We start from the raw sequence: 251,279 nt of genomic DNA, 5'->3' as shown, positions 1-251,279 counted from the left end.
AACTGAAAGAGTTTTAGAGGAATAGAGGAAGGGTGCCACCAGCAGCAGGGCCTGCTGCTGGATGTGGCTCAACACAGGACATCTCACTCAGGCCTGTGGATCTTTGAGTAGTCAAGGTATAAGGTGACCATATGTCCTCTTTTAATAGGGAGAGCCCTACTTCACTCCTATGCCCCAGTTTAATTTCCAATTAAGCATCTGTTTAAAAAAAAGGGGGCTCTGGGCATCATCCTAAGGGTATATGCTCTGCATACAATGCCAATGTGTCTCTGCAAGAACCAAGTTCCTTTTTGAGAAGCCTACATGATCCTGTGGCTGCCTTGGTTGTGGGTAACTCAATGCTGGGTAACTTTAGCAAAGAAGCCATTTTGGGGGGGGGGGGTGTATGCAGCTTACAGAATGGAAGGTAAAATTGAAAGAATCAAGCCTCAGAAAGAATGGTGCTAGGTCAAGTATGTAGATCTAAGAAGCAGAAAGTAACAGATGGTCTGGAAGTTCAGTTTACTGCCCTCCTGCTATTGATGGCTACTGGATTCAGATTCAGATTCAGATTCCCAAGGCTAAAGCCTCTGATTGGCCTACCCCCTTAGCAGTTTGATTGATTGTCCCTCATAGACCACAGGCAGTAGTGTTTCCCAAAGGAAAATATCCGTATTGGAACCAGAAAATGGGGGAAAGAATTCTGGGAAGGCAAAAACAACAGGTTCTCATCCAGAGTATTCCCTTTGGGGAGGAAGAGGAAAAAGGGCCCTGAAGTTTTAGAGGCGAGTGTTAAACTTTTCGTATGGTTTTGTTGCAAGCCTATCTCAAAATTGTATTATAATCTTGCTGTAAGGCGTGGATCCTCTGGGAGGCTAATTCAAAGATTCATATTTAGGAGGAAGAGATTTCAAAAAGTTTACTTTTTAATACAGTACAACCTATATAGAGGAAATTGCACAATTTTTAGTGTACAACTTGGTGAACTTTCCAACATTTTCGGCACACTAGAAAGCTCCGTTGGGCCTTCCCAGGCAATATATCCTTCACCCACCCTACCCCACCCTGCACAAAGTAAACACTGTTTTGGCCTTTATTCTGGTAGATCCAGTCTATAGGAAAGAATGATTAAATTAAGCAGAAAAGAATATTCTGTGAAAGTTCACTACGCTCCTGATAGATGATTGTCAACAGGGTGGGTAAAAAACTAGCTTCACAGTACAAATCTCAATGCTATTAAATTTCATAAGAAGAAGCTTAAGCATTTTTATCAGGAATGTTCATTTCTTTCCAGAAAGAGATTTGCAGAGAAAAGTTTGGTCTCCATCCAGATTTGGGATAACTTTTCTTTTATAGGAGCAAGGGAGTGAAGAATAGAGGAGATCCAGGACTGAGTCCCCACGTGGATCCCCACTGCCGGAAGCTGAGGAGTTAGGATACAGAGACAGTCAGCCTTCACCTGACAATCCCTAGACTGTGGTCAGGGTACAGATGGGTGGTGTTTGGTCTGTGGTGCTTCCCCCCTTCCACCTGTGCCCCATTAACCAGAGGCACAGAAGGAGGTACACCAAAGGAGAGTCAGGATTTCAGCCCTTCCCTCCACCCACCCCCCTCCTTAAAGCTGCTGGGACCCTGAGGGTCCGGGAGTTCTGATGAAACATTCTGGGTCTCCTGCTTATTAGTTTCACACCTGATTGTTACAGACAGTTGTGTAATGGGGCTGCAAGAGTGCAAGAAACTCTAGGGACAGATTGAATTGCTCCAAAATGTTCTGTCAGAAATATCTCTAGCTTTATTTGAACCCCTACCATACAACAGGGGTTTATTTCTTACAATAGGCAGCTACCAGGTAGCACTAGCTTTAGCAGAAAGGGGGCATTCATTGCAATGATAAAAGGATGTCTCTGAGACTGTGAATCCCACTGGGTCCTAGGAAGGATATTCTGCTGGGAGCTGGAAAACCCCTGAGTATTTCTCTACGACTCCACTCTTCTCATTGTATCATTCTTTCTCCCCCATGTACTGGCTTTCTCTACTTCTCCAATCTATTTCACAAAATAGGGCCACCTCAAATCTCCCTACATCCCTTGTTCCAGTCAGTCTTAGTCACTAACACTTAACACTCTGTGTCAAATCTAATCAAATTAATAAATCAGGAAATCACCATGTCTCAGTTTACATTCTCAAAAGAGAATCTGATTGGTCTGACTTGAGTCCTGTATCTACCATAGAGCCCACTGGCCATGGTGTGGCAAGGGCAGGGCAGGGCAGGGCACAGAAGGTGATTGCCAGGGATCCGCTCTCTGGGCTGGTCGGGCAATTCTTAGAAAAGTGAGATTAGGCAGATATTCTAGCAATTTTCCTTCACTGTGGGGAAATTTCCTTTTGGAAAACCCAGCACAAACTCACAAAGTCCCTCCTAGTACTAAAACACTGTGACTAGATTAATGCTTCTATTGATCTTAAGGACTATTCCCCATTTAGCTTTGAATCCCCCACAATAGCTAGCCTGTGTCCTCAATAGATGGCTGCTTCTATATTTTTAAAAAATTCTTTTAAAAGCAACAAACTAAAAAAAAACTAAAAAAAAAAACTAAAAACAACTAATAAAAATAAATAAAAATAAAAGCAACAAACTCTCCCTGTGCAATGAAATCTTCGCATATCAGTATTTATGTTAAAAAGGTAGTTGGGGGAAAAAAACTGAGTTTAGGAGGAATTAAAGATGAAGAGAAATATGGAATGCCCAAATGTTAGGGTGTGTGCCAACTGGATATTAACCAGAAACTTAAATATAACATTATAAACAACTTACATTCACATTGTGTGTTGGTTAGACTTCATAATGTTGGAGTAGAAGAACATGATTCAGAATGATCTTGGTACCGTAATATTTATGAACATGGAAAACATACGGAAGATCATTCTATATATTGTTCATGAGAATATATGTATATATATATGTACACACAGAAATATCTGTATCTATAGGTATAAATATTATAGATATGAAAGTATAAGAAACTGATTGAATACACATCAAATCATAATAGTCATAGCTGAGGGAGGATGTTTGGGAAGGAGGTTTTATCTTTAATTTATAATGTTCTAAGACATTTTTATTTAAAAAAATTTTTTTTAATGATCTAGTATATTTTTAAATGGATTTTTAAAAGGACAGCATATTCAGATCGTTTCCTGAGTAGCTTTTAAGAAAAAAGAATGTACATAGGAAAAGAATTGGAAGTGAAATGTTACCATATTAGATGGTGGGAATGTGGGTGATTATTTTTTCTTTGTACTTCTTCTGTATTTTTATTTTTATTTATTTTCTATTTTTTCTTCTGTATTTTTATGTTATTTATTTATTTTTATTTTTAAAAATTTTTTTAAATAAATTTATTTTTTATTGGTGTTCAATCTTCTGTATTTTTAAATATCTATTTCCATCAACATGGATTGATATTTTAAAAGTATATTTGGGTGAAACAAAAAACAAAACAGTTGCAGATCAAGATTAATAGTATAATATTTATGTAAAAACCCATACACAATAAAAACAAAATATCCATTTTTCTCTGAGTATCTGTGTATCTGTATGAAGACAGCCACATAAATTCACAGTAAAAAACCCAGAAAGACAGACACTAAGCTGATAATAATGGTCACCTCTGTGGATGGGACTTAGGGTCAAAGGTAAAAGTGCATATTTGGGCCTTATCTGCAACGTTTCAATATTTTTGTAATACTTCATTTATTATTTGAGTACCTAAAAATTAAAACACCTAACTTTCCAGAGAAAGCTGCTCAGGCGAGCTCTCCGGGTTTGGCCTTCCGAGCCCCCGGGGCGAGTTACTACCGGAATCCAGGATTCCTCCGGGGATACGTGGCCGCTCCGAGGTCTCCGGGCTCAACAGCCGACTCCGAACACGGATTCTTAAACTGCTTATCGCTCTGAAACCTGTTCGGGGCGGGGGAAAAAAAAAATGTGGGTGTAGATATCAGAGGAAATATTTTCCTTTAAACGGATGACACATTCAAAATCTATCAAAAACAAGCGAAACGCGAGAAACATTAATGAAATTTGCTCAGAAAGTATTAAATAGCTTCCCGGAAGGCCCACTGAGCAGCACGGTAGCGTGGCCGAGCGGTCTAAGGCGCTGGATTAAGGCTCCAGTCTCTTCGGGGGCGTGGGTTCGAATCCCACCGCTGCCAGAGCGCTTTTGTTTTTTTTTGGCCCTACCGCTTTGGCAGCGGGCCGTTCTCTGCCCTTTTGCCGGGTCACCAGCGCCCCCTGCTGCCAGGCCGGGCGGGCGGCCCGCATGAATGGAGCGGCGGAGGGGGCGGGTCTGCGCGCGCCGGGGCGGGGCATTGTGGGTAAAAGGAAGCGCGAGGCCCGGCCCCGCTCCCCCCACGTGTCCGCTGGAGTTTCTCCACCAGCAACATGGCCGCTGCCTGAGGAGAGCCGGGCCGCCGCCGCCTCTGCAGCCCGCGGGTACCTGGGCCGTTGCCGCCGCCCGCGCGCGGCCCCCGCGGAGAGGTGAGTGCCGAGAAGGCAGCGCACGCGTCGGTTGGAGCCGGGCCGCCCTCGCGAGGTGGGCCTGGGCTGGGCTGCCGGGTAGGCCGGGAGGCCCGCGCCGCGCCGCGCCGAGCCCGGGGGCTCTGGGGCCTCCCGGGGCTCGGGCGGGAAGGATGAGCAGCCGGGCCCCCTCCCCCCCGGAGACCCGGCCCAGCTCTGCGAGCTCGGCCCGGCCCTGGAGTCGGGGGTGCCGCAGCAGGGCTGCCGGCGCTGACTCAGGGTCCAGCTGCCTTGCTCCGCCCGGCGCAGGCGGGCCTCCTGCGGGAGCACCTGTCCGAGGGCAGCCGGGTCCCGCCAGCGCGGCGGCGGGTGGCGATGGCCGCGGGGGGCGCGTGAGAAGGGGGCCTGACCCCCGCCGGACGGCGCGTCCCCAAGCCTGCCCGGGCGCCCTCCTCGCCGCTGCCCCCGACGCCGGCCGGGCCCGGCGCTGCCCATTCATCGCTTCAGGCCCCCGAGAGCCCGCGCCGGGCGGCGGATCGGGCCCCGACGCCGGCTTGGAGGAGGTGTCTGGAAGCACGTCGAGTAAGCCAGCACATCAGCAAGGTCGTTGACTTGTGTTAGCTTTACAGTCGTTGGGCCGTAGAGGAGGTCTTCGCAGTCGCCAGAGCTGCTTCATCTGTGAAATGGGGATAATAAAATTAACCTACCCCGTAGGCTTGTGGTGAGGGCTTCAGGTAAGATGCGACACGTCCCAGCTCGGCAGCGTTGTGCTTGCTCCCTCCGACCTGGGAAGAAAACACACGTTGCCGAGTAAATAGCAAAGCTCCCCTCCGCAGGTTACATTTACCACCTTGTCTAATTCTCACCGCAGCCCTCGCGGGAGGTTGGTACTTTTTTTATCCCCATTTTAGGGATGAAAATAGTGAGACCCTTTAAGAGGAAACCATCCCGGGTGGGCCCCAGATGGTAAGTAGTTGAGGTGGGATTTGAACCGGTGTAGTTGTGTTTTGAGAGTCTAGGCTCTTAACCACTATCCCATACTGCCTTTTATTCGAGAGGTGTGCAGCACAGTGGTTAAGAATCCGGATCGTTGACATCAGCCAGACCCCGGTTTCCCCCCTGGCTCTGCTCTTCTCCAGTGCTGTGACCTTGGGTGAAATTACCTACTCCCTTAATCTTAGTTCCCTCATTTCTTAATTGGGACTGATGCATGTTGACTTAGAGGACTGTTGAGAAATGTGGCGGTAGTGTGAAGTCCTTGGAGTAGGGTCTGATGCTCAGTTAAGGGTTAATTGGTTCTGTTTCTCCAGGCTAAGTCTTTAACAGAGGTAAAAGCCGAGGTGACCCAGAGTGGGGAGACGCCTTGCCCAAGAGGCTCACAGGCAGCTAGAATCCAGGCCTTGAGACTGTTTGCCTTGAGACCCTCTCGACTTGACCCTGCTGTACTTTGTCCACTCTCCAGTAGCTAAAGAGCCTCTGGAGTTGCCTCCGAATTTCCGATTGGCTGACAGGTTAGATCCCTAGGTGCACAGGGATGCACCCAGGTGGAGCATTCAGGTATTTCCTTTGCTCTGTACCCCTTCTTAGCTCTACCTGGCGTCCTTGTCTCCTTTCCATTTGTTGACAGCTCCCCGCTGGGGGAAATTTCATGAGCTCAAGGCCATGGTCACTGCCACAGAGTACATTATGGCCAGGAGGTCTGCTGCTGCCTTGGCCACAGCCCCTTTCTGTTCCTCAAGTGTCCATAAGGCCCAAACCATGAGTCCACCAGTGTCTGGATGGGGCTGAGTTAGGCTCACTGGGTAAATGGTCTGTAACTGCCTGATTCCACACGTTCATTTATTTCATTATTCTTTGTGTCCTATATTGAGTGTCTGCTTCATGCCAGGCACTGTTCTAGGTATTGGGAGAGCAGCATGGATTTTAAAAAGAGATAATAATCCTTATAACAACTTGATGAAGTAAAGCGTAATCATCTCCACTTTATGGTTGAAGTAACTGAGAGGCCCCTGTGGAGCTTACATTCTAGTGCAGAAGGCAGACAACACAGACACACATAGACTAGCTAGTTGCAGATTATGGTAAGAACCACGAAAGAAAGAAAACAGGGAGAGGTGATAGTGACTGGGAGCCGGTTGACCGGGGAAGCTCTTGAAGATGGGCATCAGGGGAACCTCTCTCCTGGAGGGGGTAGTGGTAGTGATATCTAAGGAAAAGGAGCCAGCTTTGAAAAGACTTGGGAGAAGTAGATGACTTGCAGAGGTTCTGAGACAGACTGGGGCCTAGCCTCTTAGAGGTCCAGCAGGTGGCTACCTGGCTGTGTAGATAGATGGTGAGGGGAAAGGCAGGGACAAGGTCTTACAGGGCCTTGAGGCCATAGAGAGAAGTTTGGGTTTTATCCTATGTGGCAGGTGAAGGGTTTTGAGCAGGAGAATGATATGATTTACTCTTTCGCAAGGACAACTCTGGCTGTTTCTGGGAGGGTTGGAGGTAGAGAAGAGGAATGCCAGGGAGATTTGTTGGAGCAGTACTTTTTAATCATGGATCAAGATTTATTAGTGAGTGGTGCCTGGCTGGCTCAGTCAGTAGAGCATGTAGCTCTTGATCTGGGGGTGGTGAGTTTGAGCCCCATGTTCTGCATAGAGATTACTTTAAAAAAAAGTTTTGCTGGTGGGATGTGAAATCACTTTGAGGGATTGTAACCAGCGTGTTTAATTTTAATGAGTGAAGGTCGAAAACAGCACTGTATCACGGATAGTAGGGACTGTTATGGTTGTTCGAAACCTTAGCTTAGTTACATAATTGTGTCTATGTTCTGAGTCATTTATATGGAGTGGATTTCTTAGTATAGGCCTTGGGCTGAAAAGTTGGAAAGCTACCTGGTTGGTTGATGTCGGCTGGGAGGATGAAGGGAAGCGAGAGCCCTGCCTGTTACCCCGTCACATGTGCCAGCTGGAGGAGGAGCAGGGGCCCCAGGGATCTCATCCTCCCTGAGCTCCTCAGTGACTGGGGAGAGGTTAGCAGAGCCCAACAGTAGCTGAGAAAGCCAGTTGCTCAGGAATGATCGTGTCTGGGGAACCTCCCAGGGCACACCTCTTCATATATGACCTGTTCCCTGACTCGTGTGTAAGTCCCTGGTCTCTTTTGTCCACAGAGCCAGGCACAGAGGATCTAGGTGCTTGACCTCCATCTGTGCTGCTTGGTGGCCAGTGCAGATGGGGTGGGGTCTGGGGCTCTGTCATCCATCACCCTCTGTCTGGGCCAGAGCAGGAACCTAAAACTGTCAGTCTCAGGCTTCTGATTTTCATCCAGTCTTCAAGCCGTCATTGTTGAGGTAGCATCTTTCCTCTAGTTTTACCTTCTTCGGCCCTCCACATCTTCCTCCACTCAAAAATCTTTGGTAGCTCCCTATTAAATAGCCTTCCTGTGGCTTATTTATTCAGACAACAGGTGTGTAGGGAGTGCCTGCTGTGGGGTAAGGAGGGTACAGCAAGGGACAAAATAGACCAGAATCTCTGCCTTCGTGTAACTTACTGGCAGTGAGGGTGGGGACAAAATAATAACTGTCGGGTGGTGATGCCTGCTTTGGGGAAACCCAGACCCGGGAAGGGAATTGAAGAAGGGTATTGCAATTTTGGATACGGTAGATAGGGAAGGTCTTGTGACAAGGTGACATTTGAGCAAAACCTTGGAAGAGGTGAGGGAGGGAGCCATGAGGCTCTCAGGGTAGAGCGATTGCCAAGGCCCAAGGTTGGGGGAGAGGAAGGATGCCAGTGGGAGAGGAGATCTGAGAGGTAAAGGGGTGGTGGTGGCAGCAGGTGAGTCATAAAGACTTGAGCTTCTGTCCTGGGCGGGACGGGAGGTCCTCAAAGGCAGAGGCATGGCGAGCTCTGATGTGACTTTCAGGGGATCACTGGCACTGGCTGTGGGGTTGGGCAAAGATCGTAGGGTCTCAGGTGAGGCAGGGAGACCATTCTGGTAATTGCTGTGGTACAGGCAGGCAGTGGAGCCGGCTGGATGGGGGCTGGGATGGTGACAGTGGGGGTGGCTGGACTTCAGACCTCCTTTAAGGGTGGAACTGACAGGAGTTGCTGGTGTGGGGTGAGGAGAACAGAGGCATCGGGGAAGAGGCTAGTGTTGGGGCTGAGCCGTCTGAGTTTGGAATAAGTATCTGGAATGCGCCAAGTGATTCCAGGTGGTACACCGCAGGCAGAGGGCTTAGATGACCTTGAGCCCCACCCATGGTGAAGGTATTAGATCCTTTTAAATATTGAATAACTCAGGTGTTAAGTAGATAAGACAAATCATGATGGTCTTACCAGAAACTAGGGGTCTGGGGGCTGCTTCCGGAGGTACCCATATGAACATCCTCTCCCTGCGGGAATAAGAGTCAGCCTGGGTGAGTTAGTTCCCCTCTGCCGAGGAGACCTGCAGGCTTCTCCCCTCCAGGTGCTTGAAGTATTGCCAGTCACCTGGGGTCCCTCTTGCTCTCAGGAGTCATGGCCTGTCCAGATCCGCCTGTCCAGATCCTTCAGTCCTTCAGGGCTCAGCCCAGATGCCCCCTTGTCTTCCCCAGCAGGAAGGCTCTTCCTTGCCTCTGAGCTCCCCTACCTGTAGCTGTTACCTGGCCTGGCTTGGAATCCCGGGCCGTCGGCTGGCTTGCTCTCTGGCTAGCCATGCACACCATCCCTGCAGCTCCCCTTAGAAAGTGGGGACACCCAAGCCTCCTTGCAGGGTTGTGCTGAGTAAAATCTGGGAAGAGGGTCATTTTGTGTCACACACAAAACAGGAGAATCCTCTCACACAGAGTTGAGCTTCAAGTTTGCTTAAAAGTCAGATACCAGAGACAGTCCCCCTGGAAAGCCTTGGGACTCCCTGCTCTTCCTGTTGGGCAAGTTTCTTAACACTTGCCCTTTATGGCCCCCAGTTGGTGCTCAAGGTTTTCATCATGGATGTAGACCAGCCAGTCTCCATCCTCCTGCCTGGCAGTGACCTCTTTTTTGTGAGTAGTCAAAAGACCCTTAAAGCTGGTCATGTATTTCCCCACAGGTGTAGCCGATACGTGCTGCTGTGGGTCCACCTCTTTGCACCCTCTGGTGGTTTCTCCTTGTTAGATTCTGGCCAGTGGAGGTATAGAATTGGCTGTCTGTGTTGACTCCAGGAAAGGCATAGAAAGAAGGTCAGGTTCTGTTTATCTCAGGCTCTCCTCTCCCAGAGCAGGGCCTGTTGCAGCATAGGTGCCACCCAGGGGTGTTGGTGGCGTGGCTGACTGACATTTATTTCAGGCCTCTTGCTCTCCCTTGCAGATTGAGTCTGAGGATCGTGCGGCTGGCTCCCCCTAGTATGGCCAATGAAGAGGATGACCCAGTCATACAGGAGGTAACTGCTGCTTCCCACCCTCTGCTGGGGCTACCAGGGAGAAGTGCCCCGGCCCAGGGCTTTAGGCAGTGGGACTGTGGCCCTTCCTTCATCTTCAGGCCGGCCTGGCATCTTTTGGCATCCCAGGGACCCTTAACACAAGCTGTTCCCTCTGCATGGAACCCTCTTCTTCTAGATAACTGCCTGCAGATAACCCTTCCCTTTCTCCCAATCCTTGGTCCAGCATTTCTCACTACCCCCCCCCCCCTCATGTGGTGCTCTCCTGTACATCCTCCTTGGCCCCTTCAAGCCCCTTACCTTGGCCATGCTCTGTGCTTGCTCACAGTACTCCCCATCTCCTAGACATAATCTCCTTCCATTGGAACATAAGCTTTACGAGGGAGAGATTTTGTTTTTTACCATTGTGCCTACAAAGCCAAGTTCAGTGCCTGTCACTTAGTAGATACTCAGTGACTGTTCATTGAATGAATGGGTTTGACAGCTCTCCCTTCTTCCTGGGCCTGCCCAGAAGTCATTCAGTAGTTGTTCACTGGATCCACTATGTGCTGGGGGCTGTGACAACAGGGAGCAAGGCAGCATCCTGCCTTTGGAAAACTTAAGATCTGTGGGCAAGACTGACAAAGATGGGGTCTTAAGATGCAGTTGGTGGGGAGGTAGTTGCAGAGTTGGCCCAGATCCAGACATATCCTAGAGCCACCGGGCCTTTGCACATACTGCTCCCACCACCTAGAATGCCCTTCACCTGTGCTGATGCCCTTTACTCCTCCTTAAGGCCTGGTTGGGGTAGAGAACATGGTTCATCTGAAGAGCAGGGAAGCAGGGAGGTAAACTGCTGCATGGTGGGGCAAGCAGGGGTGGTTAGTGTTGAGAAGGAGGAGAGTTGGGCCAGATCATTCTTAGAGGGGCTTGCAGACCACCTTAAGATGATGTGACAGGTCAATCCAGGGTAGGTGGCAGAGGGCACAGGGAGGAAGCGCAGGCAAGTGGGTAAGCTCTCCTCTACCCTGGCCTCGTTGGAAAAGCATTTAATCTGGCTCTAGGATACATCCTGATCTGAGTGGCCTCAGGGAAGGTACATTTTTATTGGGTTATAGTGGGCCTAGGAAGGGACCAGGAGCTCTTATCCTGGTCGCCCTGGGAACTGTAGAGAGGGAGGCTGGAGACTCCTTCTGTTTCTAGCAGTAGCTGAGCTCTTGCCTCCTCCCCCACACTGCCTCTAGGAGCCACGACCCCTGACTGACATCCAAGGAGCAGGGACATGCCGGGGCAGGCACCGGGTTCTGTCTCCTGTTTAAGTCTTCTTCCCTTTTTCCCAGATCGACGTGTACTTGGCCAAAAGTCTGGCAGAGAAGCTCTATCTGTTTCAGGTAATGATGAGAGCAGAAGACGAAGGGCGCCCCTTGAGCGTTGGGGTGGTGGGTGAGGGGGCCTGGGAAACCTCAGCCTTGCTTAGGGTTTGGGGCCCAAAGTGTGGGACGAGGTGGTTCTCTTGGCTTTTGTGGGTGGGCAGGTCCATAGTCTCACATCGAAGATGGGAAAACCAGGGCAGCTTTGAGAGGCAGAGCAATGTTGTGGTTAAAGCTTGGGCTCTGAGGATGGGTAGACGTGTGGAGGCCCAGTTCCATCTCCATTGTGACTTAGCTGTGAGCCTCGGCAAGGTCCTGAAGCTCTCCATACCTCCATTTCCTCATTTGCAAAATGGTGGCGGTAATGCTGCCTGCCCTGTAGAGTCCCTGTGGGGGTGGATGAATCTGTGCTAAAGTGCTCAGAACACGGCCCAGCCTGGAGCTCAGCTCCACAGTCTATTTTAGGGGAGTTTTGTCCCCCTTCCTACCTGCATCCTGAAGCAACTGTTAGCCTGTTTTCTCGCTCTATGGATCTGCCTGTTCAGGACATTTCATGTACATGCAATCATGGCATAGGTGGCTTCTTAGCTCACTCATGTTGTAACATGTATCAGCACCTCAATCCTTTCTGTGGGCAAGTAGTATCCCACTGCCTGGATTCATACACCACATTTTGATTATCCACGCATTGGTGGGTGTCTGGGTGTTTCCACTTTGGGCTTTCATGAGCGGTGCTGCTATGAACATCCCGTACAGGTTTCTGTGCGGACAGGTGTTTTCATTTCTCTTGGGCATATCCTTAGGAGCGGAATTGCTGGATCTAGTATTTAACGTTTAGAGGAATGGACAAACTTTTGCCCCAGTTTACGCTTCCAATAATGAGGTTATAATTTCAAGTATTTTGTCTTCATGTTGCCTATGAGAAGGTGAGGCAGCACAGGGAATCTGGTAACTTGTGCACAGGGCCTGGGACAGGGCAGCAGTGGTGGTGCTCCATATGTGAGCTGGGAAGAGACCCAGCATCCTCCTCCTGCCCCCGCCCGAGTCTGCCTTTATGGACTGTGGGGCTGGAGGTCTGTCCTTCAGGCCTCCCCAACCTGCTTCCTTGTCTGGCTGCAGAATGATGGGGAACTGATTGGTGGTCATGGTGATGGTTTCACCCCCCCCCCCCCCCAATATGTGTTCTCTGTGAGCCAGGCCCTGGGTTGGTGTCCACTCTCTTTGCCTTCTTCCCTGTCCCAGCAGCCCTGTGAGCAAGGAGCCAGCCCAAGTACACAAGTTGCAAGAGGCAGAGCTGGGATCAGAACCCAGGCCTGATTCCAGAACCTCTGCCCTTTACCACCACCCGTCCCATCCCAAGATCAGGAGATTACAGGGCTGCCCCAGATCTTGGCAGACCAGGGGCCTCCTGACTGTTGTGTGCAAGCCTATCCCCGCCCAGGCCCTTTTCAGGCCCAGACTATTTCTCCTACCGCTGCCCTAAGCTCCAGCCCAGGAAGCAAGGGGGAGTCACTGTGTTGCTAGTTGAGTGAGCTTTTGGGAAATCTCCATTGCCTTGGGCTGGAATGGAGCTGGCCAGAAAGGGCGCTCACACAGAGGGTTTACTCTGCACTGCCACACTTCCAGCAGACTCCAGAGGCTGTCATGGTACAGGTGCCACAGCTTGTCAAGGGCAGGTCCAAATCATGACTCATCCATCCACCCCATAGTTTGGTGCAGAAGAAAGGAAAGGTGCCCGGTAAGGGCTTATGGGGGAAGATATCTCCAGTGTGTTCAGAGTGAAGAAGTGACATCAGAGCAGTATATCCAAGTGTGACATGAAAACAACTTCACGCATGGTGATACTGAGGCCCAGAAGGGACTCTCTGAGTGGATCGGTGGCAGCTTTTTATTACGGCAAAGTTTACAGGGCAGCAGAGAAAGACTGGGATGATACATTCGCACATACCCATCACCCACCTTCAGCCACAGCACATCACTGGGCAGGTCATCGGTCTGTGCTTCCTGTGCTTGGTCTTGTGTCCCCTCCATCTCCACCTGGATGGGTGGTCTAGCAGCAAGATGGTGGATCCTTCCTCTTGCCTCCAGGGCAGGGCTCTGTGTGCTGAGACCTGTTTGGGTTCCTAAACTTGGGTTTGTCCCTCCGAGGTCAGAGACCTTCGAAGATTTGCCTTTCGGAAGGAAGCCGGATGGAGCCAGCATGAAGGGGACACAGATGGGGACCAGCAAGGACTCTGGTCTCTGCTTGGCATTGATTCTTGGTGGAGCCTTTGAGCCCAACACTGGGGTAGGCTGGGCGGGTAGACTAACGGCTTTCTTCCTTCCCAGTACCCTGTGCGTCCAGCCTCGATGACCTACGATGACATTCCACACCTCTCCGCCAAGATCAAGCCCAAGCAGCAGAAGGTGGGGCTGCCCTCTGATGGAGGTAGAGGAGGGGAGGGGTGGCACAGGTGGGGGCTGATGGAAGTGAAGAGACAGGCCCTTGGGGACTAGAATCCCAGAGAAGGAGCAGTTGGAGAACGAGTTGCTTGCAGAGCCTGGAAAGCTCAAAAAGGAAAGTTTCCAGAAAGAAAGGGGGTAAGCAACTCCAGAGAGGCCAGGAGAGAATAAGGCTGGAGATGAGTTAGAGAGAGGAAATGGGGGCTTGTGCTCCCAGCAGCTCTGGTACGGTGGAAAATCTAGTGCCTCGGAGGGATGGGGTGACACTGGCGGGGAGAACTGGAGCTGTGCCTTGTCCAGGAGTAGGGGGGCAGGGGAGTGGCTGCAGCTCTAGCCTCCCATTGCCAGTTCCCATTGCACTGACTTCTCAAGAAAAGTTGGAAATGAAAATATTTATGAGAAACTCCCTTGAATTTTAAATGTTGGCACCTAATGTAGATTTTGGAGGATAGAATAGGGAGGACAAACAGAACTGCATGACCTCCCTGCCCCCCAAATAGCACCCTAGCCTTTCTGTTGGGATTGGGATTTGTGGCCTTTGATGTAGACTGAACCCAGGAGCCCTTGCAGGACATGTGTCGGGCCTGCTTCTGGGCAGGACTCTGGGGTCCTGAGTCGCTCATGCTGGGGGTTGCTTGTTGCCTGCAGGTAGAACTCGAGATGGCCATTGATACCCTAAACCCCAACTACTGCCGCAGCAAAGGGGAGCAGATTGCACTCAACGTGGACGGCGCCTGCGCGGACGACAGCAGCACTTACTCCTCGTGAGTTCCCTGGGTCCAGCATCCAAGCTCTGACGGGCCCTGATCCAAGCCTTCCAAAGGCCTGTAAGACACCAAGGCCCTTGTCCCTCATTGCCAGGCTCCCTCCCAGCGTCCCAATTTCACATGCTTGGGTCTGGTGCAACGCTGCCCCGTGGCAAATGTCTCCTTTGATGGGGGCGGGGGCTTGACTTACTACTTATCCCTGGGCCACAAACCAGGTCTTGAGTTTTCTCTTCCCCAGCTTCCCTCCTGAGGCTCGCACATGCTGAGGTGGGGCCTTGTGCCCTGTCCCTGGGTGTTGAACTTTGGAAGGTGTCTGGGGTAGAGAGGGCTATCCCTGCTGTGCTTTGAGATTGGAGCTTCCTTCCCCTTGACTTCTGTTCTCCCCATGCTCCCAGGAAGCTGATGGACAAGCAGACGTTCTGTTCCTCCCAGAGCACTAGTAACACAGCCCGTTACGCTGCTGCGCTCTACCGGCAAGGTACCCACACTGGGCAGCCAGGCTGCTGTGGCTCCTGGAGGCCGCTTGGAGGGAAGCAGGATGGCTGGGATGGGGTGGGGTGGGCTATCTCTAGCCTGGTACTCAGCTTGCTATTCTCCGAATACTGGACACCCATAGGGGCCAGGCTGGTTGTGGAAGTGATGTTGTCAGGGCGCTAGAATAGGCCACTTCTGAGGATTTCTGGCTTTGGATCTTGACCTGATAGAGATGCTGCTTCCAAGGTCATTGTCCTCCTGGGACATAGGCATACGCACAGCCTAACTACCCCTACTCACTTGATCGTGCACTCTCTCTCCCTCTTCCTCCTTCTCAAACCCCCCCTGCCCCCCAAAAAACAAAACAAGGTGCTTGTGCATGAGCAGTTTTACTCTTAGCATCTACCCTAGAGAATTAAAATGTCTGTCTACACAAAAACTCGTAGAAGCATTATTCATAATAGTGAAAAGTAGAAACAGTTCTATCAGCTGATGCCTGGATTGCACAGTGCCATGCCATTGAAAGTTACTTGGCCACGTGAAGGAATGAAGTACTCCTACATCCTCTAGCATGCATGAACCTTGAAAATGTGATGCTCAGTGAGAAAAGCCACTCACAGAAGGCCACATATTCTGAGTCCATTTATATGAAGTGTCCTAAAGAGGCAAGTTTGTAGAGAAAGCAGGTTGTAGTTGCCTGTGGCTGGGAGGAATGTGGAATGGGGAATGACTGAGGATGGGTTCAGGATTTCTATCTAGGGAGATTAAAAAAATGTTCTTTGGGGGGTGGAGGGAGTGAGAATCCCAAGCAGGCTCCATGCCCAGTGCAGAGCCCAGCGCAGGGCCTCAATCTCAGGAGCCTGAGATCATGACCTGAGCTGAAATCAAGAGTGGAACACAGCCGAGCCACCCCAGTGCCCCTGAAATGTTCTTAAATTGATTATAGTGCTGGTTGTACAACTCTAGGAACATATTAAAATACATTGACTAGTATGCTTTAAATGGGTGGGTTTTGCATGGCATGTGAATTATATCTCCGTAAAAGCATTAAAAGTAAGTGTAGAGTTCATAAAACAATAAGTAAAGCTAATCTGAACACTTAGGAAACAAACTAGAATAGATTCAAAAGTATTATCAGATAAATATCTTTCTTTTTTGCATCTGTGTCTCACATCTTGTAACTAGGACCATTCATTTTTCTTAACTAATTTTTATTGTTAAATATACTTTTTTAAAAAGATTTCTTTATTTTAGAGAGTGCACACTCCCAGGAGGGTGGGTAAGGGTAGGCAGAGGAAGAGGAGAATCTTAGACTCTGTGCTGAGCACAGAGCCTGACACGGGACTTGACCTCACAACCTTGAGATCACGACCTGAACTGAAACCCAGTCAGACACCTACCTGACTGCGCCACCCAGGCACCCCTCATTTTAACCATTTTTAAGTGTATATATAGTTCAGTGACATTGAGGGCATTCAAGTTGGTGTGCCACCGTCACCACCATCCATCTGCAGGACTTTTCCCATCTTCCCAACGTGATTGTATTTTTCTGTAGCCAAGTTGCCTGTCCTGTCTTGTTCTTTAGGATTCTTTCTCCCATCCTAGGGAGAAAGAAAGGTTCTCCTCTAAAATTTATTTTCTAGTATTTAAAGTTTAATTTTATACAAAACTGTTTAACATTTCTGGAAATTATTATTATATGGAGAGTGAGAAGATGATTTTTTTAAAATTTTTTTACTTCCGTTTTAATTAACAAAGTGTTATATTCGTGTCAGTCGTACAATGGAGTGATTCAATGATTCTGTACCTGGCTCAGGGCTCATTGTGATACATGTGCTTTGACTCCCCATCTCGTGTTTTACTCATCCCCCACCCACCTCCCCTCTGGTGACCATCAGTTTGTTCTCTGTAGTTAAGAGTCTGTGGGTTCTGTGATTGTTTTGTTTTGTTAAGTAGGCTCCATACCCACCCAATGTGGGGCTTAAACTCCTAACCTAGAGGTGGAGAGTCACATGTTCTGTAGACTGAGCCAGCCAGGAGCCCCGAGTCTGGTTTTTTGTGTGTGTGCTTTTTTTTCCCCCATTCTTTTGTTTCTTAAATTCCACATATGAGTGAAATCATTTGGTATTTGTCTGACAAGGGCCTGGTAGGAAGAGCAGGCTGTGTTTGGAAGAGTTGCCCTGTGTGTGCCAGAGTGAGCTACTGGCGGGGAGGTGGTGGTGACCGGGGTTGGGAAGGCCTTAAAGGCTTAAAGAAGCAGCTTTGAGCAGAATGCTCTAGGTATATGCCGTTGTGTGCTTACTGCATCCTCAGGGCCAGGTGGGATTGGGAATGGCCACATTCCCGGTGGTCCCAAGGCTCTGGGACTGGGGGCTAGAGCAGAGGTGAGGTTGTTTTGGCAGCAGGCCAAGGCCAGGATGGGTGGGCTAGCCCTAGTTCCTAGAGTCAGGTCCAAGCCCTTCTTCCTCTGCCAGGTGAGCTTCACCTGACGCCTTTACATGGCATCCTGCAGCTTCGGCCGAGCTTCTCCTACCTGGATAAGGCAGACGCCAAGCACCGAGAGAGGGAGGCTGCCAATGAGGGTGAGCTCTGGGGCCCTTCTGTCTGTCTCCTTTTTGACGGGATGGGTTGGTCATGGAAAATATCACTGCAGAGGGGGATGCCTGGGTGGCTCAGCTGTTGAGCGTTTCCTTTGGCTCAGGGTGTGATCCCAGAGTCCAGGAATCAAGTCCCTCATTGGGGTCCCTGCATGGAGCCCGCTTCTCCCTCTGCCTGTGTCTCTGCCTCTCTCTGTGTGTCTCTCATGAATAAATAAATAAAATCTTAAAAAAAAAAATTAACTGCAGAGGGATGGATTCCAGGATGCTTAGCAGCATCCCTGGCTCTACCCACTGGATACCAGGAGCGCTCACATCCATAGTTCTGGCAACCAAAAATGATTTCCTGCATTTCCAAGTGTCCCCTGGTGGACAAACTTGCCCCCAACTGAGAACTGCAGACTTTTGCAACCACCTTTGTCTAGAAGGAGAATTTGCAGATCCCCCTTCATGAGGCTTTCTGGGGAGTTGGGGGCTCCATTAGAGGCTATAAGAAGAGTCTGCTTTCTCTTACAGCAGGAGACTCTTCACAGGATGAGGCAGAAGAAGATGTGAAGCAGATCACGGTGAGTGAGCTCTGGCCCCGGGAAGAGGGCGGGTGCAGCTTAGGGGGACAGTGGGGCCGGCTTTATATATAGGTCAGCTGCCTGCAGGCTGCAAGGGGTGGGAAGATCTATGCAGACCCCAGGTCTGGGGGTGGAACAGATACTGCAACAGTGTCCGATCCTTCAGAGCCTGCTTGCTGGGCAGCCTGGAGGGATAACCTGTCCTCTGCCCACGCTGAGCTACCCTAGCTGTACACAGGACAGCAGCTTGGGGTTTCTGTAGAGTTGGGACCCTGGGGCTTGGCTGGAATTGGAATTGCCTGGGAGGAGGAACAGGGCCTAGGAGGTCCAGTGAACCCACACAGTCTGCCATGAAGCCCATGTCCTAGTGAGGCCAAACCCCCATGTTCATGAACCACATAATTCTGTCTTTCCAGTGGTGCGCAGATGGAACATTTCTATCTTAATACTTATTTCTATATCTCAGACATTGTTAGAAGAATATTGACCTTCCTTTTATGGTTTATAGAGTTTCCACTGTGTACGATTATGTAGGTTAAAATGAGTATTTAAGAAAGGATGCTCAAATAGTGACACAGATGGCATATAGACGTGGCTTAAGTTGTGAGCCTTTGCATATCCTTAGGTCGAGCGGATCCCGACCTAACCAGTGTGTGTGTGGGGGGGGGGGGGGGAGTGCTCACCCTGTTCTCTCAGTAGCTTGTTGAATGATCTTAGAGCCCTCCTTCCCTTCTCAGGGACTCAACTGGCCTATGAACTTTAAAGGACGCATATAGAATCCCAGGATTCTGGGGCGCCTGACTGGCTCAGTCGGTAGAATGTGCAGCTCTTGCTCTCAGGGTCCTGAGTTCAAGGCCCTGTTGGGCATGGAGCCTACTTAAAAAAAAAAAAAAAAATCCCAGGGTTCTATAATCCAGCCAATGCCCCTATGCAGGTGCCCTTCATAAGAGAGGTGTCAGGGCTTGGTTCCATCTGGACTCTAAGCAACAGAAACCCCAATCTACCTGGCATGAGCCCAAAATGGATTGTATTGGTTTCTGTTACTGAAAAGTTGAGGGGTAGCTTCAGGTATAGCTGGATTCAGGTGCTCAGACTCTGTCATCAAGACCTGGTTTCTCCATCTCCATCTCCAGGTTCTGCCTTCCTCTTTTGGCCTCTTTCTCAGGCAGGGTGTCTGTCCCCAGTGGTACAGAGTTGTCCCAGCTCCAGGCTCACATCCTCCCAGCTTCCAAGACCCCAGGGGAAAAGAAACTTCTTTCTCATTACTTCTAACTAAAGTCCCAGACTGGACTCATTGGCTTGGCCAACCCTGAACCAGCCCCTGTGGCTAAGAGGACTTGGTGCTCGGATTGTCCAGGTCTGAGTCACGTGCCCACTCCTGTGGCTGGGAATGTGTGTGGGGGTGGGGGCAGGGGAGGGATATCTGTTCCCCTGAACTGAGGGGGACCTGGGCATTTCCCCAAAGAAAATGGGGGTCCTGTTACCAGGGGCAGTGGAAATGGATTGGGCACCGGGCAGGCAGGAGCAAAAGAAAGCTGCTCCCTGGCCTGTTCAGCAAGTCACAGAGAGGGATGTGGTTGGAACTGAATTTAAGAGATCTGTGTCGGGAAACGGGGAGGTGGGAGTGGTGCGGGGCTCTCCCGTGTCCCTGGGGACTTGGGACAGCAGCCCAGGATGGGTCCCGGGCCTGAGGCCACGCCCCCCTCCCAGGTGCGGTTCTCACGTCCGGAGTCCGAGCAGGCCCGCCAGCGCCGTGTGCAGTCCTACGAGTTCCTGCAGAAGAAGCATGCTGAAGAGCCCTGGGTGCACCTGCACTACTATGGCCTGAGGGTGAGCCAGGGTCCCTGAGGTGCGGGCCTGGGAGAGAAGCCCGGGGCTCTGTGTGGCCTCAGTGGCTCATCTTGAACTGGTTTCGTGTTCAGTGAGGGCCACATGGTGGTAGCCCAGCAAGAGGGGATAAAGTCTGGTGGACAGCTGGTCCAGTTAGCATGTGTCCCGGGGGGAGCAGGAGATTGCGAAACGAGTCGGCTGTTTCCTGGGTCAGGGATTTTGACATCCCTTAGGCTCTCAAGTGTGAGCATCTTGCCAGCCCCCAGGTGGGGCTTACTTAGCTTTATGCATCGTGGATCCTGAATGAAGGTGTTCCGTGGAGAACCGGCCCTCGGCTACTGGCTGAGTTCACCGTGTATCTGCCAGGCACGCTTTTTACTAGGTTTCCATCTTGTGTGCTGGCTTAGAACCTAATCCTTGAAGCTGTATCAAGTAAGGGAAGCAATTGAGTTGAAGCCAAAGATGCCCTAGGCCTCCCCAACATTTTTCTAGTGGGGGGCAGGGAACAGCAACTCCTGATCTCTGGAACTTCCTGAAAGAGATTGGTGTTGGCAGAGCCTTAGAATCCGACATCGGAAGCTCTGCCATTTCCTAGTGTGTGTGGCTTTAGGCAAATTACCTCATGAGGTAAGTTGATGTGTATATGAAGCCATTGGACTTAGCCTGGCACGTAGTAGGTGCTCAGTGGCTGTTAGCTGTTAGTTTGTCATTGCTGTTAATGGTCCTATGGTAATGGTCACAGGCAGGGCACCTAGGGCATGGCTGCTGGGGCCGCTTAGTTGTAAAGCTGGAAATGGTTGAGGCCACACCACAGAGGCCTTGAATGCCATGCTCAGGTGGTTGAATATGATCCTCTGGCTGGCCGTGGGGCAGGACAGTAGGCGGCTGGAGTGGAAGGTGATGCAGGGGTAAGAACTGGAGTGAGTACAAAGGATCTCGGGGGTGGTGCAGGCCTGGAGTGGTAGCTGAGGGTCTTCCCACCCTGCCCCTTCCCCCACAGGACAGCCGCTCTGAGCATGAGCGCCAGTACCTGCTGTGCCAGGGTTCCAGTGGAGTTGAGAACACAGAGCTCGTCAAGTCACCCAGGTGGGACCGGCTGGGCCAGGGTCTTAAGCTACTGAGCCTACCACTGGCCCCGGGGGGGGTCCCTTCAGTGTGGGGGCCTTCCTAGGGATTGTGGCCCCTTCTGTATCAGGGGAGATGGACACCGGAGGGGGCCCTCCCTCTGGAGAGGGCCGGGGGGTGGGTGTGGAAAGACGTGGTTGTCCTTTCTCTGCAAGTTGGGGGGGAGCTAGGTCTTGGTGGGTGTGAGTCTGCTACCTACCCCCCAGCCCTCCTTTGGGAGGCCTCAGCCTGCGTGGGGTCTGGGTTTGTGGGCAAGGGTGGAGCAGGCAGAGCCCAGGAGCAGCTGACCCTGCCCTCTCCCCCACTGCAGTGAGTACCTCATGATGCTGATGCCACCCAGCCCAGAAGAGGAGAAGTGAGTAGAGTTGGGCCAGATGCCACCCTCCCCACCCCAAATCTTTCCTCTCACCCTCTCCTCTAACCCACTGTCTCTGTTTTCACCAGAGACAAACCCGTGGCCCCCAGCAACGTCCTGTCCATGGCCCAGCTGCGCACCTTGCCCCTGGCTGATCAGATCAAGATCTTGATGAAGAATGGTGGGTGGACACCCACTTCCTCCAGGGGAAACCCAGCCCTACCACCTCCTGGGAAAATGGACTCTAGGACAGACTAAGGACTCAGCATGGGCCTGGCTTAACGGCTCTGGCCTTGCCTAGAAGGAATGCATCACAGCGGCCTGTTGGGCTCCCTCAGCAGGCTCTGATTCCTGTTCTCATTCCAGCTGGGCCACTGCCCTGCTGTGAGCCTGGGCAGGCCACTGATGTTCCCGAGCCTAGGGAACTAGGATAGCTCCTGAGGGCGGAGATGAGGCTTCTTCATGGCTTATACAGAGCCTTGCATGCAAACATGAGCTCCATTCGTTCCCTTGCACTGTTTTGTGGTACCTGCACCAGGCTGCACCCATTAGGGACTGGTGTTTTTCAGAGGACTTGGGGGCCAGAACCTGTAGGGTAGGTTGAGTCCTGAACCTCAGAGCTTAATCCCAGGCCCTGGGCTCCTTTCCTGAGATACCACTTCTAGGATCTCCAGGTGCCTGAGCAGAGGTGAGCTCCCAGCTCTGCCTGGGGCTACTGGGGTGCCAGGCCACTGCCCTCGCTGCCAACAGGCCTTTCCCGGGCCCTTGTTGGGCCCCAGGAGTCATGGTCTTATCTTTTTTTTTTTTTCCTGAGTACATTCCACACCAAACATGGGACTTGAACTCATGACCCTGAGATCAAGAGTCACTACTTTACCAGCTGAGCCAGGCACCCCGTAGTAGTCTTAACCTTTAAGGAGCACACCTTGGGGTGTTTCCTCCAGAATTCAGTAAGGTGGGGTGCCCGCACAAGCAGCCAGTGAAGTCAGCTCTTATTATTACCCATGTGTCAGTGTTATTCACACGCTGGAGTGGTTACATGAGCCTGAAGCTGTATAGACTTGGTGAGGGAGAGGGAAGGGCCCCTTCGCTTGTCTGACATCTGTGTCCTCCTCAGTGAAGGTCATGCCTTTTGCCAACTTGATGAGCCTCCTAGGCCCCTCCATCGACTCTGTGGCTGTTCTGCGTGGCATCCAGAAGGTGGCGATGCTGGTCCAGGGAAACTGGGTGGTGAAGAGGTGAGTTCCTCTGCATGGGACCATCTGATGCATTTCAGTTCGTGATTATTGATGTTTTGGGTTTAAGTCTACCATAGCGCACTGGTTGTCCTGCATTTTATATCCATTCTTACCTGCTACTTGATCCTTTTTTTGTTACTCCATTTCTCCCTGCTAATTTAGAAGTTACCCTTTCTGGGCTCTTTTAGTGAGTAGCCTACAAATTCAGAGTGCATTCATAACTGATCATAGTTATACTAATGGCTGTATTTTACTCTTATCCAGTACAATTCAGAGACCTTAGAATGCTTTCTGTTTATCTTCCTCTCAACTCATGTGCCATATTTCTATTATTTTTTATTTCTATATTTTTAATTGTAGTTTAAAATCCACAAGATGTTATTTTATCCAGTCTGTTCTTCAGATCTCACATGTTTTCTTTTTGGTTTTGCTCATCATCCCTTTCTGCATCTGAGTTTCTATCTGGGATAATTACCTCCTGCCAAAAATTGCGGGGGTATTCCCTTAAAGAAGATCTGCAGGGGGGAGGAGTTCCTTGGGTATTGTATGGTTGCAAATATCTATTCCACCTTTATTGATTGTTTTAAGATTTTATTTATTTATTCATGAGAGACCGAGAGAGAGGCAGAGACACAGGCAGAGGGAGAAGCAGGCTCCATGCAGGGAGCCCAATATGGGACTCGATCCCAGGTCTCCAGGATCACGCCCTGGTGCTAAACCGCTGAGCCACTGTGGCTGCCCTCCACCTTTATTGTTAAAGGATATTTTTCTTGAGTGTAGGATTCGAGGTTGATTGTTTCCCTTCCACACACTGACATAGTTTGATTGCGTTCTCATTCCCATTGTTTCTAGTGATGAGTCCCTTGGTCCCCTCTGGCTCTTTCTGAGATTTTTCTCTTATTGTGACTTTCCACAGTTCATTAAGATGCATCTGAGTGTGAGTTTTGTTTCATGTGTCCAGTGGGGTTTGGAGCATGTGGCTTGATGCCTTTCAGTAGTTTCTCTTCTGTGACCCTTCCACCAGACCATTATTTTCAAGAGGGATGGGGGTAGTAGGGACTTCTATTCTGACCCTACCTGCCTTGTGTCCCTGACACTCAGTTTAATGCTTAGCATATCTCAGACCCTTGGTAGTAAGTGTGGGTGCATTTCATGTATGTCTGAATTATGTTTATTTTTATTTTTTTAAAAAGATTTATGTATTCATGACAGACACACACACGCAGAGAGAGAGAGGCAGAGACACAGGTAGAAGGAGAAGCAGGCTCCATGCAGGGAGCCCAACGTGAGACTCAGTCCCGGGTCTCCAGGATCACACCCCAGGCCGAAGGTGGCGCTAAACCGCTGAGTCACTGGGGCTGCCCTGAATTATATTTATTTTAAATAGTGTGACATAAGGTACACTAGTAAGGGCTCACTTTTTAGAAGGTGTGGTGTAAGGTGAACAATCTCTTTAAAAATTTGTTCCAAATTTTTTAACTCCTTGCAGAAGCTCCTGTCATTTCAGCTGGTTGGCCAAGTGAATTGTAGAGTCTGTTCACGTTACTGCCACCTGGTGGCGCCCTTGCACTGGGAAACTTGTCCAGTGTTTGTCAGTAGTTCAGCTGTTGTGCCACACACGTGTTTGATTATGGAAGGTCTTTGGATTTTGGATGGCACATCCCTCATTAAGTGGGACCACCCAGGTATATTTATGTTATGAATGGGTGAGAGCCAGGAGGGGCCGTCCCCTCACTCAAGGACACTGACCCAGAGAGGCAGACACTTGCCAAACATCTGGCAGCAAGGCGGTCCTGGAGCTGGGGTTTGAGCTCTTGGCCCAGCAGCGCCTGTGGCCCTGGTGCTTCTGCCCTTTCAGCCTGGGGTCCATAACCTGGACATGGGGCCTCTGGGGTCGTGTGTTTTCTGGCTCCCCAGTTCTTCGGCTCCTGCTACAAGCCCTCACTGCCCTGCCGTGGCCTGTGGGTGGAGCCCCTGTCTTGCCGAGTCCCTTCTGTTTCTGTGTGGAGGTGATGCAAAATTTACACATTGTTCACAAACTATGTCGTGATTGCTTGTTCTGTGTCCTGTGCTCCGCTGTCATTTCCTACACTGTCCCTGCCCTTGGGAATTGTGTGGGGCAGAGCTGGGCACCATTACAGATGAGCCCAGGGCACGCACCACGTTTATCCATTCGTTCAGTACCTACCTAGCAGCTCCCTTCTCTCTGTGGCAGTGATGAGCAACATAAGCCAGGTCCCTGTCCCCAAAGAGTGTTTCTGGGATGGGAGTGGACACAGAGCTCAACCTTAAAGGAAGGGTATTAGTTGGTTGCCAGGTAGAATTGAGGAAGGCAGGAGTGAAGTCCAGCAGAAGGAGGGGGCAGGAGAGCAGAGGCACCCCAGGCATAGGATGGTCTGGGGTGGTGTAAGTGTGACAGCGTCTGTGGCCGAAGTTGGTCAAGGTTATTATACTCGTAAGCCTCAGCACCCTGTGCCCCCAGGCCCTGAAGTTCTCTAGGCTTGCCTGGTGGTTCCCTTCTCTCCAGAGGCTTCCGCCCCACTCATGCCTCAGGGCCCATCCAGGTCCCAGCCCCTGACCCCTCTTGCTCCCACTCACACTGCCTGCCCGTCCCTTCCAGCAGGTGGTGAAGGCCTCGTGTCCTGCTTTCCAGCCAGTCTCTCCAGGCCTCACAGCTGCCTTGCCTGTGGGACTCACTGTCTCAGGCTGGCCTGTTTCTGAGCCCCTGTCCTCCCTGACTGCGGTGGCTCTCAGGCTGGGCTAATGTGTATGTGCAAAGTCAAGAAGGGTTGACAGGAGGAACTCTTGGGGGAGGGGGGTGTTTTAAGAGTGCTGCTTTTCTACAGACATGTTCACAGAGCCAGGGTCCGGGAAGCCCCAACGGAAGCTGCACTGGCCAGTGTTGGAGAGGCCTGGGCTGGGCTGGGGCACGGGCACTGCGGGAGGCAGAAGGGCTGAGGAATGGGACTGACCTGCTGCTCCTGCTCTCGTTGGCAGTGACATCCTGTATCCCAAGGACTCCTCCAGCCCTCACAGCGGCGTGCCTGCCGAGGTGCTCTGCCGGGGTCGAGACTTTGTTGTAAGTGCTCAGTGCTCTGCCCTTTGCTTGGTCAGGCAGGGTCATGGGAGGGGGTTGGGGCCAGTGCAGGGCTTTTGGAATCTTGGCTTGGGCAGTGGGAGAAGGGCAAGTATGTGTGGCCAGGCCGGGGGCAGAGCTCTGGACCCTGTTTTCTTTGTCCTTCAACTCAGAATCCTGGAGTCTTGGGCTTTGTAAGACTCCAGGCTTTGGCCTGGGGATTACAAACCAGAGGCCATAGGTGGACTCTGGTACAAACCAGATTTCTGGCTCATTATGAATGCTTGTGGACAGTCTGGTACCATGGGCCCAAATCCCTGAATAGTTCTGGCTTTGGGTGGGGCTGACAGTCGTGTTCTCCATAGTCCCAGGAGGCCTGCTTCTCTCCTACCTGTTCCCTGCATTATTGCTGTGGGTTTTTGCGACTCCTCAGTTAGCTCATTCCTCCAGTCCATTGCCCTGCCCCATGCCCTGCCCTTATCCAGATCCTGAGTCCTGGCCAGGGTATCCCTCTCATAGGTTTGAACCCCGGCTGCTGGATTTGCACTGCCTCCCATGAGGGAGTTCACAAAGTTCAGCTTTGTGCTTTGAACTTGGGGACCTTGGTCTCCTAGGCTGTCCACAGTGACCGTGACGTGTTCATGCAGCCCTTGAGCTATTCAAAAAGAGTGCAAGCATCTTTTCCCAATTGGATGTCCCAGCTTCTCTGGACAGATAGTATCTAGGTGCAGATGCAGTTTATTTTTGTCTCGGAGTCAAAGTGCAGTGGATACTTTATTCTGGGCTTGTTGGCCGAAGCACAAGTGCCATCTGCCACTGCCTGCCAGCTGTTCTCTGTTCATGCGGACACTGCCAAAGCGGGGCCTGGGAGAGGGTCTAGTCAAACCTGAGTTCTTAGTGGAGAAATCCCAGGCTTCCAGGACAATTACAGGGGCCTGGGGAATGGTCTTACCAGTGATCCGTCTTTGTCCCCTGGAAACATGCTCGTTTTTCTCCCACAGATGTGGAAGTTCACGCAGAGCCGGTGGGTGGTAAGGAAAGAGGTGGCAGCAGTGACCAAAGTAAGTGATGCTGGGAGGCCCCGGGCCCTGCCACTGCAGGGAATGGGGGCTAGTGGCCTGTCAGGCCTGCGGGCCTCACCTCTGTCGTTGCCCCCAGCTCTGCACAGAGGATGTAAAGGACTTTCTGGAGCACATGGCCGTAGTGAGGATCAACAAAGGCTGGGAGTTCATACTGCCTTACGATGGGGAGTTCATCAAGAAACATCCAGATGTGGTCCAGCGGCAGCATATGCTGTGGACGGGCATCCAGGCCAAGTAAGGGCTTGCTGGGCTGTCCACAGCCACCTTGCCCCCTGGGTCATGTGTGGGCTGGGGCCGCGTGCACCCCTTCCTCTGCTCCAGTGGACACTGGATTGATCCTAGAACCCCCTCTCCCCCCCAGCACAGGCCTGGCACAGCCATCCCACAGAGCTGAGGGGTTGTGAAGGAGCAGGAGCCCCAGGAGCTCCCAGTGGGTGCGGGGCCTGTGCACTGTGTGGGAGGGCGGACGGGGCTCTGGGCACATGGCATCCTCAGGCAGCAGGATGTCCCTGGCCTTGGTGGCAGCTGTTGCTCTAGTGAGGCAGGTGACAGGGGACGTGGCATAAAGTTAAAAGTTTATTCTTCTTTTCAGATTAGAAAAAGTCTATAATCTTGTGAAGGAAACCTTGCCAAAGAAGCCAGATGGACAATCAGGTGTGCGAGAGGTTTTGGACTGGGCAGGCCCCTAACCCAACTCTGGCTCTGGGAGGCCTGCCTCGCTGGGGCTTGTCGGGGCTCGGGGCCGCAGAGGGATGTGTGGCTCTCCCCACCGGGTGTGCTTTCTGTGCCTTCCTCCCTCTTCCCCACAGACCTCAGCTTAAGGCTTGTCCAGTGGCCAAATCCCTGGCCTCAGGGACTGGGGGCTTCTCAGCTCTGGGGCTGTGCTGGGTTGCAGGCCTTCCTCAGTCGGCAGAAGGTGGCGGTGGGACGGGAGGCACTGGCAGGGACTAACTCAGCAGTAACCCCTTCTGGTTTGAATCCCCCAACGCGAGATTCTGTTTTTTCCCCAGTTCTATTTCTCCCATCGCTGGGGTAGCTAAATCCCTCCTGGGTCATGGGGTGAGAGGCAGGACTATACCTCTGGCTTCAGCCCTGGCCAGCCTGCATTGTTGGGAGCCTTGCTCCTCCCGTCGGGCTGGGAGGGGCTGTCCGTGGGCGGAGGGCCCTTCTTTGTGCCGTCCCTGAGCAGCGTCCCTGAGCAGCGCTGCCTCTCCCCGCAGGGCCTGCTGGGCTGCTCTCTGGGGACCAGCGGGTCCAAGTGGCCAAAAGTAAGGCCCAACAGAACCACGCACTGCTGGAACGGGAGCTACAGCGGAGGAAGGAGCAGATGCGGGTGTCCGAGGTCCTGCCTGGCGTGCGGATCAAGGAGGAGCCCATGAGTGAGGAGGGAGAGGAAGAGGAAGAACGAGACGCAGAGGAAGATGAGGAGCCCATGGACACCTCTCTCGGCGGCCTCCACAGCAGGCTGGCCAATGGGCTGCCTAGTGGGCGGGCGGCAGGCGGGGACAGCTTCAATGGGCACCCGCCCCCTGGCTGTGCCAGCACTCCCGTGGCCCGGGAACTGAGGGCCTTCGTGGAGGCCACCTTTCAGAGACAGTTTGTGCTCACGCTGAGTGAACTCAAACGCCTCTTCAACCTGCATTTGGCCAGCCTGCCACCTGGTCACACACTGTTCAGTGGCATCTCGGACCGCATGCTGCAGGACACGGTGCTGGCCGCCGGGTGCAAGCAAATACTGGTGCCTGTAAGTAGAGCCTGCGCCCCCAGATGGGCATACACACAAGGCCACCCCTCAGGAGGGCTCCTGGGCAGGCAGCAGCTTTCCTGGCAGAAAGGAAACGAGTTGAGTTACTTTGGAGTGGCCTGTGCCCTGCTTGCTTTGGGGGAACCTGTTGTTTAGAGGCCGCATGGGAACTTGGGAGGACCAGTGACCTGGGTTTGCATCTTGTGGTGGCTTTGTGTGACCTTGGGCCTCTTAGGCTTCACACCCTCATGTGACGTGGGCAGATGTTGGCTTCGATGTCCAAGGATGGGGGCCAGGCCCCCCCTCCCCCCCCCGGCAGTGCTGGCCTGTTGCTTGAGCTACAGCAGGGCCTTGGTCCACACAGGATCCTATCCTGCCGGCACCTCTTGTTCCTGTCGGCCTGGCCACGTTTCAGGCTGAGTGCACTTCTGTCATCACTTGCTCTTTGCAGTTTGCCCACGTAGAAACCGACTTTGAGAGAAGTGAAATGAGCTTGTATGAAGGTCATATGTCCAGGAAGCGCTGAGCTGAATTGGAGCCTGTAGTGGCTGCAGGGCTGAAATCTTCTGCTTTAACAGAGATGCACTGAGCCTGTCACCAGAGCCCAAGGCTCGTGCCTGGCTTCTGGCAGGCCTCCCGCCCTAGTAGGGCTTAGCTGACCAGCACTGCCAGGCCCGCGGAAGGGGCCTCTTGTCCCGGCAGCAGGAGGGGCCTGGAGTGGAAGAAACACAGGAGCGGGGAGGCTGTTGGACATTTCCCTCAGCTGAGGGTAAAGAGGGCCCGGCCGTGGCTCTAGGAGGTGGTGCTGGTCGTTCTCTCCCTGAAGACTCTGCCAAGGCCTGGCAGCAGATCTGTGTGGTGTGGGGCTATTGATGTTGTCAATCCCAGGTCAGAAGCACCTGCAGTTTCGGGTGATCTGAGGCGACGGCCATCTTTGTGTGCGTGAGACGCAGAAACTAGGACGAGAGGCCCTCAGAGCTTTGCTGCCCGGGCTGCCCCAGGAGATCTGGCCCTTGTGGCAGGGAGCCTCCTTGGTGCGGTTTCCTGTACAAGGTACTAGGGCTTAGGGGCCCTGCCCAATGTGGAGTCACCCTGGCCTACCCAGCAAATGGGTCTAGTTAGCTCCAGGGTCACGTTTCTGAGCTGGGCCAGGCAGGGGAGGGCACCTGCCCAGGGTTAGCAAAGCCGCCTCGGGCTGCTGAGGGATGTGAAGTGGCCACTCTCAGGCCCCACTGGCCCTGCTCCTTCCTCTTGGTGGGGCTGGTGTCCCCGGGGGATCACCGACCTTTTTGCTTCTCCCATCAACCCCTCCCTCCCTGTGATCCTGATGTAGGGACTATCTAGGATAGCCCCCCCACCTGCCTTCCCCGAAGGAAGATAAGCCCCAATCCTCCCAATGTGCTTAGCCTCGTTTTTCACACAAGGGTGCTGAGGTCCAGGGAGAGTGAGACTCAGATGTGGGTTTGACCCTAGTTCTCCTTATTAGAGGTGTGACCTGGACCTGAATAAACTCTGAGCTGGATTCTCCCCGGAGAGTCGGGGGCTGCCACACCCTGCTCCTACCTCCAGTTTTCTGTGATCGAATGAGATTGTACATTTAGCCCCCCTGCGGCTTCCTGTGGCTGGTAGTTGCCGCTGCTGTTGCTTGGATTGTGTCACGGCTGGAAACCACTCTGCCGGGTGCCCTGAGCCTGGTCACCCTTTTCTTGGTCCACCTTCGGACGCTGCCAAACCCGCTGGTGTGCTGGGCCCATACTGACACAGCCTGGAGGGAAGGGGTGGAAAGGAATCCCCCGGAACGGAGCCTCCTAGGGAGGTGGAGGTATGGGGGAGTATTTCTTAGGACACCTCTGAGGGTTTACGTTTAGGGTAGGGTGACGCTGGATGTTGGAGGTGAGGTAATGCCAAGCTAGCAGGAGAAACAAGCCTGATCCCCTCCTTGTCTTGTGCACCTGGGGGCTTCGGGCTGCGGGTGCCCCACTCTGTCCCACTGAAGCCCTAGTGAGTGGGAGGAGCTGGAATTGGAATCCACCGTCGTCCATCAATTCATTCCCTGAATGGGGCTCATGCAGACTGGGAGGGGTGAAGGGCAGGGCAGGTGGACCCCTGTGGTAAAGACAACTCACGCCTGGGCCTTGGTTAGTTTCCCCCCCAGACTGCTGCGTCCCCAGATGAGCAGAAGGTGTTCGCCCTCTGGGAGTCTGGAGACATGAGCGATCAGGTAAGGTGACCTCTCCTGCCATCTCAAGAGCAGGGAGGTGGGGCCGGGCCTCTGGGGAGCCCCAGAGTATAGTAATTTACACCTCAGATTTTCCATCCACTCCCAGTTTTAAATATTCTGGCTCCATGTCTCTGTGTATTGTTAAAACAGGCTGGATGTGCCAGTGATGTGAGCCAAAACCAGTGGTTCCTGATTGCCAGTCTGGACCAGCTACATTAGAACCCTCTTTTTATTTTTTAAAGATTTTATTTATTTGAAAGAGAGAACAGGAATGGAAAGAGGGAGAAGCAGGCTCTCCCCACTGAGCAGGGGGCCCAGCGTGGGGCTCGATCCCAGGACCCCCGGATCATCACCTGAGCCGAAGGCAGCCACTTAACCGGCTGAGCCACCCCGGTGCCAGAGTCCTTTTTTAAAAGCTATAGACTCAGGATTGACCTTAGAGATTTAATTCAGCTCCCTATGAACAGGATAGGGTCCTAGGTACTTACAGGTTTATAGACCTTCCCTGAGGATTCTCTCTTCCAGACGGCCCACATTTCTCAGGTGGCCTCTGGCAATAAGAATCTCTTATCAGATCTTAGGTGCTACCTTTCTAAGAGGAATTGGTCCATTTTGCCTCTTATCACCCCAGCAGGAAGGGGCATGAGGGTCCAGCAGACAAAATAGGAGTTAAACCAGCAGCTGTGTCTATATAGTTAGGGACTCTGAGGTCCAGAAATTTTCCTTAAGTCATGAACTTACCTAAACTTTAAGGGTTAAGATTAAACTGCTGAACTGTTTTAGCAGTTTAAAACACCAGTCTGTCCTCATCCAGGTCCTGTCCCTAAGGTGTGGAGGGGTCGGGGAGCATTCCCCCTCTTGCTTCAGTGGGGCTGACGACGGGGAGGCCAGGATGGAGGGGAAGGCCGGTGCCCTGGGCCTGTGATGGGCCCTGGAGTGAGAGCAGTGCGGCAGCTCTTCCTGGGCCAGTTTCTGTGCTCTTGGCCAGGATAGGTGGCATCTGAGTTTTCTAGTCCTGAAGGAATAGGAAATTCAAAGAATTTGACAATTAAGAGAAAAAAAGTGTGTATTTTTAAAGATATGCAAAACAAAGCTTTTGGCCCTGGCCTGTCTGGATTCTCTGGACCTGGCCCTGTCTTCATGCAGCTAAGATGGTTAGATGGTGCCTTTCCCACCTCCTAAAGCAGTTATCGCTCCTGTTTATCATGAAACACCATGTCTAAACTGCTTTTCCTCTGCTGGCACTTCCCTGGCTTTTTTCTTCTTGGCATCTCAACAGGACAGGTTGGTCAGATGTATTTATCATAAAGGAAGTCCTGGGCACACAGACTGCAGCGTGGAGTTAGGTCCATAGCTTTGCATTTCTTGTTTGGGGATGTTTCTCTTTTAGGTGACTGTTTTCCAAAATAACATATTTTTGCTACTAAAGCACCGACAGGTTTTGCTTGAAATCTTTTCCAAAAATTACCGGGTACGCCGGAACATGATCCAGTCAAGGTTGACTCAAGAGTGTGGAGAAGATCTGAGTAAACAGGAGGTGGATAAAGTGCTAAAGGTACACCCACTTTGTGTAACCAGGCCCAGAGGGTTTGGGCCCCTGTTGGGGGCGGCGCTCAGGAGGAGGTCGGCAGGATCTTTGTTAAATCTGGTTTCTCCCGGCCCCTCCCCAGCCAGGTGGGTCTCTGCAACCACTGAGGCTGGGTGCTGGTACGGGTGTGGGCAGAAGGAGTGGACTAAGATGTGGACACCGCCTTCAAAAAATAGTCTAGTGGGTCATCCTTTGAGGTTCACCGGGCCTCTGTGAGAGTCTCCCCTCCCCTTCTGAATCTCATAGCACTTGCTTTCAGTAGACCCGATTTCTAAAATTTAGTTTAAAAAGGAATATATAATTTATCTGGTATATGAAAGTAAGTATACTTATGGTTCCCCACTTTTTGGACACCCCTGGGAGGGAGAGATTCTGAGGCCCACAGCCTGTGGTCAGGCAGGTCTTGAGTCGCCATCTGTCTTCTAGCCATTAATCCTAAATTGAGTAATGGTGTTCTGTCCAGGATGTAAGGTCTGCCCCTAACACATTTCTCTCTCCGTAGGACTGCTGTGTAAGCTATGGGGGCATGTGGTACCTTAAAGGGACAGTACAGTCTTGACAGGAGTCACAAACCACTGACCCAGTGAATCCAAGCCCAATGAAGGACGGCGGAGCCAGCAGAGGTGGAGGCAGTCTTACTGCTTCAGAAGACACGGAGCAAGAGGAACTGACCATGGCGCGGCTGGGGCATTGTGCTGTCTGGTGGACAGCGGGGATCATCCTCAGCCAGTGGCAGGGTCAGCATAAGTTAGATCGCTCCCAGGAGAGAGGGCAGCCGGGACCTTCTTTACAGTATAATTTGAAATTCCTGATGTATTTTGCTTATTACTTGGTTTCATTCTCATAATAAAGAGAGTGTATACTGACCACAGGCAGGCTGATGAAAATCATGGTTTAATATTTTACTTTTCAAACTTAATGCCAACAAGGTCTAAGTTATGTTTACAAGATGAAGAAAACCTCAAGGTTTTAAATATTTAAAATGCCTAGAAGCTAGTAATTTAGTCTTTGATTACCTGTGTGCTAAGACTTCTGCCAGTTTCATTAAACAAACCAAATCGAATTCTTCTTTCACCATTGGGTTTCTGTGGCCACCTTACCTTTTAAAACCACTTTATGTAGCAGTCTCAGCTGTTTACATGAACCCTAGCAAAAAATCAGAATCAAATCCATCTATTAATGTTTGCATAAGGATGCAAACAAAACCAGGTAAGTATGGAACAATGTATAAGTGAGATCATTACACTTTGATGTAAAAAATTTATATTTTGTGTATTTTTAAAATAAATACTAACACTGACCTGGCATCATGGTGCTCCTGTCGTCTGAGGGTTCCAGGAAGATAGTGGTGTCTGTGCTCCCAGAGCCTTGCATGTAGTCCGGGAAGGGAGCTGAGGGAGGAGGGGAGAAGGCAGTACAGTGCAGTCGCATATGTAATTTTTAAGTTTACTAGTAGACACATTGAAATAGTAAAAAGAAACTAGTAAAAAATGTCAGTACAAAGAAATGTAAGATACCGTTTTCAAGATGCAGCACTTGATACTTCCAACACTTGCAGTTGGGACCAGCCACAATTTAAACACTCAGTTGGGACATGTAGCTAATGGTGACCTTAGTGGACAGTGCAGCCCTAGAGGATTAGGACAAAAGTCAGAGCAAGCTGCGGTGGGCAAGATGTGAAATTCTGCTACCTGATCTTCCAGGATCTGGTTGGGATACCAGAGCCACTACTACCGGAAGGTTTAGGTGGTGGCCCCACCAACAAAAAGAAAAACATCTAATATTTGGTGGTATAGTATAGTATGGTGGTATATTATGTTCTTGGTACTAATTGTTAGTAAACATGAGCCTGAAAAGAGGAAAAAAATGTCCAAAGTTGGAGAGTATGTCCAGCTATTGTGTGACCCCCTTACAAAGGGGAGACCCCTCACGTTGTACAGCAGAGGCAGTGGACCACAGAGAGGTTATGGGGCTCAGTGGGGAGTCACAGCCTGAAACAGATGAGGAATTCAATAAAAGAAAGTAAATCCGGAATATAGGAAATTGTTAAAAATGAGGTATAAAAATTAATGTTAAGATAAACCAGCCGATGAAGGAAAATGGCATAAGCCTTAAAACTGGTTGGAAATAAGATTACAATAGATCAGTTACTAAATAAAAAGCCCACGTATTTTCACGGATGAATGATGATCACATGACCAACAAGGGTTAAACTTGAGCATGTAATGAGCCTACAGATACTTCTGAAGAGTTGATTTAAAACCTGACAAAGCATGATAGGAATTAAAATCGTAAGTAGATTGAAATGGCACATTGAAAAAAAAAAAAATAAACATCCTAAAATGTCTTACAAAGTGAGGATCCTGGGGATGGAATCACAGAAATGCAAGGGTGGTATCAGGGCTTCTGCTATGCAGCTCATAACATGAATAAGAAATGAGAAGGGAAAAGATCTCTCAGGGATCGAGACCTACAATTCATTCCAAATATAAGTCTGAAAAGTGGAATAGATGGATTCTCACTAACCTCGTTAAAATGGTAAAAATTTAACCTGCTGAACCAAACCCTCCACATATTCCTTAGGATTGAGATATACATGTTTGCTCAGCATAATATCCTGGGTATACTACTTAGAGAAATTAGACAAAGGATTAAATCAAAATGAAAAATTTACACAAATTAGTTTTTTTTTTTTTTTAAGATTTTATTTATTCATGAGAGAGAGAGAGAGAGGCAGAGACAGGGGCAGAGGGAGAAACAGGCTCCATGCTGGGAGCCTGACGTGGGACTCGATCTGGGGTCTCCAGGATCATGCCCTGGGCTAAAGGCAGCGCTAAACCATTGAGCCACCCGGGCTGCTCACAAATTAGTTTTCTTCTAACAAGTTAGTATAGTTACAAAATAATGGGTGCCTGGGTGGCTCAGTTGGTTAAGCATCTGCCTTCATTAGGCTCAGGTCATGATCTCAGGGTCCTGGGACAGAGCCCCAAATCAAGCTCCCTGCTCAGTGGGGAGTCTGCTTCTCCCTCTCTGACCCTCCTCCCTGCTTGTGTGTGCACTCTCAAATAAATAAAATCTTTAAATACACACACACACACACACACACACACACACACACACACACGAGAGGTGCCTGGCTGGCTCAGCTGGAAGAGCATTCAACTCTTGATCTTGGTCATGAGTTCAAGCCCTATGGTGGGTATAGAGATTACTTAAATAAAACATATATACATACATGCACACACGTTTATATGTTTTAACAGAAGAAAAGACCTTATAACATCCAGGAGGTGAACCTTCTAAAATCTGTAGACCTAAGTGATAAAAGTTTGGAAACTGAGACACAGACCACTGGAACAAATGGGAACGCATAAACCCATGTTTTTGGACCAAAGTCTGTCACAGTCTATACTTAATTTAACCATTTTTTAAAAAAGATGATTCATTCATGAGAGACACAGAGAGAGAGAGAAAGAGAGGCAGAGACACAGGCAGAAGGAAAAGCAGGTTCCATGCAGGGAGCCCGATGTGGGACTCGATCCTGGGACTCCAGGATCACGCACTGGGCCAAAAGCAGGCACTAAACTGCTGAGTCACCCAGGGATCCCCAGTTTAATCAATTTTTAAATTTGATCTCAATAACCATTTCCCACCAAGAACCAGACAAGCTAACTTTAAAGTTCATATCGAGGGATCCCTGGGTGGCGCAGCGGTTTGGCGCCTGCCTTTGGCCCAGGGCGCGATCCTGGAGACCCGGGATCGAATCCCACATCAGGCTTCCGGTGCATGGGGCCTGCTTCTCCCTCCGCCTGTGTCTCTGCCTCTCTCTCTCTCTCTTTCTCTCTCTCTGTGACTATCATAAAAAAATAAATAAAGTTCATATCGGGGGAAAAAACACGCCAAAAAAAACGGGAAATTCTGAAGGAGCAATAATGGGAGTAATATTCCCTTAATAGGAAAATTTCAAGCTAAACAGTAATTAATTGCCACAGGTGCATGAAAACCAGATCTTAGAAACAGGTTCAAATTCATGTAGAAATTTAGTACTGATTCAGGTGATTTTTTAAAGATTTTATTTATTTATTCATGAGAGAGAGGCAGAGACCCAGGCAGAGAGAGAAGCAGGCTCCATGCAGGGAGCCCGATGTGGAACTCGATCCTGGAGTCCCAGGGCTGAAGGCAGGGACTCGATCCTGGAGTCCCTGGGCTGAAGGCAGGCGCTAAACTGCTGAGCCACCCAGGGATCCCTGATTCAGGTGATTTCAAGTGATGGGGAATAGATGAAGTTTAGGAAGATTCTAGAAAGATGGTGGTATGAGAATACCAGAAATCTCTCCTGCTCTAGGACACTAATTGCACAAGCAGAATTTGTCTGATGTAACCATTTTAGAACTGTACAGAACCTAAAGGCTTATAACTTCCAGGAAGAACAGGACTGTCAGTTGCCAGCAATTTTGGTTAACTTTGGCTCCTAGCAGAGTAGCAACGACCCCACCACTAGCCATATTCACAGAGCAGTTTGCAACAGCTTGCCGGAACCTGGGTGGCCAAAAAGATTCTGTTCAAATATCAGGAATCTGCACGGATTACTGCTTCTGGCCAGAGATGCAGAAGTGGGCAGCCACTGTTGCACACACCTGCCCCCTTCGCTGCAAGTCTCTCCAGCTAAGGCTCAAGTGACTGCCAGGGGATTCAAAGGACTGACAACCTCCCCTTCATTTTTCACTTTTCTCCCTTTGGGGAGCCAGACATTAAAAACTAGGATATTCAAAATATGATCACATATACAGAGAAGACTAGAAAGTGACCATGCATGCCCAGAGAAAGTCTCAAAAGACCTGAGGAAACCTTAACCTTATGCCTCAGGCAGATCCTCAGCACCGACACAGCCTGCAACAATCTAAGGAACAAAACCAATAACCAAAACCAGCAAAACCTGGGAAAGGATCAGACTGACTCCCAGAGTTACTATATGATCAGATTAAGATGTCTGGTGTTCAAAAAAATCACAAGGCATACAAAACCAGGAAAATATGGGGCATGGCAAGGAAAAAAATAAATCAACAGAAACTGTCCCTGAAAGACCTAATGGCAGATATAGTAGACCAAGACTTTAAGACAAATGTGTTTTAAAGACATGAAAAGAACTAGAGGATGTAGATAAAGAAAATGATGTGTGAGTAAAATGGAAATGACAGACTTAAAGAGCAAATCAAAATAATTCTGGAGCTGAAAAGCACAGCAATGGAAGTGAAAAATACGCTAGAGGGATTCAAAGGCAGATTTGAGCAAGCAGAAGAAAGAATGAGCAAACTTGAAGGTAAGATGATGGAAATTCTAGAGAAACAAAGAAACACAACACGAAAGTGAGCAAAACCTAAGGGACCTGTGTGACGCCATTAAGAAGACCAATATACACACGTGGGAGTCCCAGCAGGAGAGAGAAAGGGGCAGAGAATACATGAAGAAATAATGGCTGAAAACTGCTCAAACTTGATGAAAAGGCATGAAGATAAACATTCAAGCAGCTCCATAACTCCAAGATAATCTCAGACCCACTGAGACACATTATAATTAAACTTTCAAAAGCCAAAGAGAATCCTGAAAAGCCGCAGAAGAGCAAATCCTCATACACAGGGGATCCTCAATAAGATAATCAAAAGATTTCTCATTTGAAACGTTACAGGCCAGAACACAGTGGGCCAAGAGATACAAACTGCTTTGAAAACGGTAACAACAAAAACTGTCAACCAAGAACCTTATTATCCAGTAAAACTGACCTTCAAAAGTGAAGAAGTCAGGACATTCCCAGGTAACAAAAACTGAGAGAGTTCATGACCATTAGACGTGTCCTGCAACAGGAAACGAAAGGGCACTAGATATTAACCAGAAGCCCTATTGAGAAACAAAAATTTCAATAAAGGCAAATAAATGTATGGACAATTATAAAAGCCAGTATAACTATAACAATGGTTTGTAATAGTACTTTTTGTTTTCTACATGATTTAAGAGACTAATGCATCTGGGACTGCCTGGCTGCCTTAGTCAATAGAGCATGTGACTCTTGATCTTGGGGTTGTGAGTTCAGGCCCCACATTGGGCATAGAGCTTACTTTAAAAAGAAACACACACATTTAAAGAAAACTTATCAGTGTAAAAGTAGTATTACTGCAACTTTGATTTGTTTTGTTTTTTAAATATTTTATTTATTTATTTACTTTAGAGAATGAGCGAGTGAGAGCATCAGTGTTGGGGGGAGAGGGGCAAAGGGAGAGGGAGAGAGAAAATCCTTCAAGATGAGCACAGAGCCCAGCACTGAGCTCAGTCTCATGACCCTGAGATCATGAACCCAGCTAAAATCAAGAGTCTGATGCTGAACTGACTGAGCTATGCAGGTGCCTCCTGCAACTTTGATTTGTAACTTCAAATCCGATCTTCTATATAACTTAAAAGACCAGTGCATTAAAAAATATATAAGTTTATATTTTTGGGTACAGTTATGTACCCATAAAGAGGTAGCTTTGTGATAACAATAACCAAAAGGGGTGGGGATGGAATAGGTTGTTTTTGTTTTGTTTCTTGTTATTGAAGTTAAACTAAAGTTAAGTATAAATTCAAATTACTGTTTTAACTCTAGGATGTTAAATGTAATCCCCATGCTAACCATAAAGAAAATATCTGTAGGACATACACAAAAGAAAATGAGAAAGGAGTTTTAAACATCTCATTACAAAAAAAAAAAAAATCAATAAACATAAAAGATGGCAGGAATACAGGAAATGGAGGACAAAAAAGCTATAAGGCATACAGAGAACAAATAACACAATGAGAGAATTTCCTCCTTATTAAAATTACTTTAAATGTAAATGGCTTAAACTTTCCAATCAAAAGACAGAGATTGGCAAACTAAATAAAACACATGATCCAACATGGATGGACTAAGAGGGTATTATGCTAAGTGAAATAAGCTAGAGAAAGACAAATATCATGATTTCACTCATATTTAGAATTTAAGAAACAAACAAATCAGACTAAAATACAGAAAACAAATTGGTGATTGCCAGAAGGGAGGGGGGGGCAGGAATGGTGAAATAGGTAACAGGGATCAAGAGTACACTTACCTTGAGCACTAAGCGATGTATAGAACTGCTGAATCATTATATTGTACATTGGAAACTAACACTATGTTAATTATACTTCAATTTAAAACACACACAAAGGGATCCCTGGATGGCTCAGAGGTTTAGTGCCTGCCTTTGGCCCAGGGTGTGATCCTGGAGTCCCGGGATCGAGTCCTGTGTCAGGCTCCCTGCATGGAGCCTGCTTCTCCCTCTGCCTGTATCTCTGCCTCTCTCTCTCTGTCTCTCATGAATAACTAAAAAATATTTATAATATTTATAATATTTAAATATTATATTAAATATTTAAAAAAATAAAATAAAATAAAATACACACAAATGAGGCAGTTGGGTGGCTCAGTGGTTGAGCACCTGCCTTCAGCTCAGGGTATGGTCCCAGGGTCCTGGGATTGAGTCCTGCTTCAGGCTCCCTGCAGGGAGCCTGCTTTTCCCTCTGCCTGTGTCTCTGCCTCTGTGTGTCTCTCTCATGAATAAATAAATTGTAAAACACATAAAATCCAACTAGATGCTGTCTACAAGAGACTCAGTTGAGATCCAATGACACAAACAAGTTGAAATTGAAAGGAAGGAAAAATAGATATTCCAGGGAAATTAGGAGATTTTAATACCCCATTCACAATAATAGAACAACCAGACAGAAGATGACTAAGGAAATAGGATTTAACACAGTAAGCCAACTAAATCTAGCAGACATATAAAGAACACTTTACACAACACAATACACATTCTTTTCAAGTGTGTATAGGCCTTTTTTTTTTTTAAGATTTTATTTATTTATTCTTGAGAGAGAGAGAAAGGCAGAGACACAGGCAGAGGGAGAAGCAGGCTCCCTGTAGGGAGCCCAACATGGGACTTGATCCTGGGTCTCCAGGATTATGCCCTGGGCTGAAGGCAGCGCCAAACCGCTGAGCCACCCAGGCTGTCCTGTATGGGACACTTTTAAGGAGAGACCATAGGCCACAAATTTTCAACAGATCTTAAGATATCATACAAAATATCTTCCTTGACCACAATAGGATATATTTAGAAATCATAACAAAAAATAGGAAAATTCACCAAATTGCAAACAATATAGTTTTAAACAACCAATGGATCAACTTAGAAAATACTTAGAGATGAATGAAAATGGAAATACAACATCCCAAAACTTATGGAACACAGCAAAAGTAGTGCTAATGGGGAAACTTAGTGTTATAAATGCTTACCTTATACATAAAAGGACATGTGTCTGGCTCAGTTGGTAGAGCATGTGACTCTTGATCTTGGGGTTGTGTGTTTGAACCCTATGTTGGGTATCGAGATTACTTTAAAAAAATCTTTAAAAAAACAAGAAAGATATTAAATCTACAACCTGATTTTACAACTAAGGAAACTTTAGGGGATCCCTGGGTGGCGCAGCAGTTTGGCGCCTGCCTTTGGCCCAGGGTGTGATCCTGGAGACCCGGGATCGAGTCCCACGTCCTCCTGGTGCATGGAGCCTGCTTCTCTCTCTGCCTGTGTCTCTGCCTCTCTCTCTCTCTGTGACTATCATAAATAAAAAATTTTAAAAAATGAATAAATAGCAACATCTGTTTTAAAAAAATTTATCAACGCACTATGCCACATCAACAGAATGAAGGAAAAAAAAACATGATCATCTCAAATGATGCAGAGAAAGCGTATGGCAAAATACTACATGTTTTTCATGGTAAAAAAACAAACAAACAGGGAAAGCCCCGGTGGCGCAGTGGTTTTTCGCCACCTGCAGCCCAGGATATGATCCTGGAGACCCTGGATCGAGTCCCGCGACGGGCTCTCTGCATGGAGCCTGCTTCTCCCTCTGCCTGTGTCTCTGCCTCTCTCTCTCTCTGTGTCTCTATGAATAAATAATCTTAAAAAAAAAAAAAACACTCAATGAACTAGGAAAATAACTTACTTCAACATAATAAAAGCCATGTATGAAAAACCCACAGTGAACATCATACTCAATATTGAAAGAATAAAAGCATTTACCGAAAGTTCAGGAACAAGGCAAAGATGCCTGCTTTAACCACTTCCAATTTAACAGTATTGAGTTCTAGCCAGGGGGATCCCTGGGTGGCTCAGCGGTTTAGTGCCTGTCTTTGGCCCAGGGTGCGATCCTGGAGTCCCGGGATCGAGTCCTACAACGGGCTCCCTGAATGGAGCCTGCTTCTCCCTCCTCCTGTGTCTCTGCCTCTCTCTCTCATGAAAAAATAAATAAATCTTAAAAAAAAAAAAAAAAAAAAAAGAGTTCTAGCCAAAGCAATTAGGCAAGAAAAATAAATAAAAAGTTACAGATTGGGAAGGAAGAAGTAAAATTTTCTACTTGCAGAGGCACCTAGGTGGCTCAGTCGGTTAAGATGACTCTTGATTTCTGCGCAGGTCATGATCTCAGGGTCATGAGATCGAGGTGCATCAGGCTCCCTGCGTGCTCAGCAGGGAGTCTGCTTCCTTCTCTCTCTCTCTCTCTCTCTCTCCTCACCCCATCCTTTTCTTCTCTTGTTCGGTCTCTCCAAAATAAATCTTATAAAAAATTTTATTTGCAGATGATATATGTATAAAATTCTATAGATTCCACCAAAAAAACTATCACAATAAATGAATTCAGCAGAGTAGTTGAATACAAAGTCAACACTCCACAATTAGTTGCATTTCTATACACTACTAACAATGAACAGCCCCAAAAGGAAATTAAAAACCAATTCCTTTTAAAATGGCACCAAAAGAATGAAATACTTAATTTTTTTTTTTTTTTTTAGTTTATTTATTAAGTAGGCTCTACACCCAACATAGGGCTTGAACTCACAATTCTGAGATCAAGTCATGCTCCTCTGACTGAGCCAGCCAGGCACCTTGAAATACCTTGTAATTAATTCAACCAAAGAGGTGAAAGATTCATACAATGAAAATAAAACATTGCTTAAAGAAATTAAGACAAAGTGGAAATACATTTCATGTTCATGGATTAGAAGGGTTAATATTGTTAAAATGTCAATATTACAAAGTGATCTACAGATTTGATGCAATCTCTATCTAAATCCCAATGACAGTTTTAGCAGACATGATAAAATTATCCCAAAATTCATATGGAAACTCAAGGGACACCAAATAGCCAAAACAATCTTGGAGAAAAAAAAACCATAACTGGAAGAATCATACTTCCTGATTTACTACAAAGCTACTGTAATCAAAACAGTGTGGTACTGGCATAACAAGAGACACACAGACCAAAGGAATACAGAGAACCCAGAAACAAACCTCACATATATGGTCAAATGATTTTTTTTTTTTTTGTCAAATGATTTTTTATAAGGGTTCCAAGACCATTAACGGAGCAAATGGTGCTAGGAAAACGGTATGTACATGCTAAAGAATGAAGTTGGACCCTTCAGCAACACTATTTTGCTTCATAATACTGGGTTCAGCAGTGATCTCTTGGCATGACACCAAAGGCACAGGTAACAAAAGAAAAAAACAGATAAACTGGACTTCATGACAATTTAAAAGCCTTATGTATCAAAGGACACTCTCAACAGAGTAAAAAGGCGAGGCACCTGGGTGGTTCAGTCAGTTAGGCATCTGCCTTCAGTTCAGGTCATGGTCCCAGGGTCTTGGGATCGAGTCCTGCATTGGGCTTCCTGCTCAGTGGGGAAACTTCTCTCCCTCTGCCACTCCCCCTGCCTGTGCTTGCTCTTTCCCTCCCTCTCTGTGTCAAATACATAAAAAATCATCAAAAAAAAAAAAAAAAAAAAGTAAAAAGGCAACCCCCTAGAACATTTAAATGTAAAATTTTTGTAAATTATCTGATAATGGATTAATACCCAGAATGAATATATATGTAACTCAAGAGAAAAAACAAATTCAAACATTGGCAAAGGATTTGAACATTTATCCAAAAAAGATATACAAATGGCCAAGCACATCGAAAGTTGTGTCACTGATCAGAGAAGTGCAAATCAAAACTGTTAAGACACCACTTCCTTTAGAGTGGCTACTATCAAAAAATCACAAAGTACATTTTGGCAAGGATGTGGAGAAACTAGAACCAATGTGTACTGTGGTAGGAATGTAAAACGGTACAGCCACTGTGGAAAACCGTATGATGAAGTTTCCTCAAAACATAAAAACAGAATTACCATATGATCTAGTAATTCCTCTTCTGGGTATATATTCAAAGAACTGAAAGCAGGATCTCAAAGGCATATTTGTACACACATTCATAGCAGTGTTAGCCACAATAGGTAAAACATGTAAACAACCCAAATGTCCACTGATGGGTGGATAAACAAAAAGTGGCATATACACATGGAATAATATTCAGCCTTAAAAAGGAAACCCAATATGCTACAACATGGATGAAATTTGAGGTAATTATGCTCAGTGAAATAAGCCAATCACAAAAAGACAGATTCCACTTCTGTGAGGTACTTAGTCAAAATCATAAAGACAGAAAAGCTTAAAGGTAGTTGCCACAAACTGGGGGGAAGGGAGAATGGGGAGTTAAAGGGGCCAAGTTTCATGGTTACAAATGAAGAGAGTCATGGGGATGAATGGCTGAGATAGTTGCACAAGAATGTGAATTTACTTAATAACACTTTATACTTAAAAAATGGTTAAGATGATAATTGTCATGTGTATTTTTACAATAAAAGAAAATAAATGAACTTTAGGTGGATCAAACACCTGTCCAGCACAAAAAAGTATTGAAAAACTAATATAACCACAAAAAAATTTTGCTTCACAAAATGCCAGTAACAAGGTAAAATTAAGATAGAGTATTTGTAACTTCTAGTTACAAAATGAATTTCCTCAATGCTTGAGCTCTTAAATAAGAAAAATAGGCAAAATACAATATGAATGGTTTAACAGACTATAAAATATTCAACCTTAATAAACGAATTCTAAACTACAAGTAAACTCCACTTTTCTTCCATAAGTTTGGCAAGGGTCAAAATGTTTACTGGCACAGGTGTGAGCAACTAGGCATCCTCCTGTATTGGCAAGGCCTGGGAGCTGGGGGGGATCAGAAAACTTCTGAAAGACTATGATGGCAAAATGCTCTTTTTTACTTCACTTCTAATGATTTAGATTCATAACTGTCCAAAGATACAGGGACTACTTAAATGGATTCTTATATATGGCTGTATATACAATATATGTATTTACATACAAAGCACACCAGACAGAGGCCAGTTTGTCATGGGATTTCCTTTGGAGCTTAAATGGAACTGGATTATAGAACTGACAGCAGCAGCCACCTTCTTTCCTCAACTGTACCCATTGGCAAATATACATATGGAGTTTATATCCTTAGGTGTAATACTTTAGTACTGTCATAAAGAATGCAGGGCAGCCCGGGTGGCTCAGTGGTTTAGCGCCACCTTCGGCCCAGGTTGTGATCCTGGAGACCAGGGATTGAGTCCTGCATTGGGCTCCCTGCATGGAGCTTGCTTCTCTGCATCTCTCATGAATAAATAAAATCTTAAAAAAAAAAAAAAAGAATGCAGATGGTCTGGGGCACCTAGGTAGCTCAGTGGGTTAAGCATCTGCATTCAGCTCAGGTCATGATCCTGGAGGCCCAGAATCCAGCCCCATGTTGGGCTCCCTGCTCAGCAGGAGTCTACTTTTCCCTCTCCCTCTGGCCCTCCTGTTCCTTCTCTGTCTCAAATAAATCTTAAAAAAAAAAAAAATGTAGATGGTCAGATAAATGTTTCAAAGATCATGGTTCAGTGAAAATGAAAGATATAGTGAAGAAGGCTTAATGTATACTCTTTTGTTTAAAAATATGGGGTGATATAGGGGCACCTGTATGGCTCAGTTGAGCGTATGCCTACTGCTCAGGCCATGGTACTGGGGCTGAGCCCCGTGTTGGGCTCCCTGCTCTGTGGGGAGTCTGCTTCTTCCTCTCCCTGTTCTTCCCCTCCCTCTCCCCACCACTCATGCTCTCTCCTTCTCTCAAATAAACAAAACCTTTAAGAACATATTTTTCAATCATATAGTTATTCTACTGAACACATTAACATGATCCCAAAGAATGGGGGAAAAAATAACTCCAAAAAATCATGGTCAAATCTGAGTTATTTGTTGGAATAAAAAAAATGGAAAGTTGGTTATAACAGTAAGATGGCTTCAGCTTAAAATAAGTGATCCATTTGTTCATTTTCATAGGTAGTTTTATTTGGTTTTTAGAAAAATATATACAATAACTGGAATTTCAATTCTCTTAAATAGTTTTAAATTAAAAGTATGCAAGTGAGAGGAAGAGTAGATTCCCACAGAATAATACTGTTTAGTAATTAAGGTAGCAGACACAAATTCTGCACAAGTCACAAACATTTCCAGGAACGACAGGAACTGAACAAGGGTAGCTTGTGGCTGTCAGCTGAGCCAGCTCGGACAACACGGTAGGAGTGAGGGCTTGGATCTTGCTGCTTTATTTTGACTTTAGGAATGAAAGATTTACACATCTGCCTCTGCTAACCACTACAGCTTTGAGGAAAACCATCTGGAGGTGGGGGGTTGGGGGTGGGGAAGGCCCTCTAGGGCCTCTGCTAACAAGCTAACTGTGGTCAAACCGGAGCTTGCCTTTTCAGTTCGGCATTGGTTGGATTTAGACACATTATGACTTGTCAGTCACAGCTCAACTACTAGTGGATGGAACAAAACACAAGGCCTGGAGTATTTGTCAATGCCATTTATTCTGGATTAGACCCCTGCTTTCTCCTGGACATTCTTTCTTAATGAATTCACAGTATCCAACAGTGTTTGTGAAAGCTACTTCAGTTTGGCAGCCATCTGACTTCTATGGTTTTGAGGAGGAGGAGCAAAAGTTGCTTTAATTTTGTTTCAACTCTGCCCTTTTGCTCCTCTACACTATACAACCTCTATATACTATACACTATAGTAACTCCAGGCCTACTTCCCTAGGAGCATGGATCTATCCCTCCACTGGTTCTGGGGCTTTTCAAGGAATCACAACCTAATCAGCGTGCCAGCCAGAGGCCAGTTGTCATGGGATTTCCTGAGGAGTTTAAACAGATCTGGATTACAGAACAGACACCAGCAGCCACCTTCTTTCTCTGCTGCTGTTCGCAGCTGCTAAATAAGCAAAGCTACGAGGCAAACATCATGAGTAATATTAGGCTGCGGGGTTTACACACACTTGTCGGAGTTGGAGAGAGAGGTGAAAAGAAATAGGCAAATTAGTAGTAGAGCTGGAGGTTGAATTAGGAATGAGAGGAAAGAGATCGGTATTTTGTTCTCTGTTCATCTATTTCTTGCTTAGTTTTCTTGATGCAACTAAAGATCTCCTTAAAAAGCGCTTTATATTCTGGAGGTGTGGTGGTGGTGGGGGAACTGACAGGCTCTGGGGTAGCAGAGGCTGGCTCCCAGCTGCTGGTGTCGGGCTCAGGCTGGGTCTCTTTGGCCAGTGCCCTGGAGGTCTGCACAGCCTTGTGGGACAGGGAGTCCTCTTCCTGCTGGCACTTCCTCAGCAGCTCCTCATACTTTACCTTCAGGGCGCTATACTGAGTGTCCACTTCGTGCAGAAGGGAGATGCCTCTCTGCTTCACAGCCTTGGCCCTCCGAATGCAGGTCTCCTCGTGGCCCCTCACGATGTCCCCCCCTGCCAAGCTGCTTAGCACTGTCTCACTGCTGCTGCGCTTGAGAGGCTTTCTGTGTGCTTCCGACACAGGCAGGAACATCTCCTCCAGCAGGCTCTGGCTGTGTTCTTTGAAAGGGATGAACAGAGAGTCTGGCACCAGCTTCTCAACCCCATTCACAAAAGGATGCTCTGACTGCAGCATCTGCCGCATCTCTGCCACCTCAGCCTCCAATTCCAGCGCCCGCGCTCGGTAGGCATCAGTGGCTCCCAGCTGCTGTTCCAGCTCACTGTTCTCCTTGAGCACAAGCCCATATTCCTCCTCCATGGTCACCCGCTTTTGCCGCTCCAGGCTCAGCTGGGCCTGTAACATCGTCACTGTTTTCTTCAAATGCTCATTTTCTTCTTCATCAGGGCTTTGCTGACTTTGCAAGGAAGTGATCTTCTCAGCAAACACATGATCATACACAAAGTGTCTAGGACAAAAATGTTGAAAGAACATATTACCAAAAAGAAAAAAATACACACACACACACACACACACACACACACACACACACACACACGTTACATAGGTCAATTGGGAATGAAAAATTTTTTTTTCAATTTAATATTTTTGAGGAATGTGACTGATTAATTTTTTGCCTATTCTACACTAGAGCAGTGGTAAAAATGAAATTCTGTAAGGCTAGCAAATAAGCACATGTAAGAAAACATAATTTTTGTGACTATTTTTTTAACCATTAACAGGACACCCATTTTCTAAGTCCAGTGATATGACTGACTCCTGTGAAGGAAATTAGCATGGCCCAGGGGTTCTCAAGCCTGGCTGCATATCAGAATCACCTGGGCAGGTTTTTCCCAGTACCCAGAGATCCCGATTTAGGCCTGAGGGACTCACTGGTATTGCTGTTTGAAAAATTCCAAAGTGACTTGATCAAGAGTCAAGGCTGAGAGCCACCAAATGCAGAAGCCTAGCTCTCTTGTGCAAAGTCCTAGGTAACTTGTAACCATGTTTGTGTGATGATTTGTATCTGCCTCTCCCCGAGACTGAAGTGGGAGGGCAGGAACTGGGTCTATTTTGCTCACCACTCCTCATGTCTGGCATAGCACCTGCCACATATGTGCTCAAGAAGAAGTTCTTTTTTTTTTTTAATTATTTATTTATTTATGATAGAGAGAGAGAGAGAGAGAGAGAGAGAGGCAGAGACACAGGCAGAGGGAGAAGCAGGCTCCATGCACCGGGAGCCCGACGTGGGACTCGATCCTGGGTCCCCAGGATCGCGCCCTGGGCCAAAGGCAGGCACCAAACTGCTGTGCCACCCAGGGATCCCCTCAAGAAGTAGTTCTTAAATATTCAGTCCCTTAACTCTAAATTATAAAGGCATTTCTTTTTCTTTTTCTTAAAATATTTTATTTATTCATGAGACACACACAGAGAGAGAGGCAGAAACAGGCAGAGGGAGAAGCAGGCTTCCTGCAAGGAGTCTGATGCGGGACTCAATCCTAGACCCTGGGATCACACCCTGAGCCAAAGGCAGATGCTCAACTGCTGAGCCACCCAGGAATCCCTATAAAGGCATTTCTGAGGCAAAAAAGTTTTTTTTGAAATTTCGATTTTTTCCACTCTAATGCGAAATACAACCCCCAACCTGTAGTCTATCAGAAGTACAACTTAATTTAAACGAAGACTTAACACATGCAAAGCACTGAAATGAATACTCTCAAGATTTCTAAAAATAAATTTTTGCAGAATTACTAATGCCCAAGAACTCGATCAGTTGTATATTTAAGTTAAGTGGTTTTGCTCAAACCACTGGTAGTCTAATCACCAAGTAGCAATTCATAAAAGGGTACTTTTAATCTACTTGAATCAGGGATGTGTCGCTGACAGGAGACGCTTCCCCGCTCATTAATACCACAGAACAGCAGGCTCTTACTGGCGGAGATCGTACAGTTCCTTCAGACATGAGAAGCTGGGCGCCGGTTTCTCCTGGTCACATTTTCCCTGGCTCCTCCTCCTTTGGCCAGATGACTTCAACTCCTCCACCTGGCTCTGAAGGTGATCAATGTTGGTTTGTAGACATTCGATTGTTTCAGTCAGACTGTGAGGAACAGAAGCAAGCCGTTTGCTGCTTGTCATATTAAATTAAGGGCATCAGCAGGTGAGGAGAGATTAGTTGCCAGCCACTCAAACTGGGCACTCTTAATTGGAAAGGACTTCTAATTTAATCTCTATTCTCCATAAAGAATTAAACTGTACCCCATATTGACCCAAATCCACTAAAGCCACATTCTATTCTAGTTTACACTAAGTAACTTCCCTCTAGGGCTTCCTCAATGGAGTCTAGAAAATTTACCTCACAATCTTTTGCTGTGAGGCCTTGCTGTCAGCAACTAGCTTTTGATTTGTTTCTTCCAGTTCCCTTGCTGTGACATCTAATTGCTCATAAACCTTTGCATGCTGTTCATTCATCTGCCGTAGAAGCTCCACCTGCTTGGTCAGATACTGTAAGAGAAAATGATTGTGACCAGGTTATACATTAAACAGACAAAATACCCGCAGCATTCGAACACCCACTCTTGATTCTCCAACACCAACTTGGTATCTAACAATTCAATTCTGACACTGCCTACCTATAGGGACTCCAGGTCAGAAGGGCTAGGTCCTATAAAATTGCTCCACTTCAGACACCAGTTGAAAGATCCAGAGACCACCTGTACTTCTGACCAACCAGTAAATCTGAAGGTTTCCACAACCTCCCCTCAGTTTAATAATTCACTCCAATAACTCACAGACCTCAGGAGATCACTTTACTTATACTGACTTTTTTTTTTTTTTTTTTTTTTAAGATTTTACTTTTATTTATTCATGAGAAACACAGAGAGAGGCAGAGACACAGGCAGAGGGAGAAGCAGGCCCCACTCAGGGAGCCCGATGCGGGACTTGATCCCAGGTCTTCAGGATCACGCCCTGGGCCGAAGGTGGCGCTAAAACCACTGAGCCACCTGCCCTATACTGACTACTTTATAAAAAGGATAACAACTCAAAAAAAAAAAAAAAAAAAAAAAAAAAAAAAAAGACAACTCAGGAAGAGCCACATGGAAGACATGCACAGAGCACAGTATGGGGGTGAAGAGGAGTGCAGGGCTTCTACACCCTCTCAAGATGCACTAGCCTATTAGCACCTCAATGTGTTCCTTGTTTCAGGGTTTCATTGAAGCTTCATTCTATAGGCACGACTGATGAAATCATTGGCCACTGGTGACTGAACTCCATCTCCAACCCCCATTCCCTCCCCAGAGGTTGGGGGTTGGACTGATGGTTCTAACTCTCTAATATTATGGTTGTGCTCCTTCTGGCAACTAGTTCCCATTCTATCCCTCAGGAAATTCCAATGGTTTTAGAAGCTCTGTGCCACGAAACAGAAAGATCAAATACATGGTTTTTATTATACCATAATACCACAGGTCTATTTTATGTAAAGAAAAACTTTAAGGGACACCTAAGTGGCTCAGCGGTTGACTTCAGGGCATGATACAGGGTCCAGGGATCATGTCCTACATCAGACTCCCTGTGAGGAGCCTGCTTCTCCCTCTATGTCTCTGCCTCTCTGTCTTTCATGGATAAATAAATAAAATCTTTAAATCCCAATTAAAGTACTTGTCTAATAGGAAATAAATACAGGCCATCCTTTATATGTTTACTTTCCTTAATGCTTACCAACATCCTATGTATCATGAGGCTGGTCTACTCTTCTAAAGCACAATGCATGCATAAAATTAATATTCAACAAGAATATCTGAGACTGACAATCCCACAAGAGTAAAAGCAATGGAATACATGATCAATGTTTAAGCAAAAATACCATGTTTTACAGAAATAAGAAAGCCTTAAGTAGAGAATTTTAGATGATTTTTTGCTTGGAAGAAAAATGAAATTTTTTTTCTCCAAACGAGCTACTCTGGACAAAAATATAGGGGAAATAACTGACTTATCCAGAAAGAGATATTTAGCTTACTATAATTCAAAGACTCTTGTTATTTTTAATATTGTGAGAATGTTATCACCATAATCCTTTTTAAAGATTTTATTTATTCCTGAGAGACACAGAGAGGCAGAGACAGAGAGAGAAGCAAGCTCCCTGCGCATAGCCTGATGCGGGACTCGATCCCAGAACCCTGGGATCACAACCTGAGCCAAAGGCAGATGCTCAACCACTGAGCCACCTGGGTGCCCTACCATAATCCTCCTTATTCATGAGAACTTTGCCAGATTATTTATTCTGGTAAATGCTAAAATCACTTTCTAAATGTCCAAGGATAAAGGGGAATAATCACAGTCTTCATGCCTCAGTATTAAATTACACTGACTGCCTCTCCTACAGCAACTCCACCAGAAGACAATGAAACACAGTATATATTCCAAATGAAATATTCCTAACATTTCTCTGGAGCACAACTAGAAAGAGGAAAAAAAGGTAGGTTCAAAGCATCACCAATGATCAAATGGTAAAAGACCAAAGACATGATTTTAAATTCTACATGCCTTCCTAGCCTATAGCACAGAGCCCAATGTGGGCTCTGAACTCACAACCCTGAGATTAAGATCTGAGCTGCAATCAAGAGTTGGACACTTGACTGAGCCATCCAGGTGCCCAAGACATGACTTTTAAAGATTTTTCTGAGAGAGAGAACACACATGTACACATTGTAGGAGCAGAGAGAGAGAGAAGGTCTTAAGCAGACTCTGCTGAATATGAAACCTGATGTGGGGCCTAATCTCATGACCCTGGGATCACAACCTGAACCAAAACCAAGAGTCAGATGCTTAACTGACTGAGCCACCCAGGAGCCCCAAGAATAGTGTTTTTATTTACTTATTTTTTAGTGGCTCTTTTATTTTTTTTTAATTTTATTTACTTATTTGACACAGAAAAAACAAGCATAAATTGGCCAAGCTGAAACAGGAGAGGGCTCAGGTCCCCCCACTGAGCAGAGTGCCCAATTCAGAGCTTGATTCCAGGAGCCCAGGATCATGTCCCTGAGCGAAAGGCAGATGCTTAACTAAGTCACCTAGGCGCCCCAAGGAAAATGTTTTTAAAGTCATGTCTTGGGTGCCTGGTGGCCCAGTCAGTTAAGCATCGGTCTCTTGGTTTCAGCTTAGGTTGTGATCTCAGGCACATGAGATCAGGCTCTGCACTGGGCTCCACACTGAGGGTGGAGTCGGCTTGGGATTCTCTCTCCTCTGCTCCTCTTGCTTGCTTGCTCTCCCTCAAATAAATAAATAAATAAATCTTAAAAAGAAAAAACAAAACTGGGCAGCCTAGCGCCACCTTCAGCCCAAGGCCTGATCCTGGAGACCCGGATCAAGTCCCATGTCAGGCTCCCTGCATGGAGCCTGCTTCTCCCTCTGCCTGTGTCTGTCTCTCTCGCTCTCATAAATAAAATCTTAAAAAAACAAAACAAAACAAAACCCCACAACACTTCTTGGGGCTTTTTGTACAACTATACAGTTGATCCTTGATCAACATGGGGTTAGGGGCACAAACTTCCGCATAGTCAAAAATCCACTTGTAACTTTTTATTCCTCTAAGACTTTAATAGCCTACTGGAAACCTTACTAATGGAATGAACAGTTGATTAACACATTTTGTATGTTTATACGAATTACATACTTATTCTCACAATATAGTAAGCTAAAGAAAAGAAAATGTTAAGAAAATCATGAGGAAGAGAAAATATATTTACACTACGGTTCTGTATTTTCAGAAAAAAAATCCTTGTGTAAGTGGACCCAGACAGTTCAAATCCATGTTGTCAAGAGTCAAAGGTCACCTTTACAACTGTAAATCTGTACAACTATATTTGCAAAGCTAAAAGACTTCTTTCAAAGAATGTGCTAAATGATTTTCAGTGGACTATAAATGACAATGTGACAGTTGAAAAAAAAATAAATGATCTTTTTCAAAATCTAGTGATATAACTTGGTAATATGCTGAGAAAACACTTAAGTCTCATAACTTCAACTTTCTCATCTGAAACTCTAGGGGCCAAAAATGTTTTTGGAAAATTCTTTCAATTGTAGAAAGACAACGTGGCAAACACACTAAAAACTTTAAACATCCTCAGTGTGGTATGAGCAGCATCCTGTAATCGATCATTTCTTTTTTTTTTTTTTTAAGATTTTATTTATTCATGAAACACAGAGAGAGTGAGAGGCAGAGAGACATAGGCAGAGAGAAGCAGGATCCATGCAGGGAGACGCCAGGATCATGCCCTGGGCCGAAGGCAGACGCTCAACTGCTGAGCCGCTCAGGTGTCCCGAGCATTAATATTTCTGCAATGATAAGTGTGAATAAGGATTATAAACAGCTTCACAACAGTTCAGGTCAGGGTTTTCTGCCAAATGAATCTGCTGCAAACTTAAAGGAAAAAAAAAATCTTGTTTTATAGAGCCTTTGGGTTCAGAATTGAAAATAAGGGGTTATGAATTGATGACTAACCTATCTTGTAGGATTTAAAAATATTAAATAAGGTAGGTGAGCACACACTGATCACGGTCCCTCTCAAAGCCTATGTTTAGCCTTCACTGCCTCAGTACCTACCAGCTTCTCCTGGGAGGAGGCCCCTAATCCTGCCCTCTGGCTAGCCATGTCATAGAAGGTTCCTGTGACTGATGGGAATATGTTCAATCTCTTAGGGACAAAGTTTAGGATACAGGTATACATACAAAGGGTACAGAAACTTCACAAGCTACTTTTATATCAAGTATAGGTGTCAAGTATTCTTTGGCACCGATTTACAACGACTGAAAAAGGCTAACACATAGACCAGACACTAATTACTAATTTACCACAGGAATTGTCTCTGCCCAGTTACTGGAATACCCACATCCTCTGTAAAGGGCAGGTGAGAGGTCAATTCCCACAGAAATCTTTTGGTGGGTATAGGATCAGAGAAAAGAGCCTGGTGGGAGGCAGCAGTATCTAAGAGCATAGGTTAGAATCTGAAGTTCTGCTTCACCACCTCTAACCGGGTGACCTTTGGCAAGTAACCTTAATTCTCAGGCGATATTTCCTCATCACCTATCTCACAAAGGCTGCGGTAAGGTTTAAGTGTGTGAAGGGTTCAGCACAGCGTCAGCATATGGTAAAACTGCTCAGGAAGAGGCAGCTACAGTTAGTTTGCAAACTTTGCATGTGCTAAGATTCATCTATCTGAGAGCTTTATTAAACAAACTACAGGAACCTATACCCCTTTCTCCTAAAATTTTGAGTCAGTGAGACTAGGGTAGAATCAGTATTCTGCATTTTCAGCAAAAACTCCAGGTGAGGTTAGTACAAGAGGTCCATGGATCACACTTATCAGAGAAATGTTGATCTTGGACATGGAAAACCCTGGAAGTCTCCCCTCCCCGAAACTAATGTCTTTTTCTCTTAGGTCCAGGAGGCATCAGCATTCACTTGGATCAACAATGATTCTTAAGCTTCATGTTTACCATTTCCCTCCATAGGACTAGTACTTGCAGCTCTTCATTAAGATGAAGTGGAATTCTAACCACCCCAGCAGCGTTCTTTACCAGTTATGCTTCAATATGTTCTTTTAGTCACATCCCCCGAAATAATACATTAGTGGTCCTGACCTTGTGTGCTGCTTCTTTCATCCACCCAAGTACAGACTCTTTATACATGGCTAATTTTATCTGTGTGTTTTTTTTATTTAAGATTTTATTTATTTCTTCATGAGAGATGCAGAGAGAGAGAGAGAGAGAGAGAGAGAGAGAGAGGCAGGCAGACACAGGCAGAGGGAGAAGCAGGCTCCATGCAGGGAGCCTGACGTGGGACTCAATCCCAGGTCTCCAGGATTGGGCCCTGGGCTGAAGGCGGTGCTAAACTGCCGAGCCACCAGGGCTGCCCCTCTACTATGTTTTTAGAGATTTCATTTTTTTTTTTAAAGATTTTATTTATTCAGGAGAGACAGAGAGAGAGAGAGACAGACAGACAGAGAGACAGAGACATAGGCAGAGGGAGAAGCAGGCTCCACACAGGGAGCCTAATGTGGGACTCGATCCCTGGTCCCCAGGATCAGGCCCTGGCCCGAAGGCAGCGCTAAACAGCTGAGCCACCCGGGGTGCCCTCTACTATGTTTTTAAAACATTATGGATAATGTCAAACATATAAAAGAGAAAAAAATGGTTTAATAAGCCCCCATCTATCCATCATCCAGTTTCAACAATCATCAGTCTTGTGACATTTCTACTTTCCTATTCTCATCTCCAATCATTTTAAAGCAAATCCAAGACATCTTAAATATCCATATTCATATATTTCTAAAAGACTTTTTGTTTTAACTACAATTTTAATCATACCTAAAACCTCCCAATAATCCCCTATCATTTATTTTTCAGTCTTTTTTATTTTTATTTTTATTTATTTATGATAGTCACAGAGAGAGAGAGAGAGAGAGGCAGAGATACAGGCAGAGGGAGAAACAGGCTCCATGCACCGGGAGCCCGACGTGGGATTTGATCCCGGGTCTCCAGGATCGCGCCCTGGGCCAAAGGCAGGCGCCAAACCGCTGCGCCACCCAGGGATCCCTATTTTTCAGTCTTAATTAAGATTTTCCCAACTGTCTCTTAAGTGGCTCTTCCAGTTTCACCAGGGAGCTATTGATTCATCCTTATTTCACAATCAAAGTATCTTTACCTTAAAACTATGGAGTTGCCTTACTCTAAGCAAGCTCCCCCTTCCCTTAGGGGATGTGTTTTTCCTAACTGGCTCCATCTAACCCAGCAGTTCTTAATCTGGGGTCCACAGACAGAACTGACAGGATCTGTGAACTTGAATGAGGGAGAAGTTATATATATCTATATTTTCTCTAACTTCCAATATTTACCACTTGCTTTGATTCTGAATGGAGGCAACAAGCCATCAAGCCATAAGTAGTATGATGGGGTTGCTAGGACTTCATCACCAATAGAAATCACAGATATTTTCATATCACATGATAGTGATTGCAGAAATCTTGATTTATTGGCTACACTCATCACTATTTGAAATTATACTTTTTAGGTTGACAAACATTACCATATCATATATTTATTTTTTCAATATTTTGATAAGGCATTTCAATATAACAGATTCCCTTTTATTCTATATATTTTAAGAGGATCATCACAGACCTCACCAGACAGCCAAAGGGATCTATGGCACAAGAATGATTAAGAACTCTGATTGTCCTAAGGCCTCTGCTCAAACATAATCTCTTCAGAAGCCTTTCCAGACCACCCTGCCTCAAGCAGCACCTTTCCCAAGGTATCTTATTAGTTTCCTTTAAAACAATTATCATAATAACAAATGACCAAGTGCTTACTTGTTAGTGTCCAGTCTTTTTTTTTTTTTTTTAAAGATTTTTATTTATTCATGACAGAGAGAGAGAGAGAGGCAGAGATATAGGCAGAGAGAGAAGCAGGCTCCATGCAGGCAGCCCGATGTGGGACTCAATCCCAGGACTCCAGGATCACGCCTTGGGCCAAAGGCAGGCGCTCATCTGCTGAGCCACCCTGGCATCCCAGTGTCCAGTCTTTCTGACCCTCCTTGAAAAGGGAAGCCTCTTCTCTTTCTAGTCCATTTAGTACAATTCCTGATACATAGTAGGGACTCAAAAAATATTGGCTAAATGGCAATTTCTTTCTATCATGACCCTGAGAACAAGAGTCACATGCTCTACCAACTGAGCCAGCTAGGCGCCCCAAAATGGCAATTTCTAGACCTCTATTCACAACAGCTTATCGTGCTCTTTACCACAACTAAGACTGCTGAAATGTGGAGACTTAACTAAAAGATTCTGAGAAGGGCTTTGGTTATAGCCCTCTTGGGAAAAGGTCCTAATAGCCACTAATTCCCTCCCTTTTGCCTCATTTATAGACTTCTCTGTACTTATTCCCATGGCACAATCTGAAAAATATTACTTATTGCCAGTAATCTGAAAAACATTTACAATTCCTACCAGCTATTATGTGGGCCCCTAATTGTTGTCCCCTTTTAAAGATATAAAGTTCAAATATAAAGGAAACAAATATGTAAATAAAGTACAAAGAGGCGATAGCAGTCCCCCTCTTTTCCACTGGGGATACATTCCAAGACTCCCAGTAGGTGCCTGAAAAAGTGGATAGCACCGTACCCTAAATATATGACTATGTTTTTTCCCTATACATACACCTATGATAAAGTCTAATTTATAAATCTGGCACAGTGAGAATAATAGAATAGAATTATAGCAATATGCTGTAAAAAAAGTTATGTGAATGTGGTCTCTCTCAAAATATCTCCTTTGCTGTACCTACACTTCTTCTGATGACATGAGCTGATAAAACACCCACGTGATGAGATAAGCCAGGTGAGTGACGCAGGCATTGTGACACAGTGTGAAGCTACCAGGCACCTTCTGACCATACAATGGAAGGAGAATTGTCTGTTTCTGGATGGGGGCTGACCACGTAACTGAAACTGCAAAAAGTGCAACCACAGACTGGGAGGGTGGGGAGGACCTATGTATCAAGAAAAACTATAGTAAGTCCTTCTCATTTGATATATAAACTTGTGATAAAAACACAATGAAACCATTTATGAAGAGCTTGTAATATTTTGGTCTTAGAGGACTTGGCTTTAATGGCAATCTAAAGAATGGCAGGGAGCTTGTTTTCACGTGGTAGGAGTTTAATCTTATTATTATTAAATCAAAAGTAATCAGAAAAGCCCTTTACTTCTACAAGAATCTGTAATAGGTTGCCTAACAAAGAAGTCTGACTAACTTGGCCGGCAACTTAAAAGAAAAATTATTAGATCTCCCAGCAAGTAGTGGTATCAGACCAGAGAATCAGAACTGTATGTGGTCAGACATTGCTTTAACACTTGACCTCCAAAGTTTCAAATTAGTATTTATCAATTTTTTTCTGAATCTAGAAGGGACTGAGTTAGCTCATTTTCTACCCTTCATTTAAAGGCAAAGATAGGCTTCTAATGTTCTGGTTTTCTCCATTCAGAATCTTTGACACACAACCTCAAATGAATTCGACAGGACTGCCAAGATCCAAAATTCAAGTGCCAAAACTCAAGTACAAAAGCATCTGTCATATTAAACATATCAACGGAAAGGGAGACATTTAAGCAAAACATGGGGAGGCAAACATGACAGTAGCAAAAACACAGGCAAAAATGTCAATTTTATAGTCAAGAGTATCAAAGTTTAGTTCTATGAGTTATTACACATGTTTCTTGGAATTTGCGTAGAATGCCACCTTGACTAGGAGTACAAGGTTCAGGTTATAAGCAAAAGCTATAAATAGTTCAACTTAACTGAGGCAAATCTTTCAAAAAGAAAGGCCAGCAAGATTATACTACTATTTGCAATTGCAGAACCGTGACCTGGAGTAAAGGAGAAAAGACAAAAAACCCCAACTAAAAACACATAAGGAATGCAATGGAAATCTGGCTTTTATGCTGTGTTGGGATTATCCTTCTATTAAGGGTTATTGCCCAAATCCTCTGAATTTAGTATCAAAATGACTTCTACAATTCTGAAGAAATATTTCCTTTTACCTTTGAAAAACCTTTTCCCTGATTAAAATACTTTATTTCCCCTGTAGGAAATTTAAAGGGGGGCGGGGGGAGAAGAGGCATGAATATAAAAATAAAAACCACCTATAATATAATCTGACTATTAAAAGCCTGGCTTGTTTTTAAAATCAATTTTCCAGTAACTGAAAAGGATTTTTTTCTAAATTAAGATTCATTACCAAAATTCTTATAACATGGATAAATTGTACAATTTATACTGTCCAAAATACACTTACATAACCTCATCCCTTCAGGACAACCCTGTGCCAATGTAGTGCAAGCATTCTTATCACCATTATACAGCAGAGAAAACAGGATCTGAGAGGTAATTCACATGCCTAAAGTCTCCATCTATTTGCAATATAGGATGGAGGGCTTAAACCTGAATCTTCTAATGCTAAAGCCAGTGCCCCTATTGCCTTAAAAAAAATCTCGAGGTGGAAACCCACAGTTTAGGAATCAGAAGTGCTTTGCAAATTGTTAATCTGTCCCTTTCTTAAAACACTGATTTCAAGGGGTGCCTGGGCTGGCTCAGTTGGTAGAGCATGTGACTCTCAATCTCAGGGTCATGAGTTCAAGCCCCATGTTGGGCACAGAGCCTACTTAAAAAAAAAAAGGATATAGGTTTCAACAAGTATTTATTGATGTTTACTCTGTGAAAGACCATGAATAAACATAGCAACAGCCTTCAATGTTGCACTGGGAAATGGGTGGGTAGACTAGAACAAATCATAAATATACAGAATATTGATAAATGTAGCAGAGGAATCATAAAATGCCTTAAAATTTCCAAGGAAGACATAAGTTCTTGAAAGAAAGGATATCTTGAAGGCCAGACTACTTTGAGTGGTAGTGACAAGGCTTATGGGAATAATGCAGGTTTCCAAGAGGAGATGTAACAAAAACATAAGGCTGTAGACTTGCTTACATGATTATAGGAATCTTTAAGAGAATCCGATTATGTCTGATGGTGCCAGATCTCATTACCCTCCAAGGCTTCTCTCCTCCCCCCTCATCCAGGAGAGAAAAACTTGCTCGGCAGTCTTGAAAAATTATATGTTCAAATCAACACTGAATAAAAGTCACACAGACTATAGGTATCTCTGAAGCCAATCTTTACTTTCAATAGTTTAATTTTTTTTTTTTTTTTTTTTTTTTTTACATAAAAAACAATCACTGAGGGACACCTGGGTGGCTCAGTCTGTTAAGCATCTGCCTTTGGCTTACTCAAAGATAAGCTTACTTGGCTTATCTCCTTGGAACCAGGGAACTACATGCTCTATTATGGAAAGATCTCAGGGTCCTGAGGTGGAACCCTGTGTAGGGCTCTCTGCTCAGAGGGGAGTCTGGTTCTCTCTCTCTGCCCCTTGACCTACTCATGCTTGGACTCTTAACAAAAAGAAACCTAAAACAATCACTAAAAAATACTGATAAATTTTAACGAGGATTATTTGAAATCCACTGTGAGTCTTTGAAAGCACACTTGTAGTTCTTATAAAACACCTTGAGAGTTTCCTATTTGTCTTTTTCTATAATGTCTATAATGTGTCACAGTTTGGGAGATTTTATACTAGTATTTTCCAAGTTTCAGTACCATTCTTCTGGATGGTCTCATTTCAAATTTTTCCAGGTGGTAGGGCTAACTTTCTGGTTTTCAACTACATGTTTTTCTATCTTTAAAAATGATCATATATTACTTTTCTAGTCAGGAAAAGTCCCAATAAACATTCTAAAAAGTTAGTTTAAAACCTGTAAAAGTGGTAAAGTTCAAACAGGCTAAATTAATCTAGGTATTAGAATACTGGTTAGTGTGGGTGACGACTAGCAGAGCTGATACTGTTCTCATTTCTTACCTAGGTGTTGGTTTCATCAGTATGATGAACACTCATTGAACTATGTATTTAGGATTTGTGCTTTTTTCTGTATATATATATTTCTTTAAGATTTTATTTATTTATTCATGAGAGACACAGAGAGAGATGCAGAGACAGAGGGAGAAGCAGGCTCCATGCAGGGAGCCCGACGCAGGACCACGACCTGAGCCAAAGGCAGATGTTCAACTGCTGAGCCACCCAGGCGTTCCTCTGTATGTGTATTTCAATAAAAAGTTTACTTTTTAAAAGACAAAAAGAACTAATATAAGGTTTGAATTAAGGAAAGGGCCTTCATAAAGCTTAGGTGGTTCCTGAAGGTTGCAATGATAAGCATATAAAAAACTGTCACCTTTTAGTACGGAATTAGGCTCTTTGGCTGCCTGCTTCCTTTTATAAAAGCATCAAGCATTCCTTGTTTTAGACTATTGGGAGTTAATATTGTGACTTGTAAGTCTGCACAGAAATAGATGTGACCTGATCAGGCAATAAGGCCACTTTGGGGGGAGGGTGCTCTGGCTACTAAGTGAGCTTAACCAGCACTGCCATTTCTTGCATCTCCTCATTTTGTCCCTCCCCATTGACTTTCATAAAGTGATTTATAAAAAGAAAGAAGACAGCCAACTGCAATGGTAGAGAAAAAAAATCTATGAAAGTGTTGTTCTCAGCCAAAACACAGCTTTGGATAAAGAGTAAAATGTTGAATGCAACAATGCTTGGATCTATGAACCAGGGAACTACATGCTCTATTATGGAAAGAAGAGTCATGAAAATGTTTCCGGAATATTCCAGGCTAAATTTATTTGAATAGGTTATACACGTATTTAAATTTATATTTATTTAATCATTAAGATCTGAACTGGACATTTCATTTCCATTACACTTTGCAACACCTTATAAAAGACAATAGATGGTATAGTGTTATTTGAAGATTGAGAGAATTTCAAAAATCTGTGGATTTTTTTTTTTCACAATGCCCACAATCTGTCTTAACTGTTTAATTATCCTCAATACCACAGGGCAGAAGAAAGAAGAAAATAAGTCATTTCGATCATAAAGCAATTGTGTTCATAGTCTCCTGCGGTAACAAATAGGTATCATTCTCTTAAATATGCAAATATTTGTCCTTTTTTCATCTATACTTGGGAGATATTCTAAAAAATATATCAGAGTATTCAGTTATAGTGATTTATAAAGTGCTTTGAAAGAAAACATCAATACAGTGTATTAAGACTATGTTTCTACCCAAGTAGAAATAGATGTGTCTCACAGCATATGATATGGCCCTAGGACTGCTCTATGAAATCTTCTGAGTTGTAAAGCAAAGTCTATGACACAAAGCAGGTATGAATTCTTTGTGTATGACACTTGGCTAGTTTTAACATTTTTTTTGTTTTTGTTTTTTTAAGATTGTACATATTTATTTGACAGAGAGAGTAAGCAGGGGGAGCAGCAGGCAGAGGGAGAGAGAGAAGGTGGCTCCCCACTGAGCAAGGGGCCTGACATAGGGCTCAATCCCAGCATCCTGGGATCATGACCTGAGCCGAAGGCAGATGCCCAATGGACTGAGTCGTCCAGGCTCCCCTAGTAACAGCTTTTAAAATGCTTGTTTTTCTGCATTTTTACGTTTCTTGGAAACTGTATATTCAATCTGGGTATGGCATGTTCTATGCTCTTTTGATATAGAACATGCTAAAAGTGGTAGCTAATAACTTCAATATCATTACAAGATATACCCTTCTGGATTATAAAAGCATATTTCTCACAGAGCTAGTCACCTGATTAGCTGTATTCATAAATCCTAATGAAGGGAAGGACCTGCTGTATACACACGTTAATTATGGCTACTATGTAAAATTAAGGATATTTAGATTATGAATTTGCCTTTTTTAGTATTTTCTTTGGGGGGGGGGGTTCAGGGAGGGGCACAGGGCAAGGAAGAGAGACTCTTAGGTACACGCAATGCCCACTGTGGAGTCCAATGCATGGCTCAATCTCACAACCCTGAGATCATAACTTGAGCCAATATCAAGAGTCACAACTGAGCCACCCAAGTACCCCACTCAGTAAGTTCTGATCACTGTTCAAAGGTCTTTTACATTTTTCGTGCACATAAACACAAGAATCCTGTCTTTAATGTACCAATTTGAGAGGAAGGAGTTATTTAAGTGCAAAGCTTTTTTTTGGGCAGGGGAGGTATGTGGGGAGGTGGAACATAGAGAAAAGTATTCTAATGAGACAACTGTCAGGTTAATATTGAAAATTATCATCTTTATATTTTATTACAGATTTTATTTTTAAGTAATCTGTACACCCAACAAGGGGATTAAACCCACAATCCCTAAGTCAAAAATTGCTCCACTGATTGCACCAGTGAGGCACCCCCAAAATTATCATCTTTATAGTCACATGGCCAACCCATAACTGGACTACTTGAATGGGACCATTTACAAGATAGCACCCTGCATTTTACTTTTCATTTTGAATATTTAAAAAGATTTTATTTTTTTATTTGAAAGAGAGAGATTGAGAACACAGAAGTGTGCATGTACATATGTAAGGTGGGGGTGGGGAGGGGTAGAGGAAGAGGGAAAGAGAGAATCTGAAGTAGGCTCCCATGTTGACCAAGGAGCCTACTAGGGGCTCAATCTCACAATCCTTATATCATGGCCTGAGCTGAAATTGAGGTTCCAACGCTCAACAACCGAGCCACCCAGGTACCCCAGCACCTTGCATTTAAAGCCTTAATCTAATAACTCTCATTTTAGTTTGTTATAATTAGGGGAAAAGTACTCTTTTAATTTAAAAAATATCTACTAAAAAAAAAATTAAAAAAAATAAATAAATAAAAAAAAAATAAAAAATATCTACTAAAGGGTTGCCTGGGTGGCTCAGTGGTTGAGTGTCTTCCTTTGGCTCATGGCATGATCCAGAAGTCCCAGGATCGAGTCCCATATTGGCCTCCCCATGGGGAGCCTGCTTCTCCCTCTGCCTTTGTCTCTGCCTCTCTGTGTCTCTCATGAATAAAATAGAATCTTTAAAAAAATAAATAAAATTTAAAAATCTACCAAAAATGTAAATAAACTAATATCAAGCAAAGAGAAAGAAATATCCATTTTATGATTTTTTTAAGTATACACTACCCACAACATAGGACTCGAACTTAAGATCAAGAGTTGCATACACTACCCACTGGCCTGCCAGGCATCCCTGATTCTTTTTTTTTTAAGATTTTATTTATTTATTCATGAGAGAGACAGAGAGAGAGAGAGAGGCAGAGACACAGGCAGAGGGAGAAGCAGGCTCCATGCAGGGAGCCCGAGAGGGACTTGATCCTGGGTCTCCAGGATCACACCCTGGGCTGAAGGCAGAGCTAAACCGCTGAGCCACCTGGGTTGTCCTGATTAATTCTTTGAATGGCACAAGAAATTTAAACACATCATGAAATCAGTACTACAATTTAAAATTTTTTCCATCTAAACCCAAACTTAGGATGGTATTTGGCAGTGGTTGGGGAAGGGGGTATAACCAAAGAGGGAGCCTCAACAGTATGGGTAGTTTTTTCTTAAGCTGGGTGGTGGGTACAGAGCTATTCATTGTATTCTCTTACACCTCTGGGCATATCTGAAATATTACATAATTCATTTTTTAAAAGAAAAAATGGGGTGCCTGGGTGGCTCAGTCGGTTAAGTGTCTGCCTTCAGCGGGTCACAACGCCAGGGTCCTGGGATTGAGCCCCAAGTCGGGCTTCCTGCTCAGCAGAGAGCCTGCTTCTCCCTCTCTCTCACCCCTGCTCTTACTTGCTTGTGCTCACTTTCTCTCTCTCTCTCTCTCTGGCTCACACTCTCTCTCAAATAAATAAATAAAACCTATTAAAAAAAGTTAAAAATGAAGCATAATATTCACAATTTTATTGTGTTTCACATAATGGTAAACACTGGACCATTTGCTTCTAGTATACTTCACCAAGGTAAAGAGAGAAATTTCTTTCATCAGACATATGTTGGGAAAGCACAAAAAAATAGAAATCAACCTCCCAAGTCTCTCCAATGGTTCTTTGAAAGTGCTATTTTAGCAGAACATGACTGGTCAATAGCAGCAACATGCCACAACTTAAAGTGTAACTCTCTTAATCAGTAAATTACCTCAATTTCCTGTAACTGCTCCTGATTGGTTGTGTACATCTGCTGAAGAGAATCTTCTAACTCTGTGTTCCGATCCAGTAATGTCTTCCCAAGTTCAGCAGCAAGTTGGAGATCTAGCACAACAAATGAATATTAGACTAATGCAAATGATCTCACTCATTTTATATAATCCTGTCCTTAAAATAAGAATGAATCAAGACCTAACCCAACACATAAAATTTAAGTGAAATTTCAATGGAAGGTAGCATGGCACAGAAAGAAACAAGAGTTCTTTTCAAAATTCAGTTGAACTGGGTCCCTCTACCAGGTAATGCATGCTCTTATGTACCCATACTTGTAAAACTACAGAATAGTGATCTACTTTATGGAGATATATTCTTAAGTTCAGAAATGATCATTCATCATGGTGATGCCTAACACCATAATTATTTGTTCATGGACTGGACTTATTCATATCTTTATTGTCTATTTTTTTCCAGGAGACCTTTGAGCCAAAGTACAGGTTGATCTTTAATAGTCTCTAAAGTTCCCATGAAATCTGGCTGCTGTGAATGCAAGTGTCAAAGCAAGGTTTGTGTTATAGATCCTGGTCTAAAGAGATGGAGAGAAGGGGTAGGAATCCGGATACAGTTAAAGTAGAGCTAAAAGATCTGTCAACCAATTGAATGTGATGTGTGAAAAAGAAAAAAAAATAGATTTGGTGATAATGAATAAAGGATCTATTCTAGAGAGGGAGGTCACAAGGAAAGTTGGAAGGGACATTTTAGCTGAGGCTTGATTGAGAAGTGAGGATCTCACCATGTAAAAAAGCCAGAGGCACTGCAACAGGAAAGAACTTGGTATAATCTACGACCTGACAAAAAGCCAGTGTGATAGAAGCGTGAGGGGAAGAGTAAAGAGATGAAGCTGGAGGGCAGACAGAAATCAGAGTACACAAAATTTTACAGTCCATGGTAAAGAATATTTACATTTTATTTTAAGTATGATGGAAAGTCATTTCACTTAATGTCATAAAAAGTATTTACGTCATAAAATGTCATCAAAAAGCATTTATTATGTAAAAATATTATGAAAACTGGGAATCTTACTACATACGCTTTTTAAACTTAAGTTTTAGAGGTTGACAAAGTTTTAGGTTTATTCATTATTACTGACATTAAAACTTAACCTAGAGAAAGTGGTAAAAGAAAAGCCACAACTTTTGTTACCTGGTACTGTCCATCAGAGTACATAATTAGTATTCTACTTGGTTTTCCCTCATTATGAAAAAAACAAATCATCAAAATCTACCACACACCACTCCAGCTCATTTTAAAACATTTTACACCTATTTATTAAAAGCAAACAAACAAACAAACAAAAAAAACAGTATAGGGATGCCTGGGTGGCTCAGTGGTTGAGCATCTGCCTTCAGCTCAGGGCATGCTCCTGGAGTTCCAGGATGGAGTCTGCATCAGGCTCCCTGCGGGGAGCCTGCTTCTTCCTCTGCCTATGTCTCTGCCTCTCTCTGTCTCTCATGAATAAATTTTTTTTTAAAAAACAGTATGTATGCTGGTAGATAGGTGTTAAAATACCTTCTCTCATGATTTAAATATTAACAATATCCATTAATGGGCAGAAGACTTCAGATAACAAGTCTATGAAATAACATCTTCTATTCACAAGGCATAGAACCTTTATAAACAGCTCAAAGCTTTTAAGAGATACTAATCTAAAAAAAAAAAAAGAGAGAGAGAGAGAGAGAGAGAGATACTAATCTATCTTTCAAAGGTATTTAGCCTGGATTTTCAAATGAGACAATGTGAAGCACAAAGATGCTAACTGACCTGACCACATCTACATGGTGAGTCACAGCAAAACAGAAACTACCGTCAACAGGTTCCAATCTCATAGTCTTCATATCCCATGGCTTTACACGGGGAGACCCACACACCTCTTTGTTTCAGGTAGACAGTCAATTTCCTTCTTTGAGATACTTAATCTTATCACTTGTTTTTTATAGATGGCAATGAGAAATCAGAGTTGAGCTACTTGGCTTTTATTGCCTGCTCTGCCAGTGAAAACACACACAATTCCAGGCAGGTTAATATCTTGTTTTCACTAAATGCAAAAGGCGCTATGTACAGCTTGCAGATGTTCCAAAAATAATTATTTTGTACTCCTAGGACATGTAATGTGTATATATAGTCCTACACAAGGGGCACCACGCTTATTTAAGGCAAAGCATATAAACATTACCTAGACATTACTTAAGTCTCTCCTGGTCTGTGTTAAGGTAGTAATTCCTCACTGGGAAGGGCCAGAGACTCACCAAAGGTGTTCTTAATCAGTGATCAAAACCTGAGGCAAAACCTCTTCCAGAATCAAGACTAGCTTGAGACCATCTTCAACTACTTTCATTCAGTTATGAAACTGCCTACTACTTAACACACAGCCAGGAGCAGCTTTCCTGCTCCCGCTGCTGCAGAGAGATGCCAAGCACAGTGCTCTTCTAGTAAATAGCATGCAGAAAAGAATTTGAGACTTGTCCTTATCTCAATCCTTATTTCCAGTTAAACAAAGCCCCAACCTGGTTCAGTAACCTGAAGTCTCAATCTCCTAAATATTTCATAGATGTTCAGGATAGAATTCTGGCAAAACAAGTCTCAACTACAAGTAAGTGTCTGTGAAGTCACACTGCATAATAGGATATTACTTCATCTGTTAGTTTAAAGACAGGGTCTTTTTTTGGTCTTAAAAAAATTTTTATTTCCTGTTGTGTAGCATCTGGTTTCCATAACCAAAAGGAGCCAAAAGCTGGCAGTAAGCCCAAGAAGGGTTTCTAAATAATTAGTGGGGGGAATGAGAGAATGTTCAATGTCCTTTTTATTTTTAATTAAGGCACAAAAGGAAAGGAAACAATATAGTTTGAAGTCTTATGTACCTGATCATCTCCATTTTACAATAAAGATTTTCATTAAGAGGTTGTCTTTTCTACATCCTTTTGAACTGAACTAGGTAGCCACTAAAAATACCACACTTATGTGGTATTTTTACTTCAGGCTTAAGAATTAAAAACCTATTAATACCCTCATATGTTTAATACTTTCACTAATTAATCTTTGCAAGTGATAATAATCTATTTTAACAGCATAAACTGTAAGCTTTAAACAGGCACTCTATTCAGCCCTATGCCAAAGCAAAAGATTAGCTCTGGCAGCTGAGCAATTTTTTCAAAGAATATCTCTTCCAGAATTCTGAAACCTTTAAATTCCACTGCTATCATATTTTTATTTTACTTCAGTTTTTCACAAACTATGAGGACAACAAATTCCCATGTTAAGCTGTGGTCTGCAGCAGTAATTCAACAACATTAGAGCTGAAAGCTTTTCCTATTACAAAATCAAATGCGTCATTTGGTGATGCTTCTGTGTAACTCCTGTTGCCAACGTTACTATAATTGGGAAAGCAAAAAACCTGAATATAAACATCAAGAAAAATGATGGTGCCAGTTTTAATGACCCTCCAACAATGATTCAGCAAATTAGTTGTACACATGGAAAATGTACTCATCACAAAAAGTAGAAATATGAAGATTCCTTTAAACTAATACTTCATTTGCTGATCCATAGAGTAGGAATTTGAAACCTTATTCTAAGCTTACACAGCTCACCAATGACAATTATAATAGAAGCTGGACCAAAAGAAAACTCAGTCTCTGAAGTCTTTCCACCTTGTTCTCAGGGGCACATTTCAAAGCAAGAACCATCATTACCTGCATAGAAGGCTCCTGCTGTCCCAGAAAGGATCTTACCCACAGAGATCATTGTCAGTATTCTTACTGAGCCAACTCAGCTCTCTGACAAAAGACAGTCTCTTTATCAAAGTGTTCTGTAAAAGCAAAGGGTTTTCTCCTTCTGCCTGGATAAGCTTTACGTATTTCTAACAAGGTATAAATATGGTGGACCAGAGCCTTCCAAAGTTAGAATTTTTCAGCAAATTAAAAAAAATTCTGCAAACTTTGATATGGTCAATTTACTTAAATCATTCTTCTGTTGCTAAAGGAAACAGGTTTGTAATTTAATGACTTTAAGAACAGGATCTTAAAAAGTTGTTTCAGCAGCTCTCTCCAAACAAGCCTTGCTCAGTAAACAGTGAGGATGTTTACAAAACAAAACAGATGTCTGCGCTTGATAAAATCCCATTAGATGTGTTTATCAATCTGGTTAAAAGGACAGACTTGCTCCCAAACTGTATTCAGCACCAAATATCTACTGAGGGCCTACCATGTGCGAGGCACTGTAGTTGGGCATGTCCTAGGAGGCAATATCTCCAGGTTTCACTAGTAAACAGATTCTTAGACTGTCAACTCCAGCAGTAGGATCCTATCTATCCTATCTGTGGATAGGCACTGTAGCCTCAGTGCCTAGATGAATACCTGGCACAAACTCAAAAATATTTTTTTGGGGGGAAATTAATGTACTTAAAAATTCATTAGAAGTTTAGGTATTTTTTAACATATAATTTTTAAAAACTGGGACAAAGATATCCTTTTATTCACAGTGCAGACTTCATTCTTCTACAGGCTATATTCCACAAGTTATGATTGTTGGAATTTCACATCTATTCCTAACCCACACACTTGGTTATGACATACAGGGTTATGTCAAAGTCAAATTGTGGTAACAGATGTAAAAGTCTTCCAAAAAGTAGAGAACAAATTCCAAATGCAAAGTGACATTAAGTTGATTTAGACCTGTGCTCATTAAAGTTTCGTTAAACTTGAACATCCGATGGCTTTGTTTTGATCAGAAGTTAAAGAATTCCACATGTAGTGCCAACATGTTGCATTTGTTTCCCATAGACTGAAATCTTATGACTGGTTGTTCCTAAAACTTCCCACAGGGTGGAAGGGCAGTGTGGACTAAAGCACCTGATGGAAAGGAGCCATGAAAACACTAATCCTATGTGAGCGACTCAGTTCAGTAAGTATTAAAACTGAGCCTCTATTATGTGCTAAGTATGCTAGATTTTTGAAAAGAGGAGAGGGCCTGCACAGATCTATGCTTGCTAAGAAAAATATTTAGCTGTGATTATACAAACTACATAATTTATTGTAGGGAAATGCTCCAATTGTGCAGTGGTTGCCTCATTAAACCTGGAGAATGTATCAAACTAGGCCATCAATCCTTATAGGGAATTTTAAAAAAATATTTTATTAATTTATTCATGAGAGACACAGAGAGACTGAGGCAGAGACACAGGCAGAGGAAGAAGCAGGCTCCACGCAGGGAGTCCGACATAGGACTCGATTCTGGGTCTTCAGGATAAGGTCCTAGGCCAAAGGTAGGCACTAAACTGCTGAGCTACCCAGGCAACCCCTTGGGGGGGGGGGGGCAGTTTTGAAAACAGCTGTAAGACAAATTTGCCTATGGACATTCAGAACATGATGGGAAATACTGCACTGCAGCCACTGAACAGCTTGGGCTATTTAAGTGAAATGGTGAACTACTTTGGTTTAAGTGACTGTCCACGACATATCAAAAGCCACCTTTCCCCAAAAGAGTTGTTTTGTTTTCTAAGTACAAGTCATTCAAGCCTACATCCTTCCCTGCCACCCCACGTTCAATGATTAGCATGAACCAACACCATGGTCATTTAATAGTCACCTCAATTAGATGTTAATTTTCAGTGCACGTTTAAAGCTAAAAAAGTTGATTTACCCAGAACTGCAGACACCGAAGGTGCCTGAAAAAAAATTCCTAAGGAGTATTCAGTATAGTGGCTAAGAAAGTTTGCTCTGAAGTTTGGAGTGGAACCCTAGATCCCCCAATAATAGAATCTACTAGATTCATATAGCTTGATGAGAGGATCAAATGAACACCAGTGTTAAGAACCCACACACTCAAAAAGTGTCCCCAGTTGCACATTCCCGCTATTAATACTAAAAGAAAAAAAAAAAGGGAGGGCACTGGCTCCAAACTGAAGGCTGATCCAAGATTTCTCTGGAGACACTTTCGGCAAGAAATCCAAGGCAGGCCAAGATCCCAATGCCTGTTTTTAACTAAAAAAAAAAAAATAAAATAAAAGCTACAGCGCAAACCGCAAAGAAGTGCCTCAAGTCACTTTCACTTGGCATCTGAACTATGCATAAGCAACAAAAAAAAAATTTTTTTTTTCAACTTTCTGACACCCAACTGAAGAAGCTGTAAATCGGTGATAAAGAAGACACAGGGTCTGGGCAGTGGCCATGACTCCTCGTTCTGAGTGTGTGAGTTCAGAAAATGCTTGCCCCCATACTTGACTCGAGCGAAGTCATTTGGCCCTTTTAACTTCGCTTTCCTCATCTGGGAAATGGGAGCAAGAGAAGAGAAGCTCCTCTCGGGGGAACGGATGGGGCGGCTGACGTGGGCGGGCCCGGCACGGTTCCTGCCACACACCCCGCCCCCCCCCGCGACCCCGACCACCTGCGGCGGCTCCCCGTCCACGCGGGCTACGCGGGGTCCCCCCGGGGAAGCGCCCCCCACCGAGCGCGGCCCACACGCAGGGGTGGCGAGGATCACTGCGCAGAAGCGGCCTCCGGCGGGCTGGGCGCGTGGCCGGTCCCCACACCAGGTGAGCGCCAGACGTTCCCGCACCTGGCGGCCCCCGGCCGCCGGCAGGAGCGACTTCGTAACGGTCTCGCGCCCGGGCGGCTCCCCGGCCAGGCCGCCCTCCCGAGGAGTGTGTGTGGGGGGGGTGACCGCGCCCTCACCTTGCTGGAGGTCCTGGTGGTCGTACCACGGCTCGTCCTCCTTCATCTCAAACTCCTCCACTAGGTTTTCCGCCAGCATCTCGGCCGGCTCTTCCGGGGGCAGCGGCCCCCGCCGCCGCCGTCCCGCCTCAGCCGCTGCCCCGGGCGCTCCACCGGCTCCTCCGCCCTCAGCCAGAGCCGCCCTCGGGCGGGACGCGCCGCCGCCCAGGCTCCGCCGCGCCTCCTGACCAGAGCTGCTCCCGGCCGCCGCCGCCGCCGCCGCCGCCGCCGCGGGGCGGCCCGCCCCGCCCCGCACGCCGCGCACCGGCTCCCCGGCCCGCCTCGAGCCGCCCAACGGCCCCAACGACCGGAGCCCCGGCGCGAGCGCCCGGGCCGGCGCCCTGAACCGGCTCCTCACGCCGCAGCCGGGCCCAACGTGGCACTTTGGCAGAACCCTCCCCGGCCGGGGCCGCGATTCAAACCCCCGGCGGCGCCTCGGCCAATCGCGAGCGGGCCGCCGGTCGAGCGGCGGCGAAGTCGTCCAATCCCGTCTCACCGCAGGCCCGCGGGTCGCCCGGTCTCGCGGGCAAGCAGCCAATGGCGACTCCGGAAGAAACAAAGAAGGCGGGGGAAAGGCGAAGGGGTGCGGCCGAGGGCCCCGCCCTCGCCTCTGCGTTGGGTCGCTCCTGGGCCAGCGTTTGGGGTGCTGGCGGTGGAGCTGGCGGTGGAGCTGGCGGCCTCCGCGGCGCCAGTGGTGGGTGTCCGGCCAGCCAGTTAGCCAGTGGGCAGGCTACATGGGCTGCAGGGGCGGGGGCCCGCGTCCGAGCCGTGGGCGGCTGTCGCGGGCGCCCTTCGTGCGAGCGGAGGCGCGAAGGGTGCCGGGAGCCCGAGGTCCGCTGCCGGGCTGGCCCCTTCTGGTCTTTGGACCCCCAGCTGTGCGCTCCTCGAGCTGGGGAAATTACGGGGTCGGTAGTTTAGAGCTGTTAGCTGTCTTCTCCTTGATTGAGCGCTCACCTCCAAACCCTTGAGAGTTGTACTCACTTCCCCTGAAATGAAGGGCCCCCACTTGAGTGTCGGGGGGGGGAGGGAATAGGGTGCAGTTAAAGGTATTTCCTTAGGGGAAAAAAATTGCAAGCACTTTTGTACACGATTTTTATAAGGTTCATAGACCGCCAGGTGTAGTACCCAGGGTGGTGACGTTGCACCTGGAGGGAGCTGGAGCTGAATGCAGCACTTGATGGCCAGCAGGGCAGTGAACTTCGCTTTCCATGGGGTTAAAGTTAAAGTTAATTGTTACTCGTAGGGAGCGGCTTTTACCATCATCGCGCTGACAAAACTCAAACTCCTAAATGGGGCGATTGGAAGGTAAATGTTCTCGACCTTGACGGAAAGGTCAAGATACAGCTCATAGAAGACAGCCGTGCTCTCTCCTATAGTAGTAGAATGCCAACCAATAAACGTAGAAGCAATAATGGTATTAGTAATAAAAGAGGAACAGTAAACTCAAATCCTTTTCTTCTGAATTCGGTTATACTAAAAGGCAAAATGTTACTGATTACTTTTTATTACTAGGTTAAAAAAAAAGAAGAAAACTGGGTTACGTTACAGCCTTTACTTAGCCCTAATTGTCAAAATTCAGGTAGAGATACAGTCCAGAGCCAAAAGAAAATAATTTAAAGCCAACTATCTTAATTTAAAAGTAAGTCGCTAAAAAAATATTTAAAAAAAATTAAAAAAAAAAAAAGTAAGTCACTACACATAGAGCTCTTTGAAAAGAGAGATGATTGGATTTAGGATTTGCTGACGGTGATTTGTGGAAGCTGAAGGGCTAGAATCAGGCATTTGACCTTCAAGAGACTCATCTTCATAGTCACTGATCCACAAGATTGAAAGTGCTAGCTTTTTTCTCCATGGCAAATAACTTAGATTCCAAATCAAATTGGTCAGTGTATTGAAACGTTCTTTCACATTCTCCTTCAAAAGCAAAAAAAAAAAAAAAAAAAAAAAAGAGAAAGATATAGAGAGTTAAAGTTATTGATAGTTTAGTCTTTGGTTATTAGTGGGTTCGTTTTAAGGACACCTTTTGGGGAAACTATTTTCCCTTGGAAAGTTTGTACAAAAATCACATTGAAAAACAGATGTTAGCTTTCGCTGCTTAAAGTCATGCTTTGGAGAAGTCCGCATCGTTCTTTTACAGTCTACTTAGTCGAAACTTAGAAGCAGTCAGGAACAGCCTTCTCAGTGACATTAATATTATTTGGTGTAGTTAGTGAATAACAACCCAAGTTGATTCTAAAAGGAGGGTTTTGGGTTTTCATTGAATAATTCATGAGTATGTTATACACCTGTCCAGCCTAATCATTATACCATTTTGCTACTTAACTTTTACTGTATAAAACCTTTTGTGGTAAAGAAGAACCAGTTTCAGAAATCTTTTATCCCTGCTCGTAAAGATATAATTTGTGTTTTGTTGCTATAGGAAAATCAGGTAAGGAGAGTTTTTAGATTGTAGTGGTGGCTTTAAAAAAATTGTAAGTGGTGATTTTCAGTTTAATACTTACTGAAATAAGTACTTACCATGATGAAAATAATATAAACCAAAATATTGATAGTTCCTGTTGCAAATGAAAATAAAGGGAATTTTACTTCCTCCTCTCAGTATATATAAACAAAGAGAAATTCAGGCTACAAGAGTTTTTCAGAATGTAATTAAAACCTTATAGTCACATGTTTCAGACAGGATAGGTGCTTAACTCAAATTCTTTTTTAAAAAATTTAACTCAGTGAACCTCTGCAAAATTCTGAGTTTATAAATACCCACTTCCTGATGTAATGATAGATCAGCTCAGAAGATGTGGCATGCTTCTTGTTTCAGCATGCCTGAAATAAAACTAAGAAAAAGGAGAGTGCCTACGTTTTGGTGAGCTAAATTTGTATCATGGCTTTTGGTTCAACTGACTCCTTTGTTTTGGCCTTCTTGAATGAAAACCCAGTCTTTTCATTCTCCCTTAGGCCAAAAGTAACTCCCTAGAATGGGATCTTCACCAGTAGTTCCCAGCTTTTTCAAATCTGAGAATACCTTAAAGCCAAAAATGTTGGCTGGCCTCCACATAATGGCACTTGTGCTTTTCAGATGTTTGTGCACCATGTAATGATAACAAAAAAATTCAGATGCTATCTTATCATTACAGCAGAACCTACAAATATTTTAAGAATACTAATGTACATATGAGTAAAATATTCTTTATTTAGTCTACAGACTATGTTTGGTCTGCATGTGGGTTTAATAACCCCTTTTAATTATAGGCCCCTATTTCCTATAGATTTGGCACCATTTTTGGATCTACCCAATGCAAAGTGAAGCTCAGGGACTTAGATAATTTGGTCATTTGAACCAGTTGCTCACTCCCTGCTTCTAGCTTGCCCTCCCCTTCCCTAAGAAATTGGGCAGTATAGACTGCAGTGCCTGCCTAATTCCCAAGGATTATTCAAGCAAGTAACATCTCTTGAGTTATCTGAATACTTGTGTCTTTGTGATTCAGAATGATTGTGGAAAGCTGGCTAAATATTCCAGGAAGTTAGGGATAAAGCAGAAAAATCATGGTATTATCTTACAGTCAAGGTTAAAAGGAAGATGAATCAGTACCTACCTTTTGCTTAGTTAACCTTTTCCTATTTTTTATTTGCATGAATCAAGTCATTGAATGGGTAAGACAATAGGTCAGATTTAAGAGGGACATCTAGATCAGAGCAAATGTATTATTATTTTTTCAAGATTTTATTTTGAGAGACAGCAAGCAAGTGCATGTGAGTAGAGGGAAAGGCAGAGAGAATCTCAAACCCAACTCAGGACTGTGAGATCATGACCTTAACTGCAATGAAAGAGTTGGACACTCAACCAACTGAGCCACCCAGGTACCCCCCATATGTGTTATTTTTAATATCCATCTTTGATACATCTTTTGGGCTAAAGTTATATAGTCTGTCAGGAGAAGACCAAGAATAAATATTCCAATGCAAGTTTGTCACTACTGAATGGTTAACTTTATACTATTTCTTCTGCCTGACTTTAACTAAAGGATGTCACCTCCTTGTTCCTTTTCTGTTGCACCCTCCCCAGTAGGGAGGAAAATACCTTAAACACATCTCCTTGGTCCTTAGTTAAGCATATCCAAACTCATGAATAAATCTTACTTTTAGAACTTGAAAGAGTTATTAAAAATATATTCAAGGGATCCCTGGGTGGCGCAGCGGTTTAGCGCCTGCCTTTGGCCCGGAGCGTGATCCTGGAGACCCCGGATCGAATCCCACATCGGGCTCCCGGTGCATGGAGCCTGCTTCTCCCTCTGCCTATGTCTCTGCCTCTCTCTCTCTCTATGTGACTATCATAAATAAATAAAAATTTAAAATATATATATATATTCAAGTAGGGGCACCCGGCTCAGTTAGAGGAGCATGTGATTCTTGATCTTGGGGTCATGAGTTTGAGCCCCGTGTTAGGTGTATTTTTTTAAATATATATGTGCAAGTGAGTTAAACTCTATGCAAATTAGGGTCCCTGGCAACTTCTCAAAAAATGTTAAGAGAATAAGAAAGTTAAGTGTTGAAACTGGTGACATATGCATAGCTAGTGGTTTTAGACTTTTCCTTACCTAAAATTAGTGTCCGGTGGAATTTTGCCACCCATCAGCTATTGTATGCAAACAGCTATTGTATGAATTTTAACTACTTTCCTTTTTCTTTAAAAAAAAAAAAGGAAGAAGAATTCCTTAGTGTGGAAAATGACACTTTTAAGCATCAAACCGATTGCTTGGGGATATTCTATGATAACATTAGGGACTGAAATGCTAAATTCTGTCTTCAGTTTCTACTATGTGAAGCTGTTTTTACATCTGTACAAGATTTCAGAAGTGGCCTTTTACCAAGCCCAGGTGAGATGGAACCAGAGTTTCTCTTTCCCCACAGTTGTACAATATTATGATTTTCCAAAGGGCTGACTCTTCACGCGAACAGCTGACTTTTCAAGAAAAGGTTTTCTGTGTCCAAGATCCTCTGTTTGAGGACAAAGAAATTTTTTAAATATTGCCACTTCAAACATAAAAGCTTTAGAGTTTAAAGGGAATGCTTTGGTTACCTGGAAAATTCCCTTATATGGAATAATTTTTTTTATTTTTACAATTAGAAATATTAAGATAGTCTATGTCTAGAAAAGTTCTGTGGTAATCACAAATTGCATTGTAACTCATTACAATTAATGTGGTCAAGGTGGATAGAGTTAATGGTCTTAAAAGCCCTTATATTTTATAATGTTATTTATTACCAACAACACACTTGACTTAATCAGTATTTTTTGGCATTTTGCAGTGGCAAACATTGATATTTTAACCTTTCCTAATGGAATTATGTAAAAGTATGCCATGGTATATATACAGGCTTGGCCTTGTGTGCCTTATGGGGAAGCAATCTAACATATGATTGAAAGCACAGATGCTAGGGTCATCTGCCTTGGCTCAGACCCTGGCTCTGTCGTTTATTAGCTAGGCAAATTGATAACTTTCTGCAGCCCTCAGTTTCTTCATTTGTAAAGTAGGAATAATTGTAGTACCCAGTTCATAGGATTGGTTTAAGGATTTAATGAATTAATTGAAGTATTTGTACAATGCCTAAACACAAAGTGAATGCACATTGGCTTTTTGAGTGGCGTTAACTGATATGATTATTAATATCATGGGATATATGCTGGTTTTGAAAGCAGTGAGCTCCCCCCACCGCATAGTTTTAGTTACTTCACTTAAGAAATTTAGGAGTCACTTTCATCAATGTTCATCAAACATTCTAAAATAATATGTTGGTTTTTTTCCTCCTAGATGATTTTAATGATCTGGAATGCTCTTAATGACCTGACTGGGTACTTTCACAACAACTCTCAGGCTGACTGCTGTTCTAGCCGTCGTAGTTCTGTTTTGTATGGTGCCCCTTTATATTCAATAGCCTTCCTGCTTCCTTGGTTCCCTTGGAAATACTATCAAGAAGGTGACTGGCTTAGTGGACTTCACCTGGTAGTATCATTATGTGCTTTTGATAGCACGCTTACCTTTGTTCAGCAAGCTCAGTGTACACTGTTTGCAGAGATTTTCACCAGACACGAAAGTCGGCTTCAGCTTATTAAAATTAACCAAATGGCATCACTGGTAGGATCCACCAGTATCCTTTTCTGTGGCCTTATCTCTGATAACATGGAAATTTTACTCAATTTTCAGGCTGTTGCTGTGGTCATTGCCATTCTTGCCGCAGCCAGCCTTTACACTGGCATGTACCACATGAATCGCTTTGAACCTAAAAGAAGCCTTGAGGAAAACCTTTTCTCAGAAAGTGAACAGGATCTCCCCTGGACCTCTGTGGTCTCATTGATGAGACAGGTCTTGACGCAGAAAAACTTTTGCCTTTTCCTGGTAATGAATTTCTTCCAAGTCTTCCACTTAACCTTCTTCAATAACTTCATGATGATCTTTGCAGATAGTCTCATTCCTAAGGATGTTCTTTCTTCTTCCATAAGGAGCATCATGTATGGGGCAGGCTTTATTTGCCCACAGGTATGTGATGATTCTTCCTGTATCTTCCCACAGGAATGAAAGGTTTAACTCCTACCTAGCTTGGAAATTAAAAAGCTGATTATATCAGTACTTTGACAAAATGACTCACATAAGAGACTCAAAGACAGTAGAGTCAACGATGTTGCAAAAATGTTGTATGGTGATAGAGGATAGCTACACTTGCAGTGAGCATAGCATAACATATAGACTTGTGGAATCACTATATTGTACACCTGACACTAATATAACATTGTATGTGAACTGTACTTACTATAACTTAGAGAGAGAGAGAGATCCAAAGATTCACAGCCCCAGGTGTTATATAATATTTAATAGAAACATAATGGGAAAAAGAAATGAAAGGAAAAAAGAAAAGAAAAACTAATGAGAGTAGATAAGATGATATTTGAAACATTTTAGCTTTTGAATTTTGTTCTTCTGAGCATTCTCACTTAAACCTTAGCTGAGGTATATATATATATATATATATATATATATATATATATATATATATACACATATATATATATATACATATGTGTATATATATATATGTATGAGGGAAATAAATGGCAATTTTGCTTTATCCAGGCATTTAATGTTCCTGTAACCATTATAAGGATGAGGGTTACTTGATCAAGAATTCTTGAAGCCAGGTTTCAAAACATTTGGTTTAAAGAATGAGTCCTGGAATTCTAGAACATTATTAAAATTCCATGCCCATGACTGTTACTGGAAAGGGTGTATCCTCCTTCCAAAAGTATACCAGCCTGATGGGTTGTTTTTTACACCACTTGGAGTGTTGATGAATCATATTGCTTTCTTCACCTATAAATACATCACCCCCAAATATGACTTAACCTAGCCTATGATATGGGTTTTTCCTATTTTCATAATTAAGTGACAAGTAAAATTCATTATCCTCTTCAGAGAGTAAGTCACTCTAGACAGATGAGTTTTTACTATTTACATGGTTCCAAAAACATTTAAACTATGTGGGATAGAAATAGTTCTAGATATTTTAAGTGTTGCCACATTTTCTTATGCAAAGTATACAGGATACGATTTGTCTTTTTGAAGATTAGTTCAAGGCCTTTATCATAATTTGGTTACCGTATATACCATAATAATAGTAAGTCACATTGGGTGCTTACCCTGTGCCATGAGCCTTGCCAAGCATATCATATAAATTATCTCACCTAATCCTCACAACCACCTTTAAGGGAAAGACTCTTCTTATCCTTATAGATGAGAGATGAGAGGTTCAGAGGCATCTGCCTTTAGAGCTGTGCACTTTTAGATTCTGTCTTTAAAATGTACTGTATTTGACAGAGTATACCAAACAGAGTATCACTTTGGGCTTATCACAAAAGTCCCAGGTACTGGGTGTACATATTGAAATGATACTATTCGTTCACGGCACTTTGAGGTTTGCCAAGCTGTTTTGCTCCTATGTTCAATGACCCAGAATAGGGAACTGTTTGAGTTCCTATTTGCTTTATCAGATTCTAAAATATATATATATATATTTCTATATAAATATAAATTTATAAATATAATTAAAATATATTTAATGTAAATACATTGAATAATATATATATATATATCTTCCAACTTTTAATCAGGTACTTGCCTATAGTATCTCCTCTAAGTAAAAAAAAAGTTTGCAAAACTCTTAGATTAAAAATAAAAAGAGGGGCACCTGGGTGGCTCAGTGATTGAGTGTCTGCCTTCAGCTCAGGTCGTGATGTCAGGGTCCTGGGGTCAAGTACTGCATTGGGCTCCCTGCAGGGAGCCTGCTTCTCCCTCTGCCTGTGTCTCTGCTTCTCTCTCTGTGTCTCTCATGAATAAATAAAGTATTAAAAAAAAAAAAAAAGAGTAGAGGTACCTGGCTAGCTCAGTTGGTAGAGCATGTGACTCTTGATCTTAGTGTTGTGAGTTCAAGCCACATGTTAGGTGTGGAGCCTACTTAAAATTAAAACTACAATAATAATAATAATAAAAACTAGAAAGAGTAGATAGTTTTTTCACAGCTTCATTGAGATGTAATTTACATACTATACAATTCACTCATTTAAAATGTGCAATTCGAGGTGCCTGGGTGGCTCAGTCAGTTAAGCATCTGGCTCTTGGTTTCAGCTCAGATCATGATTTCAGGGTCGTTAGGTGGAGCTCCACCTTGGGCTCTGTGCTCAGTGTGGAATCTGCTTGGGATTCTCTCTCTCTTCCTCTCTCTCTGTCCCTTCCCCTGCTCACATTCTCTATCTCTGAATAAATAAAATCTTTAAAAAATGGAATGTGGGGATCCCTGGGTGGCTCAGTGAGTTAGTGCCTGCCTTCAGCTCAGCGCGTGATCCTGGAGTCCCAGAATCAAGTCCCACATCAGGCTCCCTGCATGGAGCCTGCTTCTCCCTCTGCCTTTGTCTCTGCCTCTCTCTCTCTCTGTGTCTCTCATGAATAAATAAATAATCTTTAAAAAATAAAAAAACAAGGTGCAATTCAATGGTTTTTAGTATATTTACATATGTAACCATCACTAGATTTTTGAACACTTCATTACCTCAAAAAAAAAATCTCATACCCTTTAGCTATTACCCTTATATTTCCCTGAACTACTCCCCCAGCCCTAAGCAATCCTTACTGCTTTCCTTCTTTATTCTGGACTTCTATATGGATGTAGCTTGTATCAATACTTTATTCCTTTTTATGGCCAAATTATATGCCACTGTATAGATAATACCATTTTGTTTATCCATTCATGAGTTGATGAACATTTGTATTATTTCCACATTTTGACTATTATTAAGTAATGCTGCTATGAACATTAAAACAACTATTTGCATGGACACACATTTTAATTTGTTTTGGGTGTATAGCTAGGAGTGGAATAGCTGTAAGAACATTTTAAGATATTGTCAAACTATTTTCCAAAGTGGCTACACCATTTTATATTCCCATCAATAATGTACTAACATTCTCCAAATCTTCATCAGCACTTGCTACTACCTGTCTCTTTGGTTATCCTAGTGTGTGTGAATAGCATCTTATTGATGTATTGATTTGTATTTCCCTGATGGCTGATGAGGAGAATTTTTTTCATATGCTACTGTCCATTTTATATATCCTCTGGAGAAATATCTATTCTCAGTTCACCTGCACAGTTTTTAATTGAGTTTCTTTTTACTGCTGAGGTATAATAGCTCTTTGTGTATTTTTGATACAATCTGTTATCAGATTTGCAAATATTATTTGCAAAATGTTTCCCCTATTCTTTGGGTTATCTTTTCACTTTTTTGATGAAATTGGAAAGTGTGAGGCTTATTACTTTGTTCTTTTTTTTTTTTCTTTGTTCTCCTTTTACAAGATTGTTTTGGTTATTCTGGGTCCTTTGCAAATCCATGTGAATTTTAGATTCAGTCTGTCAATTTCTACAAAGAAGACAGCCAGGATACTGATAGGGATTGCTCTGAATCTGTAGATCAGTTTGGATCTATCTTAGCAGTATTCAATCTTCTGACTCATGAACATAAGAGTGTTTTCCATCTATTTCGATCTTTTAAAATTTCTTCAACAATGTTTTGCAGTTTTCAGAGGATACATTTTGCCTTTTCTCAGTTAAACTTGTTTCTAAATATTTAGATAGATTTTTAGTGAAGACCTGAGGGGCTCTTTCAGAGCAAAATACATGAGTTTTACCAAGTGATTCCTATAGATGTTTTTTGTTTCCTGTTAGTTCATAGCCATGTTCTGGGTAGAGATCGCCAGATGGTTGAATTCTGATAAAGTGGAGGGCCTGCTGTGCATCTGAGCAAATCATAACAACTTTTTCTTTGTTTTTGTATTACAAAAGTAATACATGTTTGCTGTAAATATTCAGACACTATTGAAACATCCATGAGGGACGCCTGGGTGGCTCAGCAGTTGAGCGCCTGCCTTCTGCCCAGGGCGCGATCCTGGAGTCCCCATATGGAGTATCACATCTAGCTTCCTGCATGAAGCCTGCTTCTCCCTCCGCCTATGTCTCTCTCTCTTTCTGTCTCTCTCTCTGTGTGTGTGTGTGTGTGTGTGTGACTCATGAATAAATAAAATCTAGGGGAAAAAAAGTAAAAATAGCTATGTTGGGGTAAATTACATCAGTACTCTTTAATTGAAGTGTATTGATGGATTTCAGGCTATTTTCAGTAGTTTTCTGTTACAAATTATACTTAACAGCTTTTTTAAAAAAATATTTATTCATGAGAGACACACAGAGAGGCAGAGACACAGGCAGAGGGAGAATAAGGCTCCTTGAGTGGAGCCCCATGAGGGACTTGATCTCAGGACACTGGGATCATGATCTGAGCCAAAGGCAGATGTTCAACCACTGAGCCACCCAGGTGTCCCTGCTTAACAGCTTTTAACACAGGCTCTTGTGTTTTTTGTGTGATCCATTAAGTACTTGGGGAAAAAAATGTAAGAGTTGAAAGAAAGGCATCTCTTGTTACTGCTTTTTAAAGGTATGATTGACCTCGGTATATTACGTTTATTTATACTGTACGATTTGATACATTTTGACATATGTATGTTCCATGAAACCATTATCACAATCAAAATAGTTTACATACTCATCACCCCCCAAAGTTTCCTTGTGCCCCTTTATAATCCCTTCCTCCAGCCCTTGCCCACCCTCTCTCATCCCCAAATAAGTACCTACCTACTTTCTGTCACTATAGATTATTTTGCATTTTCTAAATTTTCTGTAAGGAGAATAATATAGTATGTACTATTTTTTGGTGTCAATTCCTTTAGTAATGTTTTGTAGGTATAAATATTTCATTCTTTTTTGTTGATGAGTAGTATTCCATTTTATGGGTATATCACAATTTGTTTCTTCATTTTTTTAAAAAGGATTTTATTTATTTATTTGAGAGAGAGAGAAAATGCATGCATGCACAGGCAGGGGGGTGGGGGGGTGGAGGGGCAGAGGGAGAGGGACAAGCAGACTCCCCGCTGAGCAGGGAGCCTGTCATCAGTGTCGTGAGGCCTATCCCAGGACCCCTTCTCATGACATGAGCCTTAAGCAGCCACTTAACTGACTGAGCCATCCAGGTGCCCCTCTTCCTTCATTTTTTTTTTTAAAGATTTTACTTATTTATTCATGAGAGACACACAGAGAGAGGCAGAGAGATAGAGGGAGAAGCAGGTTCCTTGCAGGGAGCTTGATGTGGGACTTGATCGTCAGATCCCGGGATCACGCCCTGAGCTGAAGACAGATACTCAACCGCTGAGCTACCCAGCGTCCTTTTTTTTTTTTTTTTTTTTAAAAAGATCTTCCTTCATTTTTTGACTGGCATTTGGGTTATTTCCAGTTTTGGGCTATTACAGATAAAGCTGCTATGGACATTTATGTCTTTGTATGGATGCATGCTTTTCTTTCTCTTGGGTAAATACGTAGGAGTGGAATGGCTGGGTTGCATGGTAGGTGTGTGTTTAGCTTTTAAAAAACACTGCTAAAGTATTTTCCAGATTATTTTACACTCATACCAGTAGTGTAAAAGTGTTCCAGGTCTTCAACAGTGCTTATGATCAGCCTGTTTAGTTTTAGCCACACTAGTAGGTGTGTAGTAGTATTTTATTGTGGTTTTGATTTACATTTTCCTAATGACTACTAATGTTAGTGCATCTTTTCATGCACTTACTTGACATCCATATAACCTTTTGGTGGATTGTTCAGATATTTTGCCTATTTTTAAAAAAGATTTTATTTATTTATTTGAGATAGAGAAAGAAGGAGCGCCTGTGCGGGGCGGGGGAGAAGGAGGGTCAGAGGGAGAGTGTGAAGCAGACTCACCACTGAGCAGGAAGCCCAAGACAGGGCTCAATCCAAGGACCCAGGGATCATGACCTGAACCGAAAGCAGATACTTAATCGAGTGAGCCACCCAGGTGCCCCTCCTATTTTTTAATTGTTTATCATTGTTATCAGCTTCTACTGCATCGTAAGAGTTCTTTATATATTCTAGATACAAGTCCTTTGTTGGATATATGTTCAGCAAGTACTTTCTCCCCATCTCTCTCGGTTATAAATTTTTGAACTTTTTATTGAAGTATAGTTGACATACACTGTTACGTTAGTTTCAGGTGTATAATGTAGTGATTCCACAAGTCTGTATGTTATGCTATGGTCACTACAAGTGTGGCTACCATCTGTCACCATACAATGCTATTACAATGCTATTGACTGTGTTCTCTATGCCACACCTTTTATCCCTTTGACTTACTCATCTCAACTATTAAATGTTAAGAGAAGCATGGCCAAAAGATTTCAACAATTTTTTTCTCAAACCCTCACACTAACATGAATTTCTGTTGATCTCAATAAAAAAATCATTATAAAGTGGAAAACCAATGTTGCTTTAAGTATATTCATAATTTCTAGAGAAGTAACACATATAAATTATTGGGGTAAAAAGAAAAAATGACAGCTGATTGGAATTTGTTATTTGTCTAAGTCACTAACTGTTGGATATAGTAATAAAGGATAAACAGCCTATTTTAATTTTCTCAGGCTGTCTTCTAAGGGCTTTCTTTTTGAGGAGTGGAATAAGTGAAAGGAGAGAAGAAGGAACATGTGCTCATTCTCTCTGATGACTGTTATAAGAGGTCTGTGACTCTTGCACATCACATTTCCCTTAGAGAGACAGGATAGTAAATGGGTTAAGAGCATAGAGTCTGCCAGGGAGGGGGGGCCCACTCTCCTCTTACAGGCTGTGTGACCCTGGGTAAGTTACTCAACCATTCTGTGCCTTGGTTTCCTCATCTGTAACATGAGAATAAAAATAGTGCCTAGCAAATAGAATCATTATGAGGATTAAATGACTCAAAATATACAAAGTACTTAAAATGGTTCCTGGCCAAACTAACACTCTAGAAATGTTAGCTTTTATTATTAAGACCTAATGCAGCAAATATTTTATTCGATTTTCACTGCAAGAACACACTGACTTTATCTGTTTTGATTTAGGCTGCTTTGGCATAGGTTTGCCAATACTTATACTGAGACACACTATTCACAAACTCCTACTCAATAAACATGAATGGAGAGCCAAAATCCTCAGTTTGTAGAAGGCTTTATTTTAGTAAATGAAAAAGCAGTCTCTCTCATTTTTATCATTGGCTGTTATCTTTTTATATATTGGACATTATAATAACAACTAACAGTTGAGTACCTCATATACTGAGTGTGTGCTAATGGGAGAGAGAGATAGAGGTAGCGAAAAGTGGAGACACACATAGAGTGTTAATTGGAGAAAATGTCCTTAGGTAAAGTAATTTGTCTATGATCACACGGCTGATAAAGTGGCAAAGCTGAATTCAAACCAAGGGACATCTGATTTCAAAATCTTGCACTTTCTACTATGCCACATATTTCTTGTGTTTTATATATTCATGTATTAGAGACTGAGAACAAGAGGCTTCATTTCAATAAGTGGCAATATTTAATTTTACAATATTCCTATATGGAGGACTATAATGGGACTTGCTGGGGTGTTCTATGTATTTTCTCTTACTAAGAAATGACTTGGATCACGTCAGTCACTGAGCCATTGTCTTTCATATCCAGAAAATGAGCTCTTGTTCCTTGAAAGTAGATAAGTAAGCCAAAAGTTAGTCAGGGGGGAAAAAAACCCTTTTGTTTATTACAGTACATTTGTATTCTACTTACATAATTCAAAATTCTCTTGTAATGTATGTACTTTTTGTTAATGAAAACTTTTCAGGGCTAAACAATGCACTTTTTAATTGAAAACAAAGAATATCTTCTAATCTTTGTTAATGTACATATGTATATTTAGCACAAATTTTTCACTCTAGAACAATGAACTTTTTCTATAATAGCTTGAAATGCAGAAAAAAGTTAAGCCTGAGCTCTCAGCATGAACCTATTAGAATTATGAAAATATGTAAGATTAGGCAAGAAACAAAATTCAAAGAAATGTGGATAGAATAAAAAAATTATTGTTTATGGTGCTTGATTTTAGGATAAAAAGTACATTTCAGATATGTTACAGTAAGAAGAGTAGTGAAATATATATTCACTTATTCAACAAATATTTGTATTACCTACTGTGTGCTGGGTGAAGTCTTGCCTTTAACCCCAAATCTTAAAATCTGGATTTATATTAGATTTAGTTGGACCTTTCATATTACCAAAAAGCAATGTTGATTGCTTCTTTTTTTTTTAAAGATTTATTTATTTTAGAGAATGTGTGTGGGAGCAGGGGAAGGGGTAGAGAGAGAAGAAGAGAGAAAGCAGACTCCCCACTGAGTGCAGAGCCTATCATGGGGCTCCGTTCTGAGACCCAGAGATCATGACCTGAGCCAGATCATGACCTGAGCCAAAATCAAGAGCCAGACACTTAACAGACTGAGCCACCCAGGTGCCCCATGTTGATTGCTTCTAAGCAATGGATTTTTTTTTTTTTTTTTTAAGCAATGGATTCTTTCATGTGGTTGGTTTTAGTAAAATCTCTTCATGTTAGGGTAAAAATGAAAGTGTAGGAAACCGTTGTTCATTTAATAGGAAATAATAGCTGTTTCTTTGTTATTATGGAATATTACTATCCTTAGTCAATTTTTACAGATTATATGGATACTAGCATTTCTAGTCACAGTAGACCGTATTACTTGTGTTTCAACTGATATTGCAATTCAGAAGCAAATTTATTTTTTGCTGAGAACACTTATTTTGTCATCAGCAAGAGTAAGCAGAATTCATGGTGTTTCATCTTAACACGATGTCACTCTGTTTCCATTACAGTGCCTTGTACTTATCAGTCAGTCCTGGCTGAAGAAGTTTGGTTACTATAAAATTATCTTAATTTCTTTCTACCTAGAAGGAACAGCCTCTATTGTCATGTTGCTTCTTGGACAGCAATACTATTACTTTTTGGCCTTTTATCTCACTATTATCATGTAAGTAAATGCCAGTGCCACTCCCCAAATTACACTAGGTCTTGCCATTTTCACCCTTTCAAGCAGTGAAACATTTTTGATCTGAACTGTGTTGAATATTCATTTCTAGGTAATCATTATACCTTTCTGCCAAACTGAATGTTCACAGTTGTTTTTTTTTTTCTTTTTTAGAGGGGAGGCAGTAGCAGAGGCAGAGAGAGAATCTTTTTTTTTCCAGAAAATTTTGTTTTATTTTATCTTTTAATTTAAATTCAATTAATTAGCATATATTATTGGTTTCAGAGGTAGATGTCAGTGATTCACCAGTTTTATATAATATCCAGTGCTCATTACATCACATGCCTTCCTTAATGTCCATCACCCAGATACTCCAACCCCCAATCCAATCCCCTCCCTTCTAGCAACCCTCAGTTTGTTTCCCATAATTAAGAGTCTCTTATGGTTTGTCTCCCTCTCTGATTTCATCTTGTTTTATTTTTTCCTCTCTTCCCCTATGTTCCTCTATTCTGTTTCTTAAATTCCACATATGAGTGAAATCATATGATAATTCCCTTTCCCTGATTGACTTATTTTGCTTAGCATAATATCTTCTAGTTTCATCCACGTCATTGCAGATGGCAAGATTTCAGTTTTTGAGTAGTATTCCACTGTGTATGTATATACCACATTTTTATCCGCTCATCTGTTGATGGATATCTGGGCTCTATCCATAGTTTGGCTATTGTGGACATTGCTGCTCTACATACTGGGGTGCAGGTGCCCCTTCGGGTCACTACATTTGTATCTTTGGGGTAACTATCTAATAGTGCAATTGCTGGGTTCTAGGGTAGCTCTATTTTCAGCTTTTGAGGAACCTCCATACTGTTTTCCAGAGGGGAGAGAATCTTAGCAGGCTCCATGCCCAGCACAGCACCTGACTCAGGGCTCCATCTCCTGACCTTGAGATCATAAGGTGAAATCAAGAGTCAGACACTTAACTGCCTGAGCCACCCAGGTGCACCTCACAGCTTCTTTTGTGAAGTTATTTCAAACATTAGATTTTGTAGTAAAGTTCCTCTTTTTAACCCTATTAAAGTGCATTACATAGTAAATACTGCTGCCAAATAAGGATCTTGCCCCCAAAACATATTTTTTTTGCCTTTGTCAACATCTCGGGAAGTGGGTCTACAGTCTGCCTAGGTGTCCAAGCCAGCAAATTTGTCTTCTCTTTCTTCTTTGTCTCCTACATCCAATATGCTATCAATTTATTAGTAGTTTTATTTTCCTCACATGTCCCAAATCCATCTCTTCCCTGCTCCCATTGCCATTCCTTTAGATCAGATCCTCATTGTCTCTCACATGGAGTAGTATATGGCCTTCTAGATGGAGTCTCCAGACCCTCCAACCCCATCGTCCACACTACTCCTAGAATAACATGTCATTCCTCTGTTTAAAGATCTTAAGTGGCTTCTCATTGCTTTCAAGATATAATCCAAATGATGACACATGAAGTCTTTTGTTACATAGTACCTGTTTACTTAACTTCATCCTCATTTTTTATTACTCTTCCAGTTTCACTGTCCTCCACATCAAACAGGAATACTTTGTAGTTCTAGGTTCAAACACATCATGTCAACATGCAGCATTCTGTGCCCTGATAGCTCTTCACCGTTGCCTGCCTGGCTCTCTCCTGGTGTTTCTTAAGGCTGCAGCTCAGGGATGAGCTTCTCTGAAAAGCCTTCTTTGATTTCTTCATCTGGATTAGGTATCCTTCCTACATGACTCCATACCCTCTGCTTATCTGTTCTGTAGCATTTATCCTCCTGCGTGTGTCTGCCTTTGGCCGCCAATGGACTGAGCTTATTGTGAGTAGAGTCTAGTCTCTTATCACTGTGGCCCCATTATCTACTACAGTTTCTACAAATAGTTGATCATTAAAAAATGTGTTTGGGGTGGATAAATTAATAATCCCTAGGTCCTTGCTGGAATAATTTGAGAAAATTTTCAAGATTTATTTGCATTTTGAACAAATTGGTAGTGGAGAGTATAGTAACTAACTCCAATGATTGAATCTCTGCAGAATTTCATAACATTAGAACCTCACATAGATAACTATTTTATAAGTCTGTAATGGTGGCCCTGCCTATATAATATTTAAAAGACTTTTTAAAAATATTTTATTTATTTATTTGAGAGAGAGATTGTGGGAGAGATTGTGTGTGTGTGTGTGTGTGTGTGTGTGTGTGTGTGTGTGTGAAAGAGAGAGAGAGAGAGAGAGAGAGAGTACAAGAGGGGCCAGTCAGAGGGAAAGCAGACTCCTTGCCAATTGGGGAGCTTGATATGGGGCTCCATAATGGGACTCTGGGATCGTGGCCTGAGCTAAAGGCAGATGCTTAACAGACTGAGCCACCCAGGCAGCCCTAAAATGACATTTTAAAAAAAGGTTTTATTTTGGGATCCCTGGGTGGCGCAGCGTTTTGGCGCCTGCCTTTGGCTCAGGGCGCGATCCTGGAGACCCGGGATAGAGTCCCACATCGGGCTCCCGGTGCATGGAGCCTGCTTCTCCCTCTGCCTGTGTCTCTGCCTCTCTCTCTCTCTCTCTCTCTCTCTCTCTGTGACTCTAGTAAATAAATAATAATAATAATAAAAAAAAAGGTTTTATTTTTAAAGTAATCTCTACACTCAATGTGGGGGTTGAAGTCACAACCCTGAGAACAAGAGTTGCATTCTCTACTGACTGAGCCATCCAGGCACCCCCTAAAATGACATCTTTATAGTGATTTTTAGAATGAAAGTTTTTTTGCCTTTTTTTTTGCTTAAACTCTCCCCCTATTTTTATTCTTCTATCATTATTAAAATGTTATATGTTCTTTTATAGTTCTTAATTTATCCTATTTTTGATATCAAGAGAAAAATGTCTGATTAATTTCCCTGACCTGTTTTTGTTCTTTAGAATCTGCCTATAAGTTAATCAGATTAAATGAGAAGGTAGTAGTTTGGGAATGAGGAAAAACTATAAAAACTATTTTTTGAAAAAGAGATTCAATTATAGAGAACAAAGTGATGGTTATGGGGTGCAGGTACTTTAAACAGTTGATGGAGATTAAGGAATGCACTTGTTGCAATAAGCACCAGATATCATATGAAAGCATAGAATCACTAAACTGTACACCTGAAACTAATATACTGTATGTTAACTCACTGTAATTTAAATAAAAACTATCATAAATAAATAAAAATATTTTTAAAAAATAAATAAAAAATAAAATAAAAAAACTCCACAAACAAATCTTTTAAAAAACCCCAAGCAAAAGTAGTTATTTCATTTTTTAAAAAGAATTATATACTCATAGATATATAATATTTGGAGGCAGGATGGAAGTGTATGCCTAATATATCTTTACTTTTATAGTTGGCCTTCAAACAACACAAGTTTGAATAGCCTGGGTCCACTTATACAAGGACTTTTTTTTGATAACTATAGTATAGTACTATAAGTGTATTTCCCTTCCTCATGATAATTTTCTTTTTTTTTCAAGATAATTTTCTTATTAACACTCTTTTCCCCAGCTAACTTTTTTGTAAGAATATATAATGCATATGATATACAAAATATGTGTTACATGTTTATGCTATTGATAAGGCTTCCAGTAAACAGTCAGCTATTTGTGATTAAGTTTTGAGGGTGCAAAAGGTATATGTGAATTTGCCACTGCCTGAGGGGTCAGCACTCTGACCCCCATGTTGTTCAAGAGTCAACTGTATGTTATTTCATTTTTCTTTCTTACAAAGCTTCAGCTTTCATTTGATATTTGTTTTTTGATTTTGATATTTGTGCCTCCTCATTATATGCATATTTTATATGTTTTTTTTTTAATTGCTTCTAGGGTGATTGTGCAAGCTTCTTTTTGCTTATTTAACCTGCCACTAGCTGATATGGTTGATGCAGATTTACTGAAATTCAATCGGCAGTAAGTACATTTATTCAAGTATTAGCTACAAGAATATCAAGGTAAGACCTATCAGAGTCTGCCTGTTATATTGCACTACAAACCACGTATCTAAGAGACAATCATAAGAGGCATCATTGGGAATTAGAGAGCAGAACATAATAGGATATTCATAATTGTTTGCCCTGGGCAACTTTTCCCTGCTTTTGAAAGGGCATCATAATTTTTTATTCCTCAGGTTCACACAGCCAATGCTAAAACAGGATTAGATCTCAGAAACCAAAGTGAAATCTTAGCTTTATGTTCTATGTATTGCAGTATGCCTCATTACACTGGTTGTTAAGGCAAAATGGCCTTTGCTCTGTGACATTGCAAGAATTAAAATTAAAAGCAAAAAGAGATCATCTTATCTTTTTTTTTATTTTAGAGATTTTATTTATTAGAGAGAGAGAGAGAGCACATGCACACGCGTGCAGGGGAGAGGGAAAAGCAGACTCCCTGCTGAGCAGAGAGCCTGCCACCACACAGTTCAATCCCAGGACCCGGGGATCATGGCCTGAGCAGAAGGCAAATACTTAACTGACTGAGCCACCCAGGTGCCCTACATCTTATCCTTTTTTACTTGAAAAGCTATAAGCTGATGCTGGTGAGGGTTTTTTTTTTTTTTTTTTTTTTTGGTATGGTTATACGCTTTTTACATCAGTTATAAAATTCACATTATTGGTAAATATTTTCTGATATGTGCCCTATTTTACAGATTAGAGAGGAATGTGTTATTTTAACACCGGTACATTCTAAATTTTTCTACAGAGCTAATAAAGAATGCTCTGTAGAAACATTTAGACTGAATGGCCTCTTTTTTTTTTTTAATGAAATTTATATTGAGAAACTCTTTGACAATCCAGCTGCTTGAGTTCCTCTTTACATGACTCCTTTCCTTGTTTCAGGGTTTTGTTGCTAAGTTATGTTTGGATAAGCAAGATGGTGAGCTCCTTACATTGCAGGACCATGTCCTCACTTTCTAGTGTCTAGAAAAGTGACTGACTCAAATCACTTTTTTTAAACGAGTAATTTAACAAGAAGAAACCTCAGTTAACATCTTATAGTTCTCAAACTCTTTTTGAATGAGACTGGAAACAAGTAAATAAAATGTCTTAAACAGTTGGAAAGAAAAGGGCACCAACATTTACCACATGCCAATCTGTACATGCATTATATGGTTCATTCAAGTCTCACACCAGCTTTGTGTGGTAGATATTATTTACTCCATAAATATGTATTGATTGCCTCCTAATGTGTGAGGCATTGTGGTAAATGCTGGAGATACAATATAGGAGGCCTTGTAACAGATTCCCTCTAAAACATACTCTCTCCTTTTTTTAATTTTTAATTTTTAAAAAAGATTTTATTTATTTTAGAGAGAGAGAGAGCATGTGCAAGTGAGGGGATGGTGAACAGAGGGGAACAGAGAGGGAGAGGGGAAAGAATCCCAAGCAGACTCCATGCTGAGGACAGAGTCCAACCCAGGGCTTGATCTTAACAACCCTGAGATCATGACCCGAGCCAAAACCAAGAGTTGGACACCCAATCACCTGAGCCACCCAGGCACTTCTTTAATTTTTAATTTTTTAAGTAATCTCTGCATCCAGTGCTCAAACTCATGCCCCTGAGATCAAGAGTTGCATGCTCTACCAACTGAGCCAGCCAGGGGCTCCTAAAACATACTCTTATACACATTGCATGCTATATGCTTTTGACAAGTGGCTACTGTTAGGATACTGTATTTTTTGCTGGCATTAAGCTGCATCCTTACCAAAAGTTAGTACTTTTTGTTTCAAATCTGTTAATGTCAGCTACAACTGTTATTATAATGACATTATATAACTTAGAAACTATAAGAGTGATATGAAAGTTATTTCTATGAAAACTAAGTTGAATGCTTTATAAAGGTTTAACAAAGGTAAAATTAAAAGAAATACTCTCAGATCTGATGTGATGAGAACTATAAATGTTTTTAGGGGAAAGTAATAAACCTAAAGCTATTGTGTACTCAGAATGCCTTGTAAACAACTTTAGATTCTCTCTATAACTGGCCGTAGAAACTGTAGATCATGTAATATGGATACTGTCCTTGCAAGAAAGAGACACATCACTTTCACCTGTGGGCCCATACTTGAAGAAAAAACCCAAAGAAAAGATTGGTGAATGAGTACATTTCACTTAAAACAGTTAACTTCCCTTTTTCTAAAAAGGATTGTTTTGCTCTAGCCAACTGTCATCCTGATCATGTCAGATAAGAACTTAATACAATGAGCCAAAACAGAGGTAGACTTTACCCCTATGGCACTGGCAGCCTAGTGGGGGAGACAGACAGCAGTTGTATTATAATATTATATCATCATACAACCATAGTTATCCTCATTTTCAAGAAACTAATACTCATGAGGGTATATTAACTTTCCCAAGGTAATATAACCAGCAGATTGAAGAACTGGGAGTGAAACCTAAATTCTTCCTATCAAATCAGACTTCCTGCAATTCTCTGGCTAATCTTTCTTCCTTTTCTTTTTTCTTTCTCCTTCCCTTTTTCTTGCTTTTTCTTCTCTTTCTCCTCTTTGGTTTCAAGGCATCCATCATTAGTGGAACATGACAAGATTTCAGTTTAGTAAGTCAATACACTGGATTTACTGTTTTTTTTTTTTAATATGACATGACTTAATTATCAAAAATGATATGGCAGGATTCTTACTTAGAACACACTTAAGTAATCCTTAATGAAATCTGGACTGAGAAACTTAAGTGTGAATCCCAGCTTTACTACTTACTAGGTGTGTGATTGTGGACAAGTTCATCTATTCTCCTATCTCTAAAATAGGAGTGAAAATGTCTTCCTCATAGGACTGTTGTGAGGTTTACATTTTTTTTTTTAAAGCAGGCTCCCTCCCAATTGTGGAGCTTGAACTCATGGGTCCTGAGCTCAAGAGTCACATCCTCTACCAGCTGAGCCAACCCCAGGCACTCCTATTGTGGGGTTTAAATGACTTAACATAGAATAGGGTACATACAGCTCTCACTTATTGATTCTATTCAAGAATCTAGCTGTGTCTCTCTTTGATCTGTTTCTTCATTGAAAGAGTTTGGTTCCGGGTCCCTGAGTGGTTCAGTCAGTTAAGTATCTACCTTTGGCACCAGCCATGATCTCTGGGTCCCAGGATCGAGCCCTGCATTAAGCTCCCTGCTCGGTGGGGAGTCTGCTTCTTCCTCTCCATCTGCCTCTGTCCCTCTCTCTAATTATGCTCTCTTTCTCGCTCTCTCTCATGTAAATAAATAAATATGTTTAAAAAAAAAGAAAAAGTTTGATTCTTCTATCTTTATTTTTTTTTTTTGATTCTTCTATCTTTATGACCACTACAACTGAGAAGTTAATATTCTATAATTACTATTTCTATTATTGTCTGATTAGGGTCAAGGAGGACTTATTGACGAAAAGGTCCTTGATATACACATACATGCATATTATATATATATATATAACACACACACACACACACACGCACACACGTAATTTCTGTGTGATGCAGACCCATGCTATCTTTGTCTGTTTCAGGTCACCCCTTTCCTCAATGGTTTTTGGCATCAATGCTTTGTTTACAAAACCTGCTCAGTCTTTAGCTCCCATGATGATACTCTCTAAGCTAAAACAGTATGGATATGGAAACCCAGATAAAAGGTAGAGTAAAAATGCCTTTGAAATAATGTAAAGGAAATATGAAAGCAAACTCAGCCTTTTACATTGATTACTAGGCAATTGTTTTGGACTTTGGATATTATTTGTCATTGATTCTCAGATCTTGAGTAAGCTATAACAGAGTACTAATGTCAAAGAAATTTTCATAGGAATATCTTTAAGTGTGTTCTTTAAATATTACTGCAAATGCTTATATAATTCAAAGTAAACTGCATATTGATTGCTTTCATTTTTTAACTAAATCATTCATTCACAAATGTTTCTGAGGACATGCTATTATCTGCCAGGTTTAAAGGTGCTGGGGATATAAGAAGAATAAGGAGCCTCCAAGGATCCCCACAGATTATAAAACACTGTGATAAGGGCTCTACCAGAAGCATAAAATAGGGCACTGTGGTAATACAGAGAAGAGATTCCTACTTTAGTCTGCTTGGAGCAAGGAGTAAAGAAGAGGGGGTTCCTGAGCTGAGCTGAGTTTTGGAGGTTGAGTTGGATTTCCCCTCCTGAACCTTGAAGAACATCATTCCAGGCAAAGAAAACAGCATGGCAAATATCTGGAAGCATGAGAGAACTTTTTTTTTTTTAAGATTTTATTTATTTATTTATTTATTTATTTATTTATTTATTTACTTATTTATTTATTTAAAGCAGAGGGGAAGGACAGAGGGAGAGGGAGAAGCAGACTCCCTGCTGAGCAGGGAACCTGACATGGGACTCCATCCCAGGACCCCAGGGTCATAACCTGAGTTGAAGGCAGATGCCTAACCAACTGAGCTACCCAGGTGCTGGAGAGAACTCTTAATAAGCTATTCACTTATTCACTCAACAAATGTCACTGAGAGCCTACCATGTCCTCTGCTCCGTGATAGGGTAGTGAACTGCAGTGAATAAACAGAGATCTGTGCCCTCATGGACTTAGTTCTAATGGGAGACAAGAATATCAAAAATCAAATAAAATACATAATATGTTAGCTGGCAATAAGTTTTTTGGTAAAAATATGAAGTGGAATAAGAAAGTTGTAGAAAGCTCCATTTGTAATTAGAGTAAGGAAGGTGACATTTGAATAAATGCAGGGAGTTAGGAGGGCATCATGGAGGCTCTCTGGGGAAGAGTGTTCCTGGCAGAAAACACAGCAAGTGCAAAAGAACAGAGGGATACCATACTTGGTTTTCTAGATCTCACAAGGGAGCCAGTATGGTTGGAGCAGAGTAAGCAAGAGGGAGGCCAGGTCTTGTAGGTCCCTGCAGCTCTGCTTCGTTACTTGGTTTCACTATGAGATAAATGGTGGTAGTGAGGCAGTGGAAGATTTGTTTATTTTTTTATTTATTTGTTTTATTGTTATTTTTAAAAATATTTTATTTACTTGAGAGAGAAAGCTCATGCAAGGCAGGGTGGGAGGAGCAAAAGGGAAGGGGAAAGAATCTCAAGCACACTTGCGTTGAGTGCAGAGCCCCTCTCACAACCCTGAGATCATAACCTGAACCAAAACCAAGAGTTGGTTGCTGAACCAACTGAGCCACTCAGGTGCCCCTATTTATTTCTTAGAGCAGTTTTGGAGTTACAAGAAAACTGAGCAGGAAGTGTAAAGTTCCTATATATTCTGTCCTTCACCAGATAGAGACATCACCATTTAAACATATCCACCTTCCCAGAGCGGTACATTGGTTACAATCAATGAAGCTACACTGACATATCACTATCACCCAAAGACCATGGTATGCATTTGGGTTTATTGTTGGTGTTGTATATTCTGTGGGTTTTGACAAATATATAATGACATTTATCCACCATCAAAGTATCCTAGAGAATAGTTTCATTGCCCTAAAAATCCTCTGTGCTTTAACTATTCATCCCATCCTCCATCTAACCCCAACAACAAATAATATTTTTGTCTCCATGATTTGCCTTTCTCAGAATGTCAGATAAGTGGAATCGTATAGTATGTAGCCTTTCCAGATAGGTTTCTTTAACTTAGTAATATGCATTTATGTTTCCTCCATATCTTTTCATGGCTTGTAACTTATTTCTTTTTAGCATTGATTAGTATTCCATTGTCTGGATGTATACTTTATTTATCTATTCACCCACTGAGACATCTTGGTTGCTTGCAAGTTTTGGCAATTACAAACAAAGCTGTTATAAACATCCATACACAGGTTTTTGTGTGGATATATGTTTTCAGTACCTTTGGGTAAATACCAAGGAGCATAATTGCTGAATTGTATGATAAATGTATGTTTAATGGTGTAAGAAACCACCAAACTGTCTTCAGCAACTGTACCATTTTGAAATCCCATCAGCAAAGAAAGAAAGAGTTCTTATTGTTACACGTCCTCATCAGTATTTACTCTTGTCAATGTTTTGGACTTTAGCCATTTTAATAGTTATATATCTCATTTTAATTTGCAGTTTCCTAATGCTTTATGCTGTGGAACATCTTCTCATATGCTTATTTGCCACTTGTATGTCTTTTTGCCCATTTTTAAATCAAGTTATTAGTTTTCTTTTTTTAAAATATTTTATTTATTTATTCATGAGAGACATGGAAGAGAGAGGCAGAGACATAAGCAGAGGGAGAAGCAGGCTCCCTCTGGGAAGCTTGTTGTGGGACTCGATCCCAGGATCCCAGGATCAAATGCTGAACCACTGAGCTACCCAGGTGCCCCCAAGTTGTTCATTTTTTTATTGTTGAGTTTTAAGATTTCTTTGCATATTTAGGAATACAATCCCTTATCAGATGTGCCTTTTGAAAATATTTTCTCCCAGTCTGTGACTTGTCTTATCCTTTTGAAAGTGTCTCTAGCAGAGCAGAAGTTTCTAATTTTAATGAAGTCCAGTTTATCAGTTATTTCTTTCATAGATTGTGCCTTTTCTGTTGTATCTGAAAAATCATCACTATACCCAAGTCACCCAGATTTTCTCCTGTGTTATCTTTTAGGAGTTTTATAGTTTTGCACTTTACATTTACATCTGTGATCTATTGTGAGTTAATTTTTGCAAAAGTGTGAGGTCTGTGTCTAGATGTTGCATGTAGATGTCCAGTTATTCCAGTAGTGTGTGTTAAAAGACTTTTTTTCTCCATTGTATTGCTTTTGTGCCTTTATCAAAGATCAGCTAATTACATTTATGTGAATCTATTTCTGGTTTCTCCATTGCATTCTACTGATCTATTTGTTCTTTGCCAATATCATTCTATCTTGATTTTGTTGCTTTATAGTAAGTCTTTTCTTTTAAAAATGTTATTTATTTATTTGAGAGAGACAAAGAGAGCACAAGCAGGGGGAGGGACAAGCAGACCCCCACTGAGTAGGGAGCCAGATACAGGACTTGATCCCAAGATCCTGAGTTCATGACCTGAGCTGAAGTCATATGGAGCCACCAACTGAACCACCCAGGTGCCCCTATAGTAAGTTTTGATGTCAGGTAATGTCAGCCCACTGGCTTTGTTCTTCTTCAGTATTGTGTTGCCTGTTTTTAATCTTTTGCCTTTCCATATAAAATTTGGAATAAATTTGTTGATATACGCAAAATAACCTGCTGGGATTTTGATTGAGATTGTATTACATCTATAGATCAAGTGAGGAAGTACTGACATCGACAATATTGAATCTTCTTATCCATGAACATGGACTATCTTTCCATTTATTTAGTTCATTTTTTATTTCTTTCATCAGAACTTTGTAGTTTTCTTCATATAGATCTTATACATATTTTATTATATTTATACTTAAAAGTCATTAATTTTTAGGATGCTAATGTTAATGGCATTATGTTTTTAATTTAAAGTTCTACTTGTTTATCATTGATATATGTATGCAATGGATATACGTAAGCAACTGACTTTTGTATATTAACTTGTATCCTGCAACCTTGCTATAATTGTTTATTAGTTACAGGAGGTTTTTGTTGTTGATTCTTCTGAATTTTCTACATAGCCAAGGATTTTTTTTTAAGTTCTCTTACACCCCTACTGCCATTTTATTATAAACATTTTCATTTTCAAATATACAAAAAGTTGAAAAAGATGTATAGGGAAGACTTCTGAGCTGAAGGCAGGCACTTAACTGCTGAGCCACCCAGGCATCCTTAACTATATTGGTTTTATCATATATTGATCAGTGTATCCATCTTTCTATTTATGCATCAGGCCATCTTGTTTTTCCTCACTTTTTATTATGAAAAATTTCAAACACACAAAAAAATTGAAAGAAAAATACAGAAAAACCATATGCCCACTCCTTAGATTCAACAATTATTAACATTTTGTCATACTTGCTTTATCTGTATCTGTACGTGTATGTGTGTGTTTTGTTCTCTTAACTATTTCAAGGTTACATTGCAGATATAGTGGCAGTTCATACATCTTAAAATTTATACACATCTTATACTTTAGCATACATCTCCTGGAAATAAAATCATTCTGATTGGAGAGTTTTTATCAGAGTAATGATCTGATTTGACTTACCCTTTAACAGCATTCCTCTGGCTGCTCTGTTGAGACTAGACTGGATGAGGGAAAGGAGTAGGATATAGAAACCTGTGTTCAGTAATATATGGTATTTCATGCTGATGGCAGCTGGAGGGAAGTGAGACCGGAAAGGTAAAAAGGACTGATGTAAAGGATTTGTATGCTAGATTTAGTTCTTAAGCTTTGGTTTCCCAAATATGATGACTTTTTAAACTTTTGTTGTATGATTACTTTCTGTACTATTACTTGGTGAATATTTTTCTTTAATTACAAACTTAAAAAATCTTACATGTCATAAGAAAAATTATACAAAAATATTCACAATAAGTTTCACTCTTTTCTAACCCAAAACACTTAACCAGGGATGCCTGGGTGGCTCAGAGTTAGGCACTGCCTTCGGCCCAGGGCATGATCCTGGGGTACTGGGATCAAGTCCCACATTGGGCTCCCTGCATGGAGCCTACTTCTCTCTCTGCCTATGTCTCTGCCTCTCTCTCTCTCTGTGCCTCTCATGAATAAATAAGTAAAATCTTAAAAAAAACCATAAAAAACAAAAACATTTAACCATGAAAATAAAAAGAAAAATGTGTGACATGTGAAAATCATCGTGTGTACTACCAGGAGCACAGATACTGTTCTTTAGGAAACGCTGCTGTAAATAAAGGAAATCATTGGAAGTTATTAAGCTGGGGAAAGACATAAGCTGAATTTTGTTTTAGAACATTCTGGCAGTCACATTAAACAAGGATTAAAGGGGGACAAAAATTAAAGGTTGGTTATGTAACAAGTGCTTTGGATACAAAAGTAAATGAAATAGGTTGTTGCCACTAAGGGGCCTACTTTAGTAAAGGGAGATAGACATGAGGACAGATAACTTCAGCATGGAGTGGTAGCTACTGTATTTAGAAGTATATACAAGATATAATGGTGGCTACAAGGTGGGTATGATCAACATCTCCTCAGAAACCAAGTCCAGGCTTTACAAAGGAAAAGATTCTTCAGCTGGGTTTCAATGGAGGTGTTAATACTGTGAACGGAGATTGGAGGTAGCCAGGAAAGAGTAACGATACAGGCAAAGCATGGACATGTAAAACAACAGGATATTCACTCAACAAACATTTACTGAACACTTACTGTATACCAGGTCCTATGTAAGCCCTAAAGCACAAAAAGACAAGAGATACAGCCCCTATTCTGAATAAGCTCAACGTCAATTATAGTAAAAATAATAATGCTATGTGTTAGGTATTATTGTTAGATGTAAGCATGGGATGCTGTATACCTAGCTAAGCATGTAATTCAGACTGGGTAGCAAAGAAGTTATCTCTCAGATGAATCTTGAAAATGTAGTAGGAGTCTGTGCAAGTACAGAGGGGCATAAGATCATGTGACATGTTTAGGGGAACAGCAAATGGTATAAGAAGGGCTTGGGAAGTGTGGATTTGATTCTAAAAGAAATGCAATATTATTATTATTAAACCAAGGAGTAGTAATATCAGATTTCCTCTTGAAAACAGCACTCTGCATCGTGGAGAATGATTTGAAGGGAGGTTAGCTGAATTATAATGAAAGAACAGTTTGAAGGCCAATGAACTGCTTTTCTATGAGAAACGCTGGTGTGGGCCTGGACTAAAGCAAAGTAACATAGAAGGGAAGGAAGAGATTCACATGAGAGAGATTAAGGAGTTAGAATCAATAGAAGTCGGTGATACTTGGTTATAGAGGCATGACTCACAACTGGGTAATCGTGTGTTAAGAAATGAGTTCAGTATACACAGGAAGTGAATGTGGACTGTTTGGGATGGCATTCCTTCTGTAGAATTTGAAGGAACTCTTTCTCAATCTCAGCTACTATATCTATGATGTGAATGTTTTCCACCTGCACTGAGGAAGTTGCTTGAAATCTAGGTAACAAAAGTCTCAAGCAGTGTTGTGGAAGAAAGCCATGATGGCTGAAAGGGGAGAGGAACAGAATCTGGGGTAGAAAGGATTCAGCTCATTCACCGATAGATGTGAGAGAATGCAGGAAGAAGGGGTGCATTTAACCTGTGCCCCTATAATTTTAAGAATAGAGGCCCTGAAGTTATGTTTCTCATTGCATATTAGAGACACTTGGAACTTGAAAAAGTCATGATGTCCAGGCCTTGCTAGCTTATTCTATGGTACAGTTAACATGGAGAACCTAGAAATTTACTTCCTTGGAAACAGAGGCTATAGAGATTAATTCTTATTGACATGGACACGTTGACAACCAGACACGTTGGCAAACTAGTCTTCTGGTCCAGTAAGCATTTTTAGAGGTATAAACTTATTTAGGGCACTCATGTATCATTTATCTTTGAGTGATAACTTAACATTTGGCATCTGGTGGCCTTACACAGCTCGTGGTAATCTGAAAGTGCCAGATTACCTCTGACTGAAGTCCAGAGGCCAACTGCACACTTAACAGGAAATAGGTGATCAGAGAGTGATTTGAGATTCATGGTATGATGAATTTAGCAAATGTCTATTTGAAATAAATTTCATGCTTGTTAGGAAGTTTTCTAATATCTGATTAGTATTTTACTCTTACAATATGCAGACTATATGGTTCAGGGGTATTCTTCTTGTCCCTGCCATTTTTGAAAGATGATTGGTGATTTATTTCTAAGAGAAATTTGGTTCTAAGGGGCATATTATTTTACTGAGTTTAATAAACCTATTTTTTTCTCATGGACCCAAGGATATACTACTACTTCATAGCCTATAAATGTAGCAGTTAGTTTATTGTTAATGGAGATTCATAAATGAGGAACTTGGGCAAGAAAAGCAATGTATAATCTCTTCCAATTATAGAGAATAAGGTACTTCATGTCATAATATTGGAAATTGATTATCTTAATTATTTTATACATGTAGTTTCAATTAAAAATGCAGCAAAGTCCATACTTTTCACACAAAAAATGACAAATTCTAGTATATAATAGAAAAAAGGCTATTCCTTCTATTTGGCCAATTAAGCATGCTTGCATTCTTTTGTCAGGAAACATTTATGGAGTACCTAGTAGGTGTTAGCACTGAGCTGGGAGCTGAGATAAAAAGAGTCGTAAAGCATGATGCCTTTCTGCCTTTCTGGAACTCACATGGTATTAGTGGGTGAGGCAGATGGGAAACAGAAAGTCCAGTACAACAAGCTAGGTCCACGGTTGTGATAAGCAGAGTGTAAGAGGAACACAAGCTGGGCACTTGGCTGCTTCTTACAGGATGCATACTGACTCCATGTGGTAGCACTGTCTTCTAGTCCTGGCCAAATTCTTGCTGCTTGATAAGACATTCTGGAATAGAAAGATGCATTTCCCCAGTAGTCAAAATCTGCCAGTTTATTTGTTGAATTACAGTGTCATCTGTGGATACTCTGCAGGAAGCCCAAACAAAATCCATTACTTAAAAAATAGTCTTCTAGGTCTGCAATATATTCAAGTGTGTTTTTAGATGTTGTAAATGAAGCTTCCTCTTTGTTTCTCTTTTGTCTGAAAAGCCTCACAAGACTTCAAAAATTACACTAGCAACAAAAGTTTAGAAAATGACTTTTCTCTTAATGATGTAGTAAATAATACTGTCTTAAACTCCAGCAAGGAAGCAGATCAAAAATGAATTGCTTCCGGATGAATAACAGACAAATAACAAATGATCTCAATGCGTTGTCTTTTAAGTAATGAACATATTCTTGATATTTAATTATATGTAGTTAATCATTAAAATCTATTTTAAAGCTTGTTTTTTGAAAATAAGTGCTTTCTATAGTGATTTACTATAGTAACAGCCTGGAAATTCTCAGGCAAGGACTCTCTTTTGCTTGTTTAATGATTTCTGTTTCATGTTATGACTAAATCAGTGGTTTTATTCAGTACAAAAGATTAGGTTACCTAGACTAGAAATGAGCTAGTCCTACATATTATACTTGGTACTGGTGGATTTCGAAAGCTATCAATTCAATATCATGCTGTTAATTCTGCTGTAGTTCTGAAATACTTATTGTAAATTCCTTGGTTAATATTTTTACATATTCTTGACCTATATAGCCACTGAAGCATAGAGACTTGAATAGGGAAAACAAACAAAAAACCCCTTCTCTGAAGAGCTCATGCAGTGTACTATAGGATCACTAGAAGAGCAGGAAATAGTCAGTAGGTAGGCCACTCCACGTATTCAGAGCCTCAAATTTTAAGATTTGACTTCCTCCTCCCCATCACTGTTTATTTGGGAATATAGGATTAAAAACACACATAAAATATTACAGCTGCAAAGAAGTGTGTACATATAAGCATATACATTTGTTGGGGTTGCTAAAATAAATATTGGGATAATCAGTCTTTAGCAATGTTCTATACTAAGTCCATTTGCCACGTATCCAAACAGGAGCCTTTGTAACATTCTAAATTAAGAACATTTGGCCCAAAAGATTATGATTGAGGCTAAATCAATTTACTAATGGTGTGTCAGAAATGGGATTATGATGTAAGCTTATGTGGAGGAAACTCTTTCCACAAGTTCATAGGACCGCAATAATATATATCCTGTGTTTTACTGTGGAATTACCAATGATGGTGATCTCTTCCCCATTGTTCACTTCTTTTCCTTTTATGTAAGGGTTATAATCTTCCATTGCAAAAGGACCACCTAAAGAAAAGATTATGGCCAAAGAAGGAGATAATCAACCTCAGGGTTTTTTTTGGGGGGGGGGGTTGTTTTTGTTTTTGAGAAATATTATACTGCTGTTTTTTCCAAAATGTATATGCTTTAGAAGACTAATGTGGAAACGTTAACAATATCCCCAACCTCTGGCAAAGAAAAACAGGTGAATAGGGAGTTAGATCCTTACATTTCCACATCAGCAATGTGATCATATCAAGCTATTAGAGTTCTTGGTATTTGTTATAGGTCACTTATTTTCATTGATACCTTCTGAATTAATTTTCACAGAAAGCATATGACTCTTCTTTAAAAAATTTTTTTTTTTTCTGGAGTGTCTGAGTGATTCAGTCAGTTAAACACCCAACTCTTGATTTTGGCTCAGGTCATGATCTCAAGGTGGTAAGATTGAGTCCTGTGATGTGCTCCATGTTCTGCTTGAGATTCTCTCTCTCTCCTTCTCCTTTTTCCCCTCCTCCTGTACATGCGCTCTCTCTCAGTAAATACATAAATAATAAAAAAAATGCTTTTTTCTCTTCTGATAAATTCATATTATAAATACTACTTTCTCTTGGAGAGATTTTTAGTTTGGATCTAGATAAGAAACTCAGCTCCAAACTCACTAGGTGTGGAACTTGGAGCAATTTAATTAACCTAGTTAAACCTTAGTGTCTTCTTCAGGGTTATTGTGAAAATTTGTAGCAATGACAGAAAAGTGTCAAACAGGGCCAGGCACATATTAAGCCTATAATCTATGTGACACCATCATCATTCCTTTTTTTAAAAAATAAGATTTTATTTATTTATTTTGAGAGAGAGAGTGAGAGAGCATGAGTGGGGTGGGGAGGAGGGAGGCAGAGGGAGAGGAAGAAGCAGACTCCTCTCTGAATAGGGAGCCCCATATAGGGCTCCATCCCAGAGCCCTGGTATTAAGACCTGAGCTGAAGGCAGATGCTTAACCAACTGAGCCACCCAGGTGCCCCAACCATTATTATTCTTACAAGGGTCTCATCTGGCTGACCCTAGAAAGGAGAAGTTCCCTTTTTATTCTTTAGGTAGCAATGAATTATGTGGACTCAAATTTTCCCAATTCTAATTCAAAAGCATCTGTATTGCCACAAAACAATATTATGGTTTAGCAAGTATAAGCTAAAACAAGAAAATGAAGAAAAAGACCGCAAACAGCAATATTTTAGAATGTTATGACCTGTTAGGTAGGTGTTTTTTTCTTTTGAAAGCAGAACATTATAAGAGAAAATTGGGTGCAAACTTTTTTTCCATAAGCAAGAGGTGCAATTGCTATTATTATTATTATAACATTAAAGATATTTGTTGATTGTCTCTGCCTCCACTACAATGTACACTTTGTTGATGGTAAGGATCGTTGTTGTTTATACTGCAAGCACCTAAAACATTAAGTGTGCAGTAAATATTTATTGAGCAAGCAAAATTATAAGCGGGGCTTAGGAATTATTCTTCTACCAGAGATTCACTCAAAAAATGTGAAGTTTGGAAAGCATAAAAGCCCTACTGGTCAACAGTTTCAACCATATCCAGGTAGAGTGAACATAATATGAGAGAGGAAAAGAAATTCTTTAAATCCTGGGCATCCTTCCGAGATTAGAATTACATTTTATTTTTTTATTTTTATTTTTGCTTTTTGTAGAATTACATTTTAAAAGAAAGAGTGAATCTTAAGAAAAAAACAGAAAGACCAGGGAGATTTTTGAAGAGCATCAAATGATTCAACAAAGTAGTGAGGAAATGACCTTTTGCTTTGGAGTGCATGAAACATTAAAATGGTTTCAGTAATAAGGTGTCCCTGAAAAGCACTAGGTCTGAAACCACATGTAGTTATCAAATCGCCTTACTCATTTAAATGTTCATACCCCTGCCTTTCCTTGAGCTTCTTAGCCTAATAAAGCTTTCTCTCTGCAGTATTGTTAGTGTGATCACAGGAGGCTTTGCTTCCACAGATTACCACAGGTGTTCCACATGGGCCTTCTCACCATGCAAAAGAGACAAAAGACGATTTTGTCTTGGAGTTCGAATATCTCCTAGAAGGAACCCTGGGCAGCTGGAACCCAATTTCTTGATATTTTTGAAACTGGGATCTGTTATAACTAGAAAATGCCAAAGGATAATGGGCTCCTGCTGCTAACCAAACACTCAGATAAAATGCACGGAAGTGCCTCAGCCAAGCACAAACAGGTCTTTTCATAAAACACTGGGCTTCTGAGCACATATTGTAGTAATTCTGTGACTAGCAATTTATGGTCATGGCTCTGTGGTTCTCTTCCCCTTGAAAGGTCTTGATTAGGCCAATTCCTTTCTTCTTTGTGTTTGAGAAATGTGTGATGTAGGCCGCATCAAATTGGAACTTGGGTTTCCATTACCTTGTTGGCATCTTGTACCTGTTGTCAATCTAGTTATCTCATCCAGTCTGTCTTGTGGCTCTGGTTAGTTAACAGTCAAAGGTGGTGAGACAGGCATGTACGCGCCTACAACCATCACATTCAAAAGTATAACCATGACCTTGTCTTCCAATCAAAATCTGTGCTCAGCTGTTTCAAACCTCCTGTGTCCTTGTTAGTAATGGCCAATTAGAAATCACTGAATCCTTTCCTTGTAATGGTCAGAGGCTGCCAATTTATGGTAATGTGGACATAAGTGCCGATGGGAAAGGTACATTACTGAGGGCAGTTTGGCTGTGACATCCAATGAGTACAGGCTAAATTAAATAAAATGGAGCTTGCCAGCTCCTAAAACTGAAAAGTCAGGCAGAAGTAGATCTGGGTAGGTACTCGGATTATGATAGCGAACCTGTTTTATCTGTCCCTGACTTTCCCTCTATGGAGTGGAGCTTTTTACCACACAGCAGCAAGGTAACTCCAGGCTTACATGGGCCCAATAGCCTAAGATCCTAAAGGAAACACATACATTTCTCCCAGTAGCACAGCAAAAGTCTTTCAGTGGACCCTGAAGAGCTTTATGTGAGTCACAAGCCCATCCCTGACTCAGTAGTTGTAGCCTGAGGCTGGAGTTCTCTGACTAGGTCTGGGCATGTGTCTGACCATGAGGGTGGGAGTTGGGCAGTCCACTGGAGAGGAAAGAAGGGAGAGGAGTTTTCTTCAAGGAAGGAATGCAGGGAAGACAAAACATTACATGCCCCAGAAATGAGGTTTTCCATAGATAGCTCGGGTGGAGCCGAAGTGACACCATATTTCAATGGTAACTTTGGTGCCTCTGTTACTTCCAGAGGCTACAGTTGGTGTGTATTGGATGGCCCCACCTGTGACCCAAGCCTCTGTGTTTGTCTCAGAGCCCAGAAAGTAGCAGCACAAGAACAATGGATCAGTAGGTCATAATCACTTCTTGGACCGAGTAGGACTTGAGATGAAGCATGGTCTTCTGGACCACTGGTTGGAAGGGGTGGCCGGCCATTCCTAACAAATGCAGCCCAGTCCAGAGCACCAAGGACGAACATTCCCAGCTATGGCTTTTAGAGGAGGAGGTAGTGATGGTTGGAGGTTTTGCACATGATTCTAGGCAGAAGCCTTCTAGTTAATGCCTATTTATTCTTCAGAACTCAGGTCAAATACTGCTTCTCCAGGGGAGCCTTTTCTGGACTCCACTCGCCAAGAGTAGGCCAGACCCTCTGGTTAGTTAAGTGCTCCCATCTAATACCTTGTGCTTTTCCATCATAGCATTTAATGCAGTGATCTTATGTTGCCACATGTAAATCACTCTTATCTGTGATTACTTGATTTGTATCTAGCTCCTGCACTAGGTGAGCTCCTTGAGGGTGGGAATTCTTATCAGTTTTGCCTACCATTGAATACCCAGTACTTAGCCCAGTACCAGCATATTAATAATCACATATTGCCTTTTTTAAAAGATATATGAATGACACCTAGTTTCTAGTAATAGATGATTTTAGTATAAAAATGTAACAAACTGCTTCTTCTTCCTAAACTGTCATATAGTTTGATCTTTTCTCATATTTCCTCACTTGGCTGAATAAATGAGGTGATATTTTAGGTAGTGTAGGTGACCAAAAAGAAGCAGTGAACTGGATAGTCAGCCCCCAAATAATCAGGAGCCCTCTTTTACTGTATATGATTTAAATGGAAAAAAGAAAGATCAGGAACATAATCAAGAACCACAGGAAATCTGGGGCTTAGTGGAAGTTCTTGGCAGAAAACCAGGACATGCTATTCTTGAATATTACTGTTAATGATACTTTCTTCTTGTAACCTCTAATTGTGTTGAATAATAATAAGTTTAGTAATAAAAATGAATGCCAAGTTCCCACCATTTTGTTTAAAACATGTCAGAAATGGCTGCTGGGTGGTTAAGTGTCCAATTCTTGGTTTGGGTTCGGGTCATGATCTCATGGGACATGGGATTGAGCCCTGTGTGAGGCTCCTCGCTCAGCTGGGAGTCTGCTTGGAAAGTCTCTCCCTCTGCCCCTCCTCCCACTTATGCATGCTTACACATGCTCTCTCTCTCAATAAATAAATAAATAAATAAATAAATAAATAAATAAATAAAATAAATCTTTAAAAAATTTTGGCTGGTAATTACAAAACTGAAAGTATTATGAGCAAATTGTTTGTAATTTGTAAAATTTTTAATTTTTTGTAATTACAAAACTGAATTATGAGCATGTAGATGTATGTACCTATGCACTCTGCCTCACCTCCACCCTCCATCCTCTCATGTACTGTTGCGTGTGGTCCTTCAGGCATGATCACAGGTTTATATGTCAGCCTTCTCTGGTATGGGCAACTGGAAGGTAGTTTGAAAAAAATCCAGATTATTGATAAAATTGCTGTTACTTTTTAAAAGCAAAATTGTTCTGAAACTTTTTGTTATATAGCTTTGAATTAATAAGAAACCATTAGAGAAACTAATTGTGTCTTAAATCTTTTTTTTTCTTTCCCTAGTACAATTTTAGATCTTCATGATGCTATGTTTAATTTGATTTGCCTGGTCCCCCTGGGCATTGTACTAATTCAGATTTTGGTTTGGAGCCCATTCTCAATCAGGAACAAGACAGACTACACAGGGGCTCTTTAAGGCCAATCCTGGATATCATGGGATTCAAACAAAACTTCAGTTGTTTATCTGTTCTAATAGAGTTTACATTATACCAGAAGGCAAAATGTTCTTTATAACCTCTAATTTGTTTAGAAAACAAAACAGATAGAACAAAAAAATCCAACATTTTATGGGCTTCTTGACTACAATAATAAACTGAATAAGAAAATTAAATATGGTTTAAGGCCTCTCTGTTGGCAATTTCCAAGTGGTCTTGTGCCTGGTCACAACCTGTTACTCTTCACCCTTGAATCACTCCATGAGTTGTTCTGGTTTCCCAGAGTCCACCTGACTGTGTGTGTCACTTCCTTTTATTTTAAGCCTCATACTGTTTCTTCAGCTGATTGTATTAGTGAAGACTTTTTTTTTTTTTAGAGATTTTATTTATTTATGAGAGAGAGAGAGAGAGAGAGAGAGAGAGAGAGAAAGGCAGAGACACAGGCAGAGGGAGGAGCAGGCTCCATGCAGGGAGCCTGAGTGGGACTCGATCGGGGTCTCCAGGATCACACCCTGGACTGAAGGCGGGCTAAACCGCTGAGCCAATGGGGCTGCCCGTGAAGACTCCCCCCACCCCTTTTCATTAAGTAATACTACATCACTATCATCTATAGATTCCCTTATGACTGATAGTGGTCAGATTTGGGGGATTCAGGAACTAGTGTAAGAGAACCCATGTAACCCAGATTTATATGGCTCACTGTCTTAGTCATGGAGCTTTTGGTTATTAAGGAATTCAACTTCAGCTATCTTAAATAATGGAAAGTTTCTTGTAAGGATATAATAGGCAAATTCATAGTTATTGGGGGATAAGAAATAAAATAGAATTGAAGAATACAAGGACTGGAGTGGGAAAGGCAAGGTCTGAGGTAGCTTTCTCTGCCTCTGACATTTTTATTTCATTGTTCCCTCACACTTTCTCTCACACACATACTCTCAACTGAGCGCCAGAGCTTTCAGGTCAGTTGCTCACTTTCATCTAACTGATTCAGACTCTGTGTGCCTGTTGGATTCTCTCTCTCTTTCTCAGTTTTGTTTATTTTTAAGTAATCTCTATACCCAACACGGGGCTCAAACTCACAAGCCCAAGATCAAGAGTTGCATGCTCTTCCAACTGAGCTAGCCAGGCACCCCTGTCGGTTAGATTCTCTACCAAAAAAAAAAAAAAAAGATTCTCTACCCAAGAATGGTCACTGCTCAGCATGACACACTGTTTATATTGGTGTGCTGAAGATGCTTGACAGCAGGCTCTCTGAAAAAAAAAAAAAATGTTTGCATATATACATATATCTTTGTTATACATTTTACTGATAAAAAGGATGTGTAGCATATGAGTTACAAATAATACAGTATACCTACTCTTCATTGTAAATTTCATACACCTATAATTTCAGCATGGCTTGTTATTTCTTTTTGTTATTTCTGAAAAATTCCACTTAGTCTTTATAATTCACAACAATAGTCATGAAATCAAGACTATGAATAAGCTTGATTACTATTCAGTTCAACAAAGAAGTCAGTTATGTTAGATCAAGGGTAGTTACAACCTAAATGTTGTTTTATATTCTTATGTTAACTAGTAAGATAAAACTGAAATAATAAAGACATATTTCTGAACTTTACTCAATCATTAGTGATGTGAGCAACTTCTTTGATTTTTTGAATGATAGGTTTTGAATACTAGAAAGAGGGACGCCCGGGTGGCTCAGTGGTTGGGCGCCTGCCTTCGGCTCAGGTTGTGATCCTGGGATCCGGGATCAAGTCCCACACTGGGCTCCCTGTGAGGAGCCTGCTTCTCCCTCTGCCTGTGTCTCTGCCTCTCTCTCTCAGTCTGTGTATCTCATGAGTAAATAAATAAATAAATCTTTTTTTAAAAAAAAGAACATTAGAAAGAATATGTCCTCAATTTCCTGTGCTTTTCACAGTGTAACAGCTATACACATGACCATTTTGAATTTTGCCTGCATTATTAACATTTTCTTTACTACTTTAAGTCTAGACCAGAGATTGGCAAATTATAGCCTGTGGGCCAAATCCAACCTATGGTCTCTTTCTGTACAGTCTGAGATCAAAGAACAAGTTTTACATTTTTAGAGGCTTGTTATTATTTTTTTTAGAGGCTTGTTAAATAATTACTGTGTGACAGGAACTCTATGTAACTCACAAGCTGAAAATGTCTGGCTCTTTATAGGAAAAGTTTGCCAACACCTGGTCTAGACAATCAACAAAACAATAATATATATTGATTTCCATGGTATAAATACATCTACTATGGCTAATTTCAGGCTATAAATATGATATTACTGAAAGCGGATTTAGGGGAAAGTATACTCAGTAACATACCACTATAAAATTAAAAAGCTAAAATCTTATAACACCAGATGTGCATGTTGCATCACCATACAGATACAGCAGACATTGATAACACTACAAGCATAAATAATAGTAAAATGTAGTAATGAGAAAGTAATGTTTTGAATGCTTATCATTTTGTTTTTAATATCATTTACTTAAACTTACATATATTAATTTTTAAGCAATTGCTATGTTTAAAAATTAGCTTGAGAAATTCCTGAAAAATTAACAATAGCTCTCACCAGCCAGGATGAACAGGCTCCAGCATACCACTGGATTGCTACTACTTGGTCTGTGGGTAGGTTTGTTCAGTAAGAAGTGGAAGGAGTATAAGTAGAGTAGACCTGATCCATATGCTGAATTCTCTGATCCAAGCCAGCATGTTGCAGTAAAAGAATACAAAATGGTATATTTCCTGAATTTGTTTTCATTTTGGTTTCCCTAAAATCAGAAAAGTTCTTTTAAGACCTGGAGATAGAGAAAACTAGGAAAAGGGATGGTGACTATATTATTTTCCAGGGAGATCTACTAATCATCAATTCACACTTAGTCCTGAAAGGGGAGTTAAAGATGGTGAAGAAGTTTGGACTTGTGTAAACTTTAATATGCCCCACGAGGAAAGAATTAGTGAACTTGAAGATATGTCAATATAAATCACTCAAGCTCAAACACAAATAGAGTAAGAAAAAAGGGATAGGGCACCCCAGAGACTTGGGACAATATGAAATAGTCAAACATACTTTTTAATAGAAAAAAAGTATGTTTTTTCTCCTCTCTTTCTGTGTCTTTCATGAATAAATAAAATCTTTTTTAAAAAATGGAATAGGTTAGAAGAAATATTTGACAATAGCCAAGAATTTATTTATTTTTTAAAAGATTTTTAAATTTATTCGTGTGTGTGTGTGTGTGAGAGAGAGAGAGAGAGAGAGGCAGAGACACAGGCAGAGGGAGAAGCAGGCTCCATGCAGGGAGCCTGATGTGGGACTCGATCCTGGGACTCCAGGGTCACACCCTGGGCCAAAGGCAGATGCTAAACTGCTTAGCCACCTGGGGATCCTCAATAGCCAAGAATTTTTAAAAAAATGAAAGACATAAAACCCAGAAGCTCAAGATCCAAGTAGCTCAGAGAACCAGGAAAACACCAGGATAAATATTAAAAACCCCACCAAACATAAAAACAAAAAACACCTAACACATATCATATTCAAACTAATGAAAAACAAAGATAAAGATAAATTACTGATGGTAGCCAAAGAAATAACATACATTATGTAGAGAAGAACAACAATTGGATTAGCATCACACTTTTCATCGGAAACAATGCAAGACAGAAGACAATGTAATGACATCTTCAAAATGTTGAAAGAATAAAAACCCTTGTCAACTTAAAATTTTATACACAATGCAAATATATTTTAAAATTAGGGTGAAATCAAGACTTTCGGACAAACAAAAGGCTGGAAGAATTCATTACCAGCAGACTTGCATTACATCAAGTGTTCAGGGAAGTTACCAGAAAGAAACTTGGGTCTACATCAAGGAATAAGGCTCTATAGAAATGGTTAAAATGAAGGTAAATATAAAAGACCTCTTTTTTTCTTATTTTTAAACACTTTAAAAGGTGATTCAGGATCACTTGTACATTGCTGTGGAAATGTAAAATGGTATCACCACTCTGGAATACATTTTGGCAGCTTCTTATAAATCGAAACATGCAATTACCATGCAACATAGCAACTATACTTTGGGGCACTTATCCCAGAGAAAGGAAAACTCACATTTACACAATAACCTATAAATGAATATTCATAACAACTTGATTCATGACAGCTAAAAACTAGAACAGCTCAGATGTCCTTCAACAGATTAATGGTTAAACAAACTGTGATACATATAAACCATGGACTACTACGCAGCAATAAAAATTAACAAAGTATTGATACACACATCAACTTGGGTGATTCTCCAGGGAATTATACTGAATGAAAAATCCAATCACAGGTTTATATGCCATATAATTCCTTTTGTACATTTTTTGAAATGAAAAAAATTTAGAAATAGAAGACAGATTAGTGGTGACCAAAGGTTTAAGATGGGAGTGGGAAGGGTTAGAGATGAATGTGGTTATAACAGGACAACACAATCATTGTGGCAATGGAATTGTTCTATATCTTGACTGTGGTGGTGGACACATGAACCTACATATGATAAAACTGTATGGAACTAACACACATACATTTAAGTAAAACTCTGGAAAACTGAATAAGATTAGTGGATTATCAGTTTCAAAATCCTGGTTGTGATAATGTGCTATAGTTTGTAAGACATTACCATTAGGGTAAACTGGGTAAAGATTACATGGGATAACTCTGTACTTGTTCGTACTACAGCATGTGAATCCACAATTATCTCCACTTATGTGCTCTCTCTGTCTCAAATAAATAAATCTTTTTTTTTTTTTTTTTTTAAGAATGATGACTGTAGTTAATACTATATTATAGGGGCACCTGAGTGGCTCACTTTGTTAAGCATGGGACTTTGGCTCTGGTTGTGATCTCGGGGTCTTGGGATCTAGCCCCATGACCAGCCCCATGACCAACTCTGTACTCAGCAGAGTGTCTGCTTCTCCCTCTCCTTCTGTCCCTCCCCCTGTTCATGCTCTTTCTGTTATAAGTAAATACAATCTTTAAAAAAATACTATGTTATATACTTGAAATTTGCTAAGAGAGTAGCTCTTAAGTATTCTCACTACATGTGCATGTGCACACACACAACCCTAACTATGTGAGGTGATGAATATGTTAATTAACTTGATTATAATAATTATTTCACAATGTATATGTTGAACCATCCCATTGTACACCTTTAAAAAATCACATTGTAAAATCTATACAGTTTTTTTGGGGGAGATTTATTTATCCATTTGAAAGAGAAAGTGCGTGAGTGGAGGAAGGAGCAGAGAGAGAGGGACAAACACTCTGCACTGAGCACAAAGCCTGACAAGGGGCCCCATCCCATGATCCTGAGATCACAACCTCAGCTGACACCAAGAGTCTGATGCTCAACCAATTGAACCACACAGGCACCCCCATATATACTCTTTTTGTCAATCATACCTCAGTAAGTCTGGAAAAAAATGGAAAAACTCCTGATCTTTGAGAGAGATCGTTAAGAAAATGAAAAGATAAGCCACAGACTGGGAGAAAATATTTGCAAAATCCCTATTTGATAAAAGACTTGCATATAGAGTACTTAAAGAAAAAAAAAAACCTCTTACAACCAGGGGTGCCTGGCAGCTCAGTGGATTGAGCATTAGACTCTTGGTTTTGACTCAGGTCATGATCTCAAGGTCATAAGATAGAACTCCTACTGGGTACCATGCTGATGCTGATTGCAGAGGCTACTTGAGTTTCTCTCTCTTCCCTCTGCCCTGCCCCTCCCCACACGTGCACCTTCTCTCTCTCTCAAATAAATCTTAAAAAAAACCTTTCACAACCAGTTAAGATAAGAAAGAATGCAACCAAAAAAATGGGCAAATATTTGAACATTCTACCAAAAAAGATATACAGATAGAAAATAAGTACATGAAAAAAAATTAACATTATTGACTTTTGGGAAAAGGCAAATCGAAACCAGGGAAATACTACTACATAACTATTGGAATGGCTAAAATAAAAACTGACAATACCAAGTGCTGCAAGGTTGTGGAGCACCTAGAACTCATACAGTCCTGGGAGAATTAAAATGGCATGGCTGCTTTGGGAAACAGTTTGACAGCTTATTAGAAGGTTAAATAGATATAGAATCTGACATAGAATCCAGAAATCCCATTGCTAGCTATTTGCTCTAAAGAACAAAAAACAATATTCACACTTGTACACAATTGTTTATGGCAGCTTTATTCACAATCACACACATAAAAAACTGGAAACAATTCAAATGTCCACCAGGTAATTAGTGAACAAATTGTGGTACATCTACATCATGGAATGACAGGGGATAGATTTACTGATACATCAGTGTGAATGAATGCCAGCCACGTAATGTTGAGTGAAAGAAGCCAGACTCAAAAGATTATCTACTGTATAATTCCATTTAAATAATATTCTGGAAAGGGTAAAACCATTGGGGCAGCAAACAAATTAGTGGCTACCAGGATCTAAGGTGGGGAGAGAGGTTGACAAGAGATCCAGGGAACTTTTTTAAGGTAATGGAAATATTCTGTATTTTGATTGTGGTGTTGGTTTACACAGTTGTATGCATTTGTCAAAACTCAGAAACTGTACATAGGGTGAATTGCTTGACTTAAAAAATATTTACAGACCACAGAAATAGTTTTCATTTTATTTTTGGAAGATTGTCCTGAAGTGATTACACAAGTGCCATTTGACTTGCTGTTTAGAAATGTCATTTTTGGGATGCCTGGGTGGCTCAGCAGTGTCTGCCTTTGGTTCAGGGCATGATCCTGGGGTCTGAGATTGAGTCCTGCATCAGGCTCCCTGCTGAGGAGCCTGCTTCTTCCTCTGCCTATGTCTCTGCTTCTGTGTCTCTCTCATGAATAAATAAAACCTTTTTTTTAAAAAAGGTCATTTTGGGGACCCCTTGGTGGCTCAGTCAGTTAAACATCCAACTTCTGATTTGGGCTCAGGTCATGATCTCAGGGTCAGAGGACTGAGCCCCGTGTCTGGCTCCTGGCCAGGCATGGAGTCTGCTTGGGATCCTCTCCTCCTCCTCCCCCCTCTATCTCTATCCTCTACCCTTCCCCTCCCTCTCCCCATGCCACATACTCTCTCTCTCTCAAATAAATAATCTTTTTAAAAAAGCAAATGTCCTTTTCTTCTTTTAGGTTATCTCAACACTTAAAAAAAATCATTACCTCAGGGCACCTGGGTGGCTCAGTCAATTAAGCATCAGCCTTCAGCTCAGTTCATGATCTTAGGGTCCTGGGATGGAGTCCCACATTGGGCTCCCTGCTCAGTGGAGAGAGTCTGTTTCTCTCTCTCCCTCTCTCTCTCTCTCTCTCTCTCTCTCTCTGCACCTGACTTTGGTCTTGCTATTTCTAATAAATAAATAAATAAAATCTTTAAAAATTATTACCTTGTTAAAAAATTTCATGACTATTGAATACTTTTTTAAGTAACACTTTTTAAAAGATTTTATTTATGAGAGATTGAGAGAGAGAGAGAGAGAGAGAGAGGCAGGCAGAGACACAGGCAGAGGGAGAAGCAGGCTCCATGCAGGGAGCCCCACGTAGGACTCAATCCTGGGTCTCCAGGATCACGCCCTGGGCCGAAGGCAGCGCTAAACCGCTGAACCACCCAGGCTGCCCAGTCACACTTTTTATTAAAGCACATATTGCTTCTGCTAAGACCCTCTTCCCTGCCTTCTCCCTGTGAGCCATGTTACAAACTCCCTATTTACAACAAGATTCTGAATCGGTACACCCAGGATGGCCCAGGAACTTACACTGCAACTAATACCACTGGGGATTCTGATGCTCGTGGGCTGAAGACAGCTAACAAACACTAGGAGGCAGTAGAGCATTGTGTGAAGAATGAAGGTTCTAAAATCAGACCGCCTATTTTAAAATCCTGCCTCAACCTCACACTGGCTGTGCAGTGGAAGCTTTGTGTCTTGGACCTTATTAGATTATAACGAGGATTAAAAGAGAGGACACACATAAGACACTTAGCATGATGTGTCAGCTGTTGTTGTTTATATCATCTTTCTATGAAGAGTGAAGCTGTGGCCCAGATCCAGAATTCCATGTAGTAGAAATATACCCATTTTCATTTCTAGAGTTTTTCCTCCCAAGCACCTCCCAGGGGACTGGGCATGCCTCACACTAAGGGGGAGGGAGATGGATATGGGGAGAAAGAAATGCAAGGATTTGTGCTTTAGGTCATAAGAAGCTCATAATTTGTCAAGCATACAACTGTCAAAACAAAAGATGTCTCTGCTTATAAACTCTGTCACAAGTATGTATTATGTAAATTATTTCCTATTTTGTGGAGGGCTATGGAAATCTGAATTTGTTAGATTTGTTGTTAAAGTGTGTGGAAAAACAAAGTTAAACCACTTCTCGTGTACTATGTAAGATATGTTTATGTTAGCATTTGGGGGAAAAATCCATATAATTCATAATTCATATAAGGAAGTAAGCAGGTGAAGAAACAGATCCTGTGACTAGTAGTCTCTAATTCGGGTGCACATGTACAGGTTGTCTTTATTAATTATCATTTTTAGAGACAAAATAATTAAGGTTATGTGATTTTCCAAGGTCACATGGAAAAAATGTCAGGGACATATCCAGAATGAGTTTTCTGCTTCCTGGTATGAATGCTCACCCTGTTTTTGATGACAAAGATGAGAGCTGGATAAATGACACGGGGTTCAGGGACTAGGAGTGTATGGTGGTAAGAAAAAAAAAAAAAGACCCTGAAAGAGAACCAGAGGCATGTCTGAAGAATTTAAGAACGTTCTCATTTCTATTTATTTCACTTCTGAGACAAATGAGGTCTGATATTTGTTGGGTGAAGGAAGGCTGGCTGGCCATCTTCAGTCCCCATAAAGAGCACCATGTGGGTAAATCACCATTGTTTAAGGTTTTGCTGGTGTTGAAACCTGATATGTGGTTACACGGAGAATGGAATCATTTCCCACAGGCACATTAGCATAGGCCAAACTCACAGCCCAATGCAAAAAAAAAAAAATTAAACCCCCAAACCTATTTACCGATTTACACTGAGAAATGAGACAGATCCTTGTGTTCCCCATCAGCACATGCCCACCATGTGGTGAGGAATGTGGCCATTTAGAATGATGCTAATAGATGATGTCATGGAGCCTGGATAAAATGGATGCACCTACCTCCATCCACAGAGAGACATCTGCTGCCTTGAGCCAAGCGGAGGGGTACTGCCTCCTGGGTTGATGATGGAGATCCACTACCAAATCAGCCTGCCTTTCCATTTTCTAAGGCTGACACTCCTCCCCACCCTCCACATGCAATGAGATGTTTTTTTCTGTAGGTATGTTATGACCTTCCTGCAGTCAATCTGCAGTCAAGTCTTGGCTTGGGGACCTGCCTTTCTAAAAGGTGACTTTGTATCTTTTTGTTCTAATCCATCATACAGCTGCTTTTACAAAGTGTGATTCTTTTTTTTTTTTTTTAAGATTTATTTATTTATGATAGAGAGAGAGAGAGGCAGAGACACAGGCAGAGGGAGAAGCAGGCTTCACGCCGGGAGCCTGTCGTGGGACTCGATCCCTGGTCTCCAGGATTGCGTCCTGGGCCGAAGGCAGGCGCCAAACCGCTGAGCCACCCAGGGATCCCAAGTGTGATTCTTATATAGCGATTGTTTATTTCCAGAATTTTTTTCAGGGCATTTTTAACAGGGCAGTTTTGATGATCAATTGTATGTACTGCCTACCATGTTAAAAACAACTGACTTGGGATCCCTGGGTGGCGCAGCAGTTTAGCGCCTGCCTTAGGCCCAGGGCGCGATCCTGGAGACCCGGAATCAAATCCCACGTCAGGCTCCCGGTGCATGGAGCCTGCTTCTCCCTCTGCCTATGTCTCTGCCTCTCTCTCTCTCTATCATAAAAAAAAAAAAAAAAAAAAAAAAAAAGACCTGACAATTTTTTTTCCTCAAACATCTTTAAACATGTTAAAAATGTAATGTATTCCTGACACTTGTGTCTAAACAGATATAAATTCTAAAAGGGATAAAAGAGCTAACAAATATTAAATGTTCTCAGATATATGATTTACCATGTATCAAGATGAGAATCTGCCCATGTATAGGACAATGGGGAAATTCCAGTCCATGTATCAAACAGAGACTCTAAAAATTAATTCATTGTACTATGAAATAACTACATGGATTAACTTAATTTTCCCCCATGAAGACTTATCCCAGGCAGCCTGGGTGGCACAGCGGTTTAGAGCCGCCTTCAGCCCAGGGCCTGATCCTGGAGACCCAGGATAGAGTCCCATGTCACGGTCCCTGGGTGGAGCCTGCTTCTCCCTCTGCCTCTGTCTCTGTCTCTCTCTCTCTGTCTCTCATGAATAAATACATAAAAAATATTAAAAAAAAAACTTATCCCATTGATTAATTATGATGAGTACTGTAGATGTGGTGAAAATTATCTGTAAATATGTCTCCTTAGAAAATGTAAAAAGTTGGCAGCCCGGGTGGCTCAGCGGTTTACCGCCGCCTACAGCCCAGGGCCTGATCCTGGAGACCCCGGATCGAGTCCCATGTCAGGCTCCCTCGCCTGTGTCTCTGCCTCTCTCTCTCTGTGCCTCTCATGAGTAAATAAATAGAATCATAAAAAAAAAAAAAAATGTAAAAAGTGCATGTAACTAACCTAAGGGAATTTGCTTAAAATTATGTTTAGAAAGCAGCAAATTTGCGACGCCTGAGTGGCTCAGCGGTTGAGCGTCTCTCTTTGGCTTAGGGCGTGATCCCGGGGTTCTGGGATCGAGTCCTGCATTGGGCTCCCTGTGAAGAGCTTGCTTCTCCCTCTGCCTAGGTCTCTGCCTCTCTGTCTCTCATGAATAAAATCTTAAAAAAAAAAACCCAGCAACTCTGGCTCCAATGTCACTTTAGTTTTAGTTATAAATTAGACTTTTCCTGGAGGCAGAACAGCCTGTTCTATATCCTCAGGTCCCTGAGCAAAGCTGGCTTCTCCCACTCTCACCTCCCAGAGCTGGTGTGGGAGGCTGGAAGAAGAAGATAGAATCTGAGTGCTATTGGTGGAAGGCAAAGCTTCTAATACCTGCCCCTGTCCTTTCTAAAACTTTTCTCAAAAGACTTGAGCATGGAAAGCTAATGAACTTGAAATAAACTTTCTATTGTAGAACAGCCTACTAGCTGTTTTCGGGATTGACTGTCGATTTTAGGAAATTGTCTGTAACAAAGGATGCTTGGTAAGGGAAAACCATGAACCGCAGGAAAACAGCTGTGATGGTCTCACAATGCTGAGGTTTTGGTTATTTAAGAGCCAAATGCGTTTCCTCTGGGTTTAATGGTTTGTGCACACGATACCTTTACGGAAGATCCTAGGCTGAGTTGTAAAGCAACTCACATTAGTTGTGGCTATATATATGCAAAAAACAAAACAAAACAAAACAAACAAACAAACAAAAAGATCAATCACTGTCTTCACCAGAGAAGGGAGATAGTTTTTTCTGATTTTCAGGTTGCTTGATTGCTCAAGTATCCTCTTTCATAAATGTACTCTTCCTCATTCTCATACTAGTACGTGGTTGTGCAAAAATAAAATGGTCTTCTTTCATGCCAGCAGAGATGTGGTTCTGTGCTGTTACACTAACTCTTTATGATCACTTATGTTTATGTATGTACATACATATTTTGTCTATGAAATATTTAGATTTTAAGTTTTTAAAGCTTTCTCATTGTACCGTGCAATTTTTTCATGTATTTCAAATAAACCATAAGTTTGAATGTTTTGTAGTTAACAAAACAAAAAGGCTTTATAGTTTTAAAATAAGTATATGAAAACACAGTGGCATGAAGTGACATGGCACAGGGGGTGGAGAGGAAGTAGCCATTCATAAGACCAAACCCACATACATGCAGGAGACAGTAATTAAGAGGCCAAGGATAGGGATGTTTTGAAAATACACTTAAAACAAGATCAAAGAACATCTTTGGACCTTTGAAAATGCCCCAGAAAGTGAGTGAAAAACAACAGCCTTCTCTCTTTTTTCAGAGCTCTGACTCAGACCTCCTACTAGAAGGAGATTGCAGAGTTGAAGCATGTATTTTAAAATAATACATATATTCCTTTCAGTGAGTTACACTATTACGTGCAATTTTTTTTTTAAGGATCCTAAAAGCAATCATGTATACATAAAAATTACATAGGTGGTCCACCAGGAGTCTTCACATCCCTCGAGTGGGATGCAAGGGCACTCCTATTTCTTTTCTTACAATTACTGGGTGCACCTATAAGCCAGAGGAACTTGGGCAACTTCGGAAGCTCTCAAACTTAGATGTCAAAATGAGGGCTGCAATGCCACACTTCCTCTGGGCAGCTCTCTGCACACTACTCCCTACACCCCAGTCAAGTCAGATCCCTCTATTAATTTTTTGTTGTTGTTGTTGTTGTTGTTTTATGAGAAACACAGAGAGAGAGGCAGAGACATAGGCAGAGGGAGAAGCAGGCTCCTTGCAGAGCCTGATACGGGACTCGATCCAAGGATCACACCCTGAGCCTAAGGCAGATGCTCAACCACTGAGACACTCAAGTGTCCCTAATTTATGTATGTATGTATGTATATGTGTGTATGTATGTATGTATGTATGTTAGAAGTTCTAACAATATCCAATTCTTTTCTAGCACTCAGCAGTTTGTAATTATATATTCATTTTTTGATTCCTTGGACAGGTCAGCCTCCTACTAGACAGACTGCAGGTTGTCTGACGGTGAGGCACTATGTTTGTTTTCTGTTCCACATAGTACAGTAAATGGCAGGTATTTAATACATATTTACTATGTGAAAGTGGTATTTGTCTTTCTGATGTTATTCCTGACATAAACAGAGACAGGTATGAGATTACCATGGTGTGAGGACTGAGGGGCAGGGGGAGGAAGCCGCAGGGTTCACAAGGTTCTTCTTTTTTTTAAAGATTTTATTTATTCATGAGAGACACAGGCAGAGACATAGGCAGAGGGAGAAGCAGGCTCCATGCAGGGAGCCTGATGTGGGACTCGATCCCGAGACCGTGGGATCACACCCTGAGCCGAAGGCAGATGCTCAACTGCTGAGCCACCCAGGCATCCCGGTTCAGAAGGTTCTAAACAGATGAAATGCCACTGTTGGCATGGAGTTCTATATATCAGAGGGAGAAAGGCTTTCCTACTCAGAAGACCAACATTCTTGACAAGTAGATGACTTCAGTTTGCTGCCTGATTCTATGATTTTTAGGTTTGAATGTTTTCTAGTTTATGTTTTATTTCCTGCCCCCATCCTTCCTCCCTTAGTTTGAAGTCGAAAGGAATAGACACAGGAGGAGCTCTCATCAAGAGGTCTAAGGGAGTGTTTTATGGCGAATAGCTCTGCAGAGACCAGTCACATTAGGACTGAACATCCTTATGATAATGTTGGTTGAGACTTCTAGATCACCTGATTCTCACAGATGTATTGTGAAGTAGGCAGCTCAGAATCATGGGCCTTAGTTTATAAATGAGGAAAGGGGGGGATAAGAAGAGGTTGAATTATCTGGGTCATAGTGAAAACAAGAGCAAATTAACATTTTTTTGGAGAGCTTACTATGTGTTGAGGCCTTACATTAAGCCCTTTATATTGAGACTATATACTTTAATCATTACCACATCCCCACAAGACTATTATTCCCATGTTACAGATGAGGAGACTGAGACCTAGAGATCAAATTATTTTCTTCAAATTGTATTACCAGAAGCATAGTCAGGCTTCAAACCCAGGTAGTCCGTCTCAAACTACTATGCTAATGAGTACACTGGGAGATCTCCAAGAGTACACTGTGTTATTTATACTTGCTTCTATAGGTCTGACTCCCAGTTTAATTCTGCTACTTTATGTTGCCGATTTTTTTGCAACCTGTTTGCAGTTTCACCTGAGCTTAGAATTTATCAATCAGAGACCATAGTGATCATTGCCTATGACAAAAATTATATCAATCAAGTTCAGATAAAAATCCCCTATATTTACTAATTAAAATAACTGCTGAATATTTACTAATTTGATTTTTTAAGACGTCCTTAGTGCTTAATTACCACAGGGCATATCTAATGAATATACTGGGGAATACTTGCATCATTCTCTGACACTACAAAACATGAAGTATTAGAAAAAAATCCATAAAATGAAGTCGATGAAAACATGTGATTTATGAGTTCTTTTTAGACTATGATTTCTTCACGGAGATGACAGTGACCAACAGCGATGAACACATTTTGTGTCCTCTACAGATCCAGTCCCTCTTTCTATGGGTTCCTTTCACATTATATTTTGTCATTGAAAAGAGAACATGAAATGTTGTAATCTGTAGCTGATAAGAACAATTACAAAAAAAGGTACCTTTGCTTAGAGTTCTAGAGAGGAAAGTGATCCAGTCAAGATTTTGGGCCTGTGCACAGAGCTATGACATAAGTGAGACACCTGAACTCCTCCTGATCAGGAGGGCAGTGAGCAGGTCAGTACAGACGGTGTCGTTTATGTATCTTTGGGATATCACTGACTGCATTTGAAAGCCACGTTAGAAAGGATATTGGCTGGTTTTTGGCTTCTCATGTTATCTGTGCCTCTTCCCCTCTCCATTATGGATAACTGAGGTTTTTAATTGAGGTTTTAATATACAGTAGTGACATTCTAGAAGATGAAGGAAGGGGGCAGTCCCTGAGGGCAATCTGAACTTCTGCTTAGTATATTTACTCTTGCTGTTTTCCTTCCTCCTCATTTGTAATTCAGGAGGCTCTCTGAGAAGAGAGAGACAGCAAAGCTTCTTAGATGGATCGAAGGATCACGAGCTGGGATACCAAGTTCTATGAAAAGGTCTGCTATTGAATTTGCTCTACCTTTAGGCAAATCATTTGATCGTGTTGTGCTTTGGTTTCTTCCTGTGCTTGCTTGCTAAGCGTAAATAACATGTATTTGACTATTTTGTGATTATTATAGAGTCTTTTAAATGTGTGGATGATTCATTTTTCCAGGCCAGCTGCTCAGGTATAAAATGAAAATCTGCGCCTTTGAGATACTAGGCTCCACGGCCGTCAACTGACCTCCAGATCCTTAGGAGTTCAGCAGCCATCTAGTTGCTTCTTGTTCATCTGACAGTTTACAGTCTCTGAGCTGTGGCTCCTCAAGTTTATTCTGTAGTTGGGGGGCAAACCTTTTTGTTTCCTTTGTTTTCAGAAATGAAATACGTCACTTTATATACTCTTGCTGTTTTTAGCCTCCTCTTCCCACTACCCCCTCTAGAAATATGAAGGCTTTCTTTTGGCACAGACAGAGCTCCTTTATCTGACACTGATTTCTGAGACAGGAGGGAGAGGTGACCTGGTAAACAAACCGTATTATCTGGACTGGCTAACACAGTTCCCTTTTGATGATTTGGGCCAGGGACCACTAGAGGTTTGAACTAGACTTAGGAAGGTTCAGGCTCTTTGCAGTTTTGGGAGGAAGCAGTCAGGGAGTATACTGAAAAGAGAGAACACAAAGTATCCTCCCCTGCCCCCCACCCCCACCCCATGTTTTTGTTAGTTAGTTATAGCCTACCTCATGTTAAGCAACAAGGTGTCCCTGTTCGACAAGTGCCAAGCTGAGATTCTCAGAACCTACTTTAAACGTTTGTGGGTTAAGAACGATTTTGTTCTTCACCATACCACCGTGGCATAAATGACCATCTCTGAAGTGCAAGATCAGGGTAAACGGAAAGGCTTCTTATTTTCTTTTGAACTAAAAAAATTTTTTTAAAAAATGTATTTACATTATTTCTAGCGGAGTTCAATTAAAAGCAGTTTCTAAACAAACCTGGGAAGCTAGAGAGCCCGTGAAATTATGTTAACTCCTTAGTTGTAGCTTGGAGGTATAGCAGCAGGAAGGACTTCAGACACAGGAACACCGTGTGACCCCTTCGGTTCTGAAACGTTGCTGGGGCTCCTCGTGCTAGAAAGGATCGAAGAAACATCGGGTAAATACTGCTCCTAGAACCCAGTTCGCTGGAAGAGCGTTGGTTGGGTCCAAATTTCCGTTCAAGGAAACACGCAAGGGAGTCTAATTGGGGAGGGGTAGCGGGGGGGTGGCGGGGAGAGGCGGGGTTGTGTCTTCATTCTCCGACAGGGTCATCGATATATTAAAATATTACTTGCGGGTGCCCCGGCTGCAGGAGCTCCCAACAATGGCAGAGCTTTCACGGATGCCTCTTAGAAGCATGCACCCAGCAACCTGCCAGGCGTGCGGGACGGGACTGGGAGGAGGGGTTGCTGATACCCTGTCTCCCCGAGATTCCCGGCGGCTTTGCAGCTGCAGCAGAGGCGGGTGGAGGCCCTAGGGGGTGGGGGCCCGGCTCGTCGGCTCTGAACGTAAACAGGACACTGGCAGCGTCCGTCCCCGGCGAGGTGTCGGGTCTGACAGTCTGGACGTACAGACCGCAAGGAGACACCCTCTCCTCGCCCCCCCCCCCCCCCCCCCCCCCGCGGTCCGTCTGCACAACCGGCTGCAAGTCCTGCTGGGGTCCGGGAGTGGGGGCGCCCGGAGGCAACGGCAAAAGCGAAGAAAGACCAGAAGCGCTGAGGGCACCACCTTAGAGGGGCCGGGACGCTTCAGTAACTCGCTTCGGAAGAAGCCCCCCCTCCTACCCTAAGAAAGCGAGAAATCCTCTCCACCATTACGCAGGCGGAAGGCGGGGACGCGCGCCCGGCGACTGCGCGCTCCCTTTGTCCCGCTCCCCCCGCCGCCGCAGGAGGCTCGCGGAGCCGGGGGAGCGCGCCGCCGCGCCCCGTAAGTGCTCCGGGCGGAAACCGGTGCCGGCGGCTGCGGCGTTCCGCGGGCGGAAAGGAAAGGGGGGGAGGCAGGAAGGGTGCGCGCCGCCCGCTCCTCCCCACCCCCCCACCCCCCCGCCTCGGCCCTGCAGGGGCTGGATGGGCAAGTTGGGCGCGATGGCTCGAGCCCGGGCGGCGGCGGCGGCGGCCGGAGGCGGCGGCGCCTCCTCCTCCTCGCCCCGGCGCCGGCGGTGATCCGAAGGAGCGGCCGCGGCCCCCGATGAGACTGTTCGTGGGCTGGCTGTGCCTGAGCCTGGCGTCCGTGTGGCTGGCGCGGAGGATGTGGACGCTGCGGAGCCCGCTCACCCGCTCCCTGTACGTGAACATGACGAGCGGCCCCGGCGGGCCGGCGGCGGCCGCGGGCGGCAGGAAGGAGAACCACCAGGTACGCGGCCCGGCGGGGGCGGGGGCGTGGCGGCCGGGCCTTCCCGCGCGCGGCCGGGCTATTGTGCGGGGCTCCGCGGCCGCAGCCGCCGCCTCCCGCCCCCGCGGGCTGTCGCCCAGTCGCCTCGGCCCTTCGGAAAGTTTTCCCGACGTCTCCCCCGCCGGGCGCCGCCTCCGGGCCCCGCGGGCGCCTTTTGTTCCCGGGCGCGGGCGGAGCGCGGCCTCCCGGTCCTCCCCGGGCCCGGAGCCCCGCATTGTTCCCGGGCCGCGGGCGGCGGTCGCAGGCGCAGGGGCGCCGCGGGTGCGGGACCTTAGGGGCGGGCGCGGGGCCGCGGGCATCCACCGGGCACCCACCGGGCACCGGGGCCTGCGGTCTGCACCACCCGGCCGAGCCCGTGACCCGCGCGACCCGCGGCCGCCGCCGGCCTCACCCCCACCCCCCACCCCGCACCCCAACCCTTGTTTGTCTGCTTCAATCTCTCAACATACAAAGGGCCATAAAGAAATGTAACCGTGCATCGTGAGCCTTTTTAAGTCTCTGGGCTTAAGCGGCTGACATTTTTCCCTCTGCAGTTAAATTTAAAAAAAAAAAAAAAAAAAGGGTGTTTGACAGGTCCTCACATTCCCATCCTCCTGAGCCTCCCCCCACCCCCTCCACTCCTCCCTAAGAGAGAGAGAGAGAGAGCTCTCCTTGCAACTTCAGTGTTTTGGTATCTGACCAGAAAGATGTGGTAAGAAGGAAGATGATGCAAGCTTTTCCTGGAAGGGATTTTTTTTTTTTTTAAACAGAATTAGGCAGGAGTGAATTCTTTTCAGAGTTGCGGATCGTGAGCTCTGCGATGTGACCGGTTAGGGTGGCCTTTTCATGATAGTTTTGTGCCACTCCACAGAAATATGTGTGCAGGTCAGCTGTAGAAGGAAGAGTGGAGGAAAATTAAAAAAAAAAAAAAAAAAAGGAAAAGTGACATTTCATATTTGACCGTAATTTAGTGTGTGGTTAACCCTGCCTTCATTGAGAAGAGGCTTTCTAACTCTGCCAGAGTGCTGGCCTAGGATTGCCAGCGTTTATAGTACATCTTGCCTTTGCAAGGAGCAGGAAGCGATTATTCCCCATTTTGTGTCTCATCATTTTTCATAGATTTTTGTTTTGTTTTGTTTTGTTTTTCCTGTGTTACAGCATTTATTATGCCAGGCGTTCGGAGAGTTTACACGTGAGGAATTATCTAAGGACTTAAAGCAATTCATTAAGAAAAGTAGCGGTTTAGTTTCTATCTAGTAATTACCGGTCACGGCCCCTTTTCTGTTTTTCAAGGAAATAATAAATTTCCACGAAGGAAAAAAAAAAATTGTTTTCCATCGTGACCCCACAGCTCTTGCAATTTGTCAGGGAATCATGCCTATGGTATTGTTGGGAGTGTGTACCTAAAGTCAGTAGGTGATCTTAAGCTGTAAAACCACATTCTTTGCTGTGGGTTAATTGCTTAACACTTATCCTTCTCAGAGAAACGACTCTAAAGTACCGCAGTGATAATGTAGTTACCAAAATGTCACACATCAGTATGGGTGGTGGTGTAAAACAATGAATTAGAAATGTCATTTTCAACAATTGGTAGAAAGAAGGTTCTGGGTAGGATAAAAAGGAGACTGATTTCCATTGATGTGGAATTATGGTCGAATCTCTTAGCTGTAGGTGTTTATGATTCTTGTCTTGATTACTTCTACTATAACAACACACTTGATATGTTTTCACTGCTTGTAGAAAAATTGGTTATATTTTAAAAATTGAGAAGCTGTTTAAGTAATTTGTTTTTTTGTGGAGTGTAGATAGAATATATATGTGTGTGTATATATATATATATATATATATATATATATATACATATACATATACGTATACATATAATATACATATAGCCTTAGCATAGCCTCAGAATATCTCCTAACGGGATACTTTCTAATCGTGTACCTTTTTAAAACTGACTCAGTTAGGTTCTGAGGAAAACTAATACTGGTTTCAGATACTTCGTTTACTTTGTTTCGCTTCTGAGCTACTCAGGTATGTGTGTACACAGGTGTGCTTTAACCAGTTGGACTAACAGTTTGGCAGCTAAGTTCTCCAGGTGAAGACTAATCTGGTACTCTCTGAATATTTAGGGGGAGATTGGCTCTTTTCCATAGAGTGATCAATACAGACATTATTTTGAGATGAGACATTGACATTATGAAATATTGCCTATGAATAAAGATAAAAATGAACAAAAGAAATGTGTATGTAGAAAGCACAGTGAGATAAAGTGAAAGAGGACGCTGTCCGCTCTGCAGAGTGTCTGTTTATGGTTTGTTATCTGCTTTATATTGCAGCATCCTAGGTGTGCCTCATAAACTATCTCACTTATGAAGTAACTTAACACTAATATTCTTTCCCCCTTCAAATTTATAGTTTCATCTAAGGTTTTCTGGTGTTCATTTGGGTGTGTGGGATCCATCGCCAGCCACATCTGGTTCTTTTGGACTTGCATGAAAGTGGGGTTATGGATTTAATTGAACTGTACTTAGCACAAGTTTTCTTTATGGTTATTTTATTAAGAAATTATGGTGGAGGAGTCTGGTTAAAAGAGAGTTCTTGGGAAATGTTTATCATTAAAAATTGCTATTTAGTTACTATTGCCTGGAGGTGAAATGTAAGGCTCTTTTGAGCTAAGGTTGCTCTAAAACTATAGTAGCAGCACCATTTTAATAACTTGGTTGGTGTGCTAGCTTCAAATCTGGGATTATTTTTTCATTTTGGGCAAGAGAATAGCACGGAAGGGCTTGTCTTGGAGCTGGGATATGGCTTGCAGGCCAAATTGGGCTCACTGACTTTTTTGTTATAGTCTATGAAGTCAGAATAGTTTATTTTTAAATGGTCACAAAAAATATATTTTGTAATATGTGACAATTTCTTTTATGAAATTCAAATTCCAGTGTCCACAAATAAAGTTTTGTTGGCACAGCCACCACCTTCACTTACTGTCTGTAAGGGCTTCCTCACTAACAATGGCAGACTTGATTGGTAGGTACTCTACGACCTACAAGCCTTAAATATTTATTGTGTGTCCCCTTACAGAAAAAAAGAGTTTTCCCCAGAGAAAATTTCCAGCTTCCTTCATCAGCAGCACATTTCTTAATCATAGGTTGCACAGTGGGTAGTTTGACTCATTGGGAAGAAATAGAGCCAGGTAGTGAGAAACTAGATATGTCGCATTTTGGTATTGGCAGGCTTAGAACTTAAAAAGAAGGTAGCAACAACAAACACTTTGGATCTAGTGTTTTTGATGCATTGTACCTAGTACTTAAAGTTAATGCAACTATTATGGAGCTATTGAAACTTGAAAGGGCCATTCAATAGTTTCTGAGTTGATAGAGTGGAAAAAAGAATTGTTATGGAACTCCCTGGAACGAGGCCAGGACAGATTCTTCAAGAGATGCACTGTAAGGATTTTTAAGAGCACAGGTAACACTGGTTATCTGCAGTTAGTGAAGTGTAACTTAAAATTACAAAAGTTTGTGTATAGTTATTTTTTTACCTTATATAACTTCAGAACTGTGTTATGTTAAAAACAGTGATGGAATTTTTTTTTTCTTTTTAAACGGTGATGGATTTAAGACAGAATTGAAACTATTGGTGTTTTGTTTTTGTTTTTTCCAAATGAAAAAAATACTTGGACATCACAGTCATAGGTCAAAGTGCTGCTAATGGACAAATTCAGCCTCCTGTCCCCTCATTCCTCATTTACCTTGTGGTGAAGGCTGACCAAAGTCAGGCATGAGTTAACAGTGCTCAGGAGCAGTTGCCAGCTTGCCAGATGGACAACTGATGGATTTGAATCCTCTTCTGAATTGCCTTCCAGAACCCGGAGGCCTTTGCAGCCATATACCAAAGAGATTTTGAAGAGTCTCTTTCCTTGTAACCTGTGTTGAAGCCCTATATAAGTGTTTGCCTCAATTTCTCGGAACACTAGGATCTCCCTCTTCTGCTGGATATATACCAGGAGCCTTTATGTTCCCCTTTGAAGGTGCTTGAGGGCACCCTGGTAATTGCCAGTAAAAGACTGTTGTTTAGATCCTCTGAAGCTTTGTTAAAATCTTAGGATTATAAAATTCTAACAGTGAGTATTTGAAATGAAAATTGCCAATAATTTATTTATTAAATCAAAGCTGAAACAACTTAATGTAATCCATATGAATTGTTTCTCTCCATGGATGAGGGAGTGCTCTGTCACTCTACACATTAAAATCTCGCATAAAGAGGTTGTTGGTTTAGGTTTGTGTCATTTGTGGAAAAATAATGAGTGGTTTGAATATTTACTCTTATGCTGTGCCTAAATGCAAGAAAGTGTCAGTGATTGAATGTCTGGACTGATAGGATTCATTGCAGAACTTAGAATGTAATTTTTGAATCCTTAGCTTTCAGGTTAATGTCATTAGGCTTGGTCTGACCACCCCCTGTAGTAGAAAAGATTTTGTGTTCATGGACCCCATCAGTGGAGCCTTTCCAATTGTTTCTAGTGGACTAAATGCCTCAGGTCTTTGGTTACTCATTCTTTTTGAGAATGGCTGGGTGCCCAGACCTACAGTGTGGTTTTAAGGCATTCCCTTGAACTTCAGTTCTCTGACTGGCTTTTGTGGGCCTTGGACAGGAAGGGGAAGGAAATCAAGTTATTGTGCTTCTATTGTGTGCCAAACACTTTAATGTATCATCCTCTCCCATCCTCCTACAACTCCCAGAGGTAGGGGGTGCACCCCCTTTTTTGATAGAAGATTGAGTCTGAGAGAGATGAAACTTGCTTATGAGACAGTTGGTAGGTAGCAGAGTTGGGTTTTGACCCCAGCTCTGTCTGATTTCAAGGCCCAGGCTTTTTCCACCTTTTCATGGTATCCCTCCTAGGAAATCTTGTGTTGTCTGAGAGTCTGGGAAAGTAGGCTGCCTCCTTAATAGGAAACTGCCTCCACCCTAGTTGACCTCTGTGTAGACATTGAAGCTATGTAGCTATACAAAACACCCATTGGAGTTTTGCAGTTTGTGAATTAGACCAGGATGGGACAACTGTTCCAAACTTTGGCTTTAATCCAGTTTGTGCGTGCTTTGGTCGAGTTTAATGTTGAAAAAAAATCTTTCCTATGATGTCTTTTTTTCTGACACTAATTCTCTGACACTGGCTGGGTGTCCTACAATTCATTTTTATTCTTTTTTTTTTTTTTAAGTTTTATTTATTCATGAGAGACACAGAAAAAGAGGCAGAGGGAGAAGCAGACTCCATGTAGGGAGCCTGATATGAGACTCAATTCCAGGTCTCCAGGATCACACCCTGGGCTGAAGGCGGCGCTGAGCTGCTGAGCCACTTGGGCTGCCCTCATTTTTATTCTGACACAACCCAGAGTTGACATCCATCCAGAGGTTTAAGGGCTCTGTCGTACAAGACTGCCCTCCCTTCAGATGCCAGCTGCAGGTAATGGGTACACAGACTACCTATCCATGCTTCTGCCCAACTTGGTTACAAATTCTGGGATTTCCATAACCCTCCCTCAGGTTAGATAATTTGCTAGAGTGACTCAGAAGTTAGGAAAATACTTATTTACTGGTTTATTATAAAGGATACAATTCAGGAAGAGCCAATTGGAAGCCAATTACAAAGTATGGGCGGAGGTGGAGGGTGGCACAGAGCTTTTCTGGCCCTCTCCAGGTGAACCACCCTCCCAGCACATTGGCGTGTTCAGCCACCTGGAAGCTCCCAGAACCCTGTTGTTTAGGGGTTTTATGAAAGTTTCATTACCTAGGCATGCATGGGTGATTAAATCATTGGCTCTTAGTGATTAAACTCAGTCCCTAGAGGTTGGAGGTGGGGCTGAAGGTTCCACGGTTTGCCACCACCCCCTCATTGTCATATTAGCATTACAGAAGATACTCCGAAGATCACTCAGGAGATTCTCCAAGGTTTTTATGAGCTCTGTGCCTGGATCTAGGGGATGAAGACCAAATATACATGTATTTTTTTTTATTATACCATATTGCCTAAAATCAGGAAGTTGGCTTTTTAAAATCACTTTCTAATTCCAACTCTACTACTGAGCTCATGTCCTTTGTATTTTGGAAGAAAAGAGATAATACACTTCTGTTTGATTGTTGAGGAACTCAAAAATAAATTTAGAAAAACTTCTAATTTTTTTTTAAATTCTGTGTGCTTTTTTTAAAAAAAGATTTATTTATTTATTTATTTATTTATTTATTTATTTATTTATTTATTTATTTATGATAGACAGAGAGAGAGAGAGAGAGAGAGAGAGGCAGAGACACAGGAGGAGGGAGAAGCAGGCTCCATGCCGGGAGCCCGACGTGGGACTCGATCCCGGGACTCCAGGATCGCGCCCTGGGCCAAAGGCAGGTGCTAAACCGCTGAGCCACCCAGGGATCCCGAAAAACTTCTAATTTTATCCCTCGGTCTAGATAAGGAAATATAATCTTATAGGATATGCTTTGAAGGAACTATTCATCCACCAAGATGATATAAAGATTAGGAGATGTTTGTGGGCTTTATCTGTAAGACCTGACCTAATACCATATTATTTTGATCAGTGAATACTGTCACATACATGTCCAGAACTCATGTCTACCTGATGTGGCTGTTTATTTGTCTGATTTTTAGTATCTTACAGTCTTGTTGCAAGTAGGGAGAACACTGCTATTTACTGTAATTTTTAGAAGATTTCCTGGTTAGTTATCACATCCTACTTTGTACTTGGCATCAGCAGATGACTGGATGGTATAATTGGTTTGATTAGAATTTATTTAAAAGATTTCCTTACTTATTTGGATTGAAGAAAATTCAAGTAAGCTTTAAAGGAAGATGCTAAGATGACGTTTTTCCAGACACCAGTCTCCAGCAGAGGAGGCCAGCCTACTGTAAGTAGGGTGGGTACACCGTCCTTCCAGTGTGAACATTTAACGAGCATGATGCTTTTTTCTTGCCTGTGCACCTTGGTCTCTGTAGTCTTTGAGGAGCACATATTCAAAGAACTTACCTGCTTGAAAGTGCATGAGAGCCTACAGACAGGCCACCCAGTGTTGCAAGCTCATTACAGCTTTTCATTTAAGCTGAATTGTCCGGAGAGAGGAACTCCTGGGGACTGCCTAATGGTTGCAGGGGCCCCTGCATTGATTTTTCTATCAGTATCTCATCTCAGAGCAAGGGGACTGCTTATTTAAGCCCTGAACATCTTGACCAAGATCATAATCCCATTACTCGATTCCCTTGCTTCCCTTGGTTTCTGATTTTTTTCCCTCCTCTGGAGTATAAGTTCCTGGAGGCCAGTGAATCCATCTTTCATTTTCCCTAGACCACTGTTAAGCTGGGATAATTAGGAAACACTAATGAAATTTTCTGGGTTGGCCCATGTAGTTGTTTCCAGGCAGTGGTGATTTTGCCTCCCAGGAGACGTTTGGCAATGTCTGGGACATTTTGGGTTGTCATGACTGGGGGGAGTGCTCCTGGCATCTGATCGGTAGGGGCTGGAGATGCTGCTAAATATCCTGTAATGCATCGGACAGATCCAAGTAACAGGATTATCTTGCCCCAAATGTCAGGAATGCTGAGGCTGAAAAACCATATAATTTAGTTGCTATCTAGATCAGATTATCATTTCTCTAAACACACCCAGTCCAGTTTACTTGGGCAGAATGGTCCTGCTTTCTTTTCTGAAAATGAATCTCGGACATACTGGGTAGATTAAAGAGAATCTTTGAACGAAACTTTGGTAAAACAACATGCACCTAGAATAGGAACCTAGATTAGCTGGAAGTGCTCAGAAACCCTAGGCTTCCCCTTTATCCAGAAGTTGTGAGGTGGTAAATGAAATGTGAAGCACTTGGCCAGGTGCCTTGTACAAGGTAGGTGTTCAGTCAGTGTTGTCCTTTGTTGCCTGCTTGTGGTGATGCAATTTTGTGGTGCGTGGGTAGATTTAACCACTGTTTGCAGAAGTGGATTTAAGCAAGGCCTTTCAGGGGCATTGGCTGACTCAGTCGGTGGAGCATATGACTCTTGATCTCGGGATTGTGAGTTCAAGCCTCACGTTGGGTGTAGAGATTACTTAAATAAATAAAGTAAAATAATAAAATAATTTAAAAAAGAAAAGCAAGACCTTTCAAAAACCTGAATTTTAGAAATTGACAGAAACACAGTGACAGCTCTCTCTGTGGTTATCCTTATATCCCTTCTAGGATTTTGTTAGAAACTTCAAATTCTGTTAGGCTGCCTGTGATTTTTTCTTTTTTTCTTATTTTTAGGTTTATTTATTTATTTATTTATTTGAGAGAAAGAGCACATGTGCCTATGAGAGAGCATGAGCAGGGGGCAGGGTGCAGAGGGAGAGGGAGAAACTGACTCCCCACTGGACAGAGAGCCTGCTACAGGGCTTGATACCAGGACCCCGAGATCATGACCTGAGCTTAACCAACTGAGCCACCCAGGTGCCCCTGTGATTTTTTTTTTTTAAAGATTCATTTATTTTTAGAGAGAGAGTATGTGAGTAGGGGGAGGGGCAGAGGGAGAGAGAATGAGAGAGAGAAAGAGAAAGAGAGAAGCATACTCCCCACTGAGCATGGAGCCTGACACAGGGCTCCATCTCATGACCTGGAGATCATGACCTGAGCCAAATCAATAGTTGAATGCTTAACCTGCTAAGCCACCCAGGTGCCCCTAGGCTGCCTGTGATTTTAACAGTAATTCATTTGATGAACATTTATTGTTCATTGTATCTGTGCCAGGTACTGAAGTCAGTCATTGTCCCTATCTTTATGAAACTTTCTGTCTACTTGGGAAGATAGACATGAACATACAGTTATGTATAGTTATATTCACTTCAATGGTCATAAATGTTACTGAGGAGATATATGGGATATAGGAGAAGGTATTTGAATGTGGGGGGGAGCTACCTAGTCTGCAAGTTCAAGGCAAACATACTTGAAGAAATATTTAGGCTTAGATCAAATTAATCAGGTGAAGAGAAAGTGGGTTGAGGCGATGGGAAATGGAGGGGACAGAGCAGACAGGTGTGAGACAGCCTTGAGAAAGGAGCCTCCCAGAAATAGAGGGATACAGTGTTGGTGGCATAGTGAATGGCCAGGGGTTATGGATGGGTAGACGGTGTCATGAGGTAGGCTGTGGACACAGAATGGACAAATCGTGTAGGGCCTGGTAAGCCATATTGAGCATTTTGGATACTAGCTTCAGACTTATGTGAAGCAAGGTCTTGATGTGATCAGATTTGCATTTAAAAATTTGCATTTTTAAAGAGGTTTGTTTGGTCACTTAAATTTTCAGACCTCTTTTCATTTCTGGAAGATAAAAATGGCATGTACATTTAAATGTGTATGTGTATGTTAAAAACCCTTATTGAGATATAATTCACATACCATAAAAATCATCCTTCTAAGTGTACAGTTCGGTGGTGGTTAGTACAGTATATTCACAGAGTTGTGCAGCCATCACCACTCTAATTTCAGAACATTTTCATCACTCCAGAAAGAAACTCCATATCCATTAAGACACTCCCTTTGCCAACTGCAATCTACTTTTTGTGTCTGGATCTGCCTATTCTGGACACTTCATGTAAGTGAAATCCTATCCTTTGTGGCTTTTTGTGTCTGGCTTCTTCCCCTTAGCATAATGTTTTCAGAGTTCATCCATGTTGTCACATGAATCAGTACTTCACTGCTTTTTATGGCTGAATATCTTGTTTATCCATCAATTGATGGGCATTTGGGCTATTTCCACTTTTTGGAGATTATGAATAATGCTGCTGTGGAGTTGACATTTGCATCCTGCAGATGGTCAGGAGGAACATGGATTTCAACCTTTGTCTTTAAAGAGGAGGGCTTTATTCCTTTTTATTCTGTAGCAATTCTGTTTAGTAAGCTGTTTCTTTTCTGAAACACTTGCGTGGCTGTAAAGGTTCAACCACATGTGTGAATGTCAATGAACTGAGAAAAATGCTGTTAAGAACTTGAGTTTTCCTCTTGGCACTTGAAAGCAATATTTGCAGTTAATGATGCCAAGTTCTGGAAGTCCACTGTTTTCTGTTGTCCATTACAAGTGAATGCCAAGGAATTGTTAGCTCCTCTGTTTCACTTGAATGACTTCTTGTCCACATTAATAGAGTGTACCTGATTGCCTACAACCAAGGTGATGGCTTTCATTCTGATTAGTCATTTCAGAGAATAAAAAATAAATAAAAGTCAGAGTGGCCTCAGTATTACAGAGTTCAGAATGTGCACAGAAGGTCGTGAGTATAATAAAAAATGGTTTATGACATGTACTGGGGCATAACTTCAGGCATGATGAATATTAAGAATTAGTTAATGATAAAGCAAGAACATTTTCAGACCAAGGAAAAAAGTATAGGCAGTAAATATAAGAAGCTTCACAGCTTATCATGTACAGTAGAAGAAATGAAAATTGTTTTCAAGTCCAAGCAGTTTTGGTAACAGTGTTCAAATAGTGAATTAACACAAATCAGTCAACAGTTGCGAGATCTGGTATTTAGTTTGGATATAGGTTTGTGAAAAAGATGAGCTAATCTTTGCAATTTTAATGTGCCTGTTTGCTTGTTTGTATTGGTTTCTAACTGGTTCCTTTTAATGTTAGTGTCAGGAATGTTACCCAAGATTTCATTCCACATTTAGCAAGCTTCAAATGACTGTAAAATTGGTCCACCAGTTGAGTAAGCAGTTACGGGACACCTGCTGATAAATGTCATATTTATCAGGGGGAAGCAAATTACTTTTGGCCAGTAGACTTTATTGGGAAAAAATTGATTGTTTCTTAGCAGATCATCTAGTAACTGGTCAACCCTACAGTTTCATCATTGTAATTAATGGGCTTACTGTTATTTATCAGGCCATGTTAGAGGAATCTCATTGCTGTTATTATAGGATTCTTTTGTGTGTCTGGTACTATATTGAGGATTTGCCTGCATTACCTTCTTTAATCCTCTCAGTAGATACGAGTGACAGGTAGGTATCTACTAGGATAGGTACATACCAGTGACATCTCTAGTCTACAGATGACTGAACTGAGGCTCAGTGACTAAGTGACTTCTCTAAGCTTGCACAGGAATGGTGGAGCCAGGACTTGATTGTGGAGCGGACCCTAAAGCTGGCCTACCCTACTATCTACCTTCCCCTTTCCTGGTATACTAACTCTAAATGAAAATGGAAAACGTATGTATCGTGGAAGATTAAATTTCATCCATGGTTGAGGTTCTTGGATTTTGTTCTCAAAAGTGCATTCTGGTTAGAGCCTGTTCCTGGGTATTTGGTTCCCCGGCCTGTTATTACTTTGTTTTCTCATTGATTGCAATGTGACCTTAAGTAACTTCTTAATCTTTCTCAAGAACATATTGCCCCTATTTGAGAATGTTATATGACCTGGTAAAGCACACCTCAGTATTTCTAAAGGCAGCTTAATCTGGTCACTGGAGTGTTAACTTCTGCTGCTTACTCTGCCATTGATGTGTTTGGTGGTTTTGAATTAAATCACTGCATTACATGATGATTTCCTTATCTAAAACAAAGTTAATAATGCTAGTTTTGGCTTCTGAGACTGATTTTCAGTGAAGGAGAGGCCCACAGAGCTTTCCTAGATCTCAGAGTACTGGAGGTATAGTGACTGAAATAGTGGGCCAGGAGTCAGAACACCTGGATTATGGCCTAGCTCTGCCACCTACTAACCTACTAAGCTATATGATTCAGAAGCCTCTTCAACCTTCCTCTGCCCTCCCATCCCCTTAGGAGAATTAAATAATGAGAAATTATGTATGTGGAAGTATTTTACACTTTGTAGGTTATCTGAGTATAAAAGATGAGATTATCCTCAAAGTGCCAAGGGCCATGAGATTATGATATTTGGAAATATCACATTTGATTTAGTCTTCGGGCTTTTGTTTAGATGACACTTCAGTTGTGTATTTTCACTTTTTCTTCTTTTTTAGTGGTATGTGTGCAACAGAGAGAAATTATGCGAATCACTCCAGGCTGTCTTTGTTCAGAGCTACCTTGACCAAGGAACACAGATCTTCTTAAACAACAGCATTGAGAAATCGGGCTGGCTATTTATCCAATTATATCACTCTTTTGTGTCATCTGTTTTTAGCCTGTTTATGTCTAGAACATCTATCAATGGGTAAGTGAATCTTGTGTATTTTTTCTTTACCCTTAGGTTTATGAAAAAAAAAGAGGAAAGTTGTTTTGTTGAAGGTGTTGACTGCCTCCGCTACAATACTTCTACTAGTTAGAATCCTTGACAGTGGGTCCAGTCTTCAGCCTTATGCTCCCAAGTGATGTTCATAATGCTGCTAATTCCCTGTGGGAGAGTATCAAGAACTGAGTTCTTAACATAGCTGAAGAGTGAAATCTTCACCTTAAGCACACTTTCCAGGAGCAAGTTTTTTGGGGGGATTTAATCAGTGCAGCAATGTGTGATGGCTTATTTCTAGGGAAGGGTCCAACATCTGTTCTTACATAATGTCTAGGCTCACCAGAATTTTTTTTTTTCCGATTTTATTTATTTATTCATGAGGACACACAGAGAGAGGCAGCAGACATAGGCAGAGGGAGAAGCAGACTCCATGCAGGGAAGCCTGATGCGGGACTTCATCCCGGGACCCTAGGATCACACCCTGAGCCAAAGGCAGTTGGTCAACCAATGAGCCACCCAGGGATCCCTCACCAGAATTTTTTAAACTTACTATGGAAGTACCTATCTCCAGAGTGGTTCTTTTGCATAAATCCATGGAAGAAGCTTTAGGAATATTTTTTATCTTTTCTTGGCCAAATTTTCAAGTATCTCCAAGGCCCAAGAATCTAGAATGCCAAGGGGAAAATCAGTAGGGCTCACTGTTTATGAAGCCTTTTTGGACAGCTTAAAGCCACTAGTTGGGCCCACTTTTTTCCCCCTTCAGGTTTGGAGCCAGCTTCTCCTGAATTTCTGGATCCCCAATCTATCATCTGGTCCTTAAATATGTTTTTAGGCACCATGAGCCATTTCTCAAGATTTCTTACTTGATTTTCTTCATTGTTTATATGAAATTGCCTTAAGTTTGCTTCAGCAAACAGTTGTTATTTTTGTATTGGTAGTTGAATTTATACAACTTGGTCTGACATTTTGTTTCTGAAATTGGCTGCACCAAGTTTCTGTTCTATACCATTTTATTTTTCTTTGGAAAGCAGACAAGTCACTGTAGCAATAATTCTTATCCTTTATGGTGGCCTTTACCTCTTTAAAAATGACAAAAGGAAAAAAAAATGACAAAAGGTAGGAATCCTCTCTTCAAATAGTATTTACATTCAACATTTCACATATAATTTTGGGTGATTTCAAACTGAACCACCTCTCTCCTTCACCCCCACCCCATCTCCAACTTCTGCCCCATTGGCTCCTGGTTAAAATTCCTTGATTTGGAATTTCGTGGTTTGGTCAAAGAGAGGCAATACATTTAATCAATCCTTTGGGTTCCCTTATCTATGGCTCTTACCTCCCACTCTCCCAAAACATGTCCTGTGTCCTTTTCTCACCTGAAAGCTTAATTTTGAGCCTGTTGATACTTTGCTTCCATGATACGTTATTACCATAGATGGTTGTCTCTTTCTGAAATAATTATAGGCATACCTCATTGTATTGTTCTTCTCTTAATTGTACTTCACAGATGTTGCATTTTTAAAAAAAATATTTTATTTATTTATTTATTCATGAGAGACCCAGAGAGAGAGAGAGAGAAAGAGAGAGAGAAAGAGAGAGAGAGAGAGAGAGAGGCAGAGACACAGGCACAGAGAGAAGCAAGGTCCATGTAGGGAGTCCGATGTGGGACTCTATCCCGGGACTCCAGGATCATGCCCTGGGCCAAAGGCAGGAGCTAAACCGCTGAGCCACCCAGGGATCCCCAGATACTGCATTTAAAAAAAATTTAATTGGAGTTCTGGGATAACCATGCATCATGCAAATCTATCAGTACCATTTTTCCATTTGCTCTCTTTGCATCTGTGTGTCATATTTTGGTAATTCTCACAATATTCAGACTTTTTCATTACTATATTATGATAATCTCTGATCAGTGATTATGCCTTGGTGAAAACTCAGGTGACAGCATTTTTTTTTTTTTTTAGGAATAAAGTATTTTTAATTAAGGTATGTGCATTGCTTTTTTAGACATAATGCTGTTGCACACTTTATAGACCACAGTAGAGTGTAAACATAACTTTTATGTGCACTGGGAAACCAAACAATTCATTTGGCTTGCTTTATTGTGATACTCGCTTTATTGTAGTGGTCTGGGTATCCTGTACTGCGTGGTACCTTCTTTAATTAAGACGTTACTTATCAGACAAGAGGAAGGCCAGGTCAGGAGAGACATGATAGCTGCTTTCAGAGTTTATATTGTAAGGAAAATATAAGGAGGCACACCTCCTCTATAGATTGTAAATCTAGAGAGAACTTAGATTGTGGCCAAAGAACGGAGGATGGTTATTAAACACTAACCCCCGACTGTCCAAGGACATCACTAACTTTAGAAATTAAAGGCAAGGGGATCCCTGGGTGGCTCAGCGGTTTAGCGCCTGCCTTTGGCCCAGGGTGCGATCCTGGAGTCCCAGGATCGAGTCCCGCGTCGGGCTCTTGGCATGGAGCTTGCTTCTCCCTCTGCCTATGTCTCTGCCTCTCTCTCTCTCTCTCTCTCTCTCTCTGTCAATCATAAATAAATAAATATTAAAAAAAAAGAAATTAAAGGCAAGTGAGGGAGTCAGACCTCTCCATAGTATGTGTTTGCTGGAAACTTTATATTGAGCTAGGTCAGTGTTTTGGTATTTTAAATGGGATAACTTTTTATTGTGTGGGACTGACCCACATATGTCAGGAAGCCTAGCTTTTCTGGCCTACCCTCACTAACTGACAGCATTCCCAATTCATCAGGACTACCCCAGACTCTCTCACCTATAGGGCAGAGTTGGTCCTGGTTGAGAAACACTGGGCTTGATGAATTTTGATTTGACAGTTTTAATCTTTTTGTGGAGCCTTTGTGGCTCATGATTTTTGTAAATAACCAACTGAGCCACTCAGTCACCCCTCTTTGGTGCCCTTAAATGTAGATAGATCAGATTACCTCCTGAGCTCTGACTGCAGATGACCTCTATGTCTAGAGTTTTAGGATTATCATGTCAAGGTTCCTTACATCCCAAGAAGTTGGCTAGGAAAACATGTTATTTCATAACTGGGAAAGTTTAAGCCAAATAACTGTTTTGTAAATTACTTTTGAACCTGTGGCAAGTCAGCAGCAACACTGGGAACATGCATCCCTCAAGCCATGCTGCCTGTACCCTCTTCCTGCTCTGACTCTGGCTCCTGTGTGAATTTTGTAAAGCCCCTTCAGTAAGTTCAGTCCCTTTTTTCAGATTTGCTTTCTGCAGTGTAATGTACATTAGAAGATTAAACAAAACAAAACAAAACAAAACAGCTGTATTGGAGGAAATCACTTTTCTCTGTAAGGGATAGCATCATGTTTAACAGTCTCTGATGTCCATGCTCCCAAACCCCCCTAGTTTTTTAGCATTTCTGTGGAGCATAAGATTTGCTATAAACACATTAATAGATATGGTGAAACTCTCCTATTGCCTTAATGGGAAAAGGGTAGAGAGGTGGTTTGTTATATGAACTCTGCAGTTTTAATCCATTCCTAAACTGGTCTTACCAGGAGCACCAGGTTTGCACACATCTTTCCAGTCACCTTGTGACATGTTGTACCTTATGATTATTTCCAGAAAGTAGCAGTACAGTACAGATTTCTCTGCCATTTCCTAGACCAGTGGTTTTCAAACTGTGTTCCAGGGTCTGAAGAGGAAGTGCCTCAGGAGCTGCTTCAGGCTACAAGGAAAGGCCCAGAAGTGACAGCTTCTTGAAGGCTCTTAACCTCATTTCTGTAGCAGCTCCATTTACCATTCATTGTCATCTCTGAGCTCCACTTGATTTCAAGAAAGGGTTTTACTGCTTAAAGGGAGTTGGAGAATCCCTGGTTGGGAAAGACTAGGATTTGAGAGCTAGAAAACCAGGGCTAAGTGAGGAACATTCTGCTCCCCAACATGATGCTTCCGTGAGACTTGGTTTGAGCCATAGCTGCTGTTGCAAGAGCTCTCTCTGATCTCCATTTAACTCTTCTCCAACTCTTTTTTTAGAGGCATTACTGTGGTTTTGAATGTTTTTTAGGATCTTTAAAAATAATAGACCCAGACATTTCGGTAATATATAAATCAATGGAAGTATGAATCTACTTTTTAAATGCAAATTAACTGATGCCACAGGGGCCGCTCTTTCTGCTTTTCTCTAGTGTCTCTTAAACATCTATGATAGTGAAGCTATTTTTCTTTACCCATTGTTTAGTTTCATAACAGCTTTTTTTTTTTTTCCTATTTGATTTTTCTGCTTAGTGTTATTGGCTAGTGCTGTGGTCTGATTTTGTTGGCCTGTAACAGAAAACATTACTCCATCCATCTCTCCTTCCTAGTTTGACATAAGTTCTTCACATTCACTTTTTTTTTTTAATTTTTATTTATTTATGATAGTCACACAGAGAGAGAGAGAGGCAGAGACATAGGCAGAGGGAGAAGCAGGCTCCATGCACCGGGAGCCCGACGTGGGACTCGATCCCGGGTCTCCAAGATCGCGCCCTGGGCCAAAGGCAGGCGCTAAACCGCTGCGCCACCCAGGGATCCCCTCACATTCACTTTTTAATTTCTTACTCATTCTTCCAACCTTCCCTTCCTCTCTCATTCATCCTGTTTTCTTTCTGCCTTTTATTTCTCTCCCTTCCCCATTCTTTATAGTTTTTATTTATAATCTCAGAGCCAAATGATACCTGGAGGTATTTTCTTATTTTACTAACTTTGCTTTTAACCCTGTAAGCCATATAAAAGGTAATGTATAATTTAACCATACAATCACATAAAATAAACATTTTGTAGGTTCAGGAGGAGGCTGTCAGGGCTAGTTACTATAGTTGCTCTGAATGTATGTGGGGGTGCTTACTTTGCATGGACTCTTCCATTTTTGTCCCCTTTTTTTTTTCCAGGTTGCTAGGAAGAGGCTCCATGTTTGTGTTTTCACCAGATCAGTTTCAGAGACTGCTAAAAATTAATCCAGACTGGAAAACCCATAGACTTCTTGATTTAGGTGCTGGAGATGGAGAAGTCACAAAAATCATGAGCCCTCATTTTGAAGAAATTTATGCCACTGAGCTGTCTGAAACTATGATATGGCAGCTTCAGAAGAAGAAATACAGGTATAAGTTTTAGACATCATTTGGGGTATATTTCTTGGTTTTAGTGTATTATTTAGTATATGTGGTGCCAAATCAAGCACTTGAGGAGTATGTTATTTAAAGGATATGAATCAGAAACAATTCTCCATGATTAGAAAAATTTTAAAACTTTCTATATTACAGTAAAGTAGAAACAGAGAGAAATAATCTTTCCTTGTCAGTCTTACTTTGGTCTAGAGGAGTCGGCTCTGTAGAAGGAGAGGGGCACGTGAGGGACAGCTTAGTAGAGGGAGATCAGACGTAAAGACTTTTGTGACTGAAATCTGACATTCTTTTTTTTTTTTTTAATAATTTATTTTTTATTGGTGTTCAGTCTGCCAACATACAGAATAACACCCAGTGCTCATGCCGTCAAGTGCCCCCCTCAGTGCCCGTCACCCATTCACCCCCACCCCCCACCCTCCTCCCTTTCCACCACCTCTAGTTCGTGTCCCAGAGTTAGGAGTCTTCATGTTCTGTCTCCCTTTCTGATATTTCCTACCCATTTCTTCTCCCTTCCCTTCTATTCCCTTTCACTATTATTTATATTCCCCAAATGAATGAGACCATATAATGTTTGTCCTTCTCCGATTGACTTATTTCACTCAGCATAATACCCTCCAGTTACATCCACGTTGAAGCAAATGGTGGGTATTTGTCGAAATCTGACATTCTTAAGGTTTGGTTTTTATTTTATTTTTCAGTGAAAAAAAATTTTATTGTGGTAAACTCCATAACATAGAATTTACGATTCTAGCCATTTTTAAGAGTATAGTTAGTGGTATTAAGTACATTTACATTGTGTAACCATCACCACCATCCATCTTTAGAACTTTTTTATTTTTCCCACTGAAACTCTGTACCCATTAAATACTAACTCCTCAAATCTACCCCTCCCCTCCATTTCCCTGGCCCCTGGCTACCACCATTCTATGTCGTGTTTCTACAAATTTGACTTACTCTAGGAACCTGATATAGGAGTTATACATTATTTGTCCTTTTGTGACTGGCTCATTTCATTAATAAACATAACGTCTTCAAGGTTCATCCATGTTGTGGCATGTATCAAAATTTTCCTTTTTAAGGTTGGATGATATTCCAATGTATGGCTGGCTATACCACACTTTACTTATCTGTTCATCTGTCAGTGGACACTTGGGTTGCCACCACCTATTAGCTATTGTGAGTAATGCTTCTGTAAACATGAATGTACAATAATTGTTTGAGTGTCTGCTTTCACTTTTGGATATATACTCAGAAGTGAAATTGTTGGGTTATATGGTAAGACTATGTTTAATTTTTTAAGGAAATATCATACTATTTTCCTTAGCAGCTACACCAATTTACATCTCACCAGCAATCCACAAGGGTTCCAATTTCTCTGCATCTTCACCAGCTTTATTTATTTATTTATTTATTTATTTATTTATTTATTTATTTAATGATAGCCATCCTAATGAGTATGAAGTGTCAAATCTTGGTTTTAAGACCATCTCCTGCTTAAGAGACTTAGGAAGAAGGCTGTTTTTTATTCAGTATGGATTCTACCGAAGAGAAGAAGATGCTGGGTACAGAATGCAGGAGGTAATAGGGCCTGCCTCCTGATATTTGGGAAGCCAGGTTGAGCCTTAGAAGGAGAAAGAATTATGCACTCACTTTCTTATCCACTGAAGTTTTTGCTCATAACAAATTAACCCTAGAGACAGAGTATTGACGTAGCTCTGGGAGTAGTACTGGAATGAACATTGGCAAAACATGGGAATTTTTAGCTTGGAGAAGAGAGACCAAGTAGGAAGGAGTTGGAAGGGAAGGTTATGATCAACAAAGGAAATGGAGTTTTATGTGGAAAGAGGAGTAAGTGTAATCTCTGGTATAATCATGTGTAGCTAGCTCTCAGAAGTTGAGATAGAGTTTAGGGGCATTTACCTTCCTAACACCTGGAGCATCCAAGTCCTTGCCACTCTCAGTGTTTAAATAGCTGTTAGGAACGCTATTGTAGATTTCTATCTGTGTGAGGTTGAACTACATGATTTGTAAGATCCCACTTAGCTCTAGCAGTTTGTCTCAGATTAGATCCTGGAGGGCCTGTGGTGATGACTACTGAAGTATTTCTTCACTTGGAAATTAATTCAACATTTCAAAACTTGGAACTTTTTTACCTTTGTTTTAACAATGCCTTAAATCATGCCAAATTCCTAATCTGATGTTCTCCTTCCACTTAAAAAAAAAAAAAAATCTGTTTTTGGAAGTGCATATGAGGTGGAAGGTGTTTGAAACTGCTTCATTCTCCTTCTATGCACTCCTGCCCCTTTCATTCCTTACTTGCCATTGAAGCCCTTCTTGACTAAATGCCTGAATGGAATTATCAGTGAAATTTAAATGTTTGAATTAAAATAAATAAATAAATAAATGTTTGAATTAATAATTCATTGTATCTAGAGTTTACATTGTATCTAGTAGTAAACTTATCACCATATGAAAAATACTTAGTTTAATTTTTTTCCTAATTTATAACACATATGCCAAAATCTATTTGTAATTTGACCTAAATAGGAATTCATACTGGTTGATATTCCCTCCACATTATCGTTAGTATTAAATAAAAACATATTCACAAAGTGGTATTTTTCTGAGGTTTTAATGAGGAAGTGGTATTCTTACTAAGATTGGGGTTCATCCAACCCATGGTGGCAGGGCAGACTTACAGCTTAATACCTTTTTTTCATTTTGGCTTGGGAGCTAGCTATTTTTTGCTTCTCTTTGATATCTGAGTTCATGAAAAACTGGCTTCCTAATAAAGGTTCTGGATGTCATTTTTGAAATAATTTACAGAAAATGTCTGGGTTTTTCCTCTGTTGCCAAGAATCACTATTTATGCCAGAAAACCCAATTGTAAAACTTAAAGATGTGGCTTTGATTTTTAAAACAAAACAATAATTTTTCTTTATACTGTTGGTGTTTTGCTTTTTATTTAGTCTATATCAAAATACTGATTGCTTTTTTCACTTCTGTAAAATATATTTTAAATCCTCCTGGAAGATAAACTATTACTTTAAATCCTTTTCTTGAAAAGAATAATTCCAGGGTTAGAAATACTGTTTTGTGGGCGCTTGGGTGGCTCAGTCGGTTAAGTGTCTGCCTTTGGCTCAGGTCATGATCTCCGGGTCCCAGGATCAAGCCCCACATTGGGCTCCCTGCTCAGCGGGGAGCCTGCTTCTCCCTCTACCTCTGTTTCTCCTCCCTGCTTATTGCTTATGCTCTCTCTCTGTCTCAAATGAATAAATAAAATCTTTAAAAAAATACTGTTTTGGAAAAGCCACAGACATAGGAAAGGATTATACAGTTTTTGATGTGTGCACCATTTAACAATTCTACAATACAAATGATAGCACATAACAAAATGGTTCTATGGCAGGAAAAAATTTGGGCAGCATATTTTCCTTTCTTGGTCTGCTTCACCAAAAACTAGTGGTAAAATTAGTTTAGGTGATCTGATTGGTAGTTAGTAGATGGTGGAGGGAATATGGGTGTGGTAAGATGCTGAGCTATGCAGGGTGTGGGTTTAGACTTAAATTCACATAGACCATTCACATGTGGGTAATCAAAAAGGAATCATATGTACAGTTCTAACACCAGAGAAGAGATCTTTAATATACATTTGAAAGATGCCTGACTTTAATCCATTATCTGGAGGTTTGAAATCTTCCTTGAAAAAATGTTTTAGTTAAGAATTCTATTTCTTATGTTATCTTCATTTTCTCTTTTTAATGAAAAGATGTTGGAGACTGAAGAGCAGACTGCTCTTTGCTCTCATCCCGCCACCCTGACAGGATTAATTCACAGACCTATCATCAGGCCCTTTCTCACCTTAGCTGGGGAGAGCACCTTCGTTGCCCCAAATGTACTAGGAGCATTTCCAAGGTGTAATTTTTATTCTGCCAGTGACTTGCAGTGTAATTTGGACAAGTCACTTCTTCCACTGTCCTCATTAGGAAATCTTAACCACATGCGTTATTCCTGGGCTAACATGCTGTTTGAGTGGGGCTGATAAGTTTGTCTTCATCGGTGGAACCGAATTTACAGAAGTAAAGATGAAGTTGGGCTTCTAAATGTGTAGCTGTAACCATCCCTGTGTTAAAGCCATAATTTTCTGTTAGGAGCCTGTCTTTCTTTCTTTCAAAAACTGCAGGCAATTCAGAGATAGATTTAATGAGATTGTTCTAGATTAAAACATGATGATAATGCTTGGTTTCTGCTTCCTTATAGATGGCCTAAGACCTTTGTTGTAATTTTGTTTTTTAAAATCAAGTATATGATTTGTTTTTGCAATTTACAAATTTAAACTGTTTGACTAAAGTATTAATATGCAAATAGTCCTTTTTAATTGTTTATCTCGGTTTTTAAAATGGGAATTGATCATATTTGTATCTCAAAATTAGGATCTTTAGAGTTTGAGCTAAATCTAGTTTCTAAAATCATCATTGCAGTTACAAGTTCAGTACAACAAAGTGAGTTTGGAGCCCTAATGCCCTACTTCCTTCAAGCAACAAAGGAATCTGACTAGTCCCTTGAAGTTGGTTAGTGTTGCTTTAGAGGAGGCTTTAGTTATTTAAAAAAAAATTTTAGACTGAAAAGAAGATGCAGCTGAGTGGTTTGTGCTCCTTTTATTCTACTATTCAAAAATGCTCTCAAATATCACTATGCTAATGAGTTTTCTGAAACAGCCCTCATTATACCTTTAGAATTTTCTAAGATAACTTACTGTATCTATTCAGCATTATCAGAGACTTGTTTACCAAAGATCCTTTCTCCTGTTTCCTTTTTTTCCCTGCCTCTATCATAACATGTCTCACCTGCCACATTCTGATTGTCATAACCAAGCAGAGTGAGTCATTTACAAATTGCCTTAAATGGTGGGGCTAACAAAGACTCTTGATAAGAGAATTCCTTCTTTTGGTGGATAAAACATTGTAAAGGATTTAGAAATGTTCTGAGAGAGAGAGAGAGAGGGAGAGGGAGGAAGAGAGAGCGAGAGACCAAGGCTGAGAGTGTTGTGTTAGCTATGCTCTTCCCTTACGGGTTTTTTTTTTTTTTCCCCCTACGGTTTTAATAGGAACCTGTGCTTTATCGTTTTCTATATAGTTATTCAGATGTGAAGATACTATATGAGATGGCATCTGTCTCCTGGGAACAGAGTTGTGCTTAAAAAGCCATAGGAAATTATCTTATACCACCCCCAGCCATTCTTAAAAATAGGAGGGACCCCAGGAATATAAAACATGAATATACAATGTATTTTGTGATTAAATTCCAATGAATGTAGAAAGTAGGATTTTTTTGTTCATTTGATATTCAGGAATTTGATGGTCTAGTTATAGCCATTTTTATCACTTTATATCTTCATACTTATTAAACATATGATTAGTTCTTATAAAGGAAGTATAGGTTTTAAGATCTGGAAATAGGTGAAACGCTAAATTTAAAGAAATAGGGTTGCTGTTTTCTTTTGCCTGGCCATTTTATTACTGCAAACATAAATTTTAATGAAAGAGCTTGCAGTTAATTTGAGTTAGAAGATAAAGTAAGAGCCTGCAGTACATGCTCTAACTTTATGTTTAAGGATGTCTTTAAGTGGGTTTATATCAATCAGGTTATTTCTGATATTTTCAGAGTGCTTGGTATAAATGAATGGCAGAAGACAGGGTTCCAGTATGATGTCATCAGCTGCTTAAATTTGCTGGACCGCTGTGATCAGCCTTTGACTTTATTAAAAGATATCAGAAGTGTCTTGGAGCCAACTAGAGGAAGGGTCATCCTTGCCCTGGTTTTACCCTTTCATCCCTATGTGGAAAACGGTAAGTGTGGTCAGGTTCCCTCTTACCCAGCATAGATGTTCATTGGTATTTGTGATTTTGTTTTCTTAGAAGAGCCTGGAATTGAAAGGAATTTGGTTAACCTATGTAAAATACCACCCATGTAATGATCACCCTGAGGATTTCCATGTGACACATGTTCATCTTAATGTGGATTTTATAGAACCCTAAATGCTCCCTTTTCAGTGATAATAGTGAATACTCAGCTGGGTCTGCCTGCTTGAAATTGAAAACCTAAAATGTGTCCAATTTTCTGCTCTTAAAATGGAGCCTGAATCACTTATTTATTAGCTTGTAAGCTGAGTCAAAAAATAAGTGCTGCCTTTTAATTTACCTGTATATACTTGCTGAACGTCATAGTTGTTTTGTATGTTACATCTCTTGTTTTGGACTCTAAAAATGATAATGCTGTTACCTGTTTTACTCTGCTGAAGACCATTTGTGTTCCAGCATGTTTCATTTCTTTGTGTGACATTTGACTTTTTGATTGCATAGTCTTGCTCTTCAACAATACTGAATGAAGAATATGTTAGAAGAAATGGTTTGATTTCATATTACTCCATATTTACTGTGACCTGGTTGTAGTCACATTAACTCATGGTTTTAGCTAACATGGTTTTACATTTCGGTCATGTTGAAAGATATGACTTTAAGCTTCTCCTTTGCATTTTCATAAGCTAATGTGCAGTAATATAAAAATTAGTTATCATGTAAAGTATTGCATGTTCAAATTTAAAAATCTTTATTTTTTCCATTTTGCTGCCTAATTCAGTTTTGGATTCAAAAACTCCCAAGAGCTTGCAGACATATTTAAGAAATCCATTACTATTTCACCAGGGTTGTAGTTGGCAAATATCTGTGAAACTCTGTCTTCAGGAGTAATGCTCATGTTTGCTTATAACCATGGATTTGCATTGCCTTACTTGCTCCTTCATTTCTTTTTGTCCATATTTTTTTCTCCTCAGGTTGTAGTTTCTTCAGATTAAATTCTTGCTTTAACCTTATCAAATGATTTTGGACTTAGTTGATGATGGGAGTAATAAAAAATTCTTTTAGACATAAGAGGGTGGGAAAGAACGCAAGTAGACCAGATAGTCCCACCCCCATATAACTTCTCGGTTTTCACATTCTTGTTGTAGAACCACCTGTCATAGTAAAGAAAAAACTGCTTTAAGTGTGAGTGCCCATATTGTGTGTGTGTGTGGGGGGGGTTCCTACAGTAAAATCTAGTAAATGTCCTTGATAATTCAGCAACCTGACCTTTTTTTTCAATGCTGTTCCCTGTCTAAGTCTCAGCTCCATCTCTGCATTGCAATCACTAGTTATCAGGTTGTAAGGTCCCAGTTTCCTGTGTCCTGTTGGGCAACCCACATGATAGAATTTTTGTGCTATTTCCTGGCATAGCAGGAGGTGGAAGAGCAGGGGGAGAAACATCAATCTAACAATGAATTTTATTTTTTTGTGTTCCTCACACTAAAAATTGAGAGGAAATCCAACTGGACAAGAGAGTAGTCTCCAGTAAGGCCTGAAAACAAGCTCCTTGATTGTGGATGCATAGCACAGAGTTGCCTGTTGAGTCCAAGGAGTCTGACATGTGACACAGAGCAAACCTGAGACAAGAAGCTTTGTTACTGTGGGTGACCTTTAATGACCTATACATTTTGCAGATTGCTCTACGGCACTCTATTATTGCTTCCTTTCTCTAAGTCACTAATTAGATCCTGATGATTTCCATGTGACACAATGTGAGGACTGAAATGCAAAGTGACCTTGTGGTGTGAGTTCATGAATACTGGGCTGTTTTAGGAATATAGGAGTGTGCTTTGCATATTTGGCTCAATCTATTTTTTAACAAAAAGCAATTGTAGAAGAAATGATTTTTTTTTTTTTTGGTAATTTTTAAATTTGTTTTACACCATAGCCATTTTGAAAAAAATGTAAAATGTGTCTTTCTGATTTCAATTTCAGTTTATTTGGTTTATTGACCCAGTTTTAGTTAAGGGTCATTAAATCTAGTGAGAATTGTTTTTAAGTATCAAATAAGGAGAAAGTATATAATGAAGAAAAGGAAAATTATATTGCAAAAATGAATAGTGGCATGTTTAATTTTTTTTTTTAAGATTTTATTTATTTATTCATGAGAGACACAGAGAGAGGCAGAGACACAGGCAGAGAGAGGGAGAAGCAGGCTCCATGCAGGGAGCCCGACGTGGGACTCGATCCCGGGTCTCCAGGATGGGCCAAAGGCGGCATTAAACTGCTAAGCCACTTGGGCTGCCCTTTTTTTTTAATTGTAATTTTTATAGAAAATGTTACTTTCATCATCTGGTTGTAAGTGCTATGTTGGAACCAGTTTTATTGGCTTGTGAGAGCTGATTATTATATTGTCTTGAGTTTAGTGAACTGGTCATTGAGTGGCTGCTACTGAACCTGATCATTGTATGGTCAGTGGTGGGAGCACTTAAATCTTGGAAATTGGTAAACACTGCAGTAGCCTCTCCCCTCCCCATGCTTGTTGGGAAACATTGACCAGCATGCCACTGGATGTATAACTTTACTTGAGGAAGCCCCCATTGATGTACTTTTAGGTACCAGCAGTTTGCTTTATAAATAATAGTGAAATGAACACTCTTAGGCAAGTCTTTGCCCATGTGTAAGTATGTTCAGGACGCTTTCTGCTTTGAGAAACAGAAGGAGCGCCTGGGGCGTGCAGTTTGTTATGAGTCTGACTCTTGGTTTTTGGTTTTGGCTCAAGTCCTGATCTCAGTGTCTTCAGATCAAGCCCCATGTCTGGCTCAGTGCTCAGTGCTCAGTGTAGACTCTGCTTAAGACTCTCTCTCTCTGCCCTCCCCCACGCTTGTGCTTGCACGCTCTCTCTCTAATCTATATTTTTTAAAATGGAGCAACTATAAATCGCTTTTCAAAAATTAAGAGTTTATTTTGGAAAAGTGACTATGAATTGGGTTAATTAGGTAATATAGCTGTTCTGCTGAAGTTCAGAGCTTCTTTTCTTCATCTTCAGTGTATTGACATTCCCCTCAGAATTACAGAATGGCTGATGTAGTACCAAATGTCATGTGTAGGATGACAAAATCTTAAAAAGATAGAAGGGCACCTAGGTGACTCAGTCAGTTAAGCATTCGACTCTTGATTTCCACTTAGGTCATAATCTCAAGGATGGAATTTTGCATCAGGCTCCTCACTTCATGTGGAGCCTGCTTATGAATCTGTCTCCCTTTCCCTCCACCCCTGCCCCCACCTTAGAAAAAAACAACAACAACAAAAAAACAACTCCTAGAAAGAGAGAACCATTTTCCTCCATATATCATTTTTTTTTTATTAGTGAGGGAGACCTTCCCCAGAAATCTCCCTTCATTTTGGGGCCCATTGGCAAGACTGGGGCACCTATTCCTGCCCAATCAGCAACTGGTGAGGGAGGAGCCAGGGACAGTCAAGATGCACTCTCTGGGTCTGGGAGGGAGTCATCTGCCCTGAGCGTATTTACACTGTTGGCCTGAGCTTGCAGTGAAGGTGGAAGGGGATTGGTGCTGACTACTCTTCTGCCACAGAATATCTTCATTCGTTTAAAAAGTATTTCCTGAGTGCCTAGATGCTAGAGATGTAGTGGGTAGGAAGCACTCAGATATCTTTGCCTTCATGGAGCTTATGTTCTAGTGAGGAAGACAGGAACCAAATGGCATGCTGTTGGTGATACGTGTTACGGAGAAAACAAACAATAAAAACAAGAAAGGGGCATCTGGAATTGACAGTTGGGTTTGGGTGCCATAATTTAAAGAGGATATTCAGGGAAGAGCCTCACTGAGAAGGTGACATAGAAAAAATACCCTGAAGGAAGTTATGTCTAAGGATATTTATATGAACCATTTCTAAAGTTGGAACTGCTTGTGAAAGACAGTTTTCCAGATAGCTAACCTGAGATCTTAACCCCGTTTATGGGATAATCATCTTTTCCCCAGTTCTTTGCTACCTCTATCATAGACTGAAGTCCCATATGGGTTTGGTTCTATTAAGATTGATCCTTCCATGTGTGCCAGTACCAAACCATTTTAATTAACTGTAGCTTAGCATACATTTTAATGTCATAGCATTAGCTCCCTTCTAGCAGTTCCTTTGCAGATTTTTCTTGGCTTATTTATTTAACAGATCAACTTTAGCACTAGTTAATTTATAGATTGATTTAGGGGATATTGAGTCTTCCTTGCTAATAATAGGATGTACTTTTCATTTTATTCAATTCTCTTTTTGTTGTTAAAGATTTTATTTATTTATTCATGAGAGGCAGAGACCTAGGCAGAGGGAGAAGCAGGCTTCCTGTGGGGGGAGCCCGATGTGGGACTCGATCCTGTGACCCTGAGATCAGGACCTGAACCAAAGGCAGACGCTCAACCACTGAGCCACCCAAGTGGCCCTATTCAATTCTTTATGTTCTTTAGTAACATAAAATTTTCTTCGTAAAAGTCCTGCACAGTTTTTGTTGGATTTTTCTAATGGTGTGTTTGTGTGTGTGTGATACTGTTAAATAGAAAATTTCCTTCTATCATTTTTTTAACTTTTAAATTTTTTCCCAGCTTTTGGGAAATTGACAAATAAAAATTATATGTATTTAAGGTATACAGCATGATGATTAATATACGTATATGTTGTTGAAGGCATTACTACAATCTAATTAATGCATTCATCACCTCACATAGTTACTCAATTAAGTTCTATTCTTCTAGCAAACTTCAGGGACAGAGCAGAATATTATTAACGTGGTCGTCACACTGTACATTAGATCCCCAGAACTTACTCGTCACTGGAATTTTGTACCCTTTGACCAGTGTCTCCCCATTTTCCCCACCCTCCAGCCCTAGGCAACCACCGTTCTACTCTCTAGTTCTACAAGTTTGACTTGTTTAGTTTTCACATATAAGTGAGATCATGCAGTATTTATTTTTCTGTGTCTGCCTTGTTTGACTTAGCATAACGTCCTCCAGTTTCATCCCTGTTGTTGCAAATGGCTCTTTCATCATATTTGAGAATGAATGGTAGGTTTACAAACATAAGCAATTGATTTTTTATGTATGTACTAATTTTGTAATCTTTTACATTTTTGAAATATTTTAGTGTTTCCAGTAGCTTCTCTGTTGATTCTCTTGTTTCCTTGATACATCTACAAATGGTTTTGCTCCTAACTTTACATGTTTTGACTTTTTTGGTCCAAGTAAATTGGTAGTTAATTCCAGAATATGTTTTAAAAAATGGTAGGCATTTTTGTTTTGTTTTTGAGTTTAATGAGAATATTTCTACTTTATTTTTTTTTTAAAGATTTTTATTTATTCATGAGAGACACACAGAAAGGAGAGAGAGAGGCAGAGACACAGGCAGAGGGAGAAGCAGGCTCCATGCAGGGAGCCTGACATGGGACTCGATCCCGGGTCCCCAGGGTCAGGCCTTGGACTGAATGCGGCGCTAAACCGCTGAGCCACCCGGGCTGCCCAGAATATTTCTACTTTAAATATGATGCTGTGTTTGGCTTAAGATTGCTGTTGTTTGGCTTGAAATACATATTCTTTTAAATCTTGTTTTATTAAAAGCTTAAAAAGTCAAGAATTGCTGTTGAATTTTGTTACCGGTATTTTCAACATCTATGGAGATAGTCATTCTGTTTTTTTTCTCCTTTGACTTGTTACATTAATAGTACTTGTATACTTTATAACCACCCTTGCATTTCTGGGCTTAGATGGGATAGTCTTCTCAAATTCTAAATAAAAATATTAGCAAAATGTTGATGAGTAATAATTGATTTATATCTGATTTGGAGGATGTTATCTTTCTCATGTTTTGGTATCACTCTTCTACTGGCTTTTTTTTTTTTTTAAATACATTTACTGCTTTTTTTTTTTTTTTTTAAATTTTTTATTTATTTATGATAGTCACACACAGAGAGAGAGAGAGAGAGGCAGAGACATAGGCAGAGGGAGAAGCAGGCTCCATGCACCGGGAGCCCGATGTGGGATTCGATCCTGGGTCTCCAGGATCGCGCCCTGGGCCAAAGGCAGGCACTAAACCGCTGCACCACCCAGGGATCCCCTTCTACTGGCTTTGTAAAAAATAATTTGGAAGTTTTTTCTTCTATGCTGTAAAACAATTTAAATGGAATATGGCTCCCTGTTCTTGGAAAGTTTAGTAAAATTCTCCTGTGAAACCAGTGAGGCCTGTGCCTGTTGAGAGGTAGCCTTTAGCAACTTTTTAACTTTATTCTAGGGTTATTATTCTGATTAGGCATATTTAGTCTTAAAACTTGAATAAGTCTAAATAGAAATAAGCAAGACTCTGGTAGGACTGTTGTGTGGAAAGAGCTTGGGCTATGAGGGCTGGCCCTGTTTGAAACCTGGACCTCTCATTAAGATTAGTGTTTCATCTATAAGAGCGGGACTGATCTTTACCTCGAGGGTCTTCATGAGTATTGAAGAATTTAATGTAGGGGCACCAGGATGGTGCAGTTGGTTAAGCATCTGCCTTCACAGTCCTGGGATTGAGCCCTGCATCGGGCTCTCTGCTCTTGATGGAGAGCCTGCTTCTCCCTCTCCATCCCCCTGCTTGGGCTCTGTATATGTGTGTGTGTCAAATACGTAAAGAAAATCTCTAAAAAAATAAAAAACTCTAACATATAGGAGAGTGCCCTACTGTGTCTGTCTCAATGTTGATATTTAATGTGTGTTAGATTTAGGTCATCCTATTGTGTCCTGTTACTTCATCTTTTTTGGTAGCTTTATTGATCCTATTTGTTCATAGTCCTTCAGTTTGAAATACTCTTCACAGTAATCATCAGAATTTGATGACTTCACTAGGCATCACAACTTCATCTCAAAGTATGCACTCTCCATTGGTTTATGTGACTTGACCCCACAGAGCCTTCACTATATGCCCATGAGCCAGGGGTCTCCCATTCACCTGGGTCTCATGTGGCAGAGAAGAAGAAATTACTTATTCTGAAAATCCTGCTAACATCTTTCAGTATGTGGTTTAAGTGCTCTTGGGTAGAGGGCAAGGTGTATAGACACTAGAACCACGTCTCTGTTGTTTCTCTCTTATTGGGAGTTGTTCCAGTATTATTCTCTTCTCATGGTCATGGGAAACTCCAATCTAAACAGAAAGTTATAGCTTAATTTTTTCCAGTGAAAATTCTGGATGCCCAGCTAGTAGGAAAACTAATACTGCCAGGGAATCTCAAATACTGCTTACAGACAGGGGGTGAGGGTTGATTGCTAGGGAATGAAGTGTGCTTCACATCTCAGTTGACATACTGAAAAATATTTTTCTATAGAAATAGTGTTCATTTGTATTCATATAAAGGCATCGGAGAGCCTAGTTTTTACCAGGCAATGTTAGACAGTGAAAATACAAAGATAATGAAAAACTTGCTTCTAGTCTTAAGATACTTACAGAATGATACAGAAGATAGATGTAAGCAGACAATAGCAGGATAATCTGATAAGAAATATGACAAGGTACTGTGGGTTTAGAGAAAGAAAAACCCATTAACTGCTAGGGGGAGGTTATGGGAGTTTTATGTAAGAGGTGACATTTGAGCTGTGTTTGTATCTGAGAAGCATTTTTCCAGGCAGAGGGAACAGCATATGCAAAACATGAGAGCGTGAACAAGGTGGGATTAGAAAAGGATAAGGTCAGTGTGACCCAAGGGTGGCATGAAAGAAAGACTTTTAACTGTACAATAGTCTAGCAACCAGTAGGTATTGGCTAGATGGATGAATAAAAGAATGAATATTAATATATATATCAGTAACTGTAATATATGACCTAAGGGAATGTAATTACTTTCCCAAAGGAAAGTGTATTCCAGATTTAAGCTTAAATAGTAATCTTGGAAACAGTCCTTGTTGCATCGGGTAAGATTTATTCTAAATCAAATACTGGTTTATCTTAGGGATTTTGCCTGCTGGCTAAGTTACACAAAGAACAGTATAGTTTCAGTCCTGGGAGTCACAAAATGTAATGACTCTCAGAAATGAAAAGCAAATGATCTAATCTAACACTTTCTATTCACCTGGATAGTTAGTGCTTATCCTTTTTTGCCATCTAGCGTAGATGAATTTCAAGTCAGTGGTCTCAAAAGTAGGGCTGTACACCCAGGAGAACACAAGACTGTTTATTTTGGGTTATAGGAAGAAACCATTAACATTTCTATTTCTGTAACTATTTATGCCAATTGTTTAATTCCTACCTTTGTGTGTAAGTTACACATATACACATATGCCCATACACATACATATGTGTACAAACATACACTATACGCAGCACACACAAATATACAACATAGGCACTCACACATATATATATACAAACACACATAAAAGGAGTTTACATGCTCCCTCCCTTTCTTCTCTTTCCAGTTTTTCCTGGTACATGTGATTACACGTGTTGGAGACCACCGATTCAAGCCATCATTGCAAAACGTTTTCAAAGGGATCTTAAAATATTTTAAAATTCTGTCTGGGTTTTAAAAATAGAATTTACCTCATTTAATACCATTTTAAAAGAAACACTTTTTCTTTTTATTTTAAGTTTTTATTTGAAAGCACACATGCTGGGGAAGAGACAGAGGGAGAGGGAGAGGCCAGATTCCCCTCTGAGCAGGGGCTCGATGCGGGGCTCAATCCCAGGACCCTGAGATCATGGTCTGAGCCAAAGGCAGATGCTTAACCCCCTGAGCCACCCAGGTGCCCCAAAAGAAAGACTTTAATGAAATAAAAATAGATTGTAATTCATTTTTAATAATGAATGCACACTTATGGATAATTTAAATAGATTTTTCCAATGAGGTAGCTTTCAAAGAACAATCCATAGTATGTTTTCTCAGTGAGATGGTAATGATTCCATAAACACCTTTGCTGGACCCAACCCCCTATCTGATAACTCCCCTCCTAAATCAATTAAAAATCAGTATTGCAAAAACACAGTCAAGCACAGTGCCTTGCCCACAGCTTCCCTGGTGCTGTTATTTAGCGCAACACTGACATCTAGAGTTGGCTGGGGCTTATTTTTTCTGAGGTTTTCTGTTAAACCTGCGCTGCATCTTCCATATTTTAGCTGTCATATTCTTACTCTTTTCACTTTTTGTAAGTAGCATGATGTAAGTTATTTTGCATACCCTGGCAGGAAAATGTGCGCTGTACTGTTGCCCAGTGGCAATACCAGAAGAAATAGTATTCGCTCCAAGATACTTTGCAAGATGGTTTTTCTTTTCTTTTTTTAACTCAAATTTTGGTACTACCCTTCCTCCTTCTACCATCTGTCCCAGCTTAGTCTCACTGGCCCATCACTTCCACAACCATAAAGACAATTCTTCCACTCAGAAGAAAGGCATGTGGTGTGACTTCTTCAGGATAGCCGTCATTATGTACCTCGTATGTCAAATGAAACAATAGGATATATGTTATGAAGTTGGAAATTTTTAAAATGTTAGACTACTCAGAATTCTTCTGGCAAGTTAGGAAAGTATTTCTCAGTTGTATTTTGTAAGGCTTTTAGTATTTTGGTAATTACTGTTAGTGAAAGTTGCCTTGTACTGTGGTATCCTTCTTTGTAGAGAATTGTCTTTTCGTCTTTGTTTTTTTTTTAAAGCCCTGATGGGCATATGTATGTCCATTAACACTGCTATGACTTCTGGATTTGGATTTTCAGTGACTTAATTGAAAAGTTAAACATGTCTATGGTCTTTCGTAGTTGGGAAGTACTCTTCTGTTTTCATAAGTGTTGCCTTTATCCTGTAATAGTAAATAACAAGCCAAATTTAAGGTTGTATAACCAATGATGCCCCCTGCAAGCAACATATAAACTACTATGCCCTCTTGCATTCTGTGTCCTAAGTACCCTCTAATAATCTTAAAGGTCCAATAATTATTCTTCCTATACTTAGAGTAAGACATGGAAACTGAAAAGTAATTTTCCTTTTTAAAGCATTTTTCATCCTTTATTGTATTTTATTAAATATATTAAGATTCCATTCATCGCATTTTTGTTGTCAATATTGTTGAAGCAAGGATTATTTGGCCTGTAGTGTTTTCCAGTCTAGGATTTGCTGATTGTATCCTCATAGGGTACAGTAACATGTTCCTCTGTGCTCTGTTGAAAATTAATTTTCTTGTTGAGATGCTTTTGTGAGAGCCCTGGCTTACATTACAGTACTTCTAGACTTGCCTTCTGGACACTTACCTTTGCCTGTTTGCATAAAAAGATGCTCCTGCCTCAATAAGGAAGGAGTGAAGAGGCATTTACAATTATTCAGAGTGTTGTCTTAGGTAATTAGACCATTTCTTTGTGTATTTGTATACACACTGAGGTATGAAATGACCAGTTAGACTATACTCTCTCCTGAATGAAAATCCTTTTGAAAAGTTAAATTAAAAAAAAAAACAAACCTCAAATCAGACACTTGTTACATTTGTCCTCTTGGCAGCTGTTTAAGAGGAAAAATCTTTTGTATATAAGTTCATTATTTTGGATACATTTTAATATAAACCTGAGCAGTCTGATTGTGCCTCATGGAAACTGAGGATCTATCTGTTCCACTAGCACTAAAACAGCATCTTGTTTAAAAAACCTGTTATATAGGACTTTAAAGAGACACTGCCGGATGCCTTATAGGTAATATAAATGCATTCTTCCTGCCTCTCCAACCCCAAAGACTGATAAAATACTTGATTTTTATTTTCATTAGCTCATCTTGTCTAATGTGAATTTATTTCTGCCTTATTAGCAATAAGTGATGTTTTCTGTATAATTTGGCCCACAAGTGTTTGCAACATTTACTTATTGCCCATGACCGCATGCGAGGTACTATACAAGGGAATTTTAATCCACAAAAGCATCCTTGTCTGAATTGAAAACATTGCCTATATCCAATGAGTTCCTGAAAGATTCCATGTCACCAAGATGTCAGCTTGGTCTCTATTTAATACTGTATCAGATATCCTTTGTTACATATTTATCAAAACAGATTCTATATAAAAATGCATTATTTATGAAAGTCCTCTTTCAGACTTCCTTATAGAAAACATGATTATTGATGGCTTGTTGGCAGCTTAGCTTTTTCAGTCAAATATGCTTTGTATCTGCACTACATCTCTTTGATATTGTACACTTACAGGTTGTTGTTTCCATGTGTCTCTTACTATATAGTTCCTGAGCAATTTCCTGAAAAATACGTCGAGCACTCTTCTTCTGTAAACACAAATGAGAAAAAATGCCTTGTCTCTCTTAGGACTAGAAGAGATGATTATTATATTATCATCCGAGCCTTTTCTTTCTTTACTACCACCAGTCTGAGAAACTATCCCCGCAACCCCCAACCCCTCCAACACATCTACACTCACCATTAACTCTTGTATTCCCTGTATGTTAGGTAAGGTTTATGGTTGAGAATGATCAAATTTAAATCATAGTTTACCACTTGAGATTATCCTTGAGTTTCTCAGTAATAAGAAAAGCTATCTTTGGTTGAAAGTTACCATAATGTTCTCTGTATTTTTAAAAATTATTTAGAATTTGAAGTAATTACAACCAGCCGCCATTTAAAAGGTATCTTGCAAGCATTGCTCTGTACCTTTCGTGAATCTTCCGTTTCTTTGTTTCTTAAAGAATTAGATTTTGACTGTCAAGAAGAAAAGGAAGGTCTTAAAATAGGCATTTTTTTGCACTCAAAACATTGGCAGATATCTTATACACTATTAAGATTAAACTAAACACTTAAATGGTATACAGTGAGAGTTAATTTCTGTCATTTCTGAGATGTTTTACATTAATAAAATAATTCATATTGGTGTTGATTATAGGCTTTGTAATAATCCTAATATAGCACATATGTACCCCTCTTATAGCCTATGAACAGCCAGAAGATATTCCTTCTCAAAAACTTCAGGCATTTAAAAAAATTTTTAAGGCAGTTTTCAGTGTCTTTGTTTACCCCTTTTTGGTCTTTTATAGATAACAGTAATGCTTCCCAGAGGAAAGATCGCATATAAGCTAGTTATAAAGAAGGATCTCTTATTCTCGTATTACTGGTTTTAAAGAGAAAACATTGCAAGTTGTGTACTCTGGTTGGTAATAACTTCAGTGATGAGAATTTACACTCCCACAGACCACTCCTGCAGGTGGTGTTTCCTGCAGATGTACAGGAGGATGTTAATTAGGTGAGCTATTTCTGAGGCTCACGTGTGGAGAGATGGAAATTATTTCCTTATGATAATATTCAAGGCTGTAGGGACATCTAGTGCAAGGAAATGTGACTTACTTTGGAGAGGACTACGAAGATCACGAGTGCACCGGTAATGTAGATGGAGAGCAGTGATAGAACAGCTATCAGGAGACTGTGCAGTTCCTTCCTTTCTTTGTTAATTACAAAAACAGAAAGAACCACAGTCACTATGGAAACATATTGCAAATACATGTATAAAGTATAACTGGAGTTACTTTATAGTAGAGGTCAAACATGAACTGCTCTGCTTGGCTATTACTGTCAGAATTTATTCAGGGTCTCTTGATTCAATAGACACTCAAGTATATGATATAATTAAATCCAGTTCATCAGTTCTTTAAATGTGTTAAAATTCAAAACTGTTACTCATTTTGAAAACGAAAAAAAATTTAAATCCAATTAATTACTTGTCATTATGTTAAGAATCACTTTTTAGGGATCCCTGGGTGGTGCAGCGGTTTGGCGCCTGCCTTTGGCCCAGGGCGCAATCCTAGAGACCCGGGATTGAATCCCACATCGGGCTCCCGGTGCATGGAGCCTGCTTCTCCCTATGCCTATGTCTCTGCCTCTCTCTCTCTCTCTGTGTGACTATCATAAATTAAAAAAAAAAAAAAAGAATCACTTTTTATATAACATTATTTGAAGTCAGATAAACATTTTAGGACAGTTTGTTCAAGGGCATTTAAAATTTCTTTTGGTAGAAATGATGTACAGGGGTCACTAACAGTCTGTTTGTGGAGTTAAGATGTTTTTGCAACGTATCTGTTAATGCTGACATGTATAACTGAACTGTTTAGTATACACAGCTGAATAGTGGAGTCTGTATAAGGATCTGAGGAGACATAAGTTGAGGATCCTAGGGCTTAATACTTAATATACCTTTTAAAAGACAGGCATTGTTACATGTGCACCTTCTTTCTAATAAAGTTTTGGAAGTAGAACTATTGAACCCATTTTCAAGTTCTGAATTTCTCCTTCCCTCCTCTCTTCAATTAGCTGATTATTTGAAGCAGAAAATACAATTGGATTTGTAATTATTATCTGAGCAACCTGTACTTTTCAACTAAATATCCCGTAGGTGCTTATTCTGTGAACTCAGTTTGTACAGCATACATTTTTGTAACAAATTAACCATATTGTAAAATTTTTTTTAAAGTTTCAAGTACTAAATTAGAAGCTCTTGTAGAAAAAGGTGCAGGAAATTGCTGTGTGTTAGTAATACTTTATTTCGTCACTTGGAGAAGAATCTCTCTCCACATAAACTTTGCAGTTTTGAGACTTTTCGTCACTTTACAAACTACTTTCAGTTTTGGCTAACGCTTTTTATAGAAGACTAATGTAGTGAGATATACAAGTCTCTAAAGTTGTTGTTGTGTATGTTTTAATATCTGTCGCTGATATTTCTTGAGTACTTGCTATATAAGCCGGGTATCATCAAGTGCTTTATGTGTATTAACTCATTTATAATTTATCTTCTAGGTGAGAATAAACTAAGGTTAATGACAGTGGGATACCAAAAGCCCATTAGAACACCCCTAGTCATTAAAAGCAGGGATTGTACGGAATGATCTCAGGTCCCTAAAGTCCTATTTTATTTATTTATTTTTTTTTTTAATTTATTTTTTTAAAGTCCTCTTTTAAACCCATAGGGCTGGTTGATTTTGATGTTTTAATGATTTCAGTGCTCATCGTACCAGAGTCCTTTTTAAGGGAAGAGATCCAAAAAAGTCAAGGATTTATTTCCCTTCTCTTCTTTCCCCCGGAATCACAGGAAGCTTTTTCCTGAAATTTCTTGATTTTTTAATTTGTGGGATATAGCCAGGTTCAATACCCTCATTTGAATAAGGAAATTGTTTTAGCAAATCTCAAGAAGCTAGAGTCACACTGATCCCTTTCTGTTCTTCTGTCCATGCAGAATGGGTGGGGTCAGAGGTCTCCAAATGGCTTCTCAAATTTGTGTTTATTCTCCATATTGCACTTTTCCCCCTAGCTCCAATTTATTGGTCACTTATGCTTTGTTCTAGATGGTGCAATGCCAGCCTAATTGCTGAACAAGCTGCTCGATAATCATCCTAAATTTGCCTTTGGACTTGGCACCAGTCACTGTCATTCACAAAAGGAGGACCTGTTGGCCAGCCTGCACTAGGAGGGTCTGGACACACACAGAGAGAGAGAACCCTGACTTTGTGTCTGTGGAGCCTGGGAGACAGGATTGGAGTAGTGCTTCAATCTAGACTTTGTGGCAGCTTGTGTCAGCTGGCACTCTTCACTAGCTAGGGTATTGAGTTAGCATATCTGTCTCTTAATCTCTGCATATAAGTAATGTGATGCATTTAAAGGGCTGAGTGAAGCCTCAGCTGACTGACCTCTTACAACCAATGTGGTCCCTTCTCCGGTCTGCTTCGCTCCAGGTTCCTTTGAATTGGGAAAGATGATCCCACAGATATAGATTGCACTGTCATTCAACATCACCCTGTTTACAGTGAGGGTGACTTGGTTTTCTGTCAGGGCTTCCTTCACTGTGAATTTGCCCACATTGTTGGTGCATCTATCCAAGCATAGGTTCTCAGGCTGGTCTACACCATAGCGAAACCACAGGCTTTTTGGTTGCTGTGAAGGGCACCCCATGTGGGTGAAGGAACACTGAATGGTTGCAGCCTCTTGATTGTAATCCACTTCAAGGTAAGGTGGTTGTGAGACATAGACTCTGCAGCCACGTGCAGCACCTGTGGGAGGAAGCACACGAGCCACATTTAGTGAGCTTCTTGTTTCCCTTTGCCTCTGCTCCCTTAACTGATATTTTGGGACTAGGGAACTCAGATTCCTTTCTTTTTCTTAACTCTTTCTCAGCACAAGCAAGACTGTAGTAGTAAGATACCAGCGGCCCCCACATTCCCTGACCTTAACCTGCTATTTGCTTTGACGTCTGATGACTTGAGGGCAGAGAGGTTCTAGTGGAGTCAGTGTTATGGGCAGAGGTGGCAGCAGATCTGGAGTTGGGAATTTGGGGTTCCCATGTTGACTCTTAGTGTCCTTACAGGCTTTCCTTTGATCTCTGAGCGTGTTTCCTCATCTGTTTCCCTGGCCCCACAAGAGTGTTGCAGTCGATGTAGTAATGGGTATTAAAGCCCCTCATGTGAGTGCATGAGTGAAGGGATTTTTTTTTTTTTTAATTTGGCCTTGTGGGGGTTGGAATTGCTAGGAATTCATGGCAATGCACAATTACTCTTTTGTAAGCCTGATTGTCCCTACGGGAAACATAAAAGACAAGGTGCACACCTGGGGAAATACAGCCCTGGCTTCGCCTCCAGCATATTTGGTTACCAAGTGGAGGCCTAATGAGTTAGCTGTGCCACAGCTAAGCAGATTTGATTTCTTCCTGGTACCAGCACACTGCTCTGTAGTCCCTTGTAGCTTCTATCTTGTTTGATGAACAATGTTGTGATAAGGAGCACAGACTTGACTTCGGATGCTAGCTCTGAAGCAAGTGGTGTGTAGCAAAGTGGGGACAGTATATGCAGCTCGTGGAGTTAGTGGATGGTTTTAAGTGAGACCATCCGTGCATAAGGAATGTTTACTTGGCTAAGCCTTAATAAGAATTTAATAAGAAGTAGCTATTTCTGCTGCTGTGCCTGTCACCACTTCTCCTCTTCCCATGGTGTCAGCTGCCCATGTCAGGGATAATTGTGGGTGTCTCAGCAGGTGTTTGCAGGATCGGGACTAGACACCCAGTCTAGTGCTCTCTCTGCTGCGTGCTTCCTCCACTCTAGGCCAGCTAGGTCCCCACCTTGGCCTTCTTTCTGATCCCAGGCCTGTGCCACTCTGGTGTTTATAAATGGGAAGATCTGCCCTAAACCCTTTTAGGGGCAAGGGAGAGCCTATGTAAAATAGTATTGATTGAGACAGATTAGAATTTATGCTAGTTTTTAGTCTGACTTCTGCTGGTCATGTGTTCCAAATGGTCTTACTCGTCTGAGTTTGTCCTTTGCTGCTGTAAATGAAACTGAAAAGTAACCCAAGTGACCTGATGCTTGAGTTTCAGACAGGGGTTTTTGTTGTTGTTTTTGACTTAATGGTTTTCATAGTCTTCATCCAGAATGGAAGAGAAATTAAAATTAGAATCATGGCATGTGTGATGCAAATATATTCTCACCAATGTTTTAATTTTAGTATACGTACAATCTGAGATGTGCTGGAAGTGTTTTAGTGACCTGGTAAATGTAGACCAGATGAGAGGGGAAGGTCACCTCACTTGTCTGCAGCTGAATAGGATAGCACTCACTCCTACATCTGGTAAATACAGCCTCATGTCTACTCAGAGGCAGTCCCTTTAGAAGTATGAACTCTTTGCAAGTTATGATCAGTATATCATTATGTTGAAACCCATTTTGGGGGTTTCAAATGGAGCTGGGCCTGCCAAGATCTAACAGTTAGCTGACAGCACCTCAGTCTGAAGTCCTCTTCAGATAGTCTTAAAAGGGAAGCTGATGTTTAAAATTTTGGAGAACTAAAGTGCCGGGGAAGAATAAATACTTGCAACTTTGCAGTTTCATGTTTCCCCTTATTTCCGACTTCTGCATGGTTAGTCTGAGTGTCGGAAAAGAGCCCTTGACGATTTCTTTTGGGAGTGCTGACTGGTGAGGAAACTGCTGCCCCTCCCCTGCACCAATGACAGCCTCTTTACAAAAGGGAGAAGTGTGGATAATGGGTCACACCAAGCCTAGTCCTGTAAGAATTTCTCTTTAAGAATTCTCATCCTGGGACGCCTGGGTGGCTCAGTGGCTGAGTGTCTGCCTTTAGCTCAGGTCGTGATCCTGGGGTCCTGGGATTGAGTTCTGCATTGGGTTCCCTGCTCAGCGGGGAGCCTGCTTCTCCCTCTACTTATGTCTCTATGCTCTCTCTCTCTCTCTCTCTGTTTCTCATGAATAAATAAATAAAATCTTCAGAAAATTTTTTGGAGATAACTCCAGACATAAAAAAAAATAGAAGATATGAGATAAGATATCTCATATCTTAGAGGATTCTTTTTTTTTCTTTTCTTTTTTTCCCTCTAATGTGGTACCCTCTGAAAAGGTTGAAAGTTTATCTTTTTGGTGGAGGAAATAACAAAAAGATGACTTTAGGGGTACCTGAGTGGCTCAGTGGATTAAGCACCCGACTCTTGATTTGCTTTATCCCTCAGCACCTCCTGCCCCAAAATCACTTTACTGTGATCCAAGTTAGATCCAAGCTGGATAAATAGAAAACTGATTTTTGACACTTTTCTTGGAGAATTTCAAGCATACACAGAAGTATGGGTAGCTTGGTGAACTCCCTGCTGCTCCATGTTCCAGTCTTATCTCTCCTCTCCCCCCATCTGTGAAGCACTCCCACATGATTTTAGGGTAAATCTCAGATATTCTCTTTTCACATCTGTCAGACTATATCTTTAAAAGATAAGGATTCTTCTTTAAAATAATACTAATGAAAATAGTTTATGAAAGTCATATAAACAGATTAGAAAAAAAATCAGAATATTACTGAATTCACCCATGGTCCTTGTGCCCAAATAACCATTGTTAACATTTTGATATATTTCTTTGCAGATGAGAAAAAAATTATTTTAAGACCTTTTTCTACCTTCCCTGTCCTATGACCCAGACTTTGTGAACAAGTTTGAGATTATTAGCTTTATTACAGCTATGATGAGATAGATTATTAGAACCACTTTCTTTTTCTTTATTTTTTTAAAATAATTTTTATTTCTTTATTCATGAGAGACACAGAGAGAGGCAGAGACACAGGCAGAGAGAGAAGCAGGCTCCTCTCAGGGAGCTTGACGCAGGACTTGATTCCCGGATCGGGATCACACTCAGAGCCAAAGGCAGATGCTCAACCACTGAGCCACCCAGGAATCCCCCCACTTTCTTTTTCATAGAGAAAAAAAAATCAATATAAGCAGAATTTTAAAAGTATATCTATTATGGGATGGTTATGCTCTATAGAAGGAGCCATGGCAGCATTTTTTTTTTTTTAATGACAAGTACTTTTTAATTTACAGAAATCTGGATTTTCAGAAACCTTGTTCTTTGAAAATATTCAGCAAGTATTGCATAGTGCCTATCAAGTGCAGTGTCAGTTTGCCTATATGGAAACGACATTGTTGATGACTAGCACATGCAATTTTAAGAACATTTTCAACCCTTTGTTTGGTGAGGTCCTCTTCTCTAAAGCAGCAAAGGGAATTTTCAAGGTTAATCTGAAACTTTTGGGCAGCCCGGGTGGCTCAGCGGTTTAGTGCCGCCTTCAGCCCAGGGTCTGATCCTGGAGACCCGGGATCGAGTCCCACGTTGGGCTCCCTGCATGGCGCCTGCTTCTCTCTCTGCCTGTGTCTCTGCCTCTCTCTCTGTGTCTCTCATGAATAAATAAATAAAATCTTTAAAAAAAATCTGAAACTTTTTTTCAGCTATTCTTTTATTACTTATTTGTCTGGGGGAAGAAGACCATTTCTATAGTGTTAGACATTTCAAAATTAATCTGTAGGGGCTTAAAATATAAATGTATTAGGTGAGGAATAGCAATTGATTAGATAAAATGGAAGAGAAATGAAAGAGCCTTACCGACATAAAAGAGAATCAGATTGATTTCCAGGCCAAGAACGATCCTGCTTCCCTTCACAGTCTCCATTTCTTGGGGTGTGCGTGTGCGGTGGTGGGCAGTATGCATTTGAAGAGAGTGAGCTCTTTTTTTTCTGTCTCTTTAGAAAAGAAGAACTGAAGAGAGGAACTCTTATTAAGGAACCATAACCGGGAACTTTTTGAAATTGTGTAAAAGATTGTTTGTAACCCAGTTTCACCATTTAGAGTTGAGATTTTAGTGTAGGGCACATTTCTAAATGTTCATATGGTAAATTGTTTCTTGAATTTTTAGACATTTTGAGGGAGATTTTGATTTACATGTAGTCTGTATTCCCAGGAGAGAGTATTGTTTGACAGATAAATTGTTCCTTTAAATCTCCAGAGTATTTTGGTCACTGATCCTGGGGTACCTACTGTGTGCTCAGTGCTGGGCCAGTAACACTGGAAGCAGAAGGAAGTGTTTTCATGTAGAGAGAAGAGAAAAATTAATGAACAATACATCGTGGTATAATGAAGAAATGCTGTGTGACATTAACTAGCTGTACCTCAGATTTGTGTAACCCCTTTCTAATGTGTCTTTGAGACCAAGAGTGGGCCCTCTGTTGAAGTTCCCTCCTCCTCCCTCTCCTGCCCCACGGAGGCCTCATCAGTCAGGTTCTTCCTTGGAAGCAGCAGAAACAGACTCTAGCTGATTTCAGTGAAAGGAAATTGATCGAAAGGATTCAAGGGTAGCTTACACAGTCATGGGAGGATTGGAGAATCATGCGTAGGGTCTAGAGCCAAGAAAAACACCTCAGAAAAACATGCTGTAAAACTGATCTGAAAAGTGTACTCCTGCTGCCGAGCACTAGGGACCATGGCACAGACTGCACTCTATTGTTCATAACACTTGATGCTGCCCCAGCTGCTTAGTGTCATGGCCACTGCTCTGCCCTCCCAGAGAAGGAGCCTACGTCCCTCTTGTCTGGGTCACTAGGTCTTCAGTCTGTGTCCTAGGTGAGTGTTCTGAACTTAAGTCATGTGCCAGTGCCTTCACCATAGGAATAGAGGGGAAAGCTACTTCCCCAGGCTTTGACTGCCATAGGACTCTAGGAAGAGGGTTCAGGTGCCGGGTGTCTTTGTACTCTTGGCACATATTGATCATGCATTTTCTCACAGAAAGTTACTCTCTGTCTGAATTTAGTAATACGTTTAATATGTGTGCATTTTTAAAAACATCACAGTATATACAAACAACCTAGAATTGACATATACCATTATCTGTGTGTGTCTGTGTGTCTGTAGCCAATGCTTGGTGTGAACCTGAAGACTTTATCTAGCCACCCCATCCCCACTCCTTAGGCATCTGATGCTCTCCTAGGCTTGCAAATGACCGAGACAGATTTCAGCCACTAGTCCAAGAAATGCCAGGCCGACACATCTGTTCGAGTGTGCGCTCTCTCTCTCTCTTTGGTTTTGTAGCTTAACTTGTATAAAAGTGTTATGAAAAGTTAGGGAGTAGCTCAACTTCACTTTAAAAACACATCGATGATCTGTCTTTATAAATTAAAAGCCTCATTAGTCTGTTTTCTGCCTGATAAATCTTTCTAGTTAATACATTGCATGCATTTACTATATCTCGGGTGTATTTTCTTGCATTTATCCCTAACCTTTCTTTCACATTTTATGGGTAACTCTCTGCTTCCATATTCCTGTATTTAATGAGGAGTTCACTAAAACCATGAACTATTACAACCCATTTGGTCTAATGAAGGGTAATACCTGAAACTGTCAAAGATGGTAAAACTATAAGTTTTGGATCCAGACAAACCTGGGATTGCATTTCTGCTCTTACCCTCACTAACCTTGTAGGCTTGGGCGAATCCTCAGCCCTCTGAGTCTATACTTCATTTCTGTCCTCTTACCTCGGGGATATGAGGAAGATGATTCATCAAAGTGCCCAGTGCTTGGCACATACCAAGTCCTTGGCAAATGTTGTTCTTCCTCCCTTCTCTCTTTAAGTAACTTGTTTGTTCAAGAATTTAACTTAATGTTTCTATTTGTTTTAGTAGGTGGCAAGTGGGAGAAACCATCAGAAATTTTAGAAATCAAGGGACAGAATTGGGAAGAACAAGTGAATAGTCTGCCTGAAGTTTTCAGAAAAGCTGGTTTTGTTATTGAAGCTTTCACCAGACTACCATACCTGTGTGAAGGTGACATGTATAATGACTACTACGTTCTGGATGATGCTGTCTTTGTTCTCAAACCAGTATAGACACGTGGAGGCCCAAGTCTTCAGAGCCCACCCCAAGAATGTACACTCCAGAAGAGGGTCTGCGTTTGCGGTTATGTGAAGGGAGGACCTTTGGGGACTGCCATTCTAAATATCATGTAGGAATTTAAAAAGCCAAAATACTAATTATTTCTTTGTAGTGTGTAAAAGGAATGTTTTTAAAAAACAAAACCCAACTCTTTGAGGATTTTTATCAACTCTTTACTCAGTAATACAGGTCACACTCCAAGTATGGAAGATATTTTTTATACTTAATTGCAGTAGGGACTCATCCCCAGTCAAAGCAATAGTCACGACTTCACATGGAACCAATAAATATGGATTGTTTTTAATAAAATGAAGACTGGCAATAAAGCTGTCCATTCAGTTGCAAATATTTGGTTACAAGGTATAGCCACTGATACTCTTTCATGTTTAGAAATTCTGTCATTATTCAAAAAATGTTTTTAATCATGCTAATAAACTTTTTTGGAGATGACTCTGGCATCATGTTTGAGTTAATATAAGGCTCCCCTAGGATCTTTTATTGCTTTGGCTTCAAGAGTGCCCACATAGTAGCATTAGGTGAAAAGTACAGTTGACTATGTGATAAAGGCTTCCGACTGGGTGAGGGGCTGGGGGATTATTGCAAATTGTGGTGAACACTGAGGCAGTCTAGACTAACCCTTGAAAGAGCAACCTCATTCAGATCTAATACTTCAGGGACCATCCCCCACTCCCATTTTATGTTGCTTTGGGAAGTGCAAAACACTGGCTTCTGACTTTGTGATAGCTTCCACACTAGACTCAGAATTCTGTTTTTCTGGACAATCTCAGGTTCTCATAATTTTTTTTATTCTTTTTTAATTTTTTATTTATGATAGTCACACACAGAGAGAGAGAGGCAGAGACACAGGCAGAGGGAGAAGCAGGCTCCATGCACCGGGAGCCCGATGTGGGATTCGATCCCGTGTCTCCAGGATCGCACCCTGGGCCAAAGGCAGGCGCTAAACCGCTGCGCCACCCAGGGATCCCTCAGGTTCTCATAATTGAACCATTCCGTTGTGTCTGCTGATAAAACACAGCCTAAAAATGTTTTAATTCCCCTTCTTACTCTACACATGTATACCTCTTTCCCAGAACCTGGTTCTTCCCGAAATCCTTAACTGAGTTTATTTGCCAAGAATATGGATTGATGAAGACCATGTTAGACTCCTACATTCTAGAATCCTTGAGTGCCTCCAACCATATACCCACAAATGTTGCAATAGAGGAACTCATTAGCAAGATCAATAACCATTGTGCATATTCCAAAGAGAGCAGAGCACTTAACCCAGAATCTAAAATCTCAATAATAACAGAGACACGGATTTAAAATCGTGGTTATTAACAATATGTTATTCTCATGACTTTATTTCTTTTTTCAGCCAGGTGTTTCATTAAATATTCTCATTTATATGCTCATAGAAGTCATCAAGTCAACACATTTACTGCAACACCTGGGTATAAAGGAGAATTAAAGCCTTGAAAAGAGTTACTTTATTATTCATTAAGAACAGCATCCCCACATCCTCACACCAATATCTTCCACTGTTATGTGTTGTCATAAGAAGAGTTGGGTTATGTGATTTATGCAAAATTGTTATTGGTGCATTCTAGTGCTTTTTTTCCAGGGATTCAAATACTTAGCACCCTAGATTATAAAAATAGAGAAAATGAGTAAACTTAATGTAGTTCTTTCACAGCTGAGTTTGTTTCTTTATAAATTGTCATAATCTTGCTGTTTAGACTGTTGAACAAGAGTGCAAGAGTAATGGATGTTCAAAGAGGCAGGTTGATGCAAAGTGTTTCATAATTTTGAAATCAAGAATGAATAGGATGGTCTGTTAAAAAAAAAAACACACCAAAAATCTCTCTTCTTATCCCCCCCCTCAAAAAAAAACCCCAGAAAATACATTCATTTATGCATTTCAGAGACACAAATAGTTTCTCAAAATCAGAGGTTCTCTGAAAACCAATATCTTAACAGTTCTGTTTTAGGATGAAAATTTGAACAACAAATCCTAGCACATTTGATACCCGGTCTTGAAAGTCTTTGTGGCCTGTCGCCACTCCACTAGGTGGCAGTGTTGCTTACTGAGTGTCAATGGCTTTTTTTTTTTTTCCTAAATGGAATCCTGTGGTTTTTTTTTCCCCAAAGTACAATAAAGTTGCCTTCTTGTCTGCACCATTCCTCGTGTAAGTGCTTCATATCAGGTTCCAGGTTGTGCTAGAGAAATTAAGAAGAGCTCTATTTGTGGACAAAGCAAGTTAACCTATTGATCTTGAAGGTCAGGGGCAGAGGAAAGGCAAGCTGCACCTGTGATTGACAGCTCCTTGCACCTGCAGTGTGAGCCCCTTGAGTGTTAGGGCCAATGGTTACAGAGAAGAGGAGAGAAGGTAACAATACCTTCAGTCATTTCTCCCTTGTGCAGAGTAGTTAAAAGTGATGGTGTATTTTACCCTTCTGTATGTCTTACCAGTTTTTACTTAGTTGACCTTTTAACAGCAAAGAAGCTGGGCTGGGACAAAGTAAAACTTAGTTGTTTGAAGTCATCTTTCTGATTAAAGCTTTGTTTTCACTTAGATCTGAGGACAGTGTTTAAATAGACTCGTCCTGAAGATGTTTTCATCACTTGCTTCCTACTACTTGATTACTGATAGAAGTGTTTCATGATCCTTTTTTCTAATAAATACAGCACATATTCAACATGGATTTTCAGTGGCTGAAGTGATCCACCATGTTTGTGCAGACGGCCAAATCCCCCCAAATGAGCTTCCAGCAAGTGCCTTCATATTTCAGCTGGAAGACGATGCACCGAGTTGGGGCTATCTGATCTGACTTGCACTGCCTAGGCACCTTCTGAGCACACACTTGGGCTTGTAATTGGCCTGAAACAGGATGCTCACAAACTTAAAACCAACTTCTCCAAGATACAACCTCAGGAACTAGCAGAAGGAAGTTCACACTGTATCCATGCTAGGAAACATTTGTTTGTAATCTAAGTGAAAATATGCACCCAGAATCATTAAGGAAATATTGCTGCAATATAAAATTCAACAGCTTGCTTTTTTGCAGTTAGTGGATGATGGGATGATAGGCAACAGTGAATGGCACAATAAAAATTAAAATTTCATAACTACTGTAGCTATGTATAGGCATTTATATTTTGCTGCTTCCTTTATCACTTCTAATGTATTTGTTTTGTCTTTGTCTTCTACTTAGGAATTAATTCAAACTTTTAAAGTTGTCACCTTTTAAAAATTTATTTAAAAATAAATAGAATGCTAGATTTAGAGAAATCTTGCAATGATAGTACAGAGTTCCTGTACACCTTTTACCTAGTTTCCCTAATGTTTTATGTAGCCATGGCATGTTTGTCAACACTAAGAAATTGGCATTGGTATATTAAGTAAACAATAGAGTGTTGGGATTTTAGGAGCCAATTCAGAATACCATATCCCATTAAGTTGCTTACTTTAAAAATTATTCGTGTTCACTGACATGGTACCATTATTTATCTTCCAATGTTTTAAGTTGTAAAATACACATAACAAAATGTACTATCTTAAACCATCTTTAGGGGTACAGTTCAGTTGTCCATGTTTATTCATACTGTGCAGCCATCACCATCTATCCTTAAAACTCTTCATCTCATAAAACTGAAACTCTCATTAAATACTTCCCATTCCCCCTTCCTCTACCCCCTGAAAGCCACTCTTCTGCTTTCTATGAATTTGACTACTCTAGGTTCTTCATGTAAGTGGAATCATACAGTATTAGTCCTTTTGTGACTGGCTTATTTCACTTAGCATAATATTTTCAAGGTTCAAACATATGCAGGATGCCTGAGTGGCTCAGTTGGCTAAGCATTTTTCCTTTGGCTCAGGTCATGATCCCAGGGTCCTGGGATCAAACCCAGAGTGGGGCTCCTGGCTCAGCTGGGATCCTGCTTCTCTCTCTTCTTCCTGCTTGTGCTGTCTCTATCTCTCTCTCAGATAAATAAAATCTTAAAAAAAAAAAAAGTTCATCCACGTGGTAACCTGTGTCAGAATTTCTTTTTTAAGGCAAAAAACAGTCCATGTGTATATACATATACACCACCAATGAATGCTTATCCATTCATCCATCAACAGACACTTGTGTTACATCCACCTTTTTGTTATTGTGGATAGTGCTGCTGTGAACATGGCTGTACAAATATGTAAGTCACTGCTTTTGCTTTTTTGAGAAAATTTTCAGTTCCAGTGTAGTTAGTACAGTGTTAGACTAGTTTCAGGTATACAATTTAGTGATTCAACACTTCCATATATGACTCTGCACTCGTCAGGATGAGCGCTTTCACTTTTTGTGGGTATACACTCAGAAGTGGAAGTGCTGGATCATATGGGAATAGTTTAATTTTTTTAGGAATTGCCATACTGTTTTCCACAGCAGCTGCAGCATTTACACTCCTAACAATATACAAAAGTTCTGATTCTTCACATTCTTGCAAATGCTTGTTCTTTTCTGTTTTTCTTCAGAGTAGCCATCCTAATGGATGCAAGGTGTTATTTCATTGTGGCTTTGATGGATTCTAGAACGATTTGTTTTTATAGCACAACTTGTATGGTATTGGGTTTCATTTACTAGTAATTTGTGCTTTGTGCCTTGCCATTTATATTGATACCACTGAATTGGAATCTGTGCTCACTGATACAAAGTACTTCTTTTTAAAAGCTATGAAATTTTATACTTTTGGAGAATTAGGAGATCACTATTACATAATTAGAACTTAAGATTTCCCTCTGGATTTTAGAGTCAATATGCTGTATTCTCACGAATTAAATATAGTATTTTTGTTACAAGACCATTTAAAAATCGTTTTGAATATATGTAAAATGAAAAGACCCCCCCCCCCCAATATATGACCATGTAAAATTGGAATGTCTATACATCTGAACTTCTTGAGTTCTGGAAAGAACAGATATAGTTCCCAAATGCTGTTTTCTTATATCCTGTTTAGGCATCAACAGAATATTGTGTTTTGTTTTGTTTTTCAGAGTATTAGTTTTAAATGACCTTGAACCCTCAACATTTATTTTTATTTATTTTTTTATTGGAGTTCAATTTTCCAACATACAGCATAACACCCAGTGCTCATCCTATCAAGTGCCCCCCTCAGTGCCCATCACCCAGTCACACCCACCCCCCACCCACCTCCCTTTCCACCACCCCTTGTTCGTTTCCCAGAGTTAGGAGTCTCTCATGTTCTGTCTCCCTTTCTGAGATTTCCCACTTATTTTTTCTCCTTTCCCCTTTATTCCCTTCCACTATTTTTTATATTCCCCAAATGAATGAGACCATATAATGTTTGTCGTCCCATTGACTTATTTCACTCAGCATAATACCCTCCAGTTCCATCCACGTCGAAGCAAATGGTGGGTATTTGTCGTTTCTAATGGCGGAGTAATATTCCATTGTATACATAAACCACATCTTCTTTATCCATTCATCTTTCTATGGACACCGAGGCTCCTTCCACAGTTTGGCTATTGTGGACATTGCTGCTAGAAACATCGGGGTGCAGGTGTCCCGGTGTTTCACTGCATCTGTATCTTTGGGGTAAATCCCCAGCAGTGCAATTGCTAACCCTCAACATTTAAAAAAATATTTATTTATTCATGAGAGACACAGAAAGAGAGGCAGCAACATAGGCAGAGAGAGAAGCAGCTCCATGCAGGGAGCCTGATGTGGGACTTGATCCCAGACTCTGGGATCATGCCCTGAGCCAAAGGCAGATCCCCAGCCGCTGAGCCACCCAGGCGTCCCTATCAACATTTTTTGATGGTGGAGTTGAGGTGGTTGAGAATATATTGGCAGTCCCTTTTATACTCAGCAGAACAAAACAGGTTTTCCTACACTTGATTTTGCCACTTTTTTTTTAGTTTATAAAATTTAATTTTTCTTTTTTAATGTAAGCTCTGCACCTGACAAGAGCCTTGAACTCACAACCCCAAAGTCAAGAGTCACATGCTTTACCAACTGAGCCAGCCAGGCCCCACTGCCACCTTGTTCTTATCATTTAGAAGCTGACCATGACTGATAATAAAGCCCTACTGGCTTTTGCATTATATGTAACATGTTTATTATAGAAAAAGTAAAAAAAAGAAGAAAGTGCAGATAAACATTACCTAGCCTATAACCTTAAGAGAACCACTATTAACATTTTAGTAAAAAAAAAAAAAAAAAAAGCCATTTTAGTATATGCCCTTTCAGATATTTTCTATGCACATATATTACCCTCCCATGTTTATAAACTTTTATTAAAAAAATGTAAAAATGAAAAGATACTGTTATCCTTTCAGGATGAATCATGTGAAACTCATAGATACCTGATTTCTAAATCAAAAGTTGACAAAGAATGGAAGACATTTCCCATCATTTAAGGCTTGAGAATGAGCTTGTTTAAAGGATTAAACTAAGGGCTGGGGATAAAATAATTTTTTTGAGAACGCTGAACACTTGTATATAAATATTGACTAGATGAGCAACAGAAGAGTACAGGTGGCCATTTCTGAAGAGAATCTCTAATTTTTGCCACTGACAAAATAATGTCAGCATTAGGCATTTTAGCTATTGAAAAATGTTCAGGTATTGAGATGTATTTCATTAAATATGAAGGATTGTAAGGAAATCTCTAGGGTTCACAATTATATTTTCACTAGAAAAGATGTAGAATAGTTATGCATAATCCCACTGTGCAAACTTAACATTTCAATGTACTTCCAGTTTTAGTAATAGTGTATATTACTTAATATTTGGCTTTTTTGGTTCTAAAATCATTTCCTGGGGCACCTGGGTGGCTCAGTGGTTGGGTGTCTGCCTTCGGCTCAGGTCGTGATCCCCGGGTCCTGGGATGGAGTCCCATATCAGGTTCCCCTCAGGGAGCCTGCTTCTCCCACTGCCTATATCTCTGCTTCTCTCTGTGTCTCTCATTAATAAATAAATTTTTAAAATCTTTAAAAAAATAAAATCATTTCTTGTGTTACTATTACATGGTCTTTGTTAATGTCTATTTTAATGGCTATAGAGTGGATGTATCACAGTTTAACCATTTCCTTATTGGTGTACACTTACATTGGGTCTTTTTGTACTACCACCACTTGTTGTGTTTATATATATAATACTAGGACAGTAAATATTTTGGTGCAGGAGCCTTTTTCACTTGGGAGGAATTATTCTTTTTTCCTTCAGATAAATTAGGTCACATTTACGGACCAATCGGTTTGAACATATTTACAGTTCTTATTATTCAAAAAACCTTTCATTGTGGAAAATCCCAAGCACATAAAAAGGAAGAAAGGTAATAATAATTACCCCTCTTCCCAGGTTTCAACAATTATCAACACTTGGCCCAACCTTGTTTTAACCAGGCTCCTGCTGCCCGGTGATCCCCTTTACTTCCAAGCAAAGCCCACACATCACGTCTGTTTTGCAGACATATACCTACAAAAGATAAGGACTTTTAAGAAAACCACATTACAGGGGCGCCTGGGGGACGCAGTAGTTGAGCGCCTGCCTGGGGCCCAGGGCGGGATCCCAGGGTCCTGGGATCAGTCCCACATTGGGCTCCCTGCAGGGAGCCTGCTTCTTTCTCTGCCTCTGCCTTTCTTTGTGTCTCTCATGAATAAATAAATGAAATCCTAAAAAAAAGAAAAAAAGAAAAAGAAAAAAAAGAGAACCACATTACAGAGCTCACACCTAAGAAACTTAACCTTTACACATTCGGTGCCCACACTGCTCCAACTATCTTGCAATTATTTTAACACTCTGCTTTGGGATCCGAATAAAGTCCCTATGTTGCAATTGGTGGCTCTGCCAGTTAGTTCTTCACACCCTCCCTGGCCAGCCATGGTCTCAGGGAGGGGCCCGGCATAGTGCAGTCTGTCCGCCTGCGTCTGGCCCGTTTGGCTCTGGGGAGGAAGCCCCAGGCCCGGCCCGGCCCGGCGCCGCGACCCCGGGGCACTCGCGCTGGGAGGCTGGCGCCGCCCCCACCGCTCGGGCCGCCCGGGGTGAGCCCTGTGGCCCCGCCCCCTCCCCTCCCCCCCGCCCCCTGCGCGCGCGGGACTCACAGCGGAGGAGCGGGCAGCGCAGGTGAGGCGCGCGCGGCGGCCCCCGGGGGGCGGGGAGGGCCCGGGGGATGCAGCGCAGGGACGTGCGCGGACTGGGGGCGCCCCGCGGAGCCTCCCCAGGGAAGGGGACGAGGGGTGCAAGGGGCGGGATGGAGGCCGCCAGTGGGCACAGAGACGAAGGAGATGGGCTAAGGGCAGTCGCCGCGGCTTTAAGGCTCTTGGGGGTGGGGGCGTCCACGGAGGGGGGCGTGCGTAGAAACTTCCAGGAAAGGGCTTCGAACCCGCTTAATACTAGTAGCAAGAAAAGCAACGCTGGCAACGTTTGTAATAATCGTGGCAGGTGCAAAAACAATAGCAGCAATAGTAATAATAATAGCTGCTATTCTTTTTTTAAAAGATTTTATTTATTTGAGAGAGAGAGAGAGAGAGAGAGAGAGAGAGCCTGAGTTGGGGGGCGGGGGGTGGGTGGGCTTGCAGGGGCAGAGGGAGAAGCAGACTCCCCTCCCTGCAGGGAGTCTGAGGCGGGGCTCATCCCAGGACCCTGAGATCAAGACCTGAGAGAAAGGCAGAGGCTTAACTCCCTGAGCCACCCCTGCGCCCCTCATTGAGTGTCTGTGTGCCAGTTATGGGCTCAGTTCTTCACCTGTTTTCTTCTTTTTTTAATGTTTTATTTATTTACTCATGAGACACACACACACACACACACACACACACACACACACACACACAGAAAGGCAGAGACACAGGCAGAGGGAGAAGCAGGCTCCATGCAGGGAGCCCGATATGGGACTCGATTCCGGGGTCTCCAGGATCACACCCTGGGCCCAAGGCAGGCACCAAACCGCTGAGCCACCCAGGGACCCCCTTCACCTGTTTTCTATACGAGGCAAGTTCTTGACATATTTTCCGTATTTTATGGAAGAAAACTTTGTAAGAAATGGGAAAATGCAGGTAAAGCAAATTCATCACGGATTGCACAATGGATAAATTTATGAACTTTAAAAATATTTACACAGTCTTCGTGAGGGAGGTACTGTTGCCATCCCCATTGTACAGAGGAGGAAACACAAGTCCAGTGAGGTTAAGGAATTTGGTCAAGAGCACAAATTGGGGGGGATGGCGCCTGGGTGGTTCAGTTCTTAAGCATCTGCCTTTGGCTAGGGTCATGATCTCCTGGTCCTGGGATGCAGCCTGATGTCAGGCTCTGCTCAGTGGGGAGCCTCCTTCTTCCTCTCCCTCTGCTGCTTCTGCTGTTTGTGCTGTCTTGCTCTCTCTTTGTCAAATAAATAAATAAAATCTTAAAAAAAAAAAAAAGCACACATTGGGTGGTCCAAACTAAAGCAAAGCTCCTGTCCTTGGGATGGCACTGGCTACCGGGTGCTGAGCAGGGAGGCTGGGAAGCAGAGCTGGTCAAAATGCTTTGGATTGTTTGGCTCTGGATTTGGGAACCAGCCCTTCCACTCAGTAGCTGTGTGATGTTGGGCTGGTCATTTGACTTCTTGGAACCTGTTTCCTCCTCTCTGAAGTAGTGATAATGGTAATATTTGCCTCAAAGGTTCTGCAAGGATTCAGTGAGACAGTGTATGTAGAGGGGAGTGTACTTAGCTGTCTCTCATTCAATGGTTGCTGGGATTAGGACAACTATCGAGTCAGGCAGCCCTGCATTGGGACCCCTTGTCTGTCGTTTGTTTGCTCTGTGACCTCGTGTGCCCACTGAACTCAAGTAAGTCAAGTAAACCTTTGGGGATGATGGAGAGAGTAAATGGAAGGGAGGGCCTGGCATGATGCCGGCACATGGAAGACGCTCAGTGAAACCTTTCTTCCTCTCCTTTTATCACAGAATCCCAAATCTTCCATTTTGTTCCCCTGACACTAAAAGAGAGGAAGGGGAACAAAAGTTTCCCATCAAGGGCAGAGCTGGAACAAGAGTTCAAGCCTCCATGCCTCTAATCCAAAAAGTAACCATTCCTTTGACTTCTGTACCCACCATGAGCCTGGCCATTCCAACACCAAATCCAGTTCAATCAGCCTGATATTCTACAAACCAGACAAGTTAACCCACTTTGCATTGATGGCATGAAAATGTGCATCCATGATGCAGACTGTAAATGGAGCTGTTTTACAGACTGTAAAACTCCATGTAATGGGGAATTGTTGGTTTGTGTCTGGGATGGGGTGTGCCAGTGTTGGGGGAAACCTCCCAGCATTTCAGCGTTTCAGAGAAGATGAGATGTCTCTCATCTGTAGGTTGACCAACTTATCCTGTTTTGCCTGTGACCTTTCCTGTTTTATTTATTTATTTTTTAAAGATTTTATTTATTCATGAGAGAGACAGAGAGAGAGGCAGAGACACAGGCAGAGGGAGAAGCAAGCTCCATGCAGGGAGCCTGATCTGGGACTCGATCCCGGGACTCCAAGATCATGTCCTGGGCTGAAGGCAGGCGCTGAACTGCCGAGCAATCCAGGGATCCCCTGACCTTTCCTGTTTTAAAAGTGAACCGTGTGTTCCAGGATACCGCTCAGTCCTGGGAAACCAGGATGGTTGGTGTCCTTGTTCATCCAAATGCTCATTCCCAGTTGCTCAGGAAATTCATGTTCGTTTCTGGTTTGTGGTTATTATTGCTATTTTCATTTTAGGTTCTACCAAAGCAGCCCTAGCCTGCCGGATTTCCATCAGTCTGCAGCAGGGAGCCTTTGGTGGGAAGGGGGAGGGCCCCATGAAGAAAACCATCAACCCCCAAGTCATGATTGCCCTGCACAGTCCATTCAATCCGTTTGGCCAGTCTCCTGAAAGAGTGACCCAAAGGGCTTTTAATTAAAACCAAATCCTGTACTGGTGATGCTCTGAGGTTTCCTTGGCAGGAAGACATTATGTGCAGTAGAAAGCCGGGCATCTGTTTCAGTAATCATATACCTCTCCGTAGAGTTAGTAGGGAGATGCTGGCAATAAGTACAAGAAGCCTCATTGTCCAGGAAACTGGAGAATTGTGAATGAGGCCAGTGCCCCAGGGCAGCTGACCAAAAGGGAAGGGAGAAAAAAGAACCAAAGTTTCCCCGTAAAGCCCCTAAGCCCCAAACCCAGTAGGAGTTATTATGGAGAGTTGAAGGTACCAGCTGGGAGGTGGGATTGGTGGGGGTAGAGCACATCTGCAGAGTGCTTGGGGATCCTCTAACTTCAAAACCTGTTGGAATGTGTGTCTTTTAGTGTTTGTAGGTTTCAAAAGTTTCAGTTTGTTTTTGCCCTGGGCAGTAAAATGAGCCTAATGGTTTGCAAAGCTGGTTGTGGAAGTCCCCTTGGGGGTTAAAGCATCCATTTGTTTAACCAGCTAGACAATACCAGAGAAATCTGTAGGAAAGGATCCCAGGAAACCGTGGGTGGGCATTATGGGGCTTCCCTTCAAGTTGCTGTTAATATCCCAAGAGGGTGGCATCCGGTAATTGGGGTGTGGGCTGCCTGAGAGTCAGAGGAAGCAAAATGCAGCCCCAGTTTTCATCTGATTTGATCTATAAACAGATTTTGAGGGGTTCCCCCCTCCTTCCACTTGACCTGAAAGACCCATCCCTACCTGTTTTCCTCCTGGTGTGTCCCCTCCTGTGAGCACCCATCCCCTTTTCCCCCTCATCTATCCTCCCCTCTTTTACTAAAAACACGCAGTCTCTTTAGTTGCTTTTTCTTTTAAAAATCATTTGTGAGGAAAATTTCAAACACATACAAAAGTAGGCATAAGAATATATTGAACTTTGGGGCACCTGGTTGGTTCAGTGGTTGAGCATCTGCCTTTGGCTCAACGTCGTGATCCCGGAGTTCCAGGATTGAGTCCTGCATTGGGCTCCCCTGCCTATGTCTCTGCCTCTCTCTCTGTGTCTCTATGAATTAAAAAAAAAAAAATATATATATATATATTGAACATCATGTACTCATCACTCAGCTTCCATTGGCAACTCATAACCACCTCCTTCCTCCCCTATTATTTTGAAGCCATTTCAAACCCCACATTTCTTCTTGTAAATATGGAAGTGTGTAGCTCTAAAAGCAGGCTTGGCAAACTTTTTCAGCAAAGGAACAGAGAATCAATATTTTCAGCTTCGTAGAACAGAGTCTCATTGCACTGACTCAACCCTGCTGCCACAGCATTGGAAGCAGCCACAGACAATACTGACGTGAACAGGCCTGGTCCCATATTCCACAAAACCTTTACTTAGGGACGCTAACATTTAAATTCCATACATGAAGTTTTCATGTATCAAGAGATAGCACTCGTGTGTGTGTGTGTGTGTGTGTGTGTGTGTGTGTGTGTTTTAAACTATTTAAAAATGGAAAAACCACTCTTAGCTTGTGAGCCACGTAAGACCAGGTGGCTTGTTTGAATTTGGGTTGTGGTTTGGTGACCCCTTGTTGGAGGAGATCATTTGAGGGATAATGTAACTGTTGGGGGGTGACCTGTGAGCTGGCACTAGGTAATAGGAGCCCCCTCATCCCCTCTCCTGTCCTTGGAACGTGCACTGTGCCCACCATCCCACATGAGGAACTCCAGGAAGCAAACTCCAGGCAGCCAGCTGGAGGATTTCCAGGGGCCAGCTTGTTGGTGTTTGTATATGGAAGAACCTTGGTTTTTCCTCCTGAGCGGGGGAATCCGGTTCTCCAGCTCCTTCTTTGTTCTTGTTCTTGTGAGTCTTTCAGACCAAAGTGTGTCCTTTACCACTTGCACAAAGCATGCAACACCAGACACTTGACTTGTGATGCTTTTGGTTACCAAATAGCGTGGAGGTTCTCCTCACACCATGTGATTCTGTGATGCCAGCTGGGTGTCCTACAGTTTAACTCAGATACCATCTGCCTGGGTCAGAGCAGTCCCATGATACTGTTCCCCTCTCACCCCGCTTCAGTACCTGTCCATGGTGTAGGTCTCCAGGTCACCCACAACTTCTGGGTGACATGGCTGTGTTGCCAGGGGAACTAGGGGGACCTGGACCATGGGGCCTCTACCCAGTCAGACCTGAAGGAGTCACCGAAGGTTCTTGGTCTTGTCATGAGAATGAACTCCAGAACAGACACACAGCATAGTGGTTGGATCACACAAGCAGGAAAGTTTATTAAAGTGAAAAGCACATTCTTGAGATATGAGAGAGAGAGAGAGAGAGGCAGAGACACAGGCAGAGGGAGAAGCAGGCTCCATGCAGGGAGCCCGACATGGGACTTGATCCTGGGACTCCAGGATCACACCCGGGGCTGAAGGCGGCGCTGCCCAGCCACTGGCGGTGCCCACATAGGCACAATTATTAACTCCATTTTCAGCTCCTGTCTCTTCTCTGGAGGATGGGGGTGGGGCTAGAGCCAACCAGGAGCCCACCCAGAGTCCCCTCAATGGAAAAAAGATGATACTAGTACTTTTACCATTTAGGAATTTATTAAGTTTTAGGAGCTCTGTGCCAGGAACTCAGAGCAGAGATCAATATATATTTTTTATAACCTCATGGTCTTCCTTCTTTTAGGATCTCATCGCCAGTACTTGGTGCTGTCAGTCTACTTAACTTTTAGCCACTCCAGTGTAGGTAGTGATACCCCCCCTTTTTTTTTTTAAGATTTATATATTTATTAATGAGAGAGAGAGAGAGAGACAGACAGACAGACAGACAGACGCAGGCAGAGGGTGAAGCAGGCTCCATGTAGGGAGCCTGATGTGGGAATCGATCCTGGGACTCCAGGATCATACCCTGGGCTGAAGGCGGCACTAAACCGCTGAGCCACCCAGGGATCCCTGATACCCTTTTTTTAAAGCAATATCTACACCCAACGTGGGGTTCGAACTTATGACCCCGAGATCAGGAGTCACGTGCTCTACCAAATGAGCCAGCTAGGTGTAGTGCTATCTAATAGTGCATTTAATTTGCATGTTCCTGATAACTAATGATGCTGATGATATTTTGTAAGTTTACTGGCCATTTCTTTTTTTTTAATTTTTTAATTATTTATGATAGTCACACAGAGAGAGAGAGAGAGAGAGAGAGAGAGAGAGAGAGAGGCAGAGACACAGGCAGAGGGAGAAGCAGGCTCCATGCACCGGGAGCCCGACGTGGGATTCGATCCCGGGTCTCCAGGATCGCGCCCTGGGCCAAAGGCAGGCGCCAAACCGCTGCGCCACCCAGGGATACCTGGCCATTTCTTTTGTTTAAAATGAAGCTTAAGTTTGTATCTATTCTTGCCTCCGGCTTATCTTCTACTTACTGTATTGTAAGAGTTCTTTTTATAGTCTGGATATAAACTGCTTGTCAGATATAACAGAGCATATGCTTCTAATCACTCCTCTTTGCTGGACTGAAGGGAATGAGAAAGGGTTGTAAGAATATAAACAGCCCATTGTCATCAAGGAGAGAGATGATTGTGTCTTTGACTAGCATGGGGGTTTAGATAGAGCAAAGTACATGGAATTTAAAATTTATTTAAAAAAAAACTTCAAGGGGTTCTGAGTCAATTTGTTTTTCCTTTTTGTCTTCTGAATGTTCCTTTTTTTTTTTTTTTTTAAGATCCATTTATTTATTTTAGAGAAAGAGAGAGAGAGCATGAGCAGGGGGAGGGACAGAGGGAGAGGGAAAGAAATCTCCAAGCTGATTTCCCGCTGAGCATGGAGCTCAACTCGGGGGTCCCCATTCCAGCACCCTGAGATTATGACTTGAGTTGAAATCAAGAGTTGGTTGCTTAACCGACTGAGCTACCCAGGTGCCCCAAGTCTTCTGAATGTTTTTAAGTATATTTTAAAAATAAAAACCTGAATTACTTCTGTGCTTGAATTAACTACAGGATGATGTCCCAGGAACCTAGGACATACTTTCTTTTCCTGTTCTTTTTTCTGAGCCATGGAGTGGCAAGTCATAGCGTTCCAGATTCCAGGCAGGGTAAGTCCTGAGGGAGGAATAATCTGCCATAGTTACCACACATCTTAAGGAATGTAATGGGATGGACCAGTTTAGGTACATGATACTATAGAGTGTTTGGGATGTATGCATATGTGTGAGTATGTGTGTGCATGTGTGTGTGTATGCACACATACGTGTAGGATTTTCAGGATTATTCTAAAAGGATTTTTCAAACCAGAGTTTTCTCACATTGGGCACATATGGGCACAGGTATAATTGAAATGCACTAAAATTTTCCTTCATGAGTGACTTTTTTTGGGTGGGGGATCTTTTCCTAACTCATATGTGTATTTCTGTGGATCACACAATTCAATTCTAGTTATACCTTCGATGGCTTTCTTACAGATTTGCATCCATTGTTGCAAAAAATGGCGGTGAGTATTTCATTTTCTTTTAACCAAAATCTCCTCTCCTGAAGATGAGATTTTGGATGTTTTACTTGATGATATTTCTTTACCTTTTAGGAAGAAATAATAGATGGAAGCTATCTGAATGGTAATGTCTCTACTCCTTCCCCACATTGCTGCTTCTAAAAATTTCAAATAGAATGTGCCTGTGATTTCTCTGGAATGATTCTTTAAAGTTGTCTTTTCATTTTATTCCCATGCAGCATTACTGGATCTCATACAGTTTCAAAGGTAACCTACTCCAGAGGGGAGGGGAAGGGATGGAATAGATGTTTAATAAAAATTCCTAAGTGAAAATCTCTTAATTGTAAAAAGTAATACATACCTAGGTATTCATTACAAAAAATATCAACCAGGGTACAAGTGTTTTAAAGTAGCTACATGAGTTTCACAAACTTTTATTCCTCTCTGCTCTGGCACAGGTGTTAACATTTACTGAGGGTTTACTATGCAGCAGCCTACCATTGTTAGTGCTTTGTGTGTAGAAACATGTCCAGTCCTCAAAAGCTCCCCCAGGGAAGGTGTTGTTATCCCCTTGGACAGAATAGTGAAACTAAGGCACGGGACGGGTGAATCAGGGTCATGCATCTGGGAAGCGTGGTGGAGCAGAGGTGTGTATCCAGTAGTGGGGCTCTAGGGCCCATTGCCCTTTCATGTTGTATACAGCATATGGGCTGGTGTTAGATACCAGAGTTGTGGGCCAGGGAACTAGAGAGTGTTGTGGAAAGACAAATGCTAACAGATCATGCTAATATGATGAATACTATGAGGGAGAAGAAATGAGGGGCTTGGGGGCCCATGACAAGGGTACTCAATTATGTTAAAGTGAGAGTCCCCGTACACATTCTTCTTCCTAATGTAACTTTAACTCCAGTCAATAGTTTTGGATATACTATTTCAGGCTAAAGTTATCTATCATCTACCTATCTATGTATCTATCTATCATCTATCTATCTTTGTGTTCATTTATTCATTCATCTATTTATTTAGTAACAAAAACAGGATTATAAAAGGCTTTCTAATTGTTTAAGGCTGGAGGATTTATCTGCTGCCAGTTACTTTGTCATAGCTAGAAGCTAAAGTCCAACTTGTTCCTTTTTATTGATGGATGACATTCCATTGAATGCACATACCATATTTGTTTAACCTTTTACTTGTTGGACATCTGAATTGTTTCTAATTTTTGACTGTTCTGAATGAAATTGTGCATTTTCTATGTGATGGGTACCATTTTAAGGACTTTACATGTGTGAACAAATAAACTCATCCCAATTTTTAGCTATGTTACAGAGAGAGGGAAATTGAGGCACAGGAGAACTCAGTAATTTGCCTAAGGCCACACAGTTAAGTGGTGGAGCCAGGATTCAAATCCAGGTTTTGAGCTCACACTCTTTAACTATGCCATTTCATCTTCTCATGGTATATACTATATCTGCTTTTAAAATTTAATATAGTAAGGTCATCTTTCCAAGTCAGTCTGTTTGTCTTGTAGTTAATCCAAGTGGATTGTTACAGAAATTAGAATATTGCGCACAGCTCAGAAATGGATCTTTGTCTTTGAGAGAATGGGATCCAGGAAGATTATTAGATTCAGAAACTCCCCCACCACTGTGCCAGGTTAACAAATCTCCTACCTCTTCCAAACACAAAGTTCCTAGCATCCCTGGTCCATTCCCTATGTTCTCTCTGAACTCTGGTCTTCTGGCCACTTAGCAAGTAGGGGAACTACTCATCACAGGGGAATCTGTCATCGTGACCTTCTCCTGTCTTCAACTGAAGCTCCCATGGGTGGACAGCAGACCTGTGCCACAGAATCCTGGCCTATCTGAATTCACGGAATGTCGCCTTCACCATCCCCAGCCTGCAGGTGTGTACCTGAGACTCATCCCTATCACATATTCTCCTCCCAGTTCTCAAGGGTTGTAAGCTCAGGGGCCAGGCTGGATGGAGAAGTGGACTAGGTATAGAGCTAATTTTCACTTCTACAAAGAAACATGTTCTGTCCAGTTGTTTTGAAACATGATACAAGCTCTTTTGTGGTTTTCCAGCTTTCTACCTTTGATGGAGACTTGGTGTATTAACGTGTAGGCTGAGCTGCTGAAACAAAGAGACCCCAAATTCCAGCAGCACAAACAATGTAGTTTATTTCTATTTCATGTTATATTTCAGAGCTAGGTGGGAGATCCAGAGTGGAGAGGAAGCTCTATTTCTTTCTTAAAAAAAAAAAAGATTAATTTATTTCAGAGAGAGAACAAGTGAGCAGAGGGAGGGGCAGAGGGAGAGCGAGAAAATCTTTTTTTTTTTTTTTTAAAGATTTTATTTATCTATTCATGAGAAACTCACAGAAAGAGGCAGAGACATACGCAGAGGGAAAAGGAGGCTCCCTGTAGGGAGCCTGATGTGGGACTCCATCCCAGGACCCCAGGATCACAACCTGAACCAAAGGTAGATGGTCAACCACTGAGTGCCCCCAGGTGACTCAGAAGCTCTGTTTCAAAAGATTATCCAGGAGCCCAGGTTCATTCTATCCTGTTGCTTTGTCATCCTCTAGGGAGTTGTTGCTCACATGATTGAAACAGCACATCCATTCTCCAACCCAGGAGAGGGAGTGTTGGGAAAGAGGAAGTGAAGAGAGCATTTTCTCTTTAAGGACATGACCTGCAAGTTGCTCACTTCCTCCCACTCATGTGCCATTGGCTCACAGTCCACAGTCTCATGTTACTGCAGAGGAGGAAGAAGAGAGGCCTATCTGAGAAGCCATGTGATCAGCTAAAACTTGTGGGATTCTGTTGCTAAACAGAATTACAGAAGACTGGCTCTTTGGGTATAATTATCAGTCTCTTGGTCATGGGACCAAGAAATATTTTTCTTCCCTTTTAACACTACTGTAAGAAGAACAGTAGCATAGGCATGTTGATAGAGGGCAATGATGTTTGTGGAGTGGTAGGTCATGATGGGGACTGTGGCAAACTGGAGAGCATGTGCCTCATTGATGTGGTCATCAGCCCGGTGTGGTATATTGTATCTTTACCATTATACAGAAAATTGAGGAAATACTTTTTTTTTTTTTTAAATCTTTTTTTTTTAATTTTTATTTATTTATGATAGTCACAGAGAGAGAGAGAGAGAGAGGCAGAGACACAGTCAGAGGGAGAAGCAGGCTCCATGCGCTGGGAGCCCGATGTGGGATTCGATCCCGGGTCTCCAGGATCACGCCCTGGGCCAAAGGCAGGCGCCAAACCGCTGCGCCACCCAGGGATCCCAAGGAAATACTTTTTTATTATTAAAAAACTACTTGATTCAGCAAAGAAGTCATAACGTCTTTGATGAGTGAAGTTTTTTTTTTTTTGAAGATTTTATTTATTAATGAGAGACACACACACAGAGAGGCAGAGACACAGGCAGAGGGAGAAGCAGGCTCCATGCAGGGAGCTCGATGTGGGACTTGATCCCGGGACCACAGGATCACACCCTGAGCTGAAGGCAGATGCTCAACCGCTGCTGAGTCACACAGGCGTCCCTGATGAATGAAGTTCTGATGTCTTTATTGTTTCAATTTTTATTTACTTTATAATGATAATGAAAATATTAACCAACATTCACGTGAGAACTACATTCAGAGAGCTGGTTGCTAACCCTTTAGCAGGACACCCACTAGCTGGAGGTGGCTGTTGGCCTCATGGCATCTGCTTTCTTTCTTCTGTTCCTCAGTCTATGGCAATCTAAAGGCAAGTAATGCCAGCCCCTTTGCTCTCCAGCAGTAAGTTTTCTCATGAGATGTATATATTTTAACCTGTTGAATAGATATCTTCTATTTCTTCCCATGTATAAATTTATTTATTCATTCAGTACCTACTTATCTAGCCTCTTATCTCTGCTAGGCACCATTCTAGACACTGGAGACTCAGAGGAGAACAAGGCAATCACGTTACTACCCACATGGGCCTTGCATTCTAGAGGGAGAGTCACTGAGTAAATAATTATTCAACTCATTTAGGGTAGGAAATGATGAGTGACACTTATACCATTTACTGTCTACTAGGCAGTATTGAAAACACTTTACACACATTTATTTCATCCTCATAACAACCCAAATGGTAAGTCTTCACTGTGTCTATTTTTCAGCTAAGAAAACTGAGACCCCAAAGTAGTGTTGCCTGTTTAGCAAATAAAAATGCAGTATTCCCAGGGCACCTGGCTGGCTCAGTCAGTGGAGCATGCGACTCTTGATCTTGGGGTTGTGAGTTTGAGTTATACCTTGGGTGTATGGGTGTAGAGGTTGCTTAAAGAAAAACACAGTGTTCTCAGTTAAATTTGATTTGCAGATGACCAATGAATAATTTTTTTTTAGTATATATCCCATGCAATATTTGGGATGTACTTATGCTAAAAAAATTATTCACCCTTTAACTGAAATTCAAATTTAATTGGGCATCCTGTGTTTTACCTATCAATCCTAGTTAGGTTAACTTGTCCAAGGCCACACAGCTAGTCAGTTGAAAAGTGGAGATGTACACGTGGGTTGTCTGAATCTAGAGCCCACCTTTTGCCCATGATATCACAATATGCTGCCTCTATAGAGCACTTTTATTTAGTGGAGATTTAGAAAATAATTCCCCAGATAGCAGAGGTAATTTCTTTTAGGAGAGGCTGTTGTCCTCTCCTCTTCACTTTGGAGGGGATGCCAAGAGGGAGTTTGTTCATGCTGCCTGAATTTTGCTTCTACTTTGGTAGCTTGGGGCGTGGGAGGGGGTTTGAGGAGTGCCAATCTGGGGGTGGTAAACTTCCTGGACAGAGGAACTGCCCAATGGTCTGGACGTGAAACCCCAATCACCCGTAGGGACCAGGCAGGCTGGCTGGGTTGGGTGGTGAAGAGGAGTGTAATTACAGGGAACAGCTGCCCCTCAGCCTGCAATTATCACCAGGAAGGGGATATGCTTAGCATTGTCAAATCTTTGTGTTTTCCAAGAGAAATTGGAAGTCTGGATTTTTGTGGGGAATCCCCTGACTTTGAAATGTTGGCAGCTAATGAAAAATTTTGCAGCTAGCCAAATCAAACATGTCTGCAAGCTGCCAGCTTGTGGGCTCTGCAGGGAAGTAGGTGGCCTGCTTGGGCTGCTGGCCATGGTGCTGACCACGTGCTCCTGTCCTGTCCTCACTGACTCTTCTCAACACCCCATATCCAGGCAGCCATGGAAAACCACCTGGAGCAGCGTCTGTATCAGCCCCAGAAGCTGCTAGAGGACTTGAGAGACACAGATGCTCAGCAATTCCACACTGTGATGAAATGCCTCTTAGAAGACAAGAAGGACCTCTTGGTGAGGCATTCTTGGCACTCTGAGAGTAGGGGAAATCCAGGGCCAGTTGGTATTTGTTGAATTGAATTGAACTGAGCCTGACTCAGTCCTTCTTTATGTCTTCCTACCACTTTCTCCTTTTACAAACTCTCCAGGAGTTACAGACCTTGGTTTTCTCACTTACTTTTTACAAAGCTCAAATGAAGAGTCTTATACTGTATATTCTCATGGGAACTAAGAAATGGGGGGGGGGGGGGTGGTACTGAGGAGCTTCTAATAGTTTGGTTTGATAAACATCCACAAATGATTGCTGTGCATCAGTGGATACTGGGTACAAAGATGAAAGGCTACCTTTGCCCTCAAGGAGTTTATAGTCTGGGGGTAGAAAAAAACAGAGACAAATTTCCATAAAACAAAGTTGGTGATCGGAGAGTATCACAGAGCAAGGTCTATGAGACCCAGAAAATCTTTGGGACCCAGAAAGGCGAGGTTTAGAGTTTTTTTTTTTTTTAAAGATTTTACTTATTTATTTGACAGAGAGAGAAAGAGAGAGAGAATGGGCGAGCAGAAGCAGGGGATAGTGGGAGAGGGAGAAACAGGTTCCCTGCTAAGCGGGGAGCCTGACTCAGGGCTCAATCCCAGGACCCCAGGATCATGACCTGAGACAAAGGCAGACACATAACCAATTGAGCCACTCAGGCACCCCTGGAGTTTTCTTTATCAGAGATACTTTAATGTGAAACAGTGTTTTTTAGAAGAAGTTGAACCTGTAAACATTTTAATAGTCACAGACTTACTTTAATGTGTGTTACTAAAATAGAATGGATACATCCAACCTGTGAGTTTGGTAGAGATGTAATGTTTCCTTTTGAAATGAATTTTAGTTAAAAAAAGGTCAGTTAAAAAATGAATGAAGTAAATAATACTGAAGTAAATAGTATAGGCAGTGCAAAGATATGGCAAAACTGAGGATGGTGGTCTATGAAAATGATATTGATTAATGTTTGCTGAGGATTTACTATGCATCAGGTGTTATTCTAAGGGAATTGTCAGCAAACTATTTCTGTAAAGGACCTGATACTGAATATTTCAGGCTTTGCAGGGCATGTATTCTCTGTCACAACTACTTTACTCTACTGTTATAGCAGGAAAGCAACCATAGGTGGCTGGTAAATAAATGGGCATGGATCTGTTCCAATAAAACTTTGTTCACAAAAACAGGCAGTAGGTCAGATTTGGCTTGTGAATCATAGTTTGCCAACACTGTTCTAAGGGTTTAACATGCATGGGTTGAATGAATCCTTTCCAGGATCTTTTGAAATAAGGACAATAATAATACCATTTCAATATTCAGATGAGGAAATGGTCTTAGAGAGGTTGAAGGAGTAACCTTGTGTCACACAGCTCAAAAGTGGCAGATCTGAGGTGAGAACCTGGGCTCCTGACTCCAGCAGTGAGTCCTTCTGGCATCTAGTAAAGCCTATGGGCCCCTTTCAACATAACATGTTAAAAATCTATAAAATAAAATACAAAGGAGGCCAATGCTATTGAAAGACATTTATCAGAATAATAAAACACACATTTGGAGCATAGTGATTTATGTGCTTAACACATCCAATAACGAAATTTAGCTGTGAGTCAAGTAGCTTTTGTAATTTTTACGAGGTATTGATTATAAAGGAGATTTAAAGATATCTTTGACAACTATAATGTGTTATGAAAGTGTCTGATTTCTATTGATGACAAATGTAAGGTCCCGCTACTGCTTTGGTGGCTTATTGTCTATATTAATTCCTGAAGGAAATGCTGGAAATGAGTTCTGTGGCAGTAAAATGGAGGTGCGGTTTTCCCTAACGTTCACATTCTAGCCACAGACCTCTGCTTCAGAACTCCTAAACTGCATTCTTAACCACTACACTGTTTAGCACCCCCAAGAGTAAATGACCAAAGTTAGGAAACACTCCGTCATAGTTAGAAGTGTGGGCTTGGATGCAGATATACTTGTTTCAGATCCTCGCTCTGTGTAAGCTTGGGCAGGTTGCTTATTCTATCTTTGGTTTTCCTCACCTGTGATACTGAGATAATAATAACATATAACATTTGTTGAGTGTTCACTAGGAGTCAGGTGCCCTACATGCCTAGTGTGTGGTCATTGTGGTTATTATGTTTGTAGGATGAGCTGGGTGAAAGACTGTGGTGCCAATCAAATTGTGACTAAGCCCTGTCAGCATTCCTGGGTTCTGTGGTTCAAAAGAGTCATTCATTCATTCATTCATTCATTCATTCATTCATTCATTCATCCTAGCAGGCTTTCTCAATGTTTTTTTTCTTTTTGGGAACCAGGAATTCCACTAAGCACATGGCTTGGGCCTCAAGGATTTTCCTGGCTCAACCCCTGCTGCATGTATAGTCAGGTACCTGGGCTCCACTGAAGACCAGTTAAATAAGACTTTGAATGGTGGTGCTGGGATCACTTCCCAGTGATTGTGCATCCAGGGTTGAGAACCATTGACATGGAGGAAAGACAGGTCCATAAGCATCTGTAATGCACCACAGAGTTTGACACAAGGTGCTCTTAGGAGCACTTATTGGAGGGAGATTTGATTTGACCAAAGTAGGAGGGCACTTGAGAAGACTTCACCAAGAAGGTGATGATAGTTGAGCTTGTCCATGAGGGATGAGCTGGTTTTGCTAGAGGAAGGAGGTGGGGAGGGAATTCCAGCTCAAGCACGCACCTAAAAAGTTGCCTAGTGTGTTGAGGCAGGTGAAGGCCTCGACTTTGTTCTGTAAGAGATGGAAAGTTCTAGAAGGTTTGACATAGTGTGCTATTAAACAGTGGTCCTGAATTTCCCCACTGCTAAGTGTGGTTCTTCCCAGGGCTTCCAAATCTAGAGGCCTCTTTCAAGACAACCCTAGCTTCTTTCTTTACTTTAGGAGCTGGAAGACATCATTATTGACTTGGGAGAGATTCGGAAACAAGCCTTGCAGAGCCCTGGCGTGAACCGCAGCCTGTTTCTCATCACACTGGAGAGGTGTTTCCAGGTGCTGAACTCCCTGGAGTGTGTGGAGATCCTGGGCAGGGTCCTGAGGGGCTCCTTAGGCAGCCTCTTGCAGCCAGACATCCCAGAGAAGCTCCCCCAGGACCTGCGTGAGGACGCTTTCAAGAACCTGTGAGTGCTTCCCCCAGCCCTTGAACCCTACTCTCCATTCCTCAGAAGTAATATATGGCAGAGGGAAGGAAGCAGGGGGAGCAGGTCAACATGTGAGGTCTGGAGCAGAGCTTAACATCTGTGGAATTTAGAGAGATGGTTTGATTAAAACAGTGCCTCCCAAATGTCAGTCATTCTGGGACCATCCTCACAATTTTTGCCATATCTGTACATCATTGGTACACTTTTCTTTACCTTATGTTTTTTTCTTTATAGTGATACATTCTTTTTAATTAAAATTTATTTAAAATATAACTTTGATATCATTACTGAAATGTCAAGTCATATTTGGACCAAATGGGACTTTGTATATGGCAACAAGGAGGTCATTGCTGACTGGGCCATTAGGAGAGGTATAGTAGGAGGGGAACAAGCTGTAGTGGATAGAGGTGACCGAGACACTTCACACCCAAGGCGGCGTATCTGTAATAAAAATGTCAGATAAATATTTGCAAACAACATATCTGATAAAGGGTTAGCATCTAAAATATATAAGGAACTTTTATTTTATTTTTTTTAAATTTTTATTTATTTATGATAGTCACACACACACACACAGAGAGAGAGAGGCAGAGACACAGGCAGAGGGAGAAGCAGGCTACATGCACCGGGAGCCCGACGTGGGATTCGATCCCGGGTCTCTAGGATCACGCCCTGGGCCAAAGGCAGGCGCCAAACCACTGCGCCACCCAAGGATCCCCCTATAAGGAACTTTTAAAACTCAACATCCCAAAACCAAATCATCCAATTAAAAAGTGGGCAGAAGAAATGAATAGACATTTGTCCAAAGAAGACATACAAATGGCTGATAGACACATGAAAAGATGCTCAACATCAGTCATCATCGGGGAAATGCAAGTCAAAGCTACAATGAGATATCACCTCACAACAACTAGAATGGCTAAAATCAACAACACAAGAAACAATAGGTGTGGGCAAGGATGTGGAGAAGGGGGAACCCTCTTGCACTGTTGGTGAGAATACAAACTGGCACAGCCACTCTGGAAAACAGTATGGAAGTTCCTCAGAAAGTTAAAAATAGAGCTACCCTATGATCCAGCATTGCACTGCTAGGTATTTACCTAAAGGATACAGAGATACTAATTTGAAGGGCTACATGTACCCCAATGTTTATAGCAGCAATATCTACAATAGCCAAATTATTGAAACCACCAAAGTATCCATCAATTAATGAATGGATAAAGAAGGTGTGATCATTACATATATACTATATGATATATATTATTATATATGTTACATTATTTTATATATATATTATTCAGCCATAAAAAAAGAATGAAATCTTGCCATTTGCAATGACGTGGATGGAACTAGAGAGTATTATACTAAGTGAAATAAGTCAGAGAAAGACAAATACCATATGGTTTTACAAAACAAATGACCAAAGGGAAAAAAAGAGAGAGAGGCAAACCAAGAAACAGACTCTTAACTACAGAGAACAAACTGATGGTTATCAGAAGAGATGGGGGTTGGGGGGGAATGAGTTAAATAAGTAATGGGGATTAAGGTATGCACTAGGTGTTGTATGGAGGTGTTGAATCACTTTATTTGTACACTTGAAGCTAATATTACACTGATATTAGCTAACTGGAATTTAAAAACTTAAACCCCCAAACCCAGAATGTCAGATACTAACCAGTGTAGGTTATTTTTTTTTTTTAAATTTATTTATGATAGTCACACACAGAGAGAGAGAGGCAGAGACATAGGCAGAGGGAGAAGCAGGCTCCATGCACCAGGAGCCCGACGTGGGATTCGATCCTGGGTCTCCAGGATTGCGCCCTGGGCCAAAGGCAGGCGCTAAACCGCTCTGCCACCCGGGGTTCCCCCAGTGTAGGTTATTATCTCATATACTGTTGGTGAGAATGTGAAATTGTGCAGCCTTTTTGGACAACAGTCTGGCAATTCCTCAAAAGGCCAAGTGTAGAGTTGTCATCTAACCTAGCAATTCCGCTCTTGGGTATCTACCCTAGATAAATCAAAGTGTCTGTCCTCACAAAAGCTGGCATATGAATGTTTACAGCAGTATTATTCATAATAGACAAAAGGTGGAAACAACCCAGAGGTCCATCAACTGATGAATAAACAAAATGTGGTGGGTGCAAGCAGTGGAATAGTATTTGGCTGTGAAAAGGCCATGAGTGAAGTGGTAATGCATGATCCAACATGCATGAATGTTGGAAACATCATGGCGAGTGAAAGAAGCCAGTCACAAAGATGACATATCACATGCTTCCATTTACCTGAAATATCTAGAAGAAGCAAATCTATGGAGACAGTAAATTACTAGTTTGTAGGGGTTGGGGTGATTGGTCATTGGGGGTGGTAGCTAAAGGGTATGGGGTTTCTTCCTGAGATGCTTAAAATGTTTTAAAATCAAACATGGTGATGGTTGTACAACACTTGGGAATGCCATTAAATTGTACATTTTCAATGGGTGAATTGTCTGGTGTGTGAATTATATCTCCATAAAGCTGTTAGAAAAAAAGAAAAAGAGGGGCGCCTAGGTGACTCAGTGGGTTAAGCATCTGACTTCAGCTTAGGTCATGATCTCAGAATCCTGGGATCAAGCCCCTCATTGGGCTCCCTGCTCGGCGGGGAGTCTGTTTCTCCCTCTCCCTCTGCTGCTCCCCCTGCTTGTGCTCTCTTTCTCTAATAAATAAATAAAATCTTAAAAAATTAAAAACACACACACACACACAAAACAAGAAGAAATGATTAAGAGGTGAGGAAGTGGAGAGAACTCTTTGGAAGGTATTTAGATGTGAAGGACAAAAGAGAAATGGGACAATAGCTACATGTAGCAAGGGAGTGGGAAGGCTTTTTTTTTTTAATTTTTATTTATTTATGATAGTCACAGAGAGAGAGAGAGAGAGAGGCAGAGATACAGGCAGAGGGAGAAGCAGGCTCCATGCACCGGGAGCCCGACATGGGATTCGATCCCGGGTCTCCAGGATCGTGCCCTGGGCCAAAGGCAGGCGCCAAACCGCTGCGCCACCCAGGGATCCCGGGAGTGGGAAGGCTTTTTAACACAAGACAGCTTTGGGTATGTTGGCTGTTTTGACCATGTCTCAAGTCCATCTCTTTGTTCCTTAACTTGATGCCTGTGTTTGTCATTTAGATCTGCGGTATTCAAAGATCTCTACGACCAAACCTCGGCTCATTCCCAGAGAGCTCTCTATTCCTGGATGACTGGGATTTTGCAGATGTCCTTCAATGCTACTGGTGAGCCTGGGGTTCTAGGTAGGATCACTTTTCAGGGAGTGTCTATCCTTAAAAGTGGTGCTTCTTTTCTGAAGGTAGGGATTTGATTTCATTGTCATTTATGATTTTTACCCATCCTTCACACCTTGCAAAAAGGGTTTGATGTGGCCTATGGAATAAAACACATACCCCAGGGGTGCCAGGGTGGCTCAGTTGGTTAAGTATCTGCCTTGGGCTTAGGTCATGATCCAGGGTCCTGGGACCGAGCTCCAGGTGGGGCTCCCTGCCCAGCAGAGAGTCTGCTTCTCCCTCTGCCCCTCCTCTGGCTTGTGCTTTCTCTCTCACTTTCCCTCTCAGATAAATAAATAAAATCTTAAAAAAAACCCCACATATCCTATTCCATCTATACACTTTCCAGATGTTCAGGTCTGCAAAATAAGAATGCCGCTGCATCTTACAATCAATGGGCTGTCCTAGTTTGTAAGTGGAATGTAAATAATGACAGTGTCTTAGATTCGAAGAGAACCTTTAAAGTAAGGTTTCAGGCTCAAAAATCTGTATCATAAATCTGGATTAAAGTGGGACACGATAAATTTTTAAAAGGAAATCTAGGCAATAAAGTACAGAAATTTAGCGCGAAGTTTCCTGGCAGCCAAGGCAGAAATAGGTCAAGATTCATTTATTTTGCAGATGTGTATTAGGGGAGTCAAAGTCATGGAGCTGGAAAATAGGAATGGTGGTTGCCAGGGGCTGGAAGGAGGGGAAACTGGGGAGTTGTTAATTCTTGGGGACAGAGTTTTGGTTTTGGAAGATGAAAATGTGCTGGAGATGGATGGTGTTGATGGTTGCACAGCGAAGTGAATGTACTTAATACCATGGAACCATACACTTACAAATGGTTAAATTTGTAAATTTTGTGTTATGTTTTCTTTACTACAGTTGAAAAAAAAGAGAGGTAAGAATGGCTGTGTAGATTAGTAATGCAGACAGTGTCTCACATGGCTTCCATTTGTTGAGTTTTTAATGTAAGTCATGTAAACAGAACACACTTTTTTTGACACTTACCAAATCCTACTGTGTATCAGCCACTGGAGATACAGAGGAAGATAAGACAAAGTCTCTGCTCTCATAGAGCTCTTGTTTTATTGGGGGAGGGAAGGGGGAAAAACGTTTTAAGCCAGCAAATTAGAGAGAAAGAGAGGCAGAGAGAGAGAGAAAGAGAGAGAGAGAGATAGAGAGAGAGATGGTTCAGGTACCAGTAGGTGCTATGAAGAAAATAAAATGGATAAAATAAAATAGAACTTGGCCAACCTTTTCTATAAAGAGTCAGTGTAAATATTTTAGGCTCCATGGGCCTGTAGTCTGGCTGAGTGAATCAACTCTGATGTTCCCTCTCTAAAGCAGATACTGACAACAGATGAGCAGGCAATGGCTGTGTCAATAGCTGAGCCTTATTTAAGGGCCCCCAAATTGAGATTTCATAATTGTCACATGCCACAACATTGTCTTCTTTTGATTTTACTTCCAAGTATTTAAAAGTGTAAAAAACCAAGCTCGCAGCCTTTATTTACAAGAGCAGGTGGTGGGCTGAATTTGGCCCGTGGGCTGTAGTTTGCCAACCTTGGATTAAGAAATCAGAGAGGACCTGACATTTGCACTGAGACCAAAATGAGAAATGGAGTGGGTGCTGTGCGGGTCTGAGGGAAGGGTGTTGCAGGCAGGGGAACAGCAAACACAGAGGCTCTGGTGTGGGAATGAGCTCAGTGTTTTGGGGAAACATAAAGGAAGCCTGTGGGATCAGAGTATAGTGAGGGCCAATCAATCCTTTTCCTGGAATTGAGCTCTGAGCTGTGTATATAAGGGGTGTTCAACAACAGAATAATCAATGTCTTCAGTGCCTAGCAAAATTCCCTCTGCCTGATGCATATTTACGGCCTCCAGAAATCTGAGTCTCGCACTGTGTAACCCTGAGAGAGCCACTCACCCTCTAGACTTCCCTCAGTCCTTATTGCCAGAATTTAATTAGAGACAGATTTTCCTTCTAAAATTCCTATATGCTGTGTTTCATTATTATACTAGAGTGAATTAAAATGAATTCTGTTTGGACTTTAAACTTTTTATTTTTCATGACGTTCCTCGAGGTTACTGGAAATACTTTGGGTGTTGAAAATACCCAAATCTTTGGGGTCCTTGGTCTGCAGAAATACAATTCATGCTTTATAATGAATTTAAAATTAGCAGCTCAACTTGTTTTTTTTTTTTTTAAAGATTTTATTTATTTATTCATGAGACACACACAGAGAGAGAGGCAGAGACATAGGAAGGGGGAGATGCAGGCTCCCTGCGGGGAGCTCAATGTGGGGCTGGATCTCAGGAGCCCAGGATCACTCCCTGGCAGAAGGCAGAGGTTCAACTACTGAGCCACCAGGCATCCCTTAACTTGGTTCTTGATGAATTTAGTGATTCCCCCCCTGCCCCCACTCAATTCTCTAGCCTTCTAGGACTACCCTTCTAATAACCGAGTCAATTGTCCAGAGATGTCGTCTCATATAGGGGATCCTAGGGTGTGTACCTGTGTTCACCCATAGCTCTGATTCCCAGGTTGGGAAGGCACCCTGTTGTTCTTGTGACCCAACCCATATAGCAGCTGACTTCACCATCTGGTCTGGGCATGAGAGTCATTGCCCTTGGCTTTTTGCAACAATTCTTGGTGATGGAGTCACTGTACCCTGCTCCTCTGCTTCTTCCATTTCTCCAAAATGCCACCAACATAATGGTGTTGTGTCCAAGAATCTTTTACCAAAGAATTGGAGGCAATGGGGGCAAATGGATCCTGGACAAGATTTTTCTTACAGTCCCACTGACATCTCTCTGGTGAGCAATTTCAGATGCCTGAACAGAGTGGCAGAGCCTTCTGGGAATTCAGAGGATGGAGATATTATTACTGATGGCTGAGGAGATAAGATGAGGCTTTAGGGAAGAGGAAACGTTTGAGCTCATTTTGAAGATAGGATTTTGGAGCAGAAGAGTGAGGGCAAAGGCATTATAGTAGATGAGAAGTGTCTGTGAGAGAAGATTTGGAGAACATTTGGGGTCATATGAGGAAGGATGAGTAGGTGGTTTGGCTCAAATACTATAACCTGGTGCTAATCAATAAGGCTGATAATGATTGTTACTGGTGGTAATAAAAGAGAGTCAATTGCTAGATTATTTAGTAACTAAGTGAACTAAAAGTAAAACTATATTCTGTGATCTTTTACTATTAAAATAATTTGCATTTTAAAAAGGAATCTTTAAAACAAGATTTTATTTATTTGAGAAAGAGAGGGAGAGAGAGAGAGAGAATGAGCAAGTTTTAGAGGGGTGGGGAGGAGCAGAGAGAAGGTGAGGGGGACATAGCAGACTCCACAATGGGTACAAAGCTTGATGCAGGGCTCAATCTCACGACTCTGAGATCATGACCTGAGCCAAAATCAACAGTCTGAGGCTTAACCAGCCGCACCACCCAGGTGCCCCCAAATAATCTGCATTTTTAACAAGTTCCCAGGTGGACCATGCTGCTGCGGAACAAGGCCTCAGGGGGCTGGCATCTGTGATTGCCAGTGTGTAACATATGTCTCAGAGGTAGAAGGCTGTCCATGAATGGTTGTTGAATGAATTAATGAATATAGTAAGAAGGTCCTGATATCAAAGATGTTTTTGACTATCCATACCAGGCAGAGGCATTTATTTATTTATTTACATATTTCTACATTTATGTATTTATTTATTTTTGCAGATGACTCTGTTTCATGGGTCAGTGCAGAAAACTTGTGGATTTTGGGGAGATACATGGTTCACCTATCACTTGAAGAAATTGTGAAAATTAGTCCTGTGGAAGTAAGTTGGACACGTACATTTACATGTCCCATCACCAAGCCATCTGGGGTAAGGTGTATTCTAAACCTCTCAAGTTCAGCCAGCCAAGTTACCATGCCCTGGAAAATTGGATACCCACCTCAGCCAATATATCTTGAGTCTCTGAAGAAAACTCTCAGGATGAGGCCTCAAGTGGTTGGTCATCAGGTTGTGTTTAGTGTAGAAGAGCCAAGAGAAGAAAAAGAATTATAGATAAAGAAAGCTCTGATGTGAACAAACATGATAAAAAGAAAATGTTGGCCGTGAACCAAAAATCATTTCAGGGTATTTTTGTAGTCAAGAAAGGCCAAGGACAATAGCTATAGAGTTTCTGGTCCTTGAAAGGATGAACTCAAGTCAAATGAATCCTGGATTACTAACAATTTCAATTTATAGCTACTTCTATTGATAGCTATTTCATCATGAGGAATGATTGGATTTTAACTGTAGACTTTACAGTTGAGAAATAAACAAGTTGTAAGGTTACTTTCACTCACTGGTCAGCCTGTCTCTCTCCTCTTGATGTTGACCTAATGACACTAACATCCCTTGGGCAACATGATTCTGGAATGCAGCCTCTAAAGCATGCTGCCAACAGGGAGACATTCATAAAGACTTTGGGGCTTGCCTGCAATTTTTATCATATGTGCCTTACCTTTCTCCTGGCCAGTGAGAGAAGTGTTTGTATCAAACGACTGGCTTGTTCAAGGGCCAGTTGATCCAACAATGTCTGCTTATGATGAAACCGAAGACAGAGCCAGGTTGTCCTTTTTAAGAAAAAATTTTTTTAAAGATTTTATTTATTTATTCATGAGAGACCCAGAGAGAGAGAGAGAAAGAGAGAGAGAGAGAGAGAGGCAGAGACATAGGCAGAGGGAGAAGCAAGCTCCCTGTGGGGAGCTTGATGTGGGACTTGATCCCAGGATTCCAGGATCACACCCTGAACCGAAGGCAGATGGTCAATCACTGAGCCACCCAGGCGTCCTTTAAGAAAAATTAAAAAAAATTTTAATTGAAGTACAGTTGACATATCTAGATTTCTCTTTTCACCTCGGAGGTTGAGAATATTTCAAACATCTTTCAATTTTATAATCCTCAGTTTTTAAAATGGATTAAATCTCAGTTTTGCTCTCCCAATAATGAGTGAACTCCCAGAAGTTGGATAGAAATTAAATTGTTAGAAAGCTGGACCCCTGGGGAGGAATATCTAAGATCAAGAGGTCATTTGCAACTTTTCTTCATCATCTAAAAGTGTAGAGAAGGGAGGTGAAGAAAAAAAAAAAAAGAAAGGAGGTGAAGCCACAGAGTACTGATGCTAAGGGGGACTTTTATATGGATAAAGAATAGAATCCATAAGGGAGAGACAACTTTACCAGCACAGAATAACAGTGCATAGAGAGATAGGGGATTTCAACTTGACACCGTTGCACACGTAGATGGAAAATGAACAAGAACAGAAGGAATCTGAATGGTATATTAAACAAAATTGAATCTATCTACCTGTATATTTGTATCTTACCAAGGGAACACACTCTCTTTTCATCACCCGAGGCCCATTTGTAAACTCATTCATCTACTTAAAAAAACAAACAAAAAAACCCTGATTCCCCCAAGTGCAACATTTGTGGGCCACATTCTCTGACCTCAATATAACAAATCTACAAATAAATGTGCAAACATTAGCTTTCCAAGAGTTCAGGGGCTTGGATACTAAAATATAGCACTTTGCTAAATAACAGTTGGCTTGAAGAGGAAGCTAAAACAGTTGTTACAGACCACTGAGAAATCAGGGCCAATGGGAACTGGGCATCTCTGAGTCTCTGGGATGGGTCACAGCATGGACCACTGGGGCGGGGCTGCTTGGGGTCACGTCACCCTTCCTCACTGATCTTCCTGTCCTTGTCCATCAGATTGGGCTGTTTATCAGCTATGACAATGCCACCAAGCAGCTGGACACAGTTTATGACATCACACCTGAACTGGCCCAGGCGTTTTTGGAGAGGATCAGCTCCTCCAGCTTTGACATGAGGAATATCTCCACCATTCACAGGCAAGGGGCAGGGGCTCTGGGTCCTCAGAGTTGTTTCCCAAAATGTGACCTAAGCACCAGCTTCCTCTGAGCAGCAGAGGACCTTGGGAGGGAAGGGAAGTGGCTGGTTCATCTCTTAATTTTTTTAATTTAATTTAATTTTATTTTATTTTTTAATTTTTTTAATTTTAAAAAAGATTTTAAAAATTTATTTGTTCATGAGACACACAGAGAAAAGCAGAGACATAGGCAAGGGGAGAAGCAGGTTCCCTGTGAGGAGCCCAATGCAAGGCTCGATCCTAGGACCCTGAGATCATGACCTGAGCCAAAGGCAGATGCTCACCTACTGAGCCACCCAGATGCCTCTGGTTCATCTCTTTAAGTAGCTCCACATCTCTGTGCACATGAGGCAAGGCATTTCCCCCAAAGAAAGACCCTTTGCAGGGGGTATGAAGTGGCGTGGGGTGAACTAAGGTTTTCTGAGCATCTTCTGTGCCAGGCATTTTATGCAGTCTTTTCAAGTGCTAAGATTCCAGCGCTGAGCATGGAAATAGAATATTTTAAATACTCAGTACTCTGTCCATTCCATGGTCAGTGTGTAATTTCCATTAGGGTGGGTTGAGCATTGGAAAGAGCTTTTGGGTCCCCATATTTGTGAACCTCTTGTTATCCAGATTCTTAGGTGGGGGGACCCACAGATGACATCAGCTCTAGAATTCAGTGATTGAAACATGACCCTCCAGGAATGATTTCCAGCAGGGGAGGAGGGCCAAGAGCTGGGTACTTGATGATTCCAGGAGGGGTTTGAATATTAGCAGGAGGGAACATGCAGTGGGGAAGGGTGGTGAGCACTGTCTAACTATCTGTCAGTCTCTCAGGGCACATGTCACAGTGCTTCCTCTGGCATCACCATAGTACCTTAAATTTTGTCAAAAAGTCACTTGTAGAGAATATTCTTATATGAAACTATGACACCTTCTTCCCCATCCCTAGTAACTTTTACCTATAAGCATGGATCCCCTTTTTCTGTGATTGTATAAAAGTAACTTAGTGGTTCAGAACATGGAACGTGGAGCCAGCCCTCCTGAGTATAATCCTGGCTCTGGCACATATTAGTTGTGTAATTTTTGGCTGTCAGTTTACCTCTCCCGACCTCCATTTCCCCATGTATAAAATAAGAGATAACTATCTGCCTACCTCATTAAGGTCCTAGTAAGGATTACATCCACCTGACACACAGTAGGTGCTCATGACATATTAATTATTCTTAATGTGGTTGTTAATATTCAGTCTTCACATCCCCTCAGTCTTTTCTCTTCCGACACAGTTTCAAATCCTTCTGCTGACCTGAATGCTCTCCTGTGGACATGTCTGAGCTTGTCAGTGTCTTTCTGAGAGTATCCATCCAGGTTGAGCATGGTCAACCAGGCGGTCCAGCCATGCTGCATTGAATAGATTTCATATTAACTCTAAACGCATCCATTAATGAAGGAGTGCTTGGCATCCATGAGGAAGAATGCTGATTAGTTCCTGTGGCTCTTCCCATTGAACCCTCACAGTACTCCTGATTCCTCCGTTCATCATATTTATTATGATTACTGTAGCACAGAGTGCGGACTGCTCAATTGTGCATGCAGCAGGCTTGCAGAGAAGTTTATTGTTGGATCGAACATCCCCTACAGCTGGGCTTCAAACTCTTGTTGGCCTGACGCTATGCTCTTTTTTTTTTTTTTAAAGATTTTATTTATTTTTTCATGGGAGACACACAGAGAGAGGCAGAGACATAGGCAGAGGGAGAAGCAGGCTCTCTGCAGGAAGCCCAGTGTGGTACTCAATCCCAGGACCCTGGGATCATGCTCTGAGCCAAAGACAGACGCTGAACCGCTGAGTCACCCAGGTATCCCTGACACTGTGCTCTTAACTACTAAGTACGGTGCTCCCAGCTAGACCAGGGTTCAAATCCTACCTCTGTCCTTAACACTGTTACGCATCTTGTCTTTCTCTTTCCTTTCAAAGTCATCATCATTTGGGGGTGTAGGTTGTAAACCATCTTGGAAATAATCTGCCTCAGAGAATCTGTCAGGGCGGGCAAACCTTTACCTCTATGTGGAATATGGGGAGTTTTCTGTGGCTAAGTCAGCATCATGCTTTCTTTGTGCCCCTTACTGCCCTGGGAGGAGAGATGACAGAGTTGGATGGGTCTAGATTTGAGTCCTGGCTTCTCTACTTGTCTTGGGCAAGTTGTTTGCATGCTCTGAGTCTGTCTGCCTTTCTGTGAAATGGGGTTGATAAAGGCATCTACCTTGTAGGGTGGCTGTGATGGGGTGATCCGGGCATGGGGCTTGGCACAATCCCTGGCTTGCAGTAGCTGCTCTGACCTTGACTCCTGGTCTGTGTGGGAGGGACTGTGTCTGTGTCTCCCAGTTCTGAGCCCCCAGCTCTGAGTCCCCTTATCTTCCCACACAGGTTGGGGCTGCTAGTCTGTTTCTACAATGACCTGGATTTGCTGGACGTCACAGTGGCCCAAGTCCTCCTTCACCAGATGATCAAGTGCAGCCATCTGAGGGGCTTCCAGGCTGGGGTTCAGAAGGTATAATGGGGTGCAGAGCCCTGGGGAAATGGCCAGAGAAATGGGGAGGAGAGTCTTTTCTGGCCTTTTTTTTTTAAAAAAATATTTTATTTATATATTCATGAAAGACTCACAGAGAGAGGCAGAGACATAGGCAGAAGGAGAAGCAGGCTCCCTGCAGGGAGCCCGATGTGGGACTCGATCCCAGGACCCCGGGATCACGCCCTGAGCTGAAGGCAGATGCTCAGCCACTGAGCCACCCAGGCATTCTGTTGTCTGGCCTTTGAGAGAAAACATGTAGGTTTCATCAGGATCTAGGTCTAGCCAAGGCAGATGGCATCCCAAATCCTGGGATGAGCTTAGATGGGAAGAAATGACATAAAGCAGTATAAGGGAAAACCTGTGATAGATAAAAATTTAGAGTGGCCCTCTTAAACTTAACTGTGCATAAGGATCACCTGGGGTCTTCAATGTGGATTCTGATTCAGTGGGTCTGAGTGGAGATTCTTCTTCTTCTTCTCCTTCTTCTTCTTCTTCTTCTTCTTCTTCTTCTTCTTCTTCTTCTTCTTCTTCTTCTTCTTCTTCTTCTTCTTCTTCCTCCTCCTCCTCCTCCTTCTTCTCCTTTCTTCTCCTTCTTCTTTCTCCTTCTTCTTCTCCTCCTTCTCCTCCTCCTCCTCCTTCTTCTTCTTTCTTCTTTCTTCTTTCTTCTGATTTTATTATTTAAGAGAGAAGAGAGAACACACAAGTGGGTGGGTGGGGGGAGCAGAGGGAGAGGGAGGAGCAGGGAGCCCAAAGATATGTGGCTCAAAGATATGTGGCTCCCAGGACGCTGGGATCAGGACCTGAGTTGAAGGCAGACACTTAACCAGTTGAGCCACCCAGGTGCCTCTGGAGACTGCACTTCCAGCAAACTTCCAGGCAATGCTGAAGCAGCTGTCCAGTGACCGTGCTTGGAACAGCAAGGAGATAATGTGAGGTTCTCAAACCTGGCTTTGCATTAGTAGCACCACCCTACCAGCTCCATCCCCAGAGATTCCCTCTTTTTTTAAAAACAATTTTATTTATTCATTCATGAGAGACACAGAGACATAGGCAGAAGGAGAAATAGGCTCCCAGAGGGGAGCCCATGCAGGACTTGATCCTAGGACCCTGGGATCACCATGCCCTGAGCTGAAGGCAAACACTCAACAACTGATCCACCTAGGTGCTCCCATCCCCAGAGATTCTTGAGTTATTGGTCAGGGAATGGTATGTTTAAAAAGATCCTCACATGATTCCAGTGCAGCCGGGGTTGAGAGCACTGGATTAGAGTGTATTTATTGAGTTCCTAGACTGAAGTTCTGGACAACCTGGCACAGAAGGACTTTTTCATTTCCCTTCTCTCTCCATCTCTCTATCCTTTCTTCCCTTAAGATGTCAATTCCACCTGCTTCTCTTACATTTTTGGCCCTTTCCATTTTTTTTTTATTGAAAAGGTGATGTGAGAGCAATATTAAAATTCTGGGGCACCTGGATGGCTCAGTGGGTGGAGCATGCAACTCTTGATTTCACAGTTGAGTTTGAGTCCCGTGTTAGGCATGGAGCCTATTTAAAATGTAAAAAAAAGAAAATTTTGATAATACCATCCATAATTGGGCAGCTCGGGTGGCTCAGCGGTTTAGCGCCACCTTCAGTCCAGGGCCTGATCCTGGAGTCCCAGGATCGAGTCCCCACGTTGGGCTCCCTGCTTGGAGCCTGCTTCTCTGTCTGCCTGTGTCTCTGACTCTCTCTCTTTCTCTCTGTGTCTCTCATGAATAAATAAATAAAATCTTAAAAAATACCATCAATAATTCTGCAGTAGTTTTTCACACATAAGTAGTTTTTCACACACATAGTCATCATTATCGTGACCAGTGCATATATTTATTTTCAAGGAAAAGGCTCCCTTTCAAGCAAACTCAAATGAAACATCAGAAAGTGAATGCTGTGGCCTCCCTGACCAAGAAGGAAGTCCAGTACAACTAAGATATGAGAGTACACTTTGAGATCACCTAGCTCAGTACTTCTCAGACCAGGGGGTACATCAGAGTCACCTGGAGGGCTTATTAAAATACAGATTGGTGGGCCTCATGTTCAGCATCTCTGGTTCAGGAGGGCCAGGGTAGGGCCTGAGAATCTGCATTTCTAACAAGGTTGCAGGTGATGTTGTTGGTCAAGGACCACAGTGCTTTGAGAAGCACTGCTCTAGCACATGCCACCGTCTTACAGGTGGAAGCTGAGCCCCTGGGAAGAGGAGCTGCAGAATTTGGAGAACCCAGAGGTTGTGACAGCTTTCTTTCACTTCACGCTGCTGCCCCCCAGTGGCCATTTCAGTATTGCCTGGTACACTTGTGCGCACTCTTCTAATAAGAATATACTGTTCTCACAACTTCAGGTGTTAAAACATGAACCTTTCTCATTTTTAGGTACAGAGGTCATGTTACAATAGGTGACTTTATCACCTTCTTTACTGGAAGTGGTTAGGAAGCACACTTAATTATAACTAGATATAGTTATAGGTATAGCATAATAGGTATAGCATAATAAAATAATCATTAAGGCGATCCCAGTTACGAGAAAATCTGTGTAAGACAGAAGTAAAAAATATGGAAAATTGCACTGCCATTCATAGTACGACTATGCGAAAGCTACATGCTGTAGTTTACTAATTGTTTTAAAAGATTGCATTTGAAAGAGAGAAAGAACGAGCATGAGCAGGGGTTCAGGGAAAGGGGGAAAGGCAGAGGGAGAAGCAGACCCTCTGCTAAGCAGGGAGCTCGATGCAGAGCTTGATCCCAGGATCCCAAGATCATGACCTAAGCCAAAATCAAGAGTTGACTGCTTAACCAACTTGAGTCACCCTGGCGCCCCAATCTTAGTTATTTTTATGAGGTAGGAGTTTCCAGAGACTTTTACTTTCTTGTTACTGTTGAAAATTATTTTTACCAGGATTATATATATTATCATGAAGAACACCCTGGGTATTTCATGAAAGAAGAACAGCCATGTATATGGATGCAGAGTTCAAGGTCACAAAAGGAAAACGGATATTATGAAAGTGTGTGTGGTAGAGTTATGGACAAAATGAACAAAATTTCCTTCTGCTATGTTTCAAGGTTGATTTAATAGCAAATTGATATTTAAATGAAGCACAAAGTGAATTTGCGGCCGATTAAGGTCAAGGCCAGAGAAAGTGGTCCTCTCAGTCCAGGGCAACTCATTGTCTGGCCAGGGCTCGATGAGAGGGTCGGATGGGGAAGGGTGTTGTGACTACCTCAGGGCATGGGCAAGAGGGAGTCACTCTCCTGCTTGTTGTCCACCCTCATGCCAGCTTGCTCCCCTTCCAGCTCAAAGCTGACCTCCTGGACATTGCCACGGAGAACCAGACCCTCAATGAGACTCTGGGCTCTTTGTCGGATGCGGTTGTGGGCTTGACCCATAGTCAACTGGAATCCCTCTCCCCTGAGGCTGTGCATGGTGCCATCTCCACCCTCAACCAGGTCTCAGGCTGGGCCAAGAGCCAGGTCATCATCTTGTCTGCCAAATACTTGGCCCATGAGAAGGTCAGTTGGAGCTTTGAACTCTTTTTTTAAATCCTCTGAGACCCAAGGACCCATGGTGATACACAAGGATAGCCAGTCGGTAAGAAGATAGTGCCAAAGAGGACTTGCTCTGCTGTTTACTAGCTGGACAATTGGCTTAACTTCTTTTTGACTCAGTTTCCCTATTTGTAGGATGGGGATAATGATAGCACCTTTCCTGTAGGATGGCTGCAAGGATTATGTGGATCAGTACACAGGAAGAGGTTGGAACATGTGACCTAGAGTATGAGCTCAATGAGTGGTAGCTACTGTTGTGTTATGAGCAAAGGTTGGGATCCCTCCCAGGATTTTTTTTTTTTTTTTGGCTTGTTGAGCCTGGAAACACATCACTCTTCCTGGGATGGGACATAATGCTATTTTATTCATTTTGTGCTGCAGGGAGGGAATTGTCCTTGCAGAAGGTCTTATTTAGAGGAGACAGGAGCCTTAGTCCATCCTCTGGATGCTCCTGGGGTGGGAAATGAGTCTTTTATCCTGGGGAAATCATCTCTCTGCCCTGGACTCAGTAGAAGGGGCTCCAGAGCCCTGAGTCCCTAAACATTTTGGTGTTCTGCTCTCTCTGTCTCATAGTCATGTCCCAGGCTGCAGTCTAGTTCATGAGGACTGGATTGGGAACCAATTCCAAGATGACAATAATAACAAATATTCATTAGGTATTTCCTGTGTGCCAGATGTGGGTGTGAGTTAACCATTCAATGTTCTCAACAACCCTTTGAGGTTAGTAGTGTGTTATAACCTTGATTTTCCATGTCATTCATGAGAGGCACAGAGTGTGTAAGGGAATTGCCAAATTCCTTTTGTGTTCCACAAAAGGACACAGCTGGGATTGACCTCAGGATGTCTGGCTTTAGAGTCTGCTTGCTTAACTACCATGCTAATTGCCTCCAGTATGGCACCATGAACATGGTCTAGGGATCCCTGGGTGGCGCAGTGGTTTAGCGCCTGCCTTTGGCCCAGGGCGCGATCCTGGAGACCCGGGATCGAATCCCACGTCGGGCTCCCGGTGCATGGAGCCTGCTTCTCCCTCTGCCTGTGTCTCTGCCTCTCTCTCTCTCTCTCTCTCTGTGACTATCATAAATAAATAAAAATTAAAAAAAAAAAAAAAAAAAGAAAGGAACATGGTCTATCCATTCTTACTTTCTGACTCAAGGCCAAGGCTAGCCAATTCTTCTTGTCCCTTCTAGCCTCATGACAACTTAGTTTTAAGGCTTTGCAGCCTTCCTCTGTTTTGACTTGGGCCACATGAATCTACTTGCACAGTTTTCTGTGCATTCGATTTTAGGGACCTGAGGGAGACTGTGTTGTTCCTTCTAGTCTTGGACAAAGTGGCTTGTCTCTTTCCTAGTGTCCAACTTTTCCTACAGAGTTGTGAGGTGATTGTTGTGAAGAAACCAAGAGCTCAAAAGGTCTTGCCTTCCTTGGGGACAGTAGAGACTATGCATTCTATAGAGCATAGCAGGCAAAACACTCAACTGGGTTCTTACAGGACTAAGGAATAAATGTCACTGATTATATGGAAAACCATCTAGAATCTTTACTCTAAAGAAAGGAGAAAAAATGAGTAGAGTTTCTGATGGGGCAGACAGCTATAATCATATTTGTCATAAAATACCAGACCCATATCTCAAAACATGTATTTCAACTAGAAGCTTCTATATGGTGATAGATGAGCATGGAGCTTTGTTATGTCAGGTGACATAATGAGAAAAATGGGCTGCCTTGGGGCACTGTACGAGGGAGTGAGGCTGGGTGAACTGAGAGCTCCACCACTGACCTCAAGGGGCAGCTGCTGGTCACTTCTTGCCAGTTGTTGCTAAAGTAGGCCTTGTATTGCCTGGTGTTCAGATTTCTTTTTAAAAAATCAAACTAAAAAAACAAGTCACTCAAACCTGGATTTTATTGGAAATTTCCCCAATTTAAAAAATATTGTCAGCTTGTTCAAGTTAAATACACACACAAAAGCCCATTGCCTGGCTAACTGTGGTGCCAGGGTCATCACTTTGTGATATTTGTGCAGTGGCCTCAGACAGCATAGTACTCCCCTGGTAAAGCCCTTGCCTCGTGTGTCAGATTTTGATATTGACTCTCTTTCCTGATAGAAGGAAGGAAGAGCTCCCTAGTGCCCATCCAGATACCCAGCATGCAGTGGGGTAAGTGTCTGCCAGATGAGGAACCAGAGAAGAACCTCATCCCCCTTGTGGCTGGTCTTCCCAGGTGCTGTCTTTCTACAATGTCAGCCAGATGGGCGTGCTGCTGGCTGGGGTTGGCACCCAGGCCTTCTATGGCATGGATCGCAGGGACCTCTTGCAGGTCCTGAGAAGCACTAACTCCTTGCATGTGTCTGACTTGTCACCTGCCCAGAAGCAAGGTGTCCTCAGCAAGGTGAGAGGAAGACATCTGATCCTCAGCCACGTGGCTCCAGAGCATGTGATTTTGGGGTTTTGTAATTGAACTGTGACTTTGAGCCATTCACTCGGGCAGGGGTTAGCCCAGTCTTTGGTAAGGGTGTGTTCTAAACTTTCCCCTGATCCCTACCTTCCTTCCTTTCCAGAAAGAGCCTCTTGGGTCATGCTATATATCTTTCTTTCTTTCTTTTTATTTATTTATTTTTTAAGATTTATTTTAGAGAGAGAATGTGAGTAGGAGGGGCAGAGGGAACGGGAGAAAGGGAGAGAGAATCTCAAGCAGACTTCATGCTGAGCTTGATATGGGAATTGATCTCATGACTCTGAGATCAGGACCTGAGCTAAAACCAAGAGTCAGATGCGAGCTGACTGTGCCACCCAAGCGACCCAAGGATCATGCTATATTTTTTCCCAGACCCTGGTGCCTTCCTTACCAGGTGAATCTGGAAGACTTGATAGAATAATGTTTCTTGATAGAATAATGTTCTGAAAGTTTGTTTTTCAAATCTCAGAATGAACCCTGAGTTTCCCAGAGTGCTTCTGAAATCCCCTCCCATGATCCAAAATCACACCTATGTTTCTCTTTCTCACTTGGCAGTGGGTCTTTGGGCATCCTATTCTATAAGACCTGCTGCATCCAGTTGCAAAATCTGTCAGGAAACCAAACCCAAGGATTTTGGCTTCAAATGCTAACATCTTGCAGATAACAATAGCACATCTGGTTAAAATAGACTATGGGTTCTGGAATAAGACAGACTTGTGCTTAAACCTTCTTTACCAACTTTCAACCAATTACTTATTAAGCCTCAGTTTCCTTACCTGCAAAATGGGGGTAAAGATAGTCCCCCACCTCATAGGGTTGCTGAGCAGATATGGTAGAATTTTATGGGCCATGAAGCACTGACACAGTGCCTGGCCCTTACCCAAAGTTCAGTGCACCTTCCACAAGGTTGTTATGTTTATTCTCATTCTTTGCAGATGATCGAAGCAGGAGATACTACCTCAGGTATTGTGGAAATACAAGGGGCTTTCTTTAAGGAAGTGTCTCTCTTCGATTTACGGAGGGAACCCGGATTTAACACTACAGTCCTAAAGGAAAAGGAGCTTCGGAGGAGTCAGGTATGACCATTAAGGGTTCTGACATCAATTTGGATGCATGTGTTGGTAGCATGTGGGTTCCCCACGCCCATGATGAATACTCTGATATCAGCTGGGTGTCCTTACAATTCAACTCAATTCTGACCCTGCATACCTGGTGACAGCATCAGATCCCACAGGTTAAGAGTTTAGTCCTACAATACTTCATGCCCTGCCCCTCAACTTCAGATGCCAGTCACAAGTCCTCATTGTCTTCAGTGTTTCTGACCTACCAGCTGTGGATTGAAGGTTCCAGTGACTGCACTGCCCCCACTTCGGTTTGATTAGCTTGGTAGAGTGGCTCGTGGAAGTCAGAGAAACATTTTACTTACTAGATCATCAGTTTATTATAAAAGGATATAAAAAAATGAAAGGATATAACTCAGGAACAGCCAGATGGAAGAGATGCATACGATGAGGGTTGGGGAATGGATGCAGAGCTTCCATGTGCCACCCCAGATGTGCCACCCTCCTAGCACCTACATGTGTTCATCAAGTGGAGGCTCTCCCAACCCAGTGCTTTTGGGTCTTTATGGAGGCTTTATCACCTAGGGATGCTTGATGAAATCATCGGCCATTGATAATGGGTTCAGCATCCAGCCCTTCTCCTCTCTCTGGAGGCTGGAGGTGGGATTGAAAGTTCCAAACCCCCAATACTGTGTTTGGTTCTTCCAGTGACATCCTTCCACCCTCATGTGCATTCCAGAAAAGGGCTTGATTGCTCTCCTCACCTAGGAAATTCCCAGCATTTTAGGAGCTGGTGCCAGAAAAGGAGATAAGACAAAATATATATATTTTAAGATTTTATTTATTTTTTTGGTAGAGAGAGAGCAAGAGAGCACAAGCAAGGGGAGGGGGAGGGAGAGGGAGAAGCAAACTCTCTGCTGAGCAGGGAGCCCAACATGGGGCTTGATCCCAGGACCCACGAATCATGACCTGAGTTGAAGGCAGACGCTTAACCAACTGAGCCACCCAGGCGCCCCCAAATACATATTTCTTATTATAAATCAGAATGTCACAATTATGATGCCCAGATTATCCCTGGATTTATGACTCTCTGCCTTGTGGGAAAGTTCTGTTTCCAGGTGAATTTGGTAAAAAAAAATTTATTTCTGTGTGATTATGCTCAGGAGGCAGAACAGTGTAATGTTAAGAAGTTGACGAAGATCTGAGCATGTATTTAGGTGCTGCCATTGATTAATTTTGGGGTTACTACTTCTCACTTGGCCTCAGTTTTCTCATGTGTGAAATGGGGATAGTTTTTTTTTTTTAATTATTTATTTGAGGGAGAGAGAGAGAGCACACGCATGCCTGTGGGGGGGGAGGGGAGGAGAGGGGAAGAGGGAGAGAGAGAATCTTAAGCAGACTCTACATTGAACATAGAGCCCAACATGGGCTTCGATCTCATAGCCTGGAGATCATAACCTCAGCAGAAATCAAGAATTGGACGCTTAACCAACTGCACCACTCCGGCACCCTGAAATGGGGATAGTTTCAAGAGAATCAGTGATTACAAGATGTATCTTTGTACCACCCAGCGCATGGCAGTGTACTGGAATTGTTAGTGCTTATTGCATGTATCATTAAGTGCTGCCAGTGCTGAGGCCACTTGGGGAGGACTATGCTTTGGAGCTGATACACTGCAGCTCTCTCGACTTCCTTCTCACTCAGTTAGCTCTGCATTTTATTCACTCATCAAATGTTCATCCTGGGCACTGTTTGCAGTGCTGGGGATGCAGCTGTGAACAAAATAGTCCAAAATGCCTGCCCTCTCGGAGCTTCCACTCTATTGAGGGAAACAGATGGGACACAAGATTAATAAGTAAAACCCGTGCTCCTCTACGTGCTGATGAGTGCTAAGGAGGACATAATTCAGAATGGGGAAGGAGCTCAAGAAGATGGGCAGTGAGCTCTTTTATTTTTATTTATTTATTTATTTATTTATTTATTTATTTATTTATTTATTTTTTTTAGTGAGCTCTTTTAGATGGGGTAACCAGAGACGACCTCCCCATTCTCAGGTTATGGAGGGGCTGATCTTTGGGACCTTGGGGACCACTGTGAGGACTTCCTGCTAGTGTGGGTGAACAGAGGAGCCATTGGAGGATATGAGAAGGGATTTGATCTGATTTCTGTTTGCAGAGAATCCCGAGGTTGCTGCAGGGAGATGGAATTGAGAGCAAGGGTAGACGCAAGGACATCAGTCAGGGGGCTATTGTGTAATGCAGACGAGACAGCAATGGCTTGGACTAGGTGGTGGCAATGCAGGTGGTAACTAATGGCTGCATTAGCAGTCTGCATTAGCATCCAGTCTGGATGCATCCTCAAAGAGCTGGGGGCATCTCTCTCCACCTGCGTGTGGTCTCTCCGTGTAATCGCCGAATGGAGCCCTTGCCAAATAAAGGTCCACCCAAAACGTGTGTGTGGGAATGTGGCCTTGATTGAGAAGAATAGTCTTTGCAAATTTAATTCAGTTATGGATCTCAAGATGAGACCAGCCTCAGTTATCTGAGCAGGCCCTAAATCCAATGACAAGAGTCCTTATTAGAAGGGTGACCTAGGCAGCAGAGAGATATAGACAAAAGAGACTGGACGGACACACAGGAAGCCATGTGAAGATGAAGGCAGAGACCTGAGTGATAAAGCCAAAGGTAGGACTACTCGGAGCCACCAGAAGCTGAGAGAGGGAAGAAAGGATTCTCCCCTACAGTATTTGGAGGGAGCCCTGTCCCGCTGACACCTTGAGTTTTGACTTCTGGTGTCCAGAACTCAGAAGAAACGATTTCTATTGTTTTCAGCCATCAAGGTCATGGTAATTCGTTATGGTAGCCCCAGGAACTGCATACATTTCCGAATGGTGGCTTCAGGGTGGCTGGCTTTCTGTGGGTGGTTCAGGATTGCCAGGGGAAAACACCATGAGAACCAGTGTCACCTTTGGTGACCTCGCCTTGGAAGTCATGTAGCGGTCACCTCTGCCTTGCACTATCTGCAGAGGCAGTCACCAAGCCTCCCCTCTCCCCAGCCTCAAGCAGAGAAGACACAGACTCTACCTCTTGATGGGGTAGTAGTTCTGGAAGGTCCTAGAAGAGCATATTGGATAGAAAATTTATGGCCACTTTGGAAAACACATCCTACCACAGATGTCTTCCAGACATTTTGGTCTCAGCAGCTGAGCTGATGGAGTTGCTGTTTCCTGTGACAGGGAAGACTGGGATGGGGCGGGGTCGCAGAACTTGATCCTGTGCCTGAGAAAATATCTGGGGCCACACAGAGAGCCTCAGGGACTTACGTCCCTAGCTGTTCCTTTCTCCTGGGCCTGCCTGCCATGTCAGATGCCACTGCCTAATGCTGGCTCATAATTTATTCTGCTTGGGGAATTATATTCAAAGTTTCAGAGTCTATAAAATAGATGAATGTCATACTTGATCACATCTGCAAGTTAGGTATTCTGTAAAATTACATTCCTTAAAACAAATGGCTCCCTTGCCTCCTAGGTATTGTTCTTCTAGAGTGCCCATCTGGGAGGATTGGAGGAGAGCATGTGCTGCAAGCAGGAGTTACTTAATTGATAGTACTTTCTAGCACATCCTGGTCTATTCATCCAACTCTTCTGCTTTTGCTTCCTGGAAGCTAGCAGGTGGGCATGGGCATAGACACTATGGAAGGTCCTCAACTAGTCAGTAGCTTTACAAATCATAGGAAGTAAACCTCCATCCAGCCTTGCTGCCCAATGGTTTTGCTTCTCATTCATGTTCTAAAGCATCGAGGATCCTCCAGGTGTGAGAGCATGTGTTCTGCAATCACTCTGACACTGGTTCAAATCCTCACTCTACCACTTAGCAATTATGTGGCCTGGGTAAATAACATAGCCTATTAAGCCTCCATTAACCCATCTATAAAATGGGTGAGTAGTATGTCTTCCCAATAGGGCCTCCAGCTGCTAGGCACACAGTGTGCTCATCATGGTGAGTGAGTGAGTGCTCCATCCATGCCAGCAATCATTCTCTTCCTTCAGGCCTTGTTCCTGTATGAGCTTCTGTCAAAGTCAACCAGAAGGCCTAAGGAGCTCCTGAGGTAGGTGAATGTAATCTGTCTGGGGGCTGATGAGTCCTTCAGAGCCTAATTTCCCAGGAAGGACAGTTGGACAGTCCCGTCTGTACCCATGCCCCATTAGACCTGCTTTCTCTTGCCCCTTCATTCCTCTCCCCTCCCAACCCCGTGCCTTCCTCTCCCCTCTCAAACCCCTTCTTCTCCTGGGTCCCTTGTTCTGTTTTCCAGCACAGGGCAGCTGGTCAAAGGTATGACATGCTTCCACATTGATGCCATGAGTGCGGACTCCTTTCTGGCCCATTTCCACTATTTTGAGAACAACCTCTCCCTGCTCTCACCATATCAGGTACCATCATAGCATATTGGCGCTTCTGATTCTCTCTCCCTGCCCCAGTTGTGGGCCTGGACTGACTGTGCCAGCTTAAGATATTTGTGCCAAGATCATTCCCAAGCAAGTCAGGATGTGGAGCCAAGTATTGAGCCAGGTTTTCTCCAGTTTCTTTCTTTCTTTCTTTCTTTCTTTCTTTCTTTCTTTCTTTCTTTCTTTCTTTCTTTTTTTTTTTTTTTTAAAGATTTTATTTATTTATTCATGAGAGAGAGAGAGAGAGAGAGAGAGAGAGAGAGGCAGAGATACAGGCAGAGGGAGAAGCAGACTCCATGCAGGGAGCCTGATGTGGGACTGGATCCCAGGTCTCCAGGATCACACCTTGGGCCGAAGGCGGAGCTAAACCACTGAGCCACCCGGGTTGCCACCAGTTTCTTTTTTTAAAAAGCTCCAGATAACTCCTGTCTCTACAGCCAGGGCTTCACCAGATTGATTATTGTAAACTCAGATCTGAACTTTAAAATACAGTTGTCGGATATATCATTTGGCATGTAATTATGTTCTCCTGAGACTGACAGTTATTCCCTCCTTCCTGTCTTTCCCAGAGGTAGCCTGGAATGGGAATTATATTTTAATAAGAGTATTTTCTTCTTCATTTAATACTTCATTTCCCAAATGGTTATGGAGACTCTTTAATCCTCTGGGGAGACCAAAGGTAGAAACTGACTTTTCACTGCATCTAAGCAAGTAAAATCAAGCCTTGAGAATAGCATTTGGACTTGGAGTTTAAGCTTTTGATGGTACAGAGTCCCAGAGTCCTGAGAGGGCAGATACAAGGTATCTGCCCGACTCAGGCCTGTGGTGTTATAGATATGAATGAAAAGTTTCCAAATAAGTGGATCCTTTCCCTGAGAGCCAAGAAGTAAGTGTAAAGCTTGGTGTATAATCCCTTGAGGTCTTTAGAGGAATAGGTAAAATTTTCACAAAGCCCTGTCATTCCCTTACATTCTATCAGTGGTTCTCAAATTTGAGCATCAACATTGCCTGGAATGCTGGGTTGTTTGATGGGTATTAAGTTTCAGTTTTGCTAGATGAATAAATTCTAGAAATCCACTGTGCAACACAGTGCCTGTACTTAACAATGTGATATTGTGTACTTCAGCATTTGTTAGGAGGGCAGATCTCATGTTAAGTGCTCTTACCACAAAAACAAAAACTAAAAGGAATTAAAGAAACTCTGGGAGGTGTTGGACGTGTCTATTACCTTGATTGTATTGGTATCACGGGTGTTTGCATATGTCCAAACTTATCAAAGCACACACATTATATGTGCAGGTCTTTGCATATCAATCTACCTCAATAAAGCTGTTAAAAAAACACACAGATTAAAAAAGACAGCACAGATTGCAGAACTTCACTTGGAATTTCTAGGGTGAAGCCTGATAATTGACATTTCTAACAGTTCCCTGGTGGGAACTATTGAACTGTATTAAAAGTCTTGCCCCAGCAGGGAGGAAAGCAAATTATTTTGGAAACCTGGACCCTGGCATGGCTGTCTCCTTTATGCTCATCAAACTGATCCAATGGATGGAGGTCAGACCCGCTTTGAAGAAGAACTCCGTGTGCAAGGAGGAAGGATTGTTCCAACAGAGCTCCTTAGGGAGACTCCCTCAATTCTCAGAGCTTTCAAATACCAGTTAATTAGAAAATTTGCCTTTGTTGTTTACCTTATTGCTGAAAATACATAATTATTTTTTTTAAATACATAATTATTATAAAAACATAAAACAATATATGAAGAGTAAAATTTCCCCTGGAGCAGTGATTCTTGGAGGATTATTTGGCCCTATCTGGAGACACTTTTGGTTGTCACTCCTGGGGGGAGATGCTACTGGCATCTAGGGAGTAGAGTCCAGGGATGCTGCTTACTTCCTACAATGCAGAGAACTTCCCCGCAGCAAAGGGTTGTCCAACCCAAAATCTCAAAGGTGTGGAGATTGAGAATTCCTCTTTCTTTTCTTTTTTTTTTTTTTCTTTTTTTTTTCCTCTTTCTTTTCTTAAAAAGATTTTATTTATTTGAGAGAATGAAAGAGAGAGTGTACAAGCAGTGGGGAGGGGCAGAGGGACAAGCAGACACTCGCTGAGTGGGGAGCCAAGGCAGGGCTTGATCCCAGGGCCCTGAGATCATGACCTGAGCTGAAGGTAGATGCTTTACCGATTGAGCCACCCAGGTGCCCCGAGAGTCCCTCTTAAGATTGACCATGAGGAGAAGTTTGCTATCAACTTAGAGAGGTTTTTTTGTGTATATAAAACGTATTTATGTGTAATTTAAAAAATACAAATGAGTTCATACTATATACATTGTTCTTTTTAACATTACAACTGTTATAAAGTTATATATATAACTCATATAGTTATATATATTATATGTACATATATAGCTGTGTGTGTGTGTGTGTGTGTGTGTGTAGCCATTGTTCCATGTTGATAGATCTAAATCTACCTTATTGAAATAAAATAGTTGCACAGCATTCAGTTGTGTGGATATATCATAACTTACCTAACCAATCCCAAACTGAGGGACAGTAAAGTTGTATCTCTGTTAAAAGGTAAATCTAGGGGGCACCTGGGTGGCTTAGTTGGTAAGGGGTCTGCCTTCAGCTCAGGTCATGATCCCAAGGTCCTGGAATTGAGCCCCCACATCCAACTCCCTATTCAGCAGGGAGTCTGCTGCTCCATCTCCTGTGCCCCCTAATCCCTGCTGGTGTTCTTTCTCTCTCCCTCAAGTAAATAGATAAAACCTTAAAAATAAAAAAAAAGGTAAACCTAGATATATTAAAAATTTTAAGAATTCTTTTATCAAAAGCGATTGGAATCAGGCAGTGCCAAACAGGAAGTGTTTTGGAGTGCTCTGGCGGGGGTGGGAGGGGGGTGGGGGGGCAGGAAGACTTATATAGAGAAAGTGCAGATGCAGAGAAAGGAATTATTTGACTGGTTATAGCTTAAAGCGTAGTTGGCTCTTGGTGATTGGTTGTTGCCAGTGTTTTGATTTAATAACCTTGAAGCATTTGTAGACTTAGATTTTGGTGTGCTTACATAGGGTGCCACGTATTTAGGGACACTTCAGTCTAATGGCCTCCTTGCTTAATTAATTTAACATCTCACTTTCTTGCAGTTATAAACAAAACAAGGTGAACGTACCCAAACTTAAATTTTTGTGTTCACCTTGTGATTGCCTCAGTGTGATTGCCTCATCCATAAACTGGACACAGAAGTGGTGCCTACTATTATTTAATAAGTAGACACATATAGAGCACTTAGAATAGTCCCCGACCCACAGAACACACAGTTTGTATTTGCTTTTATGATTATTGGACTAAATTCCTAGAACTGCTTTAATCTTTCAGGTTAATTGTTTGGCGTGGAAATACTGGGAGGTCTCCAGATCCTCTATGCCACCTTTCCTCTTGGCTGCACTCCCGTAAGTGAACATTGGCTCTCCTCTCTGGCTCAACAGTGAGATTTGTGGGAGTCATCCAAGTCATCTCACCCCCAGGTTTTAGTGAGGAACCAGACACAGAGTGGAGAGTGCCTTCCAGAATTAAGCCCTGTGAACCTGGATTTAAATTCTGAGTCCCACATAGATATTTTAGGCAGAATTTCTTGTGTTTTTTTTTTTTTTTCCCCTGTTATTTAAAAACCAAAGCCAAAGCAATCCAAGGCTGAGTGAGTGCTAGTGAAGCAGGTCCCATCTTGGGTGGCCTCCCACCTGGCTCCAGGGTGATCAGGGCTGATGTGAGTCAGGGGGACTTCTGGTATGTGTAAGCATTCAGGCCTGGGAGGTGGAGCCCTGCTTTTCAAACACAGTCTGGATATTCCTTTTCTCTTTATTTCCCTCTTCCTTCTCTTGCTGTTAACTGTCTTCATTTATTCGAAAAATATTTACTGAGTGCTTACCACGTACTAGTTCTCAAAGATAACTTATTTTCCCCTTTATAAAAGCTTATAGTCTCTGGGAGAGGGAATATAAAAGTATGAAGCCAATTATAATGTCAAGTTGATATTTGGTTAAAAGTGATACAGCCTTAACTCAAACTGGCTTAGGCAATAAAAGGCAATCTTGGTTCAGGTAACTGGAAAGTCCAGGGATAGATTTCAGACATGGCTGGATCCAGGGGCTCAGTGGTCAGCCATCTGTCCTTTAGCCCTGCTTTCCTCTGTAGGCTTCTGCATCAGGCAACTTCTTTCTTTGTGGTGGTCTCTGGCAGATTCAAGGTTTTATCTTCCTGGTTAAAAGACCTTTTCTTCCCATCTTTCTCAGTAAGTCATGGGTTTGCCTGGGGTTGTGGGGGATGGATAACTCTGACTGGTTTAGTTTGGTATTGTACCCCTGGAGCTGAGAGTGAAGTGCAGTCCACCCAAACCACAAGGACTTCAAGTGAAGGGGGTGAGTCTCCAAGAAAGCCTGATGCTGTTACCATGGGAAAGGGTGACAGGTGCAGGGCACAGTGGGGGTTGTATCTTCTTCAGATTGAAAAGTCAGAGGAGGCTAAACTAAAGCTCAGAGAATGAGCTGGGGTTTCAGCGTCCAGGATGGACACTCCAGGCAGGGGCACAAGGGATGTTTGGTCCAGTAGTGGGCAAGGAAAGCAAAGCACTCTGGGGGAATGCATGGTGTGTATCTGCAGGGTAGTTGGGAGACAGAAGGCCAGAGAGGTAAGGGACAGTCAAATCAGGGAAGGGTTGTGTGACACCATGAGGTGTTTCACCTGTATTCTGGGCACAGATCCTCAGATTTATGTTTCAGAGAGATCATTACCTCTGTCCACATAGCAAATGGAATGCAGGGGGTCTGGCTGGAAGGAGGGGAACATGGAAGCTTATTTCTAGAGCCTGGATCTTGGCATGGCTGTCTCCTTCCACTCATCCACATCTCAGCTTAAATACTTGTGCCTTAGAACAGGCTCCCAGCTGTCCCCGCCATCGTTCTCCATTGCAGAGCCATTTTGTTTTCTTCCTTACATTTATCACTGGCTGAAATGGCCTGTTTTATTCACCAGTTTCTGTTGTCTTAACCCTACTAGAAGGAAGCATTCTGAGAGGAGGGACCTGCCTCTCATGTCCTGTTCATGGCTGTAGCTGGTGCCTGGTACTGTGCCTGGCATGCACAGATACTTGCTGAATGGATGGAGTGATAAATAAGATAGCAGTATCGTGAATGGAGAAGCAAGAACAGATTTGAGCTATAGTAAGCTAGTAGCAACGACAGATTTGGGGTAAGGGAAAAAGACACCCGGGATGGCGTATAGGAGGGAGAACATGCAGAATGTGGTTTTGGAACAGTTTGGTGGTCATGATGAGCAGGCCATGTGGGTCTAGAGCAGTCTTTCTCAACCTTTGTTTCAGTATTGCCTCCCTAAAGGGAACAATTTAATTTCTCCTGAGTGAGAGAATTTACCAGGAATAAGATTTTGTTGAATATGGCTGAGCTTTAGTGAGTCACAAATCAATGTAGGAACTAAGATTTTTTTTTTCTTTTTGTTCCCTCTCTCTACCTGAACAGATTTTCTCCCTAGGGAGTTACATCGCCTCTGTTAAGAATACATGGCCAAGAGTTTAGGGGCAGGTTCTGGACTGGAGATGCCAGAATCAGGTGTCATTTCTCTTTCTCCTGTTCTCTCCTCGTCTTTCTTTCTCACTTTCTATTTTATTCTCTCTCTTATCTCTAACTTCTACTTTTTCTTTCTCTCTCTTCATCTCCCCTCAACCAGTACCCCAGTCAACATATGTTTATAGAGACCCCATCTCTGATCAATGCTACAGGGGTGAAGAAGAGGGGCATGATGGGAAATCTGTGTTCCCACTCACAGAAGAGGGGTGTGATATGGGGAGGGGGAGGCCTGCTCCCTCCCAAGGGGAGCCACAGCAACACTGGGGAGAGAACAAACGTTTAGAGAACGGCCCTGGGATAAGCTCTTGGGCATGTGGAGGCTGATGTCAGGGGCATATGCAGAGCAGCCACTGTTTTCCTCCTCTCATTCTTCCTGTCTCTCTCCAGGGCTCACCACCTGGCTTCTGTCCCAGCCTCCCAGTGTGTGCCCTTTCTGATCAGCCTGGGGAAGAATCAGTTGGACTCCTTGGTTTTAGATTCCCACAAAAAGAATTCGGTCCTTAGGAAGGTACAGCAGTGCCTGGTAAGGAAATTCTTCCTGGGTGATACTTTCTTTGATGTAGCTTCCTCTCTGGGTGTCTGTGGCTGTCCTGGGGAGCCCTTGGGGAGGGGGTCTGGCTGGGATCTTGAGCTGTGGCGATGGCCAGAAACCTGACTTGCGGGTCTCAAAGCTGGTCCTGGGACCTTTTGTGGGGCAGTGTTGGCCATTGGTTCTGAGGACTGCCATCCTGGCATTTGAATGATGGGAGGCTGCTCTTGGGGACTAGGAAGATCAAAGTACACAGAGTCTGGCATCTAGGCTGGCCTCTGACAGTGTGTGGTTATATGGCTTCAGCCCAAGTCACTTCCCCTCCCTGAGTCTCAGTCTTCTCATCCCTAAGATGGGTGCAAGAGCACACCTTCAGCACAGGGTTATTGAGGGCATGAAATAGGCAATATGTTCTTCAAGGCCAATGCCCAAAGGGCAGACTGACTGACTGAGTGTGAATCCTAGCCTTGCCACCAGCAGGCAGCTTCTTTATCTTTAAAAAGAGGGTGATAGGGATCCCTGGGTGGCGCAGCGGTTTGGCGTCTGCCTTTGGCCCGGGGCGCGATCCTGGAGACCCGGGATCGAATCCCACGTCGGGCTCCCGGTGCATGGAGCCTGCTTCTCCCTCTGCCTGTGTCTCTGCCTCTCTCTCTCTCACACTGTGTGCCTATCATAAATAAATAAAAATTAAAAAAAAATATTTAAAAAAAAAGAGGGTGATATTAGTACTTATCTCTTACAATTACTTTGAAGATGAAGATTTAGACCTGTAAGCTCTTAGAACACTGCCTGATGTGTATTTTTTTTTATAAATTTTTTTTTTTTATTTATGATAGAGAGAGAGAGAGAGAGAGAGAGAGAGAGGCAGAGACATAGGCAGAGGGAGAAGCAGGCTCCATGCACCGGAAGCCTGATGTGGGATTCGATCCTGGGTCTCCAGGATCGCGCCCTGGGCCAAAGGCAGGCGCCAAACCGCTGCGCCACCCAGGGATCCCCCTGATGTGTATTAAACACTCAAATGTTATCTACTTTTGTCATTTGGAGAAAGAGCTTTAAATGCTTTCAAGTCCCATACAAATTTTGAGGTGCTGTTTCTATTCTTGCTGTAGTATTATTAGCATGGTTGTTAAACTCTGGGGTATCCTCAGAGCAGTGACACCACTGATGACATAAGTCCTCATTTATTAAGTGTTCACCATGTGCCAACTCCTCTGCCCACACCGGCTCCCTGCTGGGGACTCCTAGACTGCCGAGGCCTGCATCCCTAGGGTAAAATCAGACCCCGTGCTGTCTCTACTAGTCCGTGGTATGGTGGGTGAATTCAGGTCCTGGAACCTTTACAAGATTGGGGATCAGGATGTGTTGTTGAGGGGTCAGGATCTTGAACCCTGCTCGATCTTCCCATCAGCTCCACTTGTTGGTTTCAGAACAACTCCATTGCCGATGAGTTTGCGGTAGACATCGTGGGGAAACTGCTCTGCCACTTGCCCGCAGCCATCATCCACAGTGGGATCTCCGCCCGGGCCTGGGCCACAGCCCTGCACGGACTCAGAGACTGCCCAGGCCTAAGCCCTGAGCAGAAGGCTGCGGTGAGGCTCAGGCTCCTGGAACAGTACGGGTGAGGAGGAGCCAGGGCTCTACTCTGGGGGGAAGGTGCTGGCCAAGGGGTGCCAAACCCTGGTGCTCCTGTCATCCAAACGGAGAGAGTCTCTAGCTTAGGGTAAGGTTAGCTGCTTATGTTTATTTTAGAAATAAGATGTTTCTTTTTTGGGCCTCAGATGCTCTGTAAAGTCAGAACGGTAGTGGCTCCGCAGACCTCACATGGTTGTCACCAGTACCTCTTGGGATATTTAGGGCAAGAGTTTTGAAAAGATGGCACTTTATAAATGCAAGGAGGTGGCATCCTTATTCTTGCAAAATAACAATAATAATAATACTTCAAATAATCAAAGTACTATCAGCTCTGGGTCTGTGGGAGCTCTAGGTATGGGGGGGCAGACACAACTATTCTTTTTCTTATAGAATCTTCCGAAGTTAGGGTAGGCATTTGAGTAGGGAGGGCCTAGCCGTCAGTCAGCAGTTAAACAGCAAATGTTTCTGGAGTAATTACAGTGGCTTAGGCTCTGTCCCTTTTTTTTTAAGATTTTATTTATTTAATCTTGAAAGACACAGAGAGAGAGAGAGAGAGAGAGAGAGAGAGAGAGAGAGAGAAGAGGGAGAAGCAGGGTCCACGCAGGGAGCCTGACATGGGACTTGATCCTGGGTCTTCAGGATCACACCCTGGGTCGAAGGCGGCGCTAAACTGCTGAGCCACCGGGGCTGCCCGGCACTGTCCTTTTATATAGAATTTAAGATCATGGACTCGGGAGACCAACTCCTTGGGTTAAAATTTTGTGTATTGTCTGTGTGACCTGGGAAAAGCTACTTAATCTTTTTGCACTTTAATTTCTACATCTATAGAATGGGGACAGTAATGGGAGGGGAAGGGAGGAAGGACAGGCTGTGATATATATGACAGAAATTCAACAATTCAAGCTAGAAAAAGAAATGGTAATTTATTGAGTTCAGAAACAGAATGTAACAGAAAACTCGAGGGATATACTTCAGGCATGACTGGGTCTGGAGGCTCAGGTGATGTTGTCGGGACTATGCTCCTCCTGTCTCTCAGCTCTGTGTTCATTGGTGTGGCCTCGATTCTCTCCACTTGGTGTTGGGAATGACTTCCTATATTCTCTTTAGTGCTAGAGATATCAGGAAAAAGAGGGTTTCTCTAGTAATTCCAACAAAATTCCCGAGGGTGGCTTAGTGTCCTGCGTGGGATAGCCTGCATCATGTGCCTGCTGTCCTGATTGGGGGAAGTGGGACTTGTCCAGGTATGAAGTTGGTCTGCTCCTGCAAGAAAAGGATGCTGGGAGACAAGGACAACAGCATGGTGTTTCAGTTTACCACTTATCATCTCTTCATAGACTCCCCCGGAACTGGACAGCTGAGACGATGAAGGACTTGGGACCCTTTCTAGTACTTTTTTCAGGAGACGAACTAAGCTCTGTTGCCACAAAGGTACCTCTGTGTTCTACCCTGGGAAGACTGAAGGAGTTTGAAGGGGAGAGAAAGTGTGGTCAGTTAGACCCCATTGGTGTTTACTGCCCATTTGCTTTTTGGAACTTCCTCCCTGCTTCAGAGGGCTCAGATGTTCTAGCTCTGCTCTAGGATGCCCAGGGTTTGGGACAAGGGAGTGAGGCAGCAGCGAAACTAACTCTGGGCTTTTCAAATGGCGCTCTGGGCAGGTGTGCACAGACTGGGAACTATAGGTTAGCTACCACCCTGCTGTATGTGTGCTTTCCACATGCAAGCCTGTTCAAGGGCTTACACTCAGCACTGCCATATGCACATACACACGTATGTCCAGTGTGTGCAATCCCACGTGCAAACACATTGAATCCAAAACCAAATCCTCATGGAGCATTGCCTTTGGGCACACACTTTGCCTGGAACAACTCTCCAAAAGTTAGACAGCGTAGGCCAACAATTGTGCCAAATGAGCACAGATTTCTCATCTTTTTTTTGTATAATGAAGCCACACAATCTCATTAGCATACAACAATGAGCATTAGTTTCTTGCTGACCAGTCTGTGGGTCACTGGGACAGCTCTGCTTCCAGAATCGGCTTCTGGGGCTCAGTCTACCTGGAGCTTATTCTTCTTACCATGGAGCTCTGAGACTCCAGAAAAGAGAGCACTAAAGTATGCTGGGAAATGGCACACTGTGACTTTTCACTGGGCCAAAGCAAGTCACATGATCACATGACCAAGTTCAAACTCAGTGAGGCTGGAAGTAGTCTCCTTTATGTAGAAGCAAAGGGTGGAGAGGGAGTAAATATTTGTTGGACAAAACTCAGACGGACCGCAAGGCCCATCCACACACTCTCACCCCTGTATATGTGCATGTGAGATGTACATTGTCATGTGTGCTCAGCAGGACCTGAACACACGGCATGTCACCCAGGTTGATGCAGAGTGCACATTCCAGTGTCCAAGCATGGTAAAATCATCTTCTGGGGTGTCCAGACATGTAGTTAAAAGTAGCAGAGGCACATGTATACACATATTCAATCTTCTAAAGATCAACTTTTGAAATTGAAAAAAGTTTTTTTAAAAAAGATTTTATATATTTAATCATGAGAGACATACACAGAAAGAGAGAGAGAGAGAGAGAGAGAGAGAGGCAGAGGCACAGGCAGAGGGAGAAGTAGGCTCCATGCAGGGAGCCTGACATGGGGCTCAATCCCGGGTCCATTCAGGGAGCCTCACATGGGACTTGATCCCGGGTCCCCAGGATCATGCCCTGGGCCAAAGGCGGTGCTAGACCACTGAGCCACCTGGGCTGCCCAAAATTGAAAAAGTTTTATTGCAATATGATTAAATCTCAGAAACACAGTGCAGGGTTAAAAAAGGTGAGTTGCAAAAGAATACATACAGTAGGATACTAAATAAATAAACAAATACTAGTTAAATTTTTTTTTCACTCTGAAAATGCTTGAGTGGTGGTGGATTGTTTTTTTTTCTTTTCACCATGAAAATAGTTACATTAATTTTTAAGCACATGCAGAAACAGTTCTAGATGTAAGACAAGTTTAGAAGTGCGTGAGAAGGGCAGCCCGGGTGGCTCAGAGGCGTAAGCGCTGCCTTCAGCCCAGGACCTGATCCTGGAGTCCCAGGATTGAGTCCCATGTTGGGCTCCCTGCATGGAGCCTGCTTCTCCCTCTGCCTGTGTCTCTGCCTCTCTCTCTCTCTCTGTCTCTCATGAATAAATAAAATCTAAAAAAAAAAGTGCATGAGAATGGTTAATGCTAAATTCAGGGTGATGGTTATTTCTGGGGAAGGAAGGAGACTAACGAGTCAGGCAAGGATCTATCAATTATATTTGTGATGTTTTATTTCTTAAATTAGGTTGTGGGTACATCAGTGTTGTGTTTTATTATTCTCTCTACTTTTTTATTCAATGACTGAAATATTTAATAAGACAAATAATACATGCTCCTGGCTAAGAGATTGCAACTATACCAGAAGCTACAGGAAGACAAAGTTTCCCTCCACCCCTCCACTTTTAGGTCTCCAGCCTGTCTCCCCAGAGGTGATCACTCTTCCCAGATTCTCTTGCATCCTTTCAGAAAAAAATTCTCCTCCTGCTTACATATGTTCTTCCCTTAAAACATACAAAATGGAAAATACCATTTATTCTGCTGTGCATTTTGCTTTCTAAAAGTTAACCATGTCTCTTGTGAGTTGTTTGTGACCTTAGCCACACATGACATTCACCGGAGAGATTCTAAATGGACATCTACAGGGCCCCCACCCCAGGGTGGGGCCTGGATGTCAGGAGATTTCCCAGTTGATTGTCACAGCGGGGATGAGGAACTCGTGGTTTAGAGTGTGACTTTACTTCTGAAGGTTTGAATAGAAAGAGGGGCTGTATAACCTGTGGAGAGAGTGGGGCACAGTGATTCATAGCTGTGTGAGACAGTTTGATAAATGCTCTGGACTCATGGTCAAGCCTACCAGTAATATCCTGGGTCTTGACAAATTGCACTGGTTCTAGATGAGAAATGGCACCTTCTCCAGGGCAATTGGAAGCTCCCTCATTGCTAGTCTCCACTCAGAGATAATCCTCTTTCTCCCCCCCTTTTTCAAAGATTGATTTATTTACTTGAGAGAGAGGGAGAGAACACAAGCAGGGGAAGGGGCAGAGGGAGCAGGAGAGAGAATCTCAAGCTGAGCACAGAGCCTGATCCCACAACCATGAGATCATGACCTGAGCCAAAATCAAGAGTCAGACGCTCAACCCACCGAGCCATGCGGGCGTTCCCCTTTCTTTCTTCTTTTTATGATAAATATAAAGTTTAGTAAAAATGTAAAAACAATACCAGACCAGAACGGGGTAGGCTCACCTATGCTTTTTATAGATCTTATCAGGTTACTCCAATAATTGTGTACCATTTAACAGTCCCATAGAAAAACAAGTGTGCACGTTTAATGCATTTTGCTCAGCCTTAAGTATCATCATTTTATTTTTAGGTGTTATCACTTTCTTTTATTTTTGGCAATCTGATGGGTGAAAAACAATATATACTTGTGTTATTGAACATTTATTGGATTGCTAATGGGGTTAAGTATTATTTTATATGATTCTTTGTAGAGACCAAATTAGTTGAGCTAGGGGATAAATTTATATAAGAAGCTATTATAGAAGAAAAACAGCCCCTAAGGGAGTAAGTAGTATCACAGTTTAAATCTGCATTTAATGTGCTTTAATTATTATTTCTTCCTCCTCCTTCCTCTTCTTGCTTGCACACAGTTTCCTGAGATCCTTCAGCAAACAGCTTTCAAGATAGCAGGGACCTTGCCCCCGCCAGAATTCCTCTGGGCTGTCTTTGAATCTGTCTGGAACAGCAGTGAGAGGAACCCAAGCTCTCACCCCAGCCCTGGTGAGTGTTTCTGGGGTATCCGAGCCAGATCCATAGCAGCCGTGTTTGGCTTGATTTCCTGGCATCAAGAGGCCTCCTTGCCTAGGGCATTGGATGAAATGTTTGCACAGCAGTAGAATGGCAAAAAGCCATAGGCCAAAGAATTATACCTTTAGTAAAGTGATTTGGAATCACGTCTTGTGCTCCTTACCCAGGCCAGGAAGTTAAATGGTGAACATGTGCAACAAACAAATTTCAAAAGGGTTTTCTTAAAGGGTGTAAGGGGCTAAGTGACTGTGCATTGCAGTGCTGGGGCCAGGCTGGCATGGTGTGAACCCTGGATCTGCTGCTTACTGGCTGTGTGACTTTGGGTAACCCCTTAAATATCTCTGTGCCTCTGTATTCATCTTCTGTAAGATGGGGACGTTGAAAGTCCCTACCTCATTAGGTTATTATGAGGATTATAATGGATCAGAACCTGTTCACAACAGTGCCGGGCATATAGGAAATCTGTTCCATAAGTGTTAGATATTTGTATGATTTTTGTGCACCATTGTAGCAAGCAGGAGGCAGCAAAGTTAATCAGACCCCTTAATAATTGTAATAATAATAGCTGGCAATCAGTGCTTGCTTTCTTTCCTGCAGCAAATAATTATTGAGCACTGACTATATGAACAAAACAGACAAAAATCCCTGTCCTCACAGAGTTTACTTTCAAGGGGCTGGGCTGTAGGGGGGGTGCCAGACAATAAATCACATACAGTAAGTAAGACTTTGTATTTTTGTGATGATTCAGTGCCAAGAAGGAAGATAAAGGAAGGGAAAGAAGGGGTCAGGGAGTGTGGGGTGTGAGGGATTATAATTTGAAAAGAGAACCGTGGAGGTAGGTTTCACTGAGAAGGTGACATTTCAGGAAAGACCCAGGGAGTGTGGGCATGGACTGTGTGGACAGGTGGCGTTGGAGTCTTCCAGGCAAGTGGAAGTGTAAGAGGAGCAGAAAAGGAATGGAAAATGAGAGGCCAGTGTGGCTGGAGTGCATGAGAGACAAAGCCACAGAGGGCCCTTATAAAGGAAGCCCTAAGCACTTTGTCTTTGGGTTGGGGTCTTATGGAGTTGGCAAGCAAAGAAGTGTCACGATCTGATTTAGGTTTTTCTTGGGTGGTCCTCTTTTCATGCTCTGTCTCATCCTCATCTCTGTCCTTTGATGTGGGTGCTGTGCTTCTCCCATTGTCTTGACGAGGGAAACTGAAGTTTAGAGACAGATTAAGAGACTTGGCCAAAGTTACAGAGTGAGCAGTGGCAGCCCTTGGATTTGTACCCAGAGTTGGTGATACAGCTCCTCCTGCCCTCACAACGCAGCAGTGCACTTGTCATGTGCCAGTGCTCCTACCCTGTGCATGTGGGTATGCGAGAGTAAGACTTGCCACACTCTGGAGAGGATGCTCGGTTATGAGTGCATCATCGGACTTTTCTTTAGTGGCTCTGGGTATTCGTTACTGCTGTGCTTGTAGTAATTAATGGATTAGCAGAATTACTCATTGGTTTTGTTTTAGTTAATTTGTGTGTGTGTGTTGATTCATTCAACAAATATCTGCTAAACACCTACTATGTGCTGGGCAGGGACTATACCAGTGATAAGACCAAGTCCCTGCTGCACTGTTTAACCATTTTCTTGCTCTCTAATTTTTACTGTCATTGGATGCTGTTGTCATGGAAAGTGGAGTGGAGTGGGGGGGTCTAGGAAGGATGTGTCTTTTGTGGTAAAGATACTTGAGGACTGCACGTGGCAACCCTGATCTGGTCTGCTTTCGCCTCTTGACTGGAGTCTAGTGAGTTGCCGTTGAGAGGCAATGAGAAGGGAGTGGCCACAGGGTTTGGATCTACTGCGGCCCAGGTGGTGCTGGTGAGTCTGCGTGCCTCAGGTGGGCAGCTTCTAAGACCGGAAAGCCAGGATTGCTCTGAAGACAAGGAGCCTTCTCCCAGGTGGGGCATGTCAGGGAGAAATAGCTCATATGTGTGTTGATGATGTTAACTGGTTTGACCAGGTGAGATTCAACTTAGTCAAAGACTGAAATGGACGGATTTCTTCTGTTGCAAAGGAAAGTACAACAGGCCCCTTTCTCCTCTTTCTCAGGAAGTGGGAAGGCCATAACCTCCATGATGGGAAACTATTCCCCCTTCCCACACTTAAAGATTTTATTTAGTGATTTGAGAGAGTGTGTGCGTGCTTGCATGCACTTGTACACACACAAGAAGGGTGGGGGTGTGGGCAAGGGGCAGAGGAAGAGGGAGCCCCACTCGGGGCTCCAGTCCAGGACCCCAAGGATCATAACCTGAACCGAAGGCAGACGCTTAACCAACGGAGCCACCCAGGCAGCCCGCCCCTCCCACATTTAGATAGGAGTGCTCCTTCCTTGTAATTCTGGAAGCCTTAACTCTGGGTTGCAAACTCAAAGGCATGAGGTGGCACCTGCTGGTAACATAACTAATAAAAATAGCTAACATGTATTGAGTGCTTACTTTATACCTGGCATTGTTCTACAGGCTTTATATATAATAATATATCTAGTGTTCCCAAAATTCGATGAGGCACTTTTATCCTCATTTTATTGATGAGTGAACTGAAGCAGAGAGGGATTAAATAGATCTGGATTTGAACCTGAAGCCAGAACTGTTGGCCACCAGTTATCACTGTCCTCCAGGCAATTTGGAGCCCCATTGCAGTGTTGCAGAGCTCCTACTGTGTGCATGTGGCTGTCAGTGCAAGAGCTGGCATTTCCATGATTCTGCTACAAGGTAATTAGCAAGAAGAGGCAGAAATGGGACTCAAGCCACTCCCTGCATGCCAGCTCTCAGGGTCTGTGCCGTGCTGCCTCTCATGAATAAATCCAACTGGACAACTTTACTCATTTCAATAAAGACTAATATTCCCTGAAGCTCTCTTTCCTTTGTTCCTCCCCATTCTTCAGGTTGTCATGGCGTCATGGCTCCTTCTTCCAGTGACATCTTCAAGTTGGCAGAAGCCAATGCCTGTTGGGCCCCCGAGGACCTGCTCTGCATGGAGGAACACACGTTCATCAGGAGTGTGGAGCTTCTGGGGGCCGTCAGGGCTTTCAGCCTGCCTCAGTTGGTAACCCTAAAGGAGAAGGCAGTACAGGTAAAACCTACCTCAGGGAGGAAACATCCAACAGAGGGAAAACCCCAGCATCATGGTCCCAGCACTTCTATGCATAGAGCCCCCTGCCTCTGGGAGCTTTCACTTGCATTATCCTGTTGCAATTTCCCTGTATCAACTCAGCACCATTGGTGTGCTTCCCACATCCAGGAAATTTCTAGTTCCTCCCTCTTAGGGCTGTGGCAGAGAGCAGAGATGTATGTGTCTTGGCATCTAATGGACACTCAGAAAAAGTTCTGTGGGGATCCCTGGGTGGCTCAGCAGTTTAGCACCTGCCTTTGGCCCAGGGCGTGATCCTGGAGTCCTGGGATCGAGTCCCGCGTCTGGCTCTCTGTATGGAGCCTGCTTCTCCGTCTGCCTGTGTCTCTACCTGCCTCTCTTTCTCTCTCTCTCTCATAAATAAATAAATAAATAAATAAATAAATAAATAAATAAATAAATAAAAGAAAAAGTTCTGTGGATGTTCTGTGCTTCTGACTGAAATGGTTTCTAGGAATTGTGCTTTTCTTTCTCCACTTGAAGAACCTCGACTGATACTTATAGCAGGTTTTCTCAGAATCTGTTGCAAATTTGTCTGAAAACATAGCAGGAAAGAGTAAAAAGGGGACTCGAAGTCTTTTTCCATCTTTATAAACAACACTTTGAGTGGCTTGTTTTAGCCGTTAGGATGTCCATAGAATATCTGGTTACCCTTGTGAGGTTAAGACAGTAAGATCCACGGATCCCTGGGTGGCGCAGTGGTTTGGCGCTTGCCTTTGGCCCAGGGCGCGATCCTGAAGACCCGGGATCGAATCCCACATCAGGCTCCCGGTGCATGGAGCCTGCTTCTCCCTCTGCCTATGTCTCTGCCTCTCTCTCTCTCTCTCTCTCTCTCTCTGTGACTATCATAAATAAATAAAAATTAAAAAAAAAAAAAAGACAGTAAGATCCTTAAAATTATATAAATGACCCAAGTTTATTGTATAAAAGTCAGAAAATAATGAAGAAGAAAATCGATCATATTCTACCCAGAGAAAAGCACTGTTATATTTTGTTATATTTACCTGAAGCTCCCCAGAGTTCTGTATATGTCTATAAAGTATATTTAGAGATTTCATGAATATATTTCATGTATGCTCACACATACATATTACATATTATTATTTATCACCCAGTATTCAGTAACTTCCTATTGACACCCAACAGTATAAATGCATATTTTTTCATATCAGAAATATAAATTTATATCAACACTCTAAATAGTTAATATTTCATTTTATGGTTGGTCCTTTTTTTGCTAGTCCTTATTTATTTAGCAGATTGGTAGACTTTTAGGTTACTTATTTTTTTTAATGCCTCAAGGTACATATTTGTACATATTTTTTTTTTTAATGTTTTTTTTTTATTTATTTATGATAGTTACAGAGAGAGAGAGAGAGAGAGAGAGAGAGGCAGAGACACAGGCAGAGGGAGAAGCAGGCTCCATGCACCGGGAGCCCGATGTGGGATTCGATCCTGGGTCTCCAGGATCGCGCCCTGGGCCAAAGGCAGGCGCCAAACCGCTGCGCCACCCAGGGATCCCTATTTGTACATATTTTTGGGAGCACTTGTCTCATTATTTAGGCTAAATTCCCAGAGGTATACTTTTGGGGTCAAATCGTATAAATATTTTAAAAGCTATTGATACACATAACCAAAATCCCCCTCCAAATTTATATTATCTGTATCAGAAATGAGGGTATCCTTTCCTGCATATTTTTTAATACCATAAGTGATCCTTCTTTTTATTCCTTGTCAATATGAGCAGTTAACATGTTCTTTGATTGATGTTAATGTACAATTTAAAAAATTATGACCAAGACTGAACTTTTCCCCGTTTCTTCTTTTGTGAATTTCTTGTTCATATCTTTTTTTTTTCAAAACTCAGTAAAACTTTATTGCTTCTATTCTTTCACCATTAACAGGAAACTGGAGAAAGCAAAAATGTTTTGTGTTTACAAAGATAAATGGCCTCTTTAGCCAGAAAAGCTCAAACTACAATAGGGAAGAGAAAAGTGCCCTTCCCCACATCTCCAAAGTTGTCCTTGTCATCTTAGACAAAGTCTTAGTCCACTCACTGGCCAGGGACCTTGTATGTGGCCAATTCAAGATGAGGGCCAAGAAATCAGACCAGTCCTTTTCCATAATATAAAGTTGTTCTGTTCACATCTTTTGTGTATATATATATTAAAACAAATGCAGCCATCTTTTTTCTTACTGATTTATAAGAGAACCTTAAATATGGATAGCCCTGGTGGCCCGGCAGTTTGGTGCTGTCTTCGGCCTGGGATGTGATCCTGGAGACCCGGGATCGAGTCCCACGTCGGGCTCCCTGCATGTAGCCTGCTTCTCTCCCTCTCCCTCTGCCTGTGTCTCTGCCTGTGTCTCTGCCTCTCTCTCTCTCTGTCATGAATAAATAAATAAAATCATTAAAAAAATAAATAAAAGAGAACCTTAAATATTAGAGAGATTTACCTTATGTCTGTTTAAAAATATTGTTAGTAATAGTCTAATCTGGATTTTTTTCACTTCCAGGTATGGGACATGCCTTCTTACTGGAAAGAGCACCATATCGCCTCCTTGGGGCGCATTGCTCTGGCTCTTAATGAGAGTGAGCTGGAACAGTTGGATCTCAGCTCCATTGACACTGTGGTTTCCCTAAGCCAGCAGACAGAGTGGACTCCCGGACAGGTAGGTAGATGTTGCTTGCTTGATCTTTTAAAAATTACATGTCTGTCTTAATTTTAGGTATATTTTCCTTTATGTCCTTGAACATACAGTATTTATGATAGCTGCTTTAAAATCTTTGCTGCTAATTCCATCATCATTTATTTCTGAGTCTGTTTCTATGGATTAATTTTTCTTCTATTTATGGGCCATGTATTCTTATTTTTTTTATACACAAGACTGGCAATTTTGCCTGGCTGATGGACATTGTGAATTTTACATTTTTGAGTGCTTGATTTAGTTGTACTCCTTTGAAGAGTGTTGGGGTTTGTTCTGGCATACATTTAAATTACTTTCAAATCAGTTTGATCCTTTTGTGGCTTCCTTTTGAGCATTATTAGGTTGAGTCCAGAGTGACCTTTATTATGTAGTTAATTTATCTCCATTATTTGGACATACTCATTCTAGAGACTCTGCCTAATGTTGTCTGTATTTCAAAACTCCTCTGCTCTGGCTGGTAGGCAGTGATCTCTTTCTAACTCCATATAAGCTCTGAGAATTGTTCAGCCTATCACTTTTTAACGCCTTTTCCAAATATTTTTGTGGATTTCACTCCTGGCCTATGTAGAGAGGTCAGTACTTAGCCAGACAGGAGAAGACCTCTCTCTCTTCTGTCAGATTTCTCTTCTCGTGTTCTCTGTCTCTAAAGTTTTTTATCCTCCAATACTTTCCCCCACAGATTACAGGTGGGATCTCTATATTCTCAACTCAGACCATTGGACTTACTTGGGTTCCCTTTCCTGCTCCCTGGCCTGGAAGCTGCTTCTGGGCAGTAAGCAAGGGCAATTTTTGGGCTCTCCTTATTTATTTTCCCTCTCTCAGGGTCATAGTCCTGTGTTTTCTGTTGTCTGGTATATAAATACAGTTATTTCATAGGTTTTGTTCAGTGTTCTCATTGCTAATGGTGAGAAGGTGATTTCTGTGTCAATTAATCCTTCATGCATTGAAGAAGTTCTCTCCAGAATTTAATTGTTTCAACTGGGAGGGAGGTTAACCCACTGTATTTCTAGAAAGGGGAATCTTAGCAGCTCAGTGGTATCTTCATGCTCAGGTAGCCCTTCCTCAGTGGTCATTATTCATTCATTCATTCATTCATTCATTCATCCATTCATTCATGAGAGACACAGAGAGAGAAAGAGAGAGAGAGAGGCAGAGACACAGACAGAGGGAGAAGCAGGCTCCATCCAGGGAGCCCGACATGGGACTTGATTCCAGGTCTCCAGGATCACGCCCTGGGCCAAAAGCGGCACTACACCACTGAGCCACCCAGGGATCCCCCAGTGGTCATTTTCAATACCAGGTTTATATTTTATCTAATTAGCATCCTCATAAAGGAGTGCCCCCCTTGCACTAATTTTTGAAAAAGCTCCAGCATTGACTCCTATTACGCAGTTGCCCACCCCAAGCAGTCAGAAGTAGAATATGTTAGTTGGCTAGGAAAGCATCATGGAGTGGGGTCCATCTCAACATGACCCTGTGAACTGACAGTAGGGCATGGGAATTTGGGAGGCTGCATAAAGGCCCCCGAAGACATCTATGTCCCAATCCCTGCAAGCTCTGAAAATGCTTAGGTGGCAAAAGGAATTTTACAGAATAATTAATTTAAGGATCTTGAGTTGGGAGGATTCTCTTGATGAGCCCAATGTAATCAAAAGGGTCCTTATGAGAAGGAGACAGAAGGCCACAGATACAGGAGGCCATCTGACAATGGAAGCAGGATACAGAGAAAGATTTAAAAGCACTAGGCTGCAGATTCTGAAGTTGGAGGATGCAGCTACAAGCAGCCTCTGGAAGCTAGAAAAGGCAAGGAAATAAATTCTCTCTAGAGCCTCTAGAAGGAACACACCCTGCCAATCCATTTTAGGACTTAGAACCTCCAAAATTGTAAGAGAATAAACCTGTGTTGTTCTAATCCACTGAATTTGTGGTAATTTGTTACAGCAGCAAGGAAACCTCCCTTTGTTTGTGTTCTCAAAAAAAGGGAAGATGGGTGCTGGGTAGGCAAAACCAATGCATGTCCTCTTCTCGCATGAGCTTTCTGGAGTCGGGATTGCCATGTCCCATACCATACTCTGAGTGGTATTCAAACAGAACACAGTATGAATTGGACTCCCCGCCCCCCTGTCCCGCCGGAGCTGGGTAGCATGGGAGCCCTGGCCATGAGGATTATGTGAGCCAATACATGTGAAACATTTTGAACAATGCCTGGCACATAGTATTTATTCAATAAAAATGAATTGTTTTCATCGTTGTAGTCACTGATGCTATCATGATCATCATCATCATCACCACCACCACCACCACCACACCACATTTCCTCTCTCTGGCATCTGGCCTCATTTGCTAGATGGTCTAAACTCAGCAATCTGAGGTTCTTTCCATCCTGACATTCTATAATGACTGATTTTGACTGTTTGAGAAGTGCCACATCACCCTTTGGATATTAAAATCCTTCTATTTGCAGTCTGGGAGAAAACAGAAAAATATATCCAACTTAGAAACTAGAGTATCTCTTTCCTTTTTGACCAATTTTAATTCCCATGGATGCCAGTGAGATTTATCAATATGTTTGAAGAGCTTATGAAAACCTAACATTTGCATATATCATTTGCAGTCAGTTCCTCAACTTTCACTCCCAATCAAACCCTTAAATGCATGTTTCTAGATTAATAGTCAGACCTGGTGGAACTACATTAACAGAGTTCAGTTTAAAAACCAATATAAGGGGAGAAAAAACTATTAGAGAAGCCAGAGGGATGAACAGAGAGATTGAAATCTTCCAGCTATTCATTTTTCAGAGGGTTAATATTGCCTAAAAGTGTTAGTATTAATTGTCTTGGAATCATTACGGATACACTGGTCCAGTCATTCAAGCAAATATATTTTGGCTTATCACCTTGCAGGCTGAGCTTGCATTTTCCAGGTTCCAGTGGCAAGACAATTTAATACTGCATCTTCAAAGTAATTTTATTTGAATTGTATTTTCGCACTTTCATTTTAAAATGGGCACGCCTGATAGTTGGGGAGCACAAATTGTTATGAGTCAACTAGTGAAACCTGATTGTGAAACCTTAATAGGAAAAGTTCAGAAACGACCCCAAATCTCTTCTCTTCATACCCAAATATCTTCACTGGCTAAGAGTACAGGCTCTGGAACCAGACCACCTGGGTTTTAATCCTAGCACCATTATTTACCAGCTGTGTAGCCGTGGCTTAGTTACTTTCCCTCTCTGTGCTTCTGTTCCTCATCCATGAGAATAAGAATAATGGGTAGGGGCACCTGGGTGTCTCAGTAGTTGAGTGTCTGCCTTTGGCTCAGGTCATGATCCCGGGGTCCTGGGATCAAGTCTCATGTCGGGCTCCCCACACGGAGTCTGCTTCTCCCTCTGCCTGTGTTTCTGCCTCTCTGTGTCTCTCATTAATAAATATATAAAACCTTAAAAAAATTTCACAGGGTAGTTGAGGGCTATATGTATATGTAAATGTAAAGTGCTGGCACATGCAAACATTCAGTAAATATTAGCTATTATTATTTTGGACATACATTCCCAGTCAGACATTTAAGTCTGAGTGTTATATTACTGAAACTCCCCTATGGAACCTGTAGGCTTTGTAATCCCTGAGGGCAATTTCATGAAGACACTGGTCAGTCTGATTTGCAGAAACAGGAAATGTCCCCAAAGTCAATCCATCATGTGGAAGCAGCAATCCGATGCCATTTCAAAGGAGTACATATTGCCTACAACTTCTGTAGATCACTCACTCAGATATTCATTCATTCATTTAAAAGTCCTTGTGCCAAGTGTTAGGGTTACGATGGGGAATGAGCTGGGTATGTTGTGTGTCTTTGGGGAATTCTACTTGGTGATACAAGACAAAAAAGTGAACACAGTGAAAAATGTTTTTAAATTGTTATAATTGATAACAGAAAGTGGGCAAGGTGTTCATGGAAATAGGAAGGGAGGCTATTTGAGATAGGGGAATCAGGCAGTCTTCCCTGGAGAGGTAGAATTTAAACAGACCTGGGGGATGGGAAGGCAACAGACATGAAAAGTGGAAACCCAATGCAACATTTCACAATCTTTGCCAACACTTTCTCTCCATACTGTGATGATTCTCACTGTGTGATGGGATGAACTGTTGATAAAAGGAGATGGGAAGACTCATACTATCCCTGTGACCCTCACTCCCATTCAGATGTTTGTCTTTGGATGTCTTCTCCCCATCTTTGTCTTGTGAGCTCTTGTCCTCTTGTAATCTTATGCACCTGCCCCTATGAGCACAGAGGAATCCAGACTTTATTATATCGCTCATCTCCAAAGGATTGACTTGAATCCTTCCTCAGGTGCAACATAGGTTGAGCAAGTGACTCAGGGTTCATTTAATTACAAGTGGCAGAAAAACCAACTTAAAGTGGCTTGACCAGGCAAAAAAATGTATTGGCTCCCATAATTGGAAAGTTTAAGGGTAGAGTTTAGATATGGCTGGATCCTGAGTCTTCAATATTATGATCAAGAATCTGTCTCTCACCATTTTTTGACTCTGCTTTCCTTTGTGTTGGCTTCAGTCAGAGGCAGGCTCATGCCATGTGGTGAATTCTAGCAAATTCAGGTTTATCCTTCCAAGTTCCAATCCAGAGTAAAGAATGTTCTTCCAGAGAAAAAAGACTGTTTTATTCTCCTCTTTCAATTAGGACACCCCTAATTATTCCAGTCAAAATCCTGGTTGGTTTTGATTGGATCACATGCCCAATCTAGAACAAATCATGGGAGCCAGGTTAAGGGATGACAAGTCAGGACTCAGCTGTAGCATCACCCCTGGAACTCAGAAGGCAGTTAGCTCCAACTGAACCCCATGAAGTAAGAGTGTGAGAGGGGTGGCTCTCCAGAGAAAGCCACGGATAGTGAACGGCCACTGTGCAAGAATTTCAGGGATTCTACACAGCAGCCTTCTTAAAGCTCATTAAAGAGATCTCCCTGTGGTTTCCAGTACCAAAGCATTTGATATACTATCTAGAATTGAAGAGAGAGGGGCAAACGTATTAATGTAGGACTTTAAAAAAAGAAAAATTCACTGTGGCTGAGATAGTCAGGGAAGACTTCATGAAGAAGGTGACATTTGACTTGAATCCCCCTAAATAAAAAGATGGTTGAGTTTTAACAGTCGGAAAGGCAGGAAGCACATTTCAGATGTGAGGGATGATTTGAGCAAAGGCAGAAAAGCAGACTATTAAAAGGTTTTGTCAGAAAGTTCTGGAAACAGATGCTGGGAAAGTTTGGATCCTGATGCAGGAGAACTTAAATGAGCAAACTATCTGAAGGTCATGAGTGACTGGAGAAAATAAGCTAGCAGACACAGACATGGGATACAGTTTCTATAATGCTGGTAAAGGATACAAGAGTTTCACTGCCAAAACAAACTTTCTTGGATGAGGGGACACACACACTCACTCGAAGCAGCACTTGAGGAACATGAGCCTGGATGCAGTGGCTAGGATGGTTTGGAACAAAGAGTGTGTCCAGAGGAGGACAGTGGGGATTGGTCAGGAGGCTACTGCTGGAGCTCAGTTATCCTCTCAGGCCTTGGATTTTCATCATCCCTGGATCATTAATCTTTTTTTAAAAAAAATATTTTATTCATTTATTTATTCATGAGAGAGAGAGAGAGAGGCAGACATATAGGCAGAGGGAGAAACAGGCTCCCCTGTGGGGAGCCTGATGTGGGACTCGATCCCAGGACCCTGGTATCACATCCTGAGCCAAAAGGCAGATGCTCAACCACTGAGCTACTCAGGTGTCCCTGGGTCATTCATCTTTTATTCTTCCTTATTTTTCTAGGCTAAATCCATTCTCCAAGGGTTCCTGGAGGATTCGGGCTATAGTGTCCAGGATCTGAAGAGCTTCCACTTAGTAGGACTTGGTACAACCCTGTGTGCTATGAACATCACCGAAATCTCACTTATAAAAATCTCAGAATTCAGGTAAGTAAACCAGTAGTGTTCAAAATGGCAAATGATTGATTGACCAGCTTATTCATTCAGCAAGATGTTCTGTACTTCCTGATGCTTTGTCACCTTCCGGGGCTAAAATAAGGAGTGGAATCAGCTGGATCCTTTCTGGATGCTGAGCCTACCTACCTTCTGCTCACCCATTGTGTCTGGAGAGTCCCCCAGGCTCACACTGTATCCTTCCCTCTTAACTAGGGTGGTGATAGCCAGAATTGGGACCCTGCTCTGCAGCATCCACATCTTGGCTGAGTTTAAGAGGAAGGCAGAAGTTGTATTTGGGCATCCCACCAAGTGGTCCAGCTCTGTCCTGCAGGAGCTTGGGACTATTGCAGGTAAGAGGCACCTTGAGCATGCCTTCTCTCCCTTTCCAACCTTAAATCTCGGGACAAAAACAAACAAACAAACAAAAAATAATAATAATAATAATAACAACAACAACAACAACAACAACGACAACAAAAGAATCCTTGGCTGTATGTAGTGAACATCTCTAAAGTTACAGTAGATCTTAGATTCGTGACTTGAGGTTGCAGAGGGTAGGGTCTACAAATCTGCTCTTTAAACGGGCTCTTTTGGTGCTTCTTGTGACACTAAAATAGTTTAGGATGTGATTTAATTGGCTTCTAAATAGTTTTATACACAATCTGAATTGCATAAAGTGAAGCTCCTTTTGGGCATACTTTTCGTTGTAGGAGACCAATCAGGGCTAATGTGACCCACTTTCTTTTTTTTAATTGGAGTTGATTAAGGAACTTGATTTTCCAGTGTGATTTTCAGGGCTTTTTGTAAGGAATGACGCTTGCCTAGAACACACAGATCTGTACATTATGCAGCACCATTAATAAAACAAGTAGAGTTCCGATGGCTTGAACTAAACCCTCATGATTCCTTTTTCTCCCCAGCTGGATTAACTAAGGAAGAGCTCCAAATGCTGGACAAGGATCTGATGCCATATTTCCAGCCATCAGCAATCAAATGCCTTCCTGATGAGATATTCAAAGTAGGTACTCAGTTCCTCAAGGAAAATAGGAGCTTGACCCCATTTCAAATCACATAAGGGAACAGATGGCAGGCCTTGGATTCTGGGGGCTTGCAACCAGATTTCTGCTGATAGGGCCAGAGGAGAACTGTATGCCAGCAATGAATGGGTCACGAGATAATTTTAGGTTTAAATACATTTTTTCCTTAAAATTTTATGCTTTAATTGTATTTCCTCTCTTCATAGCAAGCTGTATTGATTTTCTATTTATGGTGGTATGAGAGGTTCATATTTCTTTATCCAAAACCCTTGGGGTGGGATCCCTGGGTGGCACAGCGGTTTGGCGCCTGCCTTTGGCCCAGGGCGCGATCCTGGAGACCCGGGATCGAATCCCACGTCAGGCTCCCAGTGCATGGAGCCTGCTTCTCCCTCCGCCTATGTCTCTGCCTCTCTCTCTCTCTCTGTGACTATCATAAAAAAAAACAAAAAACAAAAAACAAAAAACCCTTGGGGACAGATAGATACATTTCCAAATTCAGTATTTTTCAGATTTCAGAAAGATCACTCTGAATCTGCAGTATGTAACTTAACACTCCCAGCAGTGTCTGGGAAAGCACCTTATACATTAATATTTCTGTGAAGAAGTCAGTGATGCCACACTAATTGGAATAAATAGAGACTATTAAAGGGCCTTACATCAGTTCAGGTTTTGCAGGCAAATACGTGTGTCTTAAACTTTGGAAAAAAACCTTCAGTTTTGAGATTTTTTTTGGACTTCAGAATTGCTGATGAGGGATTATGGACCTGTATAACATTTCCTTTTTAAATAAATCAAAGTAAAAATATTTTTGTTGATTTAAAGAGAAGTATTGAGAAAACCTCGACAGGACAGGTGATAAACTGCTATAGAAAAAAAATGAGGAGGTAGCATCGGATCAACTAAGGTAGGGAAACAGGGTAGTCGGTAAGGGGTCCTTGCTCTGTGTCCCCATACAAGCTTAGGGGAGTGTTTGGTGGGGACAGTCTGCTCCTATGAGTAGTGGCCCTGGTGTTCTTGCTTGCTGAGTAACTTGGAAATAAGTTCTGTCCACCACAACTGTGCAAGACGCACAAACGAGGTCGGACAAACTCCCATGATGTCTCATCACCAGTTCGTTTCAAGATGGTTAGCCGACCTTGAGTGGCTTTAGAACACAGGATAGTTTCTAGCACAAAGTAGGTAAAATAGATGTTTGGGGGGCTCTACATGGCATAGGTGGCTTGGTTCTGGATGCTGGCATGTTGCTGAGCACTTTCCGCTGGTCTTGTTCAGAGTGCTCTTTGTGGTTCTTTCCTTGTTCAGCTATTTTTTTTTAGAAATTTCGAGGTACACCAGTGATGCCCTGGTGAAGGGATATAACCCAGTGCCTTCGGGGCTTTAGGAGTAACATGACGGTGCAGTGGCCTGGGTAGAGTCTGAGCTGAACTGTGTAAACTTAGCTCTATCCAAGGGGAAGCTGCTTCTTATCTTTGGCACATCACATCAGTGCAGTATGACAATATGGGCCCAGTATTACTGGATCTTCCTTTTCTTTTTTAAGATTTCAGAGGTCTCCATTTTTGTGTGAAACCTGCTGATAATTAAATGTTGGCAACTACTTTGAATTTATTTTTTTAAAACACATCCAGTAGGCCTAGAGATTCACTCTGGCCTCTGGCTTGCCAGTCAGCCATACTGGAAAAATAGGCAATTTTTATAATGCAGACTCTGTGTTAATAGTAGATGTAAGGTGTAAGCCAGATGTAAGGTGTAAGGTGTACCTGTATTGTGTGTGTGTGTATGTGTGAGGAGGTGGGGGTAGGGGAAGGAGGTGATGCTGGCCTTGCATGACAGGTTAACTAGGTCAAGGGAGGAATATTGTTCTAGGCAGAAGGAAGCACACAACAGAGGTACTTCCTCCTGAGGGCTACAAATGTGGGTGTTCATTCTCCTGCAAGTGAAGAGTGCTGGTGGGAAGGCAGCTGGACAGGTGGGCTTGGCCCAAAGCATGGAGGCCCCATTGCCACATTCAGGAGCTGGAATTGTGTCCTGGAAGGGGAAGGACAGGGAAAGGTTCTAAGGGGGATGACACAATTTGAGGGAAACATCTCCCTAGACAGGGAATAAGAAGAAGGTGAAGGAAGAAAGAGGGGAGTGGATGAGGGAGGCATAACCCCTTTCCCAGAATCTTTGGGACCCTTAGAAAATAAGCAGCATGACTTTAGAAGCCTCTCTACAAATTCAGAATCCTGCCATCCCATCTTATTCCACACCCACTGAAACTAGCCACCAAGTCCTCTGAGCTAGAAGCACCTTGAGTAACATCTTGTTCAGTGTCCTCAAAGGCAATGTGCTTGGCAGGAGTTCCCACTTCCGGTGTCCATGGTGGCTGTCACTAATAGATTACCAGGCCTTTCCTCTGCTGAGACCCTCACAGGATTCAACCCTGTGGAGTGCAGGCAGGCATGCCAGAGGGTCAGAATACACATGGGTGATGAGTTCTTGTGCCATCCCACATCTAGTCCAAAGGCCCAGAGAGGCTGTGAAATTTGCTCAAGATCACATAGCTAGCCTATGGCAGAGCTGGGACACATCAGATCTTTGACTTTTAGGCCTGTGTTTTCTCCTCCATCAGTGTTTCTCTGATGGACGTGAAGCCTGGGGTGAGGGGGAGGTACCACACCCCACTTAATGTTAATTCGGTCTTGCCCCGAATTAACACTAAGTCACACAGTGAGAAAATCATGACTTTCTTTTCAACTCTCCTTTAATGCTGATTACTTCAAGGAGGGAGTCTCAGTTTGGAGCTAAAACGTCTTAAACACCTCCATAACATTTCAAGGCTCCTTCTCTTTATCATTTTTTAAGAGGCCTCGGGTTCAGACATTGCTGGCCAGCAAAGCCAGCTAGAATTCAGTAACGTTCATGCCTTTTGGCTTATTGTTAATGATTGCTGATGGCAAAGTCACTCTGGTCTTCTATTTTTGGGGAGATTTCCACCTAACGTTTTACATTTTTTTTTTTTTTAAAGTACATTTATTCTAGTAGCGAAAAGAGCTAAGTGATTTTTAAGGAAGATTCCCAAGAGGAGCACTAATAGCACACGGGTGTGGCAAAATTGTGCGGGCCCTCGGCGGGTGACTGCGGTTTGGGAAGGCCGGGGAGGGCCCCCTTCCACCCCCCTCCACCCCCACCCCACCCCCTGAGGGTGCTGGCCCCTTTCTCCGCTGCAGGAACTGTCCGCGGAGCAGATCGCCTGGCTGGGCCCAGAGAACGCGGCGGCGGTGACCCCGGGTCAGCGGCGGCAGCTCAGCCTGATGCAGCTGCAGAGCCTCCGGCGGGCGCTAGATGGCGCCAACACTCGCTCCTGGCCGGACACGCCCGCGAGCGCCCGGCCCACCTGGGCCCCTTCCTCGGGTTCTCCTCCTGGTGAGCGGGACCCTCTGCCCCGGCCCCCACCCCTAGCCCCCTTTTCCCTGCCCCTCAGTACCCCCTCTGCCCGGCCTGGGGCGGGGAGGTTCCTAAGATTCAGAGTGGGGCCTCTCACTGTGTTTGGCGACTCTGCCTTCGGAGGGAAATCCGAAGTCCCTACAAGCTCTGTAAATGACCCCCCTCCGGCTGCGCGTCAGGGCACCTGGGGGAACTTTGAAAACAGCCGGGTTCACGGTCCCCACCCAGAGCTCATGGAATCAGACTCTCTCGGGACTAAATGCATTTCAGCGGTTCCTTTGCATCCTACCTCCTTCTCACTGACCAGTTTTTTTTTTTTTTTTAATTTTTATTATTTACTTATTAAGGAGAGAAAGAGAGCCGGAGAGCACAAGCAGGGAGGGGGAGGGGCAGATGGAGAGGGAGAAGCAGGCTACCCGCTTTGCAGGGAGCCCGATGCAGGACTCAACCCCAAGACCCTAAGATCATGACCTGAGTTAAAGGCAGATGCTCAACCGAAGGAGCCACCCAGGCCCCCCCACCCCCCGCCCTGACCAGAATTAATTAATACATCCAACCAGCATATATTGGGCACCTACTAGGTGTCAGGCCTGCAGCAGGGGCTGGGAATACAGATGTGAGCAAGACAGGTAAGGCTGTCTTGTGAATGAACAAGATGATTTCACACCTGGGAAGACCAGGAAGGAAGGAGGCAGAGGGAGGTGGTGGTGGCTAGGGCTGAGCTAGGATATGGGAGTCGGGAGCGTGTGGCTTTCCTTGCCTTTCTTATTCCTCTCTTCCCTCCCCCTGTGTCACTTCTCTGTGACCCCTTCTATCTTTAGTGAGCACCATCTTTGGACTAAGTGTGATGTTGGGCTCCAGGGAGATAGCAGTGACCAAGCTAGATGTGCCCTCACTGAGCTCTCAGGAGAGCATGGGGGCGAGGGAAGACATACGAAGCCAGGCGACCACGAAGCAGTATGACAGAGAACACAGGCACTAAGGGAACACGGGGGCGAGGCGCAGAGCGAGGCTTGGGGGATCAGGGAATGGCCCCATAATTCCCCAAAGACAGTAATAGCTAAATTGCAGCCCAAGCTGGGGAGAATATGGACTCCGCCCCATGGGGCCAGTGTCCCAGGTAGAGAGAGCAGCATGAGTGAATACCCAACGAGCATCCAGAACTTGATGCTCAAAACCTCCACTCTACCTTTTCCTGACCTGAATATCTCCCTCCATCTGCCCCCAGCCTTTCCCTGGGTTTGAAGAACTGGGAGATTCCCAATTTCTACAGCTACAAGTGGCTAGAGGTGGCACTTACAAACAGGAGCCATGACCTTTGATTTGCTATTATTATTATTATTATTTTAAAGATTTATTTATTTATTTGGGGGGGGGTGGAGAGAGGCAGAGGGAGAGGGAGAGAATCCCAACCAGACTCTCTACTGAGCATGGAGCCCAACTCGGGGCTCTATCCCACAACCCTGTGATCACGACCTGAGCTGAAATCAAGAGTTTGATGCTTAACCAACTGAGCTACCCAGGTGCCCCGATTTAATATTATTTTAAAAACTTTTCACTGAAGTATAATATGCATTTATTTATTTATATTAGAGAGATTGAGAGAGAGAGAGAAAGAAAGGAGTGGGAGTAGGGCAAGGGGCTGAACGAGAGAGACTTAAGCAGGCTCCATGCCCAGTGCAGAGCCTGATGTGGGGCTTGATCTCATGACCCTGAGATCATGAACTGAGCTGAAATTGAGTTGGACACCTAACAACTGAGCCACCCAGGAGCCTCTAAAAATTATTTTTAAATATGTTTTGTGTGTAATACGTAACACACATGAGGTAATGCACAGGATTCAAAAGTGTAAGGTCAGAAAAAGAACGTCTCTCTGTCCCCTCGTCACCTAGTTCCTTCTCTAAAGGCCAATAATGTTACCAGCTTCTTGTGTATTTGTCCAGAGATAGTCTAGTTATCCATAGATAACTATAAATCTATAGTTATCCATAGATTATCTCTGCATTTTTTTTATCTCTGCATTTTCATAAAAGGTTGTTATACCCTTTGTTCTGTACCTTGCATAGCTCACCTAACAGTTTATCTTGGAGACAGTTCTGTATTTGTACCTAGGAGCCATGCAATTGTTGTTTTTCTGCCTACACCATAATTGTATTTAACCAGATGTGTACAGATGGATATTTCCATTTTTTCTATTTTTTAAAAAACTATTACAAACAAAGCTTCAGGGAATAGCCTTTTATCATTTGCATCTGTTTGAGTAGATCTGTGGGATAAAATCTTCAAAGTGAGATTGCTGGGTCAGAGGGTGTATGCATTTTTAATTTTGATGGATATTGCCACATCCCCTGTGGAGAGACAGGTTCAGTTTTTCCTTGAACCAGCAGTGTCAGAGAGTAGTGTCCCCACTGGACCCTGGATACCTTCCCTTCACCCCACAGGCCCTTCCTGTGGTCGAGGCATTCCTTAATCTCTTGTATCCTAAACTTGCTGCATTATCAGGATCACCTGGGAGAAATCCTTAACATACAGATTCCATGGCCTCATCCCAGGCTTGCTCAATCACAGTCTCCAGGGGATGATTCTGGAATTTGCATTTTTTCTCTAAGATTTTGTATTTATTTGAGAGAGAGAGTGTGTGAGCAAGCATGTGCATGAGCAGAAGGGGGAGGGGTAGAGAGCAAGCTTGCTGAGCAGGGAGCCCAACATGGGCTTGATCCCAGGACCCTGAGATCATGACCTGAGCCACCCAGGTGCCCCCTGAAATTGGTATTTTTAACAGTCTCCTCAGGTGACTCGACTAAGGCAGCTCAGCTACAAGCTTATTCACACAATATCATTTAATTTTTACTCCCCTGCCACTCTCTTCGCCCCCAACCCCCAGACCCCCTGCTTTGGGGCCACTATTCCTGTGTCAGAGAAGAGCAAATAGCATTCCAGGAGATGAAATGAGTGGTCCAGAGGGAGACCCAGGGAGCTGCCCTGCCCTGCTGTGTCTGCCCTTCGTCGCCAGCTGCTGAGACCTCCTGTGCTCTCCTGTTTCCTTCTAGGAGCCCCTGGCACCTGGGGTCTTTGGCTTGGCTGTCCTCTGCTGGTTATCGTGCCTGAGACCATGTGGTGAGTGCGTGTGCACACCGCCCTTTGGTGCCCAAGCAGCTGGCCCCACTGTGTGGAAACAGAGCACTTCAGACTGTGAGACCCCTACCCCACCCCACAGCCTCCATTGGGGGCAGGGAGACCCCAGGGCCTTGAAATTTAAAAGGCACCAAAAGGAAGAATAATTATTAAAAATGATTTTTAAAAGGTCTCAAGCTGGCTTGTGTCCTCAGCAGGGAGCCATTCTCTGCCCCATTTCAGCCTCTCTTGCTTTCTGGCTCAGAGACAGAAACTGTGGGGGTGGGGAGGGGAAGGGTGTTTTCTCTCAACAGCATGAGGACTTTTTTTTTTTTTTTAAGATTTTATTTATTTATTCATGAGAGACCCAGAGAGAGAGGCAGAGACACAAGGCAGAGGGAGAAGCAGGCTCCATGCAGGGAGCCCGACGTGGGACTCGATCCGGGGTCTCCAGGATCACACCCTGGGCTGAAGCCAGAGCTAAACCGCTGAGCCACCCGGGCTGCCCCAGCATGAGGACTTTATGTAGAATTTCCTGCCCTCCTTCCAGAGAGAGAGATACTGGGGAGTGGCAGGTGCTGGCAAAGGCACCATTTTAGCTAGGGCCTGATCTGGCTTCTAATCTGGCTTAATGTCCCTTCCTCAGAGCTACAGGCTGTATTGGATTTCTCCTTAGATATTTAGCAGAGCTGAAATAAATGAATCCCTCCACAGAAGCCAATATTCCTGCCCGATTGCTGGGACTAATTGATGTTTGGTGGGCATGGCATTGCTTGGAAATTAAAACATTTAACATGGCTAAACATTAAATCAATTTTTAAATACATTTTCCAGATGCCTCCCATTTCCTTGGGAGTCAGCTGAATGAATGGCTGTGGAGTTATCAGTTAAGCTTTCAAAAAATTCTTTTTTTGATGAAGGTGGTGGCTCTTCAGGTTTTAAGTTGCTCTGGGCTTTGGGGATGGGTTGAAATAAAAGAAAATAGTATAAGTCAGTCACCCATGTGATTATAGCCCAGCAAAGCAAGCCCACCGGCCCAATCCTTTGGAGGCTGAGAGGGATGGAGTTACTTCTGGAAATTTGCAAGATGCTCTCGGCCTCCGGCTCAGGAGAGAGGGACGGCAGTGTGCTTTGCCACCTCCCAGGCGTTACACCATCTCAAAAATAGCAATCAGAGTTGTTTCTCATGACTTCCCTCAGGTAGCAAGTTAGGCATCTAGAGCACTTGTGTTCTGCTATCAGCACGCCCTGGATCGTTTTCCTGGTCACGCATCCGCAATAGATGTCTCATCTAGATAAGAAGAAAAGCTTGCCTGAGT

At 42.5% G+C, this 251,279-nt stretch overlaps 6 protein-coding genes, 1 long non-coding RNA gene and 2 other non-coding genes across 16 annotated transcripts; 6 read left to right on the top strand and 3 right to left on the bottom strand.

The window, feature by feature from the left end:
- Positions 1-4,112: 4,112 nt before the first annotated feature.
- Positions 4,113-4,194, top strand: TRNAL-AAG (transfer RNA leucine (anticodon AAG)). The gene has a single exon. It is a non-coding gene; the product is annotated as a tRNA-Leu (tRNA).
- Positions 4,195-4,334: 140 nt separating this feature from the next.
- On the top strand, positions 4,335-33,635 carry POLR3E (RNA polymerase III subunit E). Of its 2 annotated transcripts, none has more exons than XM_025983759.2 (21): positions 4,335-4,519; positions 9,805-9,877; positions 11,098-11,244; positions 13,552-13,629; positions 14,314-14,429; positions 14,828-14,910; positions 17,381-17,488; positions 18,020-18,069; positions 19,780-19,899; positions 20,900-20,985; positions 21,335-21,379; positions 21,469-21,560; positions 22,497-22,617; positions 25,615-25,696; positions 26,695-26,754; positions 26,852-27,009; positions 27,368-27,429; positions 27,996-28,519; positions 30,663-30,740; positions 32,170-32,295; positions 32,831-33,635. In XM_025983759.2, the coding sequence occupies exons 4-21, from the start codon at positions 13,573-13,575 to the stop codon at positions 32,885-32,887; spliced, it is 2,025 nt and encodes a 674-aa protein (XP_025839544.1). In that variant the 5' UTR covers positions 4,335-4,519; positions 9,805-9,877; positions 11,098-11,244; positions 13,552-13,572; the 3' UTR covers positions 32,888-33,635. The 2 variants fall into 2 exon arrangements, with proteins under 2 accessions (XP_025839544.1, XP_025839543.1); XM_025983758.2 differs by having other exon boundaries at positions 4,352-4,519; positions 11,194-11,244.
- An 11,983-nt stretch (positions 33,636-45,618) lies between these two features.
- Positions 45,619-71,861, bottom strand: CDR2 (cerebellar degeneration related protein 2). Its single transcript, XM_025983786.2, has 5 exons — positions 71,438-71,861; positions 64,705-64,817; positions 49,428-49,576; positions 49,008-49,172; positions 45,619-47,543 (listed from the first exon to the last, which is right to left on the bottom strand). Exons 1-5 carry the CDS (start codon positions 71,514-71,516, stop codon positions 46,694-46,696), a joined length of 1,356 nt encoding a protein of 451 aa, XP_025839571.1. The 5' UTR covers positions 71,517-71,861; the 3' UTR covers positions 45,619-46,693.
- On the top strand, positions 59,208-59,281 carry TRNAE-CUC (transfer RNA glutamic acid (anticodon CUC)). The gene has a single exon. It is a non-coding gene; the product is annotated as a tRNA-Glu (tRNA).
- Positions 71,862-76,197: 4,336 nt separating the features above from the next.
- LOC112908313 (transmembrane protein 180-like) lies at positions 76,198-108,862 on the top strand. Its single transcript, XM_025983788.1, has 6 exons — positions 76,198-76,347; positions 77,284-78,009; positions 86,809-86,963; positions 90,830-90,913; positions 94,500-94,622; positions 108,730-108,862. The coding sequence occupies exons 1-6, from the start codon at positions 76,198-76,200 to the stop codon at positions 108,860-108,862; spliced, it is 1,371 nt and encodes a 456-aa protein (XP_025839573.1).
- A 13,022-nt stretch (positions 108,863-121,884) lies between these two features.
- LOC140598092 (uncharacterized) lies at positions 121,885-125,737 on the bottom strand. 2 transcript variants are annotated; one of them, XR_012000215.1, is made up of 2 exons: positions 125,609-125,737; positions 121,885-124,916 (listed from the first exon to the last, which is right to left on the bottom strand). It is a non-coding gene; the product is annotated as an uncharacterized lncRNA (long non-coding RNA). The 2 variants fall into 2 exon arrangements; XR_012000216.1 differs by having other exon boundaries at positions 125,553-125,734.
- A 90-nt stretch (positions 125,738-125,827) lies between these two features.
- METTL9 (methyltransferase 9, His-X-His N1(pi)-histidine) lies at positions 125,828-171,068 on the top strand. Of its 2 annotated transcripts, none has more exons than XM_072751361.1 (5): positions 125,828-126,176; positions 138,200-138,390; positions 143,321-143,530; positions 149,219-149,403; positions 170,370-171,068. In XM_072751361.1, the coding sequence occupies exons 1-5, from the start codon at positions 126,012-126,014 to the stop codon at positions 170,570-170,572; spliced, it is 954 nt and encodes a 317-aa protein (XP_072607462.1). In that variant the 5' UTR covers positions 125,828-126,011; the 3' UTR covers positions 170,573-171,068. The 2 variants fall into 2 exon arrangements, with proteins under 2 accessions (XP_072607462.1, XP_072607461.1); XM_072751360.1 differs by having other exon boundaries at positions 170,367-171,068.
- Positions 158,200-168,447, bottom strand: IGSF6 (immunoglobulin superfamily member 6). 4 transcript variants are annotated; one of them, XM_025983755.2, is made up of 6 exons: positions 168,301-168,447; positions 164,068-164,427; positions 161,738-161,832; positions 161,051-161,098; positions 160,593-160,668; positions 158,200-159,212 (listed from the first exon to the last, which is right to left on the bottom strand). In XM_025983755.2, coding segments are annotated over exons 1-6 (687 nt in total). In that variant the 5' UTR covers positions 168,407-168,447; the 3' UTR covers positions 158,200-159,210. The 4 variants fall into 4 exon arrangements, with proteins under 4 accessions (XP_025839540.1, XP_072607463.1, XP_025839541.1 ...); XM_072751362.1 differs by lacking the exon at positions 160,593-160,668; XM_025983754.2 differs by lacking the exon at positions 158,200-159,212 and having other exon boundaries at positions 159,219-160,668.
- A 7,637-nt stretch (positions 171,069-178,705) lies between the features above and the next one.
- OTOA (otoancorin) lies at positions 178,706-250,153 on the top strand. Of its 2 annotated transcripts, XM_072751358.1 has the most exons (29): positions 178,706-178,745; positions 185,523-185,617; positions 185,984-186,012; positions 186,103-186,133; positions 186,249-186,276; positions 187,825-187,912; positions 191,232-191,363; positions 194,277-194,512; positions 197,694-197,797; positions 201,555-201,655; positions 203,584-203,723; positions 206,169-206,292; positions 209,637-209,852; positions 212,106-212,273; positions 213,275-213,415; positions 217,449-217,507; positions 217,712-217,829; positions 221,216-221,289; positions 223,867-224,002; positions 225,436-225,626; positions 226,975-227,068; positions 230,363-230,492; positions 233,441-233,628; positions 236,200-236,355; positions 242,229-242,371; positions 242,594-242,730; positions 243,301-243,398; positions 246,630-246,825; positions 249,897-250,153. In XM_072751358.1, exons 2-29 carry the CDS (start codon positions 185,524-185,526, stop codon positions 249,965-249,967), a joined length of 3,423 nt encoding a protein of 1,140 aa, XP_072607459.1. In that variant the 5' UTR covers positions 178,706-178,745; position 185,523; the 3' UTR covers positions 249,968-250,153. The 2 variants fall into 2 exon arrangements, with proteins under 2 accessions (XP_072607459.1, XP_072607460.1); XM_072751359.1 differs by lacking the exon at positions 209,637-209,852.
- Positions 250,154-251,279: the final 1,126 nt, after the last annotated feature.

The sequence above is a fragment of the Vulpes vulpes genome, chromosome 3 (genome assembly GCF_048418805.1).
Source record: "Vulpes vulpes isolate BD-2025 chromosome 3, VulVul3, whole genome shotgun sequence".
Classification (NCBI taxonomy): Eukaryota; Metazoa; Chordata; class Mammalia; order Carnivora; family Canidae; genus Vulpes; species Vulpes vulpes.
Note: the sequence above shows the minus strand (reverse complement) of the source record. Positions and strands in the feature narration are given on the sequence as shown.

Bases quoted from the DNA above. Each gene is read 5' to 3' on its own strand.
- OTOA (XM_072751358.1), top strand. From the start codon at position 185,524: ATGATGTCCCAGGAACCTAGGACATACTTTCTTTTCCTGTTCTTTTTT. The intron at 213,416-217,448 runs GTATGACCATTA...CTCTTCCTTCAG, and splicing joins AGGAGCTTCGGAGGAGTCAG to GCCTTGTTCCTGTATGAGCT. The intron at 233,629-236,199 runs GTAAAACCTACC...TTTCACTTCCAG, and splicing joins TAAAGGAGAAGGCAGTACAG to GTATGGGACATGCCTTCTTA.
- CDR2 (XM_025983786.2), bottom strand. From the start codon at position 71,516: ATGCTGGCGGAAAACCTAGTGGAGGAGTTTGAGATGAAGGAGGACGAG. The intron at 49,577-64,704 runs GTAATTTACTGA...TTTCTCTTACAG, and splicing joins AGCAGTTACAGGAAATTGAG to TATCTGACCAAGCAGGTGGA. The intron at 47,544-49,007 runs GTAAGAGCCTGC...TTTTTGTCCTAG, and splicing joins GAACTGTACGATCTCCGCCA to ACACTTTGTGTATGATCATG.
- POLR3E (XM_025983758.2), top strand. From the start codon at position 9,842: ATGGCCAATGAAGAGGATGACCCAGTCATACAGGAG. The intron at 28,520-30,662 runs GTAAGTAGAGCC...GGCCTTGGTTAG, and splicing joins GCAAGCAAATACTGGTGCCT to TTTCCCCCCCAGACTGCTGC. The intron at 30,741-32,169 runs GTAAGGTGACCT...TTGCTACTAAAG, and splicing joins CTGGAGACATGAGCGATCAG to CACCGACAGGTTTTGCTTGA.
- LOC112908313 (XM_025983788.1), top strand. From the start codon at position 76,198: ATGACACTTTTAAGCATCAAACCGATTGCTTGGGGATATTCTATGATA. The intron at 76,348-77,283 runs GTGAGATGGAAC...TTTTCCTCCTAG, and splicing joins TGGCCTTTTACCAAGCCCAG to ATGATTTTAATGATCTGGAA. The intron at 90,914-94,499 runs GTAAGTACATTT...TGTCTGTTTCAG, and splicing joins TTACTGAAATTCAATCGGCA to GTCACCCCTTTCCTCAATGG.
- IGSF6 (XM_025983754.2), bottom strand. From the start codon at position 168,406: ATGCATACTGCCCACCACCGCACACGCACACCCCAAGAAATGGAGACT. The intron at 161,833-164,067 runs GTCAGTCAGCTG...TAATTAACAAAG, and splicing joins GACCACATTGGTTGTAAGAG to AAAGGAAGGAACTGCACAGT. The intron at 160,669-161,050 runs GTACAGAGCAAT...TTGTGTTTACAG, and splicing joins AAACGGAAGATTCACGAAAG to AAGAAGAGTGCTCGACGTAT.
- METTL9 (XM_072751360.1), top strand. From the start codon at position 126,012: ATGAGACTGTTCGTGGGCTGGCTGTGCCTGAGCCTGGCGTCCGTGTGG. The intron at 138,391-143,320 runs GTAAGTGAATCT...TTTTTTTTCCAG, and splicing joins TCTAGAACATCTATCAATGG to GTTGCTAGGAAGAGGCTCCA. The intron at 143,531-149,218 runs GTATAAGTTTTA...TGATATTTTCAG, and splicing joins CTTCAGAAGAAGAAATACAG to AGTGCTTGGTATAAATGAAT.